This window comes from Desmodus rotundus, chromosome 8 (genome assembly GCF_022682495.2).
Source record: "Desmodus rotundus isolate HL8 chromosome 8, HLdesRot8A.1, whole genome shotgun sequence".
NCBI classification, from domain to species: Eukaryota; Metazoa; Chordata; class Mammalia; order Chiroptera; family Phyllostomidae; genus Desmodus; species Desmodus rotundus.
The window spans coordinates 56,212,271-56,500,628 of NC_071394.1; the positions used below are offsets into that span (position 1 = coordinate 56,212,271).

The following is a 288,358-nucleotide window of genomic DNA, read 5'->3' on the forward strand; positions in this document are numbered from 1 at the left end:
AACAGTGTGGTTTCTCCATCAAAAGGTTATTTGTTACAAAAGGGTTTTATTCTGTGAACTACCCAGTATATTCATCTTTTAATTAGAGGTACCAACTGTAGGGCAACGTGAGGTCAAAGCGATGTCTTTTTATTATGTTTTTTTTCTGATTATAATTATAATAACAAGTGCAACAGAACCAGCTTCTTTCATAGAAGATTGTCTCGTTTACTGCACTATGAAGAAATTAACCATAAACTGATGCCTCGATTGTGCCCTTTTATTGTCCTGAAGGCTTCTTTAAACACCACAATGTGGTACTAAAAGTGAGGTTGTGTTGTTATTTTTATTGCAGTTCCTTTTCGTATCCATCTGGCAGCTGATGAATGAAAGAGTGAATGAATGAATGAATATATGAATGAATAAGTGAATGAGCTTTTACATAAGACAAACTTATTTTCTCATGGCCTGCTAGATGGGTGGGCAGCAAAATACACTGGCAATCAAGTAGAGATTTTATGCCACTGCAGCGCTGTTGCCAAGAATTATGGAGAAATATCAGGAATATATTGACTAAGCATGAGAGTTTTTACTACAAAATCTTAATAATGAAACAGTAACAGTAAATTTGAGATATTAAATCAATGTGTGTTTTTTTCGCACAGATTCTGGTGTGAAATTTCTTATTTCACAGAGGTAAAGTGAATAAGGTGCTTATTCCTCAAATTTGAGTCTAAGCCTTTTTTTATACTTTTATAGAGAAGTGAAAGTTTTGAGCTTTAGAGTTCATTGAAAGAGAAAATCTTTTATCAGAAAGGGAAAGAAAAGAAAAAAAAACAAAAGAAAAAAAGAGAATCATTTTTCAGTTCACAAACATTGAGTGAAGCTTGGGAGTCTGGCTCTGACCAGCGTGGCTCAGTAGATTGAACATTGTCCCACAGACTGAAAGTTCACTGGTTTGATTCCCAGCCAAGGCACAAGTCTGGATTGTGGGTGTGGGTTCACAGAAGGGGTATGTATGGGAGGCAACTGATCGATGTTTCTCTCCTTCTCTTCCCCTCTCTCTAAAAATGAATAAGTAAAATCTTCAAACAAACAAACAAAAAACTTAAAAGCCTGAGTATAGGGACTTCCTATAAAAACCAAAAAAGAGAGAGAGGATGGAATAACATATGAAAAGTCCCTGAAATTAAAAGGGACAAGGTCAATTTTGGGGATGGAGTGGGAAGATTTGGAGGAGATGCCTTCAGGATACAAAAACAATTTTCCTTTCATTCAACTGTTTAACTCTGCCCTGAAGGAGAAGATAGGATGTTCTGATGAGAGGGAATAAAACACTGGGAGGTGGTGTAGAAACTGAAAGCAAAGGCTGTTTTTGTGCTTGGCTCCCAGTCTGGAAAGCTGGAAGGAGACTGTATTATTGGACTCATCATGACATCATGGGCAGCCAAAGCAGTGACAATAGACATTTCAGGTACACACTAGAGGTTCTTGTGAGCTTAGAGAGGGGACACAGAAGTGAGAAGCCTGGCGGAGCAGGATTCTCAGAGTGACACTATTGCAGGATACCCCGGGACATGAAGGCACCAGGGACATTGCCATGGAGACAGCATGGCCTGAGAAAACAGCAGCCCAGCCAAAAAACTTTCCTCCCCATCAAGGAGAGGTGCCCTCTGTTGTGCATTATATCATGACATCTTGGTAAAGAAGAGGAAGAGAGAAGACACCTCCAGATGGGAAGAATTGTATCACCTGAGTCTGCAATTTTTACACTAAAATCAGAAGAAATGAATCACACATGTCATTGTTTTCATATTCAGTATGTCATTATATTTCATAACTCCATAAAGATTATGTAAGGCATTGCTTAAATCTTTAGTTTTGTAGGAAAAAAAAATCCTAAAAACTAAAATTCAAAATCAAGAAAGGGCCCATGTAGCCATCTGGTGGCTACTTAGGGAAATACATCTGACCTGCCCAGCAACATTATTTGAATATTAGTATATTAGAGAAAATAAATAATTTTTATACTAAGTTAATATTTCTATAGCTATAAATATTATCTAAAATATGTTAATTTTTGTGAAATTTATATTTACTTTTATATTTTTCTTTAAAATAGAAAGCTTTTTCCATCTAATACTAGTAAATATGTCATTGTCCTTTGCTATTTATTGTATATTAGGTCATTGTTATATTTTCAAAATAATTGCTCCCCTAAAATATCAGCCCCACATAGACTATGTGCTTAAAATTATATAATTATGGATCATCTTTTTATAAGTCCATATTTATTACTCATTTATATACAGGACCTCTTAACCAATGTACATGTATATAAATACACATGTACTTCTAAGTGCCAGGTTTTGTAATCATATGAAAAGCATAGCCCAAGTTTTATAAATAATATAAAAAAGTATGTCAGTAAAGATGTATAAGCATATGCTAACATCATTAAACCTCACTAAAGTATAAAAAATCAGAAAAAGACCATGTAGTTCTAAAGAAAGAATTACAGAAAAAAAACATGTGTATGTAGATCTTTCATATACTATATCTCATGTACATAATTTTACAAATATTCTGAATGTATCTTTTAGAAGAAGAATATTTTCAATGTAGCTATTTAAAGCAGGATATAAAAACAATTTTATAATTTAATATGACCATAATGAAATGAAAAACTATAGATGGTCTAGGTGAATTTTTCAGGTAGAGCCAAGACAAATGTATAAATTTATCACAGGATTGTTTTTGCTATATGTCTGTATAAAAAGAAATAAAGTAAGGAAAATAAAAGCTATAAAAAATAATCCAAGTGGTATGTTTTTTTCCCAAAAGGCAACAGAATTCTCAATATTTTCAAACATACGGGTTGTGCAAAAAACAATGGTATGAAGTTAGGAGTGTATTTGCATAACACAATCATTTTATTGGTAAAAGAGTGTTTTGCTAGGCTCTTGTGGCACCATTGCATATGAGATTTAATGTAACATTCACTTAAATATGGAGGCTTGTCTACACATATTACCCCAGAGAAAACCTGCTTGGAATTGATTTTTAAATGTGTAATATTTTTATCCTGTATGACTTCATTGCCAATTTTATGAACAGTGAATTTTCCAGTCAATAAAGCTGATAGGAGCAATATACAAAGCTTTAGTCTGGCGAGCATGCAAATTTAGGAGACAATCAATCTGATAACCAAGGAAAATATTAAAACACTCAACAACACTTACTTTTCAACCCCAACATTGCAGTCTAGACATGTTAATGTGAATAAATTCTCATTAAAACTTGAGAGTTTTTAACTGATTTCCTCAATTCCATACTTCTAAATGCAAGTTTGTCATTCTCAAGCCAAGAAAAAAATGGTAACATCATTTTTTTAAAGATTTTATATTTTTAGAGTGGTTTTGATTGAGTTCATAGAAAAATTGAAAAGAAGGATTCCTATATACCCTCTACCTCCACACTTGCAACATCATCCACCAAAAGCGGTACATTTGTTATAATTGATGAACCTACATTGACACATCATAGTCACCCAGAGTCCACAGTTTACATTAAGGTTCATCTTGGTGTTGTCCATTCTATGGGTACAACAAATGTGTGATGACATGTTCCCATCATTATAGTATCATACTGACTATTTTCACTACCCTAAAAATCCTCTGTACTCCACCTATTCGTCCCCCAACTCCCAGCTCTCAACCTCTGGCAACTACTGGTCTTTTTACTGTCTCCACAGTTTTTTCTTTCACAGAACAGTTGGAATCATATAGTAGCTGGAAGCTGACACCCTGGTTCCTGCTCATGTGTGGAGAGCTCAGTCAGTCTGAAATTCAGTTCATTGAGTCTCCCTGTATCCACTGTGCTTTGCTTCTTGGATAGAAAATTGAGATTTTTATTTTGTTTGTGATTTTCTTGTTGCTATAGAAGCAAGGGTTTCTCACATTAGCTCTACATCCTAAGAGAAGTGCCATTTATCTGTGTTCATATTGTTGATTCAAGTAAGAGAAGTACAATAAAAATTTAGAGAATTCAATTTATCAAAAGTTTTAAAAAATTAAAAAAATAAATCTCTTTGGTAATTCCGAATGTGTGTGTCTATTTTTCTATTGCTGTACAAATACTTTACTGTCTCAATGAATGCATCTTTGGAATAACTATTGATCATTGCAAGTTCTCCTCTCTTCTTATTTAAGAATATTGTGGTTTTTCTTGGTTTCTAGGCTCTTTATCAACTGTATCTTAAGGGGAATTGAAATTATCATGTTAATTTATGCCATAATACAGTCACTAATAACCTTCTAAAAGATTATATTTTTAAAAGGCTTATTATCCAAAATTAGACTCAAATTAATGAGTTTTCAGGTAATTTGACAAAATCAAACACACTTCTCAGTCAAGGATTATGTGCGTGGTTGAAATTCGTATATGTATTTCAGATAGTCTTTCTGCCTCCACATAGTTGCTTATACACTTACAGAAGTAAAGAGAGAATGTTTTTTTTTTCCTCTTTACCAATAAAAACTTTCTTTTTCCATCTTACTCATTCCCTTAGCATGATGTTCTCAAGATCCATCCACATTGTCCCAAATGACAGTAGTTCATTGTTTCTTATGACTGACTCAGAAGGAAAAACTCAAGAACCATATAATATCTTATGTATGTGGGATATAAAAATGAAAGCAACGAACAAATAAACAAGACAAACTAACAAACAAGACAGCAGTTTGGTGTTACCAGAAGGAAGGGGATGGGTGGATGTAGAAAACGGAGTCAAATATATGGTGATGGAAGGAGATTTGACTTTGGTGGTGAACACACAACACAAATACAAATGATGTATCATAGAATTGTACACTTGGAACCTATACAGTTTTATTAACCAGTGTCATCCCAATGAATTTCATTTAAAAAAATATTTAAGATCTTCCATTCAATCCTGATTAAGACTTAGTATTCTAAGATTCCTTTTTATGATTCTGTCTAACATATATATATATCAATTATATGAATGTTTATTGATTTTTAGTTATATAATTTTGTTATGTATGTTATCTTCTATAACTCTTTCACATATATTGAATCCTGTATTATGAAATTTTTCATTGCAAATTATAGAAATCCAACTCAAAATAGCGAAAGTATAAAGTAAATGTATTAGCTTATAGAATCAAACCACAGAAAGATAGGAGTAGAATTTATTTGAGTAACACAACTTGGAGTTTGGAATTCAAACAGCATGAGTTCTCCCTCTAAATTTTTCTCTCTAGCTTTCTCTCTTCACCTGCCATTACCACTACTACTCTCGATCTATTTTTTGTATTTCTGACTCAGGTACCTCTGTGTAGTGGGTAACTTGTCTGGATTTATACCTTCACAGCTTATGATCTTAGATGAAGGAACAATTTCACTCCTATATATAAATTCAAGAATGGACAGCCTGAGCTATGTTCCCCTCTGTGGCAGGCGAATGACGTAGGCTGGTGCAGAGTACTTTGATTGGCAACCTGTTATAACAAATCAGAATCCTGAGGGTTCTGTGAAGTGGGCCCCATATGTTGTGTGAGCATAGAAGGTGGAGCAAGAAGGTTCTGATATTACCCACAAGAGAAGAAGTCTGCGTAGATGAACAACAGCAAGCTCCTGGGAAGCAGGAACTATAGTGTATCCTTTAGTGTCTTTATTTTCCCCTATTTCTCCTCTGAACAAAGATAGTGGTTTCAGAGGTCCTCTGATGATAGGAAATATCTATGGGCTAAATTTATTGGTTAAAGTTATAGTGTTTGAGAATATATTCATAAGAAATTTTGTTTGGTTTTGCGATCATGTTTGGGCTCAATGGATATGCTTGATTTCTATTTTTTTAACATTGGTGAGACAGACACTAGTGTTTAAAAGGCAGTGAATGGCAGGATGTGTAGAGGGTGATGTGAAAATATTAAAACAGTTTAAAACTCATATTAAACAGCAACAGGGAGTAGGAAAATAGATTTATGATAGTGGTACAGTTAGAAAGTCTTCTCTTTTGTCTGTCTCCCCAAATCTGATGCTTAATTCCAAGCATACCTTCTGTCCCTCCTTTCAGTCTTGACGACCTATGGAATTCCAGCCCTCATGAACCTCTGCTTTCACTGATCCTCCTGTTTTTATTTTGTTGGTACTGCCACAAAGTAGAAATTTGATAATTCTTTGAAATCACAGAACAACGAGATATTTATTTCCTTCATCCCTTCTCATAAATACGTCTAGGCTGTCTCAATTAGGTTGTACATTTTTCTACCTAAAGTGACGCGTGCCTTCTGCTTCTCTTTAAATCTGCATAGTATTGATCACAGTTCTAAACACACACTCTTTCAGCTCATATTTGTGGGCAGTAAAGAATCAGAATGGAATGCTAGGAACTTCCAGCAGAACATGCCTTGCTACTGCTGTGAGGGTAGTTTATGAAGAAAGCATAATGTCTGCCACGTATGCATTTCCATATTTACAGTTACTGATGTCAGGGCTTCATTATCCTCCTTGAGGTCTGGGGAAGAAGAGAGTTAATGTTAGAGCCCCGATTCCCCAACACACAGGTGAATTTATGCCACTAAGTATATAATAAGGGAGAGGAAAGAAGGGGATGCTCTGATTGCTTCCACAAGCATATCTTAAAGATACTGAGGGAACCAGATAGTTCTCTCCCTACACCACCAAGCTGGAATAACAATTTAGATCTTCTTAGAGTTTATCTTAAATTCTTTGGAGAAAATGGCAGGATATATTTAGAATCAGTCCTGTATATCAACTGGGTCTGCTGAACCCACGGATTCAACCAATTGAAGATCAAAATATTTGAAAAGAAAAAAGTTCTTCATACTATTTGTGGAATCAATGTAGAGCTTAGAGTTTTATTTTTTCTGAAGTGAAACATCTGACATCATGAATGCTAGTGTGAATGCAATTAAGATCAAAGTTGAAGATCATTTTTATATTGATAAATTCAAAATACCATATTTCATGAGACTTAGCATCCTGATAAAACAATGTAAGCCCTAAATTAGAAACCTATGGACCAGAAATACACTTGGAATTAATTGTTATACAAACATAATTCATAATTGTATCTGTATTTGTTTGCTAGTCTTCCTGTTACATACTACCACAAACTCTGGCTTAAAACCACACAAATTTACTTCTTACAGTTCAGTAGGTCAGAAGTCTAACACGGTCTCATGGGATCGCACCCAGATGTCAGCAGGGCTGCACTCCCTTATGGGGGCTTTGGGGAAGATCCGTTCTCTCGCCTTTCCCAGGTTCTAGAGGATGCCTGCATTCTTGGCATGTGTCCTTCTTCCCCCCTCAGCAATGCAGCACCTCTTTGATGCTGTCACCACAGATGTGGTGACTCGCTGTCACCACATCTCTTTCTCTGACCATAAGCTGGAATAGGTTATCCTCTTTTAGGACCCATAAGTTTTGATAGGGTCACTCAGTTAATCCAGGATAATATCCCCATTTTAACGTCCTTAAATGAATCAAACTTACAAACTCTCTTTTGCCATGTAAAGTACATAGTCACAGGTTCCAGGGCAGGGGATGGAAATCTTAGTGGGACCAAAATTCTGTCTACCACAGCATCCAAATAAACCATGATATTCCACCATCACAAATGTGGGCATCTGTAAAGACTTTGAAGTTTAACAGTCTTACAGCTGCAAATTTACCACCAAGAATAAGTATTGTAAAAGAAAATTAATAGGGCCAGGAGAATGTGTAAGAGGAACACTTCCTTGGAGAAGTTTGAGCTGGTAACTGAAGGATAGGTGGAAGGTAAAGAAGCCAAGATTATTGAGCATGTAGGCTGAAGCCCATGATGCTTTCAATAAGCTGAAAGAAAACCAATGTGAAGAATGTATAATGAACAAGGAGAAGAATAGCATAAATCTCATACCAACAGAAGAATTAGGGATCTGACCAGGCAGGTTATGCTAAGTGAAATAAACCAGTCAGAGAAGACAAATGCCATATGATTTCACTCACATGTGGAATCTAATGAACAAACTGAACTAACAAGCAAAATAGAGACAAACTCAGAGATAGAGAAAAGGCTGACAGCTCTGGGGATGGGGGGAGAGTGGAGGGATCAAGCAAAAAAGAAAAAAAAAAGAGAAATAACTCATCGACACGGGCAATAGTGTGATGATGTGGGGGAGGGCGATGCAGAGGGTATAGGGGAGAAAATGGTAAGGGTAAAATACAATAAAATTTTAAAAATAAAAAAATAACTTTAAAAAATGCTAAGTGCAATTAAAAATAATTTAAGCTTTCAAGCAGGAGGAAAACTGTTGCAATCAAATTATGGTTTTTGCAAGGTAATTCTGTCTTCACTTCGGAAAATGGGTGGGGAGGGACAAAGTGGATACAAGTTACTAGAAAAGTGAATACAAAATACTGAGAACTCATGATCTCTTAAGAGATGTAAAATCACCCTGAGAAACCTCAGGTCCTCTCACACAAATCTGTTTTTCTTTACTATCTTCCATGTAATAACCATCTAGTTCCAGAAGTCAAAACCTGGGGGGCATCTATGATCTTCCCTCTCCTCACCTCCCAATAGCCAAATCCCATCAGTCTGGTTCCTAAATAGCCCTTGAATCTGTACCTCTCTTTCCATCTTCATTGCCAGCACCCTAATACAGACTACTCTTGTTTGTTGCCTTAAATCTTGCAATAGCCTTTTAAATGATCCGCCAATAAATTCTCATCTTCTCTATAAACTGTACTGCAACAGGTATAATTTGTCAAAAGCACAAATTTTATTAAAATCCTCTGCTGTACCTCACAGGCCCCAGCTACCCAACTTGACATTCACGCACAACACACACACCATGCACACATTTGGAACCCATGGATGTGCTGACCTGTCTCTCATGATTGGGCCTTTATACATGTCAGGCTCTTAGTCTGTCTGCCTAAATGTTCTTCTCTGTACCTAGATAACTCTTAATTCTCTTTTGCATCACAGAAAAAAAGAGTGTTTCCTCAGGGAAGCATTTCCTAATACTTAGATATTTCTTACATGCTCTCACTGAACAGTAATGTGGGCACATGGACCCAAATCCACGTGAATGTGATTTTCAAGCCCATGCTTTCAATCAGTAAGATACCCACCACTCTCTAGCACAAGTTTCCTTCTACAGTGTCTCATAGTTCAAGAAAGGCTACACTATTAAATAGTCTGTTTTCAATTTTATTCTCAGAGACAACATGAACCTAAAGGACAAAAACTTGACCAACGTTGAATGTAAGTTTTCTGTAAATGTGATTTAATATTTAATAGTTCTTGCTTATATCCCAAGTTGACACTTAATAAACTAAAATCCATAGGATTCTCAAAGTTGAGCTTTTAGAACAGATATATCAAGTGTATTTGTCAGCATGACTACTGCCCAGAAGGAGGCAAACCAAATGAAGCAGTGACTCTGGGAGGGCTCTCACAGCCATTGACCTCCATTAGAAGAATCCGAGAACACAATGGGTATCTTTGCAAGGCATCTTAGCAAGTGAAAGAATAAGTAAGAAATCTGTCCTTGGAGAAAAGAGGTGAGATGTACTAATGAGGCAACTTAGAGAGGTTCGCATTTTCACTCTTTGTGCCACGTGATAAGATAAAAAGGGCTCCCATCTCCATCACCCTTCACAATACTAAATTCACTTAACTTTTTTTTCACTTTAACAACTAAGGATGTTATCACTTACGCTGAGGTCATGGAGAGGGTAATGCTACTCTTAGTGATGCTAATGAAAAAGTACAGTGGTGACATGAGTTAATTGCCTAGTTACCACACAATCACCAATTTGTGCTGTATGGATGTTAATAGAGAATGGAAGAGAGCTGGCGATATGTGTACTGAATGCTGCCGGGTGTGTGAGCAGTTCTTGGTAGGATGTGATGCTTTCCTGAGTGAACAGGTTTACTCACATAAATAAAGAGGCTTCAGGAAAAGTAGATTTTCCCCTATTTATGGGTCTGGTGCTGCTTAACAATGGCCCTAATAACAATGATCTTTCTTTTAACTCTTTCCCTCTTAATCATTCAGGTTTCAAATATCTGGTTTCTAGATTTAAAAAAAAAATGTCCAGCTACAAAAATAGCTCTTTTACTCCTAAACACTAAGTTAAATTTGACTTTGCTTTTCTAAAAGTGAAGTATCATATGATACATGAGAAGTACAGAGGGAAGAAATAAATTAGGTTACATGGACTCAGTTCCCTTACCAGGAAAAAAAAACCTCATTAAACAAATTTGTTGAATAAAAGTCACTTTTACTAGCATTTGGTTAGTTCTTTACTTTCACTCATTTTCAGGGTCTTCATATGTGTTTTTTATTAACATTTCCACAGACCCCTGAAAACAAACAAAAAGTCCCTATTTTCTGTGTACTTTTGGAATCAACATCATTGAGGTATATACATATGATAGAATTGATTTATTTGAAGGTACAGTTCAACAAAACTACACCAATTTCAAAGCAAGGCTTATTTGGTGGCTCTCTAAAGGATGGCTTTAGTTAAAACTAGGAATTGTTTGCTTCTATAAAGTCATCCACAGCATCTCTAAATCACCTCTTGAGAAATCTAATTCTCAGAATACCAAATGGAGTCCATACCTTACCTACCACCTAACAGTTGCAGAGCGAGCACAAGAGTAAATTCTGTCAAAACAATGTCATGCTGAGTAGTTTTGGGCTATATCCAAATAGAATGTAAGCACATTTGCTGGTAATGAGGCATAATGAGCAGAGTGATAACAATTATAGTCATGAGTTCTTGGCATTATTCAGTAAAAAATATGTATTAAGTACAAGTTACCTGTAGATAGCAGAGACACAGTAATGAGCAGAATGGCAGTCTCTACATCTTGTTACTTCACCTTTCTTACCATTTTTATAAGCTATTTAATACTGTGTACCCAATCAATTCCTGTTCAAAGTAACCAGAGTACATCTGTTATCTAAATGCTAACCAATACAGCTGCTAATGCTTGCTTTTCTATTTGCCTGGTCCCAAAGTATTCTGTCTTTCACTGAATATGCTGTGACTGCTGACTCAGTATATTGTCTACTCTGTAAAGTAAATATGGGATTATTTCCCCCTTCCATTGATGGGAAAAGCAATTTTCCAATTGTTTAGAAGCTGAATAGAATACTCATTGTGTAGCAAAGTGACCTCCATTAAGCTTGTCCTTAAACTGTTTCATGCTCATAGTTATACAGGCTGCAAGAGAATTTCAGAGTCAATACTGGGACATGTCGGGATTGGTTAGATCAGGTTCTCAAAGTGTGGTCGATAGACCAGCAGCATTAGCATTCCCCGGGACCTTTTCAGAAATGTGAATTCTTGGTCACCACCCCAGACCTACTGAATCAGAAACTCAAACCCCCAGTGTGTGTTTTAACAAATCTTCCAGGTAACTCAGATGCACACTTGGATGGGGAAACTCTGGGCTGAATTATGCTCAGATAGTAAACTTTGTATGACTTAAAATACCACAGGTTGGGAGAAGGGTTTTCAGGAACTACTATAAAGGACACATGGACAAAACCAACGGGGAGGGTGGAAGCAAGGGAGGGAGGTGGGTTTGGCTGGGGTGGGGGGCAGGGAGAAAATGCAGACAACTGTAACGGAACAACAATAAAGTAATTAAAAAATACCACAGGTAATTTCTTGCCCATGCAGTATAATTTTTGTATGTTACATAGCTGTTAGACCTCAGAATCCAGGCTGAAGGAACAGGGCTGCCGCTTTAGAGAGAAAATATATTTGGCAACTAAATCTCCTGGCCTAGAAATACACAGGTCATTTCCAGGGATTATCTCTACTTCACCTACCAGTGAGGATGGTGCTGTTCTCACCTGCCAGGGGCCAAATGAACTAGGTATATTTTTTACTCTTGTAGTTAAGAAATATTTGAATTTTTCAACTCTACAATGCTCCTAATTTTTTCTATTTCTTTTACATATAAATCAGCCAAATCACTTTTAAAAAAGATTTTATTTATTTCTTTAGAGAGAGGGGAAGGTAGGAAGAAAGAGGGGGAGAGAAATATCAAGCAAATGCCTCTCACATGCACCCCAACCAGGGACCAGACCCACAACCCAGGCACGTCCCCTGACTGGGAATCAAACTGGCAACTTTTTGCTTTGTGGGATAACTAACACTCAACCAACTGAGCCACAATGGCCAGGGCCAAATCACTTTTTTTAATCATGTTATATTTTTTCTTGCATTATCTTGCTAAAGATAACCAAAAGTGAAAAAATATATTTTTAATATTAACTTTCAGAAAGTGTTTCCTGGCACTCAAGGTAACTAGGTCTATAATGTGACTTCCAAGTTACTATAAGCAACAGTTTACCAAATACTTCACTGAAACATTTCATTTGGGAGTGTGTTTCAGTCTCCTGTCTGTGCCATACCTAGGGGGTAGTAGCCTGCCAAGAACTGTCTCTCTGATTGTTGCAGTCCTCTTGGGCCCCCAAATATAAGCCCCTCTGGCCACTAAGGACAGGTGCTCAAAAGGTGTGCCCTGTGTGGACTCATGCACCTGCTTGCTTTAGTTTGGCTGTGGGAGAGCATGGGGGGTGGTGCACCTGCCCACGCTAATAAGGTAGATAAAGAGCACAAAAATGGTGTCCATCAGCACATCCACAACCTAGAGGACTTAGAAAAAGAAGAATAAACGAAACCTAAATTTAGTAGAGGGAAGAAAATAAAATGATCAGAGTAGAAATAAGTGAAATAGAGACTAAATAGACAACAGAAGAGATCAATAAGACTAAGAATTGGTCTATTTATTTTTTTAAAGATAAATAGATTAACAAACCTTTAGCTAGACCTGCTAAGAAAAAAATGGAGGTGGCTCAGGTAAATAAAATCAGGAATGAAAGAAGACAAGTTATAATTAGTACCTAGGAAATACAAAGGATCACAAGAGACTATTATAAACAATTATATACCAACAAATTGGACAATGTAGAAGAAATTGATGTGTTTCTTAAAACATATGACCTTCAAAAACTGAATCATGAAGAAATAGAAAATCTGAATACAACATCCATGTATGATAAAAAGTCTCAATTAAATAGGAACAGAAGGAAAATACCTCAATATAATAAAGGTCATGTATGACAAACCCATAAGCTAACATCATACTCAATGGTAAAAAAAAAAAAGAAAAAAACTGAACTTTTCCTCTAAGATCAAGAACAAGACAAGGATGCCCACTTTTGCCACTTTTATTCTACAAAGCATTGACCGTCCTAGTCATAGCAGTTATTAGGCAAACAAAAGAAGTAAAGGCATCCAAATTGAAAAGGAGTAAGTAAAACTGTCTCTATTTATAGATAGCATGATTTTATATTTGAAAAATCCTAAAACCTCTACTAAAATATTATTAGAAATAATAAGTGAATAGAGTCAGGTTGCAAGATACAAAATTAATATATAAGTCTGTTGCATTTGTACACATGAACAATGAACTAGCAGAAAGAAAAATTAAGAAAACAATCCCATTTACAATTGCACCAAAAAGAATAAAATACCTAAGAATAAATTTAACCAAGGGGGTGAAAGACCTGAACACTGAAAACTATGAGGCATTGTGGAAAGAAATTGAAGACACAAATAAATGGAACGATAATCTGTGCTCTTTGATTGTGAAGCATTAATATGGCTTAAATGTTCATATTACACAAAGAAATTTACAGATTTAACTCAATCTCTATCAAGATTCCATTGGCATTTTTCAGAGAATCAGAACAAAAAAAATCCTAAAATGTGTATAGAACCACAAAATAATCTTGAGAAAGAACAAAGTTGGAAGCATCATGCTCCCTGATTTCAAACTATATTACAAAGCTGTAGTAATCAAAGCAGTATGGTAATGGCATAAAAATCAACACAGATCAAGGGAACAGAATAGAGAGTCCAGAAATAAACCTATGCGTGTATGGTCAATTAATTTACAATGGCAGAGGCAAGAATATACAATGGGGAAAGGGCAGTGTTTTCAATAAGTGGTATTGGTAAAACTGGACAACCACATACAAAAGAATGAAATTAGACTGCTATTTTACAACATGCACGAAAACTAACTCGAAATAAATGAAAAAACTTGAATGTCAGACCTTAAGTCTAAAAACTCCTACAAGAAAACATAGGTTGTAACTTCCTTGACATTGGTCATGGTGATTATTTTTTAGATCTGACTCCAAAGGCAAGGGCAACAAAAGGAAATATAACAAGTGGGAGTACATCAAACTAATGAACTTGTGCACAGCAAAAGAAACTATCAACAAAATAAAAGGTACCTTCTGAACAGAAGATATTTGCAATGCTTCCTCTTCATCTGTTCTGCTTGAAGGTGATTACCTGAGCTTCCCCCACCTCCACCCAACCTCTGTTCCAAGAAGTTGTGTTCACCAAAGATGCTCCACTTAAATGCTAACAAGGTTAGCTCTTCATCCAGGAACACAACACCATCTATAAGCTAAGGAATCTAAGTCAGGTCATGGAAGAAAAGCCACTGAATTCCTCAAGCTTGTTTGTAAGAAAAGAGTCACTGGAGTGCTATGTTAAGCACCTGGAGGCAGGAACAGAGCCAAGCCTCTCACTTCAGAAATGAAATTGATTTCCAGGTCACAGAAAAAAATGAGCAGATCCTGAAGAAGCTGGGCAAAAAGGCATCGACAAGTGTCTAGATCTGAGTAACTGCAGATTAACAAAAGCAAACATGAGGGAAATGGTTGCTTCACTGCCTTATCTCTGAGACTTGGAAAAACTGGCTTTTTCCTGACTTTATTTCAAGGCTGGAACCCTCCGTTCACTCCCCCAGAAAATGCATGTTGTCAGCCAGTTAAAAATCCTGAGGCTGGGTAAGTGCAGGCTTACAGTACCTTTGACCTTGTTGGAACACTGAGAGACGCACTCAAAGCAATACCTGAACTTGAAGAGCTGAATTTGTTCTGGATCAGTAAAGTGGGAGGAAACTTGCCTCTGATTCTCCAGCAGTTCCCAGGAGCAAGCAAGATACAAACTTTTGCAGTTGTGGATTGTGCCTTAAAATCATAAGATGGAGTGTTTGTGGGTCAGTTGTTACCTGTGATCCAAAATCTTGAAATACTTGAACTTTCCATTATCAGAAACACCAGTGAGAGTCTAAACGGTATTGCTCAGGGATTTAAAAAAGTGTCTGACCACTGGATGTCTCAGATAAGGAAACTAGACCTTTCCTGCAACAAGGAGCTGGGTGGAGGTTTGAAGACTCACCTGCTCAGGTGGCCACACTGAAGCATCTGGAAGTTTTGGGCCTTAAGCAGTGCTCAATAATAGCAAACAATATGGGGTTCCGGACCCAGGTTATACCTTTATTCCCAAGCCTTCAGGAATTGAATTTATCCTCTAACAAAAAGATGGACAGCTCTCCTGAAACCAACAAAGCAGGCTCCGATTTTTACCAGAATTGGAGTCATTACTAATCAACAACTGTGCTGTATTTTAGAAAGTGAGACTTTTACTGCCCTTGCTGAATCAATTTACCTCCCTCCTCTGACAATAGCCTTTCTTGATATGTGTGTTGGTGACAACCTGAAGATGCTTCTGAAAACTTCCAATGTCCTTTCAAGTGCTGAGGGAGGCTGAGCTGCTGTTTCTTAGTGCCTGAGGACGTGGCTCTCCTGGCCTTCAGGAGAGTAGTACAGGCAGGTCACTTGGCCAAACTGCAGAAGCTCGACCTGAGCTATAATGACAACATCTGTGATGAAGGATGGGTCATCTTTTTCATGGGTGGCTTCTCAAAGGGTTAATCAAGCTGTATCTTAGCCTTTGGCCATTAGCTTTTCAGAATTGTGGACAATGCTTTAGAAACTTGTTATATGCTGACTTCCCAAGATCACTGAGATAGAAATGAAAAGATGGATCCTCCTAGCTTCACAGGGGGAGGAACTGGGATGCTCTGACCCAAATTGCAGAAGCAGCATTCACTTTGACCATGGTGGGCTTCAGTAAGCTAAATTCCCAAGGCTTAACTAAGCTACAAACCATTCTCTAAGGGAGGAAAAGAAGTGAATGAACCCCAGTGTAATCAAAGGAGTATCAATTTCTGGCCATTTAAGGGTAGTTACGTTACAAGAGCTTTGTAAATATATGTATATAGCAATCTAATAGGAGCATGTCTTTCTTGTCTATCTTATGAAACATGGATGACATTTTTGATGGATTTTTATTTGTTTTGAATATATAATTCATTCTCTTACTGTTTAGAAAGCCTGCCAAAAATGTTTGATTCTGGTAATGCATCTCCTTTTTTTTGCCCTGGAATTTTCTATCTCTTTTCCTACATGTTAAATGTTCAAAATATAAGGGTGTGTGTGTGTGTGTGTGTGAAAGAGAGAGAGAAGAGAAAGATAATTTTCATGTGAAAGGTACTAGTTGTGTAATAGTTTCATGTTACCTTTAGTTTTTTAAGATTTTATTTATTTATTTTTAGAGAAGGGAAGAGAGGGAAACATCTCTTGTGTGTGGTTGCCTCTTAAGGCACCCCCTACTTTATTAATACTATACATATGTATACTTTTTCATTAGAAAGTACACCCTTCAGTGGTTTATTATTTTATCTTCTAGTGCCTTCTATATCAGATATAAACCAGGAACCCTAGCAATGGTCATTGACATATAAATCTTAGTGGAAAGTGGTCAAAATTTCATTACCCACCATCAAAAATACATCTTCTTAAAATAAAGGAAAATCTTTTATTGTTAAAATAAATTAGTATGTTTTTTAAAATAGAAGTATCATAAAGGGAAAAACTGACTGTTAGAGTAGTCTTGATGGGAACACTACAGGAAAGATTCATAAAGACCATGTTAATAGCTATTGTTTTTGAAAGCTATCTTGGATGTTGTTGGGGAGCAGGGATTTGTAACCTGAGGATCACAAATGCCTTTAAGGTTTGAAGGTGGCATTCTAGGTATGCAAAGTCACTCTGACATCACATATAATGGTCTGTGTGTTGTGCAATTGTTTACTTTCTCTGAGAAAGAGACCGTGTACTAGTCAGTGAGGACTGCTATAACCAAATCCACAGTCTGCGTGGCTAAAAGAACAGAAAATTATTTTCTCACAGTTCCGGAGGCTAGAAGGTCATGATCAAGGTGTTGGCAAACTGCCTCTGGTGAGAGCTCTCTTCCTTGCTTGTTAGGCAGCAACCTTCTTGCTATGTCATCACATGGCATTTTCTCGATGTGCACATGGAAAGAGAGAGAGAAAAAAAAAAACCCTTCTCATGTCTCTTCTCTCTACTCATAAGGACATTAATCCTATTGCAGCAGGACCCCGCTCTTATGGCCTCTTTCAATCTTATATACGTGTTTAGAGGTCCCATCTCCAAATGCAGCCACATTGGGAGTTATGGCTTTGACATATAAATTTGTGAAGGGGACACAAATAGTCCATAACAGAGGATAATTTTGATCATATTTTCAAACTGACCAGAACTCAAGAAAGTTTAACAATCATGGATGTGAAAGTTAATTAAGAACTGAAGCCGGGGAATTAGAAAGTTAAGGGGATACATAGAATGTACAAAGTTTTTCTTTTTAAGTGTTATTAAATAAGACACTGGCAGGTAAAATGGGGTTAAAATATGACAGATGAGTGAGTCACTACTATTGCCCACCCAATGCCTATTCTCCTCTACTTTCTTACTCTAGTGAATTCGAAGAAAATGGCTGTAAGTTCCTCTCATCCCTATAAGCATTGCAAATGCACCATCCTCCCATCAGGCAGTAGCATTCCCCTCTACCCCTTGAATCTGGGTTTGGCCATGTGAATGATTCGACTGACAGGACATTAACAAATATATAAAACACATGGTTAAAAAGTATTAGACCACTGAGGCTTGCCTTCTCTTGCTTCTGGGAACCCTGAGACCACTGTGGGAAGAAGCCCTCGCCTCCTGAAGGATAAGAGGTCACATGGAGAGAGAGGGATGCCCAGCTGTCTCAGCTGAGGTCCTAGACATGAGCATGAGACCACTGAAGATAATCCAGCCTCAGCTGAGCCTTCTCAGGATTGCCCCACCCCCACCTGCATCCCCAAAGAACTGGGAGACATAATAACTATTGTTTTTTTAATCCACCAAGTTCTGAGACAGCTTGTTATACAGTGAAATCCAATTTACAAAAACCTACTTATTAATAAGACCCCAAATATATTTTGCTTGGTGATCTGGCTACCAACGATACCTTCTTGTAATGTATACTTGCAAATGGTATCTTTGTGATCCAGTTCTGGCCAACCAGGCATAAACATGATCAGCTTATTGGTGCTTGCAAGTGAAGTAGTTTAAAGGGAGGCAGTTCTGATAGTTGGCACAATCTTTTTGGCCCTTTGCTCTCCCTTTCCCTGCCTGCCTGAAATGCAGATAATAATAAAGGAAGCAAATTATAAGCCAAGAGCATGAGAATCCCACACTAAAGATGGAGGGAGATAGAAAGAGCTTGAGTAGTAACTACATTGTTTAGCTGCCCTAACAGGTGAGAACTGCTTACCTGAAGATCTTTGGTTATGTGAGAAAAATAAAGCCCTTACTTTCACCCAGGGGCAAGTTGAACTGAAATACTAACTCAGGATAGTGGGAAATGTAGAGGTGCTGATGGCAGGTACACTGCTGGCCTAGGCAACTGGGTAAATAACGGTGCCATTACTCCAAAAAGGAGAGGGAGACAACTTAGGAGACTTTTGAAAATACTGAGTTTGAAGTGCGTGTGAAAAGGGATGCTATTTAGATGCTGGTTGGCCCTCCCAAGTTCCTGTACAATTTAGCAATCAACGGCCAGTGTTGTGGTAGAGAACATTGTTAGAGTGCTTAGGACCCCCAGGAAGAATATTTGGAATGAAGTCTAAGATTTAAAAAAATCTTAGGACATATTAATTGTTATAGAAGGTTGGAACAAAGTGTTAAAAAATACAGATAAAAATAATGTTTAAGAGGGTTAGCCATAGACTCTGGTGAACTTGATACAACAATGACTAAATGTGTGCTTGTTGGATTACCAACCAGGAGGTCCCTAGGGCCCTTCCAAAGAGCAGAGCCTGTGGAGTGGAGCCAAGGAAAGCAAGATTATGGTGGGGGGAGGAGTAAAGTAAGGTGTTGCTAAAGAGCCCAGAGACTGTGAAATCACCCCGGCTAGTGATTCTTCACTGTAAAGGACAAATATATATATATATATATAAAATACCAAAAGGGGATGAGGGGGGAGAGAGAGAGCAAATTCTGTTCCTTTAAAAAAACTTTTTTTTTTTTTAGTTTATTGGTATGACTTGAACATATTTATAGACTTCAGGGAAGGAGCTGTTAGAGGGGGAAAGTTTGAACATACAAGAAAAAGAAATAATTGATAGAACAAGGCCAGGCCTAGGCAGGAAGGGTGAGATCAAGAACACAGGTGGAGGGATTAACCTTAAATGGGAGTTGAATCTCCTCTTCCTGTGAGAGCGTCAATATATCTTCCTGAGAGGGGAAGGTGCACTTAGATCTACACGGATACACGGGAGAGACACAAAGGGCCTGACTGCTCTAGTCTAGAGCTTTCATCTGATGTCTGATCTTGATTGGAGGTATGTGAGAGATCAGGAAGACACAGCTAGGGACATCACTTGTGAGGATTAAACCATAGCAGGAATCCTGAGCCAGCTGCTGTCAGCTTTGGAAAGCATTCACTGCTCTTAAAATCATACCTACATAATACAGTGCTACTTAGTAATTAACATTTCAAATGTTGTGGATTGAAATAATAAAGCACAACACCTTGGGTCAAAGACTGAACATTTCCCTATAGTTTCTAAAATTATCAATATGCTTCTAGAAGTGAAAGCTGGTTCTCACAGCACAGCTGTATGGGGAGAATTCAAATACATTTAATTGTAATGATCTCAGATTCTTGACTCTTAAATGAGCTCATATTTATAAAGTAGCTGTCTTTTAAAGAGGAGAATGTTTTGCATAACTAGAGAAGAAAAAATGTGTTCAGAATGTGTATATGTTTTGCTTAGGGCCAGTTCAATTCAGGGATAAATGTTTGGCAGCATGTTGGAGGGCTTTTCAAGGCCTGTTTGTCATAGCATTGGTAACTCCTTTACTTGAAATTAAAGTGCGAGTGGGTTTAGACTCTAGGACAAATCTATGGTAAAGGTTTGCATGATGTCTGGCCTAAACTGTATTAAACAGATGAGGTAAATGAATATGTCATTTGCTTATTACCATACATATTTTAGTACTTAATTTTTTATGAGTGGTAATTAACTGATTTTTATTTTTTTATGTGAACATCTGATATTTTGCAGACCAAACTTAAACATTAAAGCAACTGCTTCTGGTGGATCTATCTTATATCTGTTTTATCCCATGACGATGGTCTCTTTTGGTCTCTTTTCTCTGCATTTAACAGCTTCATAACTCAGATCCTCAGGTTCCTCATTTGTAAAACGCTACTAATAATACAACCATTCTAGGGTCGTTGTAAGTACTCAATGTGCTTTTTAACTGATTAAAAGCCTATAAAACAGTGCCTTACACATTATAAGCACTCTCCCCTAAAAATCAGCAGTTATTAAAATATGGTCACGATCTTTTAGTGACTATTTAATTTAGCAAACCTTCACATATGCTCAATATTTTATAATGTGAAGCTCAAGGAAACACACTTTATGTTGTCAAAACCAACTAGGTTTTAACCTATTTGTGTTTTGATATTTGATGAAGTCAATTTTTGAAGGAATATAATACTTGGAACAAGGCATCCAAAGTTAGTGTAAAGTGTTTAATTATAACTCTATCTCTTTATTTTTTCTCCCTTCCTTTATTCCTTTCTCTTTCTCTTTCTTTGTTTCCTCTCTCCCTTTTTCTGTTTTGTAAAGTGGAATGGCTTTTATGGATATTTTGAATCCAAAAAGGAAGGGGATACTTAATAGCTTTGGCTTGAATTTTTTAATATGGATATTAACTGTATCTACAACTGTTAATGAGTTTAATCCTAAAGAAGACAAACAACATAAAATGTACATGAAGAGGATATGCAGAAGAGAAATGAGTATAACAATAAATTGATTAACTGCAAATATTGATAACCTTAATGATTACTAAAAACAGAGGGAAATGTGATGAGTTTGAGTGATTATGTTATAAAGTCCCTGATGTAATTATTTTCTTTCCTTTATCTTTAAACTTACATTTTTCTTTTTCATCCCTTAGACTTGTCCTGGTTTTTAAATATGAAAACAGCGAGAGACCGAGTCCAGGATGACTAGAATAAGCATTTTCTCATATGTCCACTAGATGGCAGGTGTAGGATTCTGAATACCTTTCAGAAGCTATGTGTTAGCTGTTCTTATTTGCAGCACTAGATGAGAAAACCTACTGAGTTCAAAGTAGGAAATTTTAGAAAGGAGTCTCTTTCTCTTTCTTCCCTTCATTCCCTACACATAGCCTTGAAAAAAAAGAGAGAACAGGTAAAACTGGTAAAGGAGTATAAGGTTTCTAATAAAGCTTTCAGGTTCCGCCTACAATTGCAGAGTAAAACAACAGCCCTCTTGTGTATATGTTTTTTATTGAAAAATATAAAACTAAAATCTAGCAACAAATCTTTACATAACTAGCCAAGAATTTTTTTTGTAAAACATTCAAAAATTTTTCCTTTCCCCTTTGGTCCCATATACTCTAAAATGGTATGCTGTCTCTGTATAATCTCAATCCTTTTATTTTCTCAAAGTAGGAAGGTCCTGCGGATCCTGTTACATAAGTGGCAGTTAGAGATTACACTATAACTTGGAGATCGATTTCCTGTTTTTTTCTTTATGGTAGGAGATCGTAAAGCAGTAGGGAAATCTAAAAAGATTCTTTTTCTTTCTTGTTCCACAGTTTTAATTACATTTTTACCCTTGATTTGAAATGAGGTTGAAATAACTGAATATTCTGGTTTGAACACGTGTGTCTTTTCATTGAAGGGCCAAAGCTTTGGAAATGTAAAGGGTCAATCTTTGTACAGAGGGGTTCATTGCAGAGAAGGGCGTGTTCTGCGAAGACAAACAGGTCTCGCTGATAGTTGCCAAGGGCACCGAATACATCTTTGCATTACACCTAGACTGAGCATGCTCATATCGCCTCTTTTTTATTGCATACACCATAAATGACTGTAAAAGTTTGCAAATCCTACAGAGACCTTGACAATCAATACTTCAGCAGGAAATCTACAAAGAGAGGGGGTGGGGAGGAGAGAGCCAGTCTAACAGTTTGCTTTTTTGGCAAAGGAACCTTACGTTGACATTGAAAATTATTGAATATTCAATGTTCACAGCCTCAGCCAGATGCATAACATATGCAAAGCAGTTTCAATTTAGAGCTCACTCTAAAATCTTGGCTTTACATTTATATGACCAGGTTATGTAGTTTGTGGACGTTCCTGTGACCTTATGCACATGGGCTTCCTCTGGGTGCTCCTGATCTGTCACCTGAGCATAAAATGAAGACTAATTTTTATCTGTGTCAGTTTATGGCCAAGCAGGGTGTCTAGTCCTGGAGGCCATGCGTTCGGCTTTTCTAAAGTGTTTTTAAGCACCTGACTTCCCAGAAGGGCCAGGCAAGAGTCTAAACGTTGCTTTTTAGAATCTACAGGGTGTTGGTGCTGGAGAAACACTAGTCAATCCCTCTTCTTTGTTTGATCTGCCTGTTCTACTGATTTGTTTGACCACGTTAAATTCAGTGAATTAAAGGTGGATGCCCCTTGAGACAAATCCGACAAATCAAGTAGCAGACAGGGTACTAAAGCCTGGGGGTAAGGGGCAGACCTCGCTGGAAGCCCTGCGCAGGGTCGGGAAAGATGCAGTGGCTGGGTGTCCCCTTCCCGGAGGCCAGAGCCTGCAGTTTAATAGCCTGGCAATGTGTCGCTGCTTTGGGCTGCGTAAGGCACCGAAAGACTGTACTATGCCTTAAAGAGACAGGGTGGTGATCCGGTCAAAAGAAAAAGGCCCCTGCATCCCCGGCCTGGTAGGCTTCAGGAGGTTCTCGCCTCCACTCCCGCTCCACCAGGAGGGCTAAGCCGTTCCCCACTGCTAGTCCAGGTGACCAGAATCCCGGCCTTTCCTTCTGATGCATAAAACATTCAGGGGCCTCCAGGGAGTTTTCGACATTCTGGCGGAGGCTGCTTTACCCATTATTTCTCCCCCAGGGTCAACCACAGGTCCAATGGTTGGTTGAGTTAGGGACACACTTAGCGCAGCTCCAGACTGAGGTCCCCGTGGCCTCTTCCCACCTGAGGTCCTTTACAAACACGTAGCTTGGAAGGGGTCACTGGGCTTTAACCAAATCCAGAAAGGACCGGCAGGTAGAGAACCGTACGAGTTTTTTCTTTCCTTTTTATTTTCTACTGCATGTAAAGGCGCTAAAGGCGCGTGAGGGTGCGTGGTAGTCCCCATGAATGGCCCCAGCGCCCAGTCGTGGCCAGATCTATTTTGGGTGCGACAGTGACACTGAGGATCCCGGGCTCAACGAGCTCAGCACAGGTGGAGCTCCGCAGTAGGAACAGGGCACTTCCCGTTCGCTTCTTTTGACGGTTTTCTGTCCAGGGCGACCTCGGACGTAGGGTCTCTGGACGCTGGTATTGCTGAGGCCTTTTCCCTCCCAGTCCTGAGCGCTCGGCGGTGCCCTTCCCACCTGAGCGCTCTGCCCTGGGGCCACGGCTTTTAATTAAAAGTATCAGAACAGCTGGTGAGAAAACCCAACGTTCTTAATCTATATCTGGTTAAGCTAAGAAGGTGAAAAAATGGTGTTAAAAAGATGATCAAAGTGGAAAGGAAAAGCATAGACTAAATAAGACATTTAACAGGAAAGTGAAGTAAAGGTTTTTGACTCCGAATTTTATGTTAAAAGATCAAATGTGACTTAAATACATATGTGTGTAATTTCCCCCTAAGCACTATTGAAAAATAACTTAGCACCTGAGAACTTTTCACTAAAAGTCTATCCTAATCTCTTTTCTTCTCGTGGCGCCTCCCTTCCCCCCCTATGCGTCAGGGGCATCTCTCCGCAGAGTACTCGCCCCCCCCGCCCCTTTTTCAACTTCATAAACCCATGCCATGAGAAATCCTAAAAAATTAGTTTCAGGAAGAATATAAGTGATGTCTATAAAGCTTGATCAACTGGCATTGGTTGATCTAGTAAAAACTTCCAAGCCCCGGAGCCCAGCCATTTCCTCTTAATGCAGCTTATTTGCTTATTTAGTCAGTCATCTGAAACCACTCCCTTCAAGCTGAGGATGCGGGAGGGTTGGCACTCTTCCATAAACTCTTCGAGAGTTCTCTAAATTAGACAAATGCAGTGCTTCTTTTAGATGATAACTAAGCCTTAACAAAATGGACTGCTATCATTAGTCAAAATCCTTTTGGTGATAAAATTCTCCCGCTAAGCTTCTACGTATAGTGTCAAAATAATTTTAACACAGAACATGTGATAATCATTTCCGTGTAGAACAGTGAACCCACAAGAGATGTTGAGCTGATTATTGAAATCCACTGACATTGCAAATTCATAGTGAAATACACCATTGAACTAAAATATTGCTTCTTTGGTGGAAACAACAAATGCCCGGTGCCACTAAGCTGCCGTGAATGGGGGGTGGAGAATTTCTTTCTTTAGACTTTCAGCGTTCTATGGGAACTAGATACTTACTATTTTGGCATATAATAAGACAGCCTCCACTATCTACGTCTCTGGGAATATTTTTAAAGAGACTGTCCATAGGTGATGTGTAAACAACACACCTTTGAAAGATTTGCATAACAAACAGGACCTGTTAATTGTTACTTTGCCGCCTCCGCGTTCTCTGGATGTTTTTCGACAAGCACAGAGCCGCTTTCAGAACACGGTTTGCAGAGAGGGTGGGCAACAAGGGCCCAAAGAATGTGTTTTGCTCAAGAAGTTCGATGTAAAGAGAACAGTATATGATTTCTCCCCTTTGTTCTGATTTCTAAAACAACCTACTAGTTGTTTTTAAAAGAACCTTTCAGCGAGAGATTCAGAACGAAGCAACTAAGTTTTGTAAACCCGATCTAAAAGGAAAAAGAAAAAAAAAAACTAGCTCTTTGATGTCTCTGGCATTGTTATTACAGTCTTAAAATAACTGCCAACCCCCTGGTCAGAAAATAAAAACCTCAAGGATTAAGTAACTGTTTATCTCAGGAGGATAATTACTTGTTTGACCTCAAGTCATTCATTCCTGAAACCACGAAGTTACGTTGTTGAGATGTTTTTAAGCGCCACAGCTTCTGTCTGTATTGCTTGCTTAACAAAAGCCTGATCGAGGTGACCAGCGCCTCTCGATGGGTCTGAGCATCATTTCTCCAAGAATAAAGCTTGGGAAGGTGCCTACGGTAGAGGAGGGAGATAGGAAGCTTCCCGTCAGTGCGGACGTCAAGAGATGGTTAATGACCCAAGCCACAGGTGGCTGCGTTGGCCCGAGACTTGGAACTCTTCTCCCTCTTCCCTCCCGCCCGAGCTCGGGCAGAAATGAAGCCCAGCGCCTTAGGTGCAGTTTAAGGAAATGGTTGCGGCTTCCCCTAGCGTTGTGGCTGCAGAGCTGTCCCTGGGAACCTGTTAAATTCCCTTTAATAACACTTCCGGCCCTTCCCTGGACCTCATTGGCTCGGAATTATATCTGCATTCTGGGGTCCGCAGGCTGCCCCCGGCCATCGCGCACTGCCCCAGCGTTGACACCACGCTGGCCTGGGCACTGCCCGGGCGTGGGAGGGCACTGGGGTGCGGAAGGTGGGCTTTAACTGCGGCCCCAAAGGGTCAAGTCGCGGGCGCCTCGCCCTGGCGGCAGACAGTAGGCAGGTGCGTGTGGCGCTTGTGGCCCTGCGGCCCCTGGAGGGCCTGAGAGCCGCCGAGGTTAGCAGAGGCCAGGGTTGGGAGGGCTGGCCCTCCTGCGGATCTCCGGGCCCTGGGAACAGGGAAACCAGCGCAGCCTCCCGCTTTCAGTTCTCACCGAGGCCGCTGGTTACTGTTTAACATCCCCACCCACGTTTCAGTTTGTTCAGTAAATCCACCGGACTCTGAGAGTCAGGCCGCTGTCTTGTCGCCATCCAGCATAACTGACATCCTCCCAGCATATGGTCTAAAGTCTCTGCTACAGATCGGGAACCACAAACAAACAAACAAACAACAACCGCATTCTTGAGCCTCCTCTCTCCGAACACACGGCCCCACCCCCACCCTCCACCTCTGCGCCCTCGGCCAACTTCCCAGGCTCCGAAAAGTGCGGCTGGGGACGCGCTGCTGGGGTGGGTGGGGGACCTACGGCTGGGAGATGCGGCGGCCAGTCCGCAGATGACTGCTACGCAGGAGCTCCGGGAGCAGCTCCGTGCAGGTAAGTTTCACCATGGGGCACTGCCTGGTGCTTGGGCTGAGCCCGCGTCCCCAGCCCTCCGGGAGTCTCCTAGCCCCTCAGGCGGCGGGAGGCGGGGCGCTGCCCTGGAGGGGCCGAGCCAGGGGCCCCTAGGCCTGTCAGGTTGAAAGCAGATGCCCCGAGGCCTCCCGCAGCCTGCAGAGCGCGAAGAAAGGGCTGAAGGAGAGGCAGTGGGGGCCCTCGCGGGCCACTCTGCCAGGACAAGTGAAAGGAAAGTTGGATTTGTTTGGAGAGAAAACTTTGATGTCCGTCAGCGGGTCACGTGGCTGCCAGGTCTCTGGGGGCTTTGGTGGAGTTTTTGTGGCTTGGGGCAAGGCTGGGGCATCTGGATGCCTGCGGACAGTGGAGGTTTGTGAGGAGGGTTCTGGAGCATCACCCCAAGGCCTTGGCACCAGTCAGCTTCCATCGGTTCTCTCAGAGTCATTTTGAGAGTAGGCATCTGCCTGTGATGATGCTGGAGAGATTATAGGAAAAAAAAAGTGTGTGTGTATGCATATTTACCTACAGGCATATAAACACATATATTTACCTACACATACATCCATATATATTTACCTACATGTACATGTATGTATATATGTACATCTATCTATAGATAGATAGATGATAGATTTAACTGTTTAAACCATTTAGTTTCCCTTAGGAAGAAGTGTCCTTTGCAAGCTTGTTTTAAAAATGTGCTAGTGACTGTCATTCCTTGTCTAACGGAATAAGCTAGCAGTGATAAGACTTTTGAATTGAATGTATAAGTGCTTCATACCTGATGCGCTGTGCTTCTAAGGCTTGCTCAAAACCAAGGCCCCTGTCCAACACACAGACAACCTCCAGTTAGCTTTCAGATGAGGGCTAGAGCTAGCGGGTACAGAGTGCTGATGCTCTCAACTTCACGGGAGGCCCTGAAAATTAAATACCCGTCTCACTGATAGAAACACTCCTGTTTTGGTTTTGTTACTTCACACCAGTTTTCCACTCATTTTACATGTTTTTCCCCTCTCTGAGCAGGCATTTATTTATCATTAAAACATTCTTCCTCTCCATCTATCACCATTTTTCTACAATAATACCACAGTCCCCACCTTCCCACTACACCTCCTCCGTTTTTCTCTCTGTGCATCCACTATCAGTGTTTTTATTGTGCCTTTGAAGTCAGAAGCCAAGTGTAGGGCTGGGCTCCTCTCTGATGCCATTTGGGGAAGGGAGTGGAAAGGAGGGAGTTGGCCAGTAGCATTAACTACTCACTTTTCACTTTTCAAGGCAGAGTGGGAATTAAGAATTTTTGGTTCTCTTTTTCCATTCTTCCTAAGGTCCATGTATAGACCTACAACTATGGGATTTTTCCTAACATGCTTTATGAAGTTAGTACAACCCTTTCACTAAAGTGTGTCTGTTAGCATCTCACAAGTATTTTATTCTGCAATTGCGATTATAAGAATATAAGAGAACACAAATTAACTTCGGAAATTACTAAGACTTTTCTTAATACCTGCATGTAAATAATAGCTTTATTTTTGAGTTCCATGTTTCTTTTAAAAAATTCTTGTTATTTATATGAATTTTGAAAGGACTCCTGGCCTAAAGTGAACCCTTCCCTGTTCCACTCCATGCCACCATTGCTAGTTGGGTATCTGTCCCTCCATCTGTATAACCACAGGAGTTTTTCTTTCATTACTTCAAAAAATTGGATAGTGGTTCATATCAGACCAGCATTCTGAAATTTAATTTTCTTTAGTAGTTTTCAAATATTTATTTGTCAATACATTAAAAACCCTTTCTTTTTTAAGTATATCCACCCAAAGTAACCAGACAATATCCCCAATGTGCTAGAATATTCACTTGGTTTTTCCAGTTTCTTACTATTACAAATCGTGATGCAAATGTCAATACCTGTGTACATTTTCTTCACATGGATGTGCAGGCTGTTTATCCTGAGAGGGTTGCTGGCTCCAGGGGATGTTCACTTTAAATTTGGTAAATATTGCAAAGAGCCTTCCTCAACAGCCACAGTATATTGACCATGCTCTTGCCAACAATGGGTAATCACTATAGAAGATCTTGAGCATTTGATTGTTGGAAAATTTACTTCTCATTGTTGTAGTTTAATATTTAGGAATTATATGAACCAGTCTTGGAACATCTGATTGTAGAGTTTGGGAATTTTGCTTTAAAAGTATAATAAAGGAGAAGGGGGATTAACTGCATTTCAAAAGGCTACGTTACTTGGAGCTTCTGAAATATGCCACTGCATTAGTCATCATCTATCCATTTACAGAATGGCTAGAGATCCTGGTACATGGTCAGGGAGAATGTCTATGTTGCAAACATGTGTGTGTCTATTAGTCAGTGTTGCAAAAAGCCCTGAGTGTACAATGGTGCCTCCTCATAGAATCATTTACCTTTCCCCTCCCCGTGGGAACTTTTACCTATTGGTATTAATCAGCTCATGTATAGACACAAGGACACTTCAGATATGATTTACTCTTATAGCTGAATAAACTATTTGCAATATTCATTATATATATATTTAGCTAATACTTATGGAATCTTTTATATGTGCTACATAGTGTTCTAAGCCATTTGTAAACTTTTTTTTTTTAGATTCTTTAAAAAACCCTGTGCAGTTCATGCTAATATTCTTCCCATTTCCAGATGGGAAAAAATGAAGCACGATTTTAAAAACTGGGCTAAGGTCACACATCTATGAGGGATAAAACTGGTGATTCAAATCCAGGCATTGTGGCCCTAAGCCATGAGAGTAACCAGGCTGCTCCCACATGGTCATTGGTTGCTAACTAAATAGGGGTGCCCAACTTGGGGGGTAATAAAGATCTGACCCTTAACCAGACCCATAGGCCAAGCCATGTCCCCTTGCCCTTGGCTGGGTATTCTCTGGGGGCAGGGGGAGCACTTTTCTAGGTTGCAATATGTCTGTAAAGGCCACAGCACCCAGCTCCTGATGTATCAGGAGCTGTAGGTATACACATTCAGATGCTTACATAAGTACCTTTGGAACTTAACACTGTTTTGCCCATTCATTATGGGTACACCTTAAAGAAGAGACCAGCCTTACTGCCTGTCTTTCCTACCTTGTATTTAATACAGGGTGATGCAGTATGCTGTCCACATGGAAGACTTAACTCAGAGCCTCTGATGTTTTGTTGCTGTGAAAACCTTTGGTTTTATCAAGATGTTTTTCTGGAAAATGCATAAGGAGTTCATTTGTGCATGTGTGTATCTTAACATTTGGGGAAATGAGGGTCTTTGAGGATGACCAACTCATGGCATATAAAAGCCAAAAGAGAAATCTTTGCTGTCACATAGGGAGGTTTGTATTCCTGCCAAGCTATTTACTAAAAGGGGGCAGAGGATGGGGGACTTGGGCAAGTTAACCTTTTTGAGGCCCAATTCCCTTATTTTTTAAAGTATATATGATTATTATACCTATCTCATACATGTGGTATGATGATTAATATGTTCATACATGAAGACCCTTAGAACAATGCCTGGCATTTATTGAATACCTAATATGTATTCTGTGTTGTCATACTTGTGATAGTATAAGTAAAGCATCTTAAACGCTGCTTGATTTATAGTAAGTTCTTAATGTGTCACCTGCTTTTATTGACCTTTCCCTAGAGAAATTTTGTTTACATACACAAACAAATTATATATGACTTCAAGTGTTTATGGGTCCCTAGAAACCTGGCCAAGGCCTCTAACAGGCCTTGGAGAAACAATAATGAATAAGATAGACATAGTCCCTGATTTCATGGAGCTTTTAGCTGGGCAGTGTATACAAGGATCGCCCCCTATATAGTCCAATGGTCAGAACAAGGGTTTTGCAATCATTGAAACCTCTATGCAAATCTCAACTCTGCCTTCTGACAGCTGTGTGTCCCAAGCAAGTTACTTAATGTCTGCCTTAGTTTAAAAGGTGGTAAATGAGAATAATGGTCCTTCCTCTCAAAGTACATGTGGAATAATTCTTGTATTATTTAAACCAAGCATGTTATTTATTGAGTGTTTGACACTTTCTCTGCACTCTATTTTAATATAGAAGAATCACATTTATCTATGATGGCAGTGTCATGGACATCTAAACATTGTGTCCCCATCACTTGAAAGTGTTGGCTGATAATATTACTAAGCCTGGTAATTTAGTTATTTTTAATATTTTGAATCTTTGAGTGTTATTCTCCTATGATTGCCTACTGAGTTTGCTTTGCTTATCTTCTTGGCTTTCTTGTATCATGGCTATAGGTTGCAACTAAGTGATGTATATTAGGTTAGCAGGAATTAACTTATATGCACTGTACTAGGTGCCTTGAATACAAACGTAAAAATGCAGCACCCTCACCCTCAAACACAAATAATTTACTTGGAAGAAAAACATGTATCACCTTCTACATCATAAGAATATAGATATCGCATTAGTATATAGATAGATACTAATCTATCTATACTATATACCATGGGGAATGGAAACACAAAGGATAGTTTAAAAAGCCTGGAGAGATTTCATGGAGTAGTTAATGACTTCCAGATTAGAACTTGCTGCATAGAGAAGTATCAGAAAAATGCCCGGGGCAGAGGATATTACGTGTGGAATAGGTGGAATAACAAGAGATGAGGTGGGGAAGGAATACTAGGCTAGACTCTGATATTCTTGAATGTGGGTGACAAAGATTTGGGCTATGACATTTGGACAGTGGAGAGCCATCAAAAGTGTGTAGTAGATTGGGCTATGAAAGCTGTCTCTCTCTTTTTTTTTCCTACAGATTAATTGGCAGCATTTTGGAGGATGAGTTAAGCAGGGAGAGACAAGAGGAAGGGAAATAGTAGGGAGCTTTCACAACAATCCAGTCAATGAAAATGTGAAGAGGATAGAATATATTCTAGAGATGCTTTGAAGGTCTTTAAACTGAAGTTAGGAACTGTCAGTTGTGGAAGATGAGAGAAAGTCAGGGATTGAAGCCGACCTGAAGCCCGTGTTCTTTAGGGTTGTATGGGAAGCTGTGATTTGATCATGGTCATTATAGACTTACAGTGTTTTAGCTATTGCATTCCGACAAGTTGGTCATGTTTTAAAACTTAGTTTGTGTGGCAGAACTAAACTTTATTTGGTCATTGTGAGGTTATTAGGTACATAAGACTATTGATCCCTAATTTGGACTAATTTTCAGCAAACTAGTTATTATTTCTAACCTGAATTTTTCAACAACCAACTACTCCCCTTTCCTTATCTTCCTGGCCTCCAATCAATTCCCCAGATAGTAGTTAGAGCGATGTAGGAAAAGCCAATTTGATCATTTTCCCCTCAATTTAAAACAATTTGTTAACTTCTTAATGTTCTTAGCCTGAAGTCCAATTGTATTCACATCTCTAGACCCCATATGACTTCCACTCCAAGCCTCGTCTCTATTCTTGAGATCTGACACTTTAATCTTCAACTGGAATAAATCTCTTAGTTCCTCAAAGACACCATGTTCTGTGCCTTCAAAAGTGCTGTTTCCTTTGTTTGAAACACTCAGCCACCATCTCCACCGTTTCCCCTCATCAGGCTAGCCAGCTTCCACTTACTTTGCAGGTCTTTGCTCAGATACCACCTTCAAAATCTTTTCTAATCTCCTGACCCCACATATAACAATTTAATGTTTCTTGTTCTTTCCCTATCATACTCACCAACTATGTTATTCTGGCGCACTTTTTAAATTGGGCCTTAAATACAAGCTTATTTGGATGCATTCACTTAATAAATCTGTAATGGAGAAGGAAGGTAAAATACCAATTGAGTGAATATGTGTGTTGAGAACCTCATTTTCAAGCATTGAATTCTATGTTGGGATTAAGCAATGACTAGAAACAATTCTCTCCTAAGATTTTCATGTCTGGTTGGGGACATGAATAAAATTATTATTACTCACTGTGATAAATGCAAATGTTGAGTACTGGAGAAAGATTATAGGAACCTAGCAAATGCCCCACTAACTTTTCCTGGGGCAGGTTACACAAGAGATGACTTATGAATGCTTTATTTTCAACTTAATAAGGATATAATTTATTAATATTAAGATATAATTACATTAGATAATTGAGATATAAGTTACATTGAGTAAAACCCATTTTTAAAGCATATACTTTAATGAGTTTGACAAACCTATGCCTTTGTGTAACCACTGCCACAATGAAGATACAGAACATTTTTTGCACCCACTCGGACTCAAATTCTCTTACGCCCTTTAGCAGTCAGCCCCCTTCTCATCTCCTCTCTGTCTCTAATGTTGCTTGTCTATAATAATATATAAGTAGAATCATATAGTGTGTAGCATTTTGTATCTTATTTTTTTAATTTAGTATAATAACTTTGAGATTCAGCTATCTTGTTGCCTATATTCCTTTTCAACCAAACAGATCTAGGAGGTACAATTGACATACAATAAACTGCACATATTTATTTATTTATATTATCTATTTATTTTAAAATATTTTTTAGAGAGAAGGAGAGAGAAAGAGAAGGAGAGAAACATTGATCAGTTGCCCCTACTGGGGAACAAACCTGCAACCTAGGCGTATGCCCTGACTGCCAATCAAACTGGTCACCTTCGCTTTGCAGGATGATGTCCAAGCAACTGAGCCGCACCAGTCAGGGCTAAAGTGCACAACTTAAGAAGTTCTGACCTCTGTATGTACTCATGAAACAGTCACCACAAGAAAGATAGTGATATAGCCAGTGACATATAGGTTTCTTCATGCTCCTTCGTACACTTTCCCTCTGGCTCCTCCTGACATAATCACTGATCTCCTTTCTGCCCCTGAAAATTAATTTGTTTTTTCTAGAATTTTATATCCATGGGATCATACAGTATTCTATTGTGAGTTATTTTGACATTTATTCATTTTGCTGGATCGATCAATTTTTCCCCCTCGATATCATGACATTATATGGATGTGCCACAGTTTGATAGTTTATTGATCTGTAGGTGAACATTTGGATTGTTTCCAGTTTTTGGCTTTTACAAATAAAGCTACTATGAACATTCTTTTACAAAGTCTTTGTATGAACATATGCTTTCATTTGTTTTATATAATCACCTAGGAGCATAATGGCTGGATCACATGGAAGAAACTGTTAAACTAATTACCAGAGTTACTGTACTATTTTGAGTTTCCATCAGCAGTGTTTGAGAGTTCTAGTTATTCACATTCTTCCCAACACTTCGAATGGCCAGTCTCTTAATTTTAAACCTTGTAAAGTGTGTGACAATCCCTCATTGCGGTTCTGATTTGCATTTCCCTAAGGACGAAGGAGTCTGAACATCTTTTCGTGAGCTGTGCACTATGCATGCATTTTCTTTGGTTTAAAGTTTTGTTCAACACCTATCCATCTCCCCACCGCCTTTTAAAAATTTAGTTGTTTGTCTTACTATGTGAATATTCTAACATTAGTGAATATCAACAACAATATTGATGCTGGTAATTAAGTGTTAGTTTATAGAATTCTTTCACATGCACAATTAATAGTGTCTCCCCCTACATTATTTTAAGCACATCCTGTGACAACCACAGGCAGACACTGAGACGTGGAGGTGTGTGCAGTAAATATGAAATGCAGGTTTGGGGGGTTTTAGCCAATGTCTTTTAGCATATGTGTGTGTGCGTTTAGTGTGTGAGGAAAGAGTATCCGTTGGGTTGGTCTGCGAGGACTCAGCGAGGCAGAGGACAGTATCCTGCTGAGCTCGGGTAGTCGGTACAATAGACTTTGGTGAAGTTTGGGGAGTATGGTTGTAGTTTGAAAGTGACAATTCACAGTTAACAGACATTTTGCAAAAACTCCTACATCTCAGAGGATTTTCTGAGATGAAGTTCTTTTAGTTGTCCTTTATTGGTAAGTTGATTCTAGATGAATAAAGTAAATATATTTCTTAATTTGCTAAGGGAAAAATATATAGTATGACCAAGTCCTTAATTTTTAATTATTATTTTCTGTTTCTCATGAGATGTTCAAAGATAATGGGAATTTTTCAAATATGATCCTCTGGTTCAATATATTATATCCATTTTTCTGCTCAGGGCCCTGACATTTTTCTCTAAACCATGGATATGTACCACTTGTCAGCTTCAGAATAATGGGTACAATTTTTTCTTTAATTTTCTCACTTGGAAGTTTTCAGATGTCTTCATGTGCTCATTTTTTTCGCAAATTCATTTATTTTCAACTCCTGTGGGTTCTGTTTACCTGTTTACCACAGGTAAAGAAAGAAGGGCATTGAAATACTCATACTCCCAAGCGAGGGATTTATTCATATCAACATACTCTCTTACCAGGAATGTAAAAATGAATAAATATTATATTTAATGTGTCCATACACATTCATTGTATCTTTTGTGTAATCATTTCAAATTAGTTTAAGAACTACTCAGGTATTGTATAGTATGTCTGTGAAAATTTAGCATGGGATCTGCCATTTTCTCAGATTAACCCGGAATACCAGAGTATCTTTTAAAACATATTTGCAAAATTATTCTCATCAAGTTTGTATTACTTAAATAGATGAGGCAATGGAAAGGGCATGCAGGCTTTTGGAGCAGACTTGATTCAAACCTGTCTGTACAGCTTTGGGCATGTTACCAGCTCACCTGAGTCCGCCTGGCTCACGGGAACGGTATGCTGTGAGACTTCAGTAAAATGGCATTTAAACTGTTCAGCACAGAGTCTCCCACAAGGCAAATGTACTTAATCAATACTGAGATTGCTTGCTCTCTTGAGTTGTCTTTATGAAGTTAATAATATTGTTATATATTTATTTCTACTGCTGCAGGTTTTATACACACAAGTATACACGTGTGTATATGCACACATGTATACATACACATATATTTTAAACACAAATACACACACACTACTTCTATTACTAATTATTGACTACTGTGACTAACATTTATTAAGCACTTTCTGTGTGCTAGGCACTGAGCACTTCACATAAATCATTTAATACTTACTCTAACTTTTTTAAAGTGTGAACTATTATCTCCATAGTGCAGATGAGGAAACTGAGGGAGAGAGGTTAGATACCCAGTTGAGATTGCACAGCAAGTAAACGTGAGCATTAAGTATGAACTGAGGGCGTGGTTCATACTTACGTATGAATCAACTTCAGAGCTCACGTGGTTTCCTCTTCTAGTAACTTTAATGCCTAAGCTGTTATACAAGCAATCTCATCTTACTTTTCACAGTATCTTTTAAAGGTACAAATGAAATTGGCAATTTTAGTTTTCTCATCTTTTGTGTTTCATCAATTATTTATATGAAGCATGTAATGATTTTGCAGGACTTTTTGAACATCTGCTGGGATAAAATAATATGTGATATTTTATGTATGTTTCTATTTTATGTAGAAACATACATAAAATATCTGAGATTGACTTCTGAGAAAGGTTAGAATAGACAGTAAAACACTGAAGTTTTTAATTGAGATAATTTATTAAATCAGGAATAAAAATCATAATAGTCACATTTGATGAAATAAAACCTGATACATAGGATTTTAATGATTTTTATATAGTTTTACACAATGAATTGAAATATTTTGAGTATTTAGTTAATGATACATGTATAGAAATTACTCTCATCATTAGGAGTCATGGATAAATATTAGTTGAAGAGGTTTATTAATTAGTGATTATTTAATAATGAAACTTCTCAGGAAGTGAGGTTTACAATTTAAAAGGTCTGGCATGTTTTAAAAGATGATGTTCCTTTCTTAGTTTAGTTAATCAGCTTCAGTGTGGACAAAGAATCCTGCTATTTGAAGTGATCCTCATTAGGGACATATTAAGTAAGAAATGTAAGCATAGTATATATTGCAGTACTTTCTATTACCATGTGGCTTATGAATTTTAATTGATCATATTTCCTCTGATTATGCATATATTCTTAGAAAGTGAAAATTCATATGACTTACAAAGTAATTATTATCTAAGTAGAGAATATTTCTGATATACATCCTCAAACTGCCTTAAACACTTATTGTAATGGAGAACAAACAGTATGCAGGGATAACGGGTCATTTTTTAAATTTCAGCCTAAAACAATATTGAATATCATTGTGGTTTTCTACATATACAAAGCACATATTTTTTTTCTTATATGTGAATCAAAAACCTAACATTTTATTTTTGTGAAATTAAAATAACTTGTATATTTAAAACAAGTAGCTATGATGATAAAGTATCCTTTGCTTAAAAGGATTAAAATTCAATTTGGCAAGAATTTTTGAGCAAATATTATATTGCAAAACATGTAGTGGCTCAAGGGGTGTAAAAATAAACTGAATCCCTGGAGTTCAGGAACCAGCAAACTAGTTGGAGAAATGAATACAAAAATAATTCTCATTCTAGTTGGTTTATGATGTTATAATATACAAATCATTTATTCTAGGATATTGAAGTATGTGTATATGCATATATATTCATATATACATATGTGTCTATGTATATGTACATTTTACACAGCAATAAGAAACATGATAATATATGCAAGTATGTACACTCATAATACACATTTGTATTTAGATTCTAAATATGAGATGCTTCAAGTTTAATTGAACTAAATAAAACAACTTCAGCGTTCTTTTTAATTTTTTTTCTTTATTTTTATTGTTGACACTTTTGCAGATGACCCCACTTCCACCCCACTTCTCCCTGCTCCTCCTAGCCCCATCTCCCCCTTCCCTCAGGGCATCATCACACTGTTGTCTGTGCTCATGGGTCATACATATATATTCTTTGGCTAATCCCTTCTTCTTTTGTCCAGTCTCCCCTCCCCCCTCTCCTCTGACAGCTGTCATCTGTGCCATGTTTCCATGCCTCTGTTTCTATTTTGTTTATCAGTTTATTTTGTTCATTAGATTCCACATATAACTGAGATCATATAGTATTTCTCTATCTCTGACTGGCTTATTTCACTTAGTATAATACTCTCCAGGTCCTTCCATGCTGTCACAAAAGGTAAGATTTCCTTCTTTTTATGGCTACATAGTGTTCCATTGCCTATGTACCACAGCTTCTTTATCCACTCATCTACTGATGGGCATTTGGACTGTTTCCAGATCTTGATTATTGTAAATAATGCTGCTATGAACATAGGGGTGCATATATTCTTTCTGATTGGTCTTTTGGGTTTCTTAGGATGTATTACAAAAGGCAGTTCTATTTTTAATTTTTTGAGGAAACTCCATAGTGTTTTCCATAGTGGCAGCACCAGTCTGCATTCCCACCAACAATGCACTAAGGTTCCCTTTTCTCCCCATCCTGGCCAGCACTTGTTGTTTGTTGGTTTATTGATGATGGCCATTCTGGCAGGTATGAGGTGATATCTCGTTGTGGTTTTAATTTGCATCTCTCTGACAATTAGTGATGTTGACTGAGCACTTTTATCAAATGTCCTTGGGGCATCTGTATGTCCTCCTTGGAGAAGTGTCTATTCAGGTCCTTTGCCTATTTTTTAATTGAATTGTTTATCTTTCAGGTGTTGAGTTGTATAAGTTCTTTATATATTTTAGAGATTAACATCTTTTCTGATGTATCACTGGTGAATCTATTCTCCCATACACTGGGCTCCCTTTTCATTTTGTTGATGCCTTCTTTTGCTCTGCAGAAGCTTTTCAATTTGATGTAGTCTTTGTTTATTTTTTCTTTATTTTCATTGCTTAGGAGACATATTGACAAAAATATTGCTTTGAGATATGTCTGACATTTTACTGCCTATATTTTCTTCTAGGATTTTATGGGTTTGTGATTTTCATTTAAGTTGTTTATCCATTTTGAGTTTATTCTTGTGTATAGTGTAAATTGGTGGTCTAGTTTCCATTTTTTTGCATGTATTTGTCTAGTTTCCCCAATATCATTCAGTGAAGAGACTGTCTTTAAAACATTGTATGTTCTTGCCTCCTTTATCACATATTAATTGACTATATAGGCAATAAGTTGATTTCTGGGCTCTCTGTTCTGTTACACCAATCCATATGTCTGGTCTAATGCCAGTACCAGGCTGATGATATTACAGTGGCCTTGTATAGTTTGCTATCAGGTATTGTGTTATCTCCAACTTTGTCCTTTCTGAAGATTACTGAGATTATTTGGGTTCTTTTTTGGTTCCATATACCTTTCTGGAATATATGTTCTATATCTGAGAAATATGTCATTGGTATTTTAATAGGAATTGTGTTGAACTTATAGATTGCATTGGGTGCTATGGAGATTTTAATGATATTAATTCTTCCAGTCCATGAACACATTATATGCTTCCACTTATTTGTATTTTCTCATTTTCTTTCTTCAATGTCCTGTAGTTTTCTTAGTACAGGTTTTTTACCACCTTGGTTAAATTTATTCCTAAGTACTTTATTTTTTTGTTGTTGCAGTAGTAAATAGTATTGTTTTCTTGGTTTCTTTTTCTGATAGTTCATTGTTGGTGTATAGAAATGCCACCAATTTCCAGGTATTAATTGTGTATCCTACAACTTTGCCAAATATATTTATTAGTTCTAGTAGCATTTTGGTGGAATCTTTAGGCTTTTCTATGTACATTATCATGCCATCTGCAAAGAAATACAGTTTCACTTCTTCCTTTCCAATTTGGATGCCTTTTATTTCTTCTTCTTGTCTAATTGCTATGGCCAGGACTTCCAGTACTATCTTGAATAAGAGGGATGAAAGCGGACATCTCTGTCTTGTTCTCGATCTTCAGGGAAATGCTTTTAGTTTTTGCACATTTAGTATGATATTGGCTGTGGATTTGTCATATAAGGCCTATATCGAGTTGAGGTATGTTCGCTGTATTCCCACTTTGCTGAGAGTTTTTATCATAAATGGGTGCCGGATTAGATCAAATGCTTTTTCTGAATCTATCAATATGATCATGTGGTTTTCATCCTTCATTCAGTTTATGTGATGTTTCATGTTTATTAATATGCAGATATTGTACCAACCTTGCATTCCTGAAATAAATCCCACTTGATCACGGTATATGATCTTTTTAATGTATTGCTGGACATGGTTTACTATTATTACTTTGAGGATTTTAGCATATATATTCATCAGGAATATTAGCCTGTAGTTTTCTTTCTTAGTTGTGTCTTTATCTGGTTTTGGAATTAGGATAATGCTAGCTTCACAAAATGAGCTTGGGAGTCTTCACTCCTCTTTAATTTTTTGGAATAGTTTGAGAAGAAGAAGGGTAATTTTCTCTCTCTAAAAGTTTGGTAAAGTTTTGAAGTCATCCAGTCCAGGGCTTTTGTTTGTTGGTAATTTTTTAATTAATGATTCAATTTCATTAGTTGTAATCTGTCTATTCAGATTCTCTGATTCTTTCTGATTTAGTTTTAGAAGATTGTATGATTCCAGGAATTTATCCATTTCATCCAGGCTGGCCAAAGTGTTGGTGAATAGTTATTCTTAATATTTTCTTACATTCCTTTGGTGTCAGTTGTTACTTCTCTTTCATTTCTGATTTTTTTATTTGTATCCTTTCTCTTTTTTCTTGATGAAGCTGGTTAAAGGTTTGTCAGTCCTTTATTTTGTAAAATGATTTATTTTTTAGAGAGAGGGAAGGATATAGAGAAAGAGAGGGTGAGAAACATCAATGGGAGAGAGAAACATTTATCAGTTGCTTCTTGTATGTGTGCCCTGACTGGGTACCAAATCCACAACACAGGTATTTGCCCTGACTGAGAATCAAACCAGTGACCTTTCATTTTGTGAGACAATGCCCAAGCAATTGAGCCACAATGAACAGTTTTGAACGGTTTGTCAATTTTGTTTATCTTCTCAAAGAACCAGCTCTTGAATTCTTTTATCTTTTGTATCATTTTTTTAAGACTCTATTTCCTTTATTTCTGTTCTGATCTTTATTATTTCCTTCCTTTCACTCACTTTGGGCTTTGTTTGTGGTTGTTTTTCAAGTTCATTTAAGTGTGAAGTTATATTGTTTACCTGAGTTTTTTTCTTGTTTCTTAAGATAGGCCTGTAACGCTATGAGTTTCTCTCCTAGCACTCCTTTTCTTATGCCCCATAGATTTTGGATTGTGTGTACTGATTTTTATTTGTCCGAGGTATCTTTTGATTTCTTCCTTGATCTCATTGTTAACCCATTCATTGTTTAGTAACATGTTATTTAGCCTCCATGACTGTGTTTTTTTCAGATTTTTTTCTGTGGTTGATTTCTAGTTTCATACCATTATGGTTAGTAGATATGGTTTCAACTTCTTAAATATATTGAGACTTGTTTTGTGTCCTAACATTTGGTCTATCCTATAAAACATTCTATGTGCACTTGAAAATAATATATATTCTTCTGCTTCGGGATGAAATGCTAATTAAATCCATCTGCTCCAGTGTTTCATTTAAGGCCACCGTTTTCTGTTGATTTTCTGACTGGAAGGTCTATTCATTATGACTATTGCTGTCAATCTTTCATTTTATATTTATCAAGATTTGCTTTACATAATCAGGTACTTCTCACTTTGGTGCCTGAATGTTTACAAGGATTATATCTTCTTGTTGGATTGTTCCCTTTATCATTATGTAGTGTCCTTCTTTGTCTCTTCCTCTAACCTTTGTTTTAAAGTCTATTTTGCCATATATAAATATTTCTACTCCAGCTTTTTGTTTTCCTTTCCATTTTCATGAAATATCTTTTTCCATCTCTTTATTTTTAGTCTGTGTGTATCTTTCATTCTGTAAGTATCTTGTGGACAGCATATATGTTGGTCTTGTTTTCTTATCCATTCAGCTACTGTATATCTTTTGACTGGAGAATTTAAGCTATTTACACAAAGTGATTATTGATAGGTACATATTTATTGCCATATTATTCTTTGAACTATGTTCCTCTGTCATCATTTTCTCCTCCTCTTTTCTTCTTCTTCTTCTTCTTCTTCTTCTTCTTCTTTCTCTCCTCCTCCTCCCCCTTCTCCTTCTCCTTCTCCTTCTCCTTCTCCTTCTCCTTCTCCTTCTCCTTCTCCTTCTCCTTCTTCTTCTTCTTCTTCTTCTTCTTCTTCTTCTTCTTCTTCTTCTTCTTCTTCTTCTCATTCTTCTTATGAGCCCTTTAACAATTGTTGAACAACTCCTTTCCCTTTTTCTTGTCTGGGAAGCTCTTTATTTCTCCCTCAATTTTAAATGATAGCCTTGCTGAGTAAATGTAGTCTTGGTTGTTGGCCCTTGCTTTTCATTACTTTAAAAGTTTCAAGTCAATCCCTCTGTTGAGAAATCAGACAGTCTTATGGGAGCTCTTTTGTAGGTAACTAACTGTCTTTCTCTTGCAGGTTTTAATATTTTTTCCTTGTCTTTAATCTTTGCCATTTTAATTATGATGTGTCATAATGTGGGCCTCAATGAGTCCATCTTATTTGGGACTCTCTGTACTTTCTGGACTTGCATGTCTTTTTCCTTCACCAGGCTAGGGAATTTGGGGTCATTATTTCTTCAAATAGGTTGTCGATCACTTGCTCTTTCTGTACCACTGTGATGCAGATGTCGTTATGCTTCATGTTTTCTCAAAGACCCCTTAAACTATCCTCATGTTTTAAAATTCTTTTTTCTTTTTGCTGCTCTGATTGTTTTTTTTTTTTTCCTACCTTGTCCTTCAAATGTCCAGGTTGATCCTCTGCTTCATCCAACCTACTGTTTAGTCTTTTTAGTGTGTTCATCATTTCAGATAAGGTATTCTTTATTTTTGACTATTTTAATGGTTTCTAAGTCCTTTTTCATGCTGTTGAGTATTCTTATAACCATTACTTTGAACTCTGCATCTGATAAAATGCTTGCCTCCATTTCATTTAGCTCTTTTTCTGGAGATTTCTCTTGTTCTTTCCTTTTGGGCCTGTTTCTTTGACTCCCCATTTTGGCTACCTCTTTGTGTTTGTTTCTATGTATTAGATAGATCGGCCTGCTTTGACTCCCAGTCTTCATAGGGTAGCCTTATTTAGTGGGTGTTCTGTGGGATCAATGGTGCAGTGTCCATAATAACCTGAGCTGTGTACTACAGGAATGTCCTTTCTTTGGGTTATATGGGCCCTCCTGTTATAATTGATTCTTGATTGTTTTGGCTTGTTTGTGCATGGGATAACCCCTCAGGCTGGCTGATTGTGAGGCTCAACCCTGACTATGGCATGGACACTGCTGTGGTGGAATTTGCCTCAGCTGGGTTTGGTGCCTGCTGAGGTCTCATTTGGGTGTGCTGCTTGTGAAGCTTATTGAAACATGCTCTGTTATGGTCTGATGCTGGCCATTGGGTATGTTGGTTTGGGGCCTCTTCAGAGGGACTCTGATGAAGACAGATGTCAGACACTGCCTGTGACTGGCCCTAGACAACCTGTTTGGAGCCAAAATTTGTACAGGCCTCTGCTGGACCTGGGTATATGTAGGAATTACCAAGCTGTACACCAATGACTGCTTTTACAAATACCAGCCCAGGGACAGGTCAGCAAAAGCCCCAAGGCAACTAAAAATCTGCCTCTACTTGCCACTGCCTATAGGCTCTCTTTTAGGCTTAGTCACTAAAAGAGAATCTGGCTGACCCTTTCTTGTGAAGCTCAGCAGGGCAAGAGCTCCACAAGATAGGGCGAGAGGGAGTCAGAAGGTGGGGCTATTGTTTTCTCCCAGGCTAATGCCACACTAAGGAGAGTGCTCCACCAGAGAAAGATGGTGTCTGTAGTATGGAAGATTGACTCAGCACAAGAATCCTGCTGGGTGTCCCTTCTGCTGTCTTCCCAGAGTCACAGACCCCAGATTCTCCTCGTGTAACTCTAGTCCACTTCGCTATCCCTTATTTGGAGCCCAGGGTAAGTTGGTGAGAATAGTTTTGTGCATTGGCTCTTTAAGAGACACATCATCCATTTTGACTGATCTCTTTAGCTAGGACAAATGATAATAACTAATAGCACTTGTGGATGCCACCTGGTGTTACTGAATAATATATAGAAAAAAAAAGAATCATCCATGACTAATCTGGAGATGTCTGTTATTTCTAAAACAATGTTCCTGCTTATTTGCACTGATATGTCCCCTAGAACAAGGGACATAAAGGAAAGAATAAACAAATGGGGCTTCATCAAAATTAAAAGCTTCTGCATGGCTAAAGAAAACATCAGCAAAATGAAAAGAGAGCCAACCATATGGGAAAACATATTTGAAAATGATACCTCAGACAAGGGTTTAATCTCCAAAATATATAAAGAACTTACACAACTCCACTCCAGGAAGACACACAACCCAATTAAAAAATGACAAAGGACATAAACAGACACTTCTCCAAGGAGGATATACAGAGGACCCAGAGACATATGAAAGGATGCTCAGCATCACTACCCATCAAAAAGATGCAAATTAAAACCACAATGAGATACTGAATCACATTGGTCAGAATGTCCATCACAACCAAATTAACAAACAAGTGCTTGTGAGGTTGTGGAGAAAAGGGAACCCTAGTATACAGTTAGTAGGAATGCAGATTGGTGTAGCTGCTGTGGAAAACAGTATGGAATTTCCTCAGAAAACTAAAAATGGAACTGTCTTTTGATCCAGCAATTCCACTGCTGGGACTATACCCTAAGAACCCTGAAACACCAATCCAAAAGAACCTGTGCACCCCAATGTTCATAGCAGCACAATTTACAATAGCCAAGTGTTGGAAGCAACCTAAGTACCCATCAATAAATTAATGGATCAAAAACCATGGTACATTTACACAATGGAATACTATGCAGCAGAAAGAAAGAAGGAGCTCCTACCCTTTGTGACAGCATGGATGGAACTGGACAGCATTATGTTAAGTGAAATAAGCCAGGTGGTGAAAGACAAATACCATATGATCTCACCTATAAGTAGAACCTAATCAACAAAACAAACAATGAAGCAAAATATAACCAGAGACATTGAAATAAAGAGCAAACTGACAGTAACCAGATGGTGGGGGAGAGGGATAATGGGGGAAATTAGGGGAAGGGTCATCATATATAAAGGACACATGGACAAAGACAAAGGGGATAGGATCTAGGTTGGGAGGTGGGGATGGGTGGGGTAGGGGGGAATTTTTTGGAGAAAATGGAGACAACTGTACCTGAACAATAAAAAAATATAAAAGTATTTTTGCTGTCTGCTACATATGTACATATGTTCATCCATGTTGGCATTTGAGTATGTGGTAGTGTTTTGATGAAGGAGCAGAAGGAAATTCTGCAGGTATGTATGTTTGTGTCATTGAGACCATCACCATCAGAAGTTAAAGAACAATGCTAACTAAATTTTACTGAGGTCTAATGTTAACAGATACTGTGTTTGCATTTTGGAGAAACTTTTAGTATGTCTTTCAGGTTTTTACTGTGTACTTGGTTCAGGGCCTCATATAGGCATATATACATAACCTTAATTTTTAGGCATTGAGTTTAAGTATGAAATGTTGGATTTACACAGGAAAATATACAGTAATTCAGAGACTGCTAAAATGTGTAACTCTTGACTTAATGGAAAAGAGACCTAGAGTGAAGCACCATTCGTGCTGATAGCAAGAATGCCACAATGTCAGACCAGTTCTGAGGGATGCTGTCCACAGGTCGTCGTCTCCCCCCATAGAGAGAGATACATTACACAAGGGTTTAAGGTGCAAAGGGCAGTTTCTGCATTTGAAGTTATGAGATTGTTTCAGAGATTCTCCGGAGAATTGTAACAACTCAGATTGAAAAAATAGCTCCCCTGATTGCTTTTGCAAACACTTTAATTGTACTAACAATGTGATTGCACATGATGAACCTTTGGATCAGTGCACTCACTCTAGAGAGTCTTTTAAAATTGTCAAAGATTGGTTATTGTGTTTTGAGTCATCTTGCGATAAATATCTTAGGAACAGTAGTTCATTGACTTAGAGAATATTTAATCAGTGTTGGAATAAGCATTTAAGACACAGGAAATTAGACATAGACTGATTTACTGAGTGACTCTTGACAAGTTATTTTAACTTCTTTTTGCTTTACTTTGCCCATCTTTGATCTAGGTTAATATACCTACTTTCATGCGGTTCTTGAGAATTGTAAATTGGACAACATATATGACACACCCAGCACCATTTTCTGGTGCTTGGCAGTTGCTTAATAAATGGAAGTATCCTTTCTTTGCTTCTCCATGATTTTTAATTTCCTCTTATGCTATTGAAAATAGATATTTTTTAAATGCTTATAATTTTTTGCTTAAACCAAAAGCCAGGTGTTGTCCTTTACTTCGGTCTCCTCCTTAACACACTCACTCTAATTTGTCAGTGAATTAGAGACCTGCCAGTATTACCTTCAAGTGAACCTCACGCTTCCCACTTACTTTCCCCTCTACTGCTCAGTGTCTTCATAACTACACTCCTGGTATCTGCGCCATGATAACTGCACACCTGGATATCTGCCCTAGTCTATTAACTGATTTCTCTGTTTCTATTATCTTTCCCTTCAAGGGTAATCTTCTTAAAAAATAAAAAATCCCCCTGCTTGAACCCATCCAATTGGTTTCCCATAGTACCAGGTATAAAGTCCAGACTCTTTACTGTAGCTTTTGAGGCTTTTGGTGTTATGGACATGCCCCGTATCTCTGATTCTCACCTCTTACAACTAACTCTCCTTTACTCCCTAGGTTGTAGCCACATCCAGGTTTTTGCAGTTTTCCTCAAAAGCCACATTTTATTTTTCATCTGAAGGCCTTCTTTGCACTGGATACTTTTAGACACTCCCACTTCCCACTCATAAACATCACATGAGTATCTTTTTCTTTTAGTTCTAGTTTAAATGTCACTTCCACAGGGAGGGTTGCAGGGCACTTCCTTTGGTTTGTAAATGTGCCTTCTTCCATGTGTATTGTTGATTGGAGAGAATCACATCCACTCAGATGTTGGGAAGTCTCAGCAGCAGAAGCTTGGGTAGACATTGAAAAATGAGAAAAAACTGAAGGCCAGGGGGGCAAGAGAAGAAAGGAAGTCTGGGTACTAAATATTTAATAAAGTGGAAACATGACTGACACATTCCTTACTTTACATATCACTTGAAAACTGACATTTCATGACATATTTTTTGTTTGGATTAAGATAGAATTATCTTAGTTATCTTAATCACTAACTACCAATATAGGACTCTATAGCAGCATTCTGCAATAGAAATACAATGTAACCCCACATACGCTTTTTAAAGTTTTAACATAGCCACTTTGCACGTAAACAGAAACAGGGGAAAATACCATATTTTGCCACATATAATGCAAACTTTTTTGCCCAAACTTTTGAGGGAGACATATGGGTGCACATTATTTACACATGGGCATAATGATTACATATCATGGGTATAATAATGGGTTTAATAATCCTGTGTATAACGTGCACACAAAAACCTGGGTACATATTATAACTGGGAGCGCATTATACATAGCACGGTATCATTTTAATATGCTAATTGAAATAATTATTTGTTTAATCCAATATACCCCAAGTATAATCATTTCAGTGTATCACTAACATAAAAATTATTGATTTTAAAAGTAAGCCTTAGAAATCTGGTGAACTTTTTACACTTGTAGCATGTCTCAGTTTCATTCATCACCGTTCACGTGCTCAGCAGCCACATGTGCCCAGTGGCTTCTTTCTTGGTCACTTAGTCACTTGGTCACAGATCTAAAGCGAGTCAAATGAGGCCTGTACCACTCTTTCATGATCTAGGATAGTTTTTAATTTAATTTTGTGACAATCTAACTTTGAAAATTTTTAGATGAGATATATCAACTTTCTCTTTTCGAAGACTTTTTAATAAATTTATGCAAAATTGTATCTTCTCACATTTCTGAGAATGAGAGACCTGTCCATTCTTTCTTTTTCAAAAAATTTTTTTATATATTTATTTTTAGAAAGAGAGGAAAGGAGGGAAAAATAGAGGGCAAGAAAGCATGAATGTGAGAATCGGTTGCCTCTTGCATGTCCCCAGCTGGGGACCTGGCCTTCAACCCAGCCATGTGCCCTGACCAGAATTGAACCAGTGGCCTGTCCATTCGGAGGTTAGCACTCAGTCCACTCAACCATACTAACCAGGGCATCTTTCTTAAGTTTGAAGATAAATAGGGTTGATAGGGTTTAGTTTCCATCAGCCAGTGGATGGTGTTGCTAGACTTTCTGCTACTTGCAAGATTTAGTTGTGAGGCAGTTTGGATGGAAATGGCATATTACAAGTGATTCTCAGAGTTGAGTGGGCATCAGACTCACCCAAGAGCTACTAATCATGCAGGTGATTGTTCCACAGCCTGGAGATTTCAATTCAGTGGGTCAGAGTAGGACTCTTGCCAGGTGCAGTGCTGTGTCCCACGGAAGCTGTCACTGGAACAACCAACCCAACCTCAGGCACAATGCTTGTCTGGATCACCCTGAGCAACATCTCTCATTTCTTGATATGACTGGAGATGCAGCCACTGGAAACCACTGTTTCTGTTTGTTTGTTTCTGGTGGGGGTTGGAGGTGGAAAGAGGAGGCTACCTATCTATTCATCATGGCATTGTATTCCATTTGGAGAAAAGAGGAGTAAAGGAAACTTAAGGGGGAAGAAAGAGAACAAAACAATAAATTTCAGAACAAGAAATTGTTAAAGAAATGTCCCTGAGATCAGGGGACAATGCAAATACAATGACTTACATTATTGCTCTTTTGTTTGGTTGGTGGAGATTGGAGTTTAGGTCTGGACGAGACTTTCACTAAAGCAATAGTAGCTCTGTTGAATAATCAACCAAGAGCCTAATATTTCCCCACTGCGATGTATCTGTTTTTGTAGCCATTGTAATATCCACTGCATCCCAAACGTTAAAATTAGCTTTGAGGCTTACATGGAAATAAGTACACTAGTTAGATGACAGGGTGACACTTACACAGCTGCTGCGCCATATTGAATTTCTACAAAGCTTCAGTTGTGTGAATCAGGTCTCTGTCAATACTGAGTAAAATTAATGTTACATTTCTGATTGATGCAAAAATCATGATTAAACTAACCATGACTATAATAAACCAATAAGTCTGATTTTTTAAAAAAGGCTAAATTCATAAAAAATCAAGTGGAATTACTTTTTCCTCTTTATTTTCTGTGTAAGCTTTAATTTTCCTGTTACATAGTCTAATATTTACTGAGCATTTATTTTTGGCAGGGATTGCTTTAAATACTTTACCTGCATTAATTCATTTAGTCCTTCTAACAAACCAATGCCTCTATTATTGTAACACATGTTACGCAGCCAGTCAGGAGCAGGAATGGTATTCTGGAATTCTTACCTGCTGCATTTTATTCTCTTCTCTAAAACTCAGCTGCCTTAATTTGTTCTTTTAAGGCAGGATCCGCTCTTCCATGATCTCCTCCTAGTCCACAAATTTATATCCAGCTACACGTCCACTTGAGATTTTTGCCTAGAATTTTCCCATTTTGAACAATTCAGAACTCTTGCTTCCCTCCATGTCTCCCCAAAGCCACTCACTTTATCTGAAAGTATAATCCCTTTTCTTTTTCTTTAGATCTGCCCTTTAGTATCATTTTACATTAATTAGTCCTAGAAATTCTCAATATATTTAGAACTGTTCTTAATTATCAGGGCAGAATTATAACACCATTTGAGGAATTTTAAAAAAATGAAAATTAAGTTACCTCACAATTCAGCACACACATACTTTTTCCTTGTTGCATATTTTGCATATGTGTGTTTGTGGGCATGCCCCTGTTATATTTAGTCACATGAGTAATTTCTATTTGGATTTCTTCAAAGATTATTGAATTATCATGTTTTTCTTTTTATTGAGTTGTAGCTAATATTAACCATATGCTTGATGTTTTACATATGTAAAATATAATAAAATTGCCACCTAAAATAGAGTATTTCCAGTTCCCTAGGAAATACCACTGGGCTCCTACTCAGACATAGATCTAATTTGCTTGTTTTACCATGTTGCTGTATATATTAGTAGTTTGTTCCTCTTCTTCGGTCTGTAGTATGACATTGGATGAATAGATAACGATTAGTTTACCAAGTCTACTGTTGATGGACATTTGAGTTTCTCCCAGTTTGGGACTATTACAAATAAAGCTATCTTTAACAAATTTTAGTCTTTTGTTGGACCTGAGCCCTCAGTTGTGATGGGCATATTCCCAAAAGTGGAATTGCTGGGTCATGAAGGGTACACTTATGTTTAGGGAATATTTTCTTTTTTAAGGTTGAAAATCTATTTAAAATACTAGTAGAAATATTTCTATGTTATAAGTTGGTGAGAATATTATACTCATCACACAAAAAGGGAGAAAATAAATAATTAGGAAAGCGGTAACCTAGTTGAATCTAAAACTCTCTTTTGATTTATGGCAAAACTTAAGAAGTTCCTCCTGTCTTTGATAATTCTCTTTCTTTCTCTGTGCATTTATTGTAAATGGAACTGTGTAACTATCAGTTCACATACATACATACATTCCTAAACAGTTAGACTGTTATTATTAGTACCATTTTTACTGAGATATAGTTGACATTCAACTGTTTTTACTATTTTTGCTGTAAATACCGTTGCTTTTATTCTTCATGGATTTTGCTCATGCCATTATGTCTGCCCAGAATCATGTCCTCATTAGCCTCTTTATAGTCCCATTGCCCTTTGTGATCACTTCATATTTTCTAGTACTGAATACACACTGTCAACTGACAGGTAGGTATTTGGTTATGTTAATGAACTCAGTGAAACTATACCTATCCTGGTACTATGTTTAGTGTAGAACTCACAACCTAGTTCAGGTAAGCATAGCACACACGAACACCTCCCCACTGCCCATCCTCCCACCCAAATCTTGAGAGCTTTACAGTGTATCAGTGAGCATGATTTTGAAAACATAATTTTTATTTAAGTAAGCTCATGAGAGCAATATGTTTTAAAGAACTTAATCTATTACTGTAACTTATTATAATATAACTTACATAACTTCTGCTCATTTTAGGCCAAATGTTGTCTAAATGATTCAGATGGTTCCATTTTTTTAATTAAAACAATTTTTAAAAAAATTTTATTGTTATTCAATTATAGCTGTCTGCATTTTCCCCCCATCCCTCCACTCCACCCCATCCAAACCCACCTCCCCCCAGCAGAGAGAAAGAGGGAGCTTATACCCTTTGCAACAGCATGGATGGAACTGGAGAGCAGATGATTCTTTTATATCTTCTCTTATACTTCTGAACCAGGAAGTGAGCACAAAAAAAATTCTTCCACACAGGCATTCATGCATAGTCATTAAGCAGCTTTTATTTGTTAGGGTGTGTCAAGCAATAAATATTTTCTCTCTAGGACAGCCAAATTATAGCCATGGTTTGAGGCTTAATAATATCATTGAGATGCAGACCAGACAATGTTTCCATGGTTGCAATTCTTATTTATTGGAAGATAAAAGGGTGTAAAGTGAAAAGGGTAGGTGGGACGCTATAATGATGGCAGAGTCTGTGGAGCTTCCTGGCACTGATCGAACCATGTTAATGTTTATTTCAATGCTCTGGAGCACTCTACTCACTTGTTAAAACTCCCTCATGTAAAGGCATTTCCAGGCCTGGGGGTTGTCATGGAATGGGAAAGAAATGCAATTATTTATTTTTAAAGTGAGACAAAAATCAGATTTAAACATTTCAGATCTCTGTGTTCTTTTCCATGCTGTTACTTAAGTAATTTTACTTTGAAAAAAAGTTTTAGATTAATATTTAAAGGTATTTGCTATTACATAAGGAGTGAGACAATAATAATGTGATTATTTTAGGACACTTTTACAATTTACAGCATATCTCATACTGGCTATTTGCAGGTTTGTTTGGTTTTTTTAAATGCTTTCACTCTGGTTCTTTGTATCAGAATGAACCTTGCCTTCTGAAGACCAGTGAGTGGGCTGTGGTGTTGAGAACCTAAGAAGCCGGATATTAAAAATTAAGAATATTTTAGCCTCTAGTATAGTATGTGACACATAGTGAGCGCCTCTGTAAATATTTGTTTAATTAATGAGTATATTAATGAAATAAGCACATTTTTTGTTTGACTTAAAGGTTTGACTTAAAATAAGAGCAGGCTTATTTTGAGAAAAATGTAGAAAATAAATAAAATTTATGTAATGCTTATATAAATGTATGGTATAGCATATAAAATACCTTATACTTTACTAATTTTAATGAACTCTGAAGACTTGTGTAGCGTTTCAAGCCAGCAGTTCTTTTCTTGTATGTCCTCTGGAGGAGCTGTTGAACATGTGTGAATCGTACACAGCAACACCAACAGCAGAAATCCACAAACAGCACCGATGCCAGCGTCAGCACAACAAATAAAACATCACTTTATAGGCACGCAGTGGAATATTCTCTTGTATTAGGGATGAAAGAGCTAGAGGTATCCCCTCAACACGGTTGGAATCTTAGAAACATAAAATTGCATGAAAGAAGTATATCAGAGGAGGATGTATTGAGTATGATTATTTTTATAGAATTTCAAAAATTGAAAATCTAAATACCTTTTTACATAATACATGAACACTAATTTTTTTGCATTAGAGCTAAAATACTCATTTATTTTAAATTTATCACAGTGTGGTGAGAACTGTGTATTAGCAACTGTTTTATTCAATTACAGTTTACATTTAATATTATTCTATATTAATTTCAGGTGTACAGCATAGTGGTTAGACAATCATATACTTTATACAAAGTGACCATGAATATTAATTTTATTAATTACATTCTGTAAAAGGGAGAGTGGGAATTACGATCAAAATCTCACATTAATGCTTAATTATTTTGGCATTTACCTGGCAGGTGGCAATATGATTGGAGAGAGGCACAGATGGGCTCTCACAGACTGTCGGTGTCCTCTGTTTTCACCCGAGTAATGCTGCTCAGTGTTTCACTTATCGTTAATAGTTAACCTGTACCTGCTTCCTTTTCTGGAATATTTCACAATTAAAAGTCAAATAAACTGTCCTTCAGTGATAGTATTGATAGTATGTTAAGAATATCTTTGTATTTGTGGAGCTTTTTGCTAAAGGTGGACATTAATTCAGTAATTGCAATTACTCTATGCTCATTAAATGAGAAGTATGTGGTACCATAGTACTGCATCAGGTGATACGATGAAATCAGTGATAATGTACAGACTTTTACACTATATATGTATTCATGTTTTCTACAATATTTATCCACTTTTGCATTACAGTTACCAATCTAATCTTAAAACTACCACGTGCTCCTATCATGCTTAACTCCTTTGTGGTTTTTTAATGACTCATCACCTGAGTTTAACACTGTCACACTGGTGAAACCCTGTTAGATGATGAGTTCACTGCTGGTGATCTTGGATAGTGCAGCAAAATCCAATTACTATTATGCCTTCTAAATGATTACCTTCTATTTCTATACTTACCCCATTGTGGACTTGTAACAAACAATTCATGAACTGACTTGGGTCACAAACCACAGGTTGATGTGTGCATCTGGAAGCATATATTGGAATATTTATAGCAGCACTTTTTGTAAAGCAAAGATTGGAAACACCTCAGAATGTCTATCAGTAGAATAATGGATAAATGCATTGTGATGTGTTCACATGATGATTTACTACAAGGCAGAGAAAGTAAATAAATCACTCCACTATCCATCAACATAGATAAATCTCATAAACACAATGTTCAATAAAAAAATCAAGTCAAAGAAGAATCCATCATGGTTAATATTTTCATTTATATAAAGACCCAAACAGAAACAACTAAATGGTACTTCCATATCATCAATTCATAGATAGGTGGTAGGACTCAAAGAAATGTAAGAAATTGTTAACATAGGATAGTAATTTTTTTATCCTCATGCAATGACATTCTTATGGATTTTAGAGAGAACGGAAGGGATGGAGAGAGGGCAAGAAACATCGATGTGAGAGAGAAACATCCATCAGTTGCCTTGACTGGGACCGAAACACAATCTAGGCATGTGCCCTGACCAGGAATCAAACCTGAAACCCTTTGGTCCACAGGCCAATGCTCCAACTGAGCCATACCAGTCAGGGTGCATAAGGTAGTAATTTACTCCCAGAGTGGGGATTCAATCAGGGAAAAGTACCCAGGCCTTTCATTTCATTACTATTATTAAACTGAACAGATACTAAATTTTATTACATATATATATAAATATCTATATTTATGTATAGATAAATCAGAGTTTTTGTAATAACATTGCTAAAGTTATGAATATGCATTATTTTAAAAATAGTTCTTTTCTGAAAGACCTATAAAATGATATGAGTAGGAATATATATACTTGGTTCAATTCCAAATAGAAAAATGATAAACAAAATAAAGTTCAAAAATTAATACCCATAAATATTTTAAGGCCTATGGAGGCCAGGAGTCATTATTGATACTGAGTTTCAATGAAGAGATTTGATCATGACAATCTAAAAACCTTGTTCTTAAAGTGTTTTGGGATAAAAAAAAATGTAATAAAGTGGTCACATTCATTAGTTGGCCAGACCCATTGTAGAACAAATGCTCAGGTCACTGTGCCAGAAAAGCGTGACAGAGAGCAGGCACGACAGATCTCAGGCTCAGCTGCTCAGTAACCTCATGATTGAAATCAAATTACCAAATTGCTTTATCCAGTTTTCTAGTAACTCAAATGTAAATAATAATAGTATTAAAAACAGTTCAGAATTTTTGCAGAAGCTATATGAGAAAAAATATTGAAAGTCTAATGTTATACATTAGTAGACAAAATTATTTATCTTAGCCTCAATCTAATGAAGAATTCTATGAAATTAGAATTTTGCAAGTTTGCTTTTCATGACAGCATGTGGTATAAGTTATGTAGTGTGATATTTTTCACCTGTGTTGTGAACATCCATTAATCTTTCTCTGTGGTTGTGATAAATTAAATAAAGTATAATTTATTTTATATATACCACTTGACAAAATAAATTTTTAGAAAGCATCCCCCTCTTAAATCCCCCCCCCAAAGTTAGAAACTGTAAACATAAATGAGTAAGGATGACTTCCACACTGAATGCATTTGAATTCCTACAATTATAATAATTAAAACACTATAAAACTGACTTAAGAAAAGAAGACTATAGCAATGGAACAATATAAAAGCTCTGAAAAATATGAATATTTATAAATTTATAAGTACTTGATTATATGACATAAATTGAATGTATGGTTATAATATGTTAGTATCATATAATACATCTATGGATAAACTATTCAAAAAGTACTGTTGGCTGGATGCCATTGGGAATGAAGAATTATGAGTGAAATACAAACAATAAAAAACACAAAAAAGAACAAATATTTATCTAACCTGAAGATAAGGAAAACTTCATAAATATAAAACAATATAAGAAACTATAAGAGAAAGTAATGATAGATTTGTAGAAAATAAATATTGTAGTAAAGACTATAGAAAAACATAACAAAAATCAAATAACACCTATGGACATTATTTTTTCATAATTACCACAGACTTAAGTTTAAATTCCTAACATAAAAAGAACTCCATAAATTATTTTAAAAATTCTCAAACTTCAATAAAAATGACAAACTTAAACACCATAAGTTTATAAACTCTCAGCTTTCTGGTTTATTAGTTAGGATGAAAAGTATGTTGCTAGAACTAAATGGCCCCAAAGAATTGCTTAGATAAGATAGATGTCTCTGGTGTGGGTTGAATGTTATTTATATTTCACATGGTCACTTGGGGACTGAGGAAAATTTCTATCTTACTGCTTTGCTATCTCCTAGGGCAGCGTTGGGAATGTTCTCTTGTAAAGGGCCAGATAGTAAATATTGTAGCATTTAGGGGCTCTATGGTTGTCTGTTTCAATAACTCAGCTCTGCAGTTGTTGGGTGAAAGTAGCCATATACAACACATGAACAAATAGGTACAGATATGTCCAATAAAACTTTATTTACAAAAGCAGGCAACTCCATAGTTTTTGATGCTTGCCCTAGAGCATTCTTCTGCCTTGCCTCCTGGATGCTAAATCCCAGGCACATTTGCATTCCAGACAGCAGGAAGGAGAGAGGAGAGGATTTCATGCACTATGTCCTAAAGCCTACACACATAAGTAGCGAGCCTCACTTTTAATTACATTCCATTAGTGAAAACTTAGCCATGTGGCTATATCCAGATGTGGGCTGTCTGGGAAATGTGGTCTCTAATTCCAAAGTGCCCAGATACAAATCTTGCTGTGGGACTACTAATTGTCTCTGCCAAACTGGTAATCAAATAAACTTAGAATTATTTTACAATAAATGATATAATAATATTAAAGAACAAAAATGATACTTAGTGTTGTCATTATACCATTATTTGTTGTAGCAGTAATATTTACAGTAATAATCATTGCATTCTGAACATGTGTCCAACATCCTAAAAATACTCAAAAGAAGGATACATTTATTGTCAAGACTTTCCAAATGAGTATATGAGTTTTGAAACATTCAAGGACTAAAGTCTGCAATTAGTGTTTGAGTCATGATTCCACTCCAGGCACTCCTGTTCCAAAGCCTGTGTTCTTTACTGGAGAATAATGCAAAATAACCACTTTTATGGAGAGTGCAAAAAACAATGTGCATCAAGATGGCGACATGGGTAGACATGGCTTGCCTCTTCTCATAACCACACCACAATTACAACTAAAATATAGAACAATCATCACTCAGTAATGTCAGAAATTGAGTTGAATGGAAATCTGACAACTACTGAATTGAAGAAACCACATCCACCAGACTGGTAGAAGGGGCATGGATATGGATCAGACCAGCCCCACATCCATGTTGATGAAAATTTGGGAGGGATATCTCAGGAGCAAGGAGTCCCAGACCCACACCAGGCCCCCCAACCCAGGGTTCCAGTGACAGGAAAAAGTCCCCAAAACTTCTGGCTGTAAAAACCAGCAGAGATGGAGTCAGTGGAGGAGACTACTAGAGTCCTAAGCAGTTCCTCTTGGGGAACCCACACATGGACTCACTTACTCAGACTCACTCCTACTGAGCTTCAGCACTGGGGTGGCAGCTTGAAGGGCACCAGTGGTACATAGGGAGAGACTGAAGTATCTGGCATCAGGTGAGCAGAGGCCAGTGTCCCTTTGCTGAGCCCTCCCCACACAGAGCCAGTAGGCTGGTGCCGTATTTGAGATTCTATCAACCTGGCTAAAACTGTGTGACTCACCTTGGAGATCCCCAGAGGCTCTACTCACCCAACTTGTGGGCCCACCCAAGCTTCATTTCAATAAAAATGGCTGATCTGGGCTCCTAAATCCTATCAAACAAGCAACAGCTGGCTTCAGTGAGCCCTAGCACCAGCCAGATTAGTCACAGCTTGGCTTCACCTGGGAATCTCCATGACCAGCACAAGTAGCAGCCATCTCAGATTGCTTTATAGCTCAGACAGGGTGGCCCTGGGCAAAACACAGGGTGGGGGCTGACCTTGGCCTGAACCACCCAGGAAACCCCAGGGCTGATATACTCGGTTACAGCTATAAACCACGTTGGAGTACCACCACCCTGCCCCTGCATAGCTGATCCTCCATGAAGGGCATAGGTTGGTGGTCAGTGGTCACAGCCAGTCCGTGCAGCTGACTGGCCTGGGTAAATCCTTCCCATTGGTCTGTTAACGGCCACCAAGAGTCAACTGTGAGAGGAGGGTGTATTCAGCCTACACAAAGGGTGCACCTCAAGTACCCAACTTGGGTGATAAGGGAGGCTGTGCTACTGGACCCTGTAGGACACCTACTACATTAGGCCACACTACCAAGACATGGAGTCAAAGCAGCTCTACATAATGCATAGAAACAAACACAGGGAAGCTGTCAAAATAAGGAGACAAAGAAATATGGCCCAAATGAAGAAACAGATCAAAATTCCAGAAAAAGAACTAAACAGAATAATGGACAATCTATCACACAGGTGGTAAACACAGGGCCTGTGGTCTGAATCCATCCCTCCACCTTGTTTTATCTGGCCTGGTACCTTGTTTCTACTGGGTGGCAGAGCCAAATGTTCACTTAACTGTTAAGGAGTAGTTACATTTACACAGTCCTAAAATTCATTTGGCCCTTTGAAGGCAACTATGAAGTGGATGTGGCCCCCAGTGAAAATGAGTTTGACATCCCTGATTTAACATATGCAGAGTTCAAAACTCTGTTTATAAGGATGCTCAAGGGACTTAAGGAAGATCTCAGCAGCATAAAAAAGACCCAGTCAGAAACAAAGGATACACTAATTGAAATAAAGAACAATTTACAGGGAAACAGTAGAATGGATGAAGCCAAGAATCAAATCAATGATTTGGAATATAAGGAAACAAACAAAAAAAACAACCATGCAGAACAATAAGAAGAAAAAGATTCCAAAAATATGAGGATAATATAAACAGCCTGTGGGACAACTTTAAGAAGTCTAACATTCACCTCATGGGGTGCCAGAAGCAGAAGAGAAAGAGCAAGAAATTGGAAATCTATCTGAAAAAATAGTGATAGAAAGCTTCCCTGATTTGGTGAAGGAAATAGACATGCAAGTCCAGGATGTGCAGATAGTCCCAATTATGATGGATGCAAAGAGGCCAACTGTAAGACACATTATTATTAAAAGGCCAAAGTTTAAAGAGTCTTTTTTATTATTATTTTTTTACCTTACTAATTAAAAAATTTTTAAATTTTATTGTTACTCAATTACAGTTGTATGCCTTTTCTCCCCATCCCCCCACCCCACCCCAGCTGAACCCACCTCACTCCTCCGCCTCCACCCTCCCCCTTGATTTTGCCCATGTGTCCTTTATAGTAGTTTCTGTAATCCCCTCTCCTCACTGTCCCCTCCCCACTCTCCCCTGGCTATTGTTAGATTGTTCTTAACTTCGTTGTCTCTGGTTATATTTTATTTGCTTTTTTCTTCTGTTGATTATAAAAGCAAAAGAAAAGAAGTTACCTGAAGGTTGCCAGATGAAAGAGGAGAGGTGGAGAGTGGATGAAGAGGTGAGGGGCTTAAGAAGTACAAATAGGTAGTTACAAAATAGCCATAGAGATGTAAAGTACAGTGTAGGAAATGGAATAGCCAAAGAATTTACACACGTGACCCATGGACATAGTAATGGTGGGGGGGATTGCCTGAGGGGGTAGGGTGTGCTTGGTGGAGGGGGGCAAATAGGGAAATATCAGGACAATGGTAATAGCATAGTCAATAAAATATAATTTTAAAAATCTATAAGGAAATTTATACTATCTGACCTAATGATTCCACTTCTGGGATTATTTTTCTCTTTTAGCATAATTAATGATGTATTCAATCATTACAGTTTGTATTTGAGCTGTTAAAAGAATGTTTCCCAATAATGATACAGGATAATATACAGGGCATAATATAGTGTCAAAATAAGATAAAAAGTATGAAAAATCTCCAAATAGAGAATAACCTATATATAGTAGATATTTATATACATGAATGTATAATATAGATATGTAAACACATATATATGTGTATATAGGGGCAGGCAAAAGTAGGTTTACAGTTGTTTATATGGAAAAAGACATGCAGATTATGGTTATTAAAATTAGCTTTATTAACTCAAAAGAGTGTCATAATCTTACCTGAATTCAACATTTTATTGACTAATTTATTTAAACATTTTAAATTATCCATTTCTTAAAATTCTGTATGCTCTCTTTGTTTTGCCAGCACTGTAGTAAAGAAATAAGATTTTAGTTTCTTAAGAAGGATGTCATACTTTAGAAAGTCAAATCTTCCTCAAGATGGAGTTTCTGAGTTCAGCTCAGTTTACCCTCTAGTTCAATGACTTGCTGCTACAACTTTGTCTCTTTTCTAGTTTGTAAGTGAGCCTCAGCACATAACTTATCAGAAGTCAAGCTCCTTTTCTATTATTGGGCTTATGCAAACCCTCAAAAGCTAATTATGTGAATGCAGACTATTTATAATAGGTATTACTGAAGATAAATGTCATCAGTTATATGAGATTGAGTACTTCAAATTCATTTACTCTAAAACTATACTATGAAAACCTGAGTTTATTTCAAAAATGTTAAAGTAAAATGGAATATGCTAAAAGTTTCTTTATGCATGTTTCATTTTTGAGTAATAGCCAATGCTTATATTGTATACTTAGGTTAAATTCTTTCCATCCATTATTATTGTTATTAATAAGGAAATTCATGACCTGTGAAGGTTTCTGAGCATATGATGTATTATTAGAAAAATAATTTAGAATTACAGGGCTTGTTACAGGAAGGAGAGGAAGAGGAATCCAGTATAGCTTATGTCTGCCAAAAATATTAATATTGCTTTTGCACAGGCTGCATTGAATGTTACTCAATGACTGACAGTTGAAATAAAATAATCTTGGAGGCAAGGAAGTCCCAGTGTGATCATGCAGCTTCTCTTCCTAATTTTACAGAAAACTGGCCAGGTATCATTATTCCTGGCTTTCTGTTTCCATAGCAGTTTTTCAACATATTTATTGGACTTTATATTATCCTGAAGGATATGCCCATAGGTTTGCTTTCTACTTGATTGAGGAATTCTTGAAGGCACACTTGATTATCATTCATTGACAAAAACCACATGATCATAACAATAGATGCAGAAAAAGCATTTGATAAGGTACAGCACCCATTTATGACAAAAACACTCAGCAAAGTGGTCATTGAAGATGCATATATCAACATAATAAAGGCCATATATGACAAACCTACAGCCAACATCATACTCAACGGGCGAAAACTAAAAGTTTTCCCCCTAAAATCAGGCACAAGACAAGGCTGTTCACTTTCACCACTTCTATTCAACACAGTATTGGAAGTTGTAGCCATAGCGATTAGATAAGAACAAGAAATAAAAGACATCCAAATTGGAAAGGAGAAAGTCAAGCTGTCACTGTTTGCAAATGACATGATAGTGGACTTAAAAAACCCTACAGACTCCACCAAAAAATTACTCAACCTAATAAATGAATTTGGAAAAACAATGGGATACAAAGTCAACATTCAGAAATCAAAGCCATTTTGTATACCAAAAATGAAATATCAGAAACAGAAATTAGGGGAAAAATCCCATTTGCTATAGCAACAAAAAAAAAAAGAAAAAGAAAAAAACACTTAGCAATAAACTTAACCAAGGAGATAAAAAGCTTATGCTCAGAAAACTACACAACACTGAAGAAAGAAATTAAGAAAGACACAAACAAATGGAAGCATGTACTGTGTTCATGGATTGGAAGAATTAACATCATTAAAATGTTCATATGACTCAAAGCAATCTATAGACTCAACACATTTCCTATCAAAATAGCAATGACTTATTTCACATATATAGAACAAATATTTCAAAAATGTATATGGAACCATAAATGACTCTGAATAGCCTCAGTGATTTTGAGAAAGAGGAACAAAGTAGGAGGGATCACAATACCTGATATCAAACAATATTAAAAGGCCACTGTAATCAAAACAGTCTGTAACTGGTATAAGAACAGACACATAGATCAATGGAACATAATGGAGAGCCCAGAAATAAACCCAGGTCTCTACAATCAATGTTCAACAAAGGAGGCAGAAGCATAACATACAGTAAAAATAGCCTCTTTAACAAATGCGGTTGCGAGATCAGCACAAGTTCATGCAAAAAAATGAAACTCGACCACCAACTTACACCATACACCAAAATAAACTCAAGATGGATGAAACACTTAAATATAAGTCATGACACCATAAAAGTCCTAGAGGAGAGCATAGGCAGAAAAATTTCAGATATCCCACGCAGCAATATTTTCACCAATAAATCCCCTAGGGGCAAGGGATATAAAGGAAAGAATAAACAAATGGGACTACATCAAAATAAACAGTTTCTGCATGGCCAAAGAAAACATCAACAAAATGAAAAGGGAACCAACTGTATGGGAAAACATATTTGCCAATGATAACTTGGACATGGGTTTGATCTCTAAAATATATAAAGAACTCACATGACTCCACACCAGAAATAATTGCAGTCCAATTAAAAAATGGGTAAAATATCTGAACAGACACTTCTCCAAGGAGGACATACAGAAGGTCCATAGACACATGAAAAAGTGCTCAGCATCACTAGCCATCAGAGAGATGCAAATTAAAACCACAATTAGATAGCACCTCACACTGGTCAGAATGGCCATCATTAACAAATCAACAAACAAGTGCTGGTAAGTTTGTGTAGAAAAGGGACCCTAGTATACTGTTAGTGGGAATGCAGACTGTTGCAGCCACAGTGGAAAACAGTATGGAATTTCCTCAGAAAACTAAAAATGGAACTGCGTTTTGATCCAGTGATCCCACTGCTAGGATTACATCCTAAGAATCCACCAATTCAAAATAACCTATGTACCACAATATTCATAGCAGCACTATTTACAATGGCAAAGTGCTGCAAAGAGCCTAACTACCCATCAGTAAATGAGTCAATGAAAAAACTGTGATATGTTTACACAATGGAATACTATGCAGCAGAAAGAAAGAAGGAGCTCCTACCCTTAGTCACAGCACGGATGGAACTGGAGAGCATTATGCTAAGTGAAATAAGCCAGGCAGTGAAAGACAAATACCATATGATCTTACCTACAAGGGGATTACCTAATCGACAAAATATACAAATGAGCAAAATAGAACCAGAGACTTGGAAATAAAGTACAAACTGACAGTTACCAGAGTGGGAGGGGGAGGTGCATAACGGGAAAGAAGGGGAAGGGGCAAGCAGGGAATAGGGGAAAAGGTGGGAAAACTGTAATTAAACAACAATAAATAAAAAAATAATTTAAAGAAATTTTACCACAGTGCCTAATCTTATTAGCCTTCTTCAACAGATATGTTTAGAATACATTAATGAGGAAATGAAGATTATATAAGTTAAATTTTAAGGTAGTAAATGATTGTTCATCATCACCCATCAGGGTAGCAACAATGCCAGGCCACTTCAACTTGAGCTCTCTATTTCCTTTATTAGGCTGTTCTGATATCTACAACCAGACACCTTATTCCAGGACAGTAAGTTGTGGCTGTATTCCTTGATGGAAGCAGAATAGCTCAGGAGCTAACATTGATTTGGGCCTCATGGAACTGGGTCCTTGATCTGCCCCAATCCTGGGTAAGTAATTTCATATTTCTTATCTCAATGTTTTATGTTTTATTTTGCAAAATGAGGAAAATAATATATATCACCATAGGATGGTACTGGGGATGAGGAAGTATAAAATGTTTAGTACATTTTCTAGTACAGCCTAAGAAGTCTACCTGTGCACCCTCTTGTTATCCAATCTCATCAGCCTACCTGCTGCTTTGGTGTTGTGCTTTCCACAGAAGCCATTTTCTCCCCAGTTATTTGCTTAGCTCTCTTCATAAATGGTGAATTCTTAGAGAGGCCTTCTCTAATCAACTTATCAAAAATAGCCCTAGCCCGGGCAGGGTGCTCAATTGGTTAGAGCATCTGCCCCACACACCAAAGTTGTGGGTTCAGTCCCCAATCAGGGCACATACAAGAATCAACCCATTAATGCATGAGTAAGTAGAACAACAAATCAATACCCCCCTCTTTCTCTCTCTCCCTTTCTTTCCCTCCCTGTCTTTCATACACACAAAAAGTCCTAATCATGCTATTATCTCATCTTTCATTTCTGTTCCTTGTACTTAGCAGTCCCTGACATTTCAATATATATTTTGACAGTGTCTCTTGTGCTCACAAGAATGAGGTCCATAAAGGCAGGGGCTTTGTCTTCTTTATTAACTTATTTATCCCCAGTGCTTAGGAGAGTACCTGGTCTATGGCATCATTGAACACCTTTTTTTTTGACTGAATGAAAAGGATTGTATAAGAAAATGGTGCTATGAAGAATCATATTATCTAGAAAACTCCTAATATACACAATTTATTATAAATGCAAGCATTTTGGAGGGAATAACATAACAATGTCAATTAGATATGAAAAATGAGATGTAGGTCTTGACTTCCTCCCTCCCCATTGCTCTCACACCCATTGTCTTTGGGCAAATAAAATGTTCCTGAAATGCATTTTTTTCCCATCAAAACCAAACAAATAACCTGTCTTTCAAATTAGGTAGATCAACCCTCAAAGCTATAAAATAGTAACTAGAAGTTTTTGGAAGATTCAGTATCTAAAAAATGATCATCAGATTAGCATACTCTTTGAGAACCCAAAATGTAGTTTTTGAGAACATAAAATTTATGAACTTTTTAAGCCTAAGTGTTATATTTCATAAAGCTCTTCCATCTGTCTCTATTTAGAGATATTTCATCTATTATTAGGTAATCACATTGCTTCTAAATGGATAGGAAGTGATTAATATTTTAAAAATATTTCATATAATGTTGGTATTTTTGGTTACACACATTTTCAACAACGACAATCATTGTGATGAGTAATGTTCAGGTAATTTATGCTCCAGAGAACAATTAAATCAATTGCTATAACCTGGTGTTTCCTGTTATACATGAACATGGAGAACTATAATTTTCTAGATAATTCAAGTTAAAGTATAGCAAAATGAAGTGTGCAAGTAATTAAAGAAAATGTTCTACTAACATTTACCCTGACAAATTATTTCAGTTCTATATTTGATTTTGTAGAAACATCCACAATGTCACTAAATTAGTGAAATAATTGCAAAAACATATAGAAGTGGTAATTTCCTCTATATTTTCCAATAGGGTGTTAAAAAGATTTTTAAAAATAACCATAATGTACTGTTAATACAATTTCTTCTAGAAGTTACTTTTGCAACTTTTAAAATATTAGCAGTTGCAATGATTGCATGATTTCTGTATGAAGACTCATTTAATATAATCTCCTTCAAAAAACTGTCTTGGCCTTAAGACAGAAGAGAGATTAGTGCCTACCATAAGGATACACTTTTGGCCTGTCCCTATGCCTATAAGGTAAATCTTTCTAGGACCATTATTTAAATGAAGAAATGGAAGTTGTTCAGAATGAGACAACAAGTAGCAGTGTCAGAATTAAAACCTGGGTCTCTGTGACTCTGAAGCCGTTATGTGACTAACTGGAGGAGAGAGGCAATATCTGAGAGAGGTGGAACTTTCATGGAGCCTGACATGTTGCACTGAATCTAATAGGTGGATCTTCTGCTTTGTGCTGCAGAGAACAACTCTGAAAAGCACGTGGAAAATCTGGGTTCATGGGGTGGTGGTGGTGAGGTTGATGGCTGCTCAGTTCTTGCTCAGCAAAGGGATATTTTCTCAGACGAACATTGCTGAAGGATAGGAGAGAGTCCTTTCGGCAGGTGAGACAGCAGGACCTAAATCTGATTTACTGGGAAGAGTTGTTGGAAAGAACAGCTATAGTTGAAATTCATTTGGTGTTTAAGTGAGGTGTGAGATAAAGAGGTGAGCCTGAGGTACTGGGCCCTAAGCAGCTTTAAGGGGGGCCTGGCGTCATCAACAAGCTGGATTTAGGAGCCTCAGGACAGGATGACTGATTAAGTGATAGAGGAGTGACCATAGGAAGGCAGAGTTAGGTGAAATTTCTATGAAAATAAAAACTTGCTATTGCTGCTACAGAAATTAGGTTCTCCTTCCTGAGGAGTTTTCAAAATGGGATCATGATAAATGCAGTATATAAAATGAAAGACAAGTTATTCTTTAAAAATACATACACACATGTATACATACAAATGTATATATACATACAAATGTGTGTATACATGCATGTATATGTATATATTGCTAGGAATGAAATCATGGCCATTTGCAGCAGAGAAAAAATTAGACAATGGTACTAATTTTAAGGAAAACCTATAAGGAGCTGTTATTCTTTAAGACTAGCCTGCACACTGGGAGGTAGTTAGTATTCGAAATATAAAATAATAGTAGCAGCTTTTATGTATGTCCCTGAATTAATGTATATACAGGTAAACAAGATAAGGTTAAAGACAAAGTCTTGGACTAAGAATGGGAGGAAAATGTAAAACCTGCCTAAGGAGTTGAGGAAGGAAGAGAATAATCAGGAGTAAGAAGACCACAATTTGTTTATCTTTAATGAGCTGACCATTATCTACTTATTGAAGAGAAACAGTTGTCAAATGAGGGAAACCTTGAGAACAAAGAGACAGACTGATTTGCAAAGGCTTCCTTTTCCCAGTGGAAGCAGGGATGGAATAGCCATGATTTCTACTGAAAAGCAAAAAACCTGTTCTAACTTTGACAATTCAAAAAATATCACACACGCATACACACACAGCCACACACACACCTACTATCTTGTAAGCTCTTTGAAGGCAGGGATTGTGTCTTCCTCATTACTTTGTTTTCTAATGTCTGGTACATGGGATACATTTAATTGAATATATACCCTCATGGGAAGAAGCAATAACCTCCACTTACAGGCTGGCATTCAGGGCAGAATTCAGGGACATTTAGCATCATAAATGGGTTAAAGTTAAGAACACAATTTTCATCTCATGTGTATTTTTTAAATCAAAAGTGAAAGTTAAGGAAAATAATGATATTCCTTTTTGACCTATTTTATTTTTCTAATGATTTTTTGATATTTATAACTACTACTTAAATGAATATATTAATGAACAGTGCTGAATATCTTAAAGTATATATTTTAAGGGAAAGTAGTGGTTTTTATCTTAGTCTGTAAAAATAGTGAACAAGCTATTGTAATGGTATTCAAAATACAAAACATAAAATATTACATATTTTATTTTTCCACTCCATTTTTATTTTCTTATAATGACTACATTCATTTACATTCAGTCAACAAATGCCTATCTGTTTCTCTATCTGTTCATCCATTTACCTATCTACCTACCTATTTTTCACACCCTTTGAGGCAGGGTGGGATTATATAAAGGGACTTAATTCATATTCCTTAACAGGAAGGAGTTTTGTAGTAGGTAAGTAAATAATACCAATAAAATTGAATAAAATGCAGGCTAAATGACAGTAACAAACATGTCTTGTAGCAGTATATGGCTGTGTCCCTTGTCAGTATTTTATTCACAAAGTGTCACACATTCTTAGGAAGGAGAGATCACTGTGGCCTATCAAGAATATGAAGCCTAGTTTATGTGCAGAATTTTAAAACTTGTGCCTGAATTTATCTCATGATATAGAAAAATATCCTGATTTGTCTATGCTAAACAAATAAAAAATATAAAATATGATCAGGAAATCAAAAGGAGCACAAAGACAGTTGACTTCTTATATGAAATATTTATTCTAGCCTTGACTTCATAATGTTGCTTGTATAATGATGTCTATAAATGAACTGTGTACTTTGGTGTTATATCAGCAGAGAGTAGTAAACTGAGCCATGTTCTTGTGTAAAATCAAGTAACTAATTCGCATATATGTTCATTCAAGAAATGTTTGTTCTTTTATGTATTTAATCATATACATGTTTATTCATGCCTTTGTCTTAGTTCAGGCTGTTCTAACAAGTTACCATAGACTGGGTAACTTAAAGAACAATTATTTCTCACAGTTCTGGAAGCTGGAAGTCCAGAACCATGGCATTAGTATGGTGGGGTTCTGGTAAGAGCCCTTTTCTGGGTTGCAGACAACTGGCCTCTTCTATATCCTCTGGCCTCTTATAAGGGCACTAATCCCATTCATGAGATCTCCACCTTCAGGATTTTATTACCTTCCAAAGGCCTTACCTCTAAATACTATCACATTAAGAGTAAGTTTTCGACATATAAATTTGCGAGGTGGGGAGGAGCACAAACATCTGTCCATAATACTTCCTATCCATTGGAGTGATCCAGACCCTGATGGTATGACGTTAACATACACAGGCACTTGTCTTCAGAATGCTAGTAGTGTAGAAAAGCTCTCCATTTCTGGACTTTGAACTAATTTGTATGTGCATATATAATGACCTTTCTGTCTGAAATTCATGCTCAGATTCCAGATAAGAAACACCCAAAGCAAAAGTTCACTTAGATCAAAGCAAGATAACTGTAAGAGCTGTGAGATCTTCTTTTGGTCAATATCAATATTTGACCATAAAGAATCATCTTTAAATGACATATATCATGTCTTGAAGGAATGAACATATCAATGAAAAACCATATGCCATGGAATAGGGAGAGGTAATTAGTAAAGCATATCTCCTTAGTCACAATTTTTACTCTGTAGGGTGATCATGATTTTCAGTGAGAATTTGCCTCATTGTGAGGAATCTTAAATACTTATTAATTCATGCTGTGTTATGATCCCGGGCACAGATAGCTTAAATCAATACATTGCATCAAAGGAAAAAACATATCTGTATATACACTATCCATACAAAGAATTCCTGAAAATGATAGGTAACTAAGTGGCTTGAAAGAGTTAACCTCATTACCTACAGGATTTTCAAATATAATTTATTTATGTGGGGAAACTCTAGTGACAGAAAATACTTATTTCTTTTCATTGAGTTTACCACTTAATCTATAAATGCAAACCATGTTAAAGGATGCTTGAAAAAAATTAACTTGAAGGCCAACATTAGCCTCCCAAACTACAGGAAGGCGCTCAAAAGACAATAAGAGTAAAATTTCATTATAGAGACTCCAAGTGCGTTTTTTAAAAAACATATAGCCTTTCCAACTAAAATGATGAATGCTGTCCTGATTCTAATTGACAAGTGTTATATATAAAAGAGCTCCTGCCTTCGTTCTTATCAAAACTGTGGGGATTTCCAATGATGGGATGATATTATGTGGGTGGGAACATCTCAAAAGAATAGAGAACTTATCAGTATTTACTTAGGTTCTATTACATTCAGAGCCATAAAAGCAACTACACTCATAAATTTATAGCCAGCCAAGGATATTGCCTCTTCCCCAAAGAGGCTGGATATTAAAGGAGTGGAGTGAATGAGCTCAAATCATGAAGTGGTTTCAATATTGGAACAGTTTTCCTCCTTCATATTTCAACTTGTGGCCAGTAGTTATGAGGAACCCTGGCTGGTGAACAATGGGGGTTTGGACACAAAAAACAATCTTAACCATTCTTTCTTATAAGTTCTATTTTATTTTTCTTTAACAATTAGTAGTTAATAATATCTACCCTTTAGAGAACTGTAACTGTGGACTAATGATCATAATACTTTCTTGAATAGATGTTTTTACAATTTCAAATTTGTAGATAAAGAAACCAGTGGTTCATAGAAGTTAGGAATCTTGCCCAAAAATCATATAGCTGAGACAAGACTTAAGCTCAGGTCTTTCTGATTCTGCAGCAGATTCTGCATTAGATCCCTATTTCTACTGTAACAAATTACCACAAACTGTACGGCTCGAAATAACAGTTTCATTGTCTTAAAGTTCTGGAGGTCAGAAGTCCCAAATGGGTCTCAATGGGCCAAATTAAAGGTGTCAGCAGAGCTGCATTCCTCTGGAGACTTGGGAGATAATTTATTCCCTTACCGTTTCCAGCTTCTACTATCTTCCTCCTTCCATCTTCCATTTTCCAAGTCAACAATCCCATCACTCTGACTTCAGTTTCTGTCTTCATATCTTCTTTTATGGCTCTTCTGATTCCTTGTTCCATATTTTAAGGATCCTTTTGATTATACTGGGGCCACCCAGATTATTCAGGATAATCTTCCTAGTTTAAGATCCTTAACTTCATCCTGTCTGCAAAGTCATTTTGGCCATTAAAAGCAATATATTCACAGCTTCCAAGGGTTAGCACATCTCTGGAAAGCCATTATTAAGTAAACATAATATAGTTGTGTCTTTTTAAATTAACATTTTGATATAAAATTTATAAGACCAAAATTATAATCGGTAAGATTAACAATCACTACTGTAGTAGTATAATATAATAGAAGTAGCTTTAAATCCAGAAAAAATTTGCTCCATCATTTACTGATGTCAGATAAATCTCTCAGTGCCATTTCTTTAGCATTGGTATGGTGGGAAATTATACCAAATTTTAATCCTCAGAACAAATGGAAGCATATTTAAACACATTTGGTAGGTGTTTAACAAATGCTTCTCTTTCACTTTTAGAAAAGAACAAAAAGGAGGCAGATTAATAGTACATGTTCCACTCAAATATCACAAATACCGTCTGACAATAAACTCACAAAAACTGTTATTTTAAAAATATGTTAAATGTTCCATAGCCCTTTTTTTAAATTTAACTAATGGTATTCTGTTGTTCAATATTCTCTTTATTTCCCTCTGGTATTCAATGCCCGCTTTCCACCCCCTTCCCCTGAAAATGTTAAATGAGCATTTGAATTAATTATTAACCTAATGATTTTTCTCATTCCATTTTAGGTACTTAATTTTGTAAGATGCAGTTTTCTGTATTGTTTGTTGTTCTTATTTGTGTACAAGTAGTAGTTTATGGGAAATGAATCCTGGGTAAATCTTTTAAAAATCATTTTTTTCAAATAGTTCACAATCCCATGTTATAGGAGAGTTATAATAAAAAAAATGCCACCTCTGCCTCATCACTTCCTTATTCTCATCACATTCTTAGGGGTAACTCCTAACTGTTGGTTTTTAATTTTTTTTTTTGGACTGCTACTCTGTAATTCTTGATTGCATGCTTGTCAACCTTAAAACACTATCATTGACTCCTACATTGAAAGTTGAGATTCTGTTCCACTTTCTTGTCCTGCCTCTCTGTTCAGTACTTGACATTGATATTTTTAGTTTTGTTTTTCTACTGATTAATTTTATAACTTAAAATAGTATAGTTAAAAGTTTATTTCTTTTTCTCAACAAGTGTATACTCTTCACTTTCTAAGACAAGCCATTAATATTTCTACTCATTTCCTCAATGTTCCCTTCCTCCTCTGGCTTACTTTTGGTAAGCTAAACTTTCACTTCTGTGTTGTCAAGCTTGTTTATATTTATATTCTCTCTATAACCACCACCAAGTCTTCCTTTTTAAAATATGTTGACTCTAAAAGTTGGAAACATGTAGGCAGTGTTGGCACTTCACAAATATTGTCTAATGGTGAGTCATGCCACGTGCTGTGTTTTGGACATAGATCCACCTGAGGAAAACTCAGACACACTTGCAAAAAAAGTTCATCATGTTCAAATGAATTCTCTTTATTTTTGTTTACTTTTTAACTCAGTTGCTTCAAATCATTTCAAATTTATCTTTGCTTTCTATCTGGGCCTTTACTTTTCAATACATGTTTGTTTTTATCTTAAAATTTGAAGTTGTGTTTCTTTTTGTTTCCTGCTCTAAAATTGATATTACCCTATCCTCATCTCCCTCCACCCCACCCAAGTCTTAGGCTGTATCAGATTTTTTTTTCCCTCTGGAATCTTCTTTTGTGGAGCTGCACATATTTTTGAAAAATCTCACAACCCACAATGTCCCAAAATTTCAAAAGGATATGACTGTGTGCCATTTTTCACTCATTATCATGGGATCCCTGTTGGCTTGTTCAATTCTGAAATTTATATGCTGCTTTAGTTTGGGATATTTTTTAATTTTTCTTTAAAGATTTCTTCTTTTCCATTTTTAAAATTGATTTGAGAGAGAGAGAGAGAGAGAGAGAGAGAGGATTCAGGGGAGGAGAGAGAGAGGCAGGCAGATAGACAGACATGGATTGTTGTTTCACTTATTGATGCACTTATTGGTTGATTTTTGTATGTGCCCTGACCGAGGATTATACCTACACCCTCGGTATATTGGAATCATGCTCTAACCAAGTGAGGTACCCAGCCAGGGCCTCCCCATTTTTTGTTTTCATTTTCTTATTCTCCTTTCTATTAGCTGGACCTCGTAGATAAGTTTTAATTGTCTTTTGTTTCATATTCTTATTCTCTTTCTATTTTTGGTCTTTATATAAGAAATGTTTTCATTGCTTATGTTCTAGACTTCTGGTGCATTTTATGTTTTGATTATTATAAATTTAACATCTTTGTAGTTGTATAAGTATTTCAATTTTTATTTCTCTATTTTTAATGCTATAAGTATACCATACATACATAATATCAAATAAAATATTATTTCAAGGTTGTCTTGGCTATACTCACTGTTTTGAATATGTATAAATGTTTAGAATGAACTTATTAATATTTATTAAAAATCATCTTGGATTTTCATTAGAAACGCTGTAACTTTATTAATTTAAAAAGAGTAAAAACCTTGATTTATGGAATCACGTAATTCATGAACATGATATATCCTTCTGTTGATTGATATCTTCAAATTGGGGACATTCTGCATGACAGCAATATATACACATGTAGTTTAATAAATACATTACAGTTTTATAGAAAACCACAGTTTTAAAGAAAAACAAACACCTCTATTTTCTTTACTCTGAGGTGAAGCATAAGCTGTGTTAGCTATTGCTTCATAAAAAATTCTGCATAACAAATAAAACATAAAATGATCAGTGGCTTATTAAGGCTTTATTATTTTAACACTTCCAGGGGTATAATATGGCTGATCCAGGCAAAGTTTCCCCAGACTAATGTTACCACAAAACAGTCAAAGTGCCAGGGGAGTCTCTGCCCCTTGGTCAAGATGGTGGCAGGGGGAGGTTCTTACAATGAGCACACCAAAAGCTAGATACATGAATGGACAGGGTCTGAGTGCAAGCAGAAAGCTAGAGATATGAATAGGTAGGGTCGAAGCAAACTAAAAGCTAGAAAGATGAATGGATAAGGCCCAATCATGCTGAAAGCTAGGAAGATGAATGGATAGGACCATGAATATACCAAAAGCTATAAAAAGATAATTAGATTGAGGAAAAAAAAAATCCCTCTCCTCTCTATCCCTATAAGAAATGCAGGCTTGAGCAGGAAGCTTGAGATGGCCTTTGAGATGGGAATCCATCATTCTCCCAGGTTGTGTGGAACCTGAATAAACCTGTTTCCTTTTGCATCAGCACCTGCCTCACCAGTTTGGCTTTTTGTGGCAATAGGCAGCCAAATCTCGTTTTTGTTTGGTAACAGCTTTGGTGACCCAGATGGGACCATGTGGACCTTGGTATGTCCTAGAGGGCTTGGGCTCAGGTCCCAGCTGCCTGTGTCAGGCTAACCCTGAGAGTGGGACTGTGGGGATTTCCCAGTCTCAGGGAGTTTTCCTGCATTTCTGCTGAGGCGTTAGCTGCTCAAGATGCCTGGGTGGTGAAAGGAAATGGGTCTTGGAAGGAGATGGACTCCAAGACTGGGGAAACAAACCAACATGAACACCAGGAGTCCTGTATTGCTACCATTTGGGCCTGTGTGCCACTGGGGACTGGTTAGAGCATTTGGGCCTTTGTGCCACTGAGGTTTGGTTAGGACCATCTGGGCCTTCATGCACTGGTGTCTGGACAGGACTACATGTAATATTAGTTGGCAGGAGATGAGACATTAAGACTTGATCAAGAGCACTCATTCAGAATAATGCAACTGCAGATTCCAGTTTTGTTCCCACTTTGTCTGGGGTCTTTTCATGGTTATGATTTTGGGTTTGTACTTCAGTGCCATTCAGAGTTGCTCTGTTTTGAATCCTGAAAAGAGCCCACTGCTGAATTTTAACAGATTGGTCCAAGTACAGCTTTTATCCAATGTCTAAGAAGTAATTGATTTTCTATTATAACACTACTTGGCTTATGTTTACTTAGACTATGGGGGAAAATGACTCCTAAATGATTCCCTAATTACTACACCATCATGCAGTAGGAGTTATTTTACCAAAGGACAGGGAAATGGAGTGAAATCCCTTATGTCCAGGTGTTTATATCTTTATACAACAAGGATTTGGCAAGGAAAGGGAACCACTTAATGATACAGAGAACAGAAGTGGCTTCAAAATCCTTCCCTGAAGGTAAGACACAGGAACAAAAGGAAAATGAAGAAATGAGTCTCTTTAATGCCCTGAACCCAGGGGATGCAGTTTTAGCATAGGATGCTTCTAGATACCCCTGAAATAGGGCCCAGAGGGGCAACAACCCCATCTCTGTATGACAAAGAAATGATCTCCCCCTCCAAGACATGGCAGGGCACCCAATTTGACCAGGGAACATCCCTATCCAGAGCAGGACAATTCCCTTTGAGGCAATAGCCTGTAGGTGGAATAAACCAGGACAGCCAGCCTGCTGGTTACTATGGGACCTATAGTCCATTTTCTACTTCATATTTTCTGAATTGAAAGAATTCCAATCCCTCATATAGGGATGATTCTCAGAAAATGGCAGATCTTATTACCTACATTTTTGCCATTCATCATCCAAACTGCGCAGATGTACAAGCTCTTCTTAACATCCTGCTTTCAGTATATAAAAGGCAGCTAGTTATAAGTGAGGCAAATAAAGAGGCTCATCACCTCCATCAGGAGAACCCCAAAGGGGCCCCCAGCCCAGCTGGGGCAATTCCCTTTACAGAGCCCACTGGAACCTGAATAGTGGGATCTAGGCTTCCTAGAACATTACAAATGATGCATATTGGAAGAGCTTAAGAAAGGGGTACCTAAATGAGAGAGCCTGAATATGATATAAGCCCTTCAACAAAAAACAAATGAAGATCCTTCTGCATTTTTCGAGAGGATCTAGAAGGCCTATTGAAAGCACACTGATGCTGACCCACAGGCACCAGAAAATGTCTGGATGGTGAACATGACATTTATTGGGCAAAGTGCCCTGGATGTTAGAAGGAAGCTCCAATATTTAGATAGGACATTGGGGATGAATCCCTCCCAGTTGGTATACTTAACTTTTAAAATCTACCATGCCTGGGAATCAAGGAAATTAAAACAGGCCACGGTTTGCTTGGAAAAAATGTGTGGAAACCAGAAGGAGAGGCAGGAGTCAAAAGGAAAAGGGAAGGACCCAAAATACCCATTAGGTGCAAATCAATGTGCCTATTGCAAAGAGGAAAGCCATTGGAGAAAGGACTGTCCAGAACTCAAAAATAAAAATGAAAAAGGATAAAAACCCTTGCCAAGAAATGCTAGAAAGGAAAAATAAGTGTGATGATGAATAAGGAGGCTCAGGGGCTTCCCTAGACACCCCCAAGCTATTATTATTTCCCCACAGGAACTCTGGGGACAATTAAGAGTGGGTGACAAACTAATTGATTTTCTCATAGATAAGCAAGCTAAATACAAAACTATCCAAGAAAAGTTTAGCTGCAGTAACAGTTACTGGAGTAACAGGAAATTTACAAAAACAGGTATTCCTTCATCCTCTAGAATGCCAGCTTGGAAATCAAAAACTTAAATGCATGATTTTCTTTACATACCAGACTGCCCCATTTCCATTGGTAGGCCGATATTTACTTTGTAAATTGCATGCACAAATAACTTTTGCTCTTGAGAAGCAGCAATTATGTGTAGAAGTCCTGCTGGAACATGCTCTCCAGTTCAAGGCATTCCTGACATTCCCAGAAGGATCTGGAAATGAACTCTTCCCACCCAAGATCTATGATCAGGTCAGTCAAGCCGTTTGGGTCAACAGAACCCCAGCAGTTAACATCCAACTTGTAAAAATTAATCTAAAAGAATGGGCATGGATCCCATGGAAGGAACAATACCCCTTAAAAAAGAAGTCTTTAGAGGGAATTCAACCAGTATTATAGTTCTTAAAATTAGGATTAATTAAGCCATGCCAGTATCCTTATAACACTACTATTTTGCCAGTCACAAAGACTCACTCTAATGAATATCGATTTGTACAGGACCGTAGGACCATAAATGACATTGTCCAGAACATACATCCTATGGTGCCTAACCCTCATACATTACAGCCCATGGTGCCTGTGGATAGCAAATGGTTTACAGCCCTACACTTGATGGATGCCTTTTTCTGTATCCTGATGGATAAGCAGGCTCAACTATTATTTGTTTTTGAATGGCAAGACCCAGAAGTTAAAGCCATGCACCAATACTGCTGGACTGTGCTGCCACAGGATTTAAGAACTCTCTGATCATATTTGGGGAAATATTAGCAAAACATTTAAATGATAGTCTATTGAAATCGGGAGTTCTTTTACAATATGTAGATGACTTCTGAAAACTAGCAATTCTTATGAGGACTGTTTGCTCCATCACACCATCACAGCCCTAAATCATTTCACAAAAAGAATATATAATCACCCTGGCTGGTGTAGCTCAGTGGATTGAGAGCCAGCCTGTGAACCAAAGGGTCACCAGTTGAATTCTCAGTCAGGGCACAAGCCTGGGTTGCAGGCCAGGTCCCCAGTAGGGAGAGTGTGAGAGGCAACCACACATTGATATTTCTCTCCCTCTCTTTCTCCTTCCCTTCCCCTCTCTCTAAAAATAAATAAGTAAAGTCTTTAAAAAAAGAATATATGAAATATTGTCTCACAAGGCCCAGATTTACAAACTGGAGGTGGTATACCTGGAATTCTAACTGAAAGAGAACACATGGATCTTAATGGCTAATCAAAAACAAGCCATTGATAAAAATCCCAGAGAACCAAAGGCAACTTTGTGAATTCTTAGGTATTATAGGTTTCTGCCAAATTTGGATTCCAACCTTTGACCTTACAGCAAAACCATCGTATAATTCTTTGAAAGTACTAGACTCTGAAACTTTTGAATGGACAAGAGACTGTCAGGTGGTATTTGACACTTTGAAGGAAAACTAGTTTTGGCTCCCACACTAGGATTTTCCAATTTACAGAAACCTTTCAAATTATACATTTATGTGAGGCAAGGGATTGGACTGGGGGTACTAATCCAGACACTGGGAAGTACCCCTCAACCCATAGCCTATCTCTCAAAGAAATTGGATCACACAACAAAGGGCTGGCCGCCATGCCCATGGTCAGTAGCTGGTACCTGTAACATCTTGCAGGATGCAGAGAAATTCACTCTGGGGCAGCCTACTATGGTATTTGTACCACACCAGGTCCCAACTCTAGTGGAACAAAAAGGAAGGTGTTAGCTGATGGCAGGGTGCATGGGGAAATGTGAGGCCATTTTATCAGATAACACAAGTGTTACCTTATAGACTACCACTACCACTACTCTACCACCCTACTCCTGGACTCAGGGAGGCTCAAACCTCCAGCATGATTGCTTGGAAATCATTGACCAAGTTTATTCCAGCAGACTGGTTCTATTTGACCAGCCACTGACAGAACCTAACTAAGAATTATATATAGATGGGAGCATCTTCATGGAGAATAGTCAGTGATGAGCCAGGTACACAGTAGTCACCATAGACAAGGTAATAGAAGCCCAAGCTCTTGCCATAGGAACCTCAGCACAAAAGGCTGAACCGATAGCCCTCACCAGAGCCTTAGAATTATCCCAGGGAAAGAATGTTAACATCTACACTGACTGTCAATATGCCTTCATGGTAGTCCATGCCCATGAGGCAAATATGGAAAGAAAGAGAGCTTTTAATCTCAAGGAATAAAGACATCAAACACAAAAAAGAAATTTTACAATTGCCAGAGGCAGTGAATCTACCAACCCAGGTAACCATAATGCACTACCCAGAACACCAGAAGAATGGTTCCCAAACAAGCCAGGGAAACCGAACTGCTGATAAAGCACCTAGACAAGCCACCTGAGGGCTGCCAATTCTTGAGTCCTTGAATCTCCATCTGGACTTGGGAGAATTTAAACCCCATTACAGAGATCGAGCTGAGAAATGGGCCCATGAATGGGTATTTTTAAATAATGGCCCTAATTCTATATGGAAGATCAATACTCATGGTATAATCTTACTCCCTGAAGCTCCTGTATCCCATCCTCAAACACCTACATGAAGGGAACCATTATGGAAGGACTGCTTTTATGGACCTCGTTAGACCACACTTAAATAGCCTCACTTGCAAAGGACCACACAGAGGATTATCTGAGCCTGTTTCAGTTATGCGCCAATAACAATCCTAAGACAAAACATGCCCCAACGGAAAAAGGAACATAATATAAAGGGATAAACCCATTTTGAGATTGTCAAGTTCACTTCACACAAACACCTAAAACCAGATGAAACTTTAAGTTCTTATCAGTTTTTGTGGACACTTTTTCTAGATTGGTAGCGGCATACCCCACTAGAACTGAAAAAATGACTAAAATAGCAAAGCTTCTACTTAAAAAATAATCCCTAGGTTTGGACTTCCTCACAGCATTGAAAGAGACAATGGACCCCTGTTCACTTCAGAAATCTCCCAGAAGATAGGACAGGCACTACAGATTCAGTGGAAATTACATGCATCTTGGAGACCTCAATCTACAGAAAAGGCTAAGAAAATGAACCACAAAATAAAGAAGACCCTGGTGAATATGCCAGGAACACATTTGAAATGGGACCAGGCACTTCCTATTGCCTTGCTCCGAATTAGGATAGCACCCCAAAGCAGGCTTGAATTAAACACTTTTGAAATAGTTTACGGGTGACCCTTCTAAGTTTCTGTTTTAAGAACACCCTCTTTAGATTTAGGGCATGAATAAAAAATTAAGCAACATGTACAACATCTAAAGCAAACACTAACAATTCTGCAAAAGTTTGCTCATTGCAGGTCCATATTCCTGTCTAAAGAGCCCTTACACCTCTTCCAGACAGGAAACTGAGTCTTGCTGAAGACCTGGAAGACTCAAGGCTCTGAACAGCAGTTAGCTGAGCAATGGGCCAGTGCCTATGGCATACTGCTGACAACACTCTTCCCTAAACCTCAGTGGAATCAAGCCTTGGGTCCACTACACATGAATAAAATGGGTGCTGCCTGAGGAGAACTCAGATTTTCCTGCTGCCGTTGATACTGCAAGGGAAAGCTGGACCTGCACTCCTGAAGGAAATTTAAAATTTCTCTTTCAGAAAGGAATAGCGGCTCCCAAAGTTCTTCCCAAAGATTTTAAAAGTTCCCAAAGTTCACTTTGAAAATCTGCAACACTGTCTCTTGAAATATGAAGCAGTCTACCATCTCTGCTTGTTCAGCAGGGCAATCCTTGAGACACTGCATATGTCACCTTCCAGAGACAACACTTCCCCCTCGCATAAAGGCTATCCTCCATTCCTGACCTCCCCTTTCTTTGTTTGATAGTAAGGATCTCTGGACCTGGAGATAGGTAAGACTGCATCCTTTGCCTGCAGTAGATAACTATAGAAGAATGAGACCTTCATCCATTTACCCTTTTAAGACTACAAGGGTCCAGATTTTGAAGGGCAGATAGTTATTGTGAAACAGTCAGAGCACCATGGGAGTCTCTGCCTATTGGCCAAGATGACAGCAGGGATGGATTCTTACACTCAGCACACCAAAAGCTGTAAATATGAATGGATAGGCTGAGTGGGCATGGAAAACTAGAAAGATGAATGGATAGGGTCTGAGGGTGCCAAAAGCTAGAGAGATGAAGGCATAGGACCTCAAGTACTCCAAAAGCTAGAAAGATCATTGGATAAGGAAAAAATCCCTACCATCCCTATCCTTATAAGAACTGCAGGCTTCAGCAGAAGGATTGAGATGGCCTTTGAGATGGGAGTCTATCATTTCCCATGTTGTGCTGCACTTGAATAAACCTATTTCCTTTGTATCAGCACCTGCCTCACAAGTTTGGCTTTTTATGATGACAGGCAGCCTCAGTTTTTGTTTGGTAACACTAGGGCTACACTGCAGGCTTTGGACTGGGTTTCAGGTTTGAGGTCCAGGCTGAAGAAGTAACAGGCAGGGTGGCATACTATTTTTTGTAGCAGATAACAGGTGCACAAGAAAAAAAACCAAGCAAAGCAAACAAAGTTTCTGTTGCATCCTGTCCAGTAACATTATATTAGTCAAAGCAATTTTATGGTCAAACCCACCCTGAGTGAGAAGGGGAAGTATATTTCACCCATAGTGGGAGGCTTTGTGAAATTACATACTTCAGGGTATGGATGTATAACCCTAAAATAAGACATTGGATAATTGGGATAATAATCTAATTTATATCAGTAGAAAAGTATATAAATATGAGTAGTTTTAATGTACATGAATTTTGGTTTGGTTTGCCATTATCAGAAACTACAAGTGCTTTTTTAAAGTTATTCTTATAAAATTAAAAAGGTTACTCATTTACTCATTAGTGTCATGTAATGAGTGTCATAGTGGTGAAAGTCAGAGGTGAAAAGACTTCAGTCTTTCTCATGAATGTAAGATCTGTATTTCAAAATGTTAATGGATATTCCTCAGGCACCTTATTCTCACTATGCAGCAGTCTTGTCATTAATTCTTAATTTACCCTAATCCTCTGCCCCCTTAATTTCCTGTCATCAGTTCTCTCTTCTTTCTCATTCTTATATCAAACAGGTGAACAGAGCCTGTAAGTTCCAACTCAATGTAAGTTCCAACTTTCAAATCCCTTCACTCAATTTTTATACCATTAGAAGTTTCATCTTTTACTAAGAGGCTTCCTTCTCAGACATTTGGAATAGGTAGCACCCTAAGAAGAGATATCTGAGAGTCCCTTAACTGTCAGGCCCTGGCTCCCCAAAGCCCTTTACAGTCCGCTGTCAGTGTTTCCTCTCCTACAGAAACATCCAGCTTCTGTCTCCTCTCCCCGCCACCACGCAAACTAATGGAATGCTGACTTCAAAACCGTCCTCTCTTCTAGATGATTCTCTCTCTACCTTGGCTATCATCCACTATTCTGCACTCAGTGACCCCCTACTCACCTTCCCCAGCCAGTTCAGGTGTCACTGTGCTCTCAGGCCTCGTCTGGCCAGCATGCAGGGTCTTCTGTGATTCTCACAACATTTTACCCAAATATCCATGAAAGAATTTCCTTCTTGAATTCTTCACTTTTGATTATTACAGTATTTTTAAAAACCCTTATAAAAACCACATGACATATATAGTGTAAATAAGAAAATAAAGTCTGTAGTAACTACTGTTCTTCTTTGCTTAAGAGAACACAGTTAATATTTTGGTATTTTTTAAGGTCACTTAATTTATTTAACATTATGGCATAGGCATTTTTCAATTACATTCTTTTATAAAAAATAGTTTAGCTATTTCTCTCTCACCGTAGATTGTTCATTCCTTCTGGAGCATCTGCTCTCCGTCTACACCCTGTTTCCAGTGAACAGTGCAATGTCTGGCAAATAGGAAGCATTTAATTAATAGTTTTGTGAATATTAAATGAAATGGGAATATATTAAGTCCAAAGAATTCAATGAACCAAATAAAGTGTAACTATAGTCAATGATAAATTTCAAAAAGTGAAATTTACAAATGTCAGGGCCTCTTGTTATGTTAAATATTATTTTTTTGGAATTCTGTCATTGGGACAAGGCAATAGTTAATAATAGTAATTCTGTGTTAATCCTATTTTCCACTGTCTTAACCTTTGGAAATTATTTGCATTAAGGAATCTAGCCACACAAGGCTGTAAATATTGATCAAATAATGCCAGGCAGCTTTAGTGCTGGTAAGAGATACAAAGGGTTAAGTCATTCTAGTTCTTTTTTTTTTAGATTTCTTCTTTAAAGACATGTAACTTCTTTGTCTGATCTCCTTATGGTCCTTGTCACAACTGTATGGCTTTTAATCACTCATACGTTCAGTGAATTACTGCACTGCTGGAACCTTAATAATGTTCTAGTTTGTTTGGATGATCTTCCTGATAAAGTCCTAGCAATCTTTCAGTATAATGGGAAGACAATCAAAATAAAAAATGCTCTAAGAGTTCAGGTGTTAGGGCATGCCATTATTTTTCATATGGTGCAAGGATACTGAAATACTGACTTTCATGCTTTTGATTGAGTTTGTGATGAAATCCAAGAAAAATTGAAAATTTGAATTATTCTACTGCCAGTAGGAACTGTATATCATGAACAGAAAGCAGGCATATGTAAGCAACTCTTGTATCATGATTTCAAAAGTGTCAGATTGTCCTTGTTTTGTGTGAATTTCTGTAGTCTGTCTAAACAATTAATTCATTATATAGTTTTTTTATATTTGCAGTCACTACATGGAATTTTACAATAACATCAAATGTTATCCTCAGTGCACGCTGTTTGAATTTTTAATAAAAATGACTTGCATTGAGAGTGTTTCAGATTTTTCAAGGTGCTTTCCATTCAGTGATCTCATTTGGATTAGTAGCCCTCTTAAGTAAGCAGTGGAATTGTTATAACTCTCCACTTGTCCCATTCTTTCTGCCTCCTTCTCTCTTATTTTTTCCCTTTATCTTTTTCTTTTTTTTAAGGAAGGCAATTTGGCGTAGGGAAGGAAAGCAGAATATGAATTCAGGTGTTTAATTCCATCTTTGCCACACTGAATTACTTTGACATTGGCGGATCACTTTTGTTTCTATGTACCTTGGTTTTCTAATGGGCAAAATAAGAATAATGCTGACATATAGTTCTCAAAGTTTTTAGGATTAAGTCATGTGAAATATGGGGGAAAGGAGAAGAAACCAAATATAATGGGAAGTGGACAATGGAAAAAGAACTGATTTTGGACTCACTGCTTCTAACTGGGTACTTAGATTGAATTATTTAACTTTCCTGAACTTCATTTTCCTCATGTGTAAAATTGCCTAATAATTCATATCTTGTGAAGTTGATGAATAGAAAAAATAAGCTAACAAGGTACTTATTCAAACATAGGTCCTGAAACATAGCATTGTGTATTCTGTCACAAGTATTTTCTCTTCTTCTCTCTCTCCTAACCATCCCTCTTTCTTCCCACCTTCTTCTTCTTCTACCTCAACTGCATATGCAGAGAAGATGGGGCACATGATCGCAAAATCTTGAGATTTAATAATCTAAAATTTAGCACTGGGACTCTTTAAAAAATTGTAAGTTCTAATGAGGCAGGGGACAGGAATCCAAGCCCCCAGCCTCATCTTTTGAGTGAAGACCACTTACTCTCATGCTCTGGAACCTGCACTGAATCCTGAAATTTTGGTGTGGCAGAATCTGAAAACCATTGATGTAGCTCAACACTCTCATTTTACAGATGGGGAAACTGAAATTGAGAGAAGTTGAGAGACTGGTCCAAACTTGCATAACTGGTGAGCTAATGCTGGAACTCAGTTGTTTTTTGCCTTTTCCTTAGTTTTCCCCTTACTAAGTGAAGATACAGAGTGCAGATATCTCTAGTTAAGAGATCTTTCCTGAAGGATATTATAGTCTATTTGTGGAGATGGAATTCTGATGTAAAAGATGAGGAAATGTAAAGTAGCATGACATAGCTCTGAAATGGTTGGAGTAGGTAAATACTTCAAGAAATGAAGAACACAGAGCATGATTGTCTTTTGGTGATGGACACTGCAGACTCTGTGAGGCATGGGATTTATGTTTGCTCATTGTAATTTTATCCCTGGTATGTACAGGAATGCCTGACCTCCAACAGGGGATTAATATTTGCATTTCTGAATGAATGAGTGAATGAGTGAATGGCTTAATGGCATAGATAATGAATCACATTTATAAGAAGGGCAAGGATTTATATAATCAGGGTGTTTAAACTGTGGATTGCTCGCTCTTCCTTATTGGGTGATGAAATAAATTTAGTGAATCATGACTTACATACAGAAACTTACAATGTCATGAAACTTATTATGTCATGAAAATTGTTTAGGTTTACAAGTGATATTGACATAAAACACACTTCTATAATTACACTTATGTGTGTACTTAGTCACAATTTAAAATGTATGCCTCACTGTAGGTCATGGTTTTCAGACAAGGGAATACTAAGTCTTCAGGAAGGCATGTGATACTTTGTGGAAGAATAGTGACTTTAAATGTTCAGGAGTGAAAAGAATAGAGAAATCAAAGAGAAGTTTATCCAGAGGAAGAGGAATCCATTGGGTTCTTCAGTTATTGAAGACTCATTGGTTATCCTCTTTGCCTTCTTTTGCCTCCATCCTCCACTCTAAAGGAATTAACCAAACTACACTTTAGGAAAGACTAGAGATTCATCTGTCATGAATGGATAAATTGGTTTGGAACTCAGGATCAGGAAAGAGGACTGTGCAAAAGAGGCAGCACAGAGTCAGGAAGTTGTGGCCTTGACTGGTGACAACTGGTAGAGAAACAGATCCTTGGCAGGATGAGGGCAGAATGAGGTTAAAAAAAGTTGAGCAGATAATGAAATGAGCCCAAATAGTGAACAATTTCTTTGAACTACTGTCTGAGGAAAAAAAAATCAAGTAAAAGAAAAGTAAGATAATCAAGTTATGAAAAGGGTTTTGAAATGATAGGAAGGAGGTGAGAAACTTTGTGGTCAATTATGGAGACTCAAAAGAAAAGTCCCCTTGACACATACTTGAAATGAATCTAAAGAAGGCAACATAACTATAAAGAGATGACCTTAGAAGGGTAAAATTGTCCACTACACTAATATCACTTAAGAATTTAGATAACTTTGAGCATTACCCATACATCATGTAAATTAGAAAGTTAGAAAGAAGATGTGTATTGAATGAAAAATTTGGATTTGCCCCAAATCCAAATATCCTTAAAACTAGTTAATATGAATGTGATAATGATGAAACAAGTTCAGGAGCTGGACAGAAGTGTAATTTTAAAAGATTGAGCTGTGGTTGGTATGGCTCAGTGGATAGAGTGCCTGCCTGAGGACCAAAGGGTCACCTGTTCGATTCCCAGTGAGGGCACATGCCTGGGTTGCCAGCCAGGTTAGGTCCCCAGCAGGGTGTGGGCGAGAGGCAATCACACGTTGATATTTCTCACCTTCTCTTTCTCCCTCCCTTCTCCTCTAAAATCTAAAAAATAAAGTTGAAATGTTTTCACATAAGTTGAGCCTTTCTTTTTAGTTCAAGTGTATCTGCTATTCAGAGGAGATTCAAAAGTCAAGAATTATAAATAATTATGACAAATAAAAACTCATTGCTTAAGTAATTTATTTAGAAAAGGAAACTAAAGAATGCCCCTTTGTTGTTTATTAAAGGAGAGCTATGATGGCATTATAGATGTCCCAGGAACACCTGTGTATGTGAGTTTGCAGAATTAAGAGAGAACATGCACTAAATGTGTTTGTGTGTGTGTATTGTGTGTTTGTGTGCATGTAATAAAACTGTCTCTAGGCATTGTCAGGTACAAAGGTCCATCATTTAAGCCTCAAAACTAAATAAACATGTGAGGTTATGATTATTTTATTGAGCTTTCTTACTTTATGACCTACTAATGGCTCATGGCTCAGTGATATAGATGAGCACTGGAAACCTGCAGCTTCAGTGAGTTTTTTGTTATTTATTCACTATTGTTTTTATTTTAAAGTGTCATGATGAAGATGCCCAGTTCCCAGTGTTATTTTTCATTTGCAATAAACCATAGAAATACAATATTTATTGTAGAGAAGGAACTAAATATATATGTTACGTGTATATAACTGGCAATTTGTGACTTGCTAATTTACTTTCAATTTCTAATACAAACTGTTGAACTTCTGAGTTTGAGTGTATGTCTCACTATCAGCTTCACTGTCAGGCTTAGGTTGCTTTTTACACTTGTTAGACTGAACTTACTGGCAAAATTAACATGTTTATTTGGTTTAGCATTTATGAGGAGGTAACATAATGAAGGACAATTTTGAAAATGCATTTTTATATCTACTGTAATTTATGCATGTCATATTTTATTGAGAATTCAGGAAGCAGGAATTCCTTTCTGTGTAACCTTCTGTGGGAGATTTTGGGCAATTTGTTCCCCAAGTAAGAGGGCCTGGAGAGGCAGTGCACCCCAGTTCAGTCTTTCCCAAATGTGCCAACCAGAAGGATCCCTTCACCTCCTCTGGGGTTTGGGAGAAAAATAGGTGATATTAGGTCAGGAGAGAACACCTGTTCCACAGAAAGACACATCAGGAGAAAAGGGTAAGTGCGCCCTCCAAGGTATTGCTATTTATAATATTTATGAGTAGATTGCTTTAAATTAAGCATAAATGTTTTTAATTTTATTTTTCAGTTATAGTTTGCATTCAGTATTGCTTTGTATTAGCATAAACATTTTATTTAATGTAGTGGTTGATAATTTGTCTGTTATCTATTTCAAAATAAAATTAAAGACTTAGTATTTAGCTTTAGAATGAATTATACCCCCCCAATCTACTTGTTTTATAAACACCTTGTCAGTTTTACTGATAGCATCTATACTGGAGTTCGTTGAGTGAAAAGGAAACATTTGCCACTGTAGGTTCAAGATTCTTAAACACTTTCTGTTTACAGATTATCCTAAAACTGAAAAGGAAATCCTTGGACTTGATTCATGTGTGTGTTTTGTGATGTCATAGCCTACCCTTGAATTTTGAAAGGATTCTTAGGTTAATTTTTCTTAACCATAGACTTTTAGTACTAAAATATTTATTAAAATCACACTATGGATAAAGAAATACATACTATTGTCTGTTGGACTGTGTATACTTAGAATCAAATCCTTCAAGTTTTTTTATATGGACAGAAGTTGAAGAACAGTTAATTTTTGGACCAAATTTTGAAACACATGTACAGGGAGCTGAAAGGCAATGGACTTTTAAGCTGGACAAAAACACCTGTTCTCTGAGTATATAAATGTTATAAATAAAATCTATGTCCAAGTGAAATGAAACCAAAATTAAGGGTTTATTATTCTGCCAGACCTTGCATTTATTTGCATTACTATTTGAATCATTATAAAAATTAAAACAAATTCTCATGATTCATGAGCTTATGTAAATACATTTTCAAATTCAAATGATTCTGGGGTCAGACGATGAAAGTCTTTTAAGGGAACTTGTGGATAGAAAAGCTTTAATAATACTTTCACAGGCATTTCAAGTCCTAAAACTTCTCATTACATGGATTCCAAAATCCAAGTGTTGTACAGTGAAAATTTTTAACAACAATGTTTTGTACAGTGAAGATAGTAAATTTTATAGCAAAGTTAAGAGCTAGATGTTAAGCTCAAGAACACAGAAGCTATGAGTCCACTCTAAAAATGTTTAAAGTGGCTTGCTAGACTCATGTCCCCAATATGATGTGGTGACTTGAGAATGCATTTGTGTCAGGTAGAGTTAGGTTAGAATCTTGGTCTTGTCAGTAGTATGTGTTCTTGCTGAAGTTACTGTACCTTTGTGAGTCTCAGTTGTCTCATTTATAAAAGTGGGGACAATAGCACACCACCCATAGTGTCTGGTTAGGATTCAGTGAGGAAAGGGCTTTGCAGAATGCCTGTCACAGAATTGGCTCTTGGTATTGGTGAAGCACAGTCTTCCCTTCTGTCAAATATGACTCTCTAAATCGTCCCTAAGATGGTTATTAGAACCACTGTGGTAATCTCACCTAAGTTATATAAATGTAGAACACCTGAAACTAATGTAATTGAATATCAACTATACTTCAGAAAATTAAGTTAAAAAAAAAGAAGGTAGCCCAGGCTGGTGTAGCTCTTGGTTAAAGTGTCATCCCTAACTGAAAAATTACAGTTCCATTTCCACTCAGGACACATACCTAGGTTGCAGGTACGATTCTTCCGCAACCCCCACACCCTGCTTCTGGTGGGTAGGATCCCCTATCTGGGCACGTGTGGGAGGCAACTAATGAATGTTTTCCTCTCACATCGTGTTTCTCTCTCCCTTCCTCTCTTTCTAAAAAGCAATGAAAAAATGTCCTTTGGTGAAGATGAAAAGAAAAGTAAAGGTAGATTGGTGTCTTAGATTTATATCTCCCAGCTTTACTTGCAAATGAAGAGAAATGATTGTTTTACCTAAAGAAATAGAAATAATTGTCCTAAAAAAGTCAACAGATTCATGTACCTAAAAAATGGGCTGTGTTTGGTGCAAGTCAATGCTTTTATTTCTTGCATATTTTGCTGACACAATTTTCAATGCACGATTTTCAAATGCAGAGTGTGTGGAAACAGCTACTCTTCCTCAGGAGAGGGTTGTGTTTTAGTCGCCTCTGCTGTGGAGACAGTCCTGCCACCTCCTATTCTGGAGATGTACTTATACAATAACCTAAAGATAGTATTTCAAAAGTTGTCAGAAATTCAGCAAGTTTTTTTCCCCTCTTGAAAGCAGGGGGGTGGGGGTGACAACATTGTATGATGATTTAAGCAATTCTTTAATATTGTTAAAAAAATAACTACATTTCTGTTTAGTTCATAATCCATATGGAATGTCTGAATTTTCCTCTGCCTTTGTAAAAAGCATATGAATCTTTTGTTTATAGTTTCAGACTAATAATAATAACTCACTTTACTGGGTAATTTACAAATGCTAGTCTCTACACTAAGCAGTTCAAATGTATTAGCATAGTTACTCCTCAGTGATGTCTATAGATAGTATTCTATTTTTAAACATAGGGAAATGGAGGCAAAAATATTTTAGGTACATTTCCCCAAAGTTATGTTACTAGTAGCTGTTGGAGCCAGGATTTGGACTTTGGGAGACTGTCTTCAGAACTGTCCACTGAGGCTCAGTAATAACCAGAGATGAACCCAGCCTACAGAGTCACACCGGGACTGCGTTTATGAGGGCCTGCCGTGACTGTGTGTGTTTTATATAAAGAAACATGCTCTGTATGACTATTTATGTGCTGAATGAACATTTTGTTTATTAGAGACTGGACAACAAGAGAGACTATGAAGTACGTTCCACATTTGTTTACCGTGGATGTGAATGAACATTTTACAGTCAGCTGAAAAAAATGACGATAACGTTCTTTTCAATTTCAAAATTTTAGATTTTTGAGTGTTTACATAAGACTTTTGTTTTGGAAAAAATCCTGTACAATTTTAAAGCAATGCAATCCTTTTGAGTGCATGCTTGACTGCCTAATAAATAATATTTTGCTTACATATGAGGACATTTTTAGTTTATTAATCTAAATTATAAAAATGTTTATACAGAATTAATTATAAAACAAAGCTTTAACAGGCTAACTGGAAAGTATCCAATATGTGCAGTGAAATTAAATCCAAATTGGGGAAAAATAATCCTCACTTTGAGCAAGACACAGCAGCCTGATTGCACGTGTGTGTGGCGATGATGGAACCTTGCGTGTTTAATTTTGAAAGTGCCAAACCCCACAGCTGGACTGCACTTTGATAAGCAGCTACAGGTCTTCTATCTGATTTTCAGTTTTACATTAATTTTTTTTATCAGTGAACCAAAGGTTAATGATAAAGATAACATTTAGAATGAAACAAAATTCAGCCACCATGATTAATTTCTTCTTATTAAAGTTTGACGTCCGAATACTATTTTGCCTTATATCTCCTGAATGTTGCCAGAAAATATAGGGGAAGTAGTTCATAGTTTTACATGTATTACGCAAGTAAGTAAAGGACTCAGTTGCCAGTCCTAGTAATGGCCTTGAATTAGTAACTTCATTTCTCTGGGGCTTTCCGTCTCATCAGAGGATCAGATTAGGTCACTGGTTTTCAAAAAGTGCTCTGCTAAGTGCTGCAGGTTGGGAGTGCTTTCATCTCCCCACAGTTCGGACTTTGCATTTTGTCTATTGGTACATGTTTGAAATTTGTTTGGAAGATACTTCCATAAGGTAAAGATTACATAGGGGCTAATTTCCATCTGGAAGTCCTCCCCCATTAACATTTTATTGTCCATTTCTTCTTTCCTAATTCCCAGGCTAGAATCAGACACAAATCACCACTGCCTTACATTCCAGATTTTTCGTGGAATACTCATTTGCCCATTTTTACCAATCATAATTTTATTTGTTTTTCAAGGTCCAATTCTATGGCCATCTCTTTGACAAATAATAGATTTCTTTTTTTATTAACTAAAGGATGGTTTTATTGGGTATAATTGACATGTGACATCACATTAGCTTAGGTGCACAACATACAATTCAATGGTTGTATATACTGCAGAATGGTCACCACAGTAAGTCTAGTGAACACCTGTCACCACACAGTTACAACATTTAATTTTCTTGTGGCGAGAGCTTCTAAGATCTACTTTCTTAGCAACTTTCAAAGATGCCATACAGTGTTATAAATCTATCATTTTACTTTTCATTTATTGTTTTAATCTTTATTGTATATTTTCCACTACCATTTAGTCTCCTTATACCCTCTTCCCCTCAGCAATCACCACACTGCTGTCCATGAGTCCTTTTTCCTTTTTGCTCAGGCCCTCCATCCCCTGACCTCCCCTTCGCCCCAGCTGTCATCCTTCTCTCCACCTATGAAACTCTCCTTCCTTGGAATTTCAGTACGAATATGTGAGCATCATTTAGGAGGCACTTACTTACCTGCTCTTCATTCTGTCATGGCTCTAGGCATATGAAGTTGCCATCTCTAATTCCTACAGGGCCTAGCAAGATAGGGATGATTGGAAGATAAAGATGGGACTATAAAGTGTTCCCTGAAGGCACATATTCCATCAACAGGGGACAGAGCCTTACCAGGGATCCTGGAGACTACACACAGGGCAGTTTACAGCCAATTGCACCAAATGCTGTTTCCATAAAAATTGTAACATTCAACTTTCTTGTGTGACATTTTTAACATTTGGAAGCATTCAAAAAAATAAGAATGCCAGAACAACAATGAAAATGTGTGGTGGTCACTTCACACTACCTCTGGACTGCACATCCCCTCAGGCGAACACAGTCTACTCACTTGTGCCTTTGGTCACCAAAATTTAGTGAGCATTGCTGGAAATGTTCAGACAACCTTTTTATATAAACTTGCAGAAAGTCATGATAAAACCAATGCAAACTTGACTTTCAAGAGCAATGTGAGAATGTCCTCAAGATAATGACATTGTAAGTGGATCAGCTTTAACGATAGAAACTTTGACTCTCAGTTGTATCTCCACATGATGCTTTGCAGCATAATATAAATTTCTTCTAGAGCAAATGGGAGATTAAGGGACATTTCACAGTTCTCCCTGTAGCTGTATAAGAGGCAGACAATTAATTAGCCAGTTGCCTAGAAAAAAATCAAAAGTCTCATCTGGAAATTTAGGAGGATTACAATGTGACCTTCTTGTGCTCGTTTTGAAAAAGATAGTTTATACTAGGGTCTGTTTTTTATTTTTAAATTGCTATCCTGCGTAACTTTATTACCTACTAAATATACTAGAATGCTGATAAATTTATATTCTTTTAAACATTGCTCTGTTAATGATCACACTCCTTATTCCCATCTAAAACCTGTTTGCATTTTAAACTATACAAACACAGTTTGATACACTTCTATTTTAATTCTTTATATAACAGTGATAGTGTTTAAAACAGATTTATATCACCATTTTATTATTTTCCTAGTTGAAGTAATTCCCAATTTAGCTTTTCATATCTAGTTAAACTTTTAATCTAATCCCTTCTTCTGTTTATGACTAGACAACGAGCGCTCAGGAGTGATGATCGGTCAGTTCTGAACTCAATGCTGCGTGAACTGAACATGCACAGGCATCACAAAATCAAGTTTGAAATGATGTATTTATTATAAAATGATAGCTTTTCCCTTATGAGGAAATGAATTGTTTATCATGTTATGTTTTACTAAGATAAATTTAAAAAGTTGATTATGTTTCTAAAATTGTGTTGATTTAAATAGTTATTCATTTATTTCAAGTGTATCAAAGAATTTTTCCCATTTTCATCTTAAGTCAATGAAGAGAAGTTCACTTTCTGTTTCCAACACAAATGGAGATGTGTAAGTGGCGTGGATGGCTCAGACAGAGCTTGTAGGACTCAGCACCTTTTCTTTTTAACAGTCCTGCTTACAAAGTCAGCAGAGAAAGTTCTTAATGAAGAACCAGCCACCTATCGTGCCTAGGAAAGTTTCTGGCTCCTGCCACACGGAGGCCAGTGGGTCTGCCCTTTCTTTACTTAGCCTTTGTTACACTGCCCCCTGCTTCTCTCACTGAGTAGTCTCGGAGTCTAAATTGTTCAGTTTACTCATTTTACTTTCTCCCTAAAAAAGTATACAGTCTGTGTAACTATTCTCTGAAGTTCAATGTCATTGATCTGAAAGTGTTCTTCTTTAATGATAGGTCTTGTCTCTTTAAAATTAAAGAGAATGATAGCATTTAAATAGAAAGTAGGCACTGTTTTTAAAACCATGTATGTACCAGATAATTTCCCTTAGAAATTTATAATAATATCCGTTGCAAGATTAAACAGGCTAATCGTAAGATCTTAATAAGTCTTATTAGTTATAGTGGCTTACAACTATGATCCCTGTGTTACTATACTTGGTCAGTAATAATTACCAGCATTGGTGAATAAGTCACCTCTTAGAATATTTTTTAATACAGATGACACTTTCATATAAATTATTAAAATTCAAAAATAAAGTTAAGAAGATTCAAATTAATGAAGTCAAGTGAATAGCTACTTTTCAGAATGTAAATTTTTACTCTTTTAATAAAATGAAATTTTAGAAAATTAACAATATTCTTTTTCTTTGTCCCAGTATATCATTGTAAGAAAGTATTCATTCTTAAGTAAATAAGAATTTTATCTTATCATTTCTTAAAATATAAATTATTAGAAAAATATTAAATGATTAAATAGGATTAAGTAAAATGGTTAACTATATTATTTTTTATCTTTATTATGAGTATTAAGCAGCCATAAAAATTGATGATATTTGTTTATTTTATTTTTTAAAAAACTTTTTAGAGAGGGGAAGGGAGGGAGTGAGAGAGGGAGAGAAGCTTCAATGTGCCAGAGAAACATCCATCGATTGCCTCTGGCACGCCCCCAACCGGGGAACCTGGCCTTCAACTCAGGCATGTGCCCTGACTTGGAATTGAACCAATGACCTTTTGGTTTACAGTATGACACTCATCCCACTGAGCCACACCAGTCAAAGCAACAACTGATGTTTATTAATAACATGGAAAAAATGCACACAGGTTGATGTTAAGTGAAAAGAACAGGGTATACAAATATATAACGCATATGCTCATAGTTATGGAAACATTTCTCTGAGTCCAGAGCCTGAATATGCCAATGCATGAAGCTTTAAGCCATCTCAGGACCTTCTCTAGAATTCTCTTGGTCAACCTCTTTGCCTGCTTACTCCTCCTTCAGGTTCCAGATTAAATGTTGCTTTCTGAGGAAAGCATTTTCTTATTATCCTCATGGTCACTTCAGACCAGGTATGTCTTCCAGTTATATGTTCTCATAACACTCTAATTTTCCTTCATAATTCTTTTTTTTAAAAGATTTTATTCTTTTATCTTTAGAGAGAGGAGAAAGGAGGGAGAGAGAGAGGAAGAGAAACATCAATGTGTGGTTGCCTCTTACGCAGCCCCCACTGGGGACCTGGCCTGCACCCCAGGCACGTGTCCTGACTGGAAATCAAACCAGTGGCCCTTTGGTTCACAGGCTGGCACATGATCCACTGGCCAATACCAGCCAGGGCATTTCTTGTAATGATTACAATTCATCACTGTGTGGTCTCTTGATTTTCTGTCTTCCTCCAGTACACTAGAAGCTTCTTTGAGCAGTAACTGTGTCAACCTTGTTTGCTCAATGCCTGGCCCAAAGACTGGGACAGTGATTGAACTCAGTAAACATTTGTTGAAGAAATGAATGAATGAATGAATAATGGAAGACACTGATGAATGAATGAATAGAAGACACTGCACTGAGAACCTTTCATGTAATCTTATTGAGACCCTACAGAAAACTTATAAAGTGAGGACCATCTTTATTGCAGTTTATGGATAAGGAAACAAAATCTTAGGGAGATAAAACTGTCTATAAAGTTATATAGCAAGTAAGTATAGAGACTCAGAAGTGGAAAAATAAACTTATACGTACATCATAGTTCTTTTCTCCAACAGTACAGTGCCTTCCAACTGAAGGACAAATGTTCCCACAAACCTTAATATTTCACAAATAATCAATCTGCTGAAAGGTCTGAACAATGACTGATGTGGACCAGAGCTAAAGTGAACCCATCTTCTCATTGAAATGAACGAAGGCATATAACAATAGAGCAGGAGAGCTAATTTTCTTAAACCTTCCTCCATGGCTAAAGATGGAGTGATTTTCTGCTACCCTTGTCTCCGAGCCTGCCCACTGCACTATGCTTACAATCAATTTAATTGTATTAATTTCTGATTTAATGAGATAAATATGCCTAATTATTTAATGATGTAACTATGAATTTTACAAGACACACTTCCAAAAATTTCTACAGATCCTTAGCACATAGTTCTAAAAGAAATGAGAGTTAAGGCTCTCACTGCAGTTCCAAGGTCCAGTCACCATTTTATCTTGTGACTTACAAATTGGAAGTTGACCAGTAAATCTATTTAATCAGATCTTTCAATATTGTGAATGATCCTCCTGATAGTCAGATGGTATCAGTCTATCATGGCCACTCCTCATTTTTATTTGTTTTTCTGGATGGAATTTGCTGTGATGCTAGGTTTTTCTTAAGTATAAACCATTCCCCAAATCACACTGTTACTTTAGGTTGCCTTGTCCTTAGGCTCTCTACTATTCCTTTTGGGCTATTGGTCTTCCAACATGCAGTTAGGGGATTAAGTAAATCATTTAGTCCATGCCGCATGCCACTCAGTAGTATACTTTTGGAAATTGTCTCCACAGAAGCACCAATGGAAGCAGCCAGTCTGAGATATTGACACTATAGGAAAAACTGACAGCTTACTCCTTGTATTGATTCTAGTCTTCTCTATAAATATAGACTCTGTTTCCCACCACAGCCTTATAACTGGTGACTGCTGAGGTTTCTAAATTACTTTGTAAATTATTTATTACTTGGACACCTTGTAAAGACCTTTTTTCTTCTTGCCTTACATGATTTCTAAGGTCTCATATATACTGAAAAGTCTCATTGTGCTTACTGACCATAGCCTTCCTGTGGAACTCTATTTCTTCCCATTTTATTTTGCAAATATGATCTGTTCTACTTATATTATGATTATGTCTTTTGTCATTATTATTTCTGATATATTCATATAAAATATTATAAATAATTATATACATATGTTCCAGACTGAGCACTAGACAGGCTGGCAGCTTGGAGCCCAGCACAGTTAATTAGCACATTCTCAAACTAAAGAGTTTAAAGTATTTGAAGGATATTGTTTTAATGATGGAGGAGACTGTTTTTACTAACATTTTGTTTATCAGGGCAAATGTACACATTTAATTCAGTTGTACTGATGTAGTAGAGCCATTGTTCTGAAAAAAATTTCAAATGCTTTATTTATTAATCATTTCATGTCTTAGGTTTATTTTGTGAACCATAAGTTTGGGGGGAGTTGTATATATATTTTTTGTTTGTTTTTTATTTTTTGGGCTGAAACTTTTTTTCACTACCATTTAGTCAACTTATACCACACTCACCCTGCCATCACCACACTGTTGTCCATGTCCATGAGTCCTTTTTCCTCTTTACTCAATCCCTCCACCCCCTAGGCTCCCTCACCTGCTGCCCTTAGCTGTCATTATGCTCCCCATCTATGAGTCTGTCTCTATTTTCCTTGTTAGTTCAGTTTGTTTATTAGATTCCATGTGAGTGAAATCATATGGCATTTGTTTTTCTCTGACTGGCTTATTTCACTTAGCATAATATTCTCCAGATTCATCCATACTGTGACAAAGAGTAAAATTTTCTTTTTTTTTATGACTGAGTAGTATTCCATTGTGTAAATGTACCATGGTTGTTTTATCCACTCATCTACTGATGGTCACTTGTGCTTCTTCATATCTTGGCAATTGTAAATAATGCTGAAATGAGCATAAGGGTGCATATGTTCTTTCAAATTAGTGTTTTGGGTTCCTTCGAATATATTCCCAGAAGTGGGATTTCTGGGTCAAAAGGCAGATCCATTTTTAATTTTTTGAGGTATCTCCATGCTGTTTTCCACAGTGACTGCACAAGTCTGCATTCCCACCAATACTTGTTGTTTGCTGATGTATTGATGACAGCCATTCTGACAGGTGTGAGATGAGATCTCATTGTGGTTTTATATGCATTTCTCTGATGATTAGTGACATTGAGCATCCTTTCATATGTCTATTGGCCATCTGTATGTCCTCTTTGGAGAAGTGTCTATTCAGATCCTTTGCCCATTTTTTAATTGGGTTGTTTAGTTTTTTTTGGTATTGAATCTTGTAAGTTCTTTATAAATTTTGGATATTAACCCCTTACCAGATGTGTCAGTGAATATGTTCTCCCAATCTGTGTGTGTTGTCTTTTTATTTAGTTGGTGTTTTCCTGTTTGTTCAAAAACTTTTTAGTTTAATGTAGTCCCATTTGTTAACCATAAGGGTTTTTTTACATTTATAATTTAGGTAATAAAAATGCACTTTGTGTCCAGTAAACAGAGCACTTTAAAACTGTGTCTGTCTAATTTTAGCTGACTAAAACTACACACACATATAAAAATATTCAACAGAAAGAGGTCTGTGCTTAATAATATGAATTTCCCCCTCCCCGTCTCCTTGGCTTTTTACACTGATAGACTTCAGACCAGCATACTCTCTGTGAATTAGGGCTGGAGGTTTTTTTAGTGCCCCTTGTAGTTTGTAAATCCAAGAAGCTACTCATCTTCTCCATTCCTTAAAAGTCATTTGATTATGTTTGAAGGGTTTGGACTTTTCAATCCTGTAAGTCCTTGTAAAGAACAGTGTGTTTTTCCTATTAGAAAAGGAAATAATAATAACATTAACATAATAATAATATTACTCAAATGGTTATTGGAAAAATAAATGCATATATTAGATATTTATGAAGTCATGACATTACTGATATATATTTTTTGCTAAAAGATTTAGTTTTATGATTATATTTTTATATAATACCAATATATACATGTTGAGAATGAAGAAAATAGAGAGTTAATTATTCTACATTAGAACTATATGATCATGTGGGCAATTATTTCTAATTATAGAAATTTGAAGAGCATGAAACTATTTCTAAGATCGCTGTAATTCTCAATGAAACAGGAAATACAAATCCATTAGAAGACAGAGCTTTAGATCCATTATGAAGTTTATAAGCAGAGGAAGCCAACTTTATCCAGGCAGAATGCTGTGGCAAGGCTGTGCCACGAGGTGGCACAGGACCATTGAGAAGCTGAGGACAATGAGACCCTTATGGCCTTAAACTTCAAGCCCTTTCAAGGCCATCCTTGCCAGGCAAGGTTGGCTCCTGTGGGTTTTTTTGTCCACGTTTTGATGCCAACATAGTTATGATCTCATTTCATTTTTCCCTCCTTACTGAAGACATTCATCTTTAAAATGAGTTTCCTACATTATGTTCCCACTCTTCTTCTGGCTTGAGATGCTCATTTTTTAACATCAATCCAATGTTTCAAGGCCTAGCAGAAGTGTGATACCCCGACTCTCTCTCCCTATTGCCTCTAATTATTTGTTTCTTCTTTTCTAAATTATTTCAGCATTGATTGTCTCAATCACTCTACCTAGCATCTGATATTAGAGACCATTCTATCTGATTAAGTAATTGTTTTCTGAAAAACTTCCTATCCAGCCAGAAACATGGAGGGCAGAGAAGGTTCACAGAGAATGTTCTCTTACTATCCTTGTAGTAACTCTGTAATGAAAGGTTAGAAGGAACACTGAAAAGGTGGTTAAAACACAGAGTATTTTCTAATAAAATGCACATTATAGCACTAGAGCTTTAGAATAACCTTCCACGTTCGTGTGATGTTTTACATATATGATGAGTCTCATCCTCATTTTGTAGAGAGCCACAACCCAGGAAAGGTTAGGGGATTGGTCCCAAGTGCCCGGAAGTCTTACTTTTCTCCCAGCCCCGGGGGACCTCACCAGTGGCTCATTTCATCCTCACAGCAACCACATGAGAAAGGCCAGAAAAGATATTTTTAGCTTGGGTTTATAAGCAGTGAGGCCGATCTCTTCTGAGAAAAACTGAGAGAGGAGCCACCCATCCTAAGCAGTCTCCTTGTTCCCTTTTGGAGGCAGCGGTAGGAGCAATTCTCTGAACAGGATTGGTTTGATGCAACGGACAGGTAGCAGTCTGCAGATGTACTGCCTGCAAGGCATTCATGTGAGAGCAAATTGGAACATGATTAAATACCTATATACACATATATTCATGTATATTAATATTGAACATGTATCTATCTCTATACTGTTAAAAGTTAAGCTGATGCATATTAAAATTTTCAAGTTTATTTGAGCAAAAATGAATTTCAATTAGAAGTGCCCAAATGGGAGGTTTGGGAGTGTTCCACAGGACCAGAGCTGAGGAAAGGCATATAGAAGGTACAGGAGCAAATAAAGGAATTTATTTGATTGGCTAGAATTTAAAGCCTAGTTGGCTGTTTGTGATTAGTTGTTGCAAACAGTAAACATTGTCAGCTCCAATGACCTATGATTCGGAATATCTTGGTGAAGTCGGATCCACATCATTTTGCTTTCATCCCACTAGATTTGGCAGGGTATATAAATGCTGTGTGCATGGGAAGGGTTTAATGACTGAGCACCAGGGCTGTTCATTTGTGTTTGAATCTATCATTAAGCTATCCAGTGGTCTTTAGGTACATAGAAGAGCTGTTTCAAAACAAAGTCAGTTCTCTATTGGCAGAAGGAAATGTGATTGTGCTCGTGTGCCGTCAGAACATATTTAACTCCATTAGGTAGAAGATAGCATGTCTGATTCTTTGTAGAAGGAAGTCCTAACTGCTGGACTTAATAGAGAAATTAAAAGAGGTGTTAAATCTCAGTAAATGATATATCTAATAAATAATTTAATGGAGAAACAGATAACATTGTTTCCTATAGCTATCAAAGAGGAACATGTTATTATATATTCAGGGCAGAAAATCTTTATTTCATCTTAATTCCTGTTATCGAATCTATTTTCCTCCTGGCTGCTCCCTGATCTTTCCTAGGTATCCTCATTTTATTTACAGTACCAAAAGAATCACTCTGTGTTCCTAGCTTTTGTTCCTCTTATTTGAATGTGCTCATAGGATTCTCTGGGAAACTTTTTAAAAGAAGATTCTCATGCTATGCTATGTTAAATCAATTTAGCAACTAAACAAATTTATTGTGTCTTTATTTTTAGTTATAAAATTTTTAAAAACTATAAAGATACTTTAAAATATACTATAATATAATTAACATCATATAAATATTAATAGAGATCTCACTGGAAATTTAAAAATAAATTTAAATTATTCATACTGTAGGGAATACATTTCGAAACCACATAGAATCATTAAATTATACCATATAATGCCTTATATCAAGAGTAGTAACACCAAATCTAAAAAACAAAGGCATTCTTAATACAAGAGATACATATACTCTTGTTTCATGGATCCCCTACCTAGCCCCATATGCAAAAATGAAACCAAAATGATCAATGGCCTAAACTGAAGAGCCAGAACAATAATATCTTTAGAGGAAAACACAGCTTCACATTTTTATGAACTTAGATTAGGCAATGGAGTTTTAGAGACGACATTAAAACTACAACCAACAAAAGAAAAATTAATTTTGGTGTTCACCAAGATTAAAAATGTACTTCAAAAAACACTTTCAAGAAAGCAAAAGGACAACCCACAGAATGGGAGATATTTGCAAATTGTATATCGGGTAAGGGGCTAATATCCAGAATATAAAAAGAACTCTTACACTGTAATAATAATAAAATATATAACCCATATAGAAATGGGCAACAAGGGATTGGAATAGGTATTTCTGTGAAGAAGACATACAAATGGGAAATGCAATTTATTACAACAGTGGGATAAGGCTTCACACAAACTAGGACAATTCTGACAAGGGTACGGGAAAATTGAAGCCTCATACTCATCGTGGGATGAAATGTAAAATGTTGCATTTTTGCCTTGGGAAAATGTTTGTCAGTTTCTCAAAAAGTGAAACATAGAGTTACCATATGACCCAACAATTTCACTCTCTGGTGGGTGCCCAAGATAATTTAAAATATATATTTAAACAAAATAATTTTATACCAATGTTCATAGCAGCATTTTTCATAATAGACAAAAGGCAAAAACAATCCAAATTTCCATCAACTGATGAATGGTAAACAAAATAAGATATATCCACATAATAAAGTATTGTTCAACCATAAAAAGAATAAAGTACTGATACATGCTTCAACATGGATGAATCATGAAAACATTATGCTAAGTGAAAGGGACAAGACACACACAAAAAAAATACTGCACAATTTTATCCATATGAAATGTCCAGAATGGTCAAATCTAACAGAGGAGAAACATGGATGGGTTGTGTTTAGAGGCTGGTAATGAATATGGGCTTCTTAGAGGGTGATGATAATGTTCTAGAACTATATAGTGATGTTGATTGTACAATCTTTTGAACATTATTAAAACCACTGGATTACAAATTAATACTTAATTTCTCTCTCCCTCACTCAAAGAAGAATAGATACTGTCAAATTTTAAAACATATTATAAAACTATAGTGATTAAAATAATTAGTACTATTTAATACATGGTAGATCAATAAGATGAAACAGAGTCCAAATGTATTTCTAAACACACACACACTTTTTTTATACATTGGGAGTATACCAAATGAATGCTGAAAGATAAGTTATTCAATTAATGTGGGTAGATGACGGACCAATGTTCAATCAAAGAAATTACAACTGTATCCTTACATTACATTATCCATAACTATTCCAGATTATACATTATCCAAATTATTCCAGATGAAATAAAGTTTTAAATATAAAATAACAGTTATAAAAGTTATAAAAAAGAATGAGAAATTGAGATATGTTTTTCTCTAAGTCAGGTGAGAATACCTCTATAAGTACAATGAAATATATGCACACAACAAACAATGAAATTTGACTATGTGAAATTTTTTTAAATCTATTGACAAAAATGGTAATTGATAACATATTTTAGAAACATACTAATTTTAGCATATAGAGAGCTTTGATGAATCAAGAAAATAGCAGCCAGTCTTTTGAGCAAAAGACATGAGCATGTAGTTCAAAGAAAAAAATATACATTTAAACATAAGATACCTGGTCTATAAAATAGCTTTTAAAATACAAGTATAAACAAGAATGTGATATTTCCACTATTCAGTTTTGTGAAAATAAAAGTTTTAATACTTGTCATTGATGAAGTTATGAGAAAACAGGATTTCTGTTACCATGTAGTGTTGGTATGTATAAATTATTATAATCACTTTGATGTAATTTGACCTTATCTCTCACCAAAAAAATCTGTGGCCTATACCTGTTGACTTAGGGGTACTGTCTCTAGAGCGACTTGCACATTGTTAGCAAAGACATATGGAGCTATTCCCGGTAACATTATCTGTAATAGCCAGCACCCCGAGGCCGCCTAACTGTCCACTGGGAGAGTGGTCGCCCACTATGTGATGATATGGAAATATGTGCAGGATATATTGTCAAACAAAGACATTTGTGGGACATATATATTATGATTTATTTGTATTGTGAAAGTACGCAAACACTTACACACATGCAGTTGTTGCATGTATAGACTCTCTGGGCAGATGCACTCAAAGGTAGTGAAAGTGCCACCAGGAAGGTCAGTTCGGGATCTGGAGGTTGAAGGAGATCACTTCCCGTACAGAAGACTGCATAGGAAACCAATTCTCAAAAGCTTGAAGAAAATACCTATGGTAAGCAATAGCATTGGCTAGGAGTACTGACTTTGACAGTGCATAGCCCTATCATATATTTCTGTTTGGTTTTATCACTTCATTTTTGTTAATTACTTAAACTCTCTAAACCTCACTTTTCTCTCTTAAAATAAAGATTAAAATGGTGGTCACCTACAGTTATTGCAAGTATTAAATAAGATGAAACATAAAGTAGCACATAGCCTGGCAAAAAGTAATCATCTATTAAATGCTATATATTATTTTTATTAATAATAGTGATGATAATGTGCACAGCTTTTTGCTTCCAATAACAGCTGTTGTCAGGATATTCTTGCAGTGGCTGCTGATCTTTTAAAATTTTTTTAATTTAATTTTTCTCAATTACAGTTTACATTCAATATTATTTTGTATTAGTTTCAGGTATACAGCATAGTGGTTAGACAATCACATACTTTACAAAATGTTACCCCTGATACTTCCAGTACCCACCAGGGACCATACATGGTTTTTACAATATTATTGACTATGGTTCCTATGCTGTACTTTACATCCCCATGACAATTTTGTTAAGTATCAATCTGAACTTCTCAATCCCTTTACTTTTTTCACGCAGCCCTCCAACCACCCCCTCCACTCTGGCAACCATCAGTCTGTTCTCTGTATTTATGAATCTGTTTCTGTTTTGTTTGTTGATTTATGTTGTTCTTTAGATTCTACATACAAGTGAAGTCATGGTATTTATCTTTCTCTGTCTGACTTACAACTTAGCATAATGCCCTGTAGGTCCATCCAAGCTGTCACGAATGGTAAGATGTCATTTTTTCATGTCTGAGTAATATTCCTTTGGATATACTTATGTAACAGTGGCTGCTGGTCTCGATCAGAGCTTCCTATCCATGGTGCCATGGGAAGCTGATATGTTATAATCATTGTATGTATTGTGACTCATTTGTTTCTTATAATACTCCACCAAAGTTTGAGGGTTGTTTGTTAGATGTTAGAATTGAATCAGTGCTGTGCCCATAAAATCTCTTACGTTTTCCTGAATTAAGAAATCATTATTTGAATGGACAGAAAGGGGTGGAGTTACAATCACAATGCAGAGAACTGCTGACAACCCTGGGTATGCCAGTGGGAGGGAGCCACATAGGAGGAAATCATACCATCACAAGCTGTAGTCCTTGGCTAAGGATGGTAACTAGCTTAAAGTCTATAAACATGAAGTTCCAGATGATCTAAGGACATACAAGTCATTATAGACTATTTTCAGACTAGATGAGTCTCAATTGCCTCCATAATCCTAAAAGCCAATAAAATTCTGGGCATGATCAGGAAAGAAAAAAGAAAAGATAACCTTACTCTTTCTTTATGGTACGTAGTAGTATTTCTGCTTTTAAAATACCAGGTTCTGGTTATAAATCTCAAGACAGACATATTCTTAGAATTAGAATTACTAGGCCAAGAGTTATAAGCATTTAAATAGTTCTTGATATATATATATATATATATATATATATATATATATATATATAATGTTCACATACAAATATACATATATTTTAGGGGAGGACAGTTTGCCTTATTATCAACTTTGTATGAATGATGTTGGTTACCTGCAACATACAATATTATTTACAAAATAAGCTAATTAACTAGATATAAAATGAAATTTTGAGATTAATATCCTTTGATTATTATCAAATTTGGACATTTTCCACATTTTCCATTTATATTTCCTTTCATCTAAGTTGTATATTTATATTCTACTGCTGATGATTTGTTTATTAGGTTCTTGATGTTTTTAACTACAAATTAAAATGGTCTCATTACTTATATATAAGTAACCCTGGGATCTAATAAAGTGAATTATGAACTGTGGAAGCTAGTTTAAGACTATCAACTTCTAACATGTTGTGATTGTGAAATATACCTGTTATATTTGGTTCTTCGTGAGTGGAAATGACAGTAGATATTTCATAATTCCACTCACTAATGTAGCTGATTTTAGAAATTTCATCTAGACTCTGTGGGATACTCAACTCTTAACACTTAAAATGACTATCACTGAGAATTTTCTTTTCAGAGGATTTTATCAGTCATTTATTAGGGTTTAGAGAGAGGTCTCTTTTTTTTTTCTTTTCTGTGCTGACATTCTCTGAAAACAGTTTAGCTTTTGAGTGCAAGTACTGATTTCACTTGTTAAATCTGATGTAGTTACTGATTTCTAAACCTGATTCTTCTACTAACTTGTTGGTGAACTTTTGACAAGTCACTTAACCTCTTTGTTTCCTCAACTGCAAATGAAGCATTAGCTGGAGATGTCTAAGCTTCATGCCAGCTGTGCCTTTCTGATTCATACTATGCATTCTTGTTTCCAAACATAGCTTTGGGATTTCCAAGTGAATTTGACATTGACCATGGTCAACCATGATTTGCCTTCTCCATCTCATTCTATAATGTTTTTTCCAGCACAAGATAAACAGTACAAAGGTTTCAAAAGGTTGGAACCCACAAACCACAGTGTTTTGAAATCATATTCATTCACTAACATACAGACAATGTCAAACGAAAATATACAAGAACACTGTTTTATCCTGCAGTCTCTGAGTCAGTTCCACTGTCTCGTCACTCATAAAAGCATGCACATGCGCCAATGTATGTGCCAATGCTAGAGAGAGTTTTGTTGCAAGCTCCAGAATATCAGTTGCAAAAAGTGATACAACCTTGCAAATATACACATTTGAGGATTCTTGTCACTTTTCATATAGTTGTAAGCTTGTCTGAGGAAGAATGTGATTAATTCATTTAACTCTCAGTTACATTTTAAATATTTTGCAGATACATGGACTTTGAATAATTAACTCTGCTTACTACTCAATGATTTAAACGGAATGACCCTTGACAGTCTTTTTGTAATAACTAACACAGTGCATTTTAATTATTTTTTAATTAGGAAAAGACAAACTGAAAGTTTAACATTCTTGGAGGTAAAATTGCACTTTTAAAATTGGTTGGTTTTACAGATTTTTCTAATGGGAATTAAAGTTGTGACATTTTAAAGACCCGAATGTGCTTCTAAAAATGATTATGTAAATAATTTAAGATCAGGCATATATTATAGACAATTGTATTTTTTTAACACAGCATACCATTTTCTGATCAATTAGAAACTGTGTATCCAGCCTACAAGTTAAATAATAATAGATCTGAAAATAGAGGATTTAGTGATTTTATAAGAATCTGAGTTTGAAAGTTCAGTCAAACAAATACTAAATAATTCTATAAACATAAAAGTTCAGCTTATAAGATAGAAAGAATAAAATCTATCATAAAATTTACAAGCAGCTTTGGTAATTATTAAATACTAAGTTAGTAAGCATGGAACTCTTATCTTCCATTTTAAGTGTCTGTTTATCTTGAACTCCTCTCATTTTATCCTTTTCAATAAAACTGTACTAAAGTAGATCTCTGATTAATATTTAAATGTACATGGAGAGAATAGGTAACCTAATCAGAGAAAATAATTAACAAGCCACCTCATTTTCATATCCCTTAATGTCTTCAAGGAAGCGTATATTTGATTACTAGATTATCACTCCCTTTGACCTTTCTAATTCAAAGCTTAGATTTCGTGATTAGACTGGCTTACTAAGAGACTGTCCTTTCCTGATTGTATATTCTTGGCTACTTTGTCCTGAATTAAGTGATCATATATTTATGTGTGTATTTATTTCTGGGCTCTCTATTCCATTCCATTGATCTGTATGTCTGTTTTTATGCCAATACTATGCTATTTTGATTACTATAACTTTGTAATGTATGAAATCAAGGAGTATGATGTCTTCAGCTTTGTTCTTTTTCAGGATTGCTATGAATATTCAGGGTCTTATATGGTTCTATAGAAATTTTAGAACTGTTCTATTTCTGTGAAAAATGCCATTGGAATTTTAATAGGGATTACATTGCATCTGTATATTGCTTTGAATAGTATCAATATTATAACCCTATTAATTCTTCTAGTCCATGAGCATGGAATATCTTTTTATTTATTTGTGACTATAGTTCTTTTGATAAATGTCTTATAGTTTTCAGTACATATGTCCCTCTCTCTTTGTCTCTATCTTTCTCTTTCCCTAACCCTATCCCTGACTATATCTATATACATTTGTATGTTTATATATGTCTCTCTCTATATATACGTGTGTGTGTATGAATTTTATCCCTATATACATAATTGTACCCATGAGAGAGATGAGGTTGCCAGACTTAAAAGCAGAAGACCTGACACAAAGAGTGTATGAAGAGTGTATTTTTAATAATATTTAAAAATACAGTCTTGTCTTTTGAATGAAAATTGTATTTTAAAATGTCTATTGCCCCTCACCGCCTGGCTTATTTCACTTAGCATAATGCTCTCCAGTTCCATCCATGCTGTTGCAAAGGGTATAAGCTCCTTCTTTCTCTCTGCTGTGAAGAATTCCATTGTGTAAATATACCATAGTTTTTGGATCCACTCGTTTGCTGATGGGCACTTAGGTTGCTTCCAGTACTTGGCTATTGTAAATTGTGCTGCTATGAACATTGGGGTGAACATTGGGGTTCTTTTGGATTGGTGTTTCAGGGTTCTTAGGGTATAATCCCAGCAGCAGAATTACTGGGTCAAAGGGCAGTTCCATTTTTAGTTTTCTGAGGAAATTCCATACTGTTTTCCACAGTGGCCTCACCAGTCTGCATTCCTACCAACAGTGCACTAGGGTTCCCTTTTCTCCGCATCCTCTCCAACATTTGTTTGTGGATTTGTTCATGTTGGCCACTCTGACTGGTGTGAGATGGTACCTCATTGTGGTTTTAATTTGCATCTCTCTGATGGCTAGTGATGCTGAGCATCTTTTCATATGTCTCTGGGCCCTCTGTATGTCTTCCTTGGAGAAGTGTCTGTTCAATTCCTTTGCCCATTTTTTAATTGGGTTGTTTGTCTTCCTGGAGTGGAGTCATGTGAGTTCTTTATATATTTTGGAGATCAAGCCCATATGATCTCACCTTTAACTGTAACATAATCAACAAAAGAAAAAGGCAAACAAAATATAACCGGAGACATTGAAATTAAGAACAATGTAACAATAGCCAGAGGGGAGTGGGGATGGGATAGTGGGGAGAGGGGTCTATAGGAGCTACTATAAAGGACACAAGGACAAAATCAAGGGGGAGAGTAGGGGTGGGGGAGGGAGGTGGGACTGGCTGGGGTGAGGTGGAGGGATGGGGAGAAAATGCAGACAATTGTAACTGGATAAAATTTAAAAAATTAAAAAATAAAAATTAAAAAAAATCTGGATTTAGATTTAGTGGAAAAAATAATAAAAATGTCTCTTGCATATCTATTTTAATGTTATAGCTCACTTCATATTTTGTGCTGTTGTACATTTCCCTTGCTAATACTCACTTATTAAAATTAACTTTGAAGGCTATAAAAGCTATATTTGTTAGACTTCTAACAAATGTGTAAAAGATTCTGCCCAGGAATTACAATTATTATGCTACTATATTAGTTCATTAGTTAAACAAACCTTTTATGTGCATATTACTGCTTCACTCAGGAGATACTGGGTTAATATGATGTAAAAGAGGTTATGTCTGTATAGTTTAGAGAATACCAGACTATATTTACATAAACATTTATTTTATAATAACTTTTAAGTAAATAAAAGGTTAAATAAATACATAATTATTAAACAGTTCTATATAATTTCCAAAAGGCTCAGTCAAGCCTGTTATCACAGTTGATCCTTAGGATCTTCAAAACACTTAAATATATAATCACTATTGGTTCTTATTTAAAATATATTAAATTTCAAATGAAGACACATGGCCTCAGTTTACTATACTGTAGTTCAGGGTTTCTCCACCTCAGCATATTTGACAGTTGACCTAGAAAATTCTTTGCTCTGTCATTGTAAAATGTTTGTAACATCTCTGACCTGTACCCACTGGATACCAGTACCACACCTCTCTCTCAGTTGTCACAACTGAAAATATCTCCAGATATTTTCAAATGTCCCCTGGGGGGAATCACCCCTCATTGAAAAAATTCACTGCTATAGTTGGGTGATTTTCCTAATATGCTGCCTAATTTTAGTGAAGTGATATTTCAAGACTGATATGTCATATAGGTTAATATAAAGCTGGAAATATGCCATGCCCATAGAATGGAAAAACTTTCACTGGAGTTTGGTTACTTGTCTTTAAATAGCTAGACAAAGTGAGTTGAAGTGTGCCACAAAACAGAAGGTATAAAGAAAAAGCAAAGCTTTTGGAACCAGGAAAAGCTATTTTGAATCCCTGCACTCTGTGAATCATGCAAAGAAATTGTAACTGCTTTGAATCCACAGGATGACCCACCTTCTCCCTTGTTTTTCCCAGATGCTAATTCTGCCCTCTAGAAGCAAAGAATTGGGACATTATCTGCTAGGCTAAGTAGCCTTTAAGTCCCATCACTGAGATGGCTACTTTTTTTTAGAAAAAATAGGGTCTAGAGATTCAATGAATTTGTTACAACCTCCCCAAAGCCCGTAATATTGAGGAGAAAATTAAATTTAGTAAAAAAGATTGCCAAGACATTTCATTAACATTTATATTGATTATAACTGACCAGAAAAAATAATTCTGTATATTTGTTCTATATTTTTCATAGAGATATTAGTAATTGTCACTTATCAAGACATTCTTAGTGTACTGATGTATGTTGTATAATAAAACATTTAATGGAAGACACTTTACATGGGCTACCTTGACTTCTTACAAATAGTGATATTTCTTTAAGATATAATGTTACAGCAGATTAATATTTTAGACTCTTTATTGAAGTATAATATAGATAAAGAAAAGGGCATGTATCTTAAGTGTATAGCTTGATAAAATTTCACAACTGTCACTCCCATTTATCCACAGATTAGAATTTGAACACGGAGATCTGAGTGTCTTTTAAAAACCTATGGTAGCCACACATTTCACATGGCTTGATTTTCTTTTAATGTAGTTATTAAATAAAAATTTATGGTATACAGATCATAAAAATCCAGATATAGTAAGGAATATAAATAACTAGGTAAGACTACAACCCTGGAAGGAATGGATATGAATTTGAGAGACATAGTAAATGGGAACTCAAGTCAAGAACTTCAGACATTCTGCAGTTATATGTCCAACCCCACTTCCTCAGTGGGAGCAGACTTAAGAAATTACAAGATCAGTCTGTCTGGCTAAAATGGTGTCATGAGAAATGTTTAATCATTTTGTATCATGTGTAGTTTTTAAAACCTTCCTTATGTATTTATGTCCACATGCTATATGCTTTTTATGTTGTCATAAAAGTCATTACTTCAGGATAATAGCATCAGAAAATAAATATTTTCTGAGCAGTAGCCTGCATACAGAATAGAGTAAATATGATGAAATGTATGGGGAAGAGGAAGCAGGAAGTGAAAGGATTGGGGGCTGTTGCAATAGCCCACAGAAGAAGTGACTTCATCTTGAAGTAGAAAAGCTGGGAATGAGTGGAAGGGATAAATAAGAACTGTGTTACTTAGAATGAATCAATATGACTTGGCTATTGAATTGATAAGACAAGAGTAGGCTGAATTGGCTATGATTGTAAAGGTTTTATACATATGTAAAATATATGTTATGCTATATATGCTATAAAACATAAATGCAAAATATATGTGTTATATTTATGTGTGTACACCTAACATACATATTAACACATATAAACCCATGTATGTGACACACATATACATATATGTACACACACATATTCTTAAAGTGTACCAAGATAAAATTAGGGAAATCATAAAAGGAAGCTTTTGGATTGCTCTGAGTAAATGGGTTACACTTTATATAAAACCTGGGAAGATGGATCGAACTACCTGACTGACATTCACCTCTAGTCCAACTAGTTCTATATGCTTATTTGGGTGATTTCATTAACCTCAAAATAACGAGATTGAATCTTTTTGGTCCTCATTTACATTATTTTGGAAAAGTTTCACTGTATGTGTCAGAAAAACATTCTAGGGGAAAAAGAATTAATCAAGATTTGGAAATATAAAATTATAGAAACACTTTTTATGATATATTTTTAAAAAACAGTCAATATTGCTTTTTTTTAAATAAATTTATCTGAAGGAGGTGAAATATTTAGCATTTTATTTGAGACCATCATATACTTACCTTTATTAAATGGAGTGCAAATATTTAGTTTTATCTAAATCAAATATCACATTATTATGTTGTTCTTCCTATGTATATAAAAAAGCTTTTAAGGAGGGATGTTGACCAGCTCTTGAGTGGGTGGCTGTCTATATAATCTACTACTATGTTTTTGAAATGAAGAAATAGTAACTCTTATGTATTTATGCATGCATGCATGTATGTATGTATGTAGTATGTATACATGTATTGGCTCCCAGGTATTAAAGTTTAACAGTCATAATACATTCGTTCAAATGTTCAAGCCTGAACACTCAGCATAGTAAAACTGCTGGTTTATTATTATTATTATTAAACATTATACCTCTTTTGAAAACATTTGATATAGTCACTGGCCCAAACAGATAACTTCCTCCCCTGTACTTTGCATAATGCAGTAACTTTGGTATCAGAGTGCCACTGTAATCTTAAATACTCCAACTAACTGCTGAGCTTTCAATGGCAACAATGATAATACCCATTGTAAAAGGAAATGCAGAAATAGTAACTGATGGGTTCTAACACGTTCCTTATATCCAGTCTTTCTTTTTCTCTACCAGTGTATCTATACTCGTTAATAATTTAGTGCTAATCAGCTCCTTGTCTTCTGAAAAGCAGAGTCTATTTAGAATCACAAGGCAACTGACCCTGAAGGTAAATTTAATATATGCAGATTTCTCATATCACCTCTTAGGTTTATTCAGAGTACTTTCTTGACTACATTTAGGTCTCAGCTGTGTGATCCTCCTTCTGTCTATCTGAACAGCAACTGATTTAATTATAATACAATTTCAAATCTTCTTTAGTTTTGCATTTCACATGTATTTTCATAACTACTTTTAATAATAATCTGAAGTTTTATTAGCAAATGAATAAATATGAAGTTGAGGCAAATTATATATATATATATATATACATATATATATATAATAAAGAATTATATATCTAAACTATTTCTACTATTTGACAAGGTGCTGTGTTTCTCTAATTTATTTAGATTTTACTATAAAAATGACATTTTTTGGTAATAATGTGTTAGTTCCATTGATCAGATTAAACATGGATCTAAAATAAGGATGTAAAATTATTTCCTTGGGCTATCATCATGAATTTAAAAACTATGAGTGAGCAATAAGGTGTAGAACATATTGTAATTATTTAAAAGGAGTTATAAAAATGTAGAAACAAATCTATGGACTTTCAGTTTAATTTAGGAATGTTCAGCATAGGATAGGAGTAAGTTTCAAAAATAATAATAGTCAAATGTTGAGAATGACTTGGGTTTAAATGACCTGATGACTCATGTGGCTCTGCTGGTCACTGCATAGTCATTGGCTTGAAGAAGGGGATAAAAAAGAGAAGGAAAAATTGTTTTTGTTTATCTAAACATGATATATAATCCAGGCTTTAAGAAAGGATCTATGAAGCTCTTTGAAAATAGAATACAATTATTACAGTTTCAAACATCTTTCCATGTCATTAGTAGCAACTTGCCTTGAGAGTTAAAATGCCTATTTCTGTTCATTTAAATTTATTAATATGCTTATTATCCTTTGTCAAAAGTAGAATGAAGATGAGACAAGATTTCTTTTTCAAAAGATGAATAATATTTTGGTTAAGAGGTTTGACAGTAAGGAAAATAATGATTTTTTAATGAGTTGTTTTGTTTTTGTTTTTATTTAGAAATGAAAGGAGACTTTGCTGTGAATTAGTAAACCACTTTATTGTGGTGTTCTCCACTTGCTGGTTTCCTGTTAACACGGAAACGTACACTGAATTGTCATTCTCTTTCATCTTTTAGTGATCACATTTGTATAACCCTCCTATCTGAAAAAGTGAAATGTGGAAATAAAAGAAACTGCTAATGTGCTTTTGGAATTAATATTTAGTGTTGGTAATGAAAATAAATTCAAAGGAATACATTTATAGAAAAAATTATTAACTATAACTTACAATATTTTAATATTGATATTAACATTTCAATTTACTTTTGTGACAATTCTTTTATGGAAATAACCTTGATTTTTATTAGCTTGTTTTCTATTTTAAATCACCTTATGAAGGAATGATTCAATGAAGTTTAAGGTATAGGACAACTTAACAGGCTTAATGGTCTTGCAGATAAGATAGAAATGTTTTTTTCTATTATCTTGAATAGTTAATAGTGAACTGAGTTGTTTTTTAAAAACACTATTTTGTTTTCATCTTTTGTTATGTTGTTCTAAAGAAATTTGAATATCATATTTCACATGCCAGTTTAGAGACCAATTGTTCTTAGAGAAACATTTTTCAAGAACATTAGTTGTGCTATTCATGATCAACTTTTTATCTACAAGTAGTATTTTCTTTCTTTCTGGAGTATGTAACCTGATTAGGACTAAGAAGATCCATTTCAGCTCACAAACCACAAGATCACACCAAAGAACAGTAATATTTTGCTCAGCTTACAGAACCTCTGTAAAGTGACCTCTGTTAAGAGAGATTTTCAATAGATCATACTTTATCATATATATTTATATTTTGGATGCAGATTAAGTTTGTATATTTCACTTTAGAATATATATGCTATTAATTATAAATTACTGCTTTAATAATTAGCATGAATACTTGATGTTTTTCCCAAATAAACCTTTAGAAATAAACTTAAAAGTACTCATAACTTTTTTTTATTGTTGTTCAAGTACAATTTTCTGCATTTTCACCCCACCCCCCATCCCTGCCTCACACCCTCAGACTTACCCTCTTTAGCTTTGTCCATGTGTCCTTTATAAATATTCCTTGATAGCCCTTCCCCTATTTTCCCCTATTATCCCTCTCCCCCCTCCTCTCTGGTTACTATCAATTTGTTCTTTATTTCAATATCTCTAGTTGTATTTTGCTTGCTTGTTTGTTTTGTTGATTAGCTTCCACTTATAGGTGAGGTCATATGGTATTTATCTTTCACTGCCTGGCTTATTTCACTTAGCATAATACTCTCCAGTTCCATGCTGTTCCTTCTTTCTTTCTGCTGTGTAGTATTCCATTGTGTAAATGTATCACAGGTTTAGATCTACTCATTTGCTGATGGGCACTTAGGTTGCTTTCAGCACTTGGCTATTGTAAATTGTGCTTCTATGAACATTGGGGTGTATAGGCTCTTTTGAATTGATGTTTCAGGATCTTTAGGGTGTAATCCCAACAGTGGTATTGCTGGGTCACCAATTTACACAAAAATAAATTCAAGGTGGATAAAAGACTTAAATATAAGTCATGACACCATTAAAGTCCTAGAAGAGAACATAGGCAGAAAAATCTCAGATATTCCATGCAGCAATATTTTCACCGATATGTCCTGTAGAGCAAGGGACATAAAGGAAAGAATAAACAAATGACATCTCATCAAAATAAAAACCTTCTGCATGGCTAAAGAAAAGAGCATTAAACTGAAGAGAACCAACCATATGGGAAAAGTACTCATAACTTTATGTTGAATATAATGTTTAGTATCAAAACTCCCATTTATTTAATGGCATTTGGTTCCATATCATGTGAGCATAAAATTAATGTAGTTTTTCTTATAACTAGTTAAGCTTGTAATCTAATGTAATCTTAATGAATTTACTCATAAGAAGTGCTTGACAAAGCAATAATGAAAAGCTCCCTGGGTGGGATCAATATGTTCTTTTTCTGAAAAAATGAAACATGAATGTGAAAATATGTAAACAAATACCTTAACTGTTTTGTGTATCTAAGGTTTATACAATTAAATTGTATAATTTTATTTTGTTTGATTGCATCATAGACATGTTTCCAAAAGTCAAATTTACTAAATTATTAAAATTCCAAAATCACTATTGAATGGTAACCACCAAAAATACTAAAGAGTGTGATACTTGCTTTGGTTATGATATGTAACTTAAAATTCAAAAGTAACCATAGCTAAAATTGTTTCCCTGTGGTGCTTTCTTCTTTTCTCCATCTTTCTTTTTTTTTCTTTTTCATCCTCCTCATTGTTCTTTCTTACTCTTGTTTATGCAAAAAATAAAAATTTTGAATTTAGGCTAATTAATTTTAGAAGAGAGGAGAAATTCCTCAGAAGGAGGGATATAAATTACTTTACAAAGACAATTTACCTCATGTGAAAAGGAATACAAGAGAGATGGGCTTTCTCCATATAGCCAACCCCTGGTTTAACTCAGGCTTTCTACTTCCTTTGTGGAGTACACTAATTAGTTTCCATGGGAAGCTCACTTGCTTAAGTATCAGGCAACTTTTTTTTTTTGATTAACAACATTAATTGTTTTATTTTACATGTCTGTGGTTACTAAAAAGGTTGAACACTTTCTCATGATGTATTTTAACTCTTCATTAATCTTGTTATTTCCTTTTCTTTTGGTAGGAACATTTAACATGAGATCTGCTCTTTTAACACATTTTTAAGCAAACAACACATTATTGTTGATTGGTGCAATGTTGGACAGCAGATCTCCATAGCTTATTCATCCTGCTTTACTGAAATATTATGCTCGTTGATTGGTAACTCCCTATTTGTCCTTCCCACTGCTCCTGGGAACTACTGTTCTTCTTCAGGAATCCATGAGATTGACTACTTTAGATTTTCTCATATTAGTGGACATACGCAGTTTTGGTCTATCTGTGACTGGCTTATTTTGTTTAGCATTCATTATGTTTTTAAGGCTCACCCAGTTGTGGTATGTATCAGTGGTCACTCCTTTTAAGGCTGAACGGTATTACATCTTTCATTCACTGATGGACATTTGTATTGTTTCCATCTTGTCTATTGTGAATAGGGCTGCAATGTCCCCTGACCATCTCAGCTACTTCACATAACTATGGGTAACTACCATAACCATGGGTAACTTCACATAACCATTGGTAACTACCAATGGCCACTTACATTTGTTCCTAGCATGTAAACACTATTTGTCTGTGTTATTTCATTTCATAATTTAATGAAATATGTCATAATCCAATGAAATACAAATGTGAAAAGAGATTCTTTTTCCTTACAAAAAGCTAGAAAAATACTTTGGTAGTGGATAAAAGTAAGTCGATTAAAATATATTAAATATTTCAAAAAAAATCATAAAATTCTAGTAGGCTTCTATATTCATGATGCTTTATGGATAGCTTTGACTTTGTTCTTCATTAAAAACAACAAACTGGAAATCAAAAGTAGTTTATGGAATTTATTTTTGAAAATTAATAAGTAATCCCAAGTAATGGATTCCTAAACAAAAGGTCTTGGTTATCTAACAAAACAGTAGCAACTGTGTATGTTTAAGTCTAATACATTATTAAGTATGAGTATACCATTTTTGTGTTTCTTTATTTTAATTATTTTATTTACGTACCAGTTAAGTAAGTTTACAAATCTTAGAATTTAAGAAAAGAGGACTTCTGGTATTTGTGATGTATTTGAGGAAAAAAAAACTAAAGAGAACCCCTTTTACTAACCTGAGCCTGATTGGATTCTGTGTGTGTTTCCACCCTCGAACATCATTAGAAGGACAAACCACCCACTTAAGGAGATATGCCTGCTATTTGGATCTGCTCCCTTTTCCAGAAATTCTCAAAGTTTTACTGGATAAAATGAAGAAAATAATTACCATAATAGGGATGGCAAACAGGTTTCATCTTGAAAAGGCAGCCCTAATTAATTGCTAGTGACTGCATCTGGATCTGCGTTGAAATGAACCTGGAGTGGAACTCCCTAATCCCATAGTGATGCTGCCCATGGACACAGGAAGAAGTAGAACAACAAAATTGTGACAGCGTTGTTCTCCTGAGCTTTAGATTAGCCCTCCTCATCCACGGTTTTACTTTTCACAGTGTCAGTTACTCATGGTCCAAAAATATTAAAAAGAAAATTTAAGATATAAATTCATTTATTAAATCATGCCATTTTGATCTTGCCTTCCTGCTCTGGTCCTTTGCGCAGCACCTCCGTTAGTGACGTAGTAACTGCCTTGGTAATCAGATTCACTGCCATGGTATCCCAGTGTTGTCTTCGAGTAACCCTCATTTTACTTAGTAATGGACCCAATGCCATTCACATAACTTTTTCTATAATATATTGCTATAGTTGTTCTATTTTATTATTATTTGTGTTAATCTCTTATTGTACCTAATTTATAAATTAAACCTTATCATAGGTATGTGTCTATAGGAAAAAACACAGTATTATAAAGGGTTCAGTACTATTCACAAATTCAGGCCTCTATTGGGTGTCTTGGAACATATGACCCACAGATAAGGACTACTGTATCTATATTTTCCTAATGTTTTGCAGTTTTGTAAATGAACAGTTTTCTACCTTATATTTTTCTTATTTTCTTCTATTGGAACACTCCCATTAGTGACATCCCTCAGCACTAGTCAGTTACTACATTAAATGAGAAAGATTGGTTCACACAGGAAACATAACTTACTTATGTGTAAGTTCATCATAAATCAGAACCACTTCATGCAAATGGAAAAATACAGGATTTGCTTGCAGTCTACTTCTCTCCAAACTAAATAACTACAGTTAGATTTCACTAAAAAAATCAGTTCCTAAAATTTATCCCCCAAATATTATTACAATTAAGAGTCTACAGAATATGAATGCAAGAGGACTGTTTGACAGGCTGCTAATGTGAGTCTGCCATTTTCTACACAATTCTTCACATGGTTTTGATATATCACAAGGTGCCCGCCTAGCCTTCCCAGATGAAATATATAATAATTTCTTTAATACTTTATCCACACATCTTCTGGTTTTAAGAAATTGAATAAGAAATATTACTTTTTAGATATCTTTAACAAATGTGGAAAGTGAAATTCTGACTCTATAGTTTAACTATAGGTGGAATTTTTTTCTTGGAAAATAAAATCAATAAATGTATTCTCAGAATTAAAATATAATAATTTAATACTATCCTCTAAATGTTATTTGTCACATGTACACATAAAAGACACCATGTTCTGACTGGTATGGCTCAGTAGGTTGGGCATCACCCTGCAACCAAAAGGTGGCCGATTTGATTCCTGGTCAGGGGCACATGCCTGGGTTGTGGGCCAGGTCCCCGGTTGGGGGTGTACAAAAGTCAACTGATTGATGTTCCTCTCACACATTAATGTTTATTTCCCTCTCTTTCTCCCTAAAAATAAATAAATAAAATGTTTTAAAAACATTTTATTATCTCTCTAAAAATAAATAAATAAAATGTTTTAAAAAGTATACCACGTACGATAGAGTTTAGATATAATAGAAGGTTGGTGACGGTATTGTGTAGACCCACACACATTAGGGATAACTTTATTTCAGGTCAATGCCTAGAATGTAGGAGGCATCAGACGTCAAAAGAAATGGAACTTTATTCATGTCACGGTTATTTATCGAATGCTTGCAATATCCTACCAACTATATACTGCTTCTGCCTTTGGGAGTTTACTAACAGTCAAGAGACACAGACTCATGACTGGATAGTTAAACAGAATATGTGAAAGGCTTTATCAGGGTTATACCCAGGCAGCTACTGGAATATATCATAAATCCCTATCATTTCAAATTAAAAACTTGTTGTATTCCAACATAAACAAAGTTAGCTTAATTGTAAGGGTAAGAAAACTTAAAATTGTTAAGAGCTTATGTTAAGTGTTAAGGGTTAAGTTATAGTCATGACTTATCAAATTTATAACAGTAAGCTTCATATCTTAGAATGTGTGGTATGAAATTTCAGCCCCTTAAACGAGATAAATCTTGTTACAATTACAATTTAAAACCTGAGAAACTCTCCTTTCTATTTTTAAGCCTCTTAATGACATCATTTATTGTCTACTGGAAATCAATTTAGGAAATCATGTTAGTCCACTGAGCACTTCAGATAAGGTGATTTCATGAAACATTCCAAGACTATCACAGGGAATTGCTTTCATATGCCATAAATGAAGAAAGAAGCAGAATATGGCCTGCTGAAGGAGTTTACAATTTTACAGCTCCTCCCACTGCAGCACAAAAGTCACTTAGTGACAGTTAACTTTGGGTTATCATTCACGGATTGAAAGCCTAGCAGCCGTAACACACTCTAGGCTTGGGTGACACTGTATGTGTGTTTCTAAATCAATGATGAGGGTATCGGAACCGATACTGGACATGGATATGGCAAATTACAGTGAAGTTTTGGACCCAACATATACAACCTTGGAATTTGAAACTATGCAGATTCTATATAATTCAAATGGTGAGTTCTCATCTGCTTATAAATATTTTTTAAAAAATTAAGTATAGTGGGAGAAGTAAAACTGATCTTCCCAGGTGGTAGCTACAGGTTTTATTGCTGGAGAATTCAGGGCTTGCTTTTTAAAGCCACAAATCTGAGCTTTTGCACATCATCACAAACTTTAAATTAAAGCTATGTTTGATGTAATAAAGTAACCTCAGAATTCTGTCATAAGCCAGTTAGGTGAAAAGAACTATTATATTTACTACAAATCACAGTAATAAGTAACATTGGCAGATTGGCTCTAAAGTATATTTTCTCTGCAATATTTAAAATGACATACGGGGCAGAGTTTCCATAGAGCACTGCACAGTTTTCCTGGTTGCCCCTCTTTCGTTATTCCATCTCTCAATTGCTGCTGAGAAACTGCATTGAAAATTGCCATCGAGTTTTTGCATCGAACAGAAATATTAAAGGAAATAAAGGCTTATATTATAATCCCAATCAGAAAGCTAATGATTAGCCTCAAAAGCTCTTGGTATTTATCTACTGTAACACTTTAACTTTAAATAAGACGTGAGTAGTTTAGAGTTCAGGTCTTTTTATACTATAGTTTACTGTTGACTTTAAATTTATTTTTTAAGTAAAAGTATTTCTCAAGATCAGTTATAATCAATAGAGCTCCTAAAATCTAGTAATTATGTTTAGTTTGGAAAGTGTGTGTATGTGTTTACTTCAGGATTGAGAATGTATCTTATACTCAGGATGTCTGATTGTTCTATTATGTTATTTTATTAGTGGAACAATTTTTAAGGATTGTCAGAAGATGAATTCTGAAATTTTAGCACAAAGAGAATTAAAATAAACCTAGAGTGCAAATCTTAGGAAGTCACTATTTTGATTCTTTATGTGTATATTTGATTAGAGGTATTTAATAAAGTATATCAGTGGAATCATGATTTTTTAAGACTATAGATTGCTAAATAAAAGGGACAGGAATACTACAAATATTTACTAAAACAATTGACTTTCCAAAGTGTTCTCAAACATGTTTTCTTCTAATGATGTTGTTAATAATATTAAGTATGACATTAAACTTAAAGCAAAAGTTTAATTTTTTGTATTTTCATATAATCTCCCAGATGCCGTCAATTCTAAATACTTCTAGTTGCCTTATTTCTAATATCTATTTTATTTATGTTACCTAATGAAAAATTTCTAGTTTAAATTTTATGTCACATGGTTAATCTTAAGCATATTCTTATTATGTTTTTAACTTAGGAAGTTATATATGATAATATCTATCTACTCAGAAGTGTTAGTAGGTAGGATATATGGGTTATCACATAATGTATTTGGGACACAACAACCATTAATTTTATCTTTTGTTCTATTAAAGATATAATAATTGTTATTATGCTTATATAATTTTATAAATTAAAAGTTAAAAATATTACCTAATATTTTCAATATCTTTTGAAGACATACAGATTTTAAGCTGTAGTCAGCAACATTAACTCATTTAAAAATACTTAAGTAAAAATGTCTGGATTTTTAAGCCTCTTTCTTCAGAACTATATATTGGATGCTCACTTTGTGTCAGGTACAGTTCTAAGAGCTGGAAGGCAGAGGGGGATGGATGAGACAGATAAATTCTCTTACATCATGAAGTTTGTATTCTACAGCCAGAGATGGATTATAAATGGGCAGACCAGTACAGAATATAATTTTAAACAATGAAGGACTTATTGTTTTAAAAAACAAGCAGAGTTCTATGTTCTACTCGAAAGGCAGATTAGGAATGACTCTTTGGGAACTATTTTCAGAGAATGTTTTATAGAAAATGAGGAACTGGATAGCGAGGTAGAAGAAAGTTTTGATGAAAATTTCCTTCCAGGCAGAAGGAGTAGCAAGTGTAAAGGCTCTGAGACAGAAACGGACTCCAAGGGGGAAAAAAGGCCGCATTGCTGGAGGACAGTGAACTGGATGAAAACTAGTGGTAGACAATGGGATCAGAGAGGGGGAAGGCGGGTTCTATCTACAGAGCTTTATAGGCCACAGTAAGTGTATCTGTCTATAAGGGTTGGATGAAGAAGGCTGATAAGACGTGACTTTCTTACACCAGGAGAACTGTGGGGGCTTTGGAGAAATAAACGGTAGAGAGAAAGAGTGAGAGGAGAGAAATAAGGTAGGAGGCTGTTGCAATGGTTGAGGGGGAAGATTACGGTCAATTGATAAGAGTGGCCATACTTAAAGGGTAAAAAGTTATGAATTCTATATGTACTTTAAATATGGACTTTACTGCTGTATTATATGTAAGTGATGAAGGATAGAATCTAGTGAAGACTCACAGGTTATTGGCCCTGGGTACTGAATGGTACTATTGACTGACATGGAAAACTGAAGGAACAACATGTTCTAGGAAAAAATTAGTTTTGTTTTTATACATTAATTTGAAATCTTTCTTAAACTTCAAAATGAGGTTGTTAAATAGGTTTTTGGGGATTTCAGACTAGTGCTTATGGGAGATATCAGGGCCATCATAAAATTTGGGGATTTTAATCACACAGATAATATTTAATGTCATGGGATTTGATGAACTTCCCTTGAGAAAGAGTATAGTTGGAGAACTGAGCCCTATAGTGTTTCAAAGTTTAATCATCAAAAATATGGCAGGGGAGCCCTGGCTGGTGTCATTCAGCAGGTTGAGCACCAGCCCATGAACCAAAGGGTTATCAGTTCAATTCCCAGTCAGGGCTTATGCCTGGGTTGCAGGCCAGGTCCCCAGTTGGGGATGTATGAGAGGCAACCACACATTGATGTTTCTTTCCCTCTCTTTCTCCTTCCTTTCCCCTCTCTGTTAAAATAAAATCAATAAAATCTTTAAAAAAAGAAATATGGGAGGGGAGAATGGAATGGTGACTGGCAGGAGTAGCCACTGATTAAAAGGGAACAGTGTAGTGTGTTGGGACTCTGAGAAACCAATGAATGGATTGTTTTGAGCCTATGAATATTTAGTAACTCAAACTCTCCTCTCCCTGCAACCTGCTTTTTTTTTTTTAACAGATAGTTCTGCCCCAGAGACAACAAGTATGAGTACCACGGACAATGGTGTCAACTGTCTATGTGCTATATGTGGGGACAGAGCAACAGGAAAACACTATGGAGCATCCAGCTGTGATGGGTGCAAGGGCTTCTTCAGGCGCAGCATACGCAAGAGTCACGTGTATTCCTGCAGGTACTAGAAATGCTCCTTTTAGGAAAGTCATTTTTAGAGGCGTTTCAAAATGGCATGCAGATGGGAATACAATTCAGAGCTTCTCTATTTCTGTAACTCTGGGAACAAAAATCTATAAACTACATTAAGAATGAGAATGTGTGGGTGTATTTACAGGATGCATTCACGGAGGTGGTTCTCTTTTATGAAACATTCAGACTTATAAAACAAATACAAAAATCCACACACTGATTGTTCATCTTATACATTGGCATAGTTGGAGCTCAGTGGATACCTCCTTTACCACTTTCTCTCTCTACCCCCTCTCCCAGAGGTGACTACTGTTGGAAATTTACTGTCTTTTCCTGGTGTTTCTTTATTGTTTTACCACATGTTCATATACCAATAGACATACTTAAGTCTGTATTCAGATGGTTTCACAATATGTGGACTTTTCTGTCTATTGATTTTGTTTTTAGTATCATTACATCCTGAGTCTTTTAAAACAAAATTATAAAAGTGCAGATGATTTTGGTAGCTTTTTGATGTTAATGAAAGATTAAATGTTTAGTCCTAAAATTTTAAATGTATTTCTTGTGTTACAATTTTGCCATTGAATGATAATGTTTTATCTAAAATGTATTTAACTATATTGTATGCATCCTACATTTCTAGTAGGCTTTTTTTAAACTATCTAGACAGCATCATAGCACAATTCAGGGTTAAATATCCTACACTGAGTGTTCAGAATGACTGTTCTTAAATGCAGATTATATCTGGGAAGAACTTAATTCTTTCTTGATATGATGCCTTTTGATTTCTAGGGATCTGGAAAAGTTAATATATAACTACCCAAGTATCTAACTAGAATTTTCTATTAATTTTTCAAGGAGAGCTTAGTAAGTTAAAAGTGTAAATCATTCACTTTAAGACCTTTTTGGTAAACAAAAAAATATATATTAAATGGGTCTTGCTTTCCTATACATCAAAACTCCAAAGGTAAAAAGTGGAACAAGTAGATTTCCAAGGATATCAACAAAAATAAATACAAAATAGAATGTAAACAATACTTTTTTGAGTTGTGTGTTCTGTTAAAAATGAAATACATAGATAGGAAAAATAACAATCCAAACAACTAAATCCATCAAAAACTTTTAAGAATCAGAGACTATCAGCACAAAGAGCTTTCAAGGTTTCAGGCTTCCTGTCTGGGAAAAGTGGGAAAGGAGTGTTCCCATAGGAACTTCTGGAAATTTAAAAAAGATGCCACCAACATGTACAGTTGACTCATACTTCCCATCATGAGTATTGCTTCTTCCTTAGCCTTCTTTATATATTTTGCTCTTAAGCAAATGCTACTACGACTTTTCATTTGGAAAATAGTTATTATATTGATGGAAGTTTAGGATCATAAAGGTCTATTTAAGCTCACATTTTGCTGTCTCAAATTTTTCAATTTTCTTATATTTCTAAATTAATTTCCACTCTAACTCTTTCATCACAATGGATTTGGACTTTCCCTTTCAATGCACATTAAATTACTGTCTCAGTGCTTCTCACGTTATTTATTATGGTTATTTGTAAACTTGTATGTGTGCCCTATTTGGTTATCATTTCCTTGAATGGAGGGGATAGATAATAGTCCTCTGTTTAATCCCTACACCAAGATTATATACATAATATGTGCTTAATAAATCTTTATTCCATTTTTGCATTAATTTAATGTTAATTGAATGTGTTTTCCTGTTGTATTTATTAGTGATTAGGTCCTCTCTCCTAAGTCTCCTCAGCCATCCATTCTCAAATAAACAATGCTCTTTCCTCACCCAGAAAGTTTGTCTGTCTTCCAGCTCAACTCATCTATAGTAGGTTTTATATTCATTCAATTTCAAGTGGCCATTTTTATTTTTAGAAGAAATACCTTTTTATATAAATCACAAATTAATATTGTTTTATTCTAATCATTAATAATCAACCACAAATAATCAGAGATATACATATGTGTAATTTTGGGCCAGAATTTTGAAAAAATGCTATTGCTTACTATATAATTAATATTTGCCCCAAAGTATTTGAGGTTCATTTACATAACAACCTTACAATTGTAAATTAACTGGATGGGGCTATTTGATAACATTGCCAAGTACTAACAAGAGAGAATGGTGGACCTGGGAATCAAGCTCAGGTCTAATTCCAGAGACTACTCTTTTCTTACAAGTGTGCAATTCAGTTTTTTAGCATATCCACAGAGTTGCAACCATCACTACAATCAATTTAGAACATTTTCACCCCCCTCGGTTATAAAGAAACCTCATGACCTTTTGCAGTCAATACCCCTTTGCCACCAACTTCCTCCCCACCAATGTGAGGCAACCATTCATCTCCTTTCCATGTCTATATATTTATCTCTCCGGACATTTCATATAAGTGAAATCATACAATATGTGGCCTTTTGTGTCTGACTTCTTCAAGGTTTTTCCAATTTGTATCATGTATCAGTACTCCGTTCCTGTTCATTGTTACTTATAGTATCCATTGTGTGGGGGAACTATATTTTATGTGCCCATCAACTGATAGGCATTTGGGTTGTCCCCACTTTTTGGCTATTACAAATAATGCTGCTGTGGGCACCTGTACAAGTGTTTGTGTGAACACATGGCTTTGTTTTTCTTGGGTAGATACCTAGGAGTGGTCTTGCTGGATCAATATGGTAACTCTATGTTTAACTTTTTAAAACACTGCCACACTTCCTAAGCAGCTACAACATTCTATGTTATGACGAACAATATGTGAGGGTTCTCATTTTCCACATCCTTTTCAACACTTGTATTTTCTGTTTTTTTTTTTCCTGATTAGAGCCATTTTAGTGGATGTGAGATGGCACCTAATTTTGTAGAGTCTGTACCCAAAGCTGTCCTCATCTGCAATTTGGCATTTAGAATAAACTTTAATTAGGTCACATTTAAAATTAATCAAAGAATATTTACAATGAGAAAAACATGAAAATGCAGAGGAATGAAATTCTGATATATTTTCCATTATACTGAAATCATTTAGCAACAAACAATTAAAATTTATGTGCCAAATATTTTAAAACTAGGTTTGGCTTTCATGAATCATGACAGAAATGACCATACACACTGGCCAAGAGTAAGATATCTTTCAGTTTTATTTCATTATAAAATCTGCATGAGAGTTGAGGATTATATTTCCATGTACTTTTTTTTTTAATTTTGAAAAGTGTTTTTCATAAGATTTTTAAAAAGATTTTATTTATTCATTTTTAGAGAGAGGGGAAAAGGAGAGAAATATCAATGTGGGTTGCCTCTCGTGAGCCCTGTACTGGGGACCTGGCCTGAAACCCAGGCATGTGCCCTGAATGGGAATTGAACCAGCGACCCTTTGGTTTGCAGGCCTGTGCTTAATCCACTGAGAACACGTATGTTCTGATCATGGTTGTATGTCGAAAACCACAGCAGTGGGAAGGTCACAAATGTTCATAATATCTGGAAAAGTTAATTAATTGTTCCTATTCATTTTTTCTATTGGGCCAAATTTGGCCATACCTAGAGTCTATTTGTCTTTTTATTTGCTTTTTTCATAAATAATTTTCTGCAAAACTAATATACCCTTTTTTATATTATAGGTTCAGTCGGCAATGTGTTGTTGACAAGGACAAAAGGAATCAATGTAGATATTGTCGATTAAGAAAGTGTTTTAGAGCAGGAATGAAAAAAGAAGGTAATAATATATAACATAATAGTGATATTTAACATTATTGATGAAAAGTGTTACACACACATTCTCACTTAATCATAATAACTTTCACATGAGTTCTGATTTTTCTTCATGAAGAATCTGTGTTTCCTTGAGTTTAAGAACTTACCCTAGGACACTGGCCACCAGCTAGTGAGCAGAATAACCAGTCTTTATATGATGGCTGTCTGAATTCTGCCACCATGCTCTTTACTACTGGGTTATACCTGGCAGCAGCAAAACTGTAGTCTTAAATATCATTTCAGCATTCTATTTGAAAGATAATGCAAAATCTATTAATAAGTTGTAACTATAACTATATTTTAAACTCATTTTTATTGTCATTAAGATTGACTACCTTTATTTCATAAACATTAACTGAACATTGACTTTGCATGCATTCATTTATTCAACCAATATTTATTGAGCACTGTTACTTTCAAAATACTGTTCTGGGCACTGAGGTTTCAGTAGTTAACATAATAGAAATTTCCTCCCCCTCAGGGAGCTTATATTCTATTGAGAGACAGAGACATAGACTAGATACTCTATTTTATTGTGAACTAATTTCATTGTGAACATATTAAGTAATCTGACTCTATTATCTTACATTCTAAATATGTTTAACTTAGAAAGGTGTTGAACACATTTAAATATTTGGCAGGGAATAGTCACTACAAGATTTTAGGCTTATCAGGTTTTGCACCTTCTTGTGCTTGTCATATACAAAGAGATATTTTTCTTTTTTTATAAATTTTATCTATTTTTATTTATTATTGTTTGGTTACAGTTGTCCCACCTTTTTCCCCATTGCTCTACTCTACCCCATCCCTCCCCACTCCCACAGTCAATGCCCCCACCACCATTGTCCATGCCCACGAGTCCTCTATTGCTGTCCGTTTGATTGCCCTTTCCCCTCCCCACTCCCCTCTGGTCATTGTCAGTTTGTTCTTTATTTCCAAGTCTCTGGTTCCATTTTGCTCGTTTGTTTATTTTGTTGATTTGGTTCCATTTATAGGTGAGATCATGTGGTATTTGTCTTTCACCACCTGGCTTATTTCACTTAGCATAATGCTCTCCAGTTCCTTCCATGCTGTCATGAAGGGTAGGAGTTCCTTCTTTCTACAATGGTGGGATACAAAGTCAACATTCAGAAATTGAAAGTATTTTTGTACACCAACAATGAAATATCAGAAACAGGAATTAGGAAAAAAATCCCATTAAACTATACTTAGGAATAAACTCAATCAAGGAGGTAAAAGACCTGTACCCACAAAACTATACAACACTGAAGAAAGACATTAAGGAAAACACAAATAAATGGAAGCATATACTGTGTTCATGGGTTGGAAGAATTAGCATCATTAAAATGTCCACACTACCCAAAGAAATCTACAGATTCAATGTAATGCCTATCAAAATAGCAATGACAAATTCTACAGATGTAGACTAAATACACCAAAATTTTACATGAAACAAAGAAATATTTTTCAAAACTATTTCACAAACCATAAAAAATTAAATTAAGTCAAATCATTATTCTTCATAAATGTAAGATGTATCAAACCTATCTTGAACACAGTTTTTTTCCTTGTCATTCAATATTTTAAAGAAGCAAAAGTTCCATTTGTTTCATTCAAGTTGTTAGTCTCAAAAAAGAAGGCAACTGAAAGTTCACAAAGTTAAGAAGAGGCACCTATTTAAAAATGGCATGTCTAATGGCATATTTGGTAGTTCATGGAATTAATTACATACTCTGCTGATAATTTTCATCCATTTCATCTTTCAAAGCACTGTCTTATATTTCCTTTAAGAGTTGTATCCTTTGTTATATGAAATATTTTGAAAAATAGTGAAATATCTTCTACTATTTATAGAATAATACATTAGTTTTTTCCTAAATAGATTAGGACATAACTTCTGGGTTCTAGAGCAGTTATATTTCTCTTATTTACAGGAATACCATCTTATCAAGGTTAGTTTAAGGTGGAAACATATATAAACATGGTTTTACACAGAAAACAATAGCAGTAGGAAGTTTACAAATGCAATATATTTTACATTTTTCTAAAGATTGACCATGTAAATTAAATTGATGAAAGCATAGCTTACATTGTAGTTTTTATCTCTGAAAATATATTTCATTAGTTTAGGCTGAAAATCAATGACAATTTCTGTAAAAAAAAGAGGAGGGAGTGAGTAAGCTAATAATAAATATGAATTTAAAACAAAATATTAATGATTCACTCTAACTTAAAAGCTACTCACCCTTAAAAGCAAAAAGTTCAATATTCTCTCTTGCAATTAATGACTTGATATTCAATATTATATTTTGGGTAGGTAGTAGATTTGAGCATAGAAATTAGTGATTTTAAGAAAAAAGCAAACAAAATATAACCAGAGACATTGAAGTTAAGAACAATCTAACAATAGCCAGAGGGGAGTGGAGAGGGGATAGTGGGGAGAGGGGTTTACAGGAACTACTATAAAGGACACATGGACAAAATCAAGGGGGAGGGGGAGGTTGGGGAGGGAGATGGGTTTGGCTGCTGTGGGGTGGAGGGATGGGGAAAAATGCAGACAACTGTAATTGAATAACAATAAAATTTTTTTAAAAAGAAAAAAGAAATTAGTGAGTTTTTGATTAAAACAAGAACTGCATTAAAATTGTATGATAGTTTAGTGTTTTGTCTTTCCAGCAGAGCAGGGTAGAGCACTAACTAAATTTAGGGGCTACAGGACTGGTTTTTCTTTTTTTTTTTTGGTTAACAGAGATAATTTTACCTTCTAAGTTTTAAATTCCAACTTTGATACCTGACTTATATTATTCTTTATGTGGCAAATACACAAGTTAACCCCCCTTTACTCTTCCTTATATTTACAGTTTAGTTTTCAATAGGAGTTTGGGGATACACATTATTCTCTCTGCCCTTTCTGAAACAAGTTGATCTAGTTTCCTCTTTAAGCCTTTTATATATGGGAGATTTCTCCACCTTTCCTAAATGCTGAGTTTCCAACCTCACTCTTCTCAGGAGAGACTCCCTACTTACTGCACCTTTTGCTTGATTAATGTGTGTAAACTTTCCCGAGAACATTGTTTCATAATGAACTTAAGATTGCAATTTTAAAATCTCCATAACTAAAATAAATGTACTTTCCATTTTTGCTCATGGTTCAGAAGAATAAGAAAATGGAAGTTTCAAACTCCGTGACTCACATTTTCTGACAGTGAATACACTATCTTTGACCTGGTTAATCTCATAGGCAATACTCTCCCTCTAGTTATCTTATGGTTCTAATAACTTTAGGAGAATGGAAAACCATCTTATTGAAACATAGTGTGGCTGAACTGGTTGACCCAACACTTTCTAACATGCATGCCATCGTGGAATCCCAAAAAGGCAATATTTTATGAGCTCAAGTGACAAGCCTGGCTCTTTCTACTTTTAAAAGTGATACAAAATGGGGTAACTGGGTGCAGGGGGATAAAGGGAAGAAGAAAATGGGACAACTTTAATAGCATAATCAGTAAAAATGTACTTAAAAAATAAAGGTGATATAAAATGAAAAGTATCTTCAGTCATATTGCTCCCCAACCCCAGGTGTTTTAGAAACATCCCTTCTGTTATTTTCTGATTTCTTTTGTGACATATGTTGAAGAGAATCTGCCAGCAAACACTGTGTTTTTCCCCCCAGCTGTGCAAAATGAACGTGACAGAATCAGCACCAGAAGAAGCACTTTTGATGGCAGCAACATCCCCTCCATTAACACTTTGGCGCAGGCGGAACACCGGTCTCGCCAGGTACCCACTGCACACCAGCAGCCCACCCTGCTTCATAGAATCAAATGGCTATTTAGGTGTAATGCTAAAATAATCTAAGTTCTTTCCAATGTGCTCATTACTAAAATAAATCACATTTATGCAAATTCAAGAGTTTTACTTTGAAAGTCTTAACCAGACTGTTGACTTCACTTTGACTTTTCCTACAAGTTCCTGTTTATGAAATGGGATGATGGAATGCATTTCAGTAGAAGATTGTAAAAAACTTATTTCCCAGGTTCATTTAAAATATGTCATGCACAGCACAGTGCTCTGGGGCAGTACTTAGTTTTATTGGTTGAATGTATAAAATCAGTTATCACTTTTGGGGAGTTTGGTTGAGACGTATCATCAGAGCTTCCTTCCTCAGAAGTGACTTCTAGAGTCAGGAGCTCACTTTGGCATCTTCTTTGGAAATAAGTATTTAAGGGAAGAGCCAGAATTTAAAAAAAAAAAAAAAAAAAAAAAAACAAGGGGAAGTTTAAGTTTCTGGAATGAGAATATCAGTTCTAAAGTTTAAAAATGTTGGTCATTAGGTACATACATAAATATAAATTTCTAAGGATCAGCTAAAGACACCCTTTGAAGATAGTTTATTTTAGCATTGCTCCTATTAGAAATGTTAGTGATATTTTATTATAAAGCAAATTGTGAAATAGTTAACTATTAAACCAATACCATAATGAGTCAGTACAACTACTTTCGTTTTTGATAACACAAGGGTCATATGATGAGGTTAACCTCACCACTGTCATCATTCATCAGATTACTTGATGGTCCTATAAAGTGTTTAGGGAATGGTTTAAACGGGCGGTGTAAGGAATTGCACACACACTACAGAAAGACATGCACACACACGTTTAAACATTTCAAGAAAAGTTTTTAAGAACTTTTAGAAAGTGATTTCTTCAGAAGAGGAGCATTTTAACACCACTTATAATTTTATATAGTTCACAATTACATATAGTTTTAAAATTATTATTATAGGTTAAGCTTTTCAATGTTGCTGAGTCAAAGGTTGGTTTCTTAATTGTATTTTGATGGTTTTCATTCAGAGTAGAACATAAATCATCTGGCTTCTCATCTAAATCTTTTTTCCCTTGTTTGGTAAGCTTTATCTGTTGGAAACTTTTTCAACAAATTAAAGATGGATTTTTTAATTGAAATATCACTTTTCAACTAAAAAATCATAGAGCATATGTATCATAAATACTGTTATTTTTTGTACTGTCATTTTTGAATTATGAAACTCCCCAAAAGTTGGGTAACGTATTCTACAGATATGGTCAGTAAAATAAGATAGTGCCCCCAAAGCATGTGCTGTGCAGGGAATGTTTTCCACTTAACTTGTACTGAAAGGTATCTTATTTCTCAATTTTAAAATATTTAGTATATTTCAAGATACTGTGACAATAGTGCCACTTCAGTGCTGTTTACTCATCGCAGTCATCTAACAGAGTAGTATTGGTTATTTATTATTTTAAATGACAGATTAATGTAACGTTCTTATTCATACTAGATTTCAGCATCGAGCCCTGGTGCAAGCACAGACATAAATGTTAAGAAAATTGCAAACATTGGAGATGTCTGTGAATCTATGAAACAGCAGCTCTTGGTCCTGGTGGAATGGGCAAAATATATTCCTGCCTTCTGTGAGTTACCACTGGATGATCAGGTAGAAGTTAAAGAAATTTTGAATGCTTTAAAAATGTTTTTTGGACTTTGCCCAGTTTTTTTGTATTCTTTTAGTTGTATCTGTAATAGATTTACCATATTTGACAAAGGTGAACTTACCTATTAGAAAGGCTTGGCTTTCTTGTCCATTCACCTCTTTGTTCTATCAAGAGGTACCGCTGTTTAACTTCTGTTGTAGGACATGCTATTTATTGATTGAATTTAAGCATGACACTGTTCTTCCCTTTCATATTTTAAAAAGCTTAAGCCAGGGAGAAAGACAGATCACAAGTACCTGCCCTTGTGAGACAACGGATTGGCAAAGCAAGTGTCTGGGAGGCAAATGTACATTATTTTGTCTGGGTGTTTGCCTGTGTAATTGCCTAGAAATGCCACGCCACTCCTAGATGGAAACCCCATACAGGTTGTGTTGGTGTTTTGAAGACAGTTTGTGCAGTTAACATATAAAATTTTATCTTGTGTATTCTCAATTTTATCCTAGCATTACTGTATACAAATTATAGGTCTGGTAAAAAATGTTTGTAGATTGTGCTCTAAAACCTACAGAGAAATAGAGAAAATTAAGATATAATGACCTTTTCCTAATACTTTAATTTCTTAATTAGCCTATGAAGATTAGATGATTGGTTTCAGATTCATTTTAAAGTCTTCCATCTAAGTAGTATATAATATCTTGTAGATGCAAATTCTGATATGTATTATACCTAGTGTATATCTTCACACCCTCTGACCAGTGTTCTTTATCACGGGCATACAAAAATAAAACAAAAAACAATAAAAGGGAAAAGTACAATTGTTTTAAAATAAAAGATGACAAAATATTTATACAATCAGAAAAAAAGTAATCATAGGAAGTTCAACTGTGTTTCTAGGAGAGCATTTCACTTGGTGACCAGAAAAAAAAAATCCTGTGAAATCTGAAATCTCTCTCAAAATATTCTTAACTGTCTTCCTGTTATGAGTCATAGTTATTGACATATCATAAAGATAGCTTGGCTCAGAAGGTTATTTCAGAGTGAATAATGCTAAATTGCTAAAACCTACTTGTCTCACCCCAAGCCATATAAGTAGGGTTATGTTATTTATCAGTTTTATATTTTTACTATCACCCCTCTTTAAAAGTTGCTGACTTAAATATGAAGATAGTGATTATAACACTGGGAAATGGAATTCCAGGAACCTGTCAAAAGCAGTTTTTATTTACTAACTCAGTCTTTAATATTAACAAGATAGCCTTAATAGCCATGGCTGCCGAAACGTCTATCATGGGTAAGGCACTGGTGAATTAGCTTTCAGTTGCATTACACATCGGACTATTTTCCTTAGTGCGCTCAGAAGCTCTGTGTTCAAAGTTTTATAGTCTCCACTTCACAGTTTTTAAAATTGAACTCTGAATCATTGAATTCACTCAGTAAGTTCATCTAACAAATACTTATTGGGACTACTGTTCAGTTTTAGGAAATGTGAGTATTTGGCAGTAACAATTCAGACTGAGTCACTATTCTCATAAAGTTTACATTCCCTTTTAGATAGGTAGACAATAAAAAGTATACAGATTATGAGTAAGTCAACTCTAGGTGAGGATAAGTTCTATAAAATAAAATGGGTTGGCTTGTTGGACAATGACTGGGGGTGAAGTGGTAACAGATACTTTAAATTGGGAATCAGAAAAGATTTTTCCTGAGAACTGAGTGACAAAAAGCTAATCATATCAAGATCGAGGAGAAAGCATCCTGGGCACAGAAACAACACGTTCAAAGACCTCGAGGCAAGCAGGAGTAAATGGGCCTGGAGAACACTGTCTGCAAGGGGTATTGCAAGGTGCAACCAGAGGTGTGAGTGTGATGCCAAGCACTGAGCTAGTACCTGTGAGACCTTCCTTCAGCAGTTTGGATTCTGAAGACCATAAGAAACCAGTAAAGAATTTTCATCAGAAGAATGATATTAAGTGATTATTATTTTATAAATATTGTCTTGGAAGCTCTGTCAAGAAGGACTTAGGATGGAAGAACCAGGAGGGAAGCGGGAATACCTGTTAGGTCCTTGGTGTACATTGTGGAGGCCAGGAGAGGAATGGCGAGGGCTTGGGCTAGGGTGACGTAGGGTTTGCTAGGCAATTAGAGAAGAATCAAACTGGAGTCTTGTTTTTGTCATGAACAAGCATGTTGGACCATGATGGAGATGTTGGAGAAGCATTAATTTGAAATGTTCAATTTTAAACGCTTCCTATTATCTCTAGTGGTGATTTTTGGCAAGCAATTGAATATATGCATAAAGCTCAGCTGAGAGCTTAGAACAAACAACTATGGGTTCATTCTCGAGTACATTAGAATCCAGATTCCCCATTCTCATTGTACTATGTTACAGGTCCCCAATTTGCTCTTGTTTATTCAGCTTATTATGTGTAAGAGATTGTGTTTACACATATTTTCTCATTCAGTCCTCACATCTACAGTTTGAAATTTTAATCATTGTCTCCACTTGGTAGATGAAAACAAATGAATCCCAAACATAAATAGTTGGGTTTACTCCAGGTAAAATAAGTAGTAAGTGGCCAAGCCAGAATTTGAACTCTGCTTTGTTTGATTTTATCTCATTCCAAAATATTTAATATTTCTGTTGTATCTTTTTGTTCACTTGTTTGATGACATTGTATTTTCTTAGTTTCAGAAATTTTGAAAAATAAGACTTTATGACATTCTAAAATAGGAAAATAGAAGGCTTAATGATGACAACTATCTGTGAATATTATAGTCCATTAAAACAACAAAAAAAAGTGACTCAGGCTTAAAGTTAATCAGATTCATATGATACCATCTTTTAATCATCATATTTTATAATTAATTGTTCAACTTGGAATCTTTCATTAAGGTGGCCCTGCTGCGAGCTCATGCAGGGGAGCATTTACTGCTTGGAGCTACAAAGAGATCCATGGTGTATAAAGATATTTTGCTTTTGGGTAAGTTTTTTTTTTTAATTTAAAAAGAAATTATGCATGCTTCATTCTTTCACAGAATCTATTCCGTGTGTGCCCAGCATTCACAGACACTGACAAATGGTGCTCTCACTGCGCAGATTGGATTTAATTGATCATATCCTCACTTGGGTCCCATTTTTCCTTGCATTGATTGCAGGGAAGTTCAGAGTGCATTGAGATGTTCAGGATGTACTGAGATTTAAAAATAAAAGAAAGATGTTGCTCAATGAACAGAATCCTGCTGTATATTTAAACTATCAGAACAAAACATTAGTGATTTGTGTGACTATCTTAAGGAGCCTCAGTGTTTCACACCTTTCTGTGTCTACTTGATGATTGTAATATATATTATTTGATATATTTTTAATGAGCACGTGTATTGCCTGTGATGTCATTGCCCATGATATGCTACAAAATCACAAGTTAAAAAAAATTGATGACAGTGTCTGAAAAATTCTGATAGTTTAATAACAGTGCCAGAAGAGGCAGAAGTAGAGTGGAGAGTAGAATGAAAGGGGGGTGGTGAGGAAAAAGGAAAAGCTTTTGTCTTCATTAAGTCCCCAATCTCTCCACCCTACTTATTAAATTAGGTTTCTTATTGAAAGAGTTAAGACCCCTCTATTGTTTATTAGCTCCACTTCTCCCTGGCTGGTGTGAAATAGGCTGACTGAATTGTTTATTCTATTTATGTGATACCTATGTTGTCCCAAAATATGAATAAATTGAACATGATGTAATAATGGCAAACATTTATTGAGCACTTACTATGCAATATGCATTGCTTTCAGTGTTTTTTTATGTGTGTCAACACTATTTCATTGAATCCTCACAATAACCCTAAGGGACGGGTACTATTATTTGCAGCCCATTTTTTGGATAAAGAAATGGAGGCAGAGAAACTTTACTTGAGGTCACAAGTTTCTTGAGGGATAGAGCCAGGATTCTAAACCACATAATGTGTCTATAGGTACCAAGCTCTCAAATTCTGTTAAACACTCTGCTGCATTTACAGGACACTCCAATACCATTCTCATTATGGATCTGGATACAATATATTTACTTAGGTTTGTTAAAATGTGTCTCAATGGAGTTACACCTAAATATACCTACACTACTAAAGGAGTGGTGCTTTTAATCCACTGTAAACATTCTGTAGGTTTTGTACTATGCTCATTAATGAATACGACTCTAGTAGATAACTGACATAGCGGAAAGCTAATCATTATACTTCATTTCTCCCTTGTCAAATATTAGCTTGTTTATTAGCCTGTACTTTACTGTTATCACCAGTGATTGAGGCTGTTAAATGCATGTGATCATATTATCAATGTTATTGATCCTTTAAGCATTCTTAAGTTTTTCTAACTTAACACTACTGAGAGAGGAAGTACTATTTTTTTCTTCTGCAAGGGAAAGCCATTTAAAACATTCATTTGTAAAAATTTAAACAATATCTGATAATTTTGGGGGGAAGATGATGCTTATATTTTTTCTCTAGGAAACAACTACATTATTCAGCGCAACAGCTGTGAAGTCGAGATCAGCCGTGTGGCCAACCGGGTTCTAGACGAGCTGGTCCGGCCATTCCAGGAAATCCAGATTGATGACAATGAGTATGCTTGTTTGAAGGCAATTGTATTTTTTGATCCAGGTTTGTTTCCAAAGACCCATTCAAATAATTATAATGAAAATAAAACTACTTTTTAATTTTGGAATATTTACTGCCACACACTGTTAAGATCCAATCTTTACGCCGCTGTCTTTATTTGTTTTCTAGACGCGAAAGGCCTAAGCGATCCAGTGAAAATTAAGAACATGCGGTTCCAGGTGCAGCTGAGCCTGGAGGACTACATCAACGACCGGCAGTACGATTCACGCGGCCGGTTCGGGGAGCTGCTGTTGCTGCTGCCTACGCTGCAGAGCATCACCTGGCAGATGATTGAGCAGATTCAGTTTGTCAAACTCTTTGGGATGGTGAAAATTGACAACCTGCTACAGGAAATGCTACTGGGTGGTGAGTGTATTTGGGAATCTTTTATTTTATCTGTTAGCATCCCACTATGTACTTTAGAGTCCGTTTGACATTTTTATTTTCTTTCCATGACATAATGAACTCAATTTTTTACATTTAGAAAGTCTGCAATATCCATTGGAGGGGGACAAATACTTGAACACATTCAAATCCCCATTTTTACTAGCCTCCACCATCTAGCTCCACAAAGTCCCTCTAACCTCAATTTTCAGGTCCTTCAAATATAGTAAACAGAAATATATGTGCTACTTTTAATACTCCTTGAAGTATATTATATTTTTCTATGCATTTACACCTTTTAAAAGCTCAAGGATATCAGAATTGCAAACATAATCTAAAAATATAAAGAGTAAATATCTTAAAAACACTTTGCTCCTGAAATAATTAATTGACACAACAAATGAGAAGGAAATGAGATTTCATCACTGCAGTAAATGTCAGGAATAAGTTAATAAAACATTTCTTCTGTGTTTTGATCTAGATTAAATTTCTTTATGAAATCACTTTATTTTAGTTTTAGTTTTCTGGTGCTTAATGTGTTCCTAATGATATCTTCCTGAAATAAAAGTTGTTTATGCTATTAGGGTGATCCTAAATACTATAAACTTGAGGTAAGTATTCTTGGAATTGCTTTAACAACAGGCAGCCAACCTAATGATTCCAGGAAACAGCACACAAGGTCCATTATTAATATACAACATAACATGATGCAACATTCATCTAGCCAATGTACAATGAAAGCTGACATTGTCCTTAATATGGTAGTGGTTCTATTAATTTATTTTTGAACTCCCAAAAAGCACTTTGCAAAAATAGCAATATTCGAGCTGTCAATCAAACCATTTGTTCCAAGGTAAACTCACCATTTCTGATTAAATGTCACTAATGCAACCATCTTTTTATCTTCCGTAGGTGCTTCCAATGACGTTAGCCATGTCCATCATCCAATGCATCCACATTTGTCTCAAGATCCATTAACTGGACAAACCATACTTCTAGGCCCTATGTCAACACTGGTTCATACAGACCAGATCTGTAAGTACCTGGGCTACTTTTCAACTGTAATATGTCCTAAGCTTAATTACCTGAGAAAAAGGGGGAATTTTAGGGAAGAATCTATTAGTACCCAGAAACTACAATATAGGGCTACAGTGTCCCCTCCAGGACTCAGCTGTGAGAGACTGTGATATTCAGCAAGTCACTTATCCTCCCTAGGCATGAATTTGCTCTGTACAATGGAGCTATGAGTATCTAAACCTTTCTACATCATAGATTTGGGAGCAGAAAAGAATGTACAGGCAGCTCTAGCATTGCTGATATGCAGGCTCATAAAAATGACTATGCAAACTGGAACCCTGCAAAGAAATATGAATAATCAATAGGAAAATTATAGTTTGCGATATTTAAAATTTTTTGTCATATGATGTTGTATGTCAATTATACCTAAGTAAAAAGACAAACAAAAATGTTTGTCAAAACATTAAGAACTCTTTTACCTATATGTTATAAAAATATAGGGAATTTTAAAAAATAAAATAAAATAAATTGAAAAATATAGGGAAGCTGAAAAATACAGTAATCCTAATATTTATTTTGGGTATCATAATTTAAGAGATTAGAAACACTAGGGAGTATAGGGTTTTATTTCTTTGTAAAAAAATTTAAGAGACATAGTTTGAACAGTGTTTTTGCCTCCTCCTCTGATAATAATTTATAAGAGGAACTGATGATATTTTGTGTGGCTTACTGAATGCTAACTGTGTTGGAAGTTTGGATCAGCTTACAACATTTTATTTTTCACATGTTTTTCCTCATTTCATTTATTTTTAAACACAGTTTACACTCGATATTATTTTGTATTAGTTTCAGGTACACAGCATAATGTATAGATGATCATATACTTTACAAGGTGTCCCCCCGATATTTTCAGTACCCAATTGGCACCATACATAGTTATTGACTATACATGTATTATACATATACATGTATATGTATTTACATACATAGTTATTGGCATAGTTACAATATTATTGGCTATATAGCCTATGCTGCATTCTTGGCATTTTCAGTGTCTTGAATATCCCTGAGAATCCACTTAATGTGAAGTCTTTTTGCCAGTTTCATTTCTTCTGGGGCATCTTTGTCCTTACAACATAGCCAGTCTCCCCGCTTATGCTGAATGCTGGCGAGCGTGCCGTCAAACAGCAGCCGGGTCCATGTTCCCATGGTCACTATCTTCCGTAACTCCACCTAGGTCCAGTTTGAATTTTGATTCCAGGATTATCACTTCTTTCTTTGCTGCACTTTAATTGTTTTGAGCCAATTCCCCTTCAATTGCTTATTTTTGTAAAATGTCATGTGGACTTATCACTGGGAGACAAGGAGGCAACTCAAGTCCACACTTCGTTGTCACTGTGTGAATTGAATGAAATATGTTCCAATATGAATAAAACAGTGACAGAGTAAAAGATGTGATGTGATTGGTCACAGATTGTGAGACATCTGTTATTTAGGTAAATATTTGAGACTGGAGCGTTAGCAGTGAAGCTTGTGCTTATGCGGTACTCGCAGTTAATTATGAGTCACCATGCTGTCTGGGATGTGAACCACGGTGCCATTAACTGATGCCTGAGACTCGTGCATATCAGAATTGTGCACCAGGAGGGCTGCTTGGGAAAATCTTTGCAACTAAAATGACTATATTAATACTAGGAGTTGTTAGTGGCTAAGTTAATCTGATATGATCATGGATTTAACAAAGATTCTATTTCTATAAGCTATCCTGGAGATAAAAATCTCTATTTGACCAAATATTAAGAATTAATTGCCACTAAATTTATATTATTAAATCCCAGATTTACCTTTGATCCATTGCCCCTGAACACTAAGCTAGCTACCTTACTGAGATGCCTTGAGTTATTATGATGTAATTATTATGCATACCTGTATTCTTACTGAATTTATAATAGCCATTAATAACTAGTTACAATGTTGTTTTACCTAAACAGTCAATGTAATGTGACAATTCAGTGACTGCTACCTAGTGGAAGGAAAGCAGAGGCCACAAAAATGCATATTTTCACATCTACCTTTTAGTTACAAGCATTGATATGCCTATGTGTAAAATGCATGTGAAACACAAAGTTCTTTGAGTTTATGACATAGGCAGAAATGAAATTGTTAGAAAAAAATACAAATTTTGAGAATAGTATGGCACATTTAACCTGAGGCTCCCAGTGTTCTTAAAAGACATTATTTTGGGACCATCCTTGCAAAGCAGATGTTACCATTTTCATGTAATAGGTTTTCAACGGCAGAGAAAGGCAGGCCCAATATCACACCAGGGAGTTGTGTCTCTTAAAGATCAGTTACTTATACAGTCAGAAAATAAAACACATTAATAATACACTAAGCATTATAGTCATCAACTGGCAAGAAAGTTTAACAATTCTGCTGGAGGTTGAATCTTTTACTTTTTAAATGCTACTTTTCTAGTAGTTTAAAAGAATGTTTATTGACCCTAATCTTTTTAGAATCTCATCATCACACTTTCATATTTTTACCTCTTCCAACATATTTAATAAGAATCATTTAAAGAGAAGCTTTGCTTGTGCTCATTTAGAATAGTGTATATTTTATCCAAAACAAAACATCAGACACGTATGAACATAAAAATTTAAGTTTGTGCACATAGTCTTGGTCTTTTAGAGCATCTCTCCACAGTTTCAAATCCATCCTAAATATATAGAAATAATTTTTAAAGCAATTTGTTTATTCTTTTGTCAAACGATCTAAAACTATTGTTCCTAAGTAATTGTTAATCCATTCTTTTTTATAATTTTAATTTTTTCTTGTTATTCAATTACAGTTGTGTGCCTTTTCTCCCCTCCCTCCACCCCACCCCAGACAAACCCCCCTCTCTCCCCTACCTCCACCCTCCCCCTTGATTTTGTCCATGTGTCCTTTATAGTAGTTCCTGTAAACCCCTCTCCTCACTGTCCCCTCCCCACTCCCCCCTGGCTATTGTTAGATTGTTCTTAACTTCAAAGTTATCATAGTTAAGAAAACAAAGCAAAAGTAGACTATCCTCAAAATTCTAGAATCTTGTCCTCAAATTCTAGAAAATACCTTTAAAGTTTTTCTAGAATTTTAAAAAAACTGTTTTGGACCAAAAAATCTATAAAGTTTGCAATGCTTCAGTCTGATCATCAAATATTTGTTATTCTGTTAAATATGTAGAATAATAAATATGAATAGTAAAATACTTTGTTTTTTTAAATTATAGAAAAGCTCTTGATTATTTTACCATAAGATTAAAGTTTGTAATAGGAAGAAATACTGCTATAGACAATGAAATATTCTAATTACTAGGTTTGCTCTTTGCATTGATAAAGAAGTGACAGGCAAGCACAATTATAATGGAGTAATTTTGAAGTGACAAAGCCAGTATTTTTAAGATTCCATAACTTCAATATAGATTTCAAAGTACTTGAAAAGTATCTTACATTTATTTTTTATGTCATCAAATATGTTTGAACTAGTAGAATCCAAATCAAATATACTTCCTTTTCTGTGCATTTTATATTGAAAAGTTTATAACAATTGTTTTATAATCTAATACTTGAGAAAACACTAGCCTTCTGTTAATTCTTTTCATTAACTTTTTTTCTGCTGGGTGTAGGAGGCAATCAAATGCTCACAAATACTATTAAGAAAAGCAGAAACACCTTTAAAGTACTCTAAAGATTTTCAACAATAATCTAGTCCATTAAAAATGTATTTGGTGAGGTAAGGCAGGGGTGCATCTCCATTGGTATGTCAGTGAGCTGATAATATATTAGATAAACCACTACTTTATATATGATCTTTAAAAACATATCGAAAGTCAAATAATGCATATTGGTGCCATGCAGGCGTTAATGGGATGATGGGTCAGGGTGACTGTCACCATCACATACAATTCTCTGATTCTTTTTTAGCAACTCCTGAAACCCCACTCCCTTCCCCACCACAAGGCTCTGGACAAGAACAATACAAAATAGCTGCAAACCAAGCTTCAGTTATTTCACACCAGCCTCTCTCCAAACAAAAGCAATTGTGAGGAAATGTTTACTTCTGAACAGCACTGAATAAATGTGAAAAATTACCGGTCTTGAAATGTCTCAGGATAGTGCTTTTGGCAAACTCTTAGCCAAGGCTTCTTCATGGTGCTGTTGTACGATGGTAACCTATTTTCTTGTTTTCAGGCTCACTTTGTTTGTTGTTGCTATTGTCTGAAACCTTCAGCTGCAACCACTGTATTATTTGAGTTTTGATGTGTTTATATCGTATGATTTTTTCCAGCTTCCCTAGCACTCTACCTTAAGCAGTCGAATCTTATGTACTACTTTTATTTGTTGCTTTAGTATTAATTTAAACCTGTAAATAATTACTTCATTGTGATGTCACACAGAACTAAGTGTTCTTTTTGACTATGAATATTAGATCAGAAATCTCAGATTAATATACAGTGAACCAAGTTTTTAGTAAATTTTAAACTTGAAAATTAGAAAAAATACAGCAGTTGCTATAGAATAAGGCATAGATCTTTGAAGATCACTTATGGATATCCTGTGGTTCAGAGTGTTTTTCAGCCCACAGTTAAATATGCCTATTTTAAGTTTAGAAAAACATAAATAGCCATTCCAAGGATGGCTGGATATTCTTTCAAATTTGATTGTATTTGAAGATGTATCATATGATAAAAGGTGTTAGTTTTAGCAGATGGGTCACAGGCAAAACTGTAAAAAGAAATCCCTAAAACAGTGGCTCAACCAAGAGAGAAGTTTATTTCTCTGTCCTAAAACAATGTGGAAGCCGTCCTCTATGGACTAGAACTTGGCACATGCCCACAGCCAGTTCTCGGGGAGGCTGGGAGAGCAGGAAGAAAGTCTTAGGTCAGCCACGGCCACAACTCCGGGGGACAAATACTGGAGACAAATTAGCTGTCTTTCTGTAACACGTGTGTTTCCTCATTTTGTCCTCACAACAACCCTGCAGAGAGATATTATTATCTTTCTGTTACAAATAGAGAAATCCATACCTTAGGTTGTTTACGTAATGTAACCAAAGTTCATAGACATAAAGAGCAGGGGAGTCACATTTAAACCTGGGTCTGGTTGACTTTCATGGGAATGAATATATTTTTGGTGTGGCATGAAAACTGTGAGCTTCTTGCTGTGGTTTTTAAATTTATGCAATTGACTGCTGATCTAATACTGTCTGTCATGTTACCTACAACACATATTTACATGGAAGCCATGTCAAGTTGTTGCTGCATAATAAGAAATTACTTTTATATTGAATAACAGTCTTACCCCTAAAAAAATATTTTTAACAAATTAAAGAAAATAAAAGGTATACCCGTTGGGTTATCTGGCAACCAAAAAACAAATTCAAATCACTAACTATCAGATTTTCAAAAATCCAGCAACCCAGGGATGTACTAAATGTTTAATTCTGAACAGAGGAGTACAGTTCGTTGGAGACCTAAACTATTTGATAACATCTAAGGCTAGAGCTTATTTAAAAACAATTAATGATGGGTTGCCTTGTGAATCAGTAATCAGTCAAACTCTCATAATTTATTAGCTGAAGCAGGGAACAACTGGTTGAATAATTATTAATGATATAAAGAACTATCTCAAGTTGTAAGAGACTGATATACATGATTTTTTCAAAATTTCTAAGATGATGATTTTATAAGCCCCACTAACCCTACAAATAAAAAGGTTCAGTAGATGTTAACTAACTTGCTTCTCTTAAAGTGAAATTGAACTCTGAAAGTAGAAAATGATTACTTAGAAGCTATGATTGATTTAATAGAATCAATAAATTCTTTCAGTAGCTGGCAGCTTTGTGCAACTGTGAAATCTTTGAGAGAGAAAGAGAAGTTTTTTTAACTTACATTTTTCTTGGAAATTTCCTTTGGTATCTCTGTCATAAATATGAATGTTTTGATTTTTATAAATACAAATATTGTTTGTAGATTTCTGCTTACTTTTTTGTGTTTACTCTTAGAAGATATTAAAAAAACCTTAAAATATAACACAAATCTATATTAGTAAGCCCTTTAACTTATCTGCATATATTTACTAAACAGTTATGTTTTACAAATTATTACCAACAATTTTGTTTTAATAACTGTGGTCAGGGAATTTGTAATATATTTTGTATACTTAACTTCCAAAAATGCTAGATGAGAGGAAATGATATTTTCAAATATTGATAAAGTTGTTGCTTTATTTAGCACAAAACTTTTCTCATGTAATAAAAATGAATAATTTATTGTGAAATAATGATTCATTTTATAAATGTAAAATTATTTTTATAAATTTTATTGTTGAAAATCAAAAATTAATAGATTTTTTAAAAATGTTAAATTATAGTGAGATGAAAATATTTCTAAACTGATACTGTGTTGTTTCACTGAACTTTCTGAATAAAATTTGAGAAAAAGACTGATATGGGGTACTTCATTGTTGCTCAAAAGTGATTTTATAGTTGTAGAGATAATGCTAATATCTGTTATATGGTCATTTAGTTAAATTTATGTTGCATGGAGTTCAGTAATACTGGTGTTTCCATGCCTCAGATAAATTAATTAGCACATTTCCAAATAATTGTAGATTTGGGCACTGACTGAAGGGAGAACCGTCACACTTGTGGTTTAATTATGTAATTTGCTTTATAGTTTTGTTACAGTAATGAAAATGTGTGACCCTGGCTGGCTTCAACATTGTATAAGCACATAATTGGCACATAAATTTTAAACCTCATTGTTTTCTGTCCTGTTACTCACTGTTTATATTTAAAACTTCTTTGTAAAATTTCTTAAATTGGGAGGTCCAGTCATTTTTATAAAATTCTACTAATTTTTATTTTATATTTACTTTTAACAGGGTAATATGTGTACATTATTCAAAAACACAATTATTCCCTGGTTGATGTGGCTCAGTGGAGTGAGTACCGGCCTGAGAGTCAAAGGGTCGCTCTTTCGATTCCCAGTCAGGGCACATGCCTGGATTGTGGGCCAGGTCCCCAGTAGGGGGTGTGGGAGAGGCACCCACACATTGATGTTTCTCTCCCTCTCTTTCTCCCTCCCTTCCCCCCTGTCTAAAAATAAATAAATAATTTTTAAAAACCACAGTTATTGGAGAGGGGACAGTGAGGAGAGGGGTTTACAGGAACTACTATAAAGGACACATGGACAAAATCAAGGAGGAGGGTGGAGGTGGGGGAGGGAGGGGTGTTCAGCCAGGGTGGGGTGGAGGGATGGGGAGAAAAGGCACACAACTGTAACTGAATAAAAATAAAAAATTAAAATTACAAAAAACCCCACAGTTATGCTTAAAGGTTTTATTGCAAACCTGTGGTCCTCTATCCTACTATTTCCTTCTTCCCCATGTTCTGCCCTTCAGTAGCAACACTCGAATACAGCAGCCAATTTATGTGGTATTTTTCTCCAGAGTTTGAAAGTATTTTTATATCACATTTTTTAATCTATTTTTTTTTAGTTTCAGACCTTATCTATACACAAACACTCAACACCCACTACATTCTCTCAATTTCTTAGTAAACCAATATTTTACTTACTTGGAAATTAATGTTTCAATACTTGAAAATAGCTTGGTGATTAAAGGGTCTGAGCCCAGGAATGAAGGTCTGGATCAAGCCACCGTGGAAGCCATCGAGACGGCAGAGGTTCAGCTGAAGGTGAGGAGACTCTAGGTGAGAGTCTAGAAGAATGAGATAATTCTTCGTTATGGTCTCAAGTCCAGCTTCACTGGTGGGCCATCTAGTCTATTCTGCTTACCTTCCCCTCTTAATTTTCTTACAGAAAAGTGGCTCACCAAAATCATGGGGGAGCTGCTACCTAAATTGTTAGGAAGGTGTGCACCTGAGAGGCACAAGGCGTATACAGACTTGGGCAAAGTAGGCTTACTGTTGTTAAATTACCAGCCATCATTACCTAAAAGATAAATCATAAGTAAGGATATGAAATGACTATAATAAGACAAATAATACAGGTAAATAATACAGTAATCAAATAAATAATAATACAAGAATAAACTCCATGTTTTGTGTACTCACAACTGTAAACCTACTTATACCCAACCCTGTATTGAAGTCAATACTCCAGATTGAAGGACTTAACTCCATTAGTTGCTGGAGAGCAGCTGGCAGACATTTTTGGGAATTACCTTTATTTGAAATCCACTTCAACCATTGCCATGCCCCTTTCTGGAAGTAGCTTACATCCGAGGATTGGTCAATGCAAGAGTATAGAGGTTTGGCCCTCTTTCCCCTCCTCACACCAACCCTGAAGAGCCATCCCTCTTTCAAAACTCACTTTGGGATTGGCTGAGGTCTTTGTTGTGTCTGAATCACAGCTTAACTTCTTTCTCTACCAAAGTTTCCTCCATCCTCTCTTTTGAGTGTTGATCCTTAGAGTATTCTCTAATGAATGTCCTACGTGGTAATCTCAGTCTAGTTTCTAGAGAGCTCAGCCTGCAACAACAGGTAAGGTTCATTTATATTTATAAACTATCACAGGCAATTGTAAAATGAAATTAACCAAGCATATGGGTTGTGATATCAATAAAAATAAAATTTATAAGAATCAGATTTATGAAGTACAGACAGCAATATCATCAGAAGTTAAAATTTTAAAACAATGAAAAATTTTGACACTGAAACACTGAAAACATGAAACATTTCTGTGAGTTTAATTCATTTTCAGGGAAATCAGGCATTAAAGACTGATGAGTTAGAAGTAAAAGGAGGCATTGAATATATTGATAGAGTTGAATTACAGATATACAGAAAAAATGATTAAATAAAAAAGCTAACCAGATCTGAGTTTTAGTTAGAAAGTATTATTGCAGTTAAAAATTTTATAATGTAAAAGACCAGTTGACAAATTTCTAGCGGAGTCTTTTCCACAGGCTATTTCTTCTGACGGGCATTTTCTTTTCTTCGATCTCCTAGCATGCTTCTGCTTGAGTTAACATATGACTTTCACCATTCCGTGAACATTTTTACAAACTTCTCAGGCAAAATTAAAAACTTCCTCATGTGTCTCACACTTGGTTGTATGTACTTTTATTTACAAAATTTATTTTAATACTTTTATTATTGCTTATTGCCATTTAGAGTCAGCCCCTGGAGAGCAGGTACCATGTTGGGTACATTTTTTAATTCCCAAGTTTCAACAGAATTCCTAGCAATTTGTAGGTAGTGATCAGTAGTGATTTCTCAGGTAGACAAGAGACTAGTCAAAACTATGAACTGTTTTTTATTAGTAAAGCACAAGAAAGAAATGTGCTGAAGATTGAAATATTTACTTATTATTGAATGGATTTTTAGGTAGTGCTATTTTGACAAGACAATCAGCTAATCATATTTTTTAAAATAAAAATAGTGAGAAAGAGACAATTATTTTCAGTAAGGGAAATATTGTCATTTACTCCCTGTCTATTTTATAACTTTTTTCTCATACATGTTTTTGATAGATTTTATCAACTTATTTTTCATATTTTAAAATCTAAGCATTGTTAAAAAGCTTCTTTACAGCACAAAATTTATTATGTTTTTATATGGCAAAAGCAGCATCAAAACTTAAAGGTTTTTTCTTATATTAGGCCTTTGTGTTCATTTAATTTGAATGTAATTCAGTCAAGGCATTTCCATGTTTGACATTAAGGCCAGAGACAGATTAGTAGATAGGATTACAATGTTTCCTGATGATGATGATGACAATGATGGTGGTAATAAACTTTTTAGAGGATTTGCTTTAAGAACATAGATTAACATTATGGATTTCTTCCTGCACATATTGACAGAAGTATATAGGGTTTCCTCTCTCTATATGTTAGTAAATGAGTGAATACCAGGGGCTAGAGAAGGAGTGAGACTGCTAATGGGTAGCTAGTTTCTTTTGGGGGTGACAAAAATGTTCTCAAAATATTAGCTTGAGTGGCTCAGCTAACATATTAAACCCACTGATTCATATACTTTAAATGGGTGAGTTATGCAATATGTGGATTACATTTCAATAAAGCTGTTTTTATAAAGCATTAGCCAATCTCACTCAAGAATAAAGAGTAAAAGCCCATATAAAACATAGTTAACACTTATCAGTGATATAAAATGAAAGGTAATGCATCACAATCAAGAGTACTTCAAAACTAGAATATTAGTTAATCTAATCTACTTCATAATGAAGCTAGGGAGATAATCCTCTACTCTAGTTCTGTAGAAAATTACAGACAAATAGGGAAACACATTGAAAACTGGAATTTAGGGATAGAAGCATGTTCTTCACTGGAAAAGTCAATACTGTAGAAATACTAATTCTCCCCACACTGGTCTATAGATTCAGTGTAATTACAATAAAAATTCCAGCAGGTTTTCTGCAGGCCATGACATACTGTTACAAATTACATGGGCATCCTTCTCTCTCCTTCCTCTTCTCTTTTTGCTTCTTTTCTCTTTCCTTCCTTTTCCTTGGAGGGACAGCATGGCCATGCTCCAAAGTGTCAGGGTAGCCAGTAAAGATGTATAAATACATAAATACATATGCATAAATAAATAAAGTCACACATAGAAATCAATGAACAAGATAGATAACATACAACAAGGTATTTCACAAAACAGAAAATAAAAATGGCCAATAAACATAAAGCAAAGTGCCAAGTTTCAATAGTAATCAGAAAAATGCAGGTGAAATTCACAATGAGACTATCTCATACACAACACAATAATTTTTTAAAAAATCTTAACACTCTCAACTAAAGTCAAGGATGTGGAGCTGCGTAATTCTTACATTTCCAGTAGGAGTAAAAATAATTGAGGAGAAGATTTGGTATTATCTAGTAAATGTAAACTTGTACATGCTTACATCTTAGTATTCTGCTCTTAAGTATCATACCCTGGAGAAGAAACTTTGCGCATGTGGTCTTGGATACAAAGCTGCAAACGTCTGGCAGTAATATTGTTATTAGTAAAGTTTCTTTCTTTCTTTTTCTTTCTTTCTTTCTCTTATTTTATTTTGTTTTATTAAATTTATTGGGGTGGCATGGATTAAAAATTATGTAGGTTTCAGGTGTACAAGTCTACAATGCATCATATTGTACTGTGTATTCATCACCTGAAGTCAAGTCTCCTTCTGTCACTATTTATCCCCCCTTTACCTTCTACCTCCCTCATCACCCTTCACTCTGGCAGTCATCATACTGTTGTGTGTCCATGATTCTTTCTTTCTTTTTCTTTGCCCCTTTATCTTTTTCACTCAGCCCCACAAGCACCCTGAGATGCCTGTCAGTCTGTTTTCTGTCTGAGTCTATCTTGTGAATTAGTTTATCTATTTCGTTTGTTAGTTTATCTTGTTCATTAGATTCCACATATGAGTGAAATTATATGGTATTTGCCTTTCTTGGACTGGCTTATTTCACTTAGAATGATATTCTTCAGGTTTATCCAGGCCATCACAAATGGTAAGACTTCCTTCTTCTTCTTTTTTTTTTTTAAATTTTTATTGTTATTCAATTACAGTTGTCTGCCTTTTCTCCCCATCCCTCCACCCCACCCCAGACAAACCCACCTTCCTCCCCCGCCTCCACCCTCCCCCTTGATTTTCTCCATGTGTCCTTTATAGTAGTTCCTGTAATCCCCTCTCTCCACTGTCCCCTCTCCACTCCCCTGTGGCTATTGTTAGATTGTTCTTAACTTCAAAGTCTCTGGTTATATTTTGTTTGTTTTTTTATTTTGTTGATTATGTTCCAGTTAAAGGTGAGATCATATGGTATTTGTCTCTCACTGCCTGGGTTATTTCACTTAGCATAATGATCTCCAGTTCCATCCATGCTGTTGCAAAGGATAGGAGCTCCTTTCTCTCTGCTGCATAGTATTCCACTGTGTAAATTTACCATAGTTATTTGATCCACGCATTTGCTGATGGGCACTTAGGTTGCTTCCAGCACTTGGCTATTGTAAATTGTGCTGCTATGAACACTGGGGTGCATAGGTTCTTTCGGATTGGTGTTTCAGGGCTCTTAAGGTATAATTCCAGTGGTGGAATTGCTGGGTCAACAGAGGGATGGGGAGAAAATACAGACAATTGTAACTGTCATTGAGGTTTTAATTTGCATTTCTTGGATGATTAGTGATGTTAAACACTTTTCATATGTATATTGATTATCCTTATGTCCTTGTTAGAGAAGTATCTATTCAGGTTTTTTGCCCACTTTTTAATCACGTCGTTTATTATTTTGGTTTTGACTTATATAACTTCTTTATAAATTTTGGATATTAACCCCTTGCAGGGGTGTCCAACCTGTGGCCCACAGGCTGCATGTGGCTCAGGGTGGCTATGAATGTGGGCTAACACAAAATCATAAATTTACCTAAAACATTATGAGATTTTTTTTGTGATTCATGTCACAATGTATTTAATGTGTGGCCCAAGAAAACTCTTCTTCCAGTGTGGCCTAGAGACAACAAAAAGTTGGACACCCCTGTATCAGATATATCATTGATGAACATGTTCTCACATTCAGTGGGTTGTCTTTTTACTTTGTTGATGGTTTCTTTTGCTGTGAAAAACTTTTTAGTTTGCTATAGTCCCATTTGTTTATTTTTTCTTGTTTCCCTTGCCCAAGACGATATATCAGAAAAAATATTGCGGTGGTCTAGTTTCATTTTTTGCACCTACTTGGTCCTTTTGGACCTACTTGTCCAATTTTTTCAACACTATTAATTGAACACTATTAATTTTCAACACTATCTTTACCCCATTGTATGTTCTTGCCTCCTTTGTCAAATATTAATTGACTGTAAAGTCCTGGGTTTATTTCTGAACTTACTATATTGTTACATTGATCTATATGTCTCTTTATATTCCAGTACCATTCTGTTTGATTACTATGGCCTTATAGTATAGTTTGATATAAGGTAGCATGATTCCTCCAACTTTGTTCTTCTTTCTTAAGATTATTATGGCTATTTGGCATCTTTTGTGGTTCCATATACATTTTTGGAGTGTTTGTTCTAGTTCTGTGAAGCTGTCCACTGGTGTCTAGGCCTCTGGGAGGGACCCTGGTACAAGCCAATGTCCAGTGCTGCCTGTGACTGGTCCTGGGCCAACTGTCACTACAAAGCAATGCATAATTTGTAGCTGCCTCTGCTGACCCTTGGCATGTGTAGGAAGAACAAAGCTGTGCACCAAGAGTGGCTTTTGCCAGCACCAGGCCTGAAGGCTGATCAGCAAAAGTCCCAAGGCACCCCAACATCCACCCTCACCTGTTTCCACCTGCAGGCTGCCTGTTAGGCCTCTGGCATTACTCAATTGCATGAGGTAAGTTCTCAGGGATACACTGGCTAGAAATGAATGGTGTTCATCAGGTTGATACAGATCCATACTCAGCGCCAATGCTGGGTCCGAGACTACTCAGCCAAAGACCCTGGGTATATGAAACCTAGCTGTCATCCACTGGGCACTCACAGAACTTTGTGGTGAAGCGGAGCCTCATTGAGTTATTATGGTGAGGCCAGCAGAGTTTATGAGGCCCAAATACAGCAAAATTTAGCCATGTTTGGCCATGTTAATTGAGGGCTTTATCTTAGGCATGTAAGGAAAAGGGAGCCCCTGTCCTAGACCTCCACAGCTCATTTTGTCCCAGATTCTGCTGGGAGGAGCTCAAACTCAGCAGGGTGGGGTCTCTAGAAGCTGGGAGAATAGGGCTAGTGGAGCTTCCATGAGGGAGAGGTGCTGGTTAGGCTTGGGGAAGATGGTCATCTCAGATCCACATAACTCAATCTGTCCTGGGTTTTGTCTGACCTCAGCAAGGTGGAGTTAACAGGAGTCAACTGATTGGGCCTTCCAGACCCCAGAGGGTGGGACTAGTGGGCTTCCTGTGAGGGATAAGTACCAGTCAGGTTCATTGCAAGATGTAGGAAATGGGTCCCACCCCAAAGACACTCAACTCAGGCACTGACATCCTCTATGTCTTCTCTGACCTCTATACTCTGACTTAGGCAACTGAGTCCTCAGAATGGCCCACACTCTGCAGGGGGATGGGGTGGCAGGGAGTCTAGAGGGTGGGGTTACTGCTTGCCCCTAGGTTGATGCCTTGTGGAGGGGATTGCTCTTCCCAAGAAAGATGGTATATGTGGTACTGGAGAATGACTCAGCACAAGAACTCTGGCAGCTGTCCCTTTAGCTTTCTCTCCGGAGTCACAAACACCAGACTCTCAACTCTTCACTCTAGTTTACTCTGCCCTCCCTCTGCTGGAGCTCAAGGTAAGTGGCTGTGAACGAAATTTTGTGTGCTGGCACTTTAAGAGAGTACCAGTGTCTCCAACAGACTCTGTCTCTCCCTGACAGACAGAAACTCTGCTGCTTTTCACAGCAAATATCAAATGGGCACATCTTCCCAGCTCTGGTGCTCTGTGCTGAGAAGTCTGGCTTGGGGTTCAGACCCCAGCTTCTCAAGGGGAATCCCCTGCAGCTGATCTGTCCCTCCAAAACCTCAGTGGCTGCCCATGGGAACAAGGCCAGCTCCTTTTGCATCTCCACCCTTGCTACCAGTTTCAATGTGGCTTCTCCGGTAAATCTTTGGTTATAAGACTTCTCTTCAGGTAGCCTTCAGCTGGTTATTCAGGTCCATTGCTCTATAATTCAGTTGTATTCCAGTTTGGTCCCCGGAAGAGGTGAGTGTAGCTCCCCACTACTCCACCATCATTTTCGATACTCTATTTTTTTAAAACTATGGAATGGCATAGATTTAATGTACTGGTAATTTAGAAAAAATAGTAAAACTGATTTACCTTAAGGCAATGACTGTAAAAGACAGAAATAACCCTGAGTACTCATCTCAGGGGTTCAGGGTTTATGTGGTGATATTTAAGATCCAGACAGTCTGAGTGACGTGGTCTGTGCTCTTGCTGCTGTAAGTCCCGAAATTAATTACCTGGGTGGGATTGCAAGAGTGCTGTAAATGAGAATCACTCAAAGTTTGTTTCTACAGGTTGAGAATTTCCTGTAATTCCAGAAAGCTCAAAGTGCTTTTCCCACAGGATTTTTGAGATTTAGTCAAGTATTTACAGCAATTCACTCGGGGGCCATGACTGTCTCCTGATTCCCAGGTGGATTCAGATAAAATCAGAGATATAAAATAGCCTTTCCTAGGAAACCATTGTAAAAACTGATTCAAATGATTCAAATTCTGCATCTTACCAGCTAAAAAATTATGAAATGCTAGTAGCAGTAACTATAAAAAGAAATATATTTACTTAAATTTACATTTTAATAATGAAATTACAATTATGGTTTGTTTAAAATATCTTTTGAAAAAGGTAGTCATCGTTTAAATTATTTGGCACAGAAAGATGCCTTGGTAAACTACAAAAATGACCGAAGATGTTAGTGAAGAATGAGCAAAGGAGCTCTGTTGGAAGTTTTGATTTGTGTGTCATAATTAAACATAAATGATCATGGCACCCCTTTTCCCTTTAAAGCCCTTTAATGGCTTCTCATTACTCTTTAAGTAAAATTTAAATTCCATGTCAGGTCTCACCATACCCCATATAATATATAATTCTATCCTTCCAAACTAATCATTTGTCATTAAACCTTCCTGACTTACTATGCTGAACTGGCATCATCATATCATCATCATTTTGGATAAGGGAACTTAAGATCTTTGACAATGCTATGTCCTCTATTCAGAGTACTCTTCCCATGCTAACATATTGTTAACAGTTCACCCTTAGCTCTTACGCCACCTTTTCAAAGAGACTTTCCTTAAGTTATTTTTTCTATCACTGCCATAAGTGCTTTAAAAATGTAACTCAATTAACAATTACTTTATTATTGTATTAATTCATTTGCCTCCCCTCTCTCTTTCTGCCCTGTCCTCTCTGTTTAGAATTTAAGCTATCTGGAGCAAAAATCATGTCCAATTCATTCACTGTTGTACTTATAGCAAAGTTACATAGAATGTAGATTACATGAACACACATTTGTTTAATTAACTAATTAAAAGACAGACATTCAACACAGGTATCATACAAAGCCAGTATCTGCTTAGCCCTGAACTAAAACAATAAAAGTATCACAAAGAACTGTTGATAAAATGACAATAGAAATAAATGTAACAATTAAAAATACTGACTTGACCTATAAAAAAGTAGAAACAACACAAGCAGGAAGAAAGCACATATGGGATAAATACAAAACAAGTACAAGAATAAATCTAAACACAAATCTATCAATAATAACATTAATATAAATTAACTAAACATTTAAATCAGAGATTCTCAGACTGGAAATAAATCAAGATCCAATGACAGGCTGTTTATAGTCTAAATATAAAACCACAAATAACCTAAAAATAAAGAGTAGAACATATTCTTTTTTGTTTTGTTTTTATAATGATTTCTATTGTACTTTTCCCATTGCCATTTAATCCCCTTATACCTCCTTCCCTCTGACATTGCCACGCTGTTGTCCATGTCCATGAGTCCTTTCTCATTTTTGCTCAATCCTTTCACCTCCTGCTCACCCCCCCCCAGTACCTGGTGCAAAAACTAGAAAGTTTTTGCACAGCAAAGGAAAACATCAACTAAGTAAAAAGACAACACAGAGTGGGAGAACACATTCCCTGATACACCTGCTAAGGGGTTAATATCCAAAATTTATAAAGAACTTACAAAACTCAATACCAAAAAACCAAAAAAAACCCTATTAAAACATGGGCAAAGGAATTGAATAGACACTTCTCCAAAGAGGAAATACAGATGGCCAATAGACAAATGAAAAAATTCTCAATGTCACTAATCATCAGAGATATGGAAAGTAAAGCCACAAGGAGGTATAACTTCACACCTGTCAGGATGGCTATAATCAATAAATCAACAAATGACAAGTGCTGCTGAGGATGTGGAGAAAGGGGAACCCTTTTGCACTGTTGTTGGGAATGCAGATTGGTACAGCCACTGTGGAAGGCAGTACGGAGTTACCTCAAAAAATTAAAAATGAATCTGCTATTTGACCAAGTGATCCCACATCTGGGAATATATCTGAAGAAATCCAAAACACTCATTTGAAAGAACAGAAGCACCCCTATGTTCATTGCAGCATTATTTACAATCAGCAAGATATGGAAGCAGCCCAAGAGCTCATCAATAGATGAGTGGATAAAACAACTATGGCACTTTTACATAATTGAGTACTACTTGGTCATAAAAAATAAAATGTTACCCTTTGAAAAAGTATGGATGGACCTGGAGAACATTGTGCAAAGTTTAATAACCCAGTCAGAGAATGACCAATACCATATGATTTCACTCATATGTGGATTCTAATAAACAAACTGAACTAACAAGCAAAATAGAGACAGACTCATAGATAGAGAGCAGGCTGACAGGTAGTGGGGGGTGGGTAATGTGTTCTCCCACTCTGTGTTGTCTTTTTACTTAGTTGATGTTTTCCTTTGCTGTGCAAAAACTTTCTAGTTTTTGCACCAGGTACTGGGGGGGGGGTGAGCAGGAGGTGAAAGGATTGAGCAAAAATGAGAAAGGACTCATGGACATGGACAACAGCGTGGCAATGTCAGAGGGAAGGAGGTATAAGGGGATTAAATGGCAATGGGAAAAGTACAATAGAAATCATTATAAAAACAAAACAAAAAAGAATATGTTCTACTCTTTATTTTTAGGTTATTTGTGGTTTTATATTTAGACTATAAACAGCCTGTCATTGGATCTTGATTTATTTCCAGTCTGAGAATCTCTGATTTAAATGTTTAGTTAATTTATATTAATGTTATTATTGATAGATTTGTGTTTAGATTTATTCTTGTACTTGTTTTGTATTTATCCCATATGTGCTTTCTTCCTGCTTGTGTTGTTTCTACTTTTTTATAGGTCAAGTCAGTATTTTTAATTGTTACATTTATTTCTATTGTCATTTTATCAACAGTTCTTTGTGATACTTTTATTGTTTTAGTTCAGGGCTAAGCAGATACTGGCTTTGTATGATACCTGTGTTGAATGTCTGTCTTTTAATTAGTTAATTAAACAAATGTGTGTTCATGTAATCTACATCCTATGTAACTTTGCTATAAGTACAACAGTGAATGAATTGGACATGATTTTTGCTCCAGATAGCTTAAATTCTAAACAGAGAGGACAGGGCAGAAAGAGAGAGGGGAGGCAAATGAATTAATACAATAATAAAGTAATTGTTAATTGAGTTACATTTTTTAAAGCACTTATGGCGGTGATAGAAAAAATAACTTAAGGAAAGTCTCTTTGAAAAGGTGGTGTAAGAGCTAAGGGTGAACTGTTAACAATGTGTTAGCATGGGAAGAGTATTCTGAATAGGGAAAACAGAGTAAAACGGAGACAGACTCATAGCTAGAGAGTAGGATGACAGGTAGTGGGGGGATGATAGGGGGTGAAGATATTGAGTAAAAAGGAAAAAGGACCCATGGACTTGGACAACAGTGTGACAATGCAGAGTGCTGGTATATGGGGACTAAATGGCAAAGGAAAAATGTAGTAGAAATCATTAAAAAAAAGAAAAAAGACATCTATGTGGACTCTTCATACACAAAGTATAACAACAATTATTAACAATTTATAGGAATATATATAAAAATATATGAAATGGGTAAACTTCTTAAAAGTAACTTTCTGTAATTGACATAAGAAAAACTATAAAATTAAAGTAATCATACATTTATCAAATTAATTGAATTTTTAATGAAAATCCTTTCAGGCTAAGACACTTTATTGGCTACTTCTATTAAGCATTTAAAATATAAGTATGCCTGATTTTATTGAAACCTTCATTAAAATAGCTAAGATAGGAATACTTCTGAGCTTCTTTATGAGGCCAGAACTACCCTGAGACTTAATCTTGAGAAAGACAATACAATTGAAAAAGATGACAGGTATGTAGTCTTTCTGAACACAGACACAAAGTTCCTTTTGAAAATATTTTCAAATAAAATCCAACAATAAAAAAATATGAGATAATGTGATGAAGTGCATTTTTATCTCAGGAATGCAAGGTTGTTTCAACATTCAATAAATGTAATTAAACACATGAACACAGAATAAGGGAGGAAGTCCCCTGATAATTTCAATGATGCAGAGAAAACCTGATAAAATGTATTATTATAATTCTCAGAAAATGAAAACTAGGTTGAAACTTATTCAACCTGAAAAATCATTGATAAAATATCATTCATTCTTCCCTTGAAATGAGGAGCTAGTCAAAAATATCCACTTACCACTTTTATTCAAAATTATATTGGAAGTTAACTGCATTAAAGTCAAATAAAAAAATAAATGACATAAATAATGTAAAGAGAAAAAACAATTGTCATTATTTACAGATGTCTAGATTACATATAAAAACACTAAAATTAATAGAATTAATAAGTGAATGTAACAAAATACCAGTATACAGTAAATATAAACATAAATTACTTTTATATAACATCAAGTAAGAGTCGGGAAGTTAAATAAAATTATGATTTACAATAGCATTTGAACTTAAACATGCAGTAAATAAAATACATGCAAGACCTCTATAATGTGTGCCACAAAATATTTCCTGAGAAAATATAGAGTGGAAACTATATCAAGATAATAACTGGAAAACCCAATAATGTTAGAATTTTAATTCTTTTTATACTGCTATATAGATATTACACAATATGAAGCACAACAAAAAGAAGAAGGAGAAACTGAAGCAGAAGAAGAAGGGTGAGAAAGAAAAAACATAAAGAATTATAGGGAACTGTTCTACGTGGCATTGGGAATGTAACCCAGCCCCGGCTAGGAAAGGCCAGTGGGGAGCAAGGTCCAGCACACAGGACCCACACCCACAGATAGGTTTTCCCGTGGAGAACCAGGCCTGCATTGTACCTAGGCTGCTGAGACTTGCTTTTGCCAAAACTCCCTCACCCTGGATTGAGGCAGCAAATGTTTACTTCATATCTCTAAAGTAACTTCCTAAAATTTGTGCTAAACCTTCCAAGTATGGAATGTAACCAGTTCAAACACTTTTCCCCTTGATCTGTATAATCCTTCTCTTTGAAGTAATTAGCAACATTCTTTCCTTTGTTATGTGCAAAAGGTAATCACCTACAGCAAACCTGTGCATAGTAAATGAGGACCATTGTCCATGTAATATACCCAAAAAAGCAATAAAAGCCTGTCCAGGCAGGGGTTGGGGCCCTCTTGCCCTCTCTCTCTTACAGAGTGGCCATGCCATCCCATTTTCTCCACAGGACTTCTGTAGTCTGTGTGAATTTATCCATTGCAGCCACAACACATAGACCCTGTTGGCCAGGGTCCACATCAAGGAGTAGGTGGAAGAGGAGGGAGAGGAGAAGCAAAGCATGGTAAAGACAAAGAGTATGTCTTTCATAAATATTACAACAAAAAGAAGAATGGGAAAGCAAATCATAAAAATGAAGCCAATAAAAATTTGGCTACGGACAATTGTAGCTGTTTAAAATAGTTTCTGTTATTTTTTGTAATAAAGAAAAAACTGTACCTACTCTAATTTTTTTCCATGTAAATATAACTCAGATCAGGAAAAGAACCTTCAAAATGATGTATTATGGTGAGCAATCAGGGATACAATTATTGTTTATATATTTTCAAGTAATATTTGTTGAATAGTAGTGAAAGAAAAACTAAATGTAATTGTAACTTAGAAAATTAAGGTTAAATTTATTCTATTGGAAAATATAAAAGCAGTATACTAAAAATATATTTAATACATGCAGTGTCTTTAAAATGGCAATAAGTGTGACCATTTTAAAACATGATCAGAAGTTGTCTTATAATTCTCCCAGTGAAAGGATTTTGTTCTTGTGAATTTTATCCAGTTTGGTGGAACTGTAAATTGATGTATCACTATAAAAAACAGTCTGGAGATTACCCCCCACCAAAAAAGAAAACTAAAAATAGCTCTACTATAAGAGTCAACAATTCTACTTCTGGATATTTATCTGAAGAAAATGAAAACATTAATTCAAAAAGATATATTCATCCCTATGTTAATTTCAGCATTATTTGCAATAGATAAGATATGGAAGCAACTTAGGTGTCCATCAATAGATAATTGGATAAAGAAAATTATATATATATATATATATATATATATATATATAATGGAATATTACACAGCAATAAAAAGAATGAAGTCTTGCCATTTGTGGCACCATGGATAGACCTAGAGGGATTTATGCTAAGTGAAATAAGTCAGAAAGAGAAAAAGAAATACCTTATGGTTTCACTTATATGTGGACTCTAAAAAAACAAAACAAACAAACAAATAAACTAAAACCAAAAACAGTCCCATAGAAACAGAGACCACAGGGATGGTTGCCAGAGGGGAGGAAGTAGGGAGATGTGTGATAAAGGTAAAGGAGAATATAGTCTATTGACTATATTGGCAGCCTCGGAGAATGGTGGACCCTGGTCTCAAATACTATCTCCCCTTCCTGCTCTGGCCTGCAGTTCTTATAGGCATAGGGAAGGGAGGGCTTATTTTTCTGTTTAATTATCTTTCTAGTTTGGGGGGTGCTGGGGTCCTCTCCATTCATATTTCTAAGTTTTGGCATTCTTTGCCATCTTGGCCAATGGGGGAGACTCCCTGGTGCTCCTACTGACTGTCTATGATAACACACTTTCAGATCCATCTGTATTTTCACCAGGGAGAGAGAGAGTCTTACACTGGGATCCTGATGACCTACACTAAGTCCTTCTGACCTAGATCTTCTCCAGCTCCAGTGATATGTTGCCAGCTGTTCAGATGAGAACTTTCATGAGACTCTAAGTTACATACATTTTAATCATCACTTTACTTTTGCTTCAGGCTAAATCTTTTATAGCGATAATCTGATTAAGTGAGTTGTCCATGTGTGATCTTATATTGCATTATGTTGAAAAAAATCCTGTTAGAATCTAATTCCTAAGAGGAGATTTCTCACTCTAGGGAGTGAAACTATAGTTATAGTAAGAACCAAGAGCAGGAAGGGAAGAGATCCCAGATGAGAGAAAAAAGCCCCAGAGTAGGAACTGGATGTCTGATTAGGTAAACCACCTAGAAAACCTAGATAATCACTATGGCAATTCACCTTGTAACTGAGTTTATTGAAAATGTCTACACAAATAAATGAAAATAATTTTTCCTTTATCAATCAGATATCTTCCTTAGTTTATTTAATATATAAACATAATCATCTTTAGGGTAAATTGGCTATTTTAGAACAAAAAATGGGAGCACCAATTTGTTTATATGGATCCTTCCAACAATATTTCTTGGTAGTCGGTTGTGACTCATTTGTTGGATTGGACTTTGGGCTTGGGAACATACAATCAGAAAACTGAGGGTTATATTGTGTTCAGTTAAGGTTTTATTTATGACACATAATATTGGAGCTATTATAAATGATATATATGATTATATACATAGCTATATATTTGTTAATTTATTTATATCATTTTATAAATATAGCTCTATAACCATATATTATCATTTATTTAATTACTGCCTAGATGGTGCTACAAACATTGAATCAATATTTATACAAAAAGCAAAGTGAAAAAGAGAGCTGAAGCTGGGTCTTGGATAAAGTGGTGTAGGGGGAACAGTTTGAGGAATAGAAGTGATCACATTCAACTCTCTGAACATTTTCTTCCATAATTCCTCTTAGCCATTTAGAGTCCACTAAAAAAATCCTTGGCATAGTTAATATTTAAGCTTTGTACCAGTGCTGTACGTTTGTTCCCGTGAGACCTGTGAGAGGTAAGGTGACTGAAAGACGACAGTGCAAAAACAACTGCATAGCTATCACACTTTCCACATCACTGTGTGATAAAACCTGTTGTATTTTTATGTATCAAAATAGACTGTTAAACTTTGTGGGACTCCTCATTCCTGTGGTAACCTACCAGCCCTGCTAATTGGTGTCCAAACGATTACTTCAACAAGCTTTTAATTTTACATCCTTCAAGGAAAAGGTTGAGAGAAATTTAAATTTGTCAGCTTGAAACCACAGAAATGAATGAATGGAGTTCTATACTGAAATATAAATTTAAAAACTTAAAACTGTCTCAAAGTTCATGGAAGATGAAACTTACCATATACAATCAATTTTTCAAGGTAATAAATTCGTTTGCTGAAGCAAGTGATTGTAAAAATAATATCACATGTATGGTATCCCTCAAGATTTCAGATTGCTTCCTCACACATGGATTCATTTTTATTCACATATAGAAAACTATAAAACATTGATGGAAATGAAAGACCTACTATATACTGAGGTCACTGACTATAAGACTCAGTATTGTGTAAATAATTAAAATCAGTTTTCTGTCAAACAGTTTTAGACTCATTTCAAATCTAATCTCTAAAATCCCTGCACAATATTTTGTGACAGTGGATAAGATGAATCTAAAATTTATACAAAAATTCAAACAATCAAGAACAAGGAAGACAAACAAAGTGCTTAATGAGAGAAATTTCTCCACTGATTGCTTTTCTCTGCTGCATAACTTTTGTCTTTAGAAAATACCTTTTACCTCTATTAATGCTTGTTGCCTTGAAGTCTAATTTGTTTGGATTTAGTAGAGCTAAGCTTATTACTTTTGAGTATTATACCACCACCGTAATACCAACTCATGTTAAAGGTTAAAAATTAAGAGTGCAGAAATGACCAATAAGAGAAAATAAAACAATGGAACATAATAGAGTCCCAAAACAGACTACTGTGTGTGTGTGTATTTGGTTTTTTATACACACACACACACAAGGTAACACTTCAGGATGGTGGGGAAAAGATGACATCTTCAATAAGTTGTGTTGTGTTTCGATATTCATATGAACAAAATGAATCAAGAGCATTACTTCACCCATATAAAAAAATTAAATTCAGAATGTACAAAATAAATCACTAAAACTTTTTAAGGAAAAAATAATGAATGTCAACATTCACTTGGTTTAATCAAAGCTTTAAAAAAGGTACAAAATCCAACCAGTAAGAAAAAATAGCAATATGTGCTGAATTAAAATTTTAAAAACCATTTTCACCACAACGACATTAAAATAGTGAAAAAACAAGCTATAGACTAGGATACTGCCATTCCTATATGCGACAAATGATTCAAAGCAGAATATATAAGGAATTCCAACAAATCAATGAAAACAAACAAACAAACAGGAAACAAGCCAATATAAAATGAGCAAAAGACTTATACAAATCCTCACAAAAGATGATACCCACATGGCCAGTACACTTGTGAACAAGTGCTCAACTTGAATAGTCATCAGGAAAATGGAATTTGAAACCACCATAGAATACCAGTGCACACTGACACAAGCAGCTAAATGAAACAGACTGAAGATACCTGGTGTTCTTGCAGATGTGGATCAAATTTTAGGATGTTTTTAAGGAAATATTATACACTGTTCATTAACTTGCAAAAAATTTACTGTTCAGTGTAAAATTATTTTTCAGTGTATACTTGTGTTAAATAAACATACACCTTATGACCCAACAATTTAACTTTTGGGTTGTTATCTAACAGAACATGTATATTGTACGTGTTCTCAAAACAAGCTCTTGCTGAATGGCTATAGCAGCATCAGGACCATTTTAATAGCTCGAGACCAGGGACTGTGCATTTATGATGCATGAACACAATAGGACAGACTAGAATATTCCACAGCAATAAGGTGAATGAACCTCATGCAACATCACAGTGAATCACAAAAACGTAACATTGAGAAAAAAAACTCAGGCATAAAAGAGTATGTACTACATGTAAGTTTAAAACAAGCAAAAGTCATCAATGTTGTTCCAAGAAAAAATAGTGTTTATAGTTTTGATAAGGGCATGCAGGCAGCTTTGGGCTAATGTGTTTTATCTGGATGTTGTATATATGAGTGTATTTCTTTTATAAAAATTAGTCTCTGTGGTTTTCATTGGTTCACCTTTCTGTATATAGTCTAAGTCAAAAATTTCATACTGAAAGTACTCACTTAATATTGTCATTGATAGGTTCTGAAAATTGAAGCAAAACGACTTATAACAAAACCGATATTACCAATAGGCTCACTGATGTAAATAAGAGTTAAGTTCCTTGGCATCTCATCAGCGTTATAATGGAACAACATTATTCAAGGATTTACTGTAACTCATAAATGAATGTAGGGATTTCTGTATTTTGTCACAAGGAAGGCAGTGGGAATGGATTTACTCTCCCACAATGAAAAGGAAAACAGGACAAAATTAATGAAACTACTGGTTTTAGAGCAGAAAGTGCAAGATTGTGATTCCTTAGGGGGAATAATGATGTGAGTCCGACAATCTCCGTGCCTCTTTGCTGGGAGGACAGTCTAACTTTGCAGAGAGTGATGTAGGGTGAGGAATTCAAAGCAGAGCCAAGTGGTCTCAATGAGTTGAGAAGTTCAGGAGACAGGTCAGAATTTAGGGGGTTGAGGTGGTTGAAATTTTCTTCTTTCTCAGATGTATTTCCCATACATCTGAGAAAGAAGAAAAAAAAAACTTGATTTGTTTTATTTTAGATTACCTCATCCACCATAGATGTTTAACATTCAGCACTCAAATTGTTCTAGTTATTCAATATATAAAAATTATGTATAATGATTAATAATTCTGTCAAGAAATACATAAAATATTTAATATGGGAACACATAATCTACCTTGGACTAAAAAAGAATGCGTTTTTAAGGTATCTGAAAGTGGCATTGATTGCTTCTCCGCCTTTTGGCTACGACCAAGTGAAACTGGCATTGAGTTTATTAAGTTTTTTTCTTTAGGTCCAGAAAGCAGATAGACCAGAAAAACAACTTCCCCAGCTCCTCCACCCCTAAATACAGTGGACCTCAGAGAAACAGTGGCTTTCCCTTTTAGTCTGAAGGGATTAGCATCACCTGTAACATATGAATTAGCAGAGCCTCTGAGAGGCCTTGTATTGACCTCAGTCATTTTGTTCAGCAATTCTTCAAAAGCAGGCCAGGGACTCACTGGTGAACATGCTTACAATACTGATGTTTGTGCTGTGGAAAATTTTAGGAAGGGAATTCTATTTTCCTGAGCAAATTTCCAAGCACTACACTCTCTTTCAAATAATAAAAGAGATTAGAGACTAACTTAAGGAACAGATTCAATTTTTCAATATGGCGTTAATAGGAGCAAAACAAAGAGACGGATTGCATTGACAAGGAAACAAAAATGGGTAATGGATTTAATGGCTTGAGTTCTAATGGAAAAAATAACATTCTCGATGAGATTGTCGTATTTTTTTAAAATGTGGCAACCATTAATAGTTCACACGTGGACCAAAAAAAACAACTTATATGGTGGTATATAAATCATTAAAAAGTTTTCAGCAAAGTCAAGTAGAGAAATATTTCTGTTGCCTTTTGTTTATTGTCTTCATTGTTCTTATTTTCAATGATTTCTCATGTACTCAATATCATTTTTAGTAATGTTTGTTGCATTGAGTATTAACCTGTGATTTTCAAGTTTTTAAAATAAAAAGTATCAATAAGAAGAAACATAAAGCTAAATTGCATGTTAGAATAATCATTGTGGGGGACTTGGGGCAGGTGTATATGATAGAATTTTTAGATTCAGTATGTAATCAGATAGTTAATAGAGGGACATTTTAATTCATAATTTTGTTAATTGTCTCTGCCTGCTATTTAAGATATTTATAAAAGATCAACCAACTGAAAGGTCTTGAAAATCTATGAAATCAATGGACTCATAATAGTGTATTTATGACCGTACCCCAACATTTTGTAAATGATTTAGGTGATAAATATTTTGAAAATAGATTTAAAAGCCCTTGATTTAAGCGATGGAGGGATAAATAAGTAACTGGAAGGAATGATAATAATAGTATGAAAGGTGGGGTTAAAAGTTTGTTTCTATCAAAATGCAAAAAGAACGTAACTTAAGTATGCCGATTGATCCCAGGACAGAAAAAGGTGTGAGGACTTAAAGGTATAGGATATAATAACAGGTTGATATTTGGAAATTAATTCAGTTTTGTCAGTGTATAAATAATAATTGTGATTATTTTATGAGAGAAAGGGCAGGAAAGAGGGAGAACAGACCTTGGCAAAGGGAAGGAAAGCAATTGAGTAATACTAAAATTAAAATGCCTAATAAGAAAACACAGACAATAGAAAATTACAAATTAGAAAACTATTTTCAATCCTACTTCACAAAGTATTTTTTTCGGCATTTGTGATATGTACCAATTCTTTAGAATGGTCTACGAGCTACTGTCAGTGACTTCCTCACAGTGTTACTTTTTCTTCAGAAGCAGTTAAGTAAACTAATGAGCATATCAATGAAAACAATTAACTGTGACAACAATTCAAACATGAAAAATTGGAGAGAAAAAGCATCTCAGGTGTTAACTCAATCACAAATTGTAGTGGGTGAGCGTTACTGTATCTGATTCTAATTTTCCATTGTGTGGATTTGTGTCCATTCACAATCATTAGATCTCATTAAACATCCCTTGAGGAACAACATCATGCTAAATACTAACCAAAGAAAAGTTATGATATTTAGAACTTTATTTTTATAATACTCATTGAGAAACACATTAAGAACATTTTTAAATCACTTAATTGTTTAAGATTCTTATGCCCTATGTACTTCAAAGTTAGGTATACTCTTCATGGAAATGTTAGTTTTCATATTAGTTTGTAAAAGGGTACCTGTCTCCCTAAATATAACTCGCAATGTTCCCAAACTTTACTGAGAACAAAATAATAATAATAATAATAATAATAATAATAATAATAGACACAAAATCAAAGCCAACAAAAATGTTTCTTTTAGTAGCTGCATTTACATAGAGGAGTAAATTTACTAAGAATATTCAATGACTTATTGAGAAATTAAAAGTTATGGATGGAAACAAAATCAATAGGAAGAAATGTGAAACTAATTTGGATGCTAGAATAATTTTTTGTGCTATTCTGTTGGCAGGATATATATGATGAACATTTTTAGATTCAGTGTGTGATTGGCTAACCAAGGGATATTTTAGTACATACTTTTTTTTTTAAGAGAGAGAGGGGCAGGGAGGGAAAAAGAGAGGGAAAGAAACATCAATGTGAGAGAGAATCATCAACTGGTTGCCTCTTGTATGCGCCCAGACCAGGGATGAAACCTGCAACCTAGGTATGTGCCCTGACCAGGAATCAAACCAGCAACCTTTTGTTTTATAGGATGATGCCTGATCAACTGAGCCACACCATTCAGGATAGAACATATTTTTGGCTGTCTCTGCCTGTTACGCGAGATAGTCAAAAGACATCAACTAGCCAGAAGGCTTTTATTTGTGACTAAATGTATCCCAATCTTTGCTTTTCAGAAATATCTATAAATTCTTTCTTTTTTTCACTGTAGCACTTTTATTTTCCACACAATGACCTGTTGCTGTGGTCTAATGTTCTCACATAACAGTAGAAATGAAAATTTGTCATCTCTTAAAGAAGTGAGAATGCATACAAAAACCTTACATAAATTAAAGGATGAATAAATTTACAGGTGGAAATGCAAACCATTTTCCATCTCAAAGTAAATAATAAGCCTGATGTTCTGGCAGGAAACATCAGCTAAGAAAGGATATGGGTCCAAACACTTGGACCTGCCCCACCCCATCAGACCAGCAGGACAGAAACAACAACTTGTTCAAGACACATGTCAGCCTCTAGAGAAACCTTGGAATAGGCAGCTCCTGCATGGTAATAACCTGCACACATCAGGAAAACGGGGTCTCGTGATTCTCATCAAGCCCCTGGATTTCTCTCCCAGAAACATGTTCTCATTTAAGCCACCCAATGACTGACTGCAGGTACAGGGTTTTAAATCAAAGATATGTATGGGGTATTAAACATGTACCAAGGATGCAGTTAACTTAAATACAAGGTCAAAATCAGCAGCCAGGTGTACAATCCAGTGCTAAGATCAGATAGAAAATTCAAGGACAATTCCTTTTGGAAGACTTATTCCAGTTTCATAAGGCCAGCATAAGATGTACACATTTGCCAGGGCAAACTTAGACTTGATCAACTCATGCAGCAAATGCTATGCATTTGCCCACAGTCCATTTAGAAGCATTGGCAGTGGACAGTGGAGGGGCCTGACTCGTCATATGCTGGTCCACATCTGCTGGAAGGTGGATAGCAAGGCCAGGATGGAGCCACCAATCCACACTAAGTACTTGCACTCAGGTGGGCAATGATCTTGATCTTCATCATGCTGGGAGCCAGGGCTAGTGATCTCCTCTTGGCAGTGGTGATGACATTGTAGCCACCCTCCATGAGGATCTTCATGAGGTAGTCTTTCAGGTCTGGGCCAGCCAGGTCCAGATGCAGGATGGCATGGGGGAGGGTGTAACCCTCCTAGATGGGTGCAGTTTGGGTGACCCTGTCCCCAGAGTCCATAACAATATCAGTGGTACATCCAGAGATATATGGGAACAGCATGGCCTGGATGGCCATGTACATGGCGGCAATGTTGAAGGTCTCCAACACAATCTGACCCATCTTCTCATGATTGGCTTTGGGGTTCAGGGGGACCTCTGTCAGCAGCATGGGGTGTTCCTTGGGGGCCACATGCAGCTCATTGTAGAAGGTGTGGTGGCAGATCTTCTCCACATTGTCACATTTGATGATGATGCCATGCTTGATGGGATACTTCAGGGTCAGTATGCTGTACTTCTTCTAGCTTAGTCACCCATGTAGTTGTCCTTCTGCCCCCCTTGTGTCATGCTCACCATGACCCCCTGGTGTTGGGGACACACAATGATGGAAGGGAACATGGCTCAGGGGGCTTCATCCCCAGAAAAGTCATCTTTGCACGTATCAGAGCCATTGTCAATCTCTTCTTCCATGGTCATCTGAGAGGGCAGAGGTCACGGCGCATGGATAGCAGAACAGTGAGAGTACAAGGGCTGCAGTCTGGCTGCAGTGAGTCACAATCATTTTTCCTTGACTCTGAAGCACTGTACACAGTCAATTTTTGGAGTATATAACTTCAGCAAAATATAGATGTAATTGCTAGTCTTCTGTGTTCTCTCATTGCTTTAGATGGGAATACTACTCATAACTTTTTTTAGCTTTATTGAAGAATAATTGACAAAATTGTATTACTACAGTGTACAAGATGATGATTTAACCTATATATACTTTGTGAAATGGTTACCACAATCAGGTTAACACATACTTACCTTTTTTGTGTGTTTGGCTTAATATCTACTTTCAGCAAATTTCAAGTGTATGTACAACCCACTATTATTAACTATAAGCACTGTGCTGTACCTAGATCCCCAGAGCTTATTCATTTTATAACTGAAGGCTTGAGCCCTTTGACCAGCATCTACCACCCCTCAGACCTCCCCACCCATCCCCCAGCTCCTGATAACCACCATTGTACTCTCTATTTCTATGAGTTCTACTTTTTTTAGGTTCCATATGTTTTTTCTTTCTCTGGCTAATTTCATTTAGCATGGTATCTTCTAGATTCATCCATGTTATTGCAAATGACAGGATTTCTTTCTTTTTTCATGGCTAAATAATAATTCCTTATTCTACTGTGTGTGTATAAAATATATATAAATATATATTTTTATATTTGTATTTACATATATAAAATCTCCAGAAAATTTCCAGAAATTGTTAATACAATGAGAACAGTTTGCATGACATAAGTGTAACCTGGCCCCCAAGGAGAGTGGACTGGAATATGCATGTGTGAACAATGACCATCTCACTGTACTAGTCAGTGGGGGTTGTAGGTGCTATTGAGTGAGCACGTGTACTGTGTAGCCTTCCCACTCAAAATGACTGAATGAGTACAGCAATAAATCTACATCAAATTTTGCATTAATCTTGAACATTCCTCCATAGAAACTATTCATATGATTCAGAAGGCTGCAACTATGGACAACTGGTGATTGGCAGCTTCATCGTGACAATGTACCTACTCATGCATCCTTTCTTGTGCAGAGTTTTTGGTTTAATAGCAAATCACCCAGGTGCCCTTACAGCCCAGATTTGGTGCTCTGTGACTTCTGGCTCTTTCCAAAACTAAAATCACCTTTGAAAAGGAAGAGATTTCAGACTGTTGATGAGATTCAGGAAAATACAATGGGGCAGTTGATGGCAATTGGTCACAAACTGCCTAGTTGGAAGGGGACTGAGGTGTCATTGTCCTGTTCATAAGGTTTCTTGTATCTTCTTCAATAAATGCGTTTCTTTTTCATAGTGCACGGCTGGATACTTTCTGGACAGACCTCATATATATCATATCTTCTTTATCCATTCATGTGTCATTGGGAACATAGGTTGTACAATTAATTACTTGTTTAAGACACCAATTTTATTTCATTTGGATATATACCCAGAAAGGGATTACTGAACATATGGTAGTTCTATTTTAAGTATTTTTTGAGAAAAAGCCATACTGTTTTCTCTAGTGGCCGGACCATTCTATATTACCACTGATAGTATACAAAGATTCCCTTTTCTACACATCCTTGTCAGCACTTGTTGTTTCTTGTCTTTTTGATAAAAGTTATCTTAATGGGTGTGAGTGATATTCTTTCCCTGTTGTGTTCTTATTGCCCCTGTCAAAAATTAGTTGACAGTATACATAGAGTTTTATAGCTGGACTCTATATACTGTTCTATTAGTCTATATGTTATTATGCTAGTACCATGCTGTTTTGATTACTAGAGTTTTAGAATATAGTTTGGATCCTGCAACTTTCCTGAATTATTTATTAGTCCCTACATTTTTACTGGTGGAATCTTTTGGATTGTGTATGTATAAATTCATGTCACATGCAAACACAGCCTATTTTACTTCCTCCCTTACAATTTTGATACCTTTTATTTTCCTGTCTAATTGATTGAACTAGCACTTCCAGAACAATGTTGAATAGAAGTGGCCAGAGTGGGCATCCTTGTCTTTTTTTCTAATCTTAGTTAATGTTACCTATAGACTTGTTAAACATGTCCTTTATAATATTGAGAATATATTCCTCCTAATACATAATTTTTGAGCATTTATAACATGAACGGATGTTGAATTTTGTCAAGTGCATTTTTGCATTTATTGAGATGGTCATATGATTTATCCTTCATTTTATTAATGTTGTATCTTATATTTGTTGATTTGTGCCTGTTGAACAGTCCTTGCATTCTAAGGATGAATCTACTTGATAAATCCCACTTGGTAATGGTGTATGATCATTTTAATGTGCTGTTGAATTCTGTTTGCTAGTATTATGTTGAGGATCTTTGCATCTGTTTTTGTCAGGGATATTGGCTTATAATTTTCTTTTCTTGTGGTGTCCTTGTCTGGCTTTGGTATAGTAAATTTCTGGCCTCATAAAATGAGTCTACTAATGTTCCCTCTTATTTAACTTTTTGGAAGACTTTTGGAATGATAGGCATTAATTTTTCTTTGAATATGTAACATTCACCAGTAAAACAATCAGATCCTGAGTTGGTCTTTGTTGGGAGGCTTCTCTAGGCATTAGGCTCTGCTGCCCTAGGGGAGGGGTGAGATGGGTAAGGTGAAACTGTTCATTTTAATCTTGTCAATTAGTCCAATCTTGGATTTTTTGCTGCTCCAGTGGTTCTGCTGGAACTTTTCCACTTGATTCCTAGACTTTCACAAAGGCACTCTCATCCATGGGTGATTGTAAAAATTGATGCTCTTTTGGGGGAAAAATGGTAGAAAATTCCTATTCCATTTTCTATTACAAATGTTTTATTAGTCCCAAACTCATGTGTGGATATATATAAACCTTTTGGATAATTAGAAAAAGTTGACCCTTGAAGAACTGGACCATCATCTTCAGCTTACAAGTTAATGAAAGAAGCTTAGAGTGAAGTAAAATAAATGTAAGACATGCTCCTGGACAAAACCTATGAAGTACAAATGAGCTCAGTGTAGAGGTGGAAGAAGTCAGTCAACCATTACACTGGCAGCCTCCTATGAGTTTCCTAGAGGCCACCGAAAGAACCAAGACAGTACTTTTAGAATCTAAACAAGTGAAAATCTTCTGTTCTCATTTAATATATGACCAACCACTTCACCTCACTGTCACATCCTCAGCTACATCATACCAGCATATGCCGCTGCAGAAAATTTCCAAATTTTTGCTTTTGCTTTGCATTTTTCAAACTGGGTCAGATTCTGCTTGTTATCTGCTTAGTATTTTACACAGCTTAAGAATGCATTTTGTCTCTGCAAGTGAAATAAATGAGAACTGCTGTGGGAACTGATGTAACTCATCAGGTTTCAGTCTCTGCCATAACCTATCCAAGAAACAGAGCTGTATAGGAGACTGTTCTGTGCGGCGTGGGCCCAGCTCGCACTTGGAAAGGCCAGTGGAAAGTGAGATCTGGCACACAGGACCCATGCCCACGGGATAGGTTCTCCCGTAGGGAATCAGGCCTGCTTGTACCTAGGCCGCTTTGAGGCTTGCTTTTGCTAAAACTTCCCCACCCTGAATTGAAGCAGCAAATGTTTACTGCATATCTTTAAAGTAACTTCCTAAAATCTATGCTAAACCTTCCAAGGACCAGTGTAACCAGTTCAACCACTTTTCCCTTTACATTTGCAAATATCCTTCCTTTTTGATGTAATTAGCAACATCCTCTCCTTTGTTTTCTGTAAAAGGTAACCACCTAAAGCGAATCTGTGCATAGTAAATGAGGACCATCCTCCATGTAATGTGCCCAGAAAAGCAATAAAAGCCTGTCAAGGCAAGGGTCAGGGCACTCTCCTCTTGAGAGAATGGCTGTGCCTCCCTTTTTCTCCATGGGATTTCTGTAGTCCATGTGAATTTGTCCATTGCTGCCTCAACACACAGATCCTGCAGGCCGGCCAAACACTCGCTCTAATGTCCTGTTGGAATAAATAATGAAAAAATAACAGAAAGTATTATATCATCTTCCACATGATCATTAGCAAAAGTGAAGTTTGTCTCAAAAGGTTAGAGGTTTAAATAATTAGGAGTTATAGCCAAGCTATGATGAAAAATAGTTTACTGTTTCAAATAGTACCCTGCTGCTGATCTAAAGAGGGGAAAACAGAGAAATCAAGTCTGAGAGCAACCATAGAGGAGAAAGCATATTTTACATAGCAAAGCTCTTTGAAACCACTGCATATTATCTGAGCTTGAGTTCCTGGGTATTTTTGTGTTACATGGCAAAAGCAATTAAGTGACTTAAAAGTGTCATGGTATCTTTCAATAATCTGACTAGCAGGTTCATGACAAATGAGGAGAAACTGATTAAACCGAATTTTACTATAAGTTTAAAAAATGCACGACATTATGATATTGTTGTATTTTACTGCTATCTTTTAAGAAAGACCAATTAAAAATAATTTTACTCCCAAATTTTGGGAATTAGAATATGTGCATTATATGACCTATTTCTATGAGCATGTGGCTGACTGTCAATGTTGGGCTACAGACTTTGGAAATTTGAAATTAGCCAGCAGCTCAAGGAATAAAATATCAAGCAAATACCCTTTCTTTGCTCTGTTTCTTCCATTTACTTCCTGCCAGAATGGTCAAAACTAGTCAAAGAAGTTCTGCAGAATTTTATAAAAGGGCTACTACTATAACTAATACATGACAAATCATTACAATATATCAACAGCTTTTTTTAAAAAATCAAAATAACAATATATACCTTAGCAAATGGTACAAAAGAAATCTTCTTATTCAATTTTCATTTAAAATTACTATATGTTTCATAATGCTTATTTAGACTGACTCATTTTAATTAGAATAGTCAGATTATCATTGAATATCCAAAACGCTACAAACTACATCATCCATGCACTTGAATAAAAATTATAGGGAATATTAATAATGGTAACTACACAGCATCCATATAATTGTTTTTTTCTATCACAGCATTTATTGCCAGGGGTCACAATGTGATGTCATGGATTTTTGGAGGGATGTCTAAATAGTCAAAGAAGAAGGGAAGAGAACAACAAAGGTATTGAGCTTATGATCCTTTTTTTATTTTATTGAATTTATTGGGATGACATTGGTTAATAAAATTATATAGATTTCAGATATACAATTCTATAATATATCTTCTGTATATGTATTGTGTACACATGATCTTTAAAAAAACAATTTTGAAGTCAGGAATTAACAAAGAATTACAAGAAATGAATTATATGCAGAGCAAAGGTGAAACTTCCTGAATCAACCTTTCTCCTATTTTTTTCCATATTTTTGTAAATATGTCTCTCTATATATATCCACATATACAAATATACTAAAATTATTATGTTATGGAGTGGAGTGGAAGATGGTGTCAAAGTAAGTGGGAACTGAACCTATTTGCTTGTGCACCCAACTGGGACACCTAGCCAATCTTCCAAACAACAGAGTGAACAGCCAACAAAATTCCAACTGATAAGAAGTTTGGAAGCCAAATGTTGCAAAGGATGTTTAAAAATGGACACGTAAGACAATAAGACCTGGAGCTCTGAGAAGACCAAAGACAGACCCAGAAAGTAGTCAGAAGGCTAACTCCAGCAGCTGAGACAAATTTCACTTTACTATCCTTCAGAACTTGCATTTTACTTTTTTTATTTTTAAAATTTTTAAATTTAGTAAATTTTTAAATGTTTTTTATTTATTTTTTTAAATTGTTTTTTTGTTCAAGAACAGTTGTCTGCATTTACCCCCCCACCACTCCCTAACTTATTAAATTTTTATCTCTCTTCTTTCTGCTTAGTCTTTTTTTGTTCTGTGTTTGTTTGATTCCATTGTTTGGTTTTCTTTATTCTCCCTTTCATATTGCATTTTAATTTTTCTTCTTTCACTTCACTTGTATTCCAGTAACACACTAGACTTGGTCTTTTACTTTTTATTCAGATTATATATTCCTTTTCATATTATTGTTATTCCAAATCCCACACAACACACTTCCCTGGTCTTAATCCATTTCTCCATCTTCCTGAGATTTATTACTGTGGTGATTAACATTATTCTCTCACACATTATGCCAAGTTTCTATCCCTCACTCTCATTATTATCTTACCATCTAACCATGCAGAAGCGCTCTGCTTTCTAAAGTCAGCTCACATTCTTTTCCCCTTCTAATAAGACTCTTATCTCTTTTTCACATTTTATAAAAAGTGTCTAGTTGGGTGAAATATGACAGTTATTGTTTTACTTCTCCAAAGGATCTCCTATCTGTTCTCTACTTGTTAGTACTTTAAATCCCATAGAATACTCTCTGACTGTCTTAATACATTGTGCCTTCATCCCTCCCCTGATTACATACAAGCCAAGGTGGGAGTTGTGAACACAAGCGAACACTCTGGAGGGGAGAACCCACAAACAAAGGAACCACCAACAGGTAAGGCCCAAGTACAAGAGAGCCCACACAAGTGGAAGAAAGGGCAGCCCTTGAGCATCCAGAGAACAGATCAAACAAAGAGTATCACTGAGTCCCACAGAACTCCTACCACAGAATTTCACTCTATGAAGACAGGTGGCAGAACAGAACATTGGGAATTGCAGAAACAAACAAAAAGAGTCACCTAAAATGAGGAGACAAAGAAAGAACCCACCATCAAATGGAATGGAAGACGCCTCAATAAAAGAGCTAAATGAAATGGAGGCAAGCAAACCGTCAGATACAGAATTCAAAAGACCGGTTTTAAGGATGCTCAAGGCACTCACAGAAAACTACAAGGAACTGACTGTGAAATATAACAATATGAAAAAGGAAATTAAAATTACAAACAAGAACCAGGAAGAAGTGAAGTATACAATTTCTGAAATAAAAAAAACACACTAGAGGGAATTATATACAGGCTGGATGAAGCAGAGGACCAAATTAGTGACCTGGAAGATGAGATAGACAGAAACACCCAGGTAGAACAGCTGCATGAAAAAAGACTCAAAAAAATATGAAGATAGCTTCAGGGAACTGCAAAACAACATGAAACACAACAACATTTGAATCATAGGAATACCAGAAGGAGAAAAAAAGGAGTGAGGGATAGAAACCCTGTTTGAAAAAATAATGATAGAAAACTTTGTGAAGCTGGAGAGGGGAAAAACCACACAAGTTAAGGAAGCACAGAGGGTCCCAATCAAGAGGAACCCAAAGAGTCCTACCCCAAGACACATCATAAATAAAATGTCAAGTTTTAAAGACAAAGAGAGAATCTTAAAAGCAGCAGGGGAGAAACAAGAAGTAACATACAAGAAAGCTCTGATAATTCTAGCAGCTGACTTCTCAACAGAAACACTATAAGCCAGAAGAGAATGCCAAGAAATATTCCAAGGAATGAAAAGCAAAGGCTGGCAACCAAGGCTACTCTATCCAGCAAGGGTCTCAGTTAAAATGGAAGGTGAAATAAGGATTTTCCCAGACAAAAGTAGACTGAAAGAATACACCTCCACCAAACCAGCACTGTAAGATAGGCTAAAGAGACTGCTCTAAGAAAAGGAAGAAAAAGTGATAAAGAGAGAGGAACACGGGTACAAAGGTTGAAAATGAGTAAGTACCTATCAATAATAACCTTAAATGTTAATGGATTAAATGCTCCAATCAAAAAGGCATAGGGTAGCTGAATGGATAAGAAAACATGTCCTGCACATATGCTGCCTACAAGAGACTCACCTCAGAACAACAGCTACACAGACTGAAAGTGAATGGCTGGAAAAAAATATTCCAAGCAAATGGACAGGAAAAAAAAGCTGGGGTACCAATATTATATCAGACAAAATAGACTTCAGAACAAAATCCATAAAAAGAGATACTGAAGGACACTTCAAAGTAGTCAAGGGAAGAATCCATCAAGAAGGCATAAACATTGTAAACATATATGCATCCAACACAAGAGCACCCAAATATATAAGCAAAATCTTAGAGGACTTCAAGAAAGATGTAGACAGCAACACACTTATACTAGGGGGTTTTAACACCCTACTATCAAAAATGAATAGATCTTCCAAACAAAATATCAGCAAGGATATTGTGGCATTGAACAATGTCCTAGATCAAATGGACTTAACATATATAGAATCTTTCATCCCAAAGAAGCAAAATACACATTCTTTTCAAATGCACATAGAACATTTTCAAAGATAGACCACGTGATAGGTCACAAAACAAGCCTCAACAAGTTCAAGAAAATTGAAATCATTTCAAGCACTTTCTCGGACCACAAGGGCCTGAAACTAGAAAGGAAGAAACTCAAAAAGCACTCAAACACATGGAGATTGAATAGCATGCTATTAAACAGTGAATGGGTTAACAATGAATCAAAGAAGAAATAAAAAAATTTCTGGAAACAAATGAAAATGAACATACAACAGTCCAAAATATATAGGGCACAGAAAAGGCAGTCCTGAGAGGGAAGTTTATGCCATACAGGCCTACCTAAAAGAGAAACATTTCAAATAAACAACCCTACAGTAGGGTTTTGTAGTTTTGTAACCCTACAAAAACTGGAGGAACAATAGCAGACAAACCCCGAGTGAGTAGAATGAAGGAGATAACCAAGGCCAGAGCAAAATTAAAGGACATAGAGACTAAAAGAACAATTGAAAGGATCAATAAATGCAGGAGCTGGTTCTTTGAAAAGATAAACAAAATCAACAAGCTTTTAAGCAGACTCATCAAGAAAAAAAGAGAAAAGACCCATATAAATAAAATCAGAAATGAAATAGGAGAGATTACAACTGATACCACAGAAATACAAAAGATTGTAAGAAATTACTACAAACAACTATATGCCAAGACATTTGAAAAAACTGAGTGAAATGGACAAATTTCTAGAAAAATATAATCTTTCAAAACTGTATGAAACGGAGCAGAAAGCATGAACAGGCCGATAACAGCTGGTAACATAGAAGCAGTGATCAAAAACTTTGGGCACACAAAAGCCCTAGACTGGATGGTTTCATAGGAGAAATTTACAAAACATTTGAGGAAGAGCTAACCCCTGTCTTTCTCAGACTATTCCAAAAAATCCAAGAAGAGGGAAAACTTCTAAACATGTTTTATGAAGTCAGCATCATCCTAATCCCAAAACCAGATAAAGTCACAACAAAGAAAACTACAGGCCAATATCACTGATGAACATAGGCACTAAAATCCTCAGGAAAATATTGGCAAACTGCATCCAGCAATACATTAAAAAGATCATACAGCATGATCAAGTGGGACTCATTCCAGTGGTGCAAGGATGTTACAATATTTGCAAATCAATAAACGTAATACATCACTGTATTGCAGCCTGTCAAGGCCAGGCAGGTTTACTCTAGCTTTGGGGAGACTGAAGAAAATGCACAGAGCCATGGGGATACTCGACATACCTTTATTCATGGGTGGGCAAGCCACGTTTGCTGCAAGCTGTGTGTGTGTAGTGAGAAGCCCCTACTGTCTTATGTACTAGAGGTAAACAAAGCCAGAAAAATAGCAGAAAATTACATAACATAAAATAATTCTGTGCATGTGAGCCTACTTCATGTTATGGGAAGTTTATGACACCCAGTCTCAAGGCGATAAGAACACTACTTATCAGGCCCCTTCAGGGCTATGGGAACACTGCATCCCTAAGTTACCCAGACACCTGGGTGAGGAAGCCAGACTGCTTTCATTTATCCTACAATCACATAAACAAAACAAAACAAAACAAATCACATGATCATACCAATAGATGCCAAAAAAAGCATTTGATAAAGTATAGCACCTACTTATGATAAAAAACACTCAGCAAAGGGGAAGTAGAGGTAGTATACATCAACATAATAAAAGCCTTATATGAGAGACCTCCAGCCAACATCATACTCAATGGGCAAAAACTAAAATCTTTCCCACTGAGATCAGTAAGAAGACAAGGATGTCCGATTTTACCAGTTCTATTCAACATAGTATTGAAAGGCCAAGCCACTGTGATCAGACAAGAAAAAGAAATAAAAGTCATCCAATTTGGAAAGGAGAAAGTATAACTGTCACTGTTTGCAGATGCCATGATAGTGTACATAGAAAACCCTATAGACTCCACCTAAAAATTACTCAACCTAATAAGTGAATTTGGAAAAATAGCAAGATACAAAGTCAATATTCAGAAATCAAAGCCATTTTTGTACACCAACAATGAAATATCAGAAACAGAAGTCGGGGGGAAAATCCCATTTGCTATAGCAAAATGAAAAATAAAGTCTGGATATAAACCTAACCAAGGAGGTAAAAGACCTGTACTCAGAAAACTACACAACACTGAAAGAAAAAAATAAGGAAGACACAAATAAATGGAAGCATATACCATGTTCATGGATTGGAAGAATTAATATCATCAAAATGTCCATACTACCCAAAGCAATTTATAAATGTAATGCAATCCCTATTAAAATACCAATGACATATTTCACTGATGTAGAACAAACATTTCCAGAGTTTATATGGAATAATAAATGACCCTAAATAGCACCAATGATTTTGAGAAAGAAGAACAAAGTAGGAGGGCTCACAATATCTGATCAAACTATATTACAAGGCCACGGTAATCAAAATAGTCTGGTACTAGCATAAGAACAGACATAGAGATCAATGGAACAGAACAGAGAGCCCAATAATAAACTCATGTCTCTATGTTCAATTAATATTCAAAAAAGGGGAAGAAGCATAAAATGGAATAAAAATAGCCTTTTCAACAAATAGTGTTGGGAGACCTGGACAGCTACATGTGAAAAAATGAAACTCGACCACCAACTTACACCATACATAAAAATAAACTCAAAGTGGATAAAAGACTTAAATATAAGTCGCTACACCATAAAAGTCCTAGAGGAAAACATAAGGAGGAAAATCTCAGCTATTCCACACAGTAATATTTTCACTGGTATGTTCTGTACAGCAAGGGACATAAAGGAAAGAATAAACAAATGGGACTTCATCAAAATAAAAAGCTTCTGTATGGCCAAAGAAAACATCAGCAAAATGAAGAGGGAACCAACCATATGGGAAACTATATTTGCAAATGATACCTCGGACAAGGGTTTTATCTTCAAAATATATAAAGAACTCACAAGACTGCACTCCAGGAAGACAAACAACCCAATTAAAAAATGGGCAAAGGACATGAACAGACACTTCTCCAAGGAGGACATAGAGCTGGCCCACAGGCAGATGAAAGGATGCTCAGCATCACCAGCTATCAAAGAGATGCAAATTAAAACCACAATGAGATACCACTTCACACCAGTCAGAATGGCCATCATAAGTCAACAAACAACAAGTCTGGCAAGGTTGTGGAGGAAAGGGAACCCTAGGGAACACTGTTGATGAGAATGCAGACTGGTGCAGCCACCGTGGAAAACAGTATGGGATTTCTTCAAAAACTAAAAATGGAACTGCCTTTTGACCCAGCAATTCCACTGCTGGGATTATACTTTAAGAATTCTGAAACACCAATTCAAAGGAACCTATACACCCCAATGTTCATAGCAGCACAATCTACAATAGCCAAGTGCTGGAAACAACCTAAGTGGACATCAGTAAGTGAGTGAATCAAAAAACTGTGGTACATTTACACAATGGAATACTACACAACAGAAAGAAAGAAGGAGCACTTACTCTTCATGACAGCATGGATGGAACTGGAAAGCATTATGCTAAGTGAAATAAGCCAGGTGGTGAAAGACAAATACCATATGATCTCAACTATAAGTAGAACCCAATCAACAAAACAAACAATCAAGCAAAATATAACCAGGGTCATTGAAATAAAGAAAAAAAAAAAACTGACAGTAAGCAGATCAGAGGGAGGAGAGTGATAATGGGTGGAAAATAGGGGAAGGGTCATCAAGATACATGTATAAAGGACACATGGACAAAGACAAAGAGAGTGGGATCAAGGGTTAAAGGCAAGGATGCATAGGGCGGAGAGGGAGTAGGGGGCATAAATGGAGACAACTATACTAAAATAACAATAAAAAAAAAAGAACAGTACAGAAAAAAACAAAAAATTAAATAAATATCCCAGTAGATGTAAGAAAGTATAAAATTGTTATGTTATGAAGCTACTGCCAGCCCAATGTGCATTTGAGGTAAAAGTGAAGAAGAAAGTTATGCCCATCAAAATTTAACTTCTCATTCTTTAAGTACAAAATATTTGCCTTTACTCTTTTATCACCAAATTTACTTACAACAAGAGAAAATCATACTTGAACATCCATTTGTTTCTACAGTGATCTTTCCATCTCAGAGCAAGCAGCTTCAGATGGAGATCTGTTTTACACTGCCTTTCTCTTTTTTGCAAGAAATTTCAAAATACAGAGAGAGTCTTGGAGAAGTGATTGGTGAATGGTATCCTAATTGTTTCATACATCAGTGTGGGTAAAGGTAATTGGAATTAACAAATGATTAATTGGCATTGAAGCTGATAGCATAAGCTCACATCAAACCACACAGAACTGAGGTTCAAGGTAGCTGTGGCCTTTACTTCTCTCAATTACATATTATGATTAATATTATTAATTTCAGGTGTATAGGAAAGTTGTTAGAAAATCATATACTTTATAAGTGGTACCCTGACTGCTTCCACATACCCACCTGGCCACAAACATAGTTATTACGTTATTATTGACTATATTCCCTATGCTCTAATCTATATCGCTGAGACTGTTCTGTAACTAACAATATGTACTTCTTAATCCCTGCACCTTTTGTTGCTTTCACTTTAAATACATGACTGTGAGTTAATTACCTTCTCTGGTGCATTTCCCTCATACTGTAACATGTAAAGATTATTCTATATATTTTCTAAAATGCACTTCTAAAAATCTACCTGATTTGTTTTTTTTAAAAACCTTACTAATTTTTAAGCAAACATTTAGCCATATGTATGAAAGCTTGGCTTGTTTTCTTTCATTTTTACCTAGATTATTCATAATTTATAAATTACTTGAATTTCTAGGGTCATTAATAATTGGTAGTTCCATAACATTTCCATTTTGAAGGGAATATAAGAAACTGTAAATAATACCCTGAAAATGAAATATGTCAAGAATGTATAAAACAAAATTACTACTGTCATTCATTTTTTAAAGAAAAAATGTATTCCCTACTATTCAGCCATAAAAAAGAAGAAAATTTTACCCTTTGCAACAGCATGGATGGACCTGAAGAACATTATGCTAAGTGAAATAAACCATCAGAGAAAGACAAAGACCACATGATTTCACTCATGTATGAAATCTAATGAACAAACTGGACTAGCAAGCAAAACAGAGACAGACTCATAGAGAACAGGCTAACAGCTCTGGGGAGTTGGTGGGTGGAGGAATCGAGCAAAAAAGAAAAAGAACTCATGGACGTGGACAACAATGTGGTGATTATGGAGGGAAGGCTTAGGTAGAGGTGGAAGAGGGTATAGATGGGATAAATGGTAATGGAAAAAATTAAAAAATTTAGATAAAGAAAATATGTATTCCTAAAAGTTCCTCTGTTTAGAAACTAGTATATATTATTAATACAATCTGTAAAAAACATTTTGCAATATACATATTGATTTGAAACAAAGTATTTCAATTTGATATAAAATTCATCCCCAGCCATCTTTAATATGTACTCATTGCACCAAGAACTCTCCAGAAATTGATCATTCTGAGCCAAGTGACAGTCATGTTCAAATATGACATACATTCATGTGAGAGGTGGAAATTAGCAAATCGACATAATTCTGGTCAAGCCATGTTTGCACTGCTGTCCTGTAAATGAGCTTTTCTTTCTAACAGAAGAGCTTGACAATCTCAGAAACCCAGACTGCTTGAGTGAAAATTCAATAAGTAAGTTAAGAATACCAAATGGTAACCAGGCCTTGGGGAAGCTATAGAATTGAAACACAACTTTTTTTTTTGACAGTTTATAGTGTAGCTCTGGTGGTATGTTTCAAAACCTGTCAAAAAGATGATAACTGGACTTAGGAGTTTAGTTTGATTTTTAAACCAAATAATCACACAGCCTGTCTGGCATTACTGCCTTTGGCCATTTAGAAAAACAAAAGAAAACAAAAAGGCAGTCTGAGTTTTGAAAGAGCAAAAACATTAAGATCACCAAATTGTTGTTGTGTAGTGGCAGAAGCATGCAGTCAGAGCTACCGGATAATGAAGGCAGTGTCACTGATGTCAACAGGACTCGACGGCAAACTCATCTCCCCCGAAATGATCTTTAACAATTATGTCATCTGAAGTGATGTGGAATCATCAGCCTCCATCTGTTTCAATGGTGTCTTTAGTTTTACTTTCTCAGCATCAACAAAACAATCACCCCACATTTCTTTTATTGGATGCTCAATATTGGAAGCCAAATGAAAGAAATTGGCAGTTGGTTAGAACTTCTAGATATGCTGAGGTTGTGGGTTTCATCCCCTGTCAGGGCACAGACAAGAAACAATCAGCCAATGAATGTGTAATAACTGGAATAACAAATTGATGTTTCTCTCTTTCTCTCTCCTTTCCTCTCTCTCTCACTCTAAAAATTAATAAATAAAGATTGAAAAACAAAAAATCTGCAAAGTAAAATAGAACTTGAGAAATTTAATAATAATACTACATTTAGAATTATATTTGACTGGATTTTGAATTTCACATTCAAAAGTATAATTCATAGTCATATGAATCATAGCCATTACACTCCAAAGTTTGGAGATACTGTAAATATTATGTAATTTAAAATTCTGTTATTTATTTTTAAAATATATTTTATTGATTATGCTATTACAATTGTCCCATTTCTTTCTCCCCTTTATTCCTCTCTGCCCTGTACCCCACCTCCCACCAGCATTCCCCCACTTTAGTTCATGTCCATGGGTTATACATATAATTGTTTGGCTTCTCCATTTCCTATACTTTTCTTTACCTCCCTCTGTCTATTTTGTGCCCACCCATTATGCTTCTTATTCCCTGTACTTTCCCCCTACATTCTCTCCCTCCCCCTCCCCACTGATAACCCTCCATGCGATCTCCATTTCTGCAATTCTGTTCCTGTTCTAGTTGTTTGCTTAGTGTTATTTCTGTATTCTGTAACATTTGAATACAGACTACTTTAAATTAAACCATTAAATAAACAGGATACAAATTGTTTTAATGATTACTTGGAATGAATAACAACAATAATAGTATGTAATATTTATCACATTCCTTCTATTTCCCTCACACTGTATTAAGTGCTTTATGTGCATTTTTTTTCATTTGATTCTCCTTGTGTCAATTGGGGACTATTAATATCTCCATTTTACATTGAGGAGATTGAGGGTTAGAGAGGTCTCATGACTCTCCCTGAGCACAATCAGTAAATGGTATTCATAGGAGACTCTGAATGGTGGTCTAATTGGATTTTCTTAGAGATGTGTTCAGGGGTGCTTAATTTCATTACCTAAATAAATAATTTGTAAGTTTCCTATCCAATGTTACTTAAGGAATTTAAAAGGGTCTTTCCGTTAGAACACTCACTGCTGGTCTAGTCTAAAATTTCTGCCAATTAATTCAATAATACAAATTACCAGGGAACTTACCTGCATTCTATTGTGTCACTATTCATCAGATCCATAGTTATTATTCTGAAAGCATGTGGTATCAGAAGATAAGTAGGTAAGGCTGTAACAAATCTTAGCTGAATGGATTAGCATGTAGAAATCTGATCAGGAAAGAAAGTTCTGATAATGGGGCTTTGGGTAAAAAAAAAGAGAGAAAGAGAGGGCTGCAGAAAGAGAAATAAGACAGAGGAAGAGAGAGAAAGAAAAAGAGAGAGAGACCTCCGATGATCTGATGAATACAGGGTGGGGGGCCAAAGTAGGTTTACAGTTGTTCATATGGAAAATAATACAATAACTAAAAATAATAATACAAGAATAAACTCTGTTTTGTGTACTCACAACTGTCATCCTACTTTGCCTCACCTTGGATAACATACTGAACTAACTTTCTCTCTTACTTTTAGCACTGGTACTACTTATAAACTATCCTCAGTGTATAATATTTTTAATTTTCATTTGTATATTGAGCAAGTAAAAAAAGGTGTCATATCTATAATGATTATAAGATACAGAAGTAATAATTGTATCTGTATTTGGACAGCTAGCATTAATGCTGAAAATATCAGAACTGATTTAAGGAGTAGACCAGTATGGCAATTTTTCAATGCTCTCTAACAAACACTACCTGAAGCATAAGAGGATAAAGACTTTGTATTTCCTGGAATTTCCTTTATGGAAAGTTATGTAAATCACTGGAGCATAGAATACTTAGGGTGAGCTTTGGCTCCCCAATCTTAGTTGTGATGCTAAGCTCTTTACTCAAGAAATCCTAGTGTTCTACTAAGTGGAAAATGCAAGTTTGGAGCTTGGAGTTTGGAGTTGAATTCCTCAAGACAATATAGTATTGCCATCAGCAATTTTTTCCCCTTTTCTCTTTTATAGATTCCAACATCTTCTTTACAAAAAATTGTTCAACAGTATTTTGACAATATTTGTTTGAAGTATCAGATGATAACCTTCTAAGGGTGCCCATGTATCTGAGGCCAGCCCTGATGACTGCAGACCTGGAGGAAACTTTGAAAGAATATGCTCCTCTTTTAGATAATTAATTATAATAAAACAAAGTCAACGATGAAACCCCAAAACAACAATAAGAAATCAGCAAGAAAAGTTAAGCCCATCCTTTTTCAGTCTGTATACCACTTCATCCTTTCCTTCCTTCAGTATTGGACAAGCATTCTCTAAATAAACCATAACTTTGACTCTGCAGGCTGAATCTATAAAAAGTTTGTCATATTTGATAGTGAAGTAAATATCTGAAGGACTGTTGTTCAGTTCACATGTGATTACTTCTAATTCTTTCTATCAGGATATTAGTGTAGTCTGGGGAACATTATATTTATATTTGTCTTATATACTATACTATCAATAAGAAACATTTACAAGATTGAATACTATGCAGCAGAAAGAAAGAAGGAGTTCCTACTCTTTACAACAGCATGGATGGAACTGGAGATCATTATGCTAAGCAAAATAAGCCAGGTGGTGGAAGATAAATACCACATGATCTCCCCTTTAAGTGGAACCTAATCAATGAAACAAACAAGCAAGCAAAATATAACCAGAGACATTGAAATTAAGAACAATTTGACAGTAACCAGTAGGGAGGGGAAGGGAGGGGGCAATGGGGGAAAGAAGGGAAGGGATTTCAGGACCAACTATACAGGACACATGGACAAAACCAAGGTGGGGTAGAATCAGGGAAGGGAGGTGGGGATGGCTGGGGTCAGGGGAAGTAGTGGGAGGAAAATGCAGACAACTGTACTTGAACAACAACAAAAAAATAAATTAAAAAATTAAATGCAAAATCAGCCTTAAAAAAGATTAGTTCAATTTATATATTCATAGTGTTCAACAGTTACAACACAAACCTCCAGGTAATATTTGGTCTATTTTTAAGAGACCAAATAATAGCCACTGGCAGGAATGTTGGTGATGCAACATAAAATGTAACTGAAATTTCTAGAATTTGAAAACAGGTTTTTACAACTGATACTGTAGTAGAAGTTGTTTACAACTTGCCAAGTAGCCTCGAGGACAGTGAAATCCTGTCACAGTCGCCACCTCTGCTGGCAGGCTGTCCCCAGGATTCCCAGTCACCTGCAGTGATCACACTGGAACTTCACACCTCTCAGAGGTATACAGAAATGAGCAGAATCAGAAATAGCTCCAGTTTTTAAAGTACTGCTTATAGTAAATGATTTATTTTAAACAAATTATCCTTAACCATTTGTAAACTTAGAAAGTAATCTGGAAATTTACTTTACTGGCATTGTTACAGGTGAGGCAGACAGAATCACATAGCAGATGACCAGAAGCCACCATAACAGCATGTAAGAACCTGGTCCAGAATCTGAACAGAGACATTCTCCAGAGCCACAACCCACTGATGATTTTCTCAACTTCACATGAAAGATTTAGCAGTTGTCACAGAGACCAGATCAATTCCACAGTTCCTATGCATCTGTACATGTCCTTTGCATACCAATCGTTTTCCATCCTTATGTTCCAGTTGACATATATTAAAAACACGGGATTTCAGAGAACCAAGATGGAGGCGTAGGTAGACACACTGTGCCTCCTCCCACAACCGGAACTGACAGAAAATCGAATGGCAAGGAAGTCCAACACCTAGTAGATAAAAAAATAAACATTCATCCAGACCAGTAGGAGGGGTGGAGATGGGCACCCTGGGCAGAGAGGACTCGCGTGGCTGTGGCGGGACGGAGACTGGTGGAGTGTCCGACGGCGCAGGCAGTCTGACCACTAGCAGATGCTGCGGCCCCACATTCGCGCAGATAAACTGAGAGGGCCGGACTCAGAGTGGCGGAGAACAGGGCAGGCAGAGCAGCAGGTAGTACCCCGCGGCCCCACATTTCACACAGATAAACTGGGACAAACGGGCTGGGGAGTGAAGCAGACCGCACTACCCAGGGCTCCAGCGCGGGGGTGGGGGTGAATAAAGCCTCAAACCTCTGATTGAAGACACCGGTGGGGGTTGAGGCGGCAACAGGAGAGACTCCCAGCCTCACAGGAGAGGTCGCTGGAGAGACCCGCAGGGGCCTAGAGCGTGCACAAGCCCACCCACTCAGGAACCAGCACCAGAGGGGACCCATTTGATTGTGGGTAGTGGAGGGAAAGACTGAAATCCGGCAGAGAGTGGAGCAGGTGCCATTGCTCCCTCTCGGCCCCTCCCCCACATACAGCCTCACAGCTCAACAACCAGCATTACCCCTGCCCCTGGGGAATACATAAGGCCCCGCCCCTTTAAGTAACAGATGCATCAAGACAAAAAAAAAAAAAAGGCCCAAATGATAGAACACTTCAAAGCTCCAGAAATAATTAAACTAAGCAGCGAATAGATAGCCAACCTATCAGATGCACAGTTCAAAACCCTGGTAATTAGGACACTCACAGAATTGGTTGAATTTGGTCACGAATTAGATGAAAAAATGAAGGCTATGCTAAGAGAGACAAAGGAAAATGTACAGGGAACCAATAGTGATGGGAAGGAAACTGGGACTCAAATCAATGGTATGGACCAGAAGGAAGAAAGAAACATCCAACCAGAAAAGAATGAAGAAACAAGAATTTGGAAAAATGAGGAGAGGCTTAGGAACCTCCAGGACATCTTGAAATGTTCCAACATCCGAATTATAGGGGTGCCAGAAGGAGAAGAGGAAGAACAAAAAATTGAAAACTGATTTGAACGAATAATGAAAGAGAACTTCCCTTATCTGGCAAAGGAAATAGACTTCCAGGAAGTCCAGGAAGCTCAGAGAGTTCCAAAGAAGCTGGACCCAAGGAGGAACACACCAAGGCACATCATAATTACATTACCCAAGATTAAAAATAAGGAGAGAATCTTAGAAGCAGCAAGAGAAAAGGACACAGTTACCTAGAAAGGAGTCCCCATAACACTGTCAGTTGATTTCTCAAAAGAGACCTTGTAGGCAAGAGGGGACTGGCAAGAAGTATTCCAAGTCATGAAAGGCAAGGACCTACATCCAAGACTACTGTATCCAGCAAAGCTATCAATTAGAATGGAAGGGAAGATACAGTGCTTCCCAGATAAGGTCAAGTTAAAGGAGATCATCATCACCAAGCCCTTATTATATGAAATGTTAAAGGGACTTATCTAAGAAAAAGGAGATAAAAAACATGAACAGTAAAAATGACAGCAAACACAGTTATTAACCACCATACCTAAAACAAAAACAAAAGCAAACTAAGAAAACAACTAGAACAGGAACAGAACCACAGAAATGGAGATCACATGGAGGGTTATCAATAGGAGATTGGGAGGGGGAGAGAGGGGGGAAAGGTGCAGAGAATAAATAGCATAAATGATAGGTGGAAAATAGACAGGGGGAGGGTAAGAATAGTGTAGGAAATGTAGAAGCCAAAGAACTTATAAGTATGATCCATGGACATGAACTATAGGGGGGGAATGTGGGAGGGAGGGGATGGGCAGGATGGAGTTGAGTGAAGGGGGGAAATGGGACAACTGTAATAGCATAATCAATACATATATTTAAAAAAAAGACAGTAAAAAAAAGAAAAGTCATATGTTGAAGTCATTAAAAAAAAGAAGCATTTCTATGGAAATAAAAGACAAACAAAGGCTAAAAAAAAAAAAAAAAAAGAACATGGTGTGTTAATTGCATGGTGTTGCAACTTTTTCATTAAGGACCTGAATTAAAAACAAAAGCCTTTACAAATAAGCTCAATATTTAAAGCATTTTTACAATAGTTTTAGAAACACAGAAAATTATTTTAATATTTTAATATTTAAATATTTTGATTATTAATTATTTAAATACTTTAATTATTTTAATATTTTAATATAATACAAAGTGAAAAAATTGACTTGCAAATCATGTATGTGGTAAGACAGAAAGTGTTAAATACTTCTAAAATATGAGAAGGTGTGGTACTTCTTATTTTTGAATGATGGTATGATTAATTTCTTTCCTTATAATTTTCAAGTTTTAGATGAGTGTGCATTATTGAAAACATTTTTAAAGATTCCATTTGTTTGAGGAACCAGTTTAGATACTACGTTATTAAGGGTGAGAGGTTTTGTCAACTGTCCCCACCCCAGTGACGGGTGGTAGACCAGGTCACCAGCACTGTCTGCAGAATAGTGACAAAATGAGATCAATTTCATTTTGGATATATTTAGTTCTCCATTTAGAAACTACAACAACAAGAACAGAGAGTTTTGTTATACTTAAATATAATGTATGTTTGTTCTTATTTTCACAAAAGAATTGATGCTGACCACGAGTGATTGCTAAATTATAAAATTCCTTTTATCATTTTCTCCTATATCCTGCTTCCTAAATTCCTGCTTTCACTTGTCACAGGCTTAGAAATCTGTGCTTGCCAAAACAGAGACAATGATTTATTTAAGTCAGATACTGTGTTTATAAAAAACAAGGAGGTGTTACGATGAGTCGAGGGGTACTGCCATAAATGAAGAGCATTGATTCTAAATAACTAGATGATATAATGTATTGATTGTTGCAAATAAAACCATCTTAAAATTGAATTACTTTTAAGACTACCTGCACTCATGCCAGCATTAAACCATTTTTAGTTCTTTTTGGAAATTTACTTCACTCTGTTCCAACTGAATTTCATTAAATTAATCCAAGACATTTTTTGAATGTACTGTCCACACTAGTGCTCTAGGCCTTATATTTCTCAACCTTTTTCTTATCAAGCATGTGTGCACATGCATGCATACACACATGTGCATGCATACACGTATACACAGTCACATGTACTTACAATGAAATTCGTTCCATCCGCTTGTCCACATTTACATTGCATTAGGTGATTGATTCTTCCCACTTCTCTAAAATCCTACTTAGCTCAATCTTGTTTTTTCTAAATCTACCTTTAACCAATTCCTTTTAACTATTTTTCCTTCTACCTTATAGATTCTTTACCAGTCAATTTCTCTTGACTCCTCTAAAATGATGTCATTGCTTCTGCAATTCCATCTTTTTATCTCTTCATGCTAATTTGCAGTTCTCCTGAATCTATCCCTTCTCTTTAATACTGCAGTCTTTGCTTCCTCAGCCCTCTGATCCTCAAGGTCAGGAAGAAAACACACTCCACCCCATGCGCATTCCCACAACCTTGGCATCACCACATCTCAACTTAACTCTGTCGGTGCTTATGCCATCTGTTTAATACATATCCTCTTGATCCCTAAACCACTCTCTTGACTTCCTACTGAGTCATCAGCACTTTGAAAAAAAGACTGACAATTTATTTTTGCGTTATCGTACACAGTGACTGGTACCTAGTAGGAGCTCAATCAATGTGAGTTCAATATTATGTGAGTTCATTCTAAACCTTGAGAGAAGAACTTGTTTTATTTCCTCTATTCCCTGTCATTAACCATAAATATCCATTCAGTGCCTTTATTATTATTTTCCCATTTTCCAAATCATTATATTCCAGTGAATTTTCTATGATTATTATCCATGTTACTTTTTTCTATTACTAATTTTTTTCACATTTTCCAAAATCTTTATATTCCAGTGGATTGTCTCAGCTTCTCTAATCACCTGTCAGCACAGACATAACCAAAACCGTGTTATCATTCTGAAAGAGTCGTTCCCAACATCTTTTACTTGGTACCTTTCTCACGCATTCATGTCTATATAACAAATTCTCATTCCTCTTTTGATCATTCATTTTTTTGGTTCCAGTAAAGAAGGTTTAGAAATTTATAAGTAAAGTCTCACATATTCTTTTAATTATATTTTTGCTGTCTCTTTAAAAGTAATATGTATTGGTAAAGTAAAATTTATTCATTCAGATTACATTGTCTTGTGCCTTTAAACTTTTATTTTCACAATAGTTGCACTTCTTTTTCAAGTCAATATGTATTCTTCAGGGTGGATACTTTCTATTGATTTGTTTCAATTTACTGACTTTTTTCTCTATTATCTCCATTCTTCTATTAAGCTCATACAGTGAATTTTGAAAACTTTCTATGTTGTATTTTGCTGTTTCAAAATTTCCATTAGGTTATTGTAGTAGTTTCCTAGGGCTGCTATAACTAATTATCACAAACTGGGTGACTTAACAGAAATGTATTGTCTCCCAGTCCTACAGGTTGGAAATGTGAAATCGAGGTGTCAGCAGGGCCCTGCTCCTTTCGAAGGCTCTAGGGGAGAACCCTTCTTTGCCCCTTCCAGTGGTGGCTGGCACTCCTCAGCATCCTTTTGCCTCCATCTGCCCATGAAATTCCTACCTCTGTCTCCTCTGTGTCTGAGTCTTTTCTGACAAAGACACTAATTTTTGGAGTTAGTGCCCACCCTGATCCATATGGCCTCATCTTGACTAATTCATCTGTGAAAGTCCTATTTCCAAGTGAGGTCACATTCACAGGTACTGGAAGTTAGGACTCTGATGTACTTTGAGGAGGCACAATTCAAACATTTTTATATTTTTTATTCTGAGCTGAAAGTTACTGTATTTTCTTTGATTACAAAAGTATTTTTTCTTTATTTGATCGAGCAGAGTAATAATAGCTGCTTTTAAATACTTGCTTCATTCCAACATCTGTATCATCTCATAGGCACTGATGTTAATAATCTTTTCCCTTGGGAATGAATCACACTTTCTGAGTTCTTTGTCTATCAAGTAATTTCAAATTGTATTCTTTGCACTTTGATTATGGAGGTTGTGGAGTCTCTGGATTCTGTTAGCTTCCTCCGAACAATGTGATGCTTTTGATCAAACAACAAATTAATGTGGTTAGGCCCAAACTAAACTCTGTTCCACCTGCTGTGGGCAGCTCAGTTGGAGGGTTTCATTAGCTGGGCTGTTCATAGACTACTTCTTGCATGTTCGTTGCCATGTCCAGGACTTGGGCAGGTTTTATATATAGACCTGGCCTCCCCTTTTCTGCATCTCTTTTGTACAAAACCTTCCCTCACCTTCTGTTCTCTGGTTGTCCTGGCTTTCACTTTCTCAGGCCAGAAAGAGAGCAGGTTCTCTCCTGGACCTTGAGGAAACCTGTGCCGCGCTGCAAACTCAGCCAAGGACACAGAGCCACAGCAATCACCCCCTGAGAGTTTGCACTTCCAATCTTCTGGTCTCATCCAAAACAGGTTGTTTCTGTTCATCCTTCAAACCCATAAGGTAATTGCTTTATGGTATTTTGCCCAGAGTTTATAACAATAAATATCTGTGGGATAGTCAGTCCACTAAAAACTTATTCTACCATATCAAAAGTGAAACTTATAACATCTATTAAATACATCTAGTATCTTTGCATTATAGACTTAATCTCAAAGTCTTGTTCATATTTCTTGGGTTTATTTCTCTTTGGTGCATTCTGAGTAAATTTATTAAATTAATCCTCTAATTTATTAAATATATCCTCTAATTTATTAAATATGTATTCTGGTTTTAAGTTAAAGGAATTCTTTTTTCACTTTATATTTATGTTAACTTGTTGAGAATTAATAAGAAATTGAAAAATAATAACTAAGAACATTAATGAAGATAATAATCCTTTTAAGGGGAGCAATAATGGATTCACCTACATTTTGTTTTATTTCATTCATTATATCACAATTGCAGAATAATCTTTTTTTCCTCAATTTCCTTTTTCTTTTCCTGTTCTCTATTCTTAATTTCCTATATCCATATCCATGTCCAAAACAGTTCAAGATAGCATAATTTTTCTTTGTAAATTGCTTTCAAAAATCATTATCATTCTACTAATTATATTGTCTGCAAAATTTGCATTGACTATAGTCACATTTGCCACAGATAAGACTCCATTTCCTGGATCCCTGACCAAACATCAGTTCCAGCCAAAGTTGTCTGCATCTGCCCATATAAATCACTGAGAAATTAGACTCTGCATTCCTCACAGAACATGGATTTACTTTTGAATCCAGACAAAATAAATCATAAAGGAAAGTCCTGCAGTTAGGATTGCAGCTTAATTTTCAAAAAGTCCCTTCTATTATGTACTGTAAAGCTTCAAATTCATCACCAAAATATTGTAAAATTATGAAGATCTCAATGATCTTTTATTTTTTGTCTTCCCATCTTCTCATTCAAACATACTGTTCACTGAGATTTTTCTCCCTTTCTTTTCAGTCTTTGTGCTTTTATCTGTGGCTCAACTTCACTTATGACTTTCAGGTTTTTTTATAAGATCCTTCAGAAAGTTAACAAGTGTTTTTTGATATTTTGATGTTAAAGAAGATGGAGTCTGGAGTCGATAACATAATATCAGTGTTTCAAGTATGACCATATTTATTCATTCTTATAATATTAATTAGTTCATTACACATTCATTGAGTGCTTAATGAGTCAAGGATTTGATGGTGACAGATGCTGTGTTTTCAGCTCTTAATCTCACAGTCAAGTGATGGCGACAAATACTTATATATTCGATGCAAGTGCCATGAATGAAATACGTACATAGGAAGAGCATCTCCCCTGGCCACCCCGTTAAATGTCTCATTTAAATCTGACAGGGGGCTGTCAGGGATCATTGTTCATTTTACTGAAGTTACTGCTTCTATAGCTGCTATAATTCTTGGTTTCTTTATTGACTAGGAATTATGTAAATTGTTTTCTTTATATGTTTAAAGTGGAGGATGATTGTTTTTTATATAAATTTTTAAACTTGTCCAAGCACTGTAAATAGTGTAAAAGGTGAAAAGTGGAAATGTCACATGTCACAGTGTATCAGGGTAATGAGATGTCTAACAAAGACCCACAGACACACAGTCTGAAAAACACTTCTTCGTATTCATATTCTCGGTAATTTCATGTTTATAATATAACATAAGCAAAGAACACTCAGTAGAATCGTGGGTCAACTCAAGGTAAGCCATTATTCTATAAAAACATTGTTCAGAAGTAACCTAATTAAGTCTTATGAGCACATTTCTAAGGGCTAGTGTTCTCTTACTATGTGCAAAATATAGGAGCACTTCCCAACATAGTGAAAATGAGGAAAACTGATATGATATCTGCGGGAGAAGCTAGCAATTTTTCAGACAACAGAGTTATATATTTTGCATTATTGTTCTGAAGACCTATAGGTTTTGATTACTTGGGACTGCTTTTTTTCCACCCTTCCTAGCAGAGCTACAGATTTAATTTTATTGGTATGAGAAATATGAAGCTAGGGAATTTAATAATTGTTTCACTAGGTAAGAGATGAAGTAAATTCCATTGCCTTTCGTTTGATTACAATCTTCCCTGCTGGTTTAATTAAAAACATCCATGTGAAGAAGAAGAAAGATAGGAGAGGATCTAATTGTTTTATTGTACTGGATGTAGAATAAGAACGATGAAATTGAAAGGTTCATAGTTGTAAAACTTAAATGTTTCATGTAAATCTAAAATGCAGACACAGGTCAGCTATAGACAAATGTCAGTAGACTAGATTCCAAATGCACTGCAGGCAGAAAAGATGACATTTATCAGTCATCCATACATCAGTAACTAAAACAATTTTAGGGTTGTCTAGACAGGCAGCTATTATTTCTTAAATTTAAATCTTTAGCAGAAGGACAGCAGCAGGCATAGTATAATGTTTAGTTCCATAAACAAGGAGGAGGCCTAGGAAAAATTTAAAAAACATTTGTAAGGATACGTAGAAAAGATTTTCATTGCTTTTATAAACACAGGAAGCATATTATGACAAAATTACCTTTCTCGGTTACAGGCCTCAAAAACTATACCAGATACTGATATGCATAATTCAATGTTCTGATCTTCATATAAATTGCCAATCACAATGTTTTAAAAGATGAATCTTTACAAATATTTGTACAAGGTTTTACTATTTTGTAAATATTGTTACTGAAGTATAAATTGTTTTTAATTTTAATTTTGAAAATAGTAGAATTAGGTAGCAGGAAATTAAATGTGCTAACATTATGAAAATGTCATTAAAAGTCTTTTTCAAATATAAGGCCAGTAGGAGATTGTGAGAAATAATAAAAAATAAACAGGATGTGAATAGTAGATCTATAAAGTAACTTTCAATCTTCTAAGAGAAAATAACATTGGATAGGAAATTTTATTTTAACTGTATTTGAAACTATCAATTTAAATTGTAGTTTAGAAAACTTGATCTATAAAATAACATCTAATATATCACAAAATTTTAAATGGAAAGATTGGGAAAATGTAGTATTTGAGAAGTCTAAGAAATTAAAAACAGAAAAAGAGAAGCATAAAGAAACAAACAATAAAAATACAAGCAAAATAAATCTCAGTAAAATTGATGGACTATTTTGGAATTTTATTTTATTTTTCTGTTGTTCATTTATTTTACTTCTTACTTGCAACTAGAATTATTAGTAGTATAATTTTCTTATTATTGGATGTGTTTTTTGCTAGTATTAATATACCTTTCTGTATACACAGATATTTAGTCCATAAATTAAAAGTTTTTATCTGTGTCTACCATGGAGATGCTACAGGTTCTACTACTTTTCATTGTTTAATTATAATTTTTAATATATTCTTTTAAAAAACCAAATTTATAATTTTTAATCACCCTTAGTATGGACAAACAATTAAAAATTATCAAGATTTTGGATTTCTAGAAAGAATTAATTTTAATGTAATTTTTGTGTTGAGAAATCATAGTATTTTAACATCATATATTCTTTGACTTTTGGAAAGTGCATTTTCACCCACACCCCACATCCCAGATCTAGGTCTTTATGATGAATGTTATTGTGCTAAGTATATTACATGGTGCAGATTACCTCAGCCCACTGCTTCTAGATCATATAGCCGTAAATCACAGCTTTTAAATATTTATAGCATTCCCTTAAACACATGAGGGACGAAGCCAAAATAAATTTTTACTTTGCTCTTAGAGTAACAAACCTTGTGCCGATTTAAAAAAATACTACAATTCTCTTTAACCAATCAAATTACCCTAGTGTCCACCTTTTCCTTCATTAGCATCAGAATAATTACTAATAGGCAGGTAAGGATCTCTTTACATCTTTTATTTTTGTCTTATTTTGAATTCTCTTTGGCCTTCATTGGTAATCATCAAGCTTGCTATTTTCTTTAAACACAAATTTGAGTAAATACCTACCTAAATATATACCAAATCAAATAAACCAATCCCCAATTCCATTTAAAATTTACGTTTTTCCATCTAGGACCCACAGCAATGCACAGTAAATGTACTACTGCTTGGTGAAGACACCATGCTCATGAAGAAGGGGCAGGGGCCATTTTCTGACATATAGAATGAAAATAATCCTGTCAGAGATAAAAAATATATATATTTTTTATATATATTTGAAAACAAGGGCACTGTAGAATTACTTAGAATCCTTCAAGACATCATAAACTAATTTGGGGGTTCATTTCCAAGATTTTTATGGCAAGCCCGCTTTGCTGCTTTTTATTAGATGGTGGGAATAGATTTTACTTCTTAAATCTGCTCTACCGTAAGTGTCCACTGGGTGGAGATATAATTATATTTTTCTTAGGGTTAGGACAAAGTGAACGTTTATGATGCTCTAATGAAATATTCATCTTCACGATTTGAACATGCATATTTAATTGGTGTTTTAAAAATACTCTTATTTCAATCTATATTTTGCCTGAATTTTGTTTTTTATCAGTCTTTTTTACTGTGTTTTAGATTCTAAAATATAGATTATTGATTGAATTGATTTCAATTTTATAATTTCCTTCTCTATATGAGAATACACAATTGAATGAGTAGTCTCAATTCCAGACCATAGTTAAATGTAATCCCCAGAATTATGTAGAGATTCTTTGAGACTAAGTATAGGTTGTTGGCAGGGATTTAATTGAAGGGGTTATAGAAAAAGAGGTAACGAGATTTTCTTTTATTTTTTTCTCTAAGCCAGGTAAGAAGGCGCCCCTCAGCTCTCTGCTGCCAGGAAACAGAGGGTATCAAAGCAAATGAAGTGTTTTCCAGACCCTCAAGACCCCCTCTTCATAAAAATTTGTCTCTCACTCCTTTTCCTTCTGTTTTTCTCTTTTCTCTCGGCTGTCTTTCTTTATCTAGATTGCTAGATACAGATGTATATACACATATATAAGGTTGTATTATATATATATTATACTCTATATTGCATATATATATCCTATAAACATACACAATTAAGGACTTTATTTTAAAAAGCAAAAAATAAAAATAAGGTGTCATCCACTTTTAAAAGAGCTCCATTTGTTTCTGTCTTTTATGTGGGTACTTGTTTTAAGGAAAACTACTTATTAATTACATATTTTCAGAAACCTAAGCAGTATATTTCTTTCTCTTTTTTTCTTTTCAAGCAGTCAAAATGTTTCTGTGTTCATGTGCTTTCCTGGAAATCAGGGATTTTAAACTCTCCAGGCAGAAGGCAGAAGGGTGTTATTCCCTACTTAAGAACAAACTAGATTTAAAACAAAGGACCTATAATGACTGCCTTAAATCCAGGGGTGGCAAAATTTCAAGCACTAGTTTAATGTGCAGTTTTGAGTTACCAACCATGGTCACTAAAGCTTGGAGGACAGCACATCTCACACTCTTCCCTAGAAATACAATCCTAATGTTCAAGGCTTTTTTTACAAGACCACGTCCCACTTATCGACACAATCACACAGAAGTGCATTTGTAAATGAGAGCTCCTAAATCAAAGATTTATTTAAACACACATACATACACACGTAAAGAAAACTCTGGATTGCTTTGCTTTGGTAAATTGTTTAAGCTCATTAACTACATTTGATCATAACTAAATGCACTGATGTCTTTAAGGTTTGAGGAAGCATTATTCTCCTCTCATCTCTGTGGTCCTCGGTGCCCATGGTCCTTTAACTCTGTTTTGCCATGCTCACAATAACTTTAGCCAGCCATTTTTAAAGAAGCCTGTTATTTTAAAAGTAAAATAACATTTTCTATGTGAAAAGTAAATAAATCATGCTCAGTGAAACACAACCTCTTCCAATTTGAGTCTTTGACCAACCTATGTTGTTAAAATCAGTGATATAATTGCCCTTAGATTTTAAAAGCTTTTTAAGCTTAAAGCAGTTAAGTCCAGTTTGTTTCTCAAAATTTCCAATTGTTTCCAGTTGGTAGCATTATTGCAATGATAATGTTTGATGGGTTTAGACTTTTCATTTAGTTCTTAATTGGAACAGAGATAAATGTTGCCGATTATGAAAATGTTGAATTCTATAACCAAGCAACATAAATCATCAAAAAGACAAAGAGAGTCAATCTTCACACTTGTATAAAGAAATAAAAAAACAATAACAACATACTATTGCTGTTTCAAAGGGCAGAAACATGGGCTTAATAATAAACATTTCTTTACCATTTTCCTTCTCTATTTGGGGGCAATCTTTTTAAGACATACAAGTAATGAAAGGGAAAAAACCAAAGATAATAACGATAGTAAATTTTTGTTTATACTTTTGATATTCAGGAATATCTTCAATATATTAATGCTAATTACTGTTTTGATACTGATGCCATCACTGCTATTACTGATTCTGGCCACCAACTTATAAAAATCACATGAATTTCAAGTAATTTCCCCTCAGCTCTTCCTTCTGCTACATGCTGACCTCCTATCTCAGAGACTCCATTCTTTTCATACTATATTTAAAAATACAGGTGCAGTGAAAAAGCTTCAATACTAAATTTTATTTCTGTGACTCTTTAGGATACCTGAGCGAGGAGTAATTCTTACTATTAAGTTACATTTTTTGTTACTAGACACCATTTATGAGCCAGGTAATTTACACTCACGATCTCTGATTATGAGTGGGACTGTGTGATCTGGAATAATGACTGCATTACCTACTAATCTGACTTTGGTCAAATTACTTAAACTGTCAATTAATTTCTTCTTGTAAAATTAAAATGATAAATATCTAATTTTACTATTGATGAGGTTTATACATGCAAACTCTTTAGAAACATGTCTGGGACTGTAATGTCAAATGGTGCCTATTATTATTATTAGGAATATATTGAGTCTGATATGTTAACATGTTTGTTTGGTATTGGCTTATTTTCTAATATTCCTGTATGGTATTTGACACGTTTTTTTGATATTGACATTTCCTTTCTCTAAAAACAAAGATTATATTTTTTGGTTTCCTAGGGATAGAGAAAGCTTATGGATTTTAGTGTGAGGTTCCCAAAGTTGAACCTTCTACAAAAAGGGCTTTGGTGACAGAGCCTGGTGTACTATGCTTATTCACCACTGTGCAATAGGAAGGGGAATAGTCTCTATTCATAATTAGGGAAGAAATAAGAATACTATTGTAACTATTACTTGTAGAAATGACACTGAATTTACAGTTATTTTTTCTTACTTTGTTTTATTTGACCCCCACAATAACTGTAGGCATCATTAGTTCCAAATTTAAAAAAAATAATAATAAGACAATGGAGACTCAGAGACTTAAATAACTTGCCAAGACTCACTTAGCACAAAATAGTGCGACTGTAACTGGGAGACAAGGTTTCTGTTTCCAGAGTTCCCACTCCCCAATAGATCATTAGGACCTAAATGGACCCTCCAATTTTCTAGTCTAAGTCATTATTTATTCAGTGAGGAGAAGGAGGACAGAGGGAAAAGGACCTGGGCAGTGTGACAGAGAGGGAGGGCTAGGATGAGGTCCCTTCATGGTAATTTTTTGTTTATTGGTCTTTTTTTATATACCTCCAAAGACTTTTTTAAACTACCAAATTTGAGAATGTTTGAAATTAAAAACCAACTTTTCAATACTCATGATAATTATGCAATTGATCTAATCCTCTGATTCAGAGACAAGAAAATGGTTTCTGCTGTTGGCCCTCATAAGACGGTCAAAGCTTCACTACCTATGATCCAGCATTTTGTTATTTGCACAGTGGGGGTAGCAATGGTCTTTATTAGCAGTGCCTTACGATAGTTCTCTCAATTGTGTGTCTCTCAAAAAACTCTAGTTTGCTTTATATGAAGCCCAGATTTTGCCCAAATCCCATAGAATCTAAAAGAAAACAATAGAGGGGCACAAGAGGGCAAAAGTTCTCAGGCAGTGAGGAACAAAAGAGACCCTTCTCCACAAGCCACACGTGGTTCTCATATACGACATAGGGATTAGTATCCGTATACAAGCTGAGGGTAGAATCACATTTTCCTAACAGCATCTTCATTTGGACATCACATGGATATGGATTTCACTGAATTTAAAGGGATTACAATTTATGATAGTTTTTTGTTGTTATTTGAAGCACCCTAAGCCTTTGTTCATTTAGCAAAGGCCTTGAAGATAAAAATTACCAGGTAGATACAAAAAGAAAGGTCCAGAAGGGTACAGTGGCCCTCTCAGACTGAACTGAATATAATTCTCCACAGAATTTAGATTTATTTCATTTGCCAATTCATTCATTTTCATTCATTCATTTAATAATATATTCATCCAACAAACATTTATTGAGTCAACAAAATATATGGGTCTATGCTTAGAGCAACTAAGGAGCAAATCGAAAAGTGTAATTTTCCTGTAAAAGATTAGGAGGGAACTAAAGCATTAATACAAATGCCTTTGAATCTGAACAATATAGAAGTTAAGGGTGCCAACCTCTGCACAGTTGAAAATCTGCCTTAACTTTTGACTACCCCCCAAACCTAGCTACAGCTGGCTCTTGGAATCCACAGATTCAACCTATTGGGGATCCCAAACAGTATTCTCAGTGCAGTGGGGAATCTATGGTTGCGAATGGAAAAATACTGTTTTCAATCCACAGTAGGTAGGTTGAATGTGTGGATGTGAAACCCCGGAATAGGAGTTGCCGACTGTGTTGGTTGAAAATCCAGGGTATTAGTGGACCCATGCAGTTCAAATGCATGTTGTTAAAGCTGGCCTGACCCTGTCACAAAGTTGAAATCTGTAAGTGTCCTGAGAATTCACTGTAAACAAGATTTAATGGAGATTATAGGAGACGGGGATGTGTCCCTGTGGAATAAAAATTAGGGATGGTTCAGGAAGGAGGGTGGATTTTGGTTAACTGTAAAGAAGACAGCTTGAGTTCGTGGAGGTGATGGCTGGGGCTTCAACGAAGAGGGCACAAAAGGACTGTCAGCAGAAAGGCAGGCAAATACATGGGTGGGAGGATGGGAGGCCTTTATTTTGACTCAAGTATAGAATAATTTAGAGCAAAAATATTACAGTTTTTAAAATTTCTGTTTTTTAAAAAATATTGAATTTGTTGGGATGACATTGGTTAATAAAGTTATGTAGGTTTCAAGTGTACAGTTATAATATGTCATCTGTGTATTGAACCGTGTTCGCCACCAGAGTCTTCTTCCATCTTTCTTTACCTCCCCATAACCCTCTTCTACTCCCCATCTGCCTTCGTGTCTTGTAATAACTATGCTGTTGTCTGTGTCTACAAGGATTTTTTTGCATAATCCTTTCTCCATTTTTACCTGGCCGCCACGATCCCCTCCCCTCTGAAGCTGTCAATCAGTGAGGCTGTTTCTATTTTGTTGGTTTAATTCTGTATTGAAATGTGCAATTTATGTGTAGAAATTTATCTTACATGTATACTTGCCCAGGTGAGCAGTGGCATATGTAGAGGATGTCCAATTGCCAAGTTACTGAAGTATCAAACATTTGAGACACCTAAGTGCTCATGAACAGGTGGAAAATTATGGCACTCCCATGCAGTGACACCTGAGCGGCTATTAAACAGACAAGCAAGCAGGAGAAATGACAAAAACAAACCCAGGCCTTGTCCTTTGTCCTTATAGCTGCAGCCTCCAAATATATTAATAGCAGGTGAAAAAAACCAGCACATGAGACCACGTGCTTTGTGTTAACCAATTGTGAAAAAAAACAAGCAGGTCCTAAACATCTCTGGTTAAAGATGTTAAGACTACCTCTGGGAGAACACACTGTGATTCAAGAGATTGCCTTTGGGGAAAAGAGATGGGCTGCTAGTGAAAACTTGGGAGGGAGAGGTATTTTTCACTGAGTATCATTTAATACATTTTAATTGTTACGGATACTGAAGAATTTATTATATATATAGCTGAAAGTTTTGAGACAAATGTGGGAAGTTAAGGTTTTGAAAATATAGTGGAAGGATAAAATAAAATCCAAACTATTTGGAAGCTACAGTGGTGAATTTTTTTTCTTTCAATAGTAAATGTCCTGGGTGTGCTCAAAGGCAGAACTGAGGAGATAGATGGATGGAGAGGAAATGAAATAGAAGGTAAGTGAAAATTATAGGATTTAGGGCAAAAGTAGCAAGGCTGGTAGCTGAGAAGACAAATGTCCTTTCAACGAGGTGTCCAAATAGACCCTGAATCACACATTTTGGACAAAAGCTGAAGGGTCATTCTTTTGTTTTTTTCTGTATCAATAGCAGTGATTGGGGAAATGGGTGCGTGGAGTGCTTTACCTGACACAGAGATGAAGGCACAGTGGCTTTAAGGTAATGGCTGGATGGTTGAGGTTTTAACTGACTGACTGCTCCCCTAGAGACTACTTTTTGATAGAACCACTGTCCATGGCCAAGCAGGAGATGGGGGATATAATGAAAGTGGGAGGGCTTGGCATGGACACTTAGAAACAAGCATGCCTGCCATTCTTAGGGGCCACGTGTTTTTCTCATCTCTTTATTACCTCAGTGATGAATTGGAACAATGACTTAATCTATCCAATTGATTTGTTTGTTGTGAAGACAAACCACGTAGTATACATTGGGGAAAAGGTGTAAAATATTATTCAAGGCACGGTAAAAAAGAAATACAAATGAAGAATATTTAGGTTAATTATTTTAGTCTCTTCTTTGAAATTAGTTGTGCTGGTGACAAAACTTGAAACTAGGCTGTGGTTTATTTAGTCCCTATAAAATAGTTTAATATTTAGTATATATGTGGACACTTCATTGCATTCACTCTGAAGATGGGCAAGTAAAATATAAAATTAAATTTTGTGGTACACACGATTCATTTTTTTAGTTTATGTTACTCTTAGCATAACATTTTATACATATTTGGTGAATGAATGACAAGTGATGATCAAATTTTAGGGACCAATCTAAGTGTAACTGAAAAGTTATACACAAACTTTTAAAATAATGAGATCCCAGTACAATAGCATGAAGGACACTTTCAGTCATGGTGTTTGAAATTTGGGGGACATGGGATAAAAATCTTAAAGAGCACAGAAGACAATACTTTAAAAGTGTGAATATTGAAGAAAATGCATTAAGAGATAACTGCAGCTGAAGACACTTCTGACTCCACCTCTGTCCATCCATCTGTCAATGCAAGTACGCACACGGTGTGTGAGTTAGTAAACGGGAAGAATAACTGGAGCAATATAACTCTCCTTAACATGGTCAATGTTAAACCTTGAACAATTGATGAAGTGGAGAGTCACTACTGATTAAAATAAGTCTCTCAGCTCTGATAAGATAAATTTAACAGTCCAATTGGGAGTAGCATGTATTTTCAGGAAATAAACAAAAATAGAGGTAAATAAAACAGACCTAGGTCATGACAAACACTTTCCAGGCCATTTTTGTCTAAATACTTCACCATTATTATAGCGAAGTGTTTCAAACATTTTATTCAGTCAAATACCACATCCATAATTCTTGTCATATTGGTTGGCCATGTCAGAAGTATTATTGAATTTTCAATAATATTTTTGTTTATATCAACTTTAATTTAAATTAGAATTTTTGGAAGTAGTTTCTTCCTGCACAATGATTTCTGTGAACCATTGAGTTTGATATTATAGTTATGTTGATTCTCATACAGACAAAATAAATTTATAAATAGTAAACAACATTCACCTGTTTTTCCCCTAAAATTGTGTTGAACACTCTACTTTAACCACATTTATTAACTCTGGCATAGTGAGAAGGGAAAGTTATAAAAATATATTACTTTGGCTGTTATTAATCTATTTAGTTACACAGGAGACATTGCATTTGTAAAGTAAACAGTGCATATGTACAGAAGTGGCACCAGCATTCTGCTTAGAGAAGAAAACGCCTGTGGTGACTTCAGAGGAGACCGTGAAACTCAGAGGGTCCAGGCCACAAATAACTTGGTGGTTTGAAATGAACCCCTCTCAAGGAAAGATGGACGGAGGCATGGCAGTGTGCTTCAGGGGATGGCTGTAGGCACAGCCAGGGCGGAACCTGTCATAGGGCAGAACATATTTTAATAGTGCAGACAGAGCAGACGGTAGCCAGGTAATATTTTGACAACGGGTTGCTTGATATTCTATGGAAGAACAGTGTCCATCCCCATTGTTACAATACAAACTATTTCAGGCTTCCAGCCCTCTCTAGTTTTCAGTAAACTTGCAACACTTACTGCTCATTCCTGTGAGTGGGAATTTTGTACACAGAGGCTAGCCTAGAAGCCCGGTCCGAGAGGCCTAGGTGACTAGGAGAATTCACATTCTTCTCTGGGGATTTCAGGACATCTGAGAGGGACTTTGGACTCAGTGCAGAATTCCAGGATGTGAGAACATTTCAGACTCAAGGGTCAATTTTATTACAATTAGCGCTTCCAGTACACAAGTGTGGAGTCGGGTCTCAGCAAATCCACATTTGTTTTTGTTGGTTTTTATAGTGTTTCTGAAAATCAGCTTTAAGATTTTTAGGAAAAGGCAATGGAATCAATTGGAACTCATAACAATTGCAGGCAAAAGCTTAGATGTCAGAATAGGTTGATCAAAACTTATCATCCCGAAAGAAGCTGTGTGGGTGCATCAACCCTACACAAACTTCCTCCCATCCACTCTGAGAAGTCACAGTTGTCTTCAGTTGGGGTCTCCTAGAAGCGGATTTTGAGACAAAGCTTCAGGTGCAAATAGTTTATTTGGAATGCACAGGAAACACAAAAAGGAAAGTAAGAAATGAGGTTAATCCCTCAAGGAAACTGAGAAATGAACTCTTCTCAGAATACCCCACCCAATGACTGGGGCTTATACCCAACTCTCAAGAGTCATTTCTTGAATGAAGTTGGGGCAGTTTTGATATCCATTTTCCTGGTATGCCGAGCCTGTATCATGTGGGGCAAGTGGACAGATGAAAAGCTGTGTCAGGCACACTGAGACTCCAGGCAGCAGGCTGGCACCTGGAAGTTGGCAGCAATACACTGAGTGAGTAAGGTTCACAGGATGTGGGCAAATGATCCTATAGCATCTGCCTCAGTAGCTAAATAAGCAAGGTGTTCTCTCTCAGTCTGCCACAGGGTTAAGGACGAAAGGGAGCAGAAAACCAGCAGCCTTCTTTCCTAATGCTACTGACTCTAACACAGTGCTGCAAAGTTGTGGCATTACTAGTGTGCTAATAGTTCACATGCACATATGTGCATGCTAGTAATAATGTAGTTAGTTGGTTTGGTTTTTAGACTTTAATAATGATCATAATGGTGTCCTGGCATACATTAATGTCTCCCAAGTACAGAGTGGTTCTAAATCTTTACATAAAGTGACCTATAAAATCTTAACATCACTGTAGTAATGTTATATTACTGTGCTCAAAGTTTTCGGTGAGAAGACACAAGCTCAGTATGGGAGTTACTCCAGAATACACAGCAGCAAAAACTGGGTATGAAGACAGATGGCCAGGCCATTCTTTTCCTCACTCTCAAAGGCTGCTACCTTTTAAAAGATTGAGATGTATGTTTCTATGTAGGTTAAGGACAGAAAAATATTTGGTGATCCAAGGATATAATATGGATAAAATATGGTGTAAAATGAAAAATGACAAAGCAATTGTCTTAGTCTGTTTGGGCTACTGTAAGAACATAACATAGATTGTGTGGCTTAGACAGGAGACATTTATTTTGTCACAGTTCTGGAGGCTGGATTCCAAGATCAGGGTTTCAGCATGGTTGGGTTCTAGTGAGATCATCCTTCCTGGCTTTTGGATTGCCATGTGCTTGTGGTGGCTCATCTGGCCTTTTCTGGGCACATCTGCTTGTAGAAAGGGTGAGCTCTGGTGTCTCTTTCCCTCCTTATGAGGGTACTCACCACATCACGGGGGCTCCACACTCAGGATTTCATTAAACGTTATCGCCTCTGCATGGTGTCAATTCCAAATACCATAACTTCGGGGGTTAGGGTTTCAGCATATGAGTTTTGGAAGGACACAAACATTCAGTCTATAATAGCAACATGAGAAACAATTTCTCAAAACATATTTTGTAGAATGTTCATAGGTATCATGTGGAAGAGGATAGATTATGGAAGTCAAATAAATTAGGAAAATATGAGGTTAAGCAGTGTTACTCTGCTTAATGTATATTTAAATTTTTTCATTTGTTTTCCTACAGGACATTTTAGATTTTAATATGCTAAATTATATTTTGAATAGCCAAGAAGGTAAAGTATTATTTTGCCCAGGATTATTTGATGTGGAGTGCTCCTTCTACTGGAACACATTTTGGGTAGGAAGAATGGATTCTGAGATATTCCATACTAGATAATGTCCCCCACAGATAAGTACTATTCAAGTTAATTTGTTGATAAATTTGCCATTTTAAAGTTCTTAAGTAGCGCTAGGTTAAACATTAGAAGTATTTATGTTTTCTTTTTAGAAATTATTTCAGGTAAGCACATTGCAAAAGATAATTATAAGTGTCAAGATGGGTTCATTATGAGGATTTATTTAGTGATCAAAGCCACCAACTGCCCCTATTGCTTTCACATTTGGAATTATTCATAATTTTAGACTGTCTCAGCCAGATCAACTAAATTTCCCTTGAAAAATGGAGAAGGAATATTGTCTCACTCAGTCACAGCCCAGAAGGAATTCCCTGATTTTAATGACTCACATGACACTATTTCCTTTTAATTCCACACTTTATTTATTTTTTGATAAATCACCTTCTGCTGTTCTTTATTTTTTAATTCAAACGAATAAAGTCCTGCAATGAATCTTTTTCAGTTTCTTCCAAATTTACTGATAGAGAAGTCTTCAAAATCACAATAAACTATTTTTAAGCATTTTATTCTCTATCCTTGACTAAAGTGACACTGTGAAGTTTCACATAATTTCTAGTCTGCATCTCATAAAATGCTGGCAAAATTTATTCAATTCAAATTAAATAGATGTAGCACAGCGTAATCTTTCTCTATTAAATATGTCACTTTTTGCAATTGTTTCTTAATATCCCTCACAGCTTCCATCTAAGATTAGCACTTTCTTTGCTGCCAGAGTTTCACTAACCTACTGAATTATTCACTGAAGCATAACCTTCAGATATCAGGTTAGAAAGACCTTGATTATGGCAGGAAGTGAACTGTATAAACCATTTTTCTTTAAAAGAAAATTTCTCAGTATAGCAAAGTCTAAAATAAGTATTAAATGTGTATAAAAATTAAGTTTATAATTGATAGGAACTTAGCCAACTGTGACATTCCTGCATTTTGTTTATTATAATGTATAATGCCACTCCAAGCACTGCACGACAGCATAAGAACATGTGCATTCCCATAGTACTTACCCTATTTAACTCCAGAAGACACGGGGCAGGTTTCAGATTTAACAAACACAATTGTCATATGTTAACTCACATAGTGCTTTATACAGTCTCTGAATTTTCAGATTAATTTTTTAAAAAGTATTTCTTCTTTATGTTCTATTCACTTTCCTTTCCTTCACCATGGTTTTACTTTAGTGTCTTATAGCACTATAGTTCATAATGCAGTTAGCAATCCACCATGGGCCTCCCTGCAGCAAATTCTATTAGTGGTGGCCATTGCTTTATCTCAATTCAGTGCTGAAAGGTCATTAGAATACCGACAGAGGAGGCAGCACTCTTGGAACACCTTTGCTAGTGTTGAAATCAGGAAACTCACCACTCACAAAGCAGCCACTTCATGACCAGTCCACTGGGTACCCAGTGACTAAAGTGCAACCCTGATACACAGCAGCAAGTTTCTGCTAGACGAGAAGAAAACACACAGAAACGAACACTGATCTACATTTATCTGCATTTATTCCATCAGCCATTGGGAGAGATTTTTTTCTGCAGTATATTTGACCTTAGACAGCATTCCACTGACTTTCCAAATACTCAGATGGAGCATATATATTTTAAATATCAGTTGACTTATTAATGTTAGGCTTCTTCTACCATTACCAGTGCTGTAAAAGTCAACACAACTTAAGAATGTCAATAGGGAGACATGATGCATTATTAAAGAGTGTGCTTTGATCAGATTTTCTACATAGATTTGCTGCTCAGATGGAGGCAATAAACTAAGCAACATTTTTCACCATGAATCAATGTAAGTGGCATAGACAACATCAACAATTTTCTTTGAATGTTGCCCACCCTATTGCCTGATGAAAGTACCAATTGCATTCTCTTCTAAAATTTTAATCTGGTTGAATGATTATTTGAAAGGCTTTTTATAAGCACTTAGGGAAGTGCCAAATAAACATGTGAAATGACAAGTTGCTCAAAACAGTGTGCTGGGGAGAAAGACCCAAGAAATGAGCTGGTAAAAAGGAAATTGTAAAAACATCTTTTACTTAAGAAACAACAACAACAAAAAATCTTAAGAAAACAAACATCACAGCAATTTTCCATTTAGTTCAGATGAAAAATTCAATTATTATACATTCACAGCAATAAAATATTTCTTACTGGAGAGAAAACTATTAGAATTTGGGTGTTTTATAAAGATTTATGCATGGTCTATTAGAGTACAAATGTATATTTTTTCTTCTTTCTTTCTACTCCATGAATTTTTATTCTATTTGCAATCTGATTTTTGAAAAATATGATAAAAATAGAAGGAAAATATCCCCCTTTTATTGCATATATGTCATACCTTACCAGTTTGATATAACTTAATTTTCTTGTGTTTCTCACTACCGTCTTTTCTGGATGGGGTATGAATTTAGAAAATAATAGCATCAATGTAGGGATGTGAAAAACATTATATGAATTAATAAAGCACAGTTTGATCATGTAGTAAGAAGAGTGAAGTGATAGGTCATTTTCCAAGAAAATTCCCAACAAATTATCTTCCATTTGTTTAAAAAATGTGGGTTAGATTTAAATTACAAATAATTTTTCTAGTGACAATTCTCAGTGGAAAGAGGCTGTATAAATTGCTCTCTCATTTATAATGGTTAAGTCCCTAAATATGTGCAAAATGAATAGGACACTGTCTAGCCCTCAGGGAATTTAATCTCAGAGAGGAGCTTTTGTCTCTAGCTAGTCAAAGAGGGTGTGCTCAACCTAGGAAGCACAAGTATGGCAAATAGGTAGGAAGTATTCCTCCTCTTCTTATGTTTATGTCACAGATATTTTCAGAGGCCCTTTTTTTTACTGATCTCAAATGTAATTCCAAAATCTTTCTCAACAAAGTACAAATTAGCACTTGAGATGAAACTGCTTTTCTGCCTCTGATTAAGTGGACAGTTCTTATTCCATATTTCTGCCATGTCTGAGGTTATACATTCAGGATTTACATGGCTAGGGGACAAAGAATGCACATGTTGCATGTGCCAGGGAAAAATGCCGTAGTGGATTGCCTCGAAGACAAGGAGTCTGATCATACTAATTCATTTGAAAGTCAGGAAATATCCCAGTGTGAATCAGAATTCAGGAGAGGGTCTGGGAAGGATTCTCTTAAGTATCTCCCACAGATTAAAATAGGATATGATTTGTTTGGTACTTCTGATGATAGTTATAATGAGCTCCAGAATTATTCTGTAAATAACAGTCATCAAATTTCATTGTAGTTTTTTAATGAAATGCCTGCTTCCATGAGAGACCACATGTTGTCTGAGGGCAGAGGACATGTCTGTCCTTCTACTGCTTTGTATCTATTATGTCATGGGGGACTCCTGGTTTAGCATAAATGCTCAATGAATGTTTAATAAATGATTTAATTGATTAGATAACTATCTGAAGTTGCTTTATATATGAGAGTTCAAGCAAAGTTAAACAAAAATCTAAATATAAATGCAGGATAAAATTGCCAGATATACCATGTTCCTCAGGCTTAACTGAGGTATTATCTTGGCTTTGCAGAATTTCCTCTGGTAACAGACAAACTTTGATGTATTCGAAGTCACCCAATTCTTAACCAGTTCAATTCATGCTGGAAAAAACAGGAGGGAATGAAGATTGTTAGGGATAGATGTGTAACTAGAAAATGAAGAAGGGGCATGGTAGATATTCTGGAAAGTCAGTAAGTATATTGGGCATGTGTTTGGATGGGAGAAGCTTTAGAGAAGGGACAGTGCGTAAAAAAAATTCAGTGCTATGTGGGCGCAAGGAAGCTATGTCACTTGAGTCAAGGGTTCATGTAAGGGGGGGATTCATCTCTCCCTTTATGACCTTTCATTTTCTCCCTTCTCTCTTTGATCTTATCCCTCCTCAGATTTATCATAGCAACTATATATTACCCAGCAATACCGTGTAAGCAACACTTATTCTGTGACACTAAGACAGCTCATGACAAATCAAACAAATTCATACCCATTTGGTTAGTCTACTTTCACTCAATATAAGAGATTTAACGATTATACAGAGGGAATTACCAAAACAGGTGGAGTGATTAATTTTTCTCCTCCCCAAATAATTCCTTCTTGTTAAGCTCTTCCATAAGATTGCTGATTAAGACTGTGATTCAGGCATATTATTTAATCTCTTCCTCTAGTTTGTCTAGATACAGAGTTTACAGGACTACAGAAAAGGCCTGTTGTTGGCTTTCTAGAATTCATCTGTGGTTTTTCAAGAGCTGAACATGATTATTTCATTGAGACATCTTTTGCCTCTCTCCCTGGTGTCTCTTTTGTTACTAGGAAAAACCATGCCTGTGTGACTTGGTGAGCAATGGTTGTGGTTTCCCTGTGAAACGAGGCCACAAAGATGGCAAATGGAACTGCTGCTGCTGGTCATTTCAAAGCACTTGCTTGAAAACACACACAGAAAATTTGAGTGATGTTCCCAAGCCATTTAACAAACTAGGTCAGATCACTCATGAAACAATCACTCATTTCAGTGGCCCCCTCATCACTTCCTTGACCAACCAAGTGAATATTTCACTAGTGGGCTATTCATGGAGAACCAATCAAGATTTGTGGCAGGGTGATAATTTATTTCAAATTTATGATTGTATTCCCACTATATAGTAAATGAAGTAGTTTGTCCTTATTTTCTTATGTAGAGCCATGTGATGAGGATTCCCTGACTTAGGTGACTATTTGGTAATTACGTTAGGGCTGCAGATAGAATAAGCAACCATCTAAATAGTATAATTTATAGATTTTTCAAAAGTGCTCTCTTACTGATTTTATTTCTCCCAGTGGTTTACCACCATACCAGAAATTTTCACTTGAGTCACTCCTCATGGATCCCCTAAAGATAAAGCTTTTAGTAAGTTGGAGTAGTCTGCTTTGAAGGGGAGTAAGAGATTGAGAAATTAAGATTGAATTACCAAATGCTGGAATAGTCAGGACTCTATTCTGAAATGACTCCTCTAACTCTTTCCCTAAGTGATCTTAACCCATCTAGCACCATGAAATGAAATTTGCATAAAAAATATTTCCAAATTTTATCTCACTCTAACTTTCCTGCTGCACTTTAGTATTTTATATCTAATTGCCTATTAAACAATTCTTCTTGGATGTGTAGCCAGAATCGTAAATCCTATCTCAAAGCAAGTTCTTCTCCCAGCTTCCTTCATCTTACCAAAAGGGATTGTTATGTTATTGTTATTGTTATGATCCAGTTGTGCAACTCTGGATCCTGGGCACCATTACTTGTTTCTTTATTTCTTCACCTTGCACATCCAGTTTATTAGTGAGTCTTGTCAGTTCTGCATTACAAATGTATCCATTTCTGCACCATGCCCACAATTAACTTGTGAAAATGTGGATATGATTAAGATATTTGTCTATTTAATTGTCCAATATATTCTCACAGAATTTAGAATAAAATTGCAAATCTTCCCCGTGGACTCCACATACTGGCTATCATTCTTTGGCCTCATAGAGTATTCATCTCTCCAAGTTTCCTGTTCTTTGATACTTCAATCTCACCTTGGAGTTCTTTCTATTCCCTAATGTATTAAGATTACTTACACCCAAGGACTTCCCTCTAGAATATATTAACTAGCTCCTTTATTCCATTCATGTACTAGCTACTAGACAAAGAAGACTTCCTGAACTAATGGGTTGAACAGTGTACCCAGACAATACTGGTCTTGTCTTTAACAGGGCCTATCAGTCTTTGAATTACCAAATTAGCCATTTATTTAATTTTTTTCTGACTCCTTTTTCTGAGAACAAGGATCTTATTTGTCTTATTTACTATTTCTAGGAAATATCTAAAACAATGATTAAAACACTGTAGAAAGTTTATACACTTTGTTTCAAGGAATAGAGAAGAGATAGCAATAAAAATCTTAGTCTCCCAATGTACAGTTTGTGTATTCTTTCCATTTAATTGGTGTATTAGTAACAAATACCAATGTGCAAGGACTGCCCAGAAGGTATCCAACCATGTAATATTAAAAAATAGAGACATTTATTGAAGAAGATATGAGAAACATTGTACATAGGACAATGATGCCTCAGTCCCCTTCAGAGTAGGCACCTTGGGACCTCAGACACTTCTCCCAATCGCCATCAGCTGCCCCATTGTATTTTCTAAAATCTCAGTGATGGTCTGAAATCTCTTCCCTTTCAAAGGTGATTTTAATTTGGGGAAAAGACAGAAGTCTTAGAGTGCCAAATCTGGGCTGCAGGGGGGCTGAGTCACCTGAGTAATTTGCTGTTTTGCTAAAAATCCTGCACAAGATGTGATGCATGAGCAGGCACATTGTCATGATAAAGCTGCCAATCATCAGTTGCCCATAACTATAGCCTTCTGAATCATTTCAATAGTCTCTGCAGAGGAATGTTCAATCTTAACACAAAATTTGATGTAGATTCATTGTTCTACTCACTTAGTCATTTTGAATGTGATGGCCACACAGTTTATATGCTCACTTAATGGTGTCTACCCCCACTGACTAGTACAGTGAAGTTGTCATTGTTCACACATGCGCATTCCAGTCCACTCTCCTTGGCTGCCAGGTTGCACTGATGTCATGCAAACCATTCTCGTTATAGTAACAATAGCTGGACTTTTTCCAGACATGCCTTGTATATATTAGTTTAAAATGTAGTTTAATGTATTAACTAGATCATGCTATAGGATGTAAGAATATAATAAGAGGATAATACTTATTTAATTAGATAATAATTATTGAGTAATTATTCATGAAAAATTTGATGCCAGTCAATGGGAGCCATTCTTCCATCAGGTGACTCAGGGCTCCAGGTCCCCTGCACATGATGCCACACTCTCTCTGGGGGGGAGGCACACACTAGCACTTAATGTTGGGGCTAGAAGTGAAACAAATCATTTCTGATAAATTAGTACTGGCTGGAATTAGTCTTATGGTCAAATATAGTGGCAAGGGAGGCTGGATTATTTAGGGGAACATACAATATATCAGGTTCTCAGAATATTAATGGAAAATTAGGTCACTGGTAGGAATAAGATGTGGAGGGGTATAGGCGAAAAGAGGTCAGGTGATAACACTAAAAAGGAACAGAGAGAGAGAGAGAGAGAGAGAGAGAGAAAGGAAAAAAAAATACTGGGATATACTGATATTGCTCTCTGGGCTCTACACAAAGCCAGTAATAATCTCTGCACTGGTGAATCTATTTTCCCATTTGGTTTGCAGCTGTAGCTAACATTATTTCCTGTGCCTAGTATTATTTGAAAGTTTTCCTCTTAAACTCATGTTCTTCTTGATCCTTTTGCTCTAAAGTATCTTCCCACCCTCAGATGGCTCCACCCCAGGCTGGCCTCTGTGTTCCACTTCACAGTTAATCATATTATATTAATACCAGGGACACTTTTGCCTAATGGAGTTTCAGCCAGAGAGGGAGAGGGAAAGAGAGAACCAAGAGGAAAGCTCTTGCTAAGTGAATATGTCTACTCATTTTCTCTTGTGTTTTACATGGTCTCTGGTATAAAAGAAATCCCGGAAGTCAATGGATTAAATATAAATGTGAAGTAAGGAAATATGTGATAAAAGAGAGGCAGATAAAAACCTACTTGAGCCCATTGGGCAGACCATGTGGTGAGCTGATATAATACTTTAATCTGGCATCCCTGTGGCTGGCCCAGGTTGACAACATTTCAAAGATGACAATTATTTGGAATAAATCCAAGATTATACTTTAAATAAAAATGTTCATAAATCATAGCTCTTCCACTATGAATAGGAGAAGCACATAAGCAATTACTTATAGGAGCAGCATTATCTTGCAATTCAAGCTGTTTCTTAAGTTGATTTGACTAAAAGCTTATTTTTCCCCCAAAGTGAAAAATGAAAACAGTGGACTTGTCTTGCTTTGTTCTGTATATAAAGTTCAATTAGATGAATCATTTATTCTTTCAAAAAAGTTAAATGAATGAAAAATGGTAATTCAAGGAAAAAGAAAAAAAGGCCAGTTTATCTAGAGTAAGGAGAGCCAGCCAGGGTCATTGCTGCAGCATGTGACTGAGTGGGTGGGAGAGAGTCGGGACCCTCTACCCGGTGAGAATATCATGTGCCACAAGGAACTCTGGACTCAGACAAAAATTCTTTCCATGCATTGGTTTCCAAAACCAATAGAGCCTATAAAAACTCATTTTCTATCTATTTTGTAGTGCTTAAGAGTGAGCACCTCTGACTTCTAATCCTGTGTCTGCCACATACCAGCTTTGTGTCCTTGGGTGAGATTTTAAACGTATAAATGTCAGTTTAATCATTTTTACCATGAAAATTTAAACTTACAGTGTGGATTTACATGAGATAATGCATATAGAGCTCCTAGCACAATATTGGGCAAAAATTACATGCCAATACGAAGCTATGTGCTATTAGGGTAGTATAAGGAATGATATATATTCTTTAGAATGTGTGTGTGTATATATATGAATATGTGTGTATATATACATATATATGAATGTATATATATATACATATATATATGAGAATGTATATACCCACATGTGTATGCACACAGATATCTATTATCTATCCACCATGTATCTCTCACACTTAGACAATTAATTTGTGATGCTCACTTTGTCTATAAAAGATTATAATCTCATCATTGTTTTCCTATCACAAGGTTATATAACATCAGGAACTATGTAAAATTTTTACCCCTTCAATTCCTTAGTGTAGACAAATGTTTCTATGTTACCTGAACATGTCAGTGATATGTCCATTGCTTTTCAATCTCTGGGATAAAAATGGTCCAAGATGAAGTGTACTACCCACCCATTTGGCATGGGGAATAGCTTTCACCTACGTGCCAATGGAATAATGCTGTTTTGACACAAAGAGAAGCTTTAAATTATATATGAGTAAATGCTACATTCCCAAGTAGTGAATAAAATTCAGAGAGATGCAGAGAAGAAATTACAGAAGACAAATCTATATTAGTTCCAAATTAGATTTCTTTAACACATTGAAAAATACTAAAATGTAATGGGAATGGATTAATCCTGCAGACTACTTTGGATAAAATTACTTTTTAAAATGGAAAGTAAAGATGTTGATGCTTAATATAATGCCAGTAAATATCCCCATGGAAAAATCTGATGGGGGGATTGGAGTTGAAAAATTTGTTCTAATATTATCTGAAAGAATTTATATTACAGTAGTGACTGTTGCTTCTTTTTTATTGTAACCTACAGTATAAGGCATATTTAGAATTGTGACTCAATCTACATGCACACATACACAAACATAAGCAATGAAAGTTTCATAAAATAATAATTACCCCAATACATGTAATAAAGTCTAATATTTTCTATATTTATTACCTATTAAATGTTGGTGATGTCTAGCAAATTAATTCTCAGGAGCTTAACTAAATTATGGCCTACTTATGTCGAAAATACACTATTTTACAAAATACTCAAATATATTGTTCAAAATAAGAGTTACAAAGGAATCCTTACCTTATTATATCATATCAGAATATTTACATGTATAAGAAAGCTATAGGCATATGTGCGAAACAATAGAAAGTCCTAAATTATACCCTGTTTACTTAAGCGATTCCACATAAATGCAATTCCAATCAGTAGAAAGATCATATACCGCAAAAAAAAATTGTTAGTGTCGAACCAGTGTAGAAACAGTACCTGGCCTGGCAGCAGCAAGCATCCCAGGACACAGTTTGTACTTGTGGAGTAATGCGTGATTCCAAGTCAGGGTGGGGTTGCAACCGACGACTCTGAGGCATAGTGACATACCACAGAGAATGAAAATGACAAAGGTCACTGGGACAAGTGGGGCAATTTGAGCTTCACAAAGGATAAACATGAAATTGATCTAAACTTGTTATTAAACAAGTCAAAAATGTATTAAAGAAACATAATAGGAATAACAGGGAACCAATCTGTAATCTTGAAAACTGATTAAATCAGAGGATAGAAGTAAACATTATCTTGCCTTTCTATATGAAATAAATGATTAGATTAAAAATAAATTAGTAGGTGAGCCCTGGCCAGGTAGCTCAGTTGGTTGAAACATTGTCCCATACACCAAAATGTTGTGGGTTCCATATCTGGTCAGGGCACATACCTAGGCTGCGGGTTTGATCCCTGACAGGAGGAAACCAATCTATTTTTCTCTCTCACATCTCTCTCTCTCTCTCTCTCTCAAATTAATAAACTTAAATATATCCTCAGGTGAGGACTAAAAAGTAGTAGGTGAGGGGAGTTGTCTCTAGAAATTTTTCTTAGTTTTTGATATTTGAAAAGACTCAAGACTCAACAGAACATGGTCAGGTAAGGCTATTTTCTAAAGTCAAAGAGGAAAGGATGGCACATCAAAAGAGAGGAGGTGCAGGGGACACAGGGGATCCAAGAGATGTTCAGGGTCCCCATGGTTCTTACCCATGGACAGCTACACTTTACCTTTGAATTGATCTGTGTGATGAATTTTGGCTTCAGAAGAAAGCAAGGCAGAAAATTCCAGAAGCCCTTCCATATACCCTTGTGGTCACACAAGCACCTGGGCTGTCTAACCAGTTATACCAGTTGAAAACTATCACTAAACAAACTGGCTCTAGGGTTTGGGAGTCAACAGCATTGTAAATTTCAGAGTCCTTTATCTTGGTCAGGAGTCAAAGCCAGACCCCACACCTCCCTGGAAATAAGTGAGAGCTTACCAAGGCCGGCTGTACATTAACTCTATCCTACACTACCTCCCTATGAAATTATTCTAATAACTGAAAAAAAAATAGTAGAATTAGAATATCACTATTTTGCAATCCCTAATGAATTAATGGATCTAGGCATTTTACATTCCAGCTGCAAATATTACAGAAAGAGAGAAGACACTTTGTGTCTCTCAGTGAAAGAACACACCCTCAAATCAATCAGTCCTGAGATCGATTGAGTCTCTGGATACAACCGCCAATTTTCAGGAAATACAAAGGACAGAGGAACTTGTTAACTTGCACCATGAGAATGCAGTCAGCAAACCTAGACTGACAAACTCAGGTCACATGTTTATAGGTTCCTTAAGATAATGTCAGTTGCATGTTCTTTACCTGAAAAATTGTATAGAAAAGAAAAGGATAGAGCAGGGGAATGTACAGATTTTTTATTTAATTTAGAAGATACCAAGTTAACATTCTGGCAGGAAAATATTATAATGACTAGGGCCGCACACACACTTTGGGGATGACACCATAAACAGATGCAAAGTGAGTGGCTTCCATGGGGAGGGAGTGTGCAGGGGATGCTGGGGTGGAAGACAAAAGTTCCATTTTTTAACCTGTGTGGGGTCAGGAGTAGTTTGCCTTATAATATTTCACTAAGCAGTACTATTTGTATGTGTGTGGTTTTCCAGGCCTGTGTTTTATTTTACAATAAACATTTTTAAAATGTTAGAAAGGGAGGTGGGGCCTTGAGTGCCAAGATAAGGGGTCTGAATTTAATTTGTTAATGTTCAATTATTTATTGATTATCTTTAGTATAACGAACAGATTTGGGGGGAAATACAGACTATGTCTGAATCCCAAAGGTTAATTTGAGAATAGCTAAGTTAATAGAAATGCCACATTTAGGGCCATCTGCCAATAACATTTGGCTATTCTTGAGAATTCTAGACCAGATTTGAAGAAGAAACTCTTTAGACATCACAGACATTGTGTAATTACTACAATATATCTGTGGCAGCTTCACAAAAGGAGGAAGCTGGCTAGGAAAGAGGGAGGACCTATGCATGCCAGACATGCTGTGGTTCAATGGCATTGTACCTTTGGCTTTTGTGCTCGTAGAGCACAACAATAGATGGTAGAGAATGTGATTGTTGCCCCACTATCTGTGTTTTAAAAGAAATACTGATCTTCTTTCTGTTTATTGCTTCCTCCGCATAATAGGTAGTGACCTTGATTTCAAACAGGAGGTATGATGTCCTTAAAATGATTGGATTAGTAGGCAAGCAAAATTACTGTAGCCTTCAAACAATTTACTGAGTAAGAAAGTAACTATGACTAGAAGACCAAAGTGTAAAAGACTGTAATACAAATCACCATAGGCCTTCCCTGTAGTTTTAAATGGGGACAGTTAGATGGAGGTAAGGAACATTGGGGGGAGGAAGTAGCCACCGATACAGTGATAAAAATAGATGTTCAATAGATATTGATTAAACAATGGGTGGAGGGTGGATATTTGAGATACCATTATATGTAAATGCCTTTAGGTTTTGTTTTGTTTGTTTGGTTTTTTTTTTTTTGCTAGGAGAACAAGACAAACGTAGTCTGATGATAATATTTCTGCATGTGAGGATATTGCAAAGAAAGTATGAAAGGAAGGGGGAAACAAGTTAATTATGTAGGAAGAAGAACAAGCGGTAATAACTTTCCATTTCTGAGCTTGAGATGATGACAAACTCTTCCATTTAAAGTGTCCTGGAGGGCAGGTGGGTAGTAAAGGGTGAAGGGGACCAGCTACGTGGTGACAGAAAATGATTTGACTTTGAGTGGTGAGCACACAGCGCAGTATACAGGTCATGTATCAGAGAAATGTACACTTGAAACCTATATAATCTTATTAACCAATGTCACCCAAATAAGTTAAAGTAAAAATATATTAAAAAATAAAATAGAATAACCTATTAGGTAATCTAACCATGTGGGTTCCTCAGAGAAGTGTTTTGAACATTTAAGAACTAGCATTCTGTATTTTTGATATAACAAAACACATTGTTTCTTTTTCTTAAAATGATGCCCAATTTTAAGGTAATAAGAGAAGCAAACAGTGCATGAGCTGCAAAGGTCTGCACTACTCTATTTAATAGCAGGAGGAGTCCACACCACTCCTGTGCACACACAGAGCCATGTGAATAGTGAAACTGGAGTTACTTGAGGAACTGCATTTGCTAACATCTCAAGCTGGAGTAATACATAGACCCAGCACATGTGAAAATAAAATAAAAAACTAAATAAAAACTAAATACCAGCCTAGATGTGCTTGTGATATGCTAAAAATGAATTTCAAGTACTCAAAGCACACATAAGAGGAAACTATCAAAAAACTGCCAAGTTTGAGATTTAGAAATGTCACTCAGTGATGCTGTTTCTAAACAAAAAGCTTTTATTCCTACGGCAGGTTTTCACAGCTTAACAGATAAGCTTATTTTAGGTGTGTGTTTGCATGTGGCCTTTTAGAAAGGTATTTCTTAAAACAGTAAAGTCAGCTCGTAAGAAAAGAAGGAGTTAATGGGTTAAAAACTGTGTAAATGTTACTCCAGTAAAAGTATAGCTTGTTGTTCAGATGAATACTCTCTACTTCTCGTATAGCTTTAAATTATGGACAAATGCTTGCAATTGTGAACTCCCTACATTGTGGCTGCCTGTTCCCAGGCTTCATCAACCAGGGCTGTCCAATGGGATTACTGTAAGCCTTCACGGCAGTCTGCCAGCCACTGATGAGAAACTCATACCCCTGGATGTTAGATTGCTCTCTTTATTCCATCCTGTGACGGCTGTGATTGCTGTCATGGTGTTAGGTTAGAAATTAGCATTTTGTGGCCCAAATCTTGCCATCCAGAACACACTAAAAAAAAAAAAAAATCAGAGAATAGTGATTTCTTCTGTCACAAAAGGAACGCAGGGTATCATGATACAGATGTCTACAGAACTTGGGTCAGGAAAGGCTGTTGTGAGGTCCTGGTTGGCAAAGCTAATGTGGGTGTCTGACTGTTATCACAACCTCTGCTTAGAAAACAAAGGTTTTCATTTTGTAAAACTGAGACTGACTGAGGAAATATGGGTGAGTCCTTAAGAAATGTTAAAATTTAAAAAAAATCTTGGTTTTTGGCATTAAATAAAAATATTTGAATTAATTGTGAGGTCAAAAACATATTTTTTCACATCATTTTAGTTCTTATATCTAGAAGCAGTGACAGTATAATATGTACTCTGTTGTAATAGTTTCCTTCTGATTTATATGTGAAATAAACTGTGAAAAGATGAAAGATAAAGAATTTATAAAAAATAAAGTGGTAAATATCAACAATTATATTTGTGTTTTCCCCTTAAATCATTATGACAAAATGACCAAAGTACAGCTATTAGAGTAATCAGTGCTTTTTACCATCGATAATTCTGTAAATGTCCTTGAAATAATATTTTTCTCTGTCTTATATTTGCTTATTCCTTTGTACTTACTAAACCATTACTTTAAAAAAACAGCTGACTTTTCAGTCTAATGTGAACTTGCATTGTGGTTAGGACCTGCATATAATATAATTTCTACTCTTTTTGCTAGGGATTAATTACAGAAAAAAAAGAAAATGAGTTAAATTTTAGTAAGAAAAAATGATATAGTTTTCTTATCTTCTGATTCTTCCTAGGCTGTCCACAGACATGCTAATTTTTCCTGTCATTACCCGTGAGCAAGCTAGAAGGATGCTGACATGTGAGGTGTACAGATTCTGTTAGGAGCCTTGATATTTATCCACCCAAGCTTATCCGTCATCTTTAATCATGCACAAGGCCGAATTACTTAATCATTTCATTTTATTGAAAAGAAAAAGAAAGATTTACATTAAAATGATGACATGCAAGAAAAAAATAAATTGAAAATGATTATGAAGAGAAGGAAATGCAGAGACTAAAGCTCCACTGGTTTTGTGATGCTCATTTAAAGCAATGATCTAGTAAAGCTAAGACATAAAAGCAATCATGATGTTAGCTGTTGGGGTATAACCGTCTTATTTCTGCATTTCTAGTCGGAATTCTTAGAAAATTATGTGGAGAAGCTAAGACAAATAAACATTAGACTTAATTACCCACCCCTCCCCATTCTTATCCCAGATTGAATTATACCCTAATGACAATCTTATATAAAGGACCATGACCCCCCAATTTAAGTTCAATACCATGACGATCTTTTTATAAAGTACTTGTTTTAATTCCAATAGCACAAAATAAGCCAAACCATGCAGACTCCAAGAATTATCAAGTTTTGTTTATATGATAGTGTAAGCCTATTTTTCTCAAGCAAGCATGTTTTTGTTTTTAATGTATATTACAGTATTATTTACTTTTATGAACAACAACACATGTTTTACATAAGCAATGTCTCTTGCTGCTTTATATTACAGAGTTGGATTCAGATAATTCAAAATAATTATTTGGGATGTTTTCATTGTTCCTCTAGCCCATTCTTTTTATGTTATTTGTTTCTATTTTTCTAGTTGAAATATAGTAAGTAAATATTCCGAAGATAAGGAATCTTAAAAAGTTTGTGAAGACATTAATTGACAATAATTTTAAAAGTCTTTAAAAATATTGTGTAAAAAGAAAAAAAAGAGAAAGAACTCATGGACATAGGCAACAGTGTGGTGATTGCTGGTGGGGGGGGAAGGTGGGTGGAGGTAAAGAGGGGACAGGGAGGGTAAGTGGTAATGGGAAAAATGCAATACACAAACAAAAAACAAAACAAATATTGTATAATAGTGTAATACAAGGATTTTGAAATAGTAGTCAGGTATTTTCTGAAATTTTTTATCTTGACCTCAAACTATATTGTTTTGTAATGTTGAGTTAACATTTTTCTGAACACAATCTGTACTTAAATGGAATTATGTTTAAGGTAATCAATTGCATCAAAGAAAAAGAACTATTACTGGTATACGCAAGAGAAAATGGAAAAAAATCTCTTGAAATTAAGAAAAAAATTGATCCTTCTGAGACAAAATGGTAACTATATTTATTCATTTAATCTTGAATAGATAGTTAGCACCTACTATGTGTCAAGAAATTTGCTAGCTCTTGTGAACACAATTTCTTGCCTACAAGACCTTATTACATTTTACTGATAGTGTAAATTATTTAAGAATCCAGAAAATAAAGATATATTTCCTATTTTCCTAGATATGTAACTGGCTATATTTTCAAAAACTTGAATATCTTCTTAACATATACAGGCCTCAGTCACTCAGTGATATTAAACCAATTCAATATTTCAGACTTTATATAGCATTCATAAAGTTTATTTTGTATTTAAATGGCATAATTTGAGATAACTCAAGAATGTCACTATTTTTCATATAAATATACACAATCAACAAAATAGTTTAATGAAGTTGAATGTAAAGTGGTGTAATTGAAAGGTTGAAATGATTTTTGTATTTAAGTTGTATTTTTGTATTTAAGTGACTTTTGTACCAAGATGATACACAAACTACAGGAAATATAATTTTGAAAGCCATATATCCTTATAATTAGGTTTTAGAAACACATGATTTATGATGTTCCCTAAGGACTGAGAAGCATATATTAAAAATCAACCCTTCTTTTTGCTCATCTTAAGTATCAAATTCCAGAGTCTATAAATACCCCGTCATACCACAGTCCATTTGGGAAGATAAAGAAAATTCTGCTTTTCTTTTATTTAATTTCATTGACAATTTTGCTGCTGGAAAATTCAAGAGCTTTCCTTTACATTTGCAACAGTCTCGTCATTCACGATACCCTATCCAGTTATATTTAACATTTAATAAACAGAAAATATCACAATATGTCTAAATGAGCTCAGAGTCTTTCAGGATTAAATAAGCCAATAAACACTTTATGTTTACACATATTAAGATTTAATTATATTCAAGAAGATATTTAAACATCTGTTATTAAAAATAGGTGATTGATATTAATTATATACTTGCTGTGAATTTTGAACTCTGTTATTACAAAATAGAAATAATGAAATAAAATGTCCAAACTACTACAATTTACATATTGTTATAAATCCAAATTAATGCTATGAACAATTTTTTTGAAATAAATTCACAACTTTATCACAGCAATGAAAACTTGATTGTCTTTTTTCAGTGATCTATTTTAAATATGTTATATATCTTCTCAAAGATAAAATCATAGATCATTATTTGTGCTTGATAATGATACAAAATTTAATTAAAAGGAGAGATTTCTGCCATACTTTAATGCTGATTTTCAAAGACAGAAAAAGCAATCAAACCTAATTGTTTTTATAGTGGTAGTGACCCATTATGTATTTAAACTTTCAAATGAATCTCTTTTTAAATATAATTTTCCTAAAAGCATTCATATATTTAAATTACTTGAAATTATCTGTTACTTTAAAATGAAAAAGAAAACAGGATAACAGAGCAACAGAAAAATAAGAATTGTATTATCAACAAATACTACGGGAATAATAAATAGGGTTACTTTAACTTTATAGCAATAGGTGGCACTGTTACCTAAATACTCTGTGATTTGAATTGAAGAACAGGGGAAATGGGTTGTCTCTAAATATAATTTCATATATGTAAACAAATGAGAACACAGATGTCAACTTTAAAAATCTGGGGGTAGTTTGTATTATTTTTATTTACACAGCCAGCAGTATGTAAAATAGTAGAAATGATGATTAAAATTTATGACAAATATGATTAAAGAGGTACACATTTACAATATTTTATGAACATGTTAACTCCTTAATACAAATAAAATTAAACTATATTTTTCCTGAAAAATTTTACTTTATAAATTTCTAATCCTATGGAATTTGGGATCAGAAATTTTCAGGTGTTCTAAGAAAACCACTGACTCATAATGCTTAGGTTGATGACTAAAATTTACTTCATGCTGCCGTGTTTCTATTGGCAATGTTTTGTGTAGTATGTAAATTAAAATCCTATCATGTGATGTGGGTATGTTAAATATAGTGATTCTTGACAATATGCAGCCTATAAGGCTTACAGTTCACAAATGGAATTCTTTCACCATTGCCAGCAGGGTCATTGTTAACATCTGAAAGTGAAAAGGAAAGGAATAAAACAGGCTACGTATGTGTTCACAGTGTTTATATGGAAGTGAGAGTAGCATTAAAGACTGGGCCTTTTGCTTGAAACACACAGCACCTGTTTAAAAGCTGGACATGCTGACCCAGGGGCAGGCAGATCGCAGGAAGACAATTCTTTTTTCTGGGCAGACACAGCGTGTCACAAGGACAAGGCTTGTACAGTCAGGCCCCTGTGCCTCCCCCTGCCATCTTGGAGGTGTAGCCCAGTACAAGCCATAGTCTGCACTGTGCCTTGCAAATTAAGGTTTCACCAACTGATGGTTGATGTTTCTTCTCTCAGAATGGCTAAACATGTGATGTTATGGTCTTCACGACAATACTGTGTTGGGCTTAGACACTCACTACTTACTTAAAAAAGCCCACAGCCCTGTAGTAGAGTGTGACGCCTGATACAAACCTCCTTCAGAAATGGAGGACCTACTTCTTTATGCGCTGCAAATGCTGCCAGCCCCCTGAGGAGACTGCTCCTGCTGCACAGAAGTTTGTGTCTCAAGGCCACCTTCCCTTTCTGATGAAAACCACACCTAGTGAAAAACATGGGAAAATCTTAGCTTCAACTTGAGGCAACTATGAAGGTTCATCCCAGCTCCAGAATTCCCACAGGATTGGTTGAGACCATGGGGGCACCTGAGCTCAGTTTCTACCTCTGCCCCTGCTGCTTTTACACTTTTCCTTTCACAAGGGCTCGTCCTTTGGGCATTCGCTGACCATCCTCTTGCACACTTATCTCTGTTTAGGCTTACTTATTGGGAAGCTCAGTCTGTGCCTCCCTCTTAGGAAACTGAATGTTGTATTGGCTGCATACAGCATACAACTGAACAGTATAAATGTGTCCTTGTATATTATATATTATTTATGTGTTAATTCCGGGCAGGGGCAGAATGTTAACTAAGATGTGGCTTCTGTTCTCAAGAAGCTTCTGGATCAGCAGCCTTTTTAGTCTGTTTAAAACCCATGTTTATGCCATTATTTAGGGATAATCCAGTGTCAGCTCTGTAGTACGAACATTATCCAAGCCAAGACCTTTTCATATGACATAAACCAAGTCACATTGGATAATTTGGATTTTTTTGGAAAACAAGATCTATTTTAAAAATGGAATTATATTGTAGTCATTCCTTTATCAGGTCAAATACACATCAGTATGTGCCATTGCTATTTCATACAATTTATTTTCAAAAAAAGATGTACCAAGGAGTATTATAGTAAATTATTTTATTGATAACCATAAGCAATTAATACTTTTTTTAGAGCTACAGAGGATCTTATTTATTTATATAATTCTGCAGTAGTGGAAATGTAACATGTAGCCACCAGTGCTCCGCCTTCATCCCTGGCATTTTTCTCCCTGCAGCCAGATGGAAATGCAGTTTAGTGATGTCTCAGCACAGGACTCCCAGGAGTTACCATTCATTGGTAAATGTTGACATGGGACCCTACTTGCTATCCAATCTAGCCAAAGTATATCACTTTATAGTAGAGTGTGCTAAACCGAGATTTAGAAAAATGAAAACCCTTTTCTAGAAAAAGAACATGACAAGTTAATGATGTCCAATCTTCCAGTTTAGTTTTATTATTATACCATTCTCTGGAAAAATATTTATGCTGCTATGCTGTTAAACTACTGAATAACCGAAATTCTTTTAAAATAATAATACAAGTCATTTTATAGATTGATTTTTACTGTACTATGCTCTGAGATGTGTATTGTTTAAGCCAAATCGAGGGGGGCCGGTTAGCTCAGTTGGTTAGAGCATGGTGTTAATAAGCCAAATTGTTTGGCTTCATAATCATTCTATTCTATATTGTACTGATTAATCATGTGGAATCTGTAACAGAGTCAAGTTAATAGATTTATTAAACATATTGTATTTACCTTTTTGTATAGGGAAATAATCTGTAATAGTGGGCATGTGACCTCTAATTCACCTTACCCCATTTTTCACTTGAATGTCTTTTTTTTAAATTTAATTTATTTATTTTTAGAGAGAGGGGAAGGGAAGGAGAAAGAGAGGGAGAGAAACATCAATGTGTGGTTGCCTTACGTGCGTCTCACTGGGGACCTGGCCCACAGCCCAGTCATATGCCCTGACTGGAAGTCAAACTAGTGGCCCTTTGGTTCACAGGCCTGCTCTCAATCAACTGAGCTACACCAGCCAGGTGAATATGTCTTATGATAAAGTCAGTTACTATCCTGGCTGTACTCAGTTCATGAAATTCATTTCATGGAAGCATGATACATGGCAAGGCAAACAAACAGGATCCATTTTTTTCCACTCACTACAAGTGGAAATTTCAGTAGTCTATACATTAGAGCAATGGGAAAATATGAGAAATGATAGTTCAGAAAATGGCCAAGGAAGAAGACACACAGCAGTAGTTATATCAATACACTGAGAAGCAGACTGGGAAAATAATCATAGCTATCATAATTGGTGTTTTTAAATGCCAGGCCCAGTCTTAAGTGTTTTGGGGGTACTTTTATATGCTATATGATTGTGTTTATTTATGGTTGTAAGGTGAGGTAACTGAGGAACAGAGAAGTCAAATGACCAATGAAGCCAACACTGGATGAGATGAGATTCAAATATCCAGGCAGTCTTACTTCCAAATGGGGGTTCTGTGTTATCATACTACAGATGCCTCTTTATATACATACACCCATACATACATGTAAGTATATAGGATGTGGCAAAAGTAGATGTACAGTTGTTCACATGGAAAATAATATAATAATTAATAATAATAATACAAGAATAACTGTGTTACATGTACTAACAACTTTGCAACTACTTTTGCCCCACCCTATATGTAAGAGCAAGATCCATATAAATTCATGCAAATATTCATACATATATAGGAACATACAGATTCCTTGAAAATGTTATTTTGCTCATTTTTAGCAGAAGACAAGATTGTATTATATTTTGAGTTAGCTATTTAACCTTCCTTTCATTCCAAATACTTTTATCAAAAGGGAGGACAGGCTTATTTCAAAATGTTGTGTTAGTGAAAATACTTTCTCAAGAAATGTTTTTATTTAGTTTTCTTTAAAGACTTTGTAGTTCAAGGAACTGGAAAATTAATGTTACCTGTTGACTTGTGCAAAACTCTACTGAAGCAAAGACTGAGAGGCATTTGTATGTGTGGTGTGGTTTATACTTACTGTATACATATATAATAAGGACAACCTTTGAAAATTTGGTTCTAAATGTCAAGAACCAAAAAGAACTCTATCATGTGTGTTATTAATATGTTTCACTATCTAAAGGAATATTCCATCATGTAGTGGGAATGTCACATTACCATAATTTTCTTATACCAAATGCATGCGTTTAGCAAGCACGTTATGATAGTGTCTGCCTTGAAAAAAGAAAATTTGTTTTGCACTGAGTTTCACGATGTCCCGATGCTAAACTGTCCAATCTACTTTAAAAATAGATCAATATTTTAGAGGTAATTTTTGTGTCCTTTGCTAAGCATTTCAATACATTTAAGTAAACTGGCTTTGTGTCCACAGAGTACAAAGTGAAATAGAGTTAGGCAATTATCTTGTTAACAGAATAAATGTAGACACAATGTTAAGTGGACATAGTTTTATCTGTTTGTTTTTGCTACTTATTAAATTGTGTATTTTGTCCAAATTGTCAAATAACTGCCAGATCTTTGTTGAACATTTTGTTCTATAGTAGAATAGTCATTGTATGATTCTTTTTTATTTTTAGAAATCAAATGTAATATATATAGGTAATATTTTTAATGAAATTTAAATACAGTTGAAAAAATATTTACAAGTCAACAAAAGTAAAACCAGAAAATTTCTACTGGATTATTGTAACATTTTAAAATTTAATTTAAAAATTCATAAATCTTTTAAATATATAATAAAAATTATAGGTGCAATATATAAAATTGACATTATTTGACTATTTGTGGTCTTCAGTTTTCACATGATTCAAGTTAACATATCAGGGATTGTTAATACCATTGTCATCTCATGACATATTTATAAAAGTGTAGCTTTTCTTTGGAAATAATATCATATATATTTCAATTACATATTTATAAACTATGGTTACAATATTAGTTCATCTGCCTCAGATATGAAAGTGCATATTATGTATTTAAATTTGGTAAATAATCATGTTTTCATTAGAAGCCTCAAATTTCACAGCTAGAATGTGTAGTAATTATACTAACTTTGCAACATTGCTATGGTGTTGACTTCTCAGGTAGCAGTCTGTGTACTAGCTGAGATCAGGATTTTGTCAGACTGCTATGACAAACTATTGAGAGGTCTGTTTGGCATGTTGCTTCCTCATCGACAAATAACACATATGAAGTATTGTTGGACCTTCATTGTGCCACTAGCTCATCTTTCTATCTCTCACCTCCCCTTTCTTAGAGTTTCCAACTTGTCATCTTATAGTTTCAAATAGCATGTCTGTGCTGTCCGTATAAACTGTGTACCTTTAGACACTGCATCTCTCTTAATCTCCAGACTGCATTTCAGAACTTCATGCATATGTATCACTGAATAACTTTATTTAAGACTGAATTCATGTCTCTGTAGACTAAAATGACTCTACAAAACTGCCTCCTAAAGAGCACTCATTTTCACAGTGCAAAAGCCTTATGACCATCTTTGACTCACCCCTTTTCTTCTTTCCTAGTTAATAAATTAGATTAATATCTATTATTTCTTCAAAGTAGCTCATCTTTCTCTTCCCACTGTGACTTTGTTGGTTCTGGAAGTTATCATAGCACATTAGGACCTACTGCAATAGCCTCTCAATTCGTCTCCCTGCTGGTTTCCTGCTCCCCAAGCCATTCTTTATGCCATCACTAGACAAATGAACACATTACTGTCCATTTCCAGAGTATTTCCTAGTTTGTAATTGTCTGCCAGTTAAAGATGAGATGAACGGGCCTGTTATTTATGGTCCTGGAGAATTTGAATCCCACATTCTTTTCCCTGCATTCCTTCCAGCCTTGCCCATCCTCTTTCTTAATTTTTTTCTTCAGTGAAAATTTTACTCAGTGTGATTCTTCTGTTCATCTGTCTCATTACTTGAACTTGTAATATTGCATGCACTAGAATAGTCTGTTCTTGGCCTACTTATCAGCTGTACTTATCTAACTATCCTAATGGTTATTCTTTAATTTATTGAAGAGGTTACTTTGCATGACATATTGATAATCTTTCCATTTTTGCCTTAGTTTACAAATTAAAAATTTATTATTTACTTTTAATATTTTCTTTCCCCATCTAGATTATGGACCTCTTCAAGGGAGATTATGACCTAATGTGTTTCACCTTTCTTTGCACCTTAGTGCTTATCTCAATTCCAAATGCTTGAAGGCTGTTTCAAAAATACTCTTTAACTTCATAGAGTATAAAATATTAAACAACAATTACCCAATTTTGGTTTCTAAAAAAAATCAGAAAAAAACCTGCCTATATTAAATTGGTAAGGAGAACTTTTTGCATGGAGCAGAGGATGTATCTGCACAAGTGTTGCATCATCCAGTGGGGTCAATGAAGCAGGATGTAAGAGTGGAGCACAGATGTGCAAACGATGCCAGGACAGGTGAATGGCAGAGTGATGGGTGGGGGAGGTGGCTTATGATTGTGAGTATTAAACAAGAGCTTGACAGAGAACCCAAATGAAGTTTGTGAATGCCTGGTTTTACAATCATATTTCCAATTTATTCAAGGAATTTCCTATATACTTTGTAGTTTCTGATGTCAATATTTTCATATTTATAAATGCTATTAAATCTGATAATAGTACTTAATGCTTTCCTCCTTTATTTTTTAAAGATTTTATTTGTTTATTTTTAGGGAGAAGGGAGGGAGAAGGAGAGAACCATCAATGTGTGATTGCCTCTCACTCACCCCTACTGGGGACCTGGCCCACAACCCAGGCATGTGCCATGACTGGGAATCAAACCAGCAATCCTTTGGTTCACAGGCCCATGCTCAATCCACTGAGCCACACCACCCAGGGCATTAATGCTTTCATACTTTAAATTGGTTCACTTAGGAACTATTGCACAGAGAAAGAACAGCACATAGAAAATACTACTGAGGAAATCCAACTACTGAGTCTATATCCACTGGCAGATAAATGCATGCAATTCGGTTTGATGAAAAATTTTTACAGGATTAGAGGGCACAACATTCACGTGAGGTAAACCTACTAGGTGAGTCAAGAAAGCCTGGGATCTAAGCTGAAATTTGGTGGTAGTGTCACTTGTGAAAAATGGCTGAGATGCTGTCAATAGCAATGTGGTTGTAGCAGCGGCAATGATGTTGGTGATGCCTTTTGGGTCCAGATTATGTTAATGAAGTGAGTATAAATAAAGGAATTCAAAGTTGAACATGTTCTCTAAGACCTGGCCATACAGTACAAGGTTGGAACTCTTATTCTGTAGATGCCAAATATGGGTCTTTTGTTCAGATCCTTCCTTGTAATTACAAATCTTGTTTCCTGAAATCATCTGGGGAATAAAGTGTAGTATAAAATATAAAACTGAATATGCTGTATAATTTCTGACTGGTGTCAATCAGTGTTGGCTATGGGTGTTATTTTGTTCAATATAGTGTTCCCTGCAGTTATGTAGCCTGGCCTGAGCCTGGTATATCAACGCACATAGCTATTAACCCAATGAAGATTTCAAATATCAGTTCGCCATCTTATTTGATGATGATAAAATTGCTATAAAAATTTTGTTTGTATTTTTAGGCACCCTATAAAATGGTTTTATTGTTTCTCATGAATTCAAATTGTTGTAAATTAAAGTTCATACAAAAATTTATCATTACAAATTGTGTCCTAAGAATGCAGGACATGGTCTAGTTATAGGAAGTAAATAGATTAGTGAATTAAACTAAAAATGAAAACTTAAATAGAAATATGAACACTATAATGGGTGTAAACACCATGAGTACAGTATTTCAGAACCCTGGTCTTCCCTCTGGTACATAATTCTCATTTCACCGACTGACTTTTTTGCTGTTTCCTGGGATGCCACATTAGTGTGTTTCACATGTTGATAGAGTCATGACACAGTTGTCTGACCAGCGGTGCCAAACTTGTGCTGGCTTCAGCTACTTCCATCTCTAGACTATTTTAAATCTTTTATATTTTCTTTCTCACATTAGTTTCCAACCTCCAATGGTCAGTATTTCATTTCTTTTTTAAATGCTAACTCACCCACACTTAAAACCTAACATAAGATAGGAGAGTTTAAAAATCTGTCTTAAGAAGGCAACCATTTTGTAGATGTCTTTTTCAAATTATATTTTATTGATTATTGTAGTATGGTTGTCCTAAATGTTTCCCCTTGGAAAAACTTAGTGGGGGGGCGCCTCCTCCACCCAGTACCCCCCACTCCCTCAGGCAATCTCACACCATTGTTCGTATCCATGGGTCGTGCATATAAGTTCTTTGGCTACTCCATTTCATATACGACACTTTACATCCTCATGGCTATTCTGTAACTACCTATTTGTACCTCTTAATCCCCTTACCTCTTCACCCGTTCCCTCACACCCACCTCCCATCTGACAACTATCAAAACATTCTTTGTATTCATGATTTTGTCTCTGTTTTCTTATTCGCTTAGTTTGTTTTGTAGATTCAATTGTTGATAGATATATATTTATTGCCATTTTGTTGTTCCTAATTTTGATCTTCTATTTCTTAAATAAGTCCCTTTAACATTTTCTATAATAATAGTTTGGTGATGATGAGCTCCTTTAGTTTTTTCTTGTCTGGGAATCACTTTATCTGCATTTTGATTATAAATAATATCTTTGCTGGGTAGATCAGTCTTGGCTATTGGTCCCCGCTTTTCATGACTTTAAATATTTCTTGCCAATCCTTTCTCTTCTCTAAAGTTTCTTTTGAGAAATCAGCTGACAGTCTTATGGGAACTCCCTTGTAGGGAACTAATGCTTTTCTCTTGCTTCTTTTAAGATTCTCTCTTTATCTTTAACCTTTGGTGTTTTAGTTATAATGTGTCTTGGAGTGGACCTCATTCCATCCATCTTGTTTGGGACTCTCTGTGCTTTTGGGACGTGCATGTCTATTTTCTTCACCAAATTAGGAAAGTTTTCTTTCATTATTTTTTTAAAAAATAGATTGCTTCTTGCCTTGGCTGGTGTGGCTCAGTAGATTGAGTGCCAGACAGTGAACCAAAAGGTCAGAGGTTCAATTCCCAGTCAGGGAATGTGCCTGGGTTGCAGGCTTGGTTATCTAGGTGGGGGCATGAGAGAGGCAACCAATTGATGTATCTCTTGCACATTGATCTTTCTCCCCTCTCTTTGTACCTCCCTTCCCCTCTTTCTACGAAGTAAATAAATACAATCTTTTTTTTAAAAGTGTGAAAATACACCTCCTCTTGTTCTTTATCTTCTTTTGGCACCCCTATGATGCAAATGTTGGAATGCTTGAAGTTGTCTGAGAGGTTACTTACACTATCCTCATTTTTTGGATTCTTTTTCTTCTTCTTATTCTGATCAGTTGTTTTTTTGCTTCCTTATGTTCCAAAGCATTGATGTGATTCTTGGCTTCATCATCCAATCTACTATTGTTTCCCTATTAATTGTTCTTTATTTCAGTTAGTGTATCCTTTGTTTCTGATTGGATCTTCTTTATGCTGTTGAGGTCCTCACTAAGTTCCTTGAACATTCTTATAACCAGTGTTTTGAACTCTGCATCTGAGAGATTGCTTATATCCATTTTGTTTAGTTCTCTTTCTGGATTTTTGATCTGTTCTTTCATTTGGACCATGCTTTTTTTGTCTCCTCATGTTGGCAGCCTCCCTGTGTTTGTTTCTATGTATTAGGTAGAGCTGCAATGACTCCTGATCTTGGTATCATGGCCTAATGTAGTAGGTGTCCTATAAGATCCAGTGGCACAACCTCCCCTATCACCCAAGCTGGGTACTTGAAGTGCACCCATTGTGTGGAATAAGTAAAACCTCCTTTATTAGTTGAGCCTTGATTGCTTTTGGGAGAGATTCTCCCAGGCTAGTCAGCTGCAAGGACTGGTTGTGACCACTGACTAACCAACATCTTCCCTCTGTGGAGGATCAGCTTTGCAGGGGCAGGGGGTTGATGCTCTGACGTGGTCTGTAGCTGTCCACTGTGTGCACAGGCTCTGGAGTTTCCCATGAGGTGTAGGTCAAGTTCAGCCCCCACCTGTGTTTTGCCTAGAGCCACCCTTCCTGAGTTATAAAGCAATCTGATGTCATTGCTAGTTGTGCTGGGTTAGGATATTTCGAGGAGAAACAAAGCTGTGAATATAGACTGGCTGCTACTAGTGCCAGGCCTCAGGCCACTCAGCAAGAGGTACAGGGGCTGGGGGCTCGTTGATGCTGGCTGTTGCTTATTTGAGAGGATTTAGGAAGTTGTGAAGAATATGCCCAAACCAGCCATTAATATGGAAAAGTCACTGTGAACAGCTTGGGTGGGCCCATAAATTGGGTAGGACAGAGTCTCAGGGGATCTACAGGGCAGGGAAAACAGTGTTAACCCAGGTTGGTGGAGTCTCAGATATCACACCCAACTGCTGGCTCTGTGGCTCTGTGGGGGAAGGCTCAGAAAAAGACAGTGGCCTCTGCCCACCTTTCTGTCTGGGAGAAAGCTGTCCCCCCAGCTATTGCCTTGATTCCAGACACTTCAGTTTCTCCCTATATGCCACTGGGGCTTTTCAAGCTACTACCCTGGTTCTGGAGCTAAGAGGGAGTGTGTTTGAGTAAGTCCATATGTGGGTTCTTTAAGAGGAACTCCTTGGAACTCCAGAAGTTTCTTCCACCAACTCAATCCCCACTGGTTTTTGCAACCTGAAGTTATGGGGATTTATCTTCCTAGTACTGGGACCCTAGGCTGGTGGAGGGCAGCCTTGGGGCTGGGTCTCTTGGATCCTGAGATATCCCTCCTGAATTTTTATCCACCACACATGGATGTGGGGCCAGCCCATTCTACATCTCTGCCCTACCTACAAGTCTGGATGGATGTGGTTTCTTTAATTCTGTAGTTGTCATACTTTCATTCAACTTGATTTCTGGTGGTTCTGATTGATGATTGTTCTATGGTCTAGTTGTAATTTTGATGTGGTTGCATGAGGAGGCAAGCTGTGTTACCTATGCTGCCATCTTAACTGGAAGTTCAAATAGTTATTTAAACATTTCTGCTCCTCTTCCTATGTTCCTCAGCTGTAGAGAAAGCTTTCCAAAACCCATTTTGCAGATATCTTTATGAATGAAAGCCAGGGGTCAGAGAAGGGAAGAGGATTGCACTTATCAATAAAATGCCTAAGACAGAGTTGGCATTGGAAGAGCTATCACCTGTTTCATAGAACATCCAAACTGCCATTTATCTTAGGATGATATTGTCTTGGTCATTCTCTCTCTCCCCTCTTTAAACCCTGAGATTCATCCTCATCCTTCCAGACTCTACTTAATTCCCTGAGAGATGACAGCTGTTATACCTTACCCACTCTCCTCAGTTACTGAGTTTTGGTTGTTTTCAGAATGGGAATTGCCCATAGCAGGTGGAAGAGTAGGAGAGGAGATAGGGATAAGTGCACTTCTTCTCTGCTCACTCCTTCTCTGGGCCACAGTTGTGAGCCATTACTGTGACCCTCCATAACTATAGGGCAACAGGGCCTCTGGAGTCCTTCTCTGGGCTTCCTGTTCCACCTGATCTCCAGGACCTGTGTTTTCTCCCTGTGCCTTTTCAAAACTAGGCCATTCTCAGCCACTCTTCTTGTTCCTTTAAACTTACACCTTTGTTAATAAATCCGTCTTTAATATGTTTTCAAACATCTGAGTTGTAGACTCTTTTCTACCAAGAAACAAAAATAAGCACTGGATAAAATGGCCATTTAAAAACTGGGAAGCCCTTTTGATTCAGGTTTAAAATCTAAACTCAAATGTTTAACTAGTCAATTTTTGGATCTCAAATCTTAAGCAATTTTATTCTTGCATTTTCTGCCTGAAGTTAAAATTGAAATTAAAACTCATAATTCTCTCAACTCTGTTATGATGCAGAATATAAGAAAAGGAATTAAATTTTTTTAAATGACTTTTTTAAATTAAAAATTGCATATTTGAAGTTATTGTTCTTTTGAGATAATGAAGTTCTTCTGGTAAACTGTAGCTTATTCCCTTTCCCTTTAAGTGTCAGTGGGGTTATTGAAAAATTTATGTGTGATGATGCAATGTTTAAATTAAATATAGATTTGGGGTTCTGAACCTGCTGAGATGAATGTGCTGAAAACATGAGCAGACCAATCACAACTGGAATGATGTTCATTAAATTGGTTAGCACTTGTTTATTTTGTAGACAAACAATTTGACTTTTTCTCAGCCTGAATTGAAACAAATGACTTTAGTTTTGTCAAGATCAGATGATTTAGTCAGAGTTTAAATTTCAAGCAAGTCATTCTTGGGCTCCATTAAAGTTACAATAAAAATGACATTAAAATAAACTTTATCATTGCTACTTGCTTTTCCTCTGGAATTTTGTAGCATAATGAGCCACACTATATTCTCTATTTTTAGTATTGTCATCTCCAAGTCCAAAACAAATTTTGTCAGTTTATACAACTACTTTCAGTATTTAAAGATATCCATCAAAACTTTATGGTTTTTCTAGAATATGTGTTTACAGACCGTAGTCTTTTATGCCTCACAGACACACTGAGTTCTGTCATATCTACATACCTATAAATTTTTGGCAGAATAATTCAGCCCATTATATGTCAACACTCTTAAATTTAAAGCATTTTTTTCCTTATAGTCCTTCTTTTTCAAACACAAATACCATATAGAGCCATACTTTTATCTAAATTTAAACAGATAAATATGAAAAGACATGGTACCATTTATGATTAGCATATTTTACAATGATGATGAAATTAAGAAGTATGCCCCCAAAATGTATACCATTACAATTTTTAATGGAAGTACAAATAAAATGCCTTAAGAATGCAGAAGAAATGGATTATTAACGTTATTTTTACACTAATAAAGTTGTTTTACTTGTAAGGCTACTATATCAGGTGCCTAGGCTTAAAATTATTTGAGGGCAGAAGCCAGGTATTTGTATTTCTTCAGGGGCAAAGCACTACTTCTTGAAAGAAAAGTCATATTCTGGTGTGAGACAAATCAAAATAGCATAACTTTTCTTGATCAAATGTACTGAGAAGAAACTAAAATTAGAGACCGTAAAAACTATAAGCATGCAAATTGAACTCTGTCTCTCCACTTCCAAAGTCCCCAAACAACCCCAGAATGCCAACAATATGAGAATCTTTTCATTTCCCTGACAATCGCTATCTTTTGTCACCAATTCCCAAGGCCTAGAAGAATACAAACTAGTTAGTTACACCAAAGCCACTGGTGGGCACCACAGTGAAATTCTAAGAGTACCTAGAATCCACCTCATCTGCAATGACTTTTGGCCCCACTTGACTTTTGCTTTATATCTGATGACAAACTCTACTTCACCCTTTGTTGAAAGTGTGCTTCCCACTTTCTAAGCTTCTAGCTTGTACTCCACCCAGACTGGTTTTTAGATCCTTTGGACATCTCTAATTCATAGATTGCTACAATAGCTAAGATATGTTGAGTGTTTTGTATATACTGGGCTCTTTGAATAGCATTAGTTCATGGTCTTCCCTTCACACAAAACTGGAAAATTCCAAATTCTGAACTAGTTCCAATATCTGTCTTTTCCACATCTGCATTCAGTCTGCTTAGCACTGTTGGGCATTTAACACAATAGCGCAAGTTGTTGTCACTGCCAGAAAAGTCCAACCCTTCCATGGCAACTGTTTTAAGTATCTTCTTTTCTCAAACAAACTATTCTTTGGATTCTCAGGGAAAAAAACATTGAATTCCTTTCAACTTTTTAGAGAAAAGTTTCAAGAAAAAAATATGATCATGTATAAAAACCATAGAAACTAGTTACATTTCAGTGTTTAAGGGAATCAAACTTGATTGGCATCCAGGTTTATTCCCCAGCTTCATAATCATGCCAGGGAAGGAGCTGTTGCTTCCCTGAGCAGGAATACTGGTATGCAAATTATGCAACTAGTTTGCTCTATCATTAGCTGCAACAGGGAGGTTTGGACCCTACCTGTTTATCAGAGGGACCAGTGGCACCACAAACTGCAATCAGCTTCTAAGCTAACACTGGACTGAAGAATCTGCAAGATTGTATTTCTATTTTATATGAGCCCTTGAGTGATCAGGTCAAGTGCTGGGGTTTCCTTAATCCTGAAACTAACAAGTCACACAACCCCCACTTCCCAAGTATCAGGGTGCCTCACATGGAGTCTGATAGATACCTTTCATTGAACTGTATATGTTGTGTAAGAATAAATGGGAATTGGGACCTACTTACCTGCTACTCACCTGGTCTTGGTAGTTTTCTCCACTGAATGCTGCTCTATCAGGTGGGGAGAACGTGATTCTTAGTATTTGTCTTTGTTTGCAAGAAAATTTATAGACATTATTCTTTTAAAATTTATATAATAAAAATATAAATTCCTTTTCCTGTCTTCCTAGGTTCCACTCATTGCCCTGGGAATAACTGATATTAACTTATTGACTAATTAGTAGTGGTGGGGGGATATATGTATGTATATCTCCAAATATATAGGGGCAAAGAGATAGAGATTAGAAGAGCAATAGATGTAAATGTTTATTGAAAAATAAATGAACCTCTTTATATTTATTTTTCTGCAACTTTTTTACTTGATAGCATAATTTGGAGATTTTTCCCTGCCAGTGTTTATAGCTCTGCCTGCTTCTTTCTCCCAGAAGCTCATTATCTGTAAGATAGACAAACCATAATCAAATTAGCTACTCCCATATTAACGGACATTTCAGTACATTCTTTTTTATCACTATTATAAATAAAGCTGTAATGGACATCCTTAAAATTCTTCTTTATGAGAATTTGTGACTCTGTTGCTAAGGTGTATGTGTTGTCAGGAATGACTGTGTTACTTAATAATGAGGTTTTCTGATGGTTAATCTGTTACAAACATGGAATAGCGCCATGGAATAGCACGTGAAAGTGGAGATCTATTATACTCACAGTCTTAGCAGAGGGAGGCACAGCTTGCCACTCAAGGGGCCATGTGGAGAGTGCTTCAAGGAAGAGGGCTCAACCAAGCAGGTGGAGAGCCAAGAGACAGAATGACGCCTGGGCAAAGTTCAGGGCAGAGTACACAGCAAAAGCCATAAGGAGATTTCATTGGTGTGTTTGAATGTCATTCAGACAGGGGAGGGCAAAAGGGGGAACTGTGCAGGACCATCCCTATCACACTGGTGCATGTAGTTGCCTAGATGGGGTGCTCACACCCTGTGTCTGAAGATGTTGAGAATTGGAAAACTATGAAGTGTAGATGTGTAATATTACATAGAAGAATGTAAACTCCATGGTGGCAGATACCTTTAATGTTTTATTAACTGCTATATCCAGTGCCCAGAACAGTGTCCTGTACCTAGTAAGTAGATGCTTAATAAGTGACTGTTAAATGAAGGGTTATCTATACATTGATTTGTGCATTTAAAATTTTGATGCATATGGGCCAATGGACTTTCAAGAGACCCTTCTAGTTTGGGTTTTACCAACTGTTTATGAAAAATACTGTTTTCTTACACTCACTAACACTGGATATTATAAATATACGGATATTTTTAGTTTTGCTGATCTAATGGGAGAAAACAAAAAGCTCTATTTTTTTTTAAATCTTGCTGTTAATGAAGTGGTTCACAGGTTTTTAAAATATGTTTAACCATTATACTTTTCAATAAATTTCTATTTTTTGTGGTTGTCTTTACTCATTTATAGAAATTCATTACAAAATTATATAAAATTTCAATACATAATACATTTATTTGTCTAAACTTTTAATGCTATCTTTTAGTATATAAACATTTAAAATATTAAATTAAATTCTTTAGTGTTCCTTTTTATAGTTTCTGGGTTTTATAAAGGATTTTTATTTATTTATTTTTAGAGGGGAAAGGTGGGGAATGAGATGGAGAGAAATATTAATGTGTGGTTGTCTCCTGCACAACCTTACTGGGGACCTGGCCCACAACCCAGGCATGTGCCCTGACTGGGCATCAAACCAGCAGCGACCTTTTGCTTCTCAGGCTGGCTCTCAATCCACTGAGCCACACCAGCCAGGGTAGTTTCTGGTTTTTTTATGTTACTTAAAAAGGCTTTATATACTCCTCAGATTGTATTAGAATTCTCCCCCAAAATTTTAATCCAAAAGTTTATTTTTTATCAAAATATACTCATTTCTGAAAGAGTTGTGTTAAAGCCTTTAATTATAGTTAGTAAACATTATTTCTATTTCTAATTGTAAACATGTATTTCTTTATACATTTTGAAGATTTTTTTGGTTTAGGGATTTTTCTTTTTTCTTGTGGGGACTTTTTAGAAGTAACAATCCAAAAAATGATAATAGTTCTCATGTTAAGTTTATCAACAGTTATAATAATTCCAATTTCAATTCAAGTTTTGTTTAATTTTTTCTGGTATTCTAGAGAATATACTGAGTGCCTTATGTTAATAGGTTTTGTGATACTTGAATAAGATTATTTCCTTCAACAAGCTATAAGCTATTGAAGCAGATGGGTATGTAAAGAGATAAGTTTTAAAAGAATGTGATTATTAGTATTGTAGCTCACACTCAGTGGTCATGAGATGATCAAACAGCAAAACCTCGTGTTTTCGCAGATGAAGAAAATATTAATAGTAATATGTCTGATTATTCATCGAAGCAAAGGTGAAGTAATCTTCACTTCTATTTGGATTTTTCCCTTTGCTACTAAATAGCCTGGAGCAGACCACTGGATTTTGGAACGGAAAAAAATTATTTCAGTTAAGAAGCCCACATTCTCATGCGTTTTCTTGTACATAGAGTATAGGTCTTAATATGAAAGAACAGTGTGTGCACGGGTGACTATGTGATAAAAATTGTAGTACTGAAGACTCTGTAGAGTTTTGCCAGTGTTTATTAATACTTAATTCAATGAAAAATATTTATAGCTTTAATACTCAAAATACCTTTGTTACTTCAAATACCTTTGACATTTTAAAGTGACTGTTTGATAAATCACATTTTTTTTTTCTAAACTAAAATCATAGAAATGTACTTACTTGTCTTCTTTGTGTTAACCTGACTCTACGTGGGAGAATTTCCTTATCTTAAAAGTGGCAGGGATGTGCTCTTATAACAAGAATCTTAGTGGTAAGACAGAGTTCAGGCAGAATGAGACTATTTCTTATTTGGGTGGAATGTCTGTGGATGTTTGATGCCAATCTGAGATCCAGAGTTGTGAGTTATAGTAAGAATTCAGATGAGTTTCAGCTAAAGAAATAAGAAGATATCAGTATGTTGTAAAAAGGAAGGGGATATGGGAAGTATAAAACTCTGAGTTTTTGCCTTTTCTGTATTAATCGTACTCCTTTTAGTATGTATCTCTTTGGAAATGGAACTACAACACATTTGGAATATCTTATACAAGATGGAAGAGAACAGGTTATTTAACTAGTGGCCGAGAACAACCTGATGTTCTGAGCCACAAATTGAAAGTGAAGGTTACTTTCTTGTAGACTTTATCTTAAAGCAGTAAAACGGGTAACTGCAGCTACAACTGAAGGTATTGATTTTGTAATTTCAGCAAATTAAGAACAAGACAGAAAACCTATTAAACCTTTCCACTGATTGCCAGGCTACTTTTTGGTGATTCTGAGGTTGACATTAAAATTACATATACCTATCTCTTTAAAGCAAAGTATATTCATTATGTAGCAGATGATAAATGGAATTTTGTTAAGTATGTGTATTTTTACATTTTAAATGTGAAAGTTGTGAGCTTGATAGTATGAATGTCAAACAGTTTTTCTAATTTTCATAAATTGGGGTTAAAGATAGATGTACATTTATTATGTTTTAATAAATTAAACTTTTCACAGAACCAGAAGATTTTCATAATAAAACAAAGAGAGTCTGATTTTTGTAATAAAACGAAGAGACTCTGATTACATGTCAGAACATTATGAGAAATGACTATATAAAAATATATTACAAAGACTACTGAAAAGTGATCAAATTATATATTTTGTATACAAGAATAAAACAAATCCACTTTGTAGTTTTATGGAACATATACAATGTTTTAAAATGTAATTTTAAGATTCCTTAATAGAATATATTAAAATTTGCATTAATCATAATGTCAAAGAGGAAACTGGTTTTGAAAAATCTGATAACAGAACTAATGTTCTACAATTAAAATAAATTCAGGACATCATATTTTTCTTTTCATACTCAACCCCAAATATCATATCATATTGTTAAGTAGGTAGATAACATTAGAGAAGATGTGTGTGTATATGTGTGTGTGTGTGTGTGTAAGTATATGTGTGTATATTTAGTGGGAGGGCAGCTTTATCTGCAACAAGTTTGTTGTTTTTAATCTTTTCCCTTCGCCCTCTTCAGTGTGTCAGTTTTGTCTTCACGACCGCAAGACAGACTGATGTTCACAATGGAACAGAAAAGTATTCATCACGAAAAAAACACAAACATTTCTTCCTTCTCAGCTCTTTTTAAGAGCAAGGATACCTTTCCTAGAAGCCCTCTAGATTATTTTTCCTCCTGCCTTATTGGCCAAATATCATCAAATTCCTATAACTTGACTACTTGATAAGGCAAAGGGGACAGTCACAATTAGCTTGAAGTCTCAGTCACTGTTAATTAACATAGGTTTAGGATAAGGAAATTCCCTGGATGTACATTACTCCATGTAGGGGACAGATTCCTGAACCAAATCGAGGCTAGAAAGAAAGGGAATTGATTTGGGGTAGTCTCAGGGCGCTACTGCAAGACAGTTTGTCTTTCATGAAACTGAGCACACACATAGGAGATAGACAATAAATTGGAACATTATCAAAAATTGCAATTGGGCAGGCTAGATTTTATTTTCATTAAAAGCTGAAAGAAAAGTATCTGAAATATCTGAGGAAATACAGATAAAATTCCATCTGTCTTCTAAAAGATAACTGGAAATAACATGGTGCCTAATTATTTTAGTGATTATTTGAACATTACTTGAAGCATGAGAAAAATATCATTTTGAATAATTTTAGATCACTCATAAAAAGATTTTTATAAATTTTTTGTACATATGTTTTGCAGTTTTTAAATTTAAACATTTGCCTTCGTTTTTTCTTCTTTTTTTCAATCTGCCATATTTTCAGTTCCTCAAAAATTTATGGTCATACTATCAGTTGTATTAATGTTTGATCCTGTTGCTACAAAGAAAAAAAACAAATTTTTACCAATAGCAAGAGAAGGTGTTTAGTGTTAGACTGCTCTTAGAAAAGGAATGGGATGACCATTTGAGACCCTCTCACAATAGAGAAGGTCAAGTAGCCCCAGACCCTTTGTTTCCAACTAAGCCCTAGGTGTTTGGTACTGAAAGGTGAAATTTCTTAAACTTGAGGCAGGCCCAGGATCCAGTTGTTTTTGATTCTCTGGAGAGGGAGTGGATTAGGAATAATTACAGTATTAGCCAGTAGATTCCTCTGATTTATGATAGCCATGGAAGGCATGAGCCGTATCTCCCTTTCATTGACTCATTCATTTATTACTTCATGCATAAACTTTAATTTACTATGTATATATTGCTAAAATAAGCATTTTGAAAAACAAATTATTGTGTCTCTTCTTTAAGGATAAAGTTTACTGAAGGAGGTGAGACATGTTCAGGAATAAGTCAGAAAGTAAATAGTTCCAGAAGAGAGCAACAGGTAAGGGAAGCTAAGAAACGTGAAGTTGAAGTCCTAGTGGGGTGTCAGGAATTGCTCTAAGGAAACACATTTTGAATCAGAAGTTTGTAAGGCCCGATCCTATGAATGTCAAACAGCCTACCTGGTTGTCATAAAGTGGGGTTAAAGTTAGATGTACATATATTATATTTTAATAAATTAAAACTTTCACAGGACCAGAAGATTTTTGTAATGAAAGCAGAAAAACTCTGATAATAGCATTACATATCAGAACATTATGAGTAATGACCATATAAAAATATATTACAAAGACTGATGAAAATACTCCTATTTCCATACTTAGTTACAACCAGCATTTCTCTGCTTCCTCATTCCATTTAAGTAATTTTTTTCGCAATATAAGGCAATAAAGCATGGAATTTAAGAGTATGATATAAGGATCTTTCTTATTAGGTGGGAACATCTCCAAAGGTATAAAGTATTATTAGAGGATGGGTGTGTAAGAGACAGATATTCAATTTCCTAAAATAGAAAGAGTAGACATATTTTTCCAAAAATTTTAATTCTAGCTTTAGAAATTATTTGCAAATGTTGGATTTAAAAGTTATGTGATTATTTTCAGAGAGTTTTTCTTTTTTTAATCAAGTAACTGGCCTAGAAAGTCCTTGTTATTAATGGTATACTAGCAAGGTATTCAATCTTCAAAACAAAAGTGTCACTGCTGTCAAAATGATATCTAAATACTGACAGTGACCAGAGGGGAGTAGGGAAGGGGGTAATGGTGGAAAGAAGGGGAAGGGAATAGTTAAAGAGCATGTATGAATGATCCATGGACATGGACAACAGTGTGGGGATTGACCGTGGGACTTGGGAGTGGGTGGAAGAGGATAAAGGGGGGAAAATTAGTACAACTGTAATATAATAAAAAATGAAAACAATAAAAAATCTTTAAAAAATGATGTATAAATAGAATTGTTTTTAATGATGGTTATTTTTGGTGAAATAGCAGTTTGAACTTCCTAAGTAGGGAGGTTGATAAATTCAACCTGAAAATAACTTAGATATCTGATTAAACATTTTATTAAATGGCATTGATAAAACTGTGATAAAATATAAGTGGTTGATTCATATAGATTTTTGTACTTAATATCACCTCTGATTCACTTAAGTTAAAGATTAATCAAAGACGTTGTAACACAGCACATTCTAATGAAAAAATATCAAATAACATCATCTACAAACATAGAAAAGAGAATTAAAATATGATCCAAATAAAATGTGTCTGAAACATTCATAACAAAAGGCTTCTCTTATTCAGGAGATATAAATACAGCCCAAATGGCATCTGATGTCAATATGTTCAGCAAGTTATTTAATTTGAAGAGATATGTTTGTAACATTCAGACAGGACTGAATTTATTTTGACATTGAAAAGTACAAGAAGTCTACATTTTTTATGAGACACTATGAGAAACTAAATTGTAGGCTGATAGAAGATTTTTTGACAGCCTAACTAACCAGTGTTTCATCTATATTACTAAACATAATATTTCTAAGGCACTGCAGAATGTAAATTGTGATCATTGATCCAAACAAAGAATGTGCTCAATTGAAGCCCTGTGAATTGGTCTCTGTCAGACCATGGCTAGTCTGTACAACAACTTGTGTATGTCAATGTTACCCAAAATTTCCACATCATATATATGCTACATAAAACTCACACTGGATAAAGTCAGGAAAGAAAAGAAAAGAAACAAAAATTAAACTCCCATTTTTATGAGCTCAATTTATTTGTTATATTCTGTTGCATTTTAGGCATGCAAATATTTCTCATTTAAAAAATTCACCTTTGTTTCTAGACAGAATAAATATTAATAATTTTGTAAGGTTGTGTCACAAAATGAAAAGTTCTCCAGATAGACTCCTAAAGGCAAATATGTAAATATTCATCAATAGTGCTCTCCCCAATATTCATGACAGATATTGGTAAATAATCAGAGCAGAATTTTTAGCTTAAGCCAAATATGTCTTCAGAATTGCTCTCAACACAGTACTCCAGACATTCATTACTATTCTATTACATCATTGAAAATGTATTTGTCATCCTAAAATTATGGCAGATACTAGTTGTATGACTGTCTATTGTTCAAATGAAACTGATGATTTTTCCTAAATATTAAAATTTTCTATTTTCATTTGTAAGTTACTCCTAGTAGGCTATTACTAAGATCAAGAGAAAGATTAAAATGTGCAAAAAGAAAAAGAGCCTTTTTGGTGAATAGACTAATTTGCTCAATATAAAAATAACAATTCTATATTTAATTTATAATTTGAAAATAATATGTTTAGCAGAAAATCATTAAGATAGAGAGATTAACAAAAAAGGAAAACTAAATAACCCATTGAATATTAATTATTGGACATAGTGTGAAAACAAGTGAATCATTCATTCTGGGTGTCAGATAGGCATATTCAATCTTGAGTCTGAGTTAACAGAGACCTCTGTGGATTTAACACAGCTACTGTGCCCCACTAGACAGTATGAGGGTGCAAGAACCTTGGCACAATTTCTTGTCACTGTGGTTCAGTAGGTCTGAAAGCCATTTTTAAAATTATTTTCATAGTTCCTATATGAATTATTGGAATAGATTGGCAACTGGTACAGTTTCAAGAATGGTCCACTGACTTATGGAATAAAGGAAGTTGTAGCAGAAAGAACTAAAGTGGAAGCTCCTTGAAAGGTCACTTCCACTCCCATCCCTTAGTTTTTCCTTCCTCCTATACTACACAATAGTAAAACAAAAGTAATTTCCTAAGTGAACTATTGAGATTAGTACCACCATCAAAAGCCAGAGGTGCTAAAGGCCATTATATACTCCAATTGTTCATTTAACTCTCTTTTTGGCCAGTGCAAAAACTGGATGGGTCTTCAGAATGATTGCAGATTATCATAAACTTTAAGAAGGCAGTGATGTCAATTACAGTTGCCGTTTCAGATACGGTATCTACATATGAGTAGAACATAGTACAACACAGCTGAGTACAGCATAGCCTCTAGCATATGGTGTGCAGCTATGGACTTAGGAACAGTTTTCTCTATCCTCATTAATACGTACAATCAGAAATAGATCACTTCCACTTGGATGGAAGAGTAAGTATATCTTCATTGTTTTAAATCACCCAAGGAGAAACAAACCAAGACACATCATAATTAAATTACCCAAGATTAAAGATAAGGAGGAAATCTTAAAAGCAGCAAGAGAAAAGAATACAGTCACCTACAAAGGAGTTCCCATAAGGCTATCAGCTGATTTCTCAAAAGAAACCTTATAGGCAAGAAGGGGCTGGAAAGTATTCAAAGTTATGAAAAGCAAGAACCTACATCCAAGGTTACTCTATCCAGCAGAGCTATCATTTAGAATGGGGGGGCAGATAAACAGCTTCCCAGAGAAGGTCAAGTTAAAGGAGTTCATCATCACCAAGCCCTTATTATATGAAATGTTAAAGGGACTTATCTAAGAAAAAGATGATTAAAACTATGAATAGTAAAATGACAACAAACTCACAACTATCAACAACTGAACTTAAAAAACAAAAACAAATGAAGCAAACAAGGACACCAGGAAAAGAATCACAGAAGTGGAGATCACATGGAGAGTTATCAGTGGGGAGGGGGAGGGGGAGAATGGAGGGAAAGGTACAGGGAATAAGAAGCATAACTGGTAGGTATAAAATGGACAGGGAGAGGTTAAGAATAGTGTAGGAAATGGAGAAGCCAAAGAAATTATATGTATGACCCATGGACATGAACTAAAGGGGGCAATGCTGGTGGAAGGGTGGTGCAGGGCAGAGGGGGATAAAGGGGAGAAAAAATGGGATAACTGTAATAACATAATCAATATAATATACTTAAAAATTACATTTATATCAACTCTGCATTTGATCATAATATAATCAGCAAGAATCATGTGTCTTAATATTCCAGAGAACTTCATGCTGGTCCATTCTTTTTGTGAAAATATGCTAATTAGGTTTGAGAAACAAAAACTACTAAGTACCTAAATACCTTAGGAAACGACTTTCTCTAGTAATAAAGTAAGTCAAGAGGAACTCCCAGCTCCTGTCACATAGTAAAGTGAGGCTCGGTTTTTCTGGAGCTTGTTGGAATAGACCATCCAAATGTAAAAACAAATCACTGAATTTTTTACTGCCACCACAAAGAATGAGAAACAAAGGGCTTTGGGATTTTGATGGCAGTATGTACCACATTGGGTACACTGCTCTGACTCTTTTTGGGAATCATCCAATTTGAAGTGGAACCCAGAAAAAGAGAGAGCTCCTTCAAGTCCAGGCTGCTGTTTAAGCTGACTGAGACTTGAGTCTTATGACCAATGATACGTCAAGTGTCTTGTGCACTTAGAAATGCTTTGTGGAATCTCTGCTGAGCTCTGATAGGTGAAATATTGGACAGATCCACAATTTGGACCAACATCTTGTCAGCCTGTGTCAAAAACAATTCTTCATTTAAGAAGCAAATCCTAACTAATGGGCACTGCTAAAGGCCGAACATCTGAATATAGGACATATAGTGAATATTAAACCTAAGTTGCCTAACACAAACTTATTGTTTTTTATTCCAGTAAATTATTAAGTTGGGCCTGCACCACCATAAAATTGGGGAAGTACGTGAGAAATTTTGTCCAAGTACATCCAGAAGACACAAGTAAATTGCACAAGTAGTTGGCTCAGACTCCTTACCTTCCTTGATGCTTTGTTACCCTTTCTCTGACCTCTCCTTTGGCTTTTGGATAGTTCCTATGACCAAGTAACAAAGGAAGAATGTTAGCACCAGACAGAAGTGGATGTCTACTGTCTATATTGTCCAACAGCTTCATCCAATGTAACTCTGAAAGACAATTATAAAGGTAAATCTCCCAGTGGGCAGAAGTTTGAACAGCACATACTATGTGGGAGTTTTCCTGCAGGGTGTGGTATGCTTCTTGTAAGAGGCATATACCACAAGAAACAGCATAGGATGCTGTTTCTACCATAGCCATAATCCACAGGGCTGGAAACCAAGGACTGGAGGGGGAGCACCTTTTTAACTATTGTATCTAAGAACACGCTCTAAAGTGATTCTTCCTAATCCCAAGAACCCACATTTACTGACCTGATTAGCCTATGTGCTTAGTACCACATTAAGCTGCTGCATTGCTAGTGGCACTATTGAAGAAAGATGAAAGAAGGGCTAAGGCCCAGGGCCCGGGGAAAGGACATTGCCATCCGTTCTAGAGACAAAATGCATTCAGAGTCTTTCTCTAATGGAAATACCAAGCTTAGTTTGACCGTCTCTCCCAAAATGCTCCTTTTAGGTCCTAGCCTGAGAAGGAAACATAGGGATGCATTAATATGCAGAGCAGACTTACATCTTGGCAACCAATGATTTTCGGTGCCATTTCGGTGCCGACAGGAATCCTCAATTTGGGGTGGAGTGAAGAAGGAAACTTATTCAGTGCAAATACCTCAGGTGTGATACAGCACAGCTATGAGACTAACAGAGCTGTGAGAACAGCTTAAAAGTTTTACAGCTTGATTATGAAGCAGCATGGCTATGGAACAGCATGGTTGCAAGGCGGCCCTCAGGTGAGACCCCTCTTTGGCTAAACAACTCTGCCCTGTTCTGGTCTGCTCTACCTGCTCCTGTCGGCTCTGAATCCCTACTCTGTGCTTTGATCCCACAAGCCATCATTGGTATTTCAGCTCCAACCAGGCAAACACAACCTTCAATCTTCAATGCAAAGGTAAAGTATTCTCTGCAGCCAGAGGGGAGCTGACTTATAGAGACAGAAATTCCCACTCTGGTCCTTGATTCATTCATCCTCGTGCATATGAGGACTCCAAATCCTTATGGTTTGATTGGTCCCAAAGGCACTGGTCTGATGGTTAAAATGGAGCCACTGTGATTGGTCAGCGAAGATGCTAATGATAAAGCTGCACAGCTCCAACTGGGTGGGGACATTCTCAGTTTTATTGGTTGAAATAGGATTCCAAAACTCTCCATAAGGGCTGGTTCAGACTTCAGGAACAAAGTGCAGGAAGGAAGTTTATTTAGTGCTGGAGACAGATAGCTTCCTTCAGTCTTCTTCCTGAATTGTGGTTTACGCAAGAGGCTCCTGTGTAGAACTGGCTGCTGTTGCACCCACTGACGCAAGAAACAGATGTTCGGAGACTTTCAGGACGTTTACAGAGATGTTACTTTAATGGCCAACTCTTTTAACCTGCGCAGGGGCGGACTCTCGATGTGTCCCAGAGACACGGTGCTCTGAAGAGCTGCAGATGAGAGCCGCACTGAACGCTCACAGGCTAGCCCTTTTATACAGTGAGAAGCAAGCAAACAAGTTACAAAAGCGCGAGTTGCTGTTATCTCTGCATAGCTCTGAGCTCTGGAGGAGTTTTGCTCTGGGTTCAGGAGGAACTATCTGTCCGTCTCCTGTTGATAAGCTTATTTCGGATGACGATTTGTTTCTCTTCCTTATCCATTCTAGTGACCTTCAAGAGGTTTTCTGCTTAGCAATGCTTATAATTGTCTAGCCCTCTTTCCTAGCTCTCAACAGCTGCGAGGCCCTACTTTTGTTATTGTTTAACTGGAGCCCAGTTAGCCACCGGGAGCCTTCCTTAGTCAGTATCTTCTTTCTCTGGGTCCACAATCTCATGAATTGTATTAGCAAGTGAACGAAACAATAATGAAAATTGCTAGACAGATGCTATTTTAGGATAAATTTACTTCTTATTAAAAGTTTAAAAGGAAAGGTACTGGTTTTACTAGAAAAACTGTAATTCTCAGAAGAATTTCTCTTTAAATAGTAGATATTTGCAGAGTTACATTATTTTGTTTTCTAACAGAGAAAAGAATGTGCTGAAATACATTAAAAGTCAAATGTATTACTAAAATAAAAATGTTAGAGTTGTTACAAATATGCCCAGAATATTAGAGTGCAGAATTTGACAGCTTACAAAAAAATTGTTTCAAATTTTATTAACTTTAATAATAACGATCTCTAAAATTTCTCCCAACTCTTGAGAGACCCAGTATTTGAAACTCTTTTGATTTGCACACCCCATCCTCCTTTCCACTTACTTATCAATCTTTTTACGTTGTTCCCCAACTACTCAAATTTTGCTGTATCTATTCACTAGGCATAACATATATTGTAATTCTTAGACATCAATTTGTATGTTAGTAACTTTTCAATTAGTTTCATGTTTCATGATATTTTACTTGTTAATTCTTCTTAACTCTTCCAAATTATACAGCTTCCTAAGAAGTATTTAGAAAATTCAGTTGGCTTTGCTGAATCTGTCAGAGAAAAAAATGACTCTAAAATATTTCTTTGTGAAACTCTCAGCCTCTGACATAAAGTATACATTGCTATACCCCATAAAAAATAGTATACTACTGCTTTTCCCCTCATATATTATACCTCAATAAAGATGGGAATTAGGACTTTAACCTAATAGCATATATAATAGAAGCTGAATAAAAGTAAATTGCAAAAACAAGTTTCAAAACTATGTGTTGATCTTTGCTATTTAAATTCTCATGTGGCAGGCATTCATGTGATTAAAAACTAAAGGACAAGGACTGGATAGACTTTTCAGAACTGGTATTGTTTTTATAAGTAAGTGAGATAGGTCGTACTTCTCTGGGAGGAATGAAATTGTGTGAATTGTTAAATTCAAGTCAAATTGAGGCAAAACTATTTATTTGGGAAAACATTATCCATTAAATGTATACATCTATCCTACTTCCTTGCATTTTGTATTTTAAAGGAATTTTTTTTTAGCTGCTACTTTATTTTTCTTTTTACCTAGTTCTACTTTCCATCATAGTTTAAAACATTACATTTCAAAGACAACGCTGAAAGTTCTCAAGTTCTCTAGGGGTTGGTGTTGCTTTATTGAGTGATCTTTGATCAGATTGCAATAGAAATTCACTGCAGATGATAGAAAATGTGTACATATATCTGAATACATAAAATACATATTTTTAAAATTTCATCCATCTGCCATACTTTTAAGTGTGGGTTATTTAGCATACTGGCCCCAAAATGATGGGATCACCTTGGGGTCATATTTCAGGAATGATAATTTAAACTTGATGATAAAAATAATTGGATTTATAAATTCTTTGGAAACCAGGGAGTAAGTCATAGCACAGTAAAAGCTGCTACATGAGTAAATGAAACCCAATCCAAAGATATATAATATCCTTGTTTCATTAACTACATTTTAAATATTGATAAGTTTCATGATGTTCATAACCTTAGATGGCTTAAAATTGAATGCTAATACAGTCACTTATTTAAACTGAGAGATCATTTGTAAATAAAAGAAATATGAGATATCATCTCTATAACATTTCTAAGTCCAAAGATCCTAGCTTTTATGTATAATTATGTGACTTTATTTGGTTTTGAATGAAAAGCTGGAATACTAAAAATTAAGGTCATTGATTTGTTGAGGTGTCACTTATTCAGTCATCATTTTCCCCCTAAGCCGTATTTGCACTTCGATTGTGTTTCACTGTTAGAACAGCAGTGCTCTGGGAGGGGAAACGGTTGCAAGTAGTCATACTGTGATAGGCAGAGCCAGTAAAGTGCTTCAGTGTAATTCCCCTCTATTTACTTATGAAAGCAGAAGCTATAGTGAGGGTTTAAAACACCCCCTTTCAAAATAAATAGTCAAACAAATAAACCACCATGACCAACAATGAAATGCCAATAAAAATACTTGAGATGACATTTCTGAACTTCTGCCTGTATGTTCTGTGCTCTTTTATGAGATGGCCCGTCAGGTGGCCACAAGAAAGAACACAGGGATGGCATAAGAAAACAAAATTTATTATACTCTCACATCCTAGAAATAGAGTTATCTCACACCAGGAGGGACCACACAGGGTGGTGCGGGTGGGGATGGAGAATGCCAAAGGGACCTTGGCAAGTGCCTCTATTGACAGTCAAGGAGGATTCCTCCAGAAAAGGAATAAGGGGCTTTCAATTGCGTATCTAAATATTATTCAGTCATGGACAGGGTCAGGCAGGAAGGGGAATGTGAGGTGGGGAGGAGCCATCCTTATTACAATGGTTCACCAGGTCACCTGGGCAGGGTGTACACACACTATTTGAGAGGATGTTGAGGTAAAGGAGAATATATGAAGTTTCAAAAGTTTGTACTACACTATAACACTCCTAAAAATCAGGAAAGAGTGTTACCTATATGTATGGCATAATGTGTCCAGGGTCCCTAAGACCAGCTTTGGTTCATTTGTTCACTGGAAGGATTTGTAACTGTGCAGAATGGGGTTCAGCCACTTGTCACCCTTATTCCACATGACCCAACAATTTGTGTTGAAGGAAACAGGTTTTTATTAACAGGGTTCCAACTTTGGGGTGCTGAGAGCACTCCTGCTTTGAGGCCTCCTCTCCCACAAGACTCAGAACTTCCGTTGCTTCCCAAAAGGCTACAGGCAAAAACCATGTCCAGAAGCTCCCCATTTCCTTCTCTGTCCCTAAGCCACTCATGCAAACCGATCTCCATCCTCTCTACAATGTGTACTTGTGGGCTGTAGAGTTGCCATCTTCTTGCAGCAGCTCTCTCAGGATCTGGGGTGCACTGCTCTCAGTCTCCATGTAGCTGTCCAGGACCTTTGTGCTGTGCTGCACTGGATCATAGTGTCCCAGAGGCTGGAGACCGGCAATGCAGGTGTCCCAGTGTGGGACCCTGCCTCTAGGAGTGGGCTTCTATGCATGCAGGGTCTAAGCCCCTGGTGGTCATGGCAGCTGCCTGGTCCCACGAGTGCTCCTGTCCATGCAGGGAGCAAGGCCAGAGCCAAGATCTTGCACCCAGCGCCAAAGCCAGAGAGAGAAAGAGAGAGAGAGAGGTAGAGAGAGAGAGACAGACAGAACTTATACCAAGCTCCAAAACCCTGTACCAAGAGAGCAAGTAAGAGAGCTTGCATCAAGCTCCAAAGCAAAACAATTAGAGCACAATTCAGGCCCCAAACCAAGAAAGCAAGTTTCTTCATGCCTTTGCTTTAAAAAGGGTCCTCCCAAAATTCTACATACTCAGGAAGTTGAACAATGTCCAGCTTTCCAACCAATGGCCATATTTGTCTTTTTCCCCTTTTCCAGACATGGGCAGAAGTCTCCAATCACCCTGGGTGGGGCATCCAGCTCCCACAACTTGGGCAGGTGAAGTATGAGCTCCCTGCCCCCCAACACCAAATGAGTGACTCCATTGCCACACACACCTTTTGCCTTTCGAATAGCCATGCTGTTTTTGTTTATAGTTTGCCCTGGGCAGCAGCCTTCTTCCATAGCCTCTCCCTTTGGGAAGGCAAGGGCTGCTTGTTGTAGCTGTCTTTGTTATACAATGTGATTTCAGCACTGTGCCTCAGCTTCATCCACACCTTTACTGCCCCCCTGCCTTTTTGTTTTGGGGGATTCCCCTGGAACTTCAGTGTCCTCTTTTCCAGGTATTTCTGCTCCAACCTACCCCATTACAGATTCATGGAACTCAGAAAAACTGTTATACTTATGATTATGCCTTATTACATTACAATGATGCAGATCAAAATCAGCAAAACAAAAATCAAAGGAGATACCAGGCATAAGTTCCCGGTGTCCTCTCCCTGTGGAGTCATGAGGACAGGTGTGTGGAACAACACATATGGAGTATTGCTAACCAGGGACGTTTATCAGAGCCTCAGTGCCCTGACTATTCTTGGTGGTTGTCATGGAGCAGACACAAGTCTGGTTTTAGTTACTCTTCAGGATCTCCAGAAGTCAAAGGAATTCTGCATGGCCCAAGGCCCCTGCCATAAATCTCAACTTCAGCATAAACTCTCTGATGTGTCCCAAGTCCCAGGTAAACAAAGATACTGTTATCAGACAAAATATTCCAAGGGTTTAGATGTTATCTCCCAGGAATAGGTCAAAGGCCAGATCTTTCTTTGGAACACTTCAGACATGCTAGTCACCTTCTAAAAACTTTTTTTTTTGAGGTCAAATTGCACATATTTAATGTGTACAGCTTGATGAGTTTGAACATATGCATCCATCTCTAATACCATCACCACAACTAAGGTAAGTTAAACACATCCATCACCTCTGAAATTCCCGTATGCTCTTTTTCCTTTTGTTTTGTTTTTGGTAAGGCACATAATATTGAATCTATCCTCAAACATATTTTAAGGTGCACAACACCACACCATTAACTGTAGGTACCACACTGTACAGGTCTATAGAATGTATTCATCTTGCATAAGAAAAATTTCATACCCATTGAAAACAATTCCCCATTTCCTTCCTTCCCCAATCTCTGATAACTATCATTCTAGTCTCTGCTTGTATGGGTTAGACTATTGTAGAAACCTCATATAAATGTAATCACGCAATATTTCTCCTGTGTGACAAGCTTATATCTCTTTGCACAGTGTCCTCTTGTTCATCCATATTGTTGCAAGTGGCAGGATTCCTTCCTTCATAAGGCTGAATAATATTCCATTGATTACATATCGTACATTTTCTTCAGCCATTCATCTCTTGCCATGGACATTTGAGTTCTTTCCATATATTGGCTATTGTGAATAATGTTGCAATTAACATGGAAGTGCAGATATCTCTTTTAGATCTTCATTTCAATTCTCTTGGACATATGCCCCAGACTGGGATTGCTAGATCATATGTTAGTTCTATTTTTAAATTTTTTGGAAGCTTCTATTATATTTTTCATAATTGCTGTAAATCCTACCAACAGTATACAAATATTCCTTTTTCTCCACATCCTTTCCAACACTTATTATATGTTGTCTTTTTTGATAAAAGCTACCCTGACAGGTGTGAGATGATATCTCATTGTGGTTTTGATTTGCATTTTTTTTATTGTTTAAGTATACTTATCTCCATCTTCCCCCTACTACTGCCCTCCACCCCATTCATCCCCACCTCCCACCCTCGATCCTATTCCCTTTTGACTTTGTCCATGTGTCCTTTATATATGTTCCTTGGTGACTCTTCCCCACTTTCCCTTGTTATCACCTTCCCTCCCCCCTGGTTACTATCAGTTTGTTCTTTATTTCAATATATCTGGTTATATTTTGCTTACTTTGTTTTGTTGATCATGTTCCACTTATAGGTGAGGTCATAAGGTATTTGTCTTTCACCACATGGCTTATTTCACTTAACATAATTCTCTCCAGTTCCATCCTTGCTGTTGTGAAGGGTAAGAGCTCCTTCTTTCTTTCTGCTGTGTAGTATTCCATTGTATAAAGGTACCATAGTTTTTTGATCCACACATTTACTGGTGGGCAATTAGGTTGCTTCCAGCACTTGGTTATTGTAAATTCTGCTGCAATGAACTTTGGGGTGCATAGGTTCTTTTATTATTTATTAAAGTTAACCTGTGACATACACTTATTAGAAGTATATTTTAGAAGGGAAGATAGAAGAAGCCTAGAGAAGGGTAGTTAGACTTCATGGGACACATTAGTCTTCAAAATGTGTTGGATTTGAATAGGGAGAAGTCAAAATGCTTGAGATAGTAGAGTTGAAGTAGAGATGTTGGAGTGATTATGACATGACTACAGATATTGTATCAAGGCTAATTTGCCAAAAAAAAGAGAAAGAAAAAGTAAATAGAAGAATTTTCGCTACTGATTTGATAACCCCCTGAACTTTTATTTTGTGCATTTGTTTTGTAGAAAGTGAAGTTTAACAAAGGGATATGGTGTTTTATTTTGTTTTTTTTAAACAGGAAAGGTCTAAACTCTTCACCATCTCACTACCTCTGTCACTTTTCCCCCCTTAAATTGTATTCCCTATATTCCAATCCTATTTTAATCCTATTCAATGTGGCATAGATTTTTCAGAATTATCTTATCAAGGAATGCTGCTCCGTAAATATCAAAGCTAAAAATGAATGGACAGAATGGATCCAATCAATTGCTTGGTCAGGAGGATCCAGGCAAAACCAATGTTACTCATTACAAAGTCATACATTATCAGGGAGTGGTGGGACATAAAGGTGGACAGAAACCTGGAGTCGGTTTCATGGGTGCCTTCAAAGGCATTACAGAGGCTTTCTTAAAGAGGCCTGGATTATTTTTATGTAGAACTAAAGAGGTATCATGGTGTTCCTTGTATACTCACTTAACAGTTAATGGTGGAAAAGAATGAATGGGTCAGAAAGGAAGGAAGCTAAGTTCCAATATTCATCATAAAGTATAGTAATTATTGCTAAATATTACATTAATGACAAAATAATGACATCACTAACGGTGTAGCAGCATAATGTGGTATAAAGGGCCTAGGCCGACTGGCCTGTAAATCTATGTCTGTCATTAACTGGATGTATGGCCATAAATAGGTCACTTGACATCATTTAGCTTTAGTTCCTTCATTTTTAAATTAACTCTTTAAGTTCCTTCTGGTTTAAAAATTCTTTGATTTATGATGGGTATCTTGAGATTTACTCATAATTTGTATTAAACCTTGCTCAAAAAAAAGAGGATCTGAAAGTAAAAGGATTTGCACTTCACACTATTCAGGGTTGCATATTCTGAGTCTTCTTAAATTACTTAATACCCTAATGTGTTTGTTCACTAGTTCTCACTGCAGATCACATGCAGGAAGGTGGATTTGCTCTTCCTCCTGTAACCCACTTTATTTCCTTTTTACCTCCACCTTGAAAACAGTTAACATTGCATTTTTGTGTATGTCTCACATAGATTCAAGACACCTTTAAATAACATGAAATATTTATTTGTGATTTGTATTAGATATAATGTTTAGAGTGGTGTGTGCTTCATGAATGCATGAAATGAGTTATAGATTGATAGGATGAATCTTTTAAAGGAAGAAGAACCCAGTTGTGAACCTGCAGAACTGCCTGGTGTTGTCTTGTTGGAATCTTACCATTTCTATATTGCTAATCTTTTTTTCTGTTCTTTTTTCAACACTAACTTTAAAAGGGGGTAATCTTCAAGAAGCAAAATCTTTGTATATGTACATAACATTAATAAAGGTAAAAACAAAATGTTAGTAAATTCAATAAGAATTCTAAACCAATATGTAATTATACCCATATATATGTTTCATTTTTACTTTTTAGAGAGGGGCACTTTTTCAGAAGAAATTTGTGTGTTTCAATCATAATTCCATTGAAATAAATGTTGTTAATATGATACACAACTCCTAAGAAGTACAAATTATAACATTAATAATCAAACATAATTTTGTTATTTGGAATATAATATAAATTAGTAACATATTGATGTAATTGACACCAAGGAAGTAAAGGGTCAAGAGAAGGAAATATTCTATTAAATTACTCTATTTTTTTATCACATAAAATCCCAAAAAATAATGAACTCTTTTTTCAAGCATGATCCTCACTTCCCCTTAAGCACAATTGTTATGTTTGAAAACTATTTCAGTCTTACAACTATGCACTTAGTCAACTTCCACCCATGTAAGACTATACAGCATCTATCAAATTGAAGGAATATGATTTCAAACTCTCTGTACTCTGGTGCGCATTCACACGTCCCCGTAAGTGGTAAATAGCTGTTATCACTTGTTAGGATAACTTAATTAAACTTGCTTATTAAAAACCTTTAATTCATTAGTGATAAAATCTTCATTAGTACATTTTCCTGCTAGGTGACCTTCTAATTTAATAGAAAATGAATTTTTAAATGGGGAAAAATGCCTGTGGCAGAGATTTTGTGCTAGTGAATAGAGTTTGCAATGCACACAGGGATATATTCAAGCCTAATTAGTAAGGGTGCAAATGAATTTTTATTTCATACACCAGAAGTGTCATTGATGAACCACGATGAGGAATTTGAAATGCATTCAGATTGGCAGTGTGGGACTGAAATCTGTGGGAAAATCACAAGCTAATTCATTGATTGCCCCTTGGAAATTACTGCTGTTAATTGTTAGGTAATTAACATGGAGCTACAATTATATTGGCCTAAGGGGGTGATTAATGTTTCAACATGTCACATTAGCTGAGGCTGGATTTTCAAAGCTTTTCTTTTCACATGATTTAGGAGACAGATGGTATATTGTCTATGGATTTTTTTTTTAAACTAAAGTTTATGCTGCAAGCAACTTGGTGAATTTTCTGTTCTTGAGCCTCCTTTTATAGATAAGAATTTAAACTTGATAATTTGATAACTTTTATGGCATAATGTACTATTTGCAAACACAACCCTGTACCTAAAATATATATTGTTAATAGGAAAGTTATTTTAATTTTATGTATTAGTGTCTTAAATTTGAAGAGTTGGCATTTTCCTTTATGAGAGGTCTTAAATTATTGAGTGATGGCAGGAAGAAAAAGAATTGTACAATATCATATATATAACAATCAATGTCATTTAAGTAGAAGCCAAATAAGCCATGCTGAACAAATGTATCTAGTAACTGTGATACAGAGTACATTAATGTATCTATCCTTCAGCATATCACTACCTCTGTCATCATTTTTTTCCCTCTTAAATTTTATTCCCAATACTCCAGTACTATTTTAGCCCCATTCATTTTAGCAGAGATTTTTTCAGAATTATCTTCCTAATATTGCTCCCTAAATATCAAAACTAAAAATTAATGGATAGAATGGATCAAATCAATTGCTTAGTTAGGAAGGACCCATGGAAAGCCAACATTACTCATTACAAAGTTAGCTTGGGATTTAGGTTATATGTTAAGGATTTGCCTATACCAATACTTTATATTTCAGTATCATGTTTTGTTAAACCAAGTTTAGGGTTCAGCTATCTCATGATGAAAATAATTATGAAAGAATCATATCCAAACAATAGCACTTCTACATCTGAGAAAATCAGTTTTGATCTTGGAAAATTAATTTTATTTGAAGATTAATCGACCCTTTATTGATCTCATGAGTGCAGACATGGATTCTAGGCCATAACTTTGTAGCATATCTGGTTTCATTTGTAGCCCATTTTATCTGAAATGGTTAAAAAAGTTTTCAAAGTATTATAATTTTTAATACAAGTCAGTGTGGTATATTACATTTTATAAAAAGACATGTCCAATACTAATACCTAAGTGAGTTCCAAAAAATTCTTAAGGTCTCCAAAGGTGTCTTTTAAAAAAATCCAATTAGGCACATTATCTTAAAAGGCAGGATGGATTTCAAGAAGTTCAAAGAACAGCTTCTTTTGTAATTTTTTTCTGTGAAAATTTGAGATGTCATCTTTCTTGGTAGCCTCATACTGAGGTCTTTGTTGTGACTGCAGTCTCTAGCTTTTATATTGATTTGTACTACTCAACAAATGACAGAAATCTTTATTATCTACAGCCAAGCCATCTATTAACTTGTAATGTCCATTAAAACAAAAAAAAATGTGCAAAAAAGGCCAGGACTTGTAATTTAGCCTTTAAAAATAGAGAATTACTGAAATCTTGGTTTTAGACAACCCTGTATTCAAATCTTTCTGCATTTCTTTTACACTCAAAATCATTTGCAAGTGTTCGATGCCTATTTTACTGCCAAGTTGACATTTCACCCCAGCTCCTCTTTTCTTTGCTTATTATAATTTTGCAAAAAAAAGCTTTCTTACGCTGGAAATAGCAGAATATTCAGTGAGGCTAAGTTAGATTGCATACATTTTTATTGGAGGAAAACTTTAATCAAATGTCTCTTTTTATCCTGTTTTAATAATGGGTTTAAGGTGAAGCAAGGGATTCTGGCTTTGATTGAAATTTTAAGCATTAAGGTAAAATTTGCACTTGAAAGTTTTTTAGGGGAAGTGGAGGATTCCTCTACTGAACAGTAGGGGACACTGTAATTCTTTACAGATATAGTGATAGGAAGATTATTAGCCACAAATGAAATTGTTCTTAAAGCTACTTTAGGAGAACAGAAAAGTATTTTCTAATAGAAACATAAATTGGTATAGTTACAAATTTTATTTCTATATATTTATAAACACACACATACATATACATGCATACACACATATATTATATATATGACACACACACCCCTACATATACAATTAAATAGAGTTTAAAATTAGGACCATGGCTGCCCTGCATTAGGCTTTGTTAACGTCTTAGGGCACTGTGGTTTTGATTCCTGGGTTGTGGTTTGCCACATATCAAGGGCTTCAGGAAACCTCCTGACTAACCCATTTCATGAATGTCATTTGCATGTTGGTATTGGTTCTTTTTATTTCACTCTAATTGTAGCAATCTTCATTTTGGTTATCATGGGTAAATAGTATTTAGAAAATTGTTTAAATTTATGTTAGACATAAAAAATTTGAAATTTTGTTATGAATATCAATGTTGGTATGCATTCTTGGTCATTAGTCTAGTCTAAAATGTAGACAAAGTGAACCAGTCATCAAGACTGGCGTGACACAGTAAAATTTGTCATTTTCAAGTCAGTTAGTTTACGGTCCCAAACCTTTGAGGATGTCAATATATGGTGGGAGAGAAGATACAAAAGTAACCATTACCCTCTTCTGAAATAAGGTCTGTACTGGAAATGAGAGCAAAGTTCTGGGGGGGAGGAGAGGGAAATGGAGGCTGTCAGTCTGAATTAGAGGTGGTTTTTCAGCCGGCGGGAGTCGGGGGACAGATGTCACAAGCAGAGGTGTCTGAGGCGGTGAGTAGACTCACGGGGACTGGAGCTCCAGTCATGGTTATGATGCTGTGTTAGGTGGGAGAGGTCATGAAAATGGTTGGAAATGAAGTTCATCAAGAGTTTGGTACACCTTGTTTATTAATTTTTACTTCCATGGGAATTGAGGATCTGATATGACATGATGTAATCCTATTTTTAAAAATGTCACAACACTACCTTTAGTTGTCTGTTACCCAGAAATGATTAAAGAAAGGTCAAGGTTAGACAATACTCCTTATTCATGGATTGAGGACAAATTTATTAAGTGCCTACTATAGGCAATGCGTGGTTTTAAGAGTTAGGTTTACAGCAATCGACAATATAAACAAAAAGACTGTTCTCATACAGTTTACATTTAGAGCTGGGAGATAGATAACAAAGAAAAACAATTGAATAAAGTAAGATACTGAAAGTGCTGTGGGGAAAGAACAATGCGGTGAACGGGGCATGCCTGGGAGGGAGGAGCCACTGGGCTTGGCTCAGGTACAGAAGGTCTCTAAGGAAGGGGGCAAACAGATGTCACCTGGATAATGAAAACAAACCAGCTAAATGAGAATGTGGAGGACTGCCATTAAGGAAGAGAGAATAGCAAACAAAAAAGCCACTTGAGAAAAGGGAACCGTCATACACTGTTGGTGGGAATGCAGACTGGTACAGCCAATGTGGAAAGCTGTATGCAGTTACCTCAAAAAATTAAAAATAGATCTGCCTTATGACCCAGAAATTCCACTTCTAGGAATATATCTGAAGAAACCCAAACCGCTAATTCAAAAGAATATGTGCACCCCTATGTTTATTGTAGCATTATTTACAATGGCTAAGATATGGAAGCAGTCCAAGTGCCCATCAGTAGATGAGTGGATAAAAAAGCTGTGGTACATTTATACAGTATAATAAATACTACTCAGCTGTAAAAAAGAAGGAAATCTTACCCTTTGTGACAGCTTGGTTGGACCTGGAGAGCATTATGCTATGTGATGTAGGCCAGTCAGAAAAAGACAAATACAATATGATTTCATTTATATGTGGGACCTAATGAACAAAATAAACTAACTATCAATATAGAAACAGACTAAAATACAGAGAACAGACTGACAGCTGTCAGAGGGGAGAGGAGCTGGGGGCTGGGTAAAAAAGGTGAAGGAATTAAGCAAAAGAGTAAAAAGAAAAAAGAAAAACTCACAGACACACACATACACTCACACACAAAGCCATTTGAGACACCATGGATGGGTCTGGAGAAGAATATCATGCTAAGGGAAATAAGCTTGACAGGAAAACTCAAGAACCATATGATTTTACTCATATGTGAGTTATAAAACTGAAAGCAACAAATGAATGAATAAAAAACAAACAAACAAAAACTCAGACACAGACAACAGTATAGAGGTTACCAGCGGGAAGGGGATGGGGAGTAGTGAAGGGAAAAGGGGTCAAATGTAATATATGGTGATGGAAGAAGATTTGACCTTGGGTGGTTAACACACATTGAAGATGTGTAGAAAAGAATTGCAACCTCAATAAACTTAATTTTAAACCACTTGAAGGCATTCCAACAGAAAGCATTTTGAGAATTGCCATAATGGTTTCTCTTCCCCACTTGGAGGCAGATACACTGTGATGCAATTATGATTATAGAATCTGGTGTCTGTCTAATATGAATTCACATTCTGCTCAGCCCCTCACAGTAACTTTAGGAAAGTTTAATTACTCTTATCCTTAACTTTTCAGAAGTAGAAGATAAAATAGTGATGCAACTTTGAGCAAAGTGGCCAAAATATAGGCAGTTTGTATGAACCCAGGGCTTACTGTACCCTCTTCTGATCCATTTCTTCTGTGGTATGGGGCTGGCTGCTTACTAACCCAGTGTGTTTTGTTGTTTTTGTCGTTGTGAATTCTCAAATAACATGTGGGTTAAAATTCGCCATTAACTCTTTTACACGCTCTTAATTCAAAATGAGATCGAGAAGACCAAGATATATAAAAACTGGTCAGTAAATAATTTTTAATCATTTCTAATGTAATATTTAATCTGTGAGTAAAATTCCAGCATATTTCAGTAGTGGGAGAGAAAATATGTATGAAGAATGATTATATTTGGAAATAAATAATATTATAGATTTGTCCAAAATATTTTAAGTTTAGAAACTGCCAAAATAGACTTTTTCTTGGCTTGCCAATTTTGAGTGAGTCATTTAAAATCACTTAGCTAGCTCCTGTTGTTATTGCTTTACCTCTGATTTATTTGTAGAGATTGCTTCTAAGTAAGACTTTCCTTATCCCATAACTAAAACACTTCCTTTGGCTATCGCATTTCCAACAATCCTATTCTTAACTCTTCTTCCCTACTTCTTTTGTTGACAATATATCTCTTATTGTTGAGCCTCATTGCCAATTCCCTAAGCCTGTTCTTCAAAACAAATCCTCTGACCTCCTTTTTCTAAAATCTAATGACCAAAACAGACTTTTTACCAGCCTTCCAAGTAATCTTATCTTTTCTGTCACTGACTGTATAAATTTACTCCTGCCACAGGCAAACTGACTTCAGTTGTGTTTTGTGAATACTTACTGCAGAATCTCCTTGGAAAATGGCGTCCAGTTTACTCTTCTTTCTCGTTTCTAAGATAACTTCTTTTGCCTTTCTCTATAGTTAACCACTCAGTGCATATCTGGAATGTCCCGAGGGTTACATAGGTAAACATCCTTATTTGATGATCGAAGTCGGTATTTCATACACCTCTCTGTGTAATAAAGAGATAAATTGTTATAGCAGAAATAAACTGTACAAATAATGTAATTAATTTTTATTTTTACATAAGAAAATTGAAACATGAGAAATTTGGGTTACATTTATTTTTATTCTTTTTTCTTTGTAGTTCACAAAAAATCATAAAGTTATGGTGTTAGGATTAGCTCCAATAGCAGATGTGATCTGTTTGGCCCTCTGGAGACTTTTTTTTTTTTTTAATCCTCACACAAGGACTTTTTTTCCATTGTTTATTAGAGAGAGAAGAAAGGAGATGGAGAGATTGATTGGTTGCCCTCTTGTCTCCACCCCAATCATGGATTGAAACATCAACCTAGGTATGTACCCTTACTGGAAATCGGTCACATGATTTTATGGTCTACTGGACAACACTCTGAACAACTGAGCCACAATGTCCAGGGGGAGATTTTAAAATATTTTTAGTTGTTTTCTGACTAATATTCTGAGATTTCATGTGAAACTCTGAATTTTCAGATCCTCTTAGAGTTCAGATGTTTTATAATACTGGATGCTCTTGACTAAACGGTGGTCCTTGGCTCCATAGAGCTTAGTAGACACAACCACATCATGGGGAACCGTTCCACACATGGGAAATGTGGCCCAGCCCCCACTCGGAAAAGCCAGTGGGGAGCAAGGTTGGTGAGCAGGACCCACACCCACAGACAGGTTATCCCATGGGAAATCAGGCCTGCATTGTACCTAGACTGCTATGAGACTTGCTCTTGCTAAAACTCCCTCACCCTGAGGCAGCAAATGTTTACTGAGTATCTTTATCTTCCTAAAATCTGAGCTAGACCTTCCAGGTATGGAGCATAACTGGTTTCAACCACTTCTCCCTTTACATTGCAAATATCCTTCTTTGATGTATTCAGTGACATCCTCTCCTTTGTCTGCAAAAGATAACCACCCAAAACAAACCTACGCATAGTAAATGAGGACCATCTTTGATGTAAGGTGCCTAGAAAAACAATAAAAGCCTGTTAAGGCAAGGGTGGGGTTCTCTCCTCTTGAGAGAGTGGCCGAGGCACTCAGAGGCTCTCTTTCTCTCGGGCTCTCTAGCCCTCTCACCCCTCTCACTTAGAGAGTGGCCATGCCATACCTTTTTCTCCACAGGATTTCTCTAGTCCATGTGTATTGGTCTATTGCAGCCACAACCCAGGATCCTGTGGGTTAGGATCTGTGACACCACATGAGAGATATTATGCTCTTTCATTGGTCAGTTCCAATTACTCTCTAATATTTCACAGTATTCTCTTTATTATTTATTTATATTACTTGCCTGGCCCCACAAGAATTTGACTTATGCCTCTCATACCCAAGTGATTTTCACTTGAACTGATAAGATCTCGAAAAATTTGGCCTAGGTCCTAAATTAGTGTGCTGCCCATGCACCTCATGTGTGCTGTTGACCTGTAGGTGTGCAGGGGCACTTCAGTGGGCCAGTGAAATTTCATAAGCATGTTTGAGAGTTGTCTCAGTATAAGGCATTGAACTACGTACTGGAGTCCCACTGACGAATGAAACCACAAAACTTAATTACAAAAGTGGATCTAAATATCCTCAAGTTTCAGTACTGCGTCTTATTTGTACCAAAACTGTAGATGACCAGCACAAGATATATTTAATGTTATCATTATAACATAATCATAGGCATAAAGTTTCTTTTTTATTTTTATTTAATTTATTAGGGTGACATTTGTTAATAAAATTATATAGGTGTCAGGTGTACAATTCTATAACACATCATTTGTATATTGTATTGTGTGTTTACCACCCAAAGTCAAATCTCCTTCTATCATCATTTACAACCCCTTTACCCTCTTCTACCTCCCCCCACCCCCCTTTCCCTCTGGTAATCACCATACTGTTGTCTGTGTCTATGAGGTTTTATTTTTTGCTTAATTTCTTCACCTTTTTCACCCAGCCACCCCAAGTCCCCTCTTCTCTAACAGCTGTCAGTCTGTTCTCTGTATCTATGAGTCTGTTCCTAATTTATTTATTTTGTTCATTAAATTCATATATGAGTAAAATCCTATGGTATTTGTCTATATCTACCTGGCTTATCTCACTTAGCATAATACTTTCCAGGCTCATCAATTCTTTTGGAAAGGGTAAGATTTCCTCCTTTTTATGGACAAGTAGTGTTCCACTGTGTAAATGTACCACAGCATCTTCCTCAGTCATCTACCGATGGGCACTTGGGCTGCTTCCAAATCTTGGCTATTATAAATAATACTGCAATGAATATAGGAACGCGTGCATTCTTTCAAATTAGTATTTTGGGTTTTTTCAGCTATATTCCCAGATGTGGAATTGGTGGTGTATCATAAGGCAAATCCATTTTTACTTTTTTGAAAAAACTGCTTACTGCTTTCTATGGTGGTTGCACCAATCTGCATTTCTACCAAGAGTGCAAGAGGGTTCTCTTTTCTTTGCATCCTCATCAGCACTTGTTGTTTGTTGATTTATTTATGGTAGCCATTTTGACAGGCATGAGGTGATATCTCATTATAGTATTAATTTGCTTTCTCTGATGATTAGTGACTTTGAGTATCTTTTCATGACTATTGGGCATCTGTATGTCCTCTTTGGAAAAGGTCCATTCAGCTCCTTTGCCTGTTTTTGAATTGGATGGTTTGTTGAGTTATATAAGTTCTTAATACATTTTGGATATTAGCCCCTTATCACATGTATCATTGGCAAATGCCTTCTTCCATTCAGTGGATATAAGATTTCTTTAATGAAAGGTACTGTGTAAAGAAAATAATATTAAAAATAATCAGCCAAAAATAGTACAAATGACAAAACTTTATTAGACTATTTGACTATTGGTTATTATCCATTTCAGATGAGATTCCTACTAGCCATAACAAACAGGAATGCTTCATCTCAAGGTGTTTAAACATTTCTTGTGGGAAACATGTAGAGGTTCTTAGAATTGTAAACAGTTTATACATCATATAGAAAGCCTATTGACATTACTCTGAAAGGCAACAAACCAGTTGTTCTTTTTAACTAAACAGATGCTATTAAGTCACTAGTAGTAGAATGTGTGCATATCGAACAATATCCTCAGTAGTGATGATAGATTTTTGCAAATCAATTCACACTCTGTTGCTCCCTTACCATTTTACTCTTGGAGGTGTCAGTCATCTGCCTATGTCATGGGTAGAGCCAGTGCCTTAGAAAAAGAAAGCCATTGTTCACCACAGGATTTTGCCTTTGTTACTGTCAGGATCTAATTAGCTGAGATCACCAGCACCCAGCATCATTAAGACTTAGAATTCTTTCCACCACCATACTTCATCTTAATGATTTCATTGATTTTTAAAAAACAAGTGAAAATTACTTTTAATATCCATACTCGTTTACTCTTTAGAGTGTAATAATACATGGTAGGAAATGGCAGAGTATGGAAAATACAATACTTGCCATGTACCCTTTCTGAACTCAGTGAAATCATTCAAACAAGCAATAGCAATAGAGTGAATTCTGGTAAATACTAGGGATGAAAAGACTTCACAAGGTCAAAGTACTCATTGCTCCTATTTGTTGAGTACCTGGTGAATTCTCTACTTAATAAACCACATTGAAGTAATTGCCCCTTGTCCCAGGAGCTCACAGGCTAAACTGAACAGGCAAAGGCCATTTATTAGCCAAGCAGGTAGTTGGCTCCAAAGTAGAACCTTTTCTAAACATTTTTTTTTTTAGTTTACCAATTTGGTCATTGTATACTTTTATTTCTCATACTTCTGTCTTTTCAGAATAAAAAAAGAGGTTAGTTCTTGCCTTTGACAAGAATCAGAGAAAATTTGATTTTGTGAAGAGACTTTAAGTAAATTTAAAAATACAGTAGACTTATATAGGAAAGAGGAAGATAGATTGTTACAAGCATGACTAGAAAAATAGAAAGCAATACAAAGTTGGGCTGGAGAGATGAAACATATAACAAATGAGTCTACATAGATAAAAGGAGTGTTGAGAACTAAGGAGTCAAGAACTGATTTGATAATACTTACAAAGCTGATTTGCTCCAAAATGAAAATGATGGTTTGCCAAACTGAATTTATATCTGTCTGAGGTTTGTCCAGCTCTGTCTATTATGCCCTTTTAACAAATAGCAATGATGACTTTTGAAAAGCATTTAACAAAATATATTTCCTGGACATTTAGTTTACTCCAATCTTTTGTGAAATTTCATTTGCATTGAGAATAGCTTGCCCCAGTAACTAGGTAGTTTTCATTACTGTTGTTAAATGTGTTTATAAAATTTTCATATTTGCTAAAAAATGAACAGGCTGCATATCTAAACTAAAGGGATATCTTCCTATTTAATTATGATCTCAAATCACAATTTTTTTAGATTAGTGATTATAAAGTACATAGGCATTTTCTCTGTTATATATGACATCTGGCCTTGCTAAAAATATTAGTTTTTCAATTTCTCTTACATTTAAAGCACTTTTCCCTTAATCACTTTAGTTTTTAAAAGAACTCTTCCTTTATTCCACATCTCAAATTATGACAAATCATAATATGTAACAGGGATTAAACTAAATGTGTATTAAAAGAGTAAAGAATTCACTGAGGCAAGACTAATCATTTAGATTATCAGTAGAAGATGATTAATAAACAATGGATTGCATGGCAAGTTAAGTTGATGTTATGCTTTGCTTAGCCAAATGTCTTAGCTCTATGAATGAAAAAAAAAATTGTTAAGCAGTTTATGGGAGAAAGTAATCATTCAAATTACAAACTTAAGAATTTCAAATTACTTACTTCATCAAGTTGAGCTTATTTTAATATACTGAGTAGATCTGATAAAACAGAATGAAGTCATTAGTGTTTCAAGTAAATAGAAAACACTCTTCCCATGCTTATCATTTGTTTTCTATACAATTGTTTCTGTAGATAACTTTGAGGAAAATTGCTGAGAATGTAGCTCTAAAAGAACATGGTCAGAAATAATTGAACATAAGTTCAAGAGTAAGCATTTATAAAGCTATTTTTCTTAGGAATTTTCTTTGACAAGGTAAAATTTTTGAAGTACTACTATTTTGGAAATCTGATGTTGAAAAACAAATCTGAAGAGATGATACAGAAAATATAAGGAAGATATATTTTCCTAGTAGATTCTCTTAAATAAAGCTGAAAATTTGGCTCAATAGAGTTTTACAACAAATGGTATGCATGTGTATATTTGAAATTACAATTTTATAACTATACTATATTACATATACTGAATCCTTATTACATTCTAAAAAGTAATTAAGAGTAAAAACTGTGATTGGGCAACCTGGGTTTAAATTCTAGTTTATCTCTTAAATAATAAGGATGGACAAATTATTAAGTTTTCCAAGGCACAGAATTTTTATCTGTATACCAATGGTAATAACACCACCTACCTCGTTATCATTAGTAATGTAGCAATGATAGAAAAGTATAAAACATTTAGATTTATGCTTAAGGTATTTAATGCACCTAGCTTATAGTAAATACTAGGTCTTCTTCTTGTTATTATTATCAGAATATTTTTTCAGTTTGTTAATGTTTTATAATTTTGTTATATTCAATTGTCTCAGACCCTCAGAAGACTGCAAAAACGGTACCATTTCATTTTTTTTAATTCCATAAAACAAGGCACAGAATACAACACTATTATTAGGTAAAAAGTATTTCTAAGTGGATATGCCCTAGATGTCCTCCCTCACTTTCTACAAATACATAACTCTAGGCTTCAAAGTATCTTTTCATAGAAGTTAATTACTTAGGTTACTCTAAAATTTTGATATTAGCTTCACTGGCCTAATATTCTTTCAATGGCTTTTGTGAGAAAACTGAATTATTATGGTAGTCCATTGTGTACCACCATGCTATGAAAAATTATAGAGATTTCCATGGTTATTGAAAGAAATTAAGAAATCATTTTCACTCAAGTCTGGGCTCTGAAGTAAGTGACACATTGTCAGTCATCCTTATCTTTCAAGGACTTACTATGGCTCAAATTTACTTATGTGATAAAATTAATAATACTACTCTAGCAATGACCTGCTACCAGAGGATAAATATTACTAGAATACCGAATAGAAAATCTAGCTTTCTGGGAAGGCACAGTATTAAAATATTAATGTCACAAATTGCAGCAGGGACTTAATAATAAAGAAGAGCTATTATTGTTTTTAATATTGATTCTATGAAAAATTAAATAAAAGTAAACCTGTTCAAATTAATGAATAGGTGGCTGACTCTGAGCTCTGTTGCTGTGTGTTGGGCAAAAAGAATTACAGATTAATCTTGATAATTTATTACTTTTTGATACTTTGAAGTTAATATCATTTTCTAATACACTCTTTTTGTATTTATTATTAAGGCCTCAAAAGCTCTTTTTTGTTTTTTTAAAGATTTTATTTTTTTAGAGAGAGGGGAAGGGATGGAGAGCTGGAAGAAACATCAGTGGGTGGTTGCCTCTCATGTGCCCCCTACTGGGGACCTGGCCCACAACCCAAGTATGTGCCCTTACTGGGAATTGAACCAGTAACTCTTTGGTTCACAGGCCCAAGTTCAATCCACTGAGCTACACCAGTAAGGACAAAACAGAGCCCGAGGCCTGCTTAGCTGTGAAGGTCAAATGCTCTTTTTAAAAAATCTCAAATAGTTTCTTTGATTTATTTGAAAGGGAAATAGCAATTCAAACTTTTCAGTGGGTCTCTGTAGGACAGGGTGAGGGCCAATTCCTGCCTGTATTATTTTGACATTTTCTTCTGGCCGACAACTTAATAAAGGAATGATGGTAAATTAGGGGAGATAGGATAAAAGAGACTTTCTGATTTGACACTGTTATATTTTACACAAAATTTATGGCACAACACTTTTAGTAGATATGGCTTTGAACGTATCTTTGCAATCTATAGCAGATACATATTGCCACCTTGCAACTTGTGAGAAGTTAGTAACTAATACTTCACGGATGTTTTTTAAACTACTTCTATATAAACAAGAGAAAGAAATACAGACAGAGAGGGATATGAAAAAAGCCTACAAAATCATACAGTATATATATAAATGGGTAAGCAAATTCTTCTTGTTCAAATCTTGGGGTTGAATTATTCTGTTACAGACCCATACCCTTCAATAAAACCTCTGAATTTCACATTATTGTTCAAATGTCTGGCAATCTTAAATATCCAGGGAAACTTTACCTAAGCAGGTCCTCACATAGAAGGCAATTTGTAAATATGTTTAATGAATATATGTATTGCTTAATAAATTACTAGTAGGAAATTATCATCTATTTATTTAAAACATTTATGAAATTCTAATGCTATTCTAGGCACTAAAATATAAAGATTAAAACAATCAATGAATATTCGTGACAATTGAAGTTAGGTGGTTTACTGTGTGGGTTATAGTATATTCAGAAAACTTATATGATTGAAAATTTTGTAACCATGTCATCACTTTGTCTAAATACCCACACTGAGCAAATGGTATAGTCATAATGTGAAGCCAGGATATTCCATCATCAAGTTTAGGCTCGTCACAATTATGCCAAACTATCTCCTAAACAGATAACCCTGTATTAGGTACTTTATATACAATCTTTTGGTATTTTTTATAGGTACTTTATAAACATATCCACGTTTAACTAAATTCTTCACAAGCCTTTTTGGGGTGATTAGGTGGATGAAGACATAGATGATAAAAAAATGGCTAAAGATACCAGACAGACATTTATCCTACTCTGCCCACCCCCCACACACCCCTGCAAACTTTCCAGCTGGAAAACAATTTAGCCGTTTGTCATCAGGCACTGACTTTTCCAGCATCTGTCAGGATTAGTGCCTTAGCCCTGAAGGAGTGGGTGGTCTGGGCAGGGCCCTTAGAGCATCCACTACAATCATTTAGCACCTATAAATCCTCCAAGTCCAGTGCAAGTTCACATGGGGTTCTCCCCTGTGCCCCATAACTGCGAGTCAAACCCTCTTTTACATGCTCTCAGGACACCATGCACCTTCACTTTGTATCATTTATCAGAGTTGTAGTCTTTTTATTTGTGAGTTAATTTAATTATCTATCTTCTACACTAGTTCTCATACTCCATCAGAGCTTGGATAGTGACTGGTTTTGCCCAACATTAGATCCCAGAAGCAAGTATAATATCACATGCATGGTAAAGGGAATAACAGTAGAAAGGAACTGGCAAGAGCTCAACAGGGCACCAACCCATCAGGGTCCTCGACACAAGACTATAAGTGATAACAAAGTGGGGAATTTTTTCCTACTTTTCTGACTTGATGACGATGGAAGAAGCCAGAATGAGGACACTTGCAATAAGAACCATCAGTGTGAGGTAGCCAGAGTACTATATCTTACTTGCACTGGGACTGATTTGGGAACTGGCTCCCAGTAATGAATCAGGTAGGCAGGAGAAAAGAGGCAAGGCCTGCTGTTTGCGATGGTCTCTCTATGGGAATAGGTCACTGTATGAGAACTCAAGTTGACAATGGCTCCACGAGCAAGTAACTGTCAGTTCTTAGTGGCTTTGGGGACAACATCTCAGATTACTTAATCCCTACAAATTATCCCCAGTCCTGAGAAGTCCTTGCAGTGGCTTCTTCTTGCTCTCTTTGTCAGGGCTCACAATAAGTAAACTGTCTCTTTCTCCAGATTTCCTAGGAACTTCCACAGTTTGCAACTCAAGATTATCGTCAACGCCAAAAGTAGAGGACAATCCTTCTAGTAGCACCTCCAGGCTGTGCTAATTTTTTGAGAACATATTTGAGGTTTTCTAGAGTTGTATTACTATGTGATAGTTGTACTGTTGCATTTGTGTCATCATGCAGTATCCTATAACAAGATACTTATTTGATTCATTTTCTTTGTTTCCACACAGAGTACCATTCCGCTTGTATTCCACTGTTTCAGACAGAATCACCCTGTTATCTGAGGGTACTATTGCAGACTTCACATTGCGATAGAATCCCTCCTTCTAATCTGTCCAGAAATCACACTCCCGTTTGATAAAAGAGAAATGAATTTCTGACATGGGATAGACTCTGAACGTCTATATTTTGAGGGACCAAACCTAAATGATGTGAATGAACCAGAGAACCTGAGAAACTTCTTGAGTTACAGAAACTATTTAATATACTCTAAACTAGTTTCATTTGGTCTAGATCAGAGCTAACACTCATTTTTATAACAAATATTTTGAAATAACCCTTACTATTCTGAATTAAAATTAATTCATATTTTTAATTACCAAAATACCTGATAAATCAAAATGAATCAACCCATTATCTTAACTATAAAGGAAAAATTGAATAAAATGATCTTTAGTAGAATAATATATTTTTAACTTGCCAAAACTTTGTCATGACTAGAATGAGAGACAATTAGGGAGAGGCTAGTGTCCATATGCAGACTTACTCTGCCTTACAGACCAAGATTATACAGGCATGTTTATTGACAACTCAGATATCATGTGGAACCTGGATGGTCGTTAACTCCTGGTAAAATTCCAAATAAGATAAAGTCCAATCTCCTTTTGATGTACATGGTACATAAATTTCTGGAAATTCAATGTATGTTCAAAAATTACTTCCTCCTATACTTTGAATTTATATATGAAATGGACCTTGTTTCTAAGCCAAGTTTAAAGAAGTTTTTCATATATATGAACAGCTGGTAGGACATTTAGAAACTATGTGGAACTAAATTACATTGCAGGGCATCAAAGATCTCTGACCCCCACCACATAAGTGGTGTAAAATCCCCATCATTGTTACAACCCAAAATATCTCTACAGATTTCCAAACTGCTTCTTGAAAATAGTGGTTGACAATGATTCTTTTAGAACCTCTGAGGTTCTTATTGGTTCAATACATGCCCAAATTATCTACTGAGGACCAGAAGGGAGCACCTTTATTAGTTGCAAGAGATCCTTGCACCCATAGTCTCAGCAAATAGCCTTTATAAAGACAAACATGTGCATGTATGTGTGCTGTGCAATAGGAAAATTGTTGGATAATCTTCAAATGTGTACAGTAGATACCATAATAATGTATAAAGTAATATTAAATCTAAAATATTTTTAATATCTGTGTCAAATTTTTTGATTATGTATTGCGTTAGCTCAGAATTAATTGAACATTCATCTATATATTATCACATGGAAGACCATGAAAATTCTTGAAATAAAAAGGTGCAGCCACTGTGGAAAAAAAGTATGGAATATCCTCAGAAAACTAAAAGTGGAACTGCCTTTTGACTCAGCCATTCCACTGCTGGGATTATACCCAAAGGATCCTGAAACACCAATTCAAAAGAAGCTATGCACCCCAATGTTCATAGTAGCACAAATTACAATAGCCAAGTGCTAGAAGCAACCTAAGTGCCTATCAGTAAATGAAGGGATCAAAAAACCGTGGTACATTTACACGATGGAATACTAGGTAGCAAAAAGAAGAAGGAGCTCATACCCTTTGCAACAGCATGGATGGAACTGGAGAGAGTTATGCTAAGTGAAACAAGCCAGGCAGTGAAAGACAAATACCACACGATCTTACCTATAAGTGGAACCTAATCAACAAAACAAACAAACAAGCAAAAAATATCCAGAGTCATTGAAATAAAGGACAAACTGACAGTAACCAGAGGGAGGAGAAAGGGGGATAAAGGGGGAGGAAAATGGAGAAATGTCATCAAGGAACATGTATAAACGACACGTGGACAAAGCCAAAGGTGGGTAGGATGGAGGGTGGGAGGTGGGGATGGGTGAGGTGGAGGGTAGTGGTGGGGGGGTTGGTAAATGGAGACAACTGAACTTGAACAACAATAAAACATAAAAGTAAATTCAAAAAGGAACCTTGAAATAAAAAAGTGTAATTTTTATGTACAAGTAATAATTATGGAGGAAAAATTGATTTGTTGTCAACAATATAATAAAGATACTAATATCAGGGTAAGGGCCAGAATACAAGGTAAGGAATCACACTATAATGTCCAGAGTTCTTAGCAGATAAATGGGGGCCATGCAGAGGCAGGTGACAAGTTACTTAACAGGTAGATCAGCAGCTGAAGTGCCCTGAAGGCTGTCAGAAACATTATTGATTAGTCAATGATCAATTTTATCAATGTTAGTAGAGAGGAAAAATTACCTTCTTCCCTCACTTTTAAAATGTCCTTTTGCTCTCACAACTTATGGATATATGGATATACTTAAGATTTTTATAAACTACTTTAAACAATTCATGGGTTCTAATCAAACCAGTATATTTGCTACCAAGTATATGAAGCTGTTTAGTTGGTTTTGGTTGCATCAAGTGACAAGTTGATTAACAGAAGCTTTACTTATTTATTAACTGGTTTTACTTATTCATGTTTATTTTGTAACAAGTACTATTTATCTCTTTAACTTACAGTAGATGCAAATTATTCTTCATGGAAGTGTTATCATACTCATTTACAGATAAGAAAGAAGACTCAAAGAACTTGTGTCTTACTTGAGGCCACACTTAAGTGTGCCAAGAATTCTATTCACCTTAACACTGGATCAGAGTGGCTTGATTTGGGGCAGCCTCCATCAGTGAATGGAAATTTCTAAGGTTTCTCATCTAAAAAAGAGAAAAAAATAATTGAAGTCTGTCTTACAAGTGATCAAGCTTCTGAGGACTTCAATTGCTAAGACGTTTGTTTTAAAGTTCTTGTCTTTTTTTTCACTTTCCGAGTACATCCCAAAAGAGAAAACAGAATGAATAGCAGATGGACCACGTGCAGACTTCATCATAGTCATTTTTAGTGATGATTTTAAATCTAGGCTGTGCAATAAGATGTACGTGTACATAATGATAAAAATAAAGCAATAGAAGTTACCAGAACTGAAGTCAATTAAATTCTGTCAAACCAAACAAATGGAGAATTGTACATCAGTGAATGGTCATTTTTAAAGGTGATGGTTATTTCTATAAATTGACAACAGTTGAGTCAACAGAAAATAAAATGAGGAGGAATTACCAGGTTTACTCTATAGACATGTTGAATGTTGAATTCTGCTAAAATGATTTTTTAGGCTTTATTTCCATAGAAAACAGCTGATCCAATTTTTAGTCCACTTAGTTTCTAAACTGACAAATAGAAATACTTCTGCAGCTAGAATCATGCATAGGAAATATTTATACTCACTGCTACAATTTTTCAAAAATTTGTGGATGTATAAATTAAAAAATTAATAGAGACATAAGAGATTGAGTCAGAGTTAAGAAAGAAATATTTTTTCCCAGAATCTAGTTCAAATCAATTATATTTGAACTTGAGTGTATGTGTCAAGACTAGTGAGTTTTAGATTACTTTCTAATAGTCCCATGTTTATATTATTTTTGTTAATATTAGTTTTAGTTAAATGGCTATCTTGCATTTTTAAATTTTTAATTTTGGACATATTTTATAAATGTTTTTAAACCTTGTTTTTTTTTTCCCCCTCAGAGAACTTTGTCTCAATCCCTGAACCAGCTCATGAAGATAGAATGTTATATAAGAACACTTTAATGTTACATTATTTTTATAATTTACAGGGTCAATAGTTTGGTAAGAATTGAGTAGAAATAGTTGGACAATTTGTGTCACTAATATAACAGCATAACAGAATAGACATTTCTCCTTGTTACATTTGGTCATGGCCTCCAGTTCAGCATTTTAAAATCAGGCCTATTTTTAATCTCCTGTTTCTCTTCATCATAATCTTATTTATATAATTGATACCACCCTAATTTCCAGGTGACTTTCAACTTCTCTCTGATTTTGCCTTGCTTCTATCCAGTTACTTTCTAGGTCTGTAGCTTCTTCCTCTACAGCGACTCCCAGCCTATCTCTCAACTCCAGATCACAACTCCTGAATTTATGCCCCAGAATAGCTTCACCAATACTACACATCATCCAAAGTTAATTTTCCTGGAACATGATATCTATTTGCTCAAAATGCAACGTCTAATAATTTCCTATTGAATAAAATCTAAAGAACTTAGCTTGATATGCAATTCCCCCTCGAAATTGTTCTCTAATAATTTTAGCTTTATTACCTCTTTCCTTTTGTTCCTCTTTTAGTTCAATCTTTTGTTCTGAAAATGTAGAGCTTTCCCAACTTCTGTGATTTAATTCATGCTTTTTGATCTACTTGGAACTTTGTCTAGCTTTCTACCTCCACATCTAAATTCGGTCTATCCTTAAATCTCATCCACAGTGCCAATAATTTCCTGATTATCCCAGCCAGAGGTGAACTTCCCCCCACCCCAAATTCTAAAATATTTATTCTCTATACTCCTCTTTGGACACTTAGCACAAGAAACATTCAAGAGAATTTTCAAAGATTGTTTGTCTACGTAGTGTCAGAATACAGAAGTTAGGTCTCCTGAGTCTGTGTATGTCATTAATACCAAGTCACACTACCTTATTATTAAAATAATAATACCTTATTATTTTAATTACCTGAGCTTTTTCTATCTGGATAAACACAGGCTTGGCTGCCTATGCCTTTGCGAGAAGTCACATTCACACGGAATGAGCAACAAGAGCCTCACAGCAGTGGAGTTCCAGCTGAGATGTTAACCTAGAACTGCGAAAGCCAGCCTTCCATGAGACAAATTCCCAGGCCACATTGCATTCTCCTGTGAAGTCAAATTCATCACTGTTGAGATCAGTTCCACCTTCAGCATTTTATGAGATCCTTAGAGGTAGAGATTTTTCTCGGGGTTGCCTGATATGAAATCATGCAAAATTTTAACAAAATATTACTATAAGTACTTTTAATCAACACAGATGATATTTTTATTTCATAACCATGAGTGAATCACTTGGCTATACACCGCTCAGGATAGAAAAAGTATAATTTCCATCTGTGTTCCCCATCAGTAGAGGGATAAATTTGAAGCTCTGGCTGGGATAATTTGATGTGAGGCTTTGGCTCCTTCCAGCTGCTAGATAGCATGAGGCAGTGATGGCTACAGCATGCCCGGTACTCCACTGCTGGTGTCTGTGTGTGTTTGCATCGTTCACACAGTGGTAGGTGTACAAATGACCACCTCAAGGACTTTTGACACTTGTACTCTGCTGAGGTGAAAAAGGTTCCTGGAAGAGAAAAATTCTACCTTCCTATGGCAGAGTAAAATGGAGTTGAAATTAGTGTGTGTATGCATTCACACAAAATTCTATCAGAGAAAGCTAATTAAGCATTCTGTGATTGACTAAATTTATATACATAACTGCCACAGTATGATGTTTTTAAGAATCATTTCAGACTCTGGCATAAAAATAAGTGAGTCTAGAAATCCTGGCTTTTTTGTCAGCTCCTTAAATTTTATCAAGTTTTAAAAGTTACCTGATAAAGGTCTTTGTATTTATTAATACTGCTTTCAGAACTCTAAGTTGACTTTCAATTTTTTCTGTAGTTTGCCAGAAATTCCATAGTTTAATAACTTAATCACTGCTCTAACTTGATATTTATTTCATCCTCCTTTCCTGAAATATGCAAATCCATGTCTCTTTGTTAATACCTTTTCTCTGTTCTCTAGTCTAAACCAGATGCAAAGAAGTCATTAAAATTGATAGCAATATTCACCATTTCAGTGAATAAATTACACTTTCCATTTCATGGAGGTCCCATTATCTCCAGCTCTGACCCCTTCTTACTTATCTTACTTGAAAGGATCCTGATTTATCTCCAACTCTGTGTAACTGTCCTTTCATTTTCTACCCTTAATTTCTTATTGTATTTTTTTAACTTTTAACTTCATTCAGTGATCTCAGTGCTGCTCTCTACCTCATGTTTTATCATGTACATTTTCTTCTTTCTTGGCTTCGATTAGTTTTTGGACTCTTCTCCTTTTCCACATTGACTTTTTATTCTAACTAAAACCATATTTATTCCTAGATGATATGTATAGCCCTTGAACATACTTTATCTTTCAGCATATTTCATTTCTTCTTTCTCAAAGTCCTTTAACTTTCCCCCTTTATTTTTTATTTAGTTGGCATGTATGTCTCTACTCAAAATTTACTTTTCTATATGCCTATTAAAAATCTTACTTTTGCCTTTTTTGTATTCCCTTGGTTGCTCTATTGGCCTAACACAAAATTTATTACTCTGATTTCACTGCCATATTTTTTATTTTCTTTTCTTTTTAAGTATACTTCTTACTCAAACTTTATTTTTTAATTTAATAGTTGCTTTCCATATTTTTTCAAATATGTAGTAATACCTCCTGTTACTTTAACTACTTTCAGAATCACACACACACAAAAAAGCACATTTTCTTGGCCTTTAAAAATCTAAGACAGTATTGTAAGCAGAAAAGTGGTAAGTGCAGGAAACACTGTGTTGGTGGAATCTTTGTTGAAACTTTCAGCTTTGAACTTCATACACAGAAAGCCATTAAATGCTGGGATAATAGAACCTGATTCATTGTATCCTCTTTGTTTGGCTATCTTTGTGGTTTAGGAGTCCCCATAGAATATAGGACTGGAGGGGGTCTTGAGAGGTCATTTAATCTATTGCTCCATGGTCTGAAGGATGCTCTACAAGCTACCTTCTTGCTTTAGTTCTTACCACTTTAAATGGTATTTGGAATTCTTGGTAAATATTTGGGAAGGTGGCAAATGTCATAGAAAAGGAAGAACTTGTATATACAGAAATTATAGAAATGTCACCTACTGAAACTTTTGAATGAGAGGCTATGAGAACAATCAAAGCATTTAGTAATTGGAAATTATAAGTCTCTGTCTTACTACAGAATTTTGGTGCAAGCCAAGACAGTAGATTTTAGTGGTTTGGCCTGTGTTGTATAAGGATGAATATCCTTGGAACCAGCAATGATAAGGGCTTTTATGTTATACGGGCAGTAATGAGTCAAATGTATTGATAATAATAAACTTGTCTACTTTCTATACCACACTACCATCCATTTCAGAAGTGATGAGCTATTTTTTTCCATCAGATTGATATTCTGATAAGAAATAGAAATGATATTGGAAGTTATTGGATAAATGTAAATACCAGGTCATTATAGATTTGACTAAACAATAATAATTTTAAAATGAGTCACTTTGATATAAAGAATACTTATGACTCAGTCTCTGATTCATATTATTAAAGTGCTCTGGTGTTCCAAGACCAACTTTTCAATTGATAGGTAGTGTGGGGGTGGATTGAATAATGTCTAATTGTCTCTACATTGGTAGGTCCAATTTTAGAGAGACTTACTTAGTCTTTAGTGATTCTTTTTTTAAAATATATTTAATTGATTATGTTATTACAGGTGTCCCATTTTCCTCCCTTCACTCCCTTCTGCCCTGCACCCCCCCACATTCCCCCGTTTATTTCATGTCCATGGGTCATCCATGTAAGTTCTTTGGCTTCTACATTTCCTATACTATTCTCAACCTCCCCCTGTCTATTTTCTACCTACCATTTATGCTACTTATTCTCTGTACCTTTCCCCCTTTCTCACCCTCCCACTCCCCTGTTGATAACCCTCCATGTGATCTCCATTTCTGTGGTTCTGTTCTTGTTCTAGTTGTTTGCTTAGTTTGCTTTTGTTTTTGTTTTAGGTGTGGTTTTTAATAACTGTGAGTTTGCTGTCATTTTACTGTTCATATTTTTTATCTTCTTTTTCTTAGATAAGTCCCTTTAACATTTCATATAATTAAGGGTTTGGTGATGATGAACTCCTTTAACTTATCTCCTTATCTGAGAAGCGCTTTATCTGCTCTTCCATTATAAATAAAAGGTTTGCTGGATAGAGCAATCTTGGATGTAGGTCCTTGCCTTTCATGACTTGGAATACTTCTTGCCAGCCCCTTCTTGCCTGCAAGGTCTCTTTTGAGAAATCAGCTTACAGTCTTATGGGAACTCCTTTGTAGGTAACTGTCTCCTTTTCTCTTGCTGCTTCTAAGATTCTCTCAGATGTGCCTTGGTGTGTTCCTCCTTAGGTGCAACTTCTTTGGGACTCTCTGAGCTTCCTGGACTTCTTGGAAGTCTATTTGCCAGATTGGGGAATTTTTCCTTCATTATGTTTTCAAATAAGTTTTTAATTTCTTGCCCTTCCTCTTCTCCTTCTGGTACCCCTATAATTTGGATGTTGGAACGTTTAAAGATGTCCTGGAGGTTCCTAAGCCTCCCCTCATGGTTTTGAATTCTTGTTTCTTCATTCTTTTCTGGTTGGATGTTTCTTTCTTCCTTCTGGTCCACACCATTAATTTAAGTTCCAGTTTCCTTCCCATCCCTCTTGGTTCCCTGTACATTTTCCCTTATTTCACTTAGCATAGCCTTCATTTTTTTCATCTAGTTTTTGACCAAATTCAACCAATTCTGTGGGTATCCTTATTACCAGTGTTTTGAACTGTGCATCTGATAGGTTGGCTATCTCTTCCTCACTTTGTTGTATTTTTTCTGGAGCTTTAATCTGTTCTTTCATTTGAGCCTTTTTTTTTTTTTTTTTTTGGTCTTGGCACACCTGTTACATAAAGGGACAGAGCCTTAGGTGTTCACCAGGGTGGGGCAACCCAAGCCACTGCATTTTGACACTGTACATGCGGAGGGCCCGAGGGGGAACAGTGCCTCTTTCTCTGCTCTCTTCAGGTTTTCAGTCATTTCCCCCACTACCCACAAGCAAATTGGGTCCTTCTGGTGCTGATTCCCGGGTGGGTGGATCTGTGTATGTTCTAGGACCCTGTGGGTCTCTCCAACAAACTCTCCTGTGAGGCTGGGAGTTTCTCCTGCCTCAACTGACACAGGTGTTTTCAATTAGTTGTTTGAGGTTTTATTCCCCCTCGCTGGAGCCCTGGGTTATACTGTCTGTCACCAGGCCCACCAGCTGCTGCCTTGCTTGCCCTGCTTCACAATCCACCACCTCCCTGGGTCCTCCAGCCACCACCTTGCTGTGATTCCTCTCTGCCCAGCTGCCCATCTCAGCCCCTCCTACAAGTCTGGATGAATGTTTCTTCTTTAACTCCTTGGTTGTCGGACTTCCACACAGTTCAATTTTCTGTCAGTTCTGGTTGTTTTTTGTTTTTAAATTGTTGTTGTCCTTCTTTTGGTTGTGAGAGGAGGCACAGTGTGTCTACCTATGCCTCCATCTTTTCTGGAAGTCTAGTCTTTAGTGATTCTTTAAGACTACTGATCCATTGACAAAAATAACAAAAAATAAATTAAACTAGACCAAATAACAGTGAACTTTACTTTCAATCAAAATATAAAAATAAGCTGTATATTATTCACTCTATATTTTAGATAATTTAAACTCTGTATAATTTTTTAAACTTCAAGAGGTTACTTCAAGAGTTATTAAGCATTTCAGGAGCGGTATGAAAATGATTTGTACGAATGCTGTATAGATGACCTACTGTGACAGAGGTGTTCACTTGGTGGTAATCAAATTACTGAAATTCACAGAATACCAATAAATATTGAGTATTTGAGTGTGATTAACAAATAGCAATTAATGAAAAACTGGAGAATACATTAAATTCTCATGTGAAGGCATTATTAAAACATTTCAATTTAGAAAACAATTTCAGACATTCAATATATATTTGTTATCCATATTAGCATTTTTTGGTTTTATGAAATCTTCTAACATAGGCCTTGAAAACATTAACACGAGCATATTAGTAACAAAATATTTCATTTTTTATCACAGGAGAGTTTTTAATTAAAGATAATCCAACTTATAAAGTAAATAGGTGAAAAAGTCCATTTGTGAATACTATCTATGTTTCACTAAAAACCCCAAAAACTATTAATGAACCTCCTCCCAAAGTTTTCTAACATTGATATTTACAGAAAGTAAAGTTAATAACACAGGTAATTGATATCTGTCATGGTAACGAACATATGCCAACTTTTTGGTACAAGCTTCGTGATTATAAACACACTGATTTGGGGTCATCCAAAATAATTTCATTTATTTCATTTTTTTATTACCAGTAGTTTAGATAAAGCCTGTCTTTAATTACTGCATAAATATGGGAATCTTCACTCAAATTCTTTGTTCTTGGTCTGTAATGGTCTGAAAAATGGTATCTACTTTGGTGAATTAAAAGAATCAGCTGGATGATAGGTGGAAAATAGACAGGGGGGGGGTAAAAATAGTGTAGGAAATGTAGAAGCCAAAGAACTTATAAGTATGACCCATGGACATGAACTATAGGGGGGAATGTGGGAGGGAGGGGGTGGGCAGGATGGAGTGGAGTGGGGGGGGGAATGGGACAACTGTAATAGCATAATCAATAAATATATTTAAAAAAGAAAAGAGAAAAAAAGAATCAGCTGGAATAATGTTTATATATAAATTATGTAAAACTATAGATGGCACATGTTAGATGGATAATAAATTAAAGCTTTTTCCCACATTATCATCAATTTTTCCTGAAAAATTGTATTTGCTTCCTTGATAGGCAATGTTTTCCAGTCTCCTCAATATCATTCTATGTCTAATTTTCAACTTAATATTGTCCAAATTACATGCCAATTGAATCATGTCCCTGGCCCAAATTGTCTTCTCATTAAATTAAATTTTAACAACTTAATTAAGCCCTCATATTTTCTTAGGTTGTTGCAATACCCAACTTTTGAAGCCTAATGTTTGCACATGTTCCATAGGCAACAACTAAATTGCACTGCTTATTATTCCAGAATGTACTTCATATAGTCTCACCTGTATGCCTTTGTTTACTTTTCCCACTCCAGTATGCTAGGTAGCATCCTGGAATCTGCTGGAATTCTCTTTTTATTCTCAAATCAATGTCCTATCCTTAACCTCTCCTGCAGCATCACAGAGAACTGCATTTCCCAGATTGTCTGAGCAACTAATTTCTGAGAAAAATTAACCAGTGGAGGCACTGAAAGAAAATTGGAAGATAGAAGGAAGGGAAAAGTAAGAGTATTTCTTTTATTTTCTATCCCTACGGCAGAATCAATAGCAATACCTGCACTCCCGTCATGGTCCTTGGTTTACCCAGATAAGCCCTTCCTCTGGTCTTAGATTCTACTGGAGGATCTGGTTAGGCTATCTCTTTTGAGTCCCCTTCAATCTTAGGTGAAGTTAGCTTTCAGAGAAAGGTATTCTCAGAAATGGCCGTTTGAGTTGTCAGTTTGGGCATATCCATCATCACCTATGTATCCATTGCTCTGTATTAAGTCTCCTTAGGTTGAAGAATTTAGAGTAGTTTCTGTTTCCTTACTGGACTGCCACAGAATGCCATAGATTTGGGTTTAACTACTCCAAGTCTCAGTTTCTTCACCAATAACTTAATAGTGTTCTATTAGGTTATTAGTGTAATAGAACATGTCTTGTTCTAATACAAGGCATGTGTGGCACCACATATATAATATGTGTTTTCACTCAAGTATGCTATAAACCCTTTATACTATAAACCCTTTAAACACATATGGGCTGAAATTGACTAATTATTTGAATGTAAGGGAATATATAAAGGTCTTTGATAATGTTTACCCTAAAGATGCATCTCATTATTTATATCATTTATACACTGAAATTGTCTTATTATTATTTAGGATTTTAAGGTGTTTTAGCTGTAAGCCTATATTAGGTAAATTTAATGGATTGTTAAATAACCATCATATAACAAATATCATTTTCTAGATTACTGTAGGCCTCATACTAGGAAAATATTATATGGGTCAAGGAAAGTGTGCCAGGTGAATATGGATGAACTGAGGGCAAGCAGTTCCAAAAGTCCTGAGGGAGACAAGAAAGAGGAGGAAGGAATTTGTTAGATAAACATCAAGGCCAGGGGATTTGAATAAGGACTCAGAAGGAACTCTGCAATAACTGAGGATTTTCTGCTTCTGCTCAGTCTGAACAAGAAACAAAAGCCACCTGGGACTGTTTCCCACCCATGGAAGCCATCAAGTTGGGGATCAAAGACATTCTACTTCCCCTATAACATCTCATGGGAAGGCCTTCTAACATTAAGTCTTAAATTATTCTGAGGGCACCTGTTCAGACCCCATACTATTTTTCTATTATTTCTCCCAGAACCATGACTGCTGTGGCCTAGTGTTGCTTGTAGCCAGGCATTAATTTACATCTTGCCTTCCCAGGGAGTGTACTTGCCAACACATTTCTCATTTTCTGCATGTCAGATGTAAGAAAACTGTAAGCTCTGACTGCCTAAAGTACCCAATTCCAGGGATGACATCTGCAAAGACAACAAAGGTTGAGTCCATGTCCCCCAAATAATAGACTGCAAATGCTCTAAGAACCTGGGATCTTGGAGAACTTCATCTAAACATTCCACTCTCTGGGTTTGAAAGGGTAAACGTAAGCTCTCTTTAAAACTATGACACCTAGACTCTCCCACAAAACCACTGTAAATATCTGGGATAAATGTTGGTTAGATATGCCAGGAGAGGGAAGGACTCAACCTGTATTGGAGATTGTCCAATTGGAGAGTGTAGGAGTAACCCAACTTCCCCAAAGACTTTTTCACCTTCAGTTCAGGTGCAGTGACCAGAATAGGATGAGATCTGGGATAAGCAAAAGCTCTCCTTAATTTGCTCTGATTTGTCAGCTATATACTTCAAGAGAAACTTTTTTTCTGTGAACCAAAGACTCACTGGCCCCATTACCTCTAACTTTCAACCACCTAATCCACAGAACATTATGAAATATTAAAGAAAGATATAGTAAATGTTTCAATGAAACAACACAAGTTATTTGGTGAGATGACATTAAATGAACTCTATCAAACATAACCTTGCTTGCCTATATTACAGAGACAGCCAAGCAATTAAAAAAGTGTTCATTGCTCCTTGAAAACAGATAACATTTGGAGTTTTTCTCCCCTAACTAACTAGAGCTGCTACCATTATAATGAAAGTTAACTCAGATTCTTGATATAGGATTGAACCAGGTTACTCTAAGTGACACAAATAGTTTAGGTTAATAGCTTTTCTCTACTTGTTGCATTTCTAATAATAATAATAAATGACATAGATAGTAACCACCAGGTTTGAAACATGTAATAAACTGTATAATATGATGCAAAATTAAATGCATTTCACACAAGAGGAGCTATGAGAGTGAAGAAGAAGGAACAATTACTTCTGATTAAAGCATTGGGGAAGATCTACTTGGAGTCACATTTAAGCCTGGTATTAAACCATGGGAATGTTTACCCAGGTTGAAAACCATAGTAAGAGAACATAAGCAAAGTCACAAAAGCTGGAGAGCAGAGAGGATATTTGGAGAACCACTTGGTGTGGACTGATGTTTACAGTTCCTGGTGGAATGGATCGAGAGTAAGCTTGGAAAGATAATTTGGGTCATAAATCTTAGGATTTGGAATTTGAGCCTATAGCATTTTATTATTTTCATAAAATACAATTTTGGGGGTGTTGAATAGCAATTTCTCCTCTATTTTGGAAAATAAATGTGAATATCTTAGAAGGTATATTGGTGGAGAGAAAGGTACATATGTATATGTATGTATACACCATAAGGTATTGCTTAGAGTAATTTTTTATCAGATGCTCAGTTATTAGATAATGAAGAATTCTTTACTGGAAAGAAAACTATGAAATTATTATCAAGAAATTGATTTCATTTCTTTTCTTCATCTTGTCTTGATAAGAAAATAAAAGACATAATCTTTAGCCTGTATCCTTGCTATGCTGATACTTTCTTTTCCCACATGAGAGCTACAATACATGCTTAATAACATGCAAATAATCAAGAAACACACCATGCAGAGACGATGACCCCAGTCTGAAGATGACAATCCTTGCCATTATGACTTCTGAGCTACGATTCCCCAAATTTTGGTCTGAGTAACCAGGAAGAAAGAAAGCTGTGCGATGCCAGGGGGAACCAAAGGCAATCCTATCATGCTAAGCATCACAATTGTAAAGTCAGGGTGAATGAAAAGAAATGAAAATCTATCCATTGAAGCTGCCTCCTCATGGGATCAAATGATTCTTATACTTGAGGTAGATTTAGCTGTCCCCAAACAGCTAGCTCACTCCAGCACAGGAAATGAAAATAAAAGCAAGCAAGCAAGTAGCCGGTCAGAAACAGCCACCACCTCTGGGTCCAGCCACTTGAGAACCAGCAGAATGTGTGGCTCTGTAGGATGCATACAATTATAAAAACATCTGAATGGGAACATTTGAAAATCATCTTCAACTCTAGTGGGGTGTTGAAATGACTTTTTTGAACTTTTCTCAGGTTTCCTTTTCCTGATTCTAAGATAAATTATGATTTAAATGCTTCATGCTAGGCTTTCTGGTTGGATTTGTGGATTTACCATAAGTTTATTCTGTATATGTTGAGAGGTTTTAATAAATTGTGTCAACCAGAGAAACAGTGGGAATCATCGTTTCAGAGGGAAAGTGACAGCCAGCAGGCCTAAGCTGTTATTTGAAATTCCATTGAATTCTAAATTTCAGCACTCTTTTTCTTTGTTTTAGCTGTTCATGCTTCATGTGTTTGCTAATTACAGAATTTAATTCTTGACATTCCAACATTATATAGCAATTCAGGTCATGTTGTGAGTGGGAAAGCCACTTGAGTCAGAATCAAATGACTGTCCTTTTTTATTAGCTATATGAGGGGGGACCCAAAAAAACCCTGAATTATCTTCCGGAGGGCAGGCCCCTTATAATACACACTTCCCCCACTAGATGAGTGTTCTAGGAACCCATCTGTGTCAGTGTGCTAGCTGGCATTGTGAGGCTGAATTTGGCTTCAGTGAAATTTTTTTAATACTCTTTCAACGCATTTGCCCATGTCATGATGGGTGACTTGTGAGGGCACCTGCCCACACTGTGCTGAGTGTTCAGCAGTTATTTGACTAAAAATGGCATGACCCCTATCATGCCATTCATCCTATCTCACCCCAAGCAACTTTTTATTTGGTTCCTGGAATGAAAGAAGTCCTTAAAGGGAAATGTTTTGCCATTGCAGAAGAGGTGAAACAAAAAAATCAGCAGAAGCACTAAAAAGGCATCAAAATCAGTGAGTTCAAAACTGTTTTGAGTAGTGGAAAAAATATTTTGATAAGTGTACTGAATCAAATAGGAAGTACTTTAAAGGTAACTGAGTATAAACACGTAAGAATAAATACACAGTTTTTTATAAATTATATTTATCTGTTTCCTTCTCTGTGTCTTTACTCATTTGGGCTGCTATAACTAATTACCAAAGTCAGGGTAACTTATAAAGAGCAGAAATTTATTTCTCACAGTTCTGGAGGCTGGAAGTCCAAGATCACGATGCCATCAGGGTCTGGCCAGGACTCTTCCAAGATTACAGACTTCTTATAACCTCACCTTTTGGATGGGGCAAGGGAGCTCTCTTTGGCCTCTTTTAAAAGGTCAGTAATCATATTTATGAGGGATCCACCCCTATGACCCAGTCACCCACAGAAGTTCTACCTCCAAATAACATTACATTGTGTATTAGGACTTTTGGGTGCCCAGACATTTGAACCATAGCAGGGTGTGTGTATGTGAGTGGGTGTATGTCTAGTTTTAATTGGTTCTGTCACTTACTAGCTATAGGTAGCTCCTTGAATATCTCCCTTTATGAACTTTAAAAATATTTACATTTTAGCAATAAACCATAGAGTACCGATGCCACAGATTTGCTGGAAAAATCTGAAAAGATCATGTGGTAGGTCACTTTGTAAGATTTAAAGTAATACACACATGAAATACTTTGCTATTTAGATGGCCATTATTAAAGAACATTAAACTAGAGCTTGTGTGATTTAAATTGTAATTTTGGTTCTATCACTTACTTGCTTTATGACCATAGGTGAGTCAATTAACCTCCTTCAGCCTCTGTAAGAAGGAAAATGATTTTTGTGGTTCATGATCATTTCAAAGAAATGTATTTGTCTAATTTTTCCTATCATAATTTTACCTAGTAGTTATAACAATAAGTAAAATAACTATTGTCACTTATTGTACATAGAATTCCAGACTAATAAGATTATCAAGAAGTCAAGATTGGCCCTGGTCAGTGTGTCTCAGCTGGTTAAAACATCATCCCATAAACTGAAAGGTTGTGGGTTTAATTCCTGGTCAGGGCACTTGCCTAGGTTCCAGATCAGCCTTGGTTGGGGCATGTGCAAGAGGCAACCAACCAATGCTTCCTTCTCTCTCACATTAACGTTTCCTCTCTCTCTCTCTTCCTCTCTTTCCCTCTTTCTAAAGTCAATAAGCATGTCCTTGGGTGCAGATTTTTTAAAAAAGTGATGATTGTAATTTAAAGACCAAACATAATATAGCTGTGGATCATATTGTTATAAATATTTCATATCTTGACATAGAGTTCATTCCTGCTACTAATCTTTGTTTAGAGTTTTTGCTAAGTTATTTTTACATATTAAAGATGCATATGCTGATTTAATCACAGCCCCTTTTGACTTCCTGCCACCAAGGGCACAAATGTGGAATATGTGACAAAATTTAGAGTTTTAATTTGGGTCTCAGAACGGAGTAGCTACAACTGGTAATAATGACAATAGTAGTTAATACTTAAACGAGCACATGCTATAGTTCAGATAGACTTCTGAGTGGTTTACAGGAATACACGGAGGCATCTTTACAATGTCCCTAGGAAGTAATCACTATTGTTATTTTGAATTTCATAGATGCAGAAACTGAAGGACTGTGGTGTATAGTTCACATATGTAGTAACAGACAGAACTGGACATAACCCAAGGCAGTTGGACTCCAGAAAACCACTGTGCTTTACTAACTGAGAACCGTGATTTAACTAGTTAAGCTAACCTGAATATATCTGATTTTTATTAGTTCATACCGAATATGGCAATTAGTCTGGCTCCTGTGCAGGTAGATTTTCAAACATTCCTGGGGTACTTGAATGAGAACATTTATTATATACATTTCTCTATGTAATGGTATTTAATCAGCTTAGGTTACTATAACAAAATACCATAAATTGGGTGCCTTACCAAGAATAGGGATTTATTTCTTTCAGTTTTGGAGGCTGAGAAATCCAAGATTAAGTTGCAGGTCAATTCTGTGTCTGGTGAGGGCCCTCTCCCTGGTTGCAGATGACATTCTTGCTGTGTCCTCGCATGGCAGAAAGAGCAGGCAAGCTCTCTGGTCTCTTCTTAAAAGGGCACTAATCCTATTTATAAGGGCTGAGCCAAGAACAGTACCTCCAAATACCATCATATTGGAGATTAGATTTCGACATATGAATGGAGGGGGCACATCATTTAGTTCATGACATATGATTTGATGGAAACATATCTTTTAAGTCATGTATCAAGCAGTGCATATAATTTGTAATTCACAAATACATATACACAATTAGAATTAAAGCAAAACAAAACAAATATACAACACATTGTTGTTATTAATAGACTCTGTGAAGTTTTGTAGGTAATTTTTCTTAAGAAAAAAAGGACTTGTATGGAGAAAACTTCTCCTTTATATTTGATTTTAAAAGCTTTTCTTGTGCAAATTTTGTAGGCCATCCAGAGAGGTTTTGGAACGAGAACTCTGCGTTGCATCTTATGGTGTAGGCTTCTTAACTTTTGAACCTCTAGTTCAGCAGTAACTAGACAGACTATTGGTTTAATAGACATATATGAGAACCTCAGGAAGTATTCTGATATAACTATACAACCACTCAGCTGTTTTTACATTAATCACTTGGTGACCTCTTGCCAAATTTTTTCTCCTCTTCACTTTCTGTGTTACCTGACCTATAGCAGATTTATCTTCC

At 35.9% G+C, this 288,358-nt stretch overlaps 1 protein-coding gene and 2 pseudogenes across 6 annotated transcripts; 2 read left to right on the top strand and 1 right to left on the bottom strand.

Moving 5' to 3' along the window:
* Window positions 1-9,243: 9,243 nt before the first annotated feature.
* Window positions 9,244-16,044, top strand: LOC112320795 (leucine-rich repeat-containing protein 31-like; annotated as a pseudogene).
* A 10,079-nt stretch (window positions 16,045-26,123) lies between these two features.
* Window positions 26,124-142,566, top strand: HNF4G (hepatocyte nuclear factor 4 gamma). 6 transcript variants are annotated; one of them, XM_045186172.3, is made up of 12 exons: window positions 26,129-26,457; window positions 62,577-62,717; window positions 82,484-82,538; window positions 120,632-120,803; window positions 124,429-124,523; window positions 128,235-128,341; window positions 129,879-130,034; window positions 132,926-133,013; window positions 134,530-134,682; window positions 134,809-135,045; window positions 135,976-136,098; window positions 140,043-142,566. In XM_045186172.3, the coding sequence occupies exons 3-12, from the start codon at window positions 82,484-82,486 to the stop codon at window positions 140,162-140,164; spliced, it is 1,308 nt and encodes a 435-aa protein (XP_045042107.2). In that variant the 5' UTR covers window positions 26,129-26,457; window positions 62,577-62,717; the 3' UTR covers window positions 140,165-142,566. The 6 variants fall into 6 exon arrangements, with proteins under 6 accessions (XP_045042110.2, XP_045042109.2, XP_045042107.2 ...); XM_045186175.3 differs by lacking the exon at window positions 124,429-124,523 and having other exon boundaries at window positions 26,124-26,457; XM_045186173.3 differs by lacking the exon at window positions 82,484-82,538.
* Window positions 142,567-165,005: 22,439 nt separating this feature from the next.
* LOC112320796 (actin, cytoplasmic 1-like) lies at window positions 165,006-166,080 on the bottom strand (annotated as a pseudogene).
* Between the last annotated feature and the right edge of the window lie 122,278 nt (window positions 166,081-288,358).

Coding starts and splice junctions, on each gene's coding strand:
- HNF4G (XM_024578320.4), top strand. CDS start 117,451: ATGTGTGTTTCTAAATCAATGATGAGGGTATCGGAACCGATACTGGAC. Junction 128,342..129,878: donor CGGAACACCGGTCTCGCCAG/GTACCCACTGCA, acceptor TATTCATACTAG/ATTTCAGCATCGAGCCCTGG. Junction 130,035..132,925: donor AGTTACCACTGGATGATCAG/GTAGAAGTTAAA, acceptor TCTTTCATTAAG/GTGGCCCTGCTGCGAGCTCA.